A 288,358-nucleotide genomic window follows, 5' to 3' on the forward strand; every position below is an offset into this window, starting at 1 on the left:
ATGTGGGGGGCCTCTGTCTCCTTTCGGGGTATTTCTCTAGAGGTGAGCTAGGACTAATATTTTCCTCTGCTAGCATTATTTAGTCCTCCGGCTGGTGCTGGGCATCTAGAATCAACGTAGGCATGCTACCCGGCCACTGCTAGTTGTGTGTTAGGTTTAGTTCATGGTCAGCTCAGTTCCCATCTTCCAAGAGCTAGTTCCTATATATGCTGATGCTATGTTCTCTTGCCATTGAGATCATGACAGTACATACTCAGCTGGATGAAGGTTAAAATATTCTCTCCTTGAGTGCAAAAGCAGGAGTGGTAAGTTAATTCATAAACCTGGGAAATGTTTACTCTGTAGTATCAGACAAAGAGAATAGATGGATGTTGTGAATTCCGTTCTCGGGCTCCCTCCTGTGGTCGTGAATGGTACTTTGGTGAGTTCTCTCCTTGGACACCCTCTGGTGGCTTTGAGTGGAACTGCTGATCTTTGAGGTTGGCTTTCTCAGCTGCCCTCGTTTATTGCTTCTGCTCGCTTCCCTATTTAACTCTGCCCAGGTCGTTAGTCCATGCCAGCTGTCAATGTCTCAGTACTGGTTCAGATCTCTCTTGGAATTCTCAGATGACCTGACTACTCCAGCAGAAGCTAAGTCTATGCTAGTTTATTTGTTGTTACTGCTTCCTGAATGTATTTCTTAGTCCTTGCTAGTCATTTGCTGTTCATTGGTTTTTTTGAATATATTTTTCAGTACATGCTATGTTTCAGTCCAGCCTGCTATTATGATATTTCCTTGCTAGCTGGAAGCTCTGGGGGTGCAGAGCTGCACCTCCACACCGTGAGTCGGTGTGGAGGTCTTTTTGCACACTCTGTGTGGTTTTTGTAGTTTTTATACTGACCGCATAGTTCCCTTTCCTATCCTCTGTCTTTCTAGAGAAGATTCGGCCTCCTTGCTAAAATCTGTTTCATTCCTGTGTTTGTCACTTCCCTCTTAACTCACAGTTAATATTTGTGGGGGGCTACCTTTACTTTGGGAAATTTCTCTGAGGCAAGGTAGGCTACTATTTCTATCTTTAGGGGTAGTTAGCTCTTAGGCTGTGAAGAGGCGTCTAGGGAGAGTTAGGTACGCTCCACGGCTATTTCTAGTGTGCGTGATAGGATTAGGGATTGCGGTCAGTAGAGTTACCACTTCCTCAGAGCTTGTCCCAGGTTTTCTGTTTTAACCATCAGGTCACTTCGGGTGCTCCTAACCACCAGGTCATAACAGTACAGCTGGCCAACAAAGTGTTAATGCATCTCAAAAGAGGGATAAGAGAAGTTCTGAGTCAATTTTTTTTTCTTTGCAGCTTGTTTTGTCTTTCTTTTCCCCTTAACCTCTGGGTGGTTCAGGACTCAGGTGTAGATATGGATATTCAAGGTTTGTCCTCTTGTGTGGATCAACTCACTGCTAGGGTACAGAGTATTCAAGATTATGTAGTTCAGAATCGGATGTTAGAGCCTAGAATTCCAATTCCTGATTTGTTTTCTGGGGATAGATCTAAATTTTTGAATTTCAAAAATAATTGCAAATTGTTTCTTGCTCTGAAACCCCGCTCCTCTGGTGATCCCATTCAGCAAGTAAAGATTATTATTTCTTTGTTGCGTGGTGACCCGCAAGACTGGGCATTCTCCCTTGAGCCAGGAAATCCTGCATTGCTTAATGTGGATGCATTTTTTCTAGCGCTTGGATTGCTTTATGATGAACCTAATTCTGTGGATCAGGCAGAAAAGATCTTGCTGACTCTGTCAGGGTCAGGAGGAGGCAGAAGTATATTGCCAGAAGTTTAGAAAGTGGTCTGTGCTTACTCAATGGAATGAGTGTGCCCTGGCAGCAATTTTCAGAAAGGGTCTTTCTGAAGCCCTTAAGGATGTTATGGTGGGGTTCCCCACGCCTGCTGGTCTGAATGAGTCAATGTCTTTGGCCATTCAGATTGATCGGCGTTTGCGCGAGCGCAAAGTTGTGCACCATTTGGCGGTGTCCTCTGAGCGGAGGCCTGAGCCTATGCAATGTAATAGGACTTTGACCAGAGCTGAACGGCAAGAACACAGACGTCAGAATGGGCTGTGTTTTTACTGTGGTGACTCCTCTCATGCTATCTCTGATTGTCCTAAGCGCACTAAGAGGTTCGCTAGGTCTGTCACCATTAGTATTTTGCAGCCTAAATTTCTCTTATCTGTTACCCTGATTTGCTCACTGTCGTCCTACTCTGTTATGGCATTTGTGGATTCAGGCGCTGCCCTGAACTTGATGGACTTGGAGTTTGCCAGGCGCTGTGGTTTTTCCTTGGAGCCTTTGCAGAGTCCTATTCCCTTAAGGGGGATTGATGCTACGCCATTGGCCAAGAATAAACCTCAGTACTGGACTCAGCTGACCATGTACATGGCTCCCGCACATCAGGAAAATATCCGCTTTTTGGTGTTGCATAATTTGCATGATGTTGTCGTGTTGGGTTTGCCATGGTTACAGGTTCATAATTTAGTACTGGATTGGAAATCAATGTCTGTGTCTAGTTGGGGTTGTCAAGGGATACATGGTGATGTTCCTTTGATGTCAATTTCTTCTTCCACTCCTTCTGAAGTCCCTGAGTTTTTGTCGGATTACCAGGATGTATTTGATGAGCCCAAGTCCAGTGCCCTACCTCCTCATAGGGACTGTGATTGCGCTATTAATTTGATTCCTGGTAGTAAGTTCCCTAAGGGCCGACTGTTCAATTTATCTGTGCCAGAACATGCTGCTATGCGGAGTTATATAAAGGAGTCCTTGGAGAAAGGGCATATTCGTCCGTCTTCGTCGCCGTTGGGAGCAGGGTTCTTTTTTGTGGCCAAGAAGGATGGCTCTCTGAGACCCTGTATAGATTACCGCCTTCTCAATAAAATCACGGTCAAATTTTAGTACCCTTTGCCTCTGTTGTCTGATTTGTTTGCTCGGATTAAGGGGGCTAGTTGGTTTACCAAGATTGACCTTTGAGGGGCATATAATCTTGTGCGTATTAAACAGGGCGATGAATGGAAAACAGCATTTAATATGCCCGAGGGCCATTTTGAGTACCTGATGATGCTATTCGGGCTTTCTAATGCTCCATCTGTGTTTCAGTCCTTTATGCACGACATCTTCCGGAAGTATCTGGATAGGTTCATGATCGTATATTTGGATGATATTTTGGTCTTTTCGGATGATTGGGAGTCTCATGTAAGGCAGGTCAGGATGGTGTTCCAGGTCCTTCGTGCTAATGCGTTGTTTGTGAAGGGCTCTAAATGCCTCTTTGGAGTTCAGAAGGTTTCCTTTTTGGGCTTCATTTTTTCCCCTTCTACTATCGAGATGGATCCTGTCAAAGTTCAGGCCATTTATGATTGGACTCAACCTACATCTGTGAAGAGTCTTCAGAAGTTCCTGGGCTTTGCTAATTTTTACAGTCGCTTCATCGCTAATTTTTCTAGTGTGCTTAAGCCTTTGACTGATTTGACGAAGAAAGGCACTGATGTGGTGAATTAGTCCCCTGCGGCCGTTGAGGCCTTTCAGGAGCTTAAACGTCGTTTCACTTTGGCCCCTGTGTTGCGTCAGCCAGATGTTTTGCTCCCTTTTCAGGTCGAGGTTGATGCTTCTGAGATTGGGGCAGGGGCTGTTTTGTCTCAGAGAAGTTCTGATGGCTCCTTGATGAAGCTGTGTGCTTTCTTTTCTAGAAAGTTTTCGCCTGCCGAGCGTAATTATGATGTTGGCAATCGGGAGTTGTTGGCTATGAAGTGGGCATTTGAGGAGAGGCGACATTGGCTTGAGGGAGCCAAACATCGCATGGTGGTCCTGACTGATCACAAGAATCTGACTTACCTTGAGTCCGCCAAGCGGTTGAACCCTAGACAGGCTCGATGGTCACTGTTTTTCTCCCGTTTCGATTTTGTGGTCTCATACCTTCCGGGATCTAAGAATGTGAAGGCTGATGCCCTTTCTAGGAGTTTTTTGCCTGATTCTCCGGGAGTTCCTGAGCCGGCTGGTATTCTTAAAGAGGGGGTGATTCTGTCTGCCATCTCCCCTGATTTGCGGCGGGTGCTGCAGGAGTTTCAGGCTGATAGACCTGACCGCTGCCCAGTGGAGAAACTGTTTGTCCCTGATAGATGGACTAGTAGGGTTATTTCTGAGGTTCATTGTTCAGTGTTGGCTGGTCATCCTGGGATTTTTGGTACCAGAGATTTGGTTGCCAGGTCCTTTTGGTGGCCTTCCTTGTCATGGGATGTGCGTTCTTTTGTGCTGTCCTGTGGGACTTGTGCTCGGGCCAAACCTTGCTGTTCTCGTGCCAGTGGGTTGCTTTTGCCTTTGCCTGTCCCGATGAGGCCCTGGACACATATTTCCATGGATTTTATTTCTGATCTTCCTGTCTCTCAAAGGATGTCTGTCATCTGGCTGGTTTGTGATCAGTTTTCTTAGATGGTCCATTTGGTACCCTTGCCTAAATTGCCTTCCTCATCTGATTTGGTTCCATTATTTTTTTGGCTTTCTCAGCTGCCCTCAATTATTGCTTCTGCTCGCTTCCCTATTTAACTCTGCCCAGGTCATTAGTCCATGCCACCTGTCAATGTCTCAGTACTGGTTCAGATCTGTCTTGGAATTCTCAGATGACCTGACTACTCCAGCAGAAGCTAAGTCCTTGCTAGTCATTTGCTGTTCATTGTTTTTTTTAATATATTTTTCAGTACATGCTATGTTTCAGTCCAGCCTGCTATTATGATACTTCCTTGCTAGCTGGAAGCTCTGGGAGTGCAGAGCTGCACCTCCACACCGTGAGTCGGTGTGGAGGTCTTTTTGCACACTCTGCGTGGTTTTTGTAGTTTTTATACTGACCGCATAGTTCCCTTTCCTATCCTCTGTCTTTCTAGAGAAGATTCGGCCTCCTTTGCTAAAATCTGTTTCATTCCTGTGTTTGTCACTTCCCTCTTAACTCACAGTTAATATTTGTGGGGGGCTACCTTTACTTTGGGGAATTTCTCTGAGGCAAGGTAGGCTACTATTTCTATCTTTAGGGGTAGTTAGCTCTTAGGCTGTGAAGAGACGTCTAGGGAGAGTTAGGTACGCTCCACGGCTATTTCTAGTGTGCGTGATAGGATTAGGAATTGCGGTCAGTAGAGTTACCACTTCCTCAGAGCTTGTCCCAGGTTTTCTGTTTTAACCATCAGGTCACTTCGGGTGCTCCTAACCACCAGGTCATAACAGATGGAGCCCTGTATTAAAAGAAAAAACATGTGAACAGCACATAATAATACAAACAGTTGACAGTACAAATAAAATTAAAATTGTAAATATAAATATAGGTGGACATGCATAGAAAACTCAGTTGTATTGTAATATCAGATAATGTCTAGAATTCATACCAGAAGGAACCCTGGTTTGAAGTTTATAAATCCAAAAGAATTTTCCTATTTACATTTTTTCTTTTTAAATCACCTCCTCTTTTAGGTTTAAATACTCTCTCAATACCACAGAATTCGAGTGCATTTAAATAACGATGATGCTTGAAATAAAAATGTTTAGACATGGCGGAAATATTAAGCTCTGTGGAGCTAACCACATGAGATAAGTGCCTTCTAGTGCATTTTTTTCTGCATGTTCACATGCTTTGCATGAAGTGTGTCCACATTTAAAAAAAACCTTGTGGGAAAGCCAAGTGGGTTTCATCAGAAAATTGATGACCTGTAAAGAAACTAGGTGAAAGAATATTGCCCAACTTAGGAAATTTTCTTGCTACAAATTTAATATTTGATTGACTGAGAGACTAAGAGAGTTTGGTATCTTTATTAAGGATTGGTAAATATTTCTGTATAATATTAATTATTTCTAGGTATTGAGGACTGTATTGTGTTGAAAAGGTTATGAAGGGTTTATTAGTTTGGATTTCAGAGTGATCTTGTCTATCTATTTTACTGACTTTAGATGAAGCTCTATTGAGGGTGTGATTTGTGTATCCCCTATTTTTTATTTATTTTTAATTTTCTGATGAGCAATAGAAAATGTACTATGAGAATAACAGTTCCTTTTTATTGTAGTCATTTCACCAACAAGAATATTCTGAATGTCATGTGGTGGACGACATGATCTAGCATCTAAAATAGAGTTGCTATCTGTTGTTTTTTTTTGTATGGAAAAAATGAGATACTATTGGTGACTAGAGACGAGCGAATATTTCAATGTTTGGTTCGGATTATGTTTGCCGAATTTGCAATATTAATTTGCCGATTAATTCGTAGAATATTTGCCAAACATTACCAAATGCCATTCATCTCAATGGGAGGCAAAAACAAAGTTTAACCAGTGGAAATTTAGATATATATATATATACTGTACATGTTCTTTTTAGTGTGTGTACAGCAGCTGAGATACATACTAATGGCCCTACATATGGCTTTGCTAGAACTTGGTGCTTTACCTCTCTATATTTTGGAGGTTTCTTAGCCCTGTCTTTTTTAGTAATATTTATTTTGTTCTTCATTCATTCTTCAAACAACCACAATAGACCATTTTGATATATACAACCAAAATATGTTGATGGCCACGGGCTGATTTCACTATAGGCCGCAGCACATCCCTTGCTATATATACTCAAATGGTACCTCTATAATGGGTAGAGACACCAATGGACTCTATTTGCAGTGGGTGTGGTAAGTTGGCACTCGGGACATAACTCACAAAACCTCTGCACCTCAGCATAAATCCCAGGCCAAAAGAAACTCTGCAGTATACGTTCTTGTGTTTTCTTTACCCCTAAGTGTCCTTCCAGCATGTGTGTGCCATCTCTAGCATGGCCCGACGGTATGACTGGTGCATCACCAGCTGTTCTACCACTTCATCTCAGATTTAATCAATCCTATACAAGAACTCTTAGTTGACAGCCATGCGGGGAAAAATGTTTCTGCTCCCGGGTGCTGAGCCACCCCATTAATTTCTACCACCCTTTCTCATGCCCGAATCAGGGTGGGATCCTGTAGCTGAGCTGTCCCAAACATATCAGGGGGCACTTCCAGTTCTCCGATTGACTGGGTCTCCTCGACATCTACTGCCAATACCTCTAGGGGAAACCTATCGGGGTTACACTCTGTCCCTAGGTTGGTGACCCCTATGGCAGGTATCCCTGACTCGGGACCTTCAGGTTCCGTGCCCGGAATTATATATACCCTGGGAAGGTTAACCCTGTTCTCCCACAGGAACCAGAACAGGGGCAAGTCTCTTCCCAATACAGTCCCTTAAGGACTGATCTTCACCACTCTGACCACATGTTTCATCTCACAACATGGAGTGGAAAAAACAACGTTCACTGCCGGGTATTCTCGGAGGTCTCCATGGATACATACAATACCTACTTTCTGACCATTGGGGTTGTCCCCAGCAACTAGTGACCCATGGATCAGTCACTAGATTCCGAGAGTCCAAGAGTGTCTCCTTTTGGTACCCATTGATGAGTACCTGGCAGAGTTGGGGTTCACTGCCTGTAGTGCCTGTAGTTGCAGTGCAGACTGGCTGGGTGTACATCGCGACTCTGGCTGGGCATACATTGAGACTCTGTACGTAAACCTGCAGTCCATAGGTTCAGCTATCAGGGGCAGCTGGCAGCTACATGTCTGGGCCCTTGGCATCGCCAGCACCTGATAGTGATGGCACCGTTTGTCTTGGAGACTGTTTTCGGGGAACTCCTCAGTATTGAGTCAGGGGTGCCATTCCCCTGCAAGGAAATGCAACCCTTTCCCTGGCTCCTGGGCTGGCCGAGCCCAGCGTGATAGCCACAATGCAGCAGAGTCCTGTATAAAGTCCTGAAAGGCGGTGCACCGCTTGATCAGTCCAACCACCAGGTCCAGAGTGCCCTGGCCCCCTTGCCCCACCTAATGCTATATGACTGCTGGCAGAGTCCTCACCAGCTAATCAACCACCACCCTCTCCACCATCTGGAAAGTGGTTAAGGTCTCAGGCTGAAGCCATTATTTACCAGCTGCAACAAGTCATATGCCTGAGACCTGGTGGGGCAAGACTCCGCAATGGACCAATGGAACACCTGCTGATCCTGCACGTATGTAATAATCCCCAGTCAGGCAAGGATCTCAGCTCTCTGCTTCTCATAGTCCAGTGCATCGTCCTGACTGAGGTCCAAGAAGGCCTTCTGGGCATCTCCTATCAAGAAGGGGCCACCACTTCACTCCACTTGGACAACGGCAAGCTCTCTCACTCTGCTGTGCACTCGAACACGGTAAGGAATGCCTCCAAATCGTCCTCGTTAATTGAAAAAAGGAAAATGGGCAGATGGAAATTTTGGGCACTCTGCATGTTTAGTACCTAGTAGCACCCATTTTTTAAAGTACCACAGCTTATACGTTTTTTTGTAACAAGCTAAGAGTCTTTCAATCCTTGTTTCAGGGATTTTCATCCATTTTTCTTTCAGTTATGTGACATTCCTGGGTATTTTGCTGCTATTTTGAGATCTAGCCACAGATTTTCAATTATGTCCGGATACGAGGACTGTGAGGGCCATTGTAAAACCTTTACTTTGCTCCTCTTGAGGTATTTTTTGTGGATTTTTACATGTGTTTAGAATCATTATCCTTTTGTAGAAGTCATCCTCTTTTCAACTTCAGCTTTTTTACAGGTGGTGTTATGCTTGCATCAAGAAATTGTTGAAATGTAATTGAATTCTTAAATTCTTATTTTAACCTCATCAGTCCCCAGGACTTGTTTCCAAAATGTATAAAGCTTGTGTAGATGTTCTTTTGCATTCTTCTGACTCTGAATTTTATGGTGAGAGCACAGGAGAGTTTTCCTTCTGATTACTCTTCCATGACGGACATCCATGAGAAATAACGGAAAAAATTGTAGAACCACTAGCCATAATCTTTGAAGAGAGAGAAAAAGATTGAGTAATTTTAGTAAAAATATTAATTAGGTTATTAATTTATACAAAAACATATGCAACATTCAAAAATTAGAAGTGCATTTGTCATTCATATGTAGCCTACCTTCCAGTAAGTGATTTTTGGTAATATACAGGTAACAAAATGGAAATATACTATAGAGTAATAACTACAATTAAATAATTTAATGGAGATTCTTTATTATTATTTTATTAATAATAATAATAATAGTAATAGTAAAATGTATCCACATATCACTGTAGCTTCATAAGCTATAAACTGAAAAGAAGGCTATGTAAGCCAATGGTGATTTTGGCTATATTTTAACCTCTTAATCCCATATGACGTACTATCCCGTCGAAGTGACCTGGGACTTAATTCCCAGTGATGGGATAGTACGTCATATGCAATCGGCGGCGCTCACGTGGGGAGCGAGGCCGATTGCGGCCAGGTGTCAGCTGACTATCACAGCTGACATCCGGCACTAAGTACCAGGAGCGGTCATGGACCGCCGCCGGCACATTTACCCCCGGCACACTGCGATCAAAGATGATCACAGTGTTCCGGCTGTACAGGGAAGCATCGCGCAGGGAGGAGGCTCCATGCGGGCTTCCCTGAGACCCTCGGTATAGGTAATGTGCTCACCTTGTACTGAGCATCTCCTCCCTGCAGGCCCCGGATCCAAATTGGCCTCGGGGCTACGTCTGGGTCCTGCAGGGAGGTGGTTTACCAGCGCCTGCTCAGAGCAAGTGCTGGTAAGCCTGCAGCCCTGCATGTCAGATTGCTGATCTTACACAGTACTCTGCAAAGTGTCAGATCAGCGATCTGACCCTATAACATGATGCCCCCCGGGGCAATGTTATATAGTAAAAAAAATATATATTCACATGTGTTAAAAAAAAAAAATCCTTATTAAAGAAAAAAAATATTGTTCCCATAAATATATTTCTTCGTCTAAATAATAAAAAAACAATAAAAGTACACATATTTAGTATCGCCACGTCCGTAACGACCCCACCTATAAAACTGTCCAGCTAATTAACCCCTTCAGTGAACGCGGTAAAAAAAAACGAGGAAAAAAAAAGAACGCTTTATTATCATACCGCTAAACAAAAAGTGGAATAACACGCGATCAAAAAGATAGATATAAATAACCATCGTACCGATGAAAACGTCATCTTGTCCCCCAATAACAAGCTGCCATATAGTGTCATCAACGAAAAACTAAAAAAGTTATAGTTCTCAGAATAAAGCGATGCAAAAATAATTATTTTTTCTATAAAATAGTTTTTATAGTATAAAAGCGCAAAAACATAAAAAAAGTTCTAAATGAGGTATCGCTGTAATCGTACTGACCCAAAGAATAAAACTGTTTTTTCAATTTTACCAAACGTGGAACGGTATAAATGCTCCCCCAAAAGAAATTAATGAATAGCTGGTTTTTGGTCATTCTGCCTTACAAAAATCGGAATAAAAAGCGATCAAAAAAAGTCACATGCCCGAAAATGTGGAGACGCAAAAACTATTTTTTGCAATAAAAAGCGTCTTTTAGTGTGTGACGGCTGCCAATCATAAAAACCCGCTAAAAAAAAAATGCTATAAATAATAAATCAAACCCCCCTTCATCACCCCCTTAGTTATGGAAAAATAATAAAATAAAAAAAAAAATGTATTAATTTCCATTTTCCCACTAGGGTTAGGGCTAGGGCTTGGGCTAGGGTTAGGGCTAGGGTTAAGGCTAGGGTTAGGGCTAGGGTTAGGGTTAGGGTTAGGGTTAGGGCTAGGGTTAGGGGTAGGGTTAGGGCTAGAGTTAGGGTTAGGGTTAGGGATAGGGTTAGGGCTAGGGTTGGGGCTAGAGTTAGGGTTAGGGTTGGGGCTAGGTTTAGGGTTGGGGCTAGGGTTAGGGTTTCAGTTAGAATTGGGGGTTTCCAATGTTTAGGCACATCAAGGGCTCTCCAAACGTGACATGACTTCCGATCTCAATTCCAGCCAATTCTGTGTTGAAAAACTAAACAGTGCTCCTTCCCTTCCGAGCTCTCCCATGGTTTTACCCCAACATATTGGGCATCAGCGTACTCAGGATAAATTGGAAAAAAAACTCTTGAGGTCCAATTTCTCTTGTTACCCTTGGGAAAATAAAAATTTGGAGGGCTAAAGAACCATTTTTGTGGGAAAAAAATATTTTTTTATTTTAACGCCAGCCTCTTTTGCCATCCATAATGTTTTCCATAGATCTTTGTTGCGGAGATATGTGGTGCCCGTTGTTCCCTCTGTGGATCCTCCTGCCCCGGTGTTGGTTGATGGGGAGTTGGAATATGTGGTGGAGAAAATTTTGGATTCTCGTTTTTCGAGGCGGAGGCTTCAGTATCTTGTCAAGTGGAAGGGTTATGGCCAGGAGGATAAATCTTGGGTTGTTGCCTCCGATGTCCATGCCGCCGATTTGGTTCATGCCTTTCACTTGGCTCATCCTGATCGGCCTGGGGGCTCTGGTGTGGGTTCGGTGACCCCTCCTCAAGGGGGGGTACTGTTGTGAATTCCACTCTTGGGCTCCCTCCGGTGGTTGTAAGTGGCACTTTTGTGAGTTCTGCTCTTGGGCTCCCTCCGGTGGATTTAAGTGGAACTGCTGCTCCTTGGATTTACACTGCCCCCTGACGAAGCTGACGCGAAACGCGCGTTGGGGCCACTGTGCGGGTTTCTCCTGATCACCAGTACCTGGGTAAGGATCAATAGGGTCTATTTATAGTATCTTTGCCCTAATTGGGCTTGAACTTTATAGGATTTACTTTGGACTTCTGACATTTAGCCTGTGCGCAGGGCTTGGTGTTGTTGTATTAAATGCCTATTGTACAGATTTATTATGGATCCTTAGATTTTTGATTCCTTTCCCAGGTCACTGTTTATTTTTGCACTGTGCACTTTATTGATAGTAAATGTGTTTTCAGGGGTGCCCATACAGTGTCTTTTTCCATCTTTTGCTACTATTTACCCTCCTTTTTTTCGATTTATGTCTTATATATACTTGGTTTATGAATTTTTTGTATGTCATTTTGGCTATGGATGCCATTTTATAATTAATAAAAACACATTTATGGACTTTAACTCCATTTGTCCTTGGTTTATTGCTATGTGAGGAGTGTCCATTCTGATTTAGTGCATATATCTCCCTTAGTGGCTCTCCCATTTGGGGTCGAGCATGGTGTGGATATTAGGTACAGTTTCTTCTGATTTGATTTTTTTTGTCCTTGGATTTAGCAGTCAGCAGCTGCTCCCACTGATCGTCTATTCTGGCTCGGCTATTTATCCTGGCTCTATCCTTCAGCTAGTGCCAGTTGTCAATGGTTCCTGCTTGGATTCACATCTCTCTTGGATTTCGCTGATGTTCTGACCAGTTCAGCAAAGTTAAGTCCTTGCTTTGTTCTTTGCAGTCCACATTTTGTGGACTTTATCGTTCAGCACTTTCTATGTTTTTTCTTGTCCAGCTTGTCAGTATGGATTTATTCTGTTAAGCTGGAAGCTCTGGGAAGCAGATTTACCCTCCACACTTTAGTCAGGTGTGGAGATTTTTGTAAACTCTGTGGTGGATTTTTCTAGTTTTTAATACTGACCGCACAGTATTCTGTCCTATTCTATCTATCTAGCTAGAGTGGCCTCCTTTGCTTCATCCTGGTTTCATTCTGCGTATGTCATTTCCCTCTCCACTCACAGTCAATATTTGTGGGGGGCTGTCTTCCTTTGGGGATTTTCTCTGAGGCAAGATAGCTTTCCTGTTTCTATCTTTAGGGGTAGTTAGTTCTCCGGCTATGATGAGGTGTCTAGGGAGTGACAGAACATCCCACGGCTACTTCTAGTAGAAGCATAAGAATCTGATTTACCTCGAGTCGGCCAAGCGGCTGAACCCTAGACAGGCTCGATGGTCCATGTTTTTCTCCCGTTTTGATTTTGTAGTCTTGTATCTTCCGGGATCTAAGAATATTAAGGCTGATGCCCTCTCTAGGAGTTTTTTGCCTGATTCTCCTGGAGTCCTTGAGCCAGTTGGCATTCTTAAAGAAGGGGTGATTTTTTCTGCCATCTCCCCTGATTTGCGGCGGGTGCTTCAGGAATTTCAGGCTGATAAACCTGACCGCTGTCCAGTGGGGAAGCTGTTTGTTCCTGATAGATGGACTAGTAAGGTAATTTCTGAGGTTCATTGTTCAGTGTTGGCTGGTCATCCTGGGATTTTTGGTACCAGAGATTTGGTTGCTAGGTCCTTTTGGTGGCCTTCCTTGTCGCGGGATGTGCGTTCTTTTGTGCAGTCCTGTGGGACTTGTGCCTAAGCCAAGCCTTGCTGTTCCCGCGCTCGTGGGTTGCTTTTGCCCTTGCCGGTCCCTGAGAGGCCCTGGACGCATATTTCCATGGATTTTATTTCGGATCTTCCTGTTTCCCAGAAGATGTCTGTTATCTGGGTGGTTTGTGACCGGTTCTCTAAAATGGTCCATTTGGTACCTTTGCCTAAATTGCCTTCCTCCTCTGATTTGGTTCCATTGTTTTTTCAGCATGTGGTTCGTTTGCATGGCATTCCGGAGAATATTGTGTCTGACAGAGGTTTCCAGTTTGTTTCTAGGTTTTGGCGGGCCTTTTGTGCTAGGATGGGCATTGATTTGTCTTTTTCTTCGGCGTTCCATCCTCAGACAAATGGCCAAACTGAGCGAACTAATCAGACCTTGGAAACCTATTTGAGATGCTTTGTGTCTGCTGATCAGGATGATTGGGTGGCTTTCTTGCCATTGGCCGAGTTTGCCCTTAATAATCGGGCTAGTTCGGCTACTTTGGTTTCGCCTTTCTTTTGTAATTTTGGTTTTCATCCTCGTTTTTCTTCGGGGCAGGTTGAGCCTTCTGATTGTCCTGGTGTGGATTCTGTGGTGGACAGGTTGCAGCAGATTTGGACTCATGTGGTAGACAATTTGACGTTGTCTCAGGAAAAGGCTCAACGTTTTGCTAACCGCCGTCGGTGTGTTGGTCCCCGGCTTCGGGTGGGGGATTTAGTCTGGTTATCTTCTCGTCATGTTCCTATGAAGGTTTCTTCCCCTAAGTTCAAACCTCAGTTTATTGGTCCTTATAAGATTTCTGAGATTATCAATCCAGTATCTTTTCATTTGGCCCTTCCAGCCTCTTTTGCCATCCATAATGTTTTCCATAGATCTTTGTTGCGGAGATATGTGGTGCCCGTTGTTCCCTCTGTGGATCCTCCTGCCCCGGTGTTGGTTGATGGGGAGTTGGAATATGTGGTGGAGAAAATTTTGGATTCTCGTTTTTCGAGGCGGAGGCTTCAGTATCTTGTCAAGTGGAAGGGTTATGGCCAGTAGGATAATTCTTGGGTTGTTGCCTCCGATGTCCATGCCACCGATTTGGTTCGTGCCTTTCACTTGGCTCGTCCTGATCGGCCTGGGGGCTCTGGTGTGGGTTCGGTGACCCCCTCCTCAAGGGGGGGGTACTGTTGTGAATTCCGCTCTTGGGCTACCTCCGGTGGTTGTAAGTGGCACTTTTGTGAGTTCTGCTCTTGGGCTCCCTCCGGTGGATTTAAGTGGAACTGCTGCTCCTTGGATTTAGCAGTCAGCAGCTGCTCCCACTGATCGTCTATTCTGGCTCGGCTATTTATCCTGGCTCTATCCTTCAGCTAGTGCCAGTTGTCAATGGTTCCTGCTTGGATTCACATCTCTCTTGGATTTCGCTGATGTTCTGACCAGTTCAGCAAAGTTAAGTCCTTGCTTTGTTCTTTGCAGTCCACATTTTGTGGACTTTATCGTTCAGCACTTTCTATGTTTTTTCTTGTCCAGCTTGTCAGTATGGATTTATTCTGTTAAGCTGGAAGCTCTGGGAAGCAGATTTACCCTCCACACCTTTAGTCAGGTGTGGAGATTTTTGTAAACTCTGTGGTGGATTTTTCTAGTTTTTAATACTGACCGCATAGCGATAGCGATCTGACCCTATAACATGATGCCCCCCGGGGCAATGTTATATAGTAAAAAAAATATATATTCACATGTGTTAAAAAAAAAAAATCCTTATTAAAGAAAAAAAATATTGTTCCCATAAATATATTTCTTCGTCTAAATAATAAAAAAACAATAAAAGTACACATATTTAGTATCGCCACGTCCGTAACGACCCCACCTATAAAACTGTCCAGCTAATTAACCCCTTCAGTGAACGCGGTAAAAAAAAACGAGGAAAAAAAAAGAACGCTTTATTATCATACCGCTAAACAAAAAGTGGAATAACACGCGATCAAAAAGATAGATATAAATAACCATCGTACCGATGAAAACGTCATCTTGTCCCCCAATAACAAGCTGCCATATAGTGTCATCAACGAAAAACTAAAAAAGTTATAGTTCTCAGAATAAAGCGATGCAAAAATAATTATTTTTTCTATAAAATAGTTTTTATAGTATAAAAGCGCAAAAACATAAAAAAAGTTCTAAATGAGGTATCGCTGTAATCGTACTGACCCAAAGAATAAAACTGTTTTTTCAATTTTACCAAACGTGGAACGGTATAAATGCTCCCCCAAAAGAAATTAATGAATAGCTGGTTTTTGGTCATTCTGCCTTACAAAAATCGGAATAAAAAGCGATCAAAAAAAGTCACATGCCCGAAAATGTGGAGACGCAAAAACTATTTTTTGCAATAAAAAGCGTCTTTTAGTGTGTGACGGCTGCCAATCATAAAAACCCGCTAAAAAAAAAATGCTATAAATAATAAATCAAACCCCCCTTCATCACCCCCTTAGTTATGGAAAAATAATAAAATAAAAAAAAAAATGTATTAATTTCCATTTTCCCACTAGGGTTAGGGCTAGGGCTTGGGCTAGGGTTAGGGCTAGGGTTAAGGCTAGGGTTAGGGCTAGGGTTAGGGTTAGGGTTAGGGTTAGGGCTAGGGTTAGGGGTAGGGTTAGGGCTAGAGTTAGGGTTAGGGTTAGGGATAGGGTTAGGGCTAGGGTTGGGGCTAGAGTTAGGGTTAGGGTTGGGGCTAGGTTTAGGGTTGGGGCTAGGGTTAGGGTTTCAGTTAGAATTGGGGGTTTCCAATGTTTAGGCACATCAAGGGCTCTCCAAACGTGACATGACTTCCGATCTCAATTCCAGCCAATTCTGTGTTGAAAAACTAAACAGTGCTCCTTCCCTTCCGAGCTCTCCCATGGTTTTACCCCAACATATTGGGCATCAGCGTACTCAGGATAAATTGGAAAAAAAACTCTTGAGGTCCAATTTCTCTTGTTACCCTTGGGAAAATAAAAATTTGGAGGGCTAAAGAACCATTTTTGTGGGAAAAAAATATTTTTTTATTTTAACGCCAGCCTCTTTTGCCATCCATAATGTTTTCCATAGATCTTTGTTGCGGAGATATGTGGTGCCCGTTGTTCCCTCTGTGGATCCTCCTGCCCCGGTGTTGGTTGATGGGGAGTTGGAATATGTGGTGGAGAAAATTTTGGATTCTCGTTTTTCGAGGCGGAGGCTTCAGTATCTTGTCAAGTGGAAGGGTTATGGCCAGGAGGATAAATCTTGGGTTGTTGCCTCCGATGTCCATGCCGCCGATTTGGTTCATGCCTTTCACTTGGCTCATCCTGATCGGCCTGGGGGCTCTGGTGTGGGTTCGGTGACCCCTCCTCAAGGGGGGGTACTGTTGTGAATTCCACTCTTGGGCTCCCTCCGGTGGTTGTAAGTGGCACTTTTGTGAGTTCTGCTCTTGGGCTCCCTCCGGTGGATTTAAGTGGAACTGCTGCTCCTTGGATTTACACTGCCCCCTGACGAAGCTGACGCGAAACGCGCGTTGGGGCCACTGTGCGGGTTTCTCCTGATCACCAGTACCTGGGTAAGGATCAATAGGGTCTATTTATAGTATCTTTGCCCTAATTGGGCTTGAACTTTATAGGATTTACTTTGGACTTCTGACATTTAGCCTGTGCGCAGGGCTTGGTGTTGTTGTATTAAATGCCTATTGTACAGATTTATTATGGATCCTTAGATTTTTGATTCCTTTCCCAGGTCACTGTTTATTTTTGCACTGTGCACTTTATTGATAGTAAATGTGTTTTCAGGGGTGCCCATACAGTGTCTTTTTCCATCTTTTGCTACTATTTACCCTCCTTTTTTTCGATTTATGTCTTATATATACTTGGTTTATGAATTTTTTGTATGTCATTTTGGCTATGGATGCCATTTTATAATTAATAAAAACACATTTATGGACTTTAACTCCATTTGTCCTTGGTTTATTGCTATGTGAGGAGTGTCCATTCTGATTTAGTGCATATATCTCCCTTAGTGGCTCTCCCATTTGGGGTCGAGCATGGTGTGGATATTAGGTACAGTTTCTTCTGATTTGATTTTTTTTGTCCTTGGATTTAGCAGTCAGCAGCTGCTCCCACTGATCGTCTATTCTGGCTCGGCTATTTATCCTGGCTCTATCCTTCAGCTAGTGCCAGTTGTCAATGGTTCCTGCTTGGATTCACATCTCTCTTGGATTTCGCTGATGTTCTGACCAGTTCAGCAAAGTTAAGTCCTTGCTTTGTTCTTTGCAGTCCACATTTTGTGGACTTTATCGTTCAGCACTTTCTATGTTTTTTCTTGTCCAGCTTGTCAGTATGGATTTATTCTGTTAAGCTGGAAGCTCTGGGAAGCAGATTTACCCTCCACACTTTAGTCAGGTGTGGAGATTTTTGTAAACTCTGTGGTGGATTTTTCTAGTTTTTAATACTGACCGCACAGTATTCTGTCCTATTCTATCTATCTAGCTAGAGTGGCCTCCTTTGCTTCATCCTGGTTTCATTCTGCGTATGTCATTTCCCTCTCCACTCACAGTCAATATTTGTGGGGGGCTGTCTTCCTTTGGGGATTTTCTCTGAGGCAAGATAGCTTTCCTGTTTCTATCTTTAGGGGTAGTTAGTTCTCCGGCTATGATGAGGTGTCTAGGGAGTGACAGAACATCCCACGGCTACTTCTAGTAGAAGCATAAGAATCTGATTTACCTCGAGTCGGCCAAGCGGCTGAACCCTAGACAGGCTCGATGGTCCATGTTTTTCTCCCGTTTTGATTTTGTAGTCTTGTATCTTCCGGGATCTAAGAATATTAAGGCTGATGCCCTCTCTAGGAGTTTTTTGCCTGATTCTCCTGGAGTCCTTGAGCCAGTTGGCATTCTTAAAGAAGGGGTGATTTTTTCTGCCATCTCCCCTGATTTGCGGCGGGTGCTTCAGGAATTTCAGGCTGATAAACCTGACCGCTGTCCAGTGGGGAAGCTGTTTGTTCCTGATAGATGGACTAGTAAGGTAATTTCTGAGGTTCATTGTTCAGTGTTGGCTGGTCATCCTGGGATTTTTGGTACCAGAGATTTGGTTGCTAGGTCCTTTTGGTGGCCTTCCTTGTCGCGGGATGTGCGTTCTTTTGTGCAGTCCTGTGGGACTTGTGCCTAAGCCAAGCCTTGCTGTTCCCGCGCTCGTGGGTTGCTTTTGCCCTTGCCGGTCCCTGAGAGGCCCTGGACGCATATTTCCATGGATTTTATTTCGGATCTTCCTGTTTCCCAGAAGATGTCTGTTATCTGGGTGGTTTGTGACCGGTTCTCTAAAATGGTCCATTTGGTACCTTTGCCTAAATTGCCTTCCTCCTCTGATTTGGTTCCATTGTTTTTTCAGCATGTGGTTCGTTTGCATGGCATTCCGGAGAATATTGTGTCTGACAGAGGTTTCCAGTTTGTTTCTAGGTTTTGGCGGGCCTTTTGTGCTAGGATGGGCATTGATTTGTCTTTTTCTTCGGCGTTCCATCCTCAGACAAATGGCCAAACTGAGCGAACTAATCAGACCTTGGAAACCTATTTGAGATGCTTTGTGTCTGCTGATCAGGATGATTGGGTGGCTTTCTTGCCATTGGCCGAGTTTGCCCTTAATAATCGGGCTAGTTCGGCTACTTTGGTTTCGCCTTTCTTTTGTAATTTTGGTTTTCATCCTCGTTTTTCTTCGGGGCAGGTTGAGCCTTCTGATTGTCCTGGTGTGGATTCTGTGGTGGACAGGTTGCAGCAGATTTGGACTCATGTGGTAGACAATTTGACGTTGTCTCAGGAAAAGGCTCAACGTTTTGCTAACCGCCGTCGGTGTGTTGGTCCCCGGCTTCGGGTGGGGGATTTAGTCTGGTTATCTTCTCGTCATGTTCCTATGAAGGTTTCTTCCCCTAAGTTCAAACCTCAGTTTATTGGTCCTTATAAGATTTCTGAGATTATCAATCCAGTATCTTTTCATTTGGCCCTTCCAGCCTCTTTTGCCATCCATAATGTTTTCCATAGATCTTTGTTGCGGAGATATGTGGTGCCCGTTGTTCCCTCTGTGGATCCTCCTGCCCCGGTGTTGGTTGATGGGGAGTTGGAATATGTGGTGGAGAAAATTTTGGATTCTCGTTTTTCGAGGCGGAGGCTTCAGTATCTTGTCAAGTGGAAGGGTTATGGCCAGTAGGATAATTCTTGGGTTGTTGCCTCCGATGTCCATGCCACCGATTTGGTTCGTGCCTTTCACTTGGCTCGTCCTGATCGGCCTGGGGGCTCTGGTGTGGGTTCGGTGACCCCCTCCTCAAGGGGGGGGTACTGTTGTGAATTCCGCTCTTGGGCTACCTCCGGTGGTTGTAAGTGGCACTTTTGTGAGTTCTGCTCTTGGGCTCCCTCCGGTGGATTTAAGTGGAACTGCTGCTCCTTGGATTTAGCAGTCAGCAGCTGCTCCCACTGATCGTCTATTCTGGCTCGGCTATTTATCCTGGCTCTATCCTTCAGCTAGTGCCAGTTGTCAATGGTTCCTGCTTGGATTCACATCTCTCTTGGATTTCGCTGATGTTCTGACCAGTTCAGCAAAGTTAAGTCCTTGCTTTGTTCTTTGCAGTCCACATTTTGTGGACTTTATCGTTCAGCACTTTCTATGTTTTTTCTTGTCCAGCTTGTCAGTATGGATTTATTCTGTTAAGCTGGAAGCTCTGGGAAGCAGATTTACCCTCCACACCTTTAGTCAGGTGTGGAGATTTTTGTAAACTCTGTGGTGGATTTTTCTAGTTTTTAATACTGACCGCACAGTATTCTGTCCTATTCTATCTATCTAGCTAGAGTGGCCTCCTTTGCTTCATCCTGGTTTCATTCTGCGTATGTCATTTCCCTCTCCACTCACAGTCAATATTTGTGGGGGGCTGTCTTCCTTCAAGGCTGTCAAGATAGCTTTCCTGTTTCTATCTTTAGGGGTAGTTAGTTCTCCGGCTATGATGAGGTGTCTAGGGAGTGACAGAACATCCCACGGCTACTTCTAGTGTTGTGTTAAGATCAGGAACTGTGGTCAGTACAGGTACCACCTCCTCCAGAGCTCGTCCCATGTTGCTCCTAAACCACCAGTTCATAACAGCACTCCTTCCCTTCTGAGCTTCGCCATGCACCCAAATAGTGGTTCCCCCCACATATGGGATATCAGCGTACTCATGTCAAATTGGGCAATAACTTTTGGGGTCCAATTTCTAATGTTACTCTTGGGAAAATACAAAACTGGGGGCTAAAAAATACTTTTTTGCGGAAAAAAATGATTTTTTTATTTTCACGGCTCTGCGTTATAAACTGTAGTGAAACACTTGGGGGTTCAAAGTTCTCACAACACATCTAGATAAGTTTCTTGGAGGGTCTAGTTTCCAATATGGGGTCCCTTGTGGGGGGTTTCTACTGTTTAGGTAAATTAGGGGCTCTGCAAATGCAATGTGATGCCTTCAGACCATTCCATCTAAGTCAGCATTCCAAATGGTGCTCCTTCCCTTCCGAGCTCTGCCTTGCACCCAAACGGTGGTTCCCCCCACATATGGGGTATCAGCGTACTCAGGATAAATTGGACAACAACTTTTGGGGTCCAAGTTCTCCTGTTACCCTTGGGAAAATACAAAACTGGGGGCTAAAAAATAATTTTTGTGGGAAAAAAATAATTTTTATTTTCACGGCTCTGCGTTATAAACTGTAGTAAAACATTTGGTGGTTCAAAGCTCTCACAACACATCTACATAAGTTCCTTATGGGGTCTACTTTCCAAAATTGTGTCACTCTTGGGGGGTTTCAATGTTTAGGCACATCAGTGGCTCTCCAAATGCAGCATGGTGTTCCATCTCAATTCCAGTAAATTTTGCATGGAAAAGTCAAACGGCACTCCTTCCCTTCCGAGCTCTGCCATATGCCCAAACAGTGAACAGTGGTTTACCCCCACATATGGGGTATCAGCATACTCAGGACAAATTGCACAACAACTTTTGCAGTCCAATTTCTTCTCTTACCCTTGGGAAAATAAAAAATTGGGGACGAAAAGATCATTTTTGTGAAACATGTGATTTTTTATTTTTACGGCTCTGCATTATAAACTTCTTTGTAGCACTTGGTGGGTCAAAGTGCTCACCACACATCTAGATAAGTTTCTTAGGGGGTCTACCTTCCAAAATGGTGTCACTTGTGGGGGGTTTTAATGTTTAGGCATATCAGTGGCTCTCCAAACGCAACATGGCGTCCCATCTCAATTCCTGTCAATTTTGCATTGAAAAGTTAAACTGCACATCTTGCCTTCTGAGCTCTGCCATGTGCCCAAACAGTGGTTTACCCCCAAATATGGGGTATCAGCGTACTCAGGACAAATTGCACAACAACGTTTGGGGTCCAATTTCTTCTCTTACCCTTGGGAAAATAAAAAATTGGGGGCGAAAAGATCATTTTTGTGAAAAAATATGATTTTTTATTTTTACGGCTCTGCATTATAAACTTCTGTGAAGCACTTGGTGTGTCAAAGTGCTCATCACACATCTAGATAAGTTTCTTAGGGGGTCTACTTTCCAAAATAGTGCCACTTGTGGGGGGTTTCAATGTTTAGGCACATCAGGGGCTCTCCAAATGCAACATGGCATCCCATCTCAATTCCAGTCAATTTTGCATTGAAAAGTCAAATCGAGCTCCTTCCCTTCTGAGCTCTGCCATGCGCCCAAACAGTGGTTTTCCCCCACATATGGGGTATCGTTGAACTCAGGACAAATTGTACAACAACTTTTCGGTTACTAAAACAAATTGGAGCTGAAATAAATTTTGTGTGAAAAAAAGTTAAATATTCATTTTTATTTAAACATTCCAAAAATTCCTGTGAAACACCTGAAGAGTTAATAAACTTCAAAAATGTGGTTTTTAGCACCTTTAGGGGTTCAGTTTTTAGAATGGTGCCACACTTGGTTATTTTCTATCATATAGACCCCTCAAAATGACTTCAAATGAGATGTGGTCCCTAAAAAAAATGATGTTGTAAAAATGAGAAATTGCTGGTCAACTTTTAACCCTTTTAACTCCCTAACAAAAAAGAATTTTGGTTCCAAAATTGTGCTGATGTAAAGTAGACATGTGGAAAATGTTACTTATTAAGTATTTTGTGTGACATATCTCTGTGATTTAAGGACATAAAAATTCAAATTTGGAAAATTGCTAAATTTTAAATTTTTTTGCTAAATTTCCATTTTTTTCACAAATAAATGCAAGTCTTATCAAATAAATTTTACCACTATCATGAAGTACAATATGTCATGAGAAAACAATGTCAGAATTATCAGGATCCGTTGAAGCATTCCAGAGTTATAACCTCATAAAGGGACAGTTATCGGAATTGTAAAAATTGGCCCGGTCATTAACGTGCAAACCACCCTTGGGGCTTAAGGGGTTAAGAATAATCTGTCCATTATCTGTACAGAATAAATAACACAAATTGATAATGTAATATTTGTCCTGTATCTTTTCAACAGTTTTCAAATCTCAAAGCATGATGAGCCCAAAGTTCATATTCCATATATCTCTGTTCTGGAATTAAATCCTACCAAGGATGACATTTGCATTGATTTTCTGTGCTCTCTCCATGCATAAATGTGTTTCCTTACATATTCCATACATAAGTTTATGCATATCTGTGTAATTTGGAGAGTCAAAGTCAAATGGTACAAACAAAGAGCCATAATTAAGTACTAAAGTGCTCTGCAAGTAAATTAATGGCATAATTATTTACCTTATGTATTAATGAAGGTGATATTAGAACGTTCTTCCAGAGTGTTTTTTTAACATTGATAGTATTCATTACTTTACTCTATCCATTATATGGTATCTTCAATGTGAGTTTATTTATTTTTTCGTAATGACAAGACAAAAGAGTTTATTTTCATACTTTAAAGAGAATCTAACATGTGACAATATATGAGCAGCATGTGTCATTTACTTGCTGTATGATTTCAGACAAGTACAGTGGGTATGGAAAATATTCAGACCCCTTAGCCCCTTAACGACCGCCGATACGCCTTTTAACGGCGGCCGCTAAGGGTACTTAAACCACAGCGCCGTTAATTAACGGTGCTGTGGAAAAAGTGAATAGCGCCCCCAAGAGTTGGATTTTCTCTGGGGTCTCAGTTACCGGGTGTAGCCGAGACCCCAGAGAACATGATTCGGGGGTTTTTTACCGACCCCCGAGTTGCGATCGCCGGTAATTAACCAATTACCGGCGGTCGCAAAAAAAACCAAAAACGCGATTTCCCATTTAATTACTCTGTCCTCTGATGTGATCGCACATCAGAGGACAGAGAAATGGGGTCCCCGATGGCCTCCGATGGCCCCCCGATACTCACCTGTCTCCCCCGGTGCTCCTCGTGGCTCCCGATGGGCGCCGCCATCTTCTTCCGGCAAAAAAATGGCGGGCGCATGCGCCGTGCACCCGCCGGCCGGCACCCGGGAGATCTTTGGGGTCTCGGCTGCTGGGGGTAGCTGAGACCCCAAAGAACATGATCGGGGTCGGTTTTTACCAACCCCTGTTTTGCGATCGCCAGTAATTAACTGTTTACCGGCGACAGCAAAAAAAAAAAAAGCGATGTGTAATTCTCTGTCCTCTGTTGTGATCGCACATCAGAGGACAGAGAAATAGGGGGATTCGGGGACCCTATCATACTTACCGGTGTCCCTGGGTCCTCCTGCGTCCTCTCCTGCTGGCCGGCTTCTTCCTATGGAAAGAAAATGGCGGGCGCATGCGCAGTGCTCCTGCTCTCTGCTGCCATCTGCCGGCCGGCAGGAGGGAGGATTTGGGGCTAAAATTAGGGTTAGGGTTAGGGCTAGGGTTAGGGCTAGGGCTAGGGTTAGGGCTAGGGTTAGAGCTAGGGTTAGGGCTAGGGTTAGGGTTGGGGCTAAATTTAGGGTTAGGGTTGGGGCTAAATTTAGGGTTAGGGTTGGGGCTAAATTTATGGTTAGGGTTGGAGCTAAATTTAGGGTTAGGGCTAGGGTTAGGGTTGGGGCTAAAGTTAGGGTTAGGGTGAGGGCTAAAGTTAGGACTAGGGTTGCTGCTAAAGTTAGGGTTAGAGTTGGGATTAGGGTTTGGATTAGGGTTGGTATTAGGGTTACGTTTGGGATTAGGGTTAGGTTTGGGATTAAGATTAAGGTTAGGGTTGGGATTAGGGGTGTATTGGGATTAGGGTTAGGTTTGAGGTTAGGGTTGAGATTAGGATTAGGGGTGTGTTGGATTTAGGGTTCTGATTAGGGTTATGGTTGTTTTGGGGTTAAGGTTGCGATTATCCTTAAGGTTGTGATTAGGATTATGGATCGGGTTGGCATTAGGGTTAGGGCTCTTTCACACTTCAGTCTTTTGGCGTCAGTCTGAAACCGCCATTTTCGTCAAATAGCAGATCCGCCATTTTTTTGGGCGGATCCGCTATTTTCCCATAGACATGCATTAGCGACAGATTGTGGCAGATGGTCGTCCGTTCCATCCGCCATGCGACGGATCCGTCGAGATTTGGTGGACGTTATCTAGACATTGACGGCCATTGTAACATTTTTTGTCTGCGCCGAAAAGGCGGTTCGCGACGGATCCGTCGCATTCGTCATTCCATAAAATGGCCGCCTATGGGCGACGGATGCATCGTTACCGTCATTTTGGCGGATCCGTCACCCCAATCCACTCTTTCAATTGCGCATGCTCCAAAAAGTAGATAGTTTTCCCAGACAACCCCCAAGTAACGGATCCGTCAAAAAAAGGATCCGTTAGAACCGTTTTCTCAACAATTGTGACGGATCCGTCAATCCGTCACTATGTCGGAGCTGACTGACGCCAAACAACTTAAATGTGAAAGAAGCCTTAGGGGTGTGTTGGGGTTAGGGTTGGAGTTAGATTTGGGGGGTTTCCACTGTTTAGGTACATCAGGGGGTCTCTAAACGCCACAGGCAATTTTGCGCTCAAAATGTCAAATGGTGCTCCCTCCCTTCCAAGCTCTGCCGTGCACACAAACAGTGGTTTACCCCCACATATGGGGCATCAGCATACTCGGGATAAATTGGACAACAACTTTTGGGGTCCAATTTCTTCTGTTACCCTTGTGAAAATAAAAACTTGCGGGCTAAAAAATATTTTTTGTGGAAAAAAAAATATTTTTTATTTTCACGACTCTGCATTATAAATGTCTGTGAAGCACTTGGGCATTCAAAGTTCTCACCACACATCTAGATAAGTTCCTTGGGGGCTCTAGTTTCCAAAATGGGGTCACTTGTGGGGGGTTTCTACTGTTTAGGAACATCAGGGTCTCTGCAAACGCAACATAATGCCCGCAGACCATTCTATCAAAGTCTGCATTCTAAAATGGCATTCCTTCCCTTCCGAGCTCTGCCATGCGCTCAAACAGTGGTCCCCCCAACACATGGGGTATCAGTGTACTCAGGGCAAATTGCTCAACAACTTTTGTGGTCTAATTTCTCCTGTTACCCTTGTGAAAATAAAAATGTTGGGGCAAAAAGATCATTTCTGTAGAAAAAATGTGACTTTTTATTTTCACGGTTCTACACTATAAACTTCCGTGAAGCACCTGGGGGTTTAAAGTGCTCACCACACATCTAGATAAGTTCCTTAAGGGGTCTAGTTTCCAAAATGGTGTCACTTGTGGGGGGATTCCACTGTTTAGGCACATCAGGGGCTCTCCAAACGCGACATGGCGTCCGATCTCAATTCCAGCCAATTCTACATCGAAAAAGTAAAACGGCACTCCTTCTCTTCCAAGCTCTGCAATGCGCCCAAACAGTGGTTTACCCCCAAATTTGGGGTTTCAATGTACTCAGGAGAAATTGCACAACAACTTTTGTGGTCTAATTTCTCCTGTTACCCTTGTGAAAATAAAAATTTAGGGGCAAAAAGATCATTTCTGTAGAAAAAATGTGACTTTTTATTTTCACGGCTCTACACTATAAACTTCCGTGAAGCACCTTGGGGTTTAAAGTGCTCACCACACATCTAGATAAGTTCCTTAATGAGTCTAGTTTCCAAAATGGTGTCACTTGTGGGGGGATTCCACTGTTTAGGCACATCAGGGGCTCTCCAAACGCGACATGGCGTCCGATCTCAATTCCAGCCAATTCTACATCGAAAAAGTAAAATGGCACTCCTTCTCTTCCAAGCTCTGCAATGCGCCCAAACAGTGGTTTACCCCCACATTTGGGGTATCAATGTACTCAGGAGAAATTGCACAACAACTTTTGTGGTCTAATTTCTCCTGTTACCCTTGTGAAAATAAAAATTTTGGGGCAAAAAGATCATTTTTGTAGAAAAATGCGATTTTTTATTTTTACAGCTCTACGTTATAAACTTCTGAGAAGCACCTGGGGGTTTAAAGTGCTCACCACACATCTAGTTAAGTTCCTTAAGGGGTCTAGTTTCCAAAATGGGGTCACTTGTGGGGGTTTCCACTGTTTAGGCACATCAGGGGCTCTCCAAACGCGACATGGCGTCCAATCTCAATTCCAGCCAATTCTACATTGAAAAAGTAAAATGGCACTCCTTCTCTTCCAAGCTCTGCGGTGTGCCCAAACAGTGGTTTACCCCCACATGTGGGGTATCAACATAATCAGGAGAAATTGCACAACAACTATTGTGGTCTAATTTCTCCTGTTACCTTTGTGAAAATAAGAATTTGTGGGCGAAAATATCATTTTTGTGTAAACAAATGTGATTTTTTATTTTCACGGCTCTACGTTATAAACTTCTGTGAAGCACTTGGGGGCTAAATGTGCTCACCACATATCTAGATAAGTTCCTTAACGGGTCTAGTTTCCAAAATGGTGTCACTTGTGGGGGGTTTCCACTGTTTAGGCACATCAGGGGCTCTCTAAACGTGACATGGCATCCGATCTCAATTCCAGCCAATTCTGCATTGAAAAAGTCAAACGGCGCTCCTTCTCTTCCAAGCTCTGCGGTGCGCCCAAACAGTGGTTTACCCCACATATGGGGTATCAACGTATTCAGGAGAAATTGCAAAACATTATTTATGGTTAAATTTCTGTTTTTACACTTGTGAAAATAAAAAAATGGTTCTGAAGTAAAATGTTTGCAAAAAAAAGTTAAATGTTAATTTTTTCCTTTCACATTGTTTCAGTTCCTGTGAAGCACATAAAGGGTTAATAAACTTCTTGAATGTGGTTTTGAGCACCTTGAGGGGTGCAGTTTTTAGAATGGTGGCACACTTGGTTATTTTCTATCATGTAGACCCCTCAAAATGACTTCAAATGTGATGTGGTCCCTAAAAAAAAATGGTGTTGTAAAAATGAGAAATTGCTGGTCAAATTTTAACCCTTATAACTCCCTAACAAAAAAAAAATTTGTTTCCAAAATTGCTGATGTAAAGTAGACATGTGGGAAATGTTATTTATTAACTATTTTTTGTGACATATCTCTCTAATTTAAGGGCATAAAAATACAACATTTGAAAATTGCAAAATTTTAATTTTTTTGCCATATTTCCATTTTTTTCATAAATACCGTAATCGCAAGTAATATCGAAGAAATGTTACCACTATCATGAAGTACAATATGTCACAAAAAAAGAATCTCAGAATCAGCAGGATCCGTTGAAGCGTTCCAGAGTTATAACCTCATAAATTGACAGTGGTCAGAATTGTAAAAATCGGCCTGGTCATTAAGTACCAAATTGGCTCTGTCACTAAGGGGTTAAATATGTTTCACTCTTTGTTTCATTGCAGCCATTTGGTAAATTCAAAAAAGTTCATTTTTTTCTCAATAATGTACACTCGGCACCCCATTTTAACTGAAAAAATATAGAAAGGGTCATATGCTCAGGTCCTGTAGCAGCTCCTATTGGATTACTAGGAAGGTCCTGGAGAGCTTCTGCTATAAAAGGTTAGCATGGTCGCACGGCCAAGCGCTAGTATAAATCAGTAATTGTGTGTGTGTGGATGTATGCCTGTTCGGGTGAAAGCTCCGAATCATTTCCATCCCTAGAGTTGATGAATGTTCGCGAATGTTGGAGCTGTCTTGCGCCAGATAGTGCCATCCAGCACCAGGCACAGTCTATACTGCGTCTACAAGCAGTGACCGCCAGTGCGGTGCAATACGCACTCTGTGCGGCTATCTCTAGTTTCTCCTGACAATCCGTCAGTGTAGGGTGGGAACTCCCGCTTGATCCCAGCATCTGACTCAGGGCGTCCTCAGGCACCGACTCAAAAGCCACCGAGGGTGAGAGTGGGATCAATCACCAGCATAGTGGGGGTGAAATGCAGGGATCCCACTAGTATCCATTTGCTGCACCCTGTGACTGCTAACAGGGCTCACCATTACCTTTATTCCCTGTGACTCTGTGAAGCAACAGAGTTCACTCCTATACTGACCGGGTGATGGAACCAGTGTCTATTCTGACATAGTACCTCCATATAGTGCCGCCATTAACTAGCAGCAGGTTCCACTCCTGCACGGTGGACCCCGGCTGCGAACACACCTTTACTATCATTATATTACTCGGTGGGTTCCACCAGCCCTAACAGGCTATGTTCACACATTCAGTATTTTTGGTCAGTATTAGGGCTAGCGGAAAGCACCAAATAATTAGGAAGATGGTATAAGGTACGTTTGCAGCCCGGGGTCCACTGTGCAGAGATGGAACCTGCTGCTGAGTAATGACGGACTATATGCCGGTATAATGTGGATACACACACGGGTTAGCTTCAGCTGGTATGAAGGAATCGAACCCTGTACCACAGTACCGCGCAAAGAGCGCAAGCAATGAGTCACAGAACTCTATCTCAATACTAAGGGAAAGAGTTCCTCTAGACCTCATGCGCTCGACACTGCTACTGGGGTGTCAGAGTTAAACAGAAATAATGCATAAGAGTGTGTGCAGTGCCGCTCTGGTGGATGCCACTAACCACCCAGATTTGGGTCATCAAAGCGCTCTATTAGCGCACGGCACTGCACCGGCGGTCACTGCAATAAGACACTGGATCATGAGCTAGGTGTGCAGGCAGCACTGTCGGGCGCTAGATAGCAAGCATCCACCATTCACGAGCAGTCAACAACACTAGGAAGGAGGATGATTAAAGAGCGACAGTCACACATCTACACACACACGTTTTCAAGTATATGCTAGCGCATGGCCTTGCAGCCATGCAAACCTTTTATAGCTATAGCACTCAAGGACCTTCCTAGTGGTCCAATAGGAGCTGCTACAGGATCTGAGTGTGTGACCCCCGACCTCCAATGGGAGGTTGTCCTGTGGGCATGCTCAGTATGGGAAAAGCAGGACTTAGTCACTGAAATGCCTGCTCGCTGCTGATCAGTACTGGCTACAAAGGCAGAGCCTGGAAAGGCAGCAGTAACCAAGCACACAGTATCAGCTTGAGCCAGATGCTGGGACCGACATCTCTGCTGAGCAGGCTCTACTGCGGCTGGAAGAGAATAGGAGACAGCAGCAGACATGATTCGAGATTTCCTCTGTGCAGCGGCGGGAACTCGACTCCTAACAGTCAGTATTTTACATCAATATCTATAAGCCAAAACGAGGAGTGGGTGAAAAATGCAGAAGTGGTGATTTGTGTCTATTATACTTCCCCTCTGACTGTTCCATTCCTGGCTTACAAAAACTGATGAAAAATATTGACCAAATACTGAACGTGTGATCGTAGCTTGAAAATGAGGATCTACTGTACTATCATATATAAATGATTTGGTGATGTAGAAGTTCCTGACTTTTAACACACCATGCCTCTTAAGTAATTATCTGCAGAGGTTTACATACTGTTTCTTTGCAAAAAGTGCAGTTTTAAAAAAAAATCTTTAGGGTACCTTTGATTGACAGGGAATATACAAGTGAAAATTTAGGGGCCAAACTCCTGGAGCAGGGCGTCCATGCTGAACTTTCCTCCCAACTCACAGCTAACCTGCTCTTTGACAATCTACAATCTGGTTTCTGCCCCCATCACTCAACTGAGACAGCCCTGTCCAAAATTACAAATGACCTACATACAACCTAAGCTAACGGACAATACTCTGTACTCCTACTTCTAGACCTGTAAATAATATCTCAAAAGACTACCAATCAAATGGTTACCAAATAGCAGCAAGGTAGTAGTGTTAAAGTAAAAAATAACTTTTAATAAATATTTTTAAAAGGGGACTATAGTCCCAATAAACACCAAAAGAAAAAATAACACAAACAAAAACCACACACAATACCACATATAAAGCCAGACGCTCCTGTCTAGCGCTGTAGTCCTTATAGCATGGTGCCTAACTTTTCCTTATTACACCATAAATAGCAATACCCTAGGACCAGGGTCCTCCGGTGTGACGTGCGAGGACTGGCACACACACATATATCTTTTACACTGGGCATCTCCCCTGATGATAGAGCCCAAGGAAACGCGTCGGGAGATTGAATACCAAGGAGGCTTCCCATAGGGTCCGTTTACATTGGAGAGAAAAGGGGTTGTAAGTAGGATTTGTGGAAACTCCTCCCCCGGTCCTTATGCATCGGACACATGGGATGACGCTGTAAGGAAGGTCCCTGGAGTTTGGTGAGACCGTTCCTTTTATACCCTTGAATGCTATAAACATGCTGTTTTTTGCGCACATATAGTATTTTGGGCACTAATAACTGTGCAGTATTGTGATAGGGTATTGCTATTTATGGTGTAATAAGGAAAAGTTAGGCACCATGCTATAAGGACTACAGCGCTAGACAGGAGCGTCTGGCTTTATATGTGGTATTGTGTGTGGTTTTTGTTTGTGTTATTTTTTCTTTTGGTGTTTATTGGGACTATAGTCCCCTTTTAAAAATATTTATTAAAAGTTATTTTTTACTTTAACACTACTACCTTGCTGCTATTTGGTTACTTCTAGACCTGTCCTCTGCTTTCAACACAGTTAACTACTGCCTCCTACTACAGATCCTCTCCTCCTTTGATATCAAAGAACTCGCCCTATCCTGGATCTCCTCATACCTTTCAAACTGCACATTCAGCGTCTCCCACTCCCACACTACCTCCTCATCCCATCCTCTCTCTGTTGGAGTCCCCCAAGGCTCTGTTCTAGGAACCCTACTCTTCTCAATCTATACACTTGGCCTGGGACAACTTATAAAGTCCCATGGATTCCAGTACCACCTTTATGCTGATGACACTTAGATCTACCTTACTGGCCCAGATGTCACCTCTCTGCTGTCCAGAATCCCGAAGTGTCTATCAGCCATATCCTCCTTCTTCTCTTCTCGCTTCCTTAAACTCAATGTGGACAAATCTGAGCTAATCATCTTTCCTCCATCTCATAGATCTTCCTTACCTGACCTATCTATCTCAATTAATGACATCATGCTTTCCCCCGTACCGGAAGTCTGCTGCCTCGGAGTAACCCTTGACTCTGCCCTGTCCTTCAAACCGCACATCCAAGCTCTTTCCACCTCCTGTCGCCTCCAGCTCAAAAATATCTCCAGAATCCGTCCTTTCCTCAACCGTCAATCTACTAAAATGCTTGTGCATGCCCTCATCATCTCCCGCCTTGACTACTGCAACATTCTTTTTTGTGGCCTCCCTGCTAACACCCTTGCACCTCTCCAGCCCATCCTTAACTCTGCTGCCTGACTAATTCATCTCTGTCCTCACTACTCCTCTGCTTCCCCCTCTGCAAATCTCTTCACTGGATCCCATTCCCTCAGTGTATCCAGTTCAAATTACTAATACTGACCTACAAAGCCATCCATAACCTGTCTCCTCTATATATCTCTGAACTAATCTTCCGATATCTTCCCTCACGTAATCTCCGGTCCTCCCAAGACCTCCTTCTCTCCTCCACACTTATTTGCTCCTCACCCAACTGTCTCCAAGACTTCTCCCGAATATCCCCCATCCTCTGGAATTCTTTGCCCCAACATGTCCCACTATCAACCACATTCGGATCGTTCAGATGGAACCAGAAAAGCCACCTCTTCAGGAAAACCTACAGCCTGCACTGACCCAGCTGCCTCCTCATCACATCCGAAGCTACGGCCTCACCAACAATGGAGCTCCTGCAATCTTCAACCTATTGTCTCCTTCCCCATCATCCTGTAGAATGTAAGCCCGCAAGGGCAGGGTCCTCGCCCCTCTGTATTAGTCTGTAATTGTTAGTTTGCTTACTGTTAGTGTTGAGCGATACCGTCCGATACTTGAAAGTATCGGTATCGGATAGTATCGGCCGATACCCGAAAAGTATCGGATATCGCCGATACCGATACCCGATACCAATACAAGTCAATGGGACACCAAGTATCGGAAGGTATCCTGATGGTTCCCAGGGTCTGAAGGCGAGGAAACTCTCCTTCAGGCCCTGGGATCCATATTACTGTGTAAAATAAGGAATTAAAATAAAAAATATTGATATACTCACCTCTCCGGAGGCCCCTGGACATCACCGCTGGTAACCGGCAGCCTTCTTTGCTTAAAATGAGCGCGTTTAGGGCCTTCCATGACGTCACGGCTTCTGATTGGTCGCGTGCCGCTCATGTGACCGCCTCGCGACCAATCACAAGCCGCAACGTAATTCTCAGGTCCTAAATTCCTAGAATGAGGAGTTTAGGGCCTGAGAATGACGTCACGGCTTGTGATTGGTCGCGTGGCGGTCACATGAGCGGCACGCGTCCAATCAGAAGCCGTGACGTCATGGAAGGCCCTAAACGCGCTCATTTTAAGCAAAGAAGGCTGCCGGTTACCAGCGGTGATGTCCAGGGGCCTCCGGAGAGGTGAGTATATCAATATTTTTTATTTTAATTCTTTATTTTACACAGTAATATGGATCCGATACCGATTCCCGATACCACAAAAGTATCGGATCTCGGTATCGAAATTCCGATACCGCAAGTATCGGCCGATACCCGATACTTGCGGTATCGGAATGCTCAACACTACTTACTGTTAATGAAATCTGTAATTTGTATGTAACCCTTTCTCATGTACAGCACCATGGAATCAATGTTGCTATATAAATAAATAATAATAATAGTAATAATTTTGAGGCTCCAATATGGAAAAAAAGTTTGATTTTGAACTATTGTCTGGAGTTTCACTACAACCTCTTTGTTTTCAATTATTACACTTTTTATTACTATCACTATTCAAATAAATAACAGTTTTAGAATAATGTTGGCCATCCTTGGAAGCTGTTTCTAAGTCTTATGATGTAGAAATTTAATCTGAACATAGACATCATAATTACTCTTAATGGTCCTAGTTTTATGGTCATTAATGTTAATTGTTTCATGTTCATTAGTAAAAAGAATGAATTCAAATTCTGATTTAATCTGTTCCATTTGGTAGAACATTTACTGTTCAGATTTCCTTGCATCATACAAAGATGAAAAAATATATGAGCTACTGGTCACAATCTTGGCCATTATCATGGGGGCCTGCTGCATCCTGCAGTTTATTAGTACTGTGAAAAACTAACATTAACAAGAAACCGTGTACCCCGACTGATAAACACTAAATAAAAACAATTTTTATTGAACAACTTTTAAAACCATAAACCACACAGCAAAAAGTGCAGACAACCGTGCTCACTACAACTGTCCCTCACACTGTAGACACTAAATTACCCTACCTAAGCAGCGGAGGTTGGCACACTAGGATTGATACGAGAGAGGCGCCCCCACTCCTCGACGGCTGACCCTCTTACTCCTGTTCAGTCGTTCTGGGTAAAGTGATACAATTATACCCCAATTCACACGACAGGAAAATTGAAAAGGACAGTAATTGCCTGATAAAGCAGATAAACCGTGTGAGGCAGAGTGGCACAGTTACCTTAAAGTGCAAAACAAGTGCAAAAATCACACCAGGAATAACTGGTGATACCCAAGGGGTATCATTGAGAAGGCATATATAACTATAACTAGAATCATTGGAACATATGATTGTCAGAATAACAGGATAATGAAGATTCTTTCTAAACACTGGGACATATTAACAGCTGATCCCGATCTAGTTGACCTTGTGGGCCCCCGGCCGTTGATAACCTATAGAAGGGGATGCTCACTGAGGGATAAATTAGTACACAGTCATTTTAAGAGATCATCTCTGATGGGTATGTGGCTGGATCGTAGAACTTGTGGGTTTTTCAGGTGTGGAGATTGTGTGAATTGTAAATATATGCGGCCATGTAGATCAATTATAAGTGCTGCCAATGGTAGAGAATATTATCTGCGTGACTTCTCTAATTGTAAAACCAGCGGTGTGGTATATGTAGCCACCTGTGGGTGCCCCAAAAATTATGTGGGAAAAACAAGAAGGGAGATGAGGAGGAGGGTGGGTGAACACATTGGGGACATTAGGCACAAGCGTGATACCCCCATTGCCAGACATATGAATGAGATACACGATGGTAGTGTGAGTGATATCTCGTTCAGTATTATGGAAACATTCACCCCAAATCCTCGGGGCGGGAATTTTGACAGGCTGTTACCACAAAAAGAATGTGCCTGGATTCACCGCTTTGACTGCACCACCCCAAGGGGTTTGAATGAGTATACATCTTATGCATGTTTCCTGTAAGGGAAACATCGGGTATGCTGTTCTCCTTTCCTGCTTAGAGGTTAATATATGTATACATTGAATATATGCTGCCAAACTTGTTATAAACACTGTGTGCTTAGAGTCTGTATTGGTTCCTTTTGAAAAAAACAGTATTCCATCATATGGGGTTTCCTGTGTATATGTGAATAATTAGGTTTGCCTTGCCAAGACTTTTTATGCCATGTAATATGGGACTCACAAATTATTGTGTTCTATCTATTGGAATCATATATGATTGTTTATCAGAGCTGATGATTTATTTTAGCACCCATTTCTCTACTTGTAATACTGTAAAAGACTGCGGATTAATATGCGTGGCAACAATATAACAGAGCAACGCTGCCTCCCCCCTCCTTTTTCTTCCCCTCCTTCCCATTTGTTTCATTCTTAGTAGCATATCTAGTAGTGCTGGTATATCAAGGCATATAGGGGCGTAATTGTATCGCAGGTTATATGGCCGCGGGTTGACGTCTGCACACGCGCAATATGAGTTACTAAAATTGCTCTCTGGCAAGATGGCATATCTATCACTTCCGGACATGCGCGGTAGCCGTTTTTTCGGCATTATGGCCGCAGAAATAGGAGGGGATACATGCAATTACACGGGCCATCCAGACTTCGGGAAGATGGCCGTGGGAGCACTTCCGGACCTGCGCAATGTCATCTGCGCACGGTCCAGGTCACCATGTGCGATGGACGCTAGAATCACTTCCGGCGGAGCGGAGCCGGTGGATGACGGTTCATCTGCAGTGGGATGTCGGTGAGTTTATGGAGGATATAACATTAAAGGGGGGAGGCTCTAATGACCACGCTCTGTCAGACGGTTAGACACGTTTAGTGGCCGTTGTTTGACCTCTAGTGGCCAGGGTGCCCTATTCCAATTGGAACAGGGTTTACCAGTATAATCTATAAATAGTAGTGACGTGGGTGACTACCATGCAGCATCGCTTATCCAGGCCTCCTGATGATCCAGATTGGTGAAACGCGTTGAGGCGTGAGGCATGGGTCCTCAAGAACATCTCACATGATGAGTATCTCATGGTTATAACTGGCATTTCTCTATATCATGTTTTGGGTGTGCAGTGTTTCATCTGTACTACACTCAACCCTAAACTTAGCCTACCTTTATCAATGACTGTCATATTGTCTGTTTTCATTGGGCTATATACCAAAGAGCCTAATGATTGGTATCTTCTTGATATTTTGTTACGAGTGTGCGGTGATTCATATGCACATTGCATCTAAATTGAACCTACCCTCATCAATGATTGTCATTTTGTATGTTTTCACAAGGCTATACATTTATCATCTATTAGCCCGGCCTTTCAGTGATAGGGTATTTTGTTAGGGTAAGCCTTCGTTGAGTGGGGGCACCGCTTCCGCTGTACAGTAGGGTGCCAACCCTCACAGGTAGGTAGGCTGTGACAGAATAGGGTATAGAATAGCCAGTTATTCCTGGTGTGATTTTTGCACTTGTTTTGCACTTTATGGTAACTGTGCCACTCTGCCTCACACGGTTTATCTGCTTTATCAGGCAATTACTGTCCTTTTCGATTTTCCTGTCGTGTGAATTGGGGTATAATTGTATCACTTTACCCAGAACGACTGAACAGGAGTAAGAGGGTCAGCCGTCGAGGAGCGGGGGCTCCTCTCTCATATCAATCCTAGGGTGCCAACCTCCACTGCTTAGGCAGGGTAATTTAGTGTCTACAGTGTGAGGGACAGTTGTAGTGAGCACGGTTGTCTGCACTTTTTGCTGTGTGGTTTATGGTTTTAAAAGTTGTTCAATAAAAATTGTTTTTATTTAGTGTTTATCAGTCGGGGTACAAGGTTTCTTGTTAATGTTAGTTTTTGAATTATTACAACCCTGTTGGTCTATTCAAAATTCTTAGTTTGAGTTTACTTTATTAGTACTGTGACAAGATATTGGTAAGTATGACTGTCTTTTTCTGATTTTTTTTTAGTTTGATAGGCTTTTCAGATATTTGCTTTTAATTTTAGTGTCAGAACTCACAAGACAATGAGGCCAACCAGACCATGTCCCCAACTGCAAAAAACACCTCCCTTCTTTTCTTGTCAAAATATTTCTTTGACCTCCTATTTGCCTCTTTTAGATTATGGCGTACATTGGTCCAAACCCTGTCCAAATTTCCAGAAAAACTCTCCCCCTCAGACACCGCTGCCCCAATCTTTGAAAATGGACCAAAAGATGGATGGTTCCCTGTTCAGAAAAAAAAAAGGAGAACACCCAGCCAAGGAAAACATATGATTATTAAGAGCAAACTCAGCTAGTGGTAGATATTCTGACCACATCTCCTGATTGGCTGCTACAAAACATCTCAAAAACTGCTCGACATCCTGGTTTTTCCATTCGGTCTGTCCATTGGACTCTGGATGATAACCTGATGAAAATGACAAATGAACCTTTAATCTGTCACAAAAAGCATGCCAAAAGGGAGCCACAAACTGTGGTCCTCTATCGGAAACAATGTCCGTGGAACCCCATGCAGCCTGACAATCTCTTTCACAAATGCCTTAGCTAGAGTCTTGGCGCAGTGTAATTTATTGAACGGGGCCAGATGACACATCATACTAAACCAGTCCACAACAACCCAGATGACAGAAAAACCCTCAGAGACTGGCAGATCGATGATAAAATCCATAGCAAGATGTGATCATGGTGAACTAGAAACCTCCAAAGGGCACAGCAACCCTGCAACCGAAGCATGTGAGGCCTTCAACCTAGCGCACACTATACACTGACATATCCACTTGATGATTTCTCTTTGCCACACAGGCCACCAGAATCTTCAACCGATCGACTTTCTAGTTTCTGAAATCCCTGGATGACCAGTCAACCGAAACTCATGACTTTCAGCAAACAAAGCTCTCCGCAAGGTTCTAGGCACAAATAATTTACCATACGGAGTGCTAGTTGGTGCAGCATTCTGGACCTCTAGGATGCTACTCTCCAACTCAGAACCCAATGCTGCCACCACAACCCCTTTCTGCAAAATACATTCATCCTTCCCAGTATTAACTGCTGGAGAGAAACTATGAGACAAAGCATCCGCTTTAACATTCTTTGTCCCAGGGACATATGTTATGGAGAAATTAAACCGGGTAAAAAACAGTGCCCACCTAGCTTGATGGGCATTCAAATGTTTAGCAGCATCCAGATATATCAGATTCTTATGATCAGTAAAAACCTGTATCGGATGTCTAGCCCCCTCCAAAAAATGTCGCCAATGCTGAGGCCTTTATAATGATGAGACCTTTATAACATTGGCTAGATGCTCCAAACAATTGTGAGATGAACCCTACTGTGTGATGTTAGTAATGCAATAAACATTTTTTGAGCCTCTAGATGAGGCCCATATAACATAGTTTAGATTCTACAAACAATTTGAAAGTGAGATGTCTCCTACTGTATGACAATAGTAAAAGAAGAAATATTTTGGGGCCTGTGGATGAGGCAGTATAACGTCTAGAGGCCCTTCTTTGAAAGGGGGGTACTTTCACGATTCATTTTTGGATTCGTGACAGCTCTGGCTCTGCTTTAGCTTAAACGTTAATTTTTGCTTTTGTGCCAGCAGGGGTTAATGTCTGCTTTCCTTGCTGCAAGCTGCTGAGTTGCTAGGTCAGCTGATGTGGGCTGTGACCACTCCCACCATCCTGTAAATAGTCACATGATGCATCAGCTGACTGTTGGTGATAGAGTTATCTATGTCGACCAACAATGGAGTGTGCAGCTCTCTGGTGTCTGCGCTGAATCGGCTAATTTTGTGGCGTTTGGGGTCCTGTTTCCATGTCCTCTGCAGTGTGGAGCTTGGCAGTGGTGCCTGTAGCTAAGCTACTTGTGTATTTTCCCTTGTCACTACCCCTTGAGTTTGTATCATCTGCAGTGGTGCAGTGGAGAGTCAAGCATGCTTGCTGGCCAGTGCACTAGCCAGGGTTAAGTTAGGTGACAGCTAATGACCTGGTTCATGATGGTGGCAGGGGGAAGGACCCGCATTGGGCATTAGGGGAGCTTAGGGATAGACACAGGCTGAGTTAGGAGGTGCCCCATCCCTTGTTCCCTACTTTTAAGGCCCTCCCCCCCTTTTCCCATTCCATTGCTGGTGTTTGTTGTGCCATCCGCTGGACCTACCCTTGTGGACATGACATTTGCACATATATCGGGTGTAATATATCATGTGTGTCATACTACAAGTGATGTAGTCCATAATTTTAAATTCTCTGAGGCTTATCTGATGATGTGAATGATACTGCCAAGTTCTTACATGTCAGACAGTCACCACAGGGAAACAAACCTATTCTCTGTTTCCTTGCATTGAAGATTTTTAGAGTTTTAGTCACCTAGTGGCAATTGCAGGGAAATCTTTGAGATTCCTACTCCTGAATGTTGTTATAGATGGTGATTTGGAGAGATGCTTGGATAAGATTCAATTGGTCGTACAGTAAGTATTTACCAATGTCAATTCAGGATGGTGTGCAAGGTATTCCATTGAAGGTTATAAGTTGAAATAAAGTGTATTCCTACATTATTTGTTTTTCTTTTCTTAGGTGCCAATAAATCATTTTCTGGTGTGCTTTGAGATCTCAAGTATCCCTTCTTTATGCTCCTTTTACTATAGCCATGGTCTCTGAATCTCTGCTCAAAGTCCACAACCTGCATCTCAAGTAAATCACCTGATGTACAAATTCTCCTTGCCTGGAGGAACAGACCCTTGGAATGGCCTTGATGGTAGAGCTCAGGTGTGCTGATGAAGCATATAATAATACATTCACTGAGGTCTGCTCACAATACATGTCTGTATGTATGGACGCATTTCTTTGTCCCCTGAGCTCCATATCTAGGATGGATATTACTTGTTGGTGATAAGTATAGGTGAGTCTGATGTTGGAGCCGTTGCCATTCAATACTAACATAAAAGTGTGCAGATTATTGGCAGAGCCCTGCCATATAAAAAGAATGTTATCAATAAAAATAAAACCATCCAAGGATCTGGGGGTGGTGTGTGCATCATCGGGGAATATTTCCCTTTCCCAATAACTGAGAAATAGATTAGCATACGATGGTGCACACCTCGCCCCCATTGCTGTACCACATTTCTGTAAAAAAAAAACCTTGAATGAAAAAAAATGAGTCAGTATGAATCACAACAGCTCCAACATCAGCTCCCTTTTATCATATTCAGTAAGTCAGCTGTGGAAGCTGAGCATAGTGGGTTGTGTTGGAGCTGATGAGAGACATACCAGTATCTCTCTCTGAGAAGAGATTGGATGTGCCTGTGCACCAATCTGCAAGTATAACTGGTTGCTATTAAATATTACTGTTTTGTTTGATTGGATTGGGACTAGCTCAGGATTTGTGTTGTTTAGTTATTGCCTTAACAAGGCTAGGAAAAATGTTTTTTGTTTGGTGCTGGGCAACCAGTGAATAATAAACGTCACAGTTTTTGATACAAGGATCCAGTGCCTGGTGAAAGCTGCCTACTGCCTACTGGAAAGCATGAATCTCTGCAAAAAATATACACATACAGTATATACATACCATATATGTACACTGATGAGCAAAAGGGTAACAATGTTTTGAACTTTTGACATTGAGGTTCCAAATGTCATCATCCATTACTGCTTTGAACATGAGACCACAATCATTAATATAGACAATCATCTCGGCTATCTCATACATATAGTTGACTTGCAACTATTTTGGATATGATTAGATATCCAGATTCCTGTCATGTCATTGCATTGTTACTGTTTTGCTCCTAACACTCTAAATTTAGATTTGTATTATTGTTTTAGTATATTGTATATCCACCTTTCACTTTCAGCACTGCCTGAATCCTTCTGAGCATGCTCTCGATCAGATTCAAGCATGTCTCGACCGAAATCTGATCCCAGGTCTCTTCTACAGGTCCCCAAAGTTGGTGGCATACTGGTCATCTCACAACTCCTTTAACCCCTTAACGACCAAAGGTATTTTCGTTTTTGCTTTTTTGTTTTTTGCTCCCCTTCTTCCCAGAGCCATAACTTTTACATTTTTAGGTCAAAATAGCCTTGTGATGGCTTGTTTTTTTGCGGGATAAGTGGTACTTTTGAACAACATCATTGATTTTAACAAATCTTGTACTGGAAAATGGGAAAAAAATCCAAATGAAGTAAAATTGCAAGAAAAGTGTAATTTCACACTTGTTTTTTAGTTGTTTTTTTTTTTACAATGTTCACTAAATGCTAAAAATGACCTGCCATTATGATTCTTCAGGTCATTTTGAGTTGATACACACCAGTCATGTCTAGGTTCATTTTTATTTAAGTGGTGGAAAAAAAAATCAAAATTTTGGTAAAAATAAATGGTACCATTTTTGAAGACCTGTAGCATCTTCATTTTTTGTTATTTGGGGCTGGCTGAGGGCTTTCTTTTTGTGCGCCAAGCTGACTTTTTTATTAATACCGTTTTGGTGCAGATATGATCTTTTGATCACCCCTTATTGCTAGTGTTGAGCATTCCGATACCGCAAGTATCGGGTATCGGCCGATACTTGTGGGTATCGGAATTCCGATACCGAGATCCGATACTTTTGTGGTATCGGGTATATGTATCGAAACAACATTAATGTGTAAAATTAAGAATTAAAATAAAAAATATTGCTATACTCACCTCTCCGACGCAGCCTGGACCTCACCGAGGGAACCGGCAGCGTTCTTTGCTTAAAATGCGCGCTTTTACTTCCTTCCGTGACGTCACGGCTTGTGATTGGTCGCGTGCCGCCCATGTGGCCGCGACGCGACCAATCACAGCAAGCCGTGACGTAATTTTCAGGTCCTCAATGCCTAATTCTAGGCATTCAGGAATTTTAAATTACGTTCCGGCTTGTGATTGGTCGCGTCGCGGTCACATGGGCGACGCGACCAATCACAAGCCGTGACGTCACGGGAGGCAGGAGACGCGCGCATTTTTAAAATTACGTCACGGCTTGTGATTGGTTGCGTGCCGCCCATGTGACCGCGACGCAACCAATCACAGCAAGCCGTGACGTAATTTCAGGTCCTCAATGCAGAAATAGGCATCAGGACCTGAAAATACGTCACGGCTTGCTGTGATTGGTCGCGTTGCGGTCACATGGGCGGCACGCAACCAATCACAAGCCGTGACGTAATTTTAAAAATGCGCGCGTCTCCTGCCTTCCGTGACGCCACGGCTTGTGATTGGTCGCGTCGCCCATGTGACCGCGACGCGACCAATCACAAGCCGGAACGTAATTTTAAATTCCTGAATGCCTAGAATTAGGCATTGAGGACCTGAAAATTACGTCACGGCTTGCTGTGATTGGTCGCGTCGCGGCCACATGGGCGGCACGCGACCAATCACAAGCCGTGACGTCACGGAAGGAAGTAAAAGCGCGCATTTTAAGCAAAGAACGCTGCCGGTTCCCTCGGTGAGGTCCAGGCTGCGTCGGAGAGGTGAGTATAGCAATATTTTTTATTTTAATTCTTTATTTTACACATTAATATGGATCCCAGGGCCTGAAGGAGAGTTTCCTCTCCTTCAGACCCTGGGAACCATCAGGAATACCGTCCGATACTTGAGTCCCATTGACTTGTATTGGTATCGGGTATCGGTATCGGATTGGATCCGATACTTTGCCGGTATCTGCCGATACTTTCCGATACCGATACTTTCAAGTATCGGACGGTATCGCTCAACACTACTTATTGCATTTTATTGCAATGTAGAGATGACCAAAAAAACGTAATTCTTGCGTTTTGAATTTTTTTCTTGTTACACCGCTTACAGATTGGTTTAATTATTTTTTATATGGATAGATCGGTCGATTCTGAACGCGGCAATACCAAATACCAATTTTGAAGGGGTGACTTAAACTTTTATATACAGCTCTGGCAAAAATTAGGACACACTGCAAAATGTTCAGTTTCTCAGATTTTTCTCTTTATAGGTATATTTTTGAGTAAAATGTTAATTGTTCTTTTATTCTATAAACTTCTGACAACATGTCTCCAAATTTTCAAGCAATAAATCTTGTATTTTCTTCTGAAAAGAATGGTCAAAATTAAAAAAAACAGTGCTTACAGACGTCAAAAAATGCAAAGAAAACAAATTCATAATCATTTAGAAACAACAATTCTAATGGTTTAACTCAGGAAGAGTTCAGAAATCAATATTTTGTGGAATAACCATGATTTTTATTCACAGCTTTCATGTGTCTTGGCATGCTTTCCACCAGTCTTTCACAATTGTTTTGGTGCCAAAATGTAAGCAGTTCTTCTTTGATGGCTTGTGACTATCCATCATCCTCTTGATTACATTCCAGAGGTTTTCAATGGGGTTCAGGTCTGGAGATTGGGCTGCCCATGACATGGTTTTGTTGGGGAGGTCTCTTAATATTTGCTAGAGCTGTATATACAGTGGGGAAAAAAGTATTTAGTCAGCCACCAATTGTGCACGTTCTCCCACTTAAAAAGATGAGAGAGGCCTGTAATTGACATCATAGGTAGACCACAATTATGAGAGTCAAAATGAGAAAACAAATACAGTAACTCACCTTGTCTGATTTGGCAAGATTTATTTTGCAAATTACAGTTGAAATAAGTATTTGGTCACCTAAAGACATGCAAAATTTCTGGCTCTCAGACCTGTAATTTATTCTTTAAGAGGCTCCCCTGTCCTCCACTCATTACCTGAAGTAATGGAACCTGTTTAAACTTGTTATCAGTATAAAAGACACCTGTCCACAACCTCAAACAGTCACACTCCAAACTCCACTATGATGAAGACTAAAGAGCTGTCGAAGGACACCAGAAACAAAATTGTAGCCCTGTTGGGAAGACTGAATCTGGAATAGGCAAGCAGCTTGATGTGAAGAAATCAACTGTAGGAGCAATAATAAGAAAATGGAAGACATTCAAGACCACTATAATTTCCCTCAATCTGGGGATCCATGCAAGATCTAACCCTGTTGGGTCAAAATGATCACAATCATGGTGAGCAAAAATCCCAGAAACACATGAGGGACCTAGTGAATGACCTGCATAGAGCTGGGACCACCGTAACAAAGGATACCATCAGTAACACACTACGCCACCAGAGACTCAGATTCTGCAGTGCCAGACAAGTCCCCCTGCTCTAGCCAGTACATGACCAGGCCCGTCTAAAGTTTGCTAGAAAGCATTTGGATTATCTAGAAATGTATTGGGAGAATGTCATAAGATCTGATGAAACCAAAGTAGAACTGTTTAGTAGAAAAAAAACTCGTGTTTGGAAGAGACAGAATGCTGAGTTGCATCCAAAGAACACCAGACCTACTGTGAAGCATGGGGGTGGCAACATCATGCTTTGGGGCAGTTTCTCTGCAAAGAGACCAGGACAACTGATCCATGTATATGAGAGATTGAATGGGGCCATGTATCATGAGATTTTGAGTGCAAAGCTCCTTCCATCAGCAAGGGCGTTGAAGATGAAACATGGATGGGTCTTGCATGATAATGATCCCAAGCACACCACCAGGGCAATGAAGGATTGGCTTCTAAAGAAGCATATGACGGTCCTGGAGTGGCTTAACCAGTCTCCTGATCTCAACCCCATAGAAAACCTTTGGAGGAAGTTGAAAGTCCGTGATGCCCAGCGACAGGATCAAAACATCATTGCTCTAGAGGAGATCTGCATGGAGGAATGGACCAGCATACCACCAACAGTGTGTGCCAACCTTGTGAAGCCTTACAGAAAACCTTTGACCTCTGTCATTGCCAACAAACGATATATAACAAAATATTGAGATGAACTTTTGTTAATGACAAAAAATTCTTATTTTCCACCATAATTTGCAAAATAATGCCAAAGCAGACATGGTGATTTTCTAGATTTATTTTCTCATTCTTTGTCATAGTTGTGGTCCACCTATGATGTCAATTATAGGCCTCTCTTCTTTTTATGTGGGAAAAGTTGCACAATTGGTGGCTGACTAAATATTTTTCCCCACTGTATATTTTTTAATATTTTTAAACTTTTTTTTAACTTTTTGCATTCTTCAATAGTCTCCATGGGGTAATAGAAGCTGCAGATGTCTGATCGGCTCTGCTACATATAAGATCGCCTGTATGTAGAAGAAATGCTCACTTGCTATGAGCCCTGACCACCGGGAGGTGCTTATATAATCCAGCTATGACAAGAATAGAGGTCTGGTGGAGACCTCTGGTTGCATAACAACACATCAGTGACCCATGATCACGTGACGGGGTCACAGACATGCTTACCGGAAGCGTCAGTTAAATGCTGCTGTCAGAGATTGACAGTGACATTTAACAGGTTAACAGCCGTGGGTTGTTCGCGATTCCACCCACAGCTGTTAGAGGCATATTTCAGCCATTTAAAACAGCTGATATGTGCTGGGAAAGATGTGGGCTTAGCACTGGAGCCTATATCAAAGGGAGGGATTCCGACATTGGCGTACTATTATGCTCAATGTCAGAAAGGGGTTAATGCAGTGGCCAGAGATAAAAAAGCTAAAGATGAGCTGCCACAAGTCAAGAGTCACTGCTCTGTGATTGCTCTCCAGGCTAAAATTTGCCTGCCAGCCCCCTCTGCATCTAGCAATGAATTAACTGTACATATGAAACATTGCATTAATTATGCAATAAATTATCATTTGGTTCTCAGTTTATGAAAGAGATTGGTCTCACAAGAAAAGTTTGCAGGCACTCTATGTGACTGCAGACTATGGAGTGCCTGCAGACTGCCAAATCACTGCAGTGTGTAATGCACTTGCCATCATTCCCATATATTCCCTGTGTGGTTGGGCTTTCACATCTATGCAATTTTTAGCTTTTCAGTTATGTTTTAACAAGTTTCATCGAGCTTCCCTCAATATAATTGAGAGAACTCAAATGTGACTTAACGGCATGTCATCATCCACGCACATGGGGAAGGAATACAAGGGAATCATGACAGCATGCGAATCACACACTGTAGTGATTCGGCAGTCTGCCGTCACATAGTAGAGTGCCCACAAACTTTTTTTCTGAGAACAGACAACACCTTTAACATAGTAGCAATAATTTTCAATAATCATCCATCGTACTGTATATCTTCATCCACACTTCCAAACACCATTTGTTTTCAGAGTAACCAAGATGAATGCAGTAATCATTCATCACATATTCTTATGGTGGATTTACATTGAATGCTTATTCCCGATAATCTTGATAATCTTGCAGTGTATATAGACTGTCAATCAATCAACAATTGGTAAAGTGATTTTGAGGCCTCCTTATCAATCATAGTTCTTGGCAATGCTTCATCATTATTAATCACAAACTATCCACAAAGAACAATCTATTACTGATTGTTTTAACATCCAAAGTGCTGTCTGTTAGGGCTAGTGGAACGCACCAAGTAATAGGCTGATAGATACAAGGTGCATTTGCAGCCCGGGGTCCACCGTGCAGAGATACCTGTTGCAAGTAATGGCGGATGGACACTGAGCTCACATGTGGGTTAAACTTCACCCCATGTGAAATGAAAGCGAGCTCTGTTGCCTCACAGAGTCGCGCTGTACACAGAGACTAAAACCCTAACTAAAAGTTGTGCTTGCTCTGGAACTCTTCTGTGCTAACCGCACACATGAAGGAACCAGATGCTAAGCCAAGGCTAATTGCCCCCACTGATGCTAGCTGCCTGCCGGAGTGTACAGCCCCAAAGCTAAACAGACTCACACCACTTATACACAGTGTGGCAGAGTATTCACGGGCAACTGCCAAACACAAATTATACTAACGCATGGCCTTGCGGCCATGCAAACCTTTTATAGCTGTAGCAGTTCAGGACCTTCCTAGTGGACCAATAGGAGCTGCTACAGGACCTGAGCGTGTGACCCCCGACCTTCAATGAGAGGTCTTCCCCTGGGCATGCTCAGGAGGGGAAAAGATGGACTTAGTCCCAGGAGCGCCTGCTCGCCGCCGAACAGCACTAGTTATAATGGCTGAACCTGGAAGGGCAGCAGTAACCAAACGTGCAGTATCTGTTCTGACCAGGCGCTGGGAATGACATCTCCACTTAGCAGGCTCCACTGCGGCTGGAGAAGAATGGGAGACCGCAGCGGACATGGCTAGTGTTGAGCATTCCGATACCGCAAGTATCGGGTATCGGCCGATACTTGCGGTATCGGAATTCCGATACCGAGATCCGATACTTTTGTGGTATCGGGAATCGGTATCGGATACATATTACTGTGTAAAATAAAGAATTAAAATAAAAAATATTGATATACTCACCTCTCCGGAGGCCCCTGGACATCACATTCTAGGAATTTAGGACCTGAGAATGACGTCGCGGCTTGTGATTGGTCGCGTGGCGGTCACATGAGCGGCATGCGACCAATCAGAAGCCGTGACGTCATGGAAGGCCCCAAACGCGCTCATTTTAAGCAAAGAAGGCTGCCGGTTACCAGCGGTGATGTCCAGGGGCCTCCGGAGAGGTGAGTATATCAATATTTTTTATTTTAATTCTTTATTTTACACAGTAATATGGATCCCAGGGCCTGAAGGAGAGTTTCCTCTCCTTCAGACCCTGGGAACCATCAGGATACCTTCCGATACTTGGTATCCCATTGACTTGTATTGGTATCGGTATCGGCGATATCCGATACTTTTCAGGTATCGGCTGATACTATACGATACCGATACTTTCAAGTATCGGACGGTATCGCTCAACACTAGACATGGCTCAAGATTCCCCCTGTGCAGCGGCAGCTCGATGCCTAACACGGTCAGCCTGTGTAAGCAAGCTATTAAACAACCATCACTTTGCAGACATGTTGCCGATCAACAGTCAATTAAAGGCTGCCATCAGGTAGTGTTAACCCACCCTTAAAGGGATTGTCTGGCCTTAGGGTACAAGTCTAAAGTCTTCTGGCGACAATCCAAATAGACTGTATCTGGCCTTGCTCAGTTCAGCTGCAGTGAGCAAGGCCACGCCATCTATTTGGCATATAATTGCATGTATGCAAATCGCTTACTAGGGTCATTCGCCTGCCACCGAAGATGAGAAAGTCTTGGCTTGGAGATTCACAAATTCGCAGTCACAATTTTCTGATCAGGGGGTTGTTTAATAGACTGTTTAGAAAGGCCTAACCCCCTTCAGATGTGCGCAAAATAATAAGTAATTGTTCATTTAGTTTGCACAGGCAGCTATTATTTATGGCATTGCAGGTCTTGGTTTAAAGCTCTGGCAAAAATTAAGAGACCACCACATGAAAACCCTGTCATGAGCAGCCCAATCTCCAGACCTGAACCCCATTGAAAACCTCTGGAATGTAATCAAGAGGATGATGGATAGTCACAATCCATCAAGCAAAGAAGAACTGCTTAAATTTTTGCACCAAAAGCAGTTTGAAAGACTGGTGGAAAGCATGCCAAGACGCATGAAAGCTGTGAATAAAAATCATGGTTATTCCACAAGATATCGATTTCTGAACTCTTCCTGAGTTAAAATATTAGTATTGTTGTTTCTAAATGATTATGAACTTGTTTTCTTTGCATTATTTGAGGTCTGAAAGCACTGGATTTTTTTTTTTTTTTAAAGAGAACCTGTCACCCTTCCCCCCAGTCGTTTCAAACTAAAAGAGCCACCTTGGGCAGCAGTAATGCTGCATTCTGACAAGGTGGCTCTTTTAGTTCTGGGTGCTGTAACTAGAGAAATAATCCATTTTTTAATTTGTCAGAAATACCTGGTCTTCAGTCAAGGAGGCCGGCGTTTCCCCCCTGCTTCAGACAGCACACAGCTGTCACTCACATCTTCTTGGCGCCAGGTGCCGCCTCCTCCTCACCGCTGTTTTGAAAGTAGCCGGTGCCTGCGCTCTTTTCCCCTGCCTGGTGCAGGCACAGTGAGCGCTGCCCGTCTTTCCTCATATGCAGCCCAGCTGACTGCGCCTGCGCAGCCGCCCTGCTTGTGATTCCCAGCCCCGCAGTGGCTTATGATTTATTCACATTGCGGGGCTGGGATTCACAGACAGGACGGCCGCACAAGCGCAGTCAGCTGGGCTGCATATGAGGAAAGACGGGCAGCGCTCACTTTTCAAAACAGCGGTGAGGAGGAGGCGGCGCCCGGCGCCAAGAAGATGTGAGTGACAGCTGTGTGGCGTCTAAAGCAGGGGGGAAATGCCGGCCTCCTTGATTGAAGACCAGGTATTTCTGACAAATTAAAAACCGGAATATTTCTCTAGTTACAGCACCCAGAACTAAAAGAGCCATCTTGTCAGAATGCAGCATTACTGCTCCACAAGGTGGCTCTTTTAGTTTGAAACGACTGGGGGGGGGGGGACAGGTTCCCTTTAATTTTGACCATTTCTCCTTTTCAGAAAAATGTATTGCTTGGAAATTCGGAGACATGATGTCAGAAGTTTAAAGAATAAAAGAACAATTTACATTTTACTCAAAAATATACCAATAAAGAGAAAAATCAGACAAACTGAACATTTTGCAGTGGTCTCTTAATTTTTGCCAGAGCTGTATATGGTAAAATAATTGTTGAGATGCAATGCTCTTTTGTGAAAACCAAAATATCATTTCGCCCAATTAATGATTATTTTACCTTTTTATTAAGTAATCAGCAGCCAGTTTGTACAGCTCAATTATTGGTAAACAGGATTCTGATAAAAGCATACTCACTGTAATCTTTCAGCGTAAATTCATTCCAACAGACAGTGATGTACGATTATTTACTGCACTTCGTGATTACCCTATGGGGAGGCAAAGTAAGATGGTAACCACCATAAGCATCACCAAATGCTCTTTGTTTCTCCCGCACCCTCGAGCCCCAGTAATCCTGGTATAAGAATGCTGATCATTTAATAATGATATAAAAAATAATAACACCCCAAGATCTTAATATGAGAATAATACATGTTGCGCAAAATAAGATTATAAAATAATATCATAAACCTCACCCTATTAAACATTTATACCTGCTGGCAGCAATCGATAAGATCCTTGGCAACAAAAAACAGATGTAGACCTGATCTGGGGACATTGACGGGTGGCACAGAATTGTGCACTAAGAAGTCCAAAATGTGCACGCATGACGGAGATAATAGTTGTACTAAGGCTACGTTCACATTTGCGGTCAGCGCCGCAGCGTCGGGCGCCGCAGCGGCGCCGCATGCGTCATGCGCCCCTATATTTAACATGGGGGCGCATGGACATGCGTTGTGCTGCGTTTTGCGCCGCATGGCCGCAAGCGTTGGACGCAAGAAACGCTTCAAGTTGCATTTTTTTTGCGTCCAACTTTCGGCCAAAAAGGACGCATGCGGCGCAAAACGCAGCGTTTTAGCGTGCGTTTTGCCGCGTTTTGTTTGCGTTGTGCGCTGCGGCGCCGACGCTGCGGTGCACAACGCAAATGTGAACGTAGCCTAACAGCAGCTTCATCCTCCCAGAGTCTTCCTCTAGCCTGCACAAGACATTGCCAAGTCCAGTGAATGGATCTGGAATTTTGCTATGCCTGATCAGGTTTCTTAAAAAGTCACCTTAGGCAAGAGCTCGTCTGATGGATGCAGCAACCCTGATGCACCAATATCAATATTAGGCTACTTCCACACTAGCGTTAACTGCATTCCGTCACAATGCGTCGCTTTGCCGAAAAAACGTTTAACATTAAAACATTAAGCGACGCATTGTGACGGATTGCCACACATCGCACCCATCGTGCGACGGATGCGTCGTGCAGTGGCGGACCGTCGGGAGCAAAAAACGTTGCTTGCAACGTTTTTTGCTCCGTCGTAAACGTCTTTTCTGACCGCGCATGCGCGGCCGGAACTCCGCCCCCACCTCTCCGCACCTCCACAATAGGGCAGCGGATGTGCTGGAAAAATGCATCCGCTGCCCCCGTTGTGCGGCGGAGACAACGCTAGCGTCGGGAACGTCGGCCCGACGCACAGCGACGGGCCGAGCCCGACGCTAGTGTGAAAGTAGCCTTAGTGTGTCTTTTACCTACCTCATTCCATTTTATAATCATTTTTTTGGGGGGAAGGGAGGAAAGTAAATTATTCAATGCACATGATACTTTAATATTGTGGTATGTAATTTTGTAGAAGGATGACGTAATTGGTTTATTTTTGTGATTCTAATTTAATATCATTTTACAGATGGCATGCAGTTGCAATCATTTTTCATTCACTTTATCTATATTGTTCACTATAGCTTTCCAAAGGGTCCAAAACGTATGTCTGCACATGATTTTTAGTTACATTGTTCAGGAAAATTAAAAATGGCAACCCCCACATATAGACCTGTGATTTTACTTCTCAGCACCTAAAACTTTTGTGCTAGAAAATCTTACTATTTTGTAGTAATAGGGAACTTTAAGAAAAATACTGTTAGCTGCCGAGTACACAAACTCTATCTACTAACGTTAATTCTAAATTGGTCATGTTTACATCTTAAATTTATTAAGTGTGCTACTCTAAACCTGAAGGGATTATAGTGAATGATACAAGTAAAGTGGAAATAATAGGTTGCTACAGGCAACCAAAAAACTGCATTAGCAGGATGAATTTATGTTCTCATTCATTCTGAAGCTTCACAAATAAAACAAGAAATAAACCAGATATATTACAAGTAAAAGTCTGCATAAGTTCTGGATTTTACATTACCTGAATTTTCCATCCATTAAGCAGCAACAAGTGTTTACACCTTATTTTATGTCTAATTTCATGTGAAATACTTGGAAATTCTCTATCAATAAACTGCATTTTCAAGATGTTTGTTTATGCGTGCTGTGCTTTTATACTTGGAAACAATGTATAAAGTTCAATAAAGCAAATAACAAGAATATGAAAAGCAAAGTAAACTGAATTCTGTCCCACTGAGCCATAGAAAAAAATGAAAAAAAAAAATTTCAAACTCAGTTCGGACACGTTGATTAGAGACCTTAACCAGGTTATTATTGCTTTTAAGGATTTTGTGTATCAACAGATACGAACATATTCTTAGCCATATGATGCAAGATTTCCTTTGTTATTCAATAAAATATTTAGTGGTGATAAAACATCATAAAAAATAAATAATAGTGTAATAAAAGATAACATTGCGAGAAGGGAAAAATTAGTGGTGATAAGCAAGAAGAGGAATACTTTGGAAATTGGTATAAAGATTAGGATGAAAATATTGGCACTATTTATGTCAATTGTTCATTACAGGAAGTACCGTATTTTGTGGCTTATAAAATGCACCAGACTATAAGACGCACCACAAATTTTGAGGAGAAAATAGGAAAAAATACTTAAAAAAAAAAAACTGGTGGTGCTTCTTATAATCCATACGTCTTATTGCTTACCAGGGGAGGTGGCTGCGGTGAAGCAGTGTCCCAGGGTCGCTGATGGAGGAGGCATGAGTTGAGCGTTGTTGCAGGCCGCAGGCTGGGATGAGGGGGTGTTCAGATGTGTGCCGCTGCCTGTGTTCGGTGGTGCAGAGGCTCTGCTGACATTTTGTGAAAGCCCAGAGCCCCCACACTTACATGGTTTACTATGCAGTGGAATCACGGAAAATGGCGCATGTGCAGATGTAGATCTCAGCACCAAGATCGCAGGAGATGAGAGCTCAGCGCCACTCAGCCAGTAAGGTATATCTGCTTTATAAGATGCACCCCCATTTTCCCCCCAAATTTGGGGGGAAATAAGTGTGTCTCATAATATGAAAAATACGGTATTTATGCTCTGAGACCATTTGGATCTGATGGATTTCTGGCTGCCAAGATCCAAATGGAATACATGAAATTTCTAGCATTGCAATGGGTACTAGTAGCTTATATCAAAATAATGTTGGGCTGAAGTTACTACAGTCAGTCTGAAGACAATAAATAAAAAAATATTCCTTGTTATAAATTAATGTTATTAATATTACTTGTTATTAATGTGTGTAACTATATTAGAAATATAAACTTTATAAATAAAGATAAATGTTAATGTATATATAAGGATTGCAGATAAATATAACTGACTCAAACACTAACATAATGACATCATAGTCATATAAATAAACCATGTCCTGAAAATAAAGATAAAAAATGCAAAGCTTAAAGGGAACCTGTTATGTTGTTTTAAACTATTTAACTGCCCCCAAGTGTGTTAATGATGCAATGTGCATCACTAATATAGTTTTCTCCCTAGAAAAGCTCCCAATATCATGTTTAAAAAGGACTTTATGCTTAAAAACACTTTATATCATTAGCCCCAGATTCATATCAGATGTGCACATGCTCCGAAGTGCAGAATGGAGGGAACTCAGTGGCACGCATAGGGTGAGCACTCACACATCATTTATCCATTGACTCACAGCAGCTCCAGAGTATGTGCATATCTGATATGAAGCTGGGGCTGTACACGCAGAGTCAGTACGTATGCCCGGGGAACAGATGGGCAGAGTACACGAGCAGGATTTTGTAGGTGGTTGCCGTGATGAGAGGCAACTCACGGCAATCAATTGAAATCATGTGGATGTGCATAAGTTGGGCAGGACACAGAGTAAGCCATAACTGAGACAATGAAATGTGCCACCTCTATGACTGAAAGAAAAAGTATGTGAGGGAATCTCCTAATGATATAAAGTGTTTTTTTTAATCATAATATTGGGAGCTTTTCTTTGCCAAAACCATGTTAGTGATGCACATTGCATGACTACCAATGCAACGGAGGGAAGTTGAATAGCTAAAAGAAATGTGACAGGCTCCTTTCACAAAGCTGTCACATCATCCTGGAAGACTTGGAGTTAGATGGTCACGTTGGGTAATGAATCGTAGGTTTTCGTTAGAGATGGTGTGATTTGTGTCCCATATTAAATGGATTTAGTTTCTTCTGGTGCTCCAGAGGTTAACAACCCTTTCTATGCTGGTCAGAAACATGCAGTTCCATTTCAGCTGCTTCTGATCTGGTCATTACCTTTCTCTAAATAAACTGGTTAGACTATCTTGCTCCTACCGGTGAAAGATTCATCTGCCTGTTTTGTGTGCTAAAGCTAAGTGTTTGGAGTAGAGTTGTTGTAGAAGTGTTCTGTGGTTTGCTGTAGTACGTGTGTGTTTATCTCCTGGTCCTTGTTCCCATTTAGTTTATTCCTTCCTGTCTCTATCCTCCTCCCTATTGTTGGTAAGTGCTTTTGAATGATAGAGGTTTTCTGATCCCTGTTTTTTCTTTGTGTCTTGTGTATATTACATTTCTGTCCCATGTCTCATGGCGTGGGGAAGGGGACAGATCAGGGTTTAACAGGAGCATGACAAGGTCAGAGACTCGGGCCTCTCTAGTTTCAAGAGTGACCGCTGGGACAGGGATAATTAGGATCCCAATTTCAAACACATTTTGAGGGGGCCTTTCCTTACTGAAGATCATCACAGTTTGACAGTTGCCTTTAAAGAGTAACCATTGTTTCAATTTTTATTCAATAAGTCAACAAAACACATAAATAGGCAACTTTGTAATATATATTAACAGAGAAATCTTCTTTATCTGCCAGGACGGATCAATCATTCTCAAAATATTATGTTCACAGGTAAAATCTGTATTCCATGAAGACAGATTGTTACATTGCACAGAGGAAGAAGCTCTGCCTTTAGTTCCTCCCTCCTCTCCACCCTACATAGAATCTTATCAGTAGCAACTGCTGTTTCCTATCTCAGTAATGTATAATTCTGTCTTCACTTAATACAGATTTTACTCAGGAGTTGAGAATTTTGAGAATGAATGATTAAAAAGAAACAGATGTCTATGATAAGATTTATTGCAAAGTCTCTTATTTTCAAGTGAACTATTTATTTATGAAAAAATAAAACAATGGTTACTTTTAAATTCTATTACAGATGGTGATGTCTTATGTTAAAGCAAAGACAATGTCATGTTAAAACTATATATGCAAATTGCCTCTTCAGAGAAAAAAAGGACTTAAACTCTATAGCGCCACCTGTTGGAAGTTAGCTTTCCTACAAGTCACAATCAATCCTTTAACGAGTCATGCAATATGACTTAGGATAAAAGCCAAATCGGTATCTCAGTTCGCAGACACGGTGTTTCGGGCTGTTGGCCCTCATCATTGCGAAGCATGAGAACTAATTTGGCTAGGTGAGAGGCTCTGGACTGGGGTCTAAGGGGTATGGTAAAACTATAATTTCTATCTATTTAGTGGTACATTTTTCCTACCAATTAACCCCTTTACCCCCAAGGGTGGTCTGCACGTTAATGACCAGGCCAATTTTTACAATTCTGACCACTGTCCCTTTATGAGGTTATAACTCTGGAACGCTTCAATGGATCTCAGTGATTCTGACAATCTTTTCTTGAGACATATTGTAATTCATGATAGTGGTAAAATTTCTTTGATATTTCCTGCGTTTATTTGTGAAAAATATGGAAATTTGGCCAAAATTTTGAAAATTTCGCAATTTTCCAACTTTGAATTTTTATGCAATTAAATCAGAGATATGTCACACAAAATACTTAATAAGTAACATTTCCCACATGTCTACTTTACATCAGCACAATTTTGGAACCAAAAATTTTTTTAGGGAGTTATAAGGGTTAAAAGTTGACCAGCAATTTCTCATTTTTACAACACCATTTTTTTTAGGGACCACATTTCATTTGAAGTCATTTTGAGGGGTCTGTATGATAGAAAATAACCAAGTGTGACACCATTCTAAAAACTGCACCCCTCAAGGTGCTCAAAACCACATTCAAGAAGTTTATTAACCCTTCAGGTGTTTCACAGTAATTTTTGGAATGTTTACATAAAAATGAACATTTAACTTTTTTTCACAAAAAGGGTAACAGGAGAAAATGGACCCCAAACGTAGTTGTACAATTTGTCCTGAGTATGCTGATACCCCATATGTGGGAGTAAACCACTGTTTGGGCACATGGCAGAGCTCGGAAGCGAAGGAGCGCCATTTGACTTTTCAATGCAAAATTGACTGGAATTGAGATGGGATGCCATGTTGCGTTTGGAGAGCCCCTAATGTGCCTAAACATTGAAACCCCCCACAAGTGACTCCATTTTGGAAAGTAGACCCCCTAAGGAACTTATCTAGATGTGTGGTGAGCACTTTGACCCATTAAGTAATTCACAGAAGTTTATAATGCAGAGCCGTAAAAATAAAAAATCATATTTTTTCACAAAAATGATCTTTTCGCCCCCAATTTTTTATTTTCCCAAGGGTAAGAGAAGAAATTGGACCCCAAGAGTTGTTATCCAATTTGTCCTGAGTACACTGATACACCCAATATGTGGGGGTAAACCACTGTTTGGGCACATGGGAGAGCTCGGAAGGGAAGGAGCGCCGTTTGACTTTTCAATGCAAAATTGACAGGAATTGAGATGGGACGCCATGTTGCGTTTGGAGAGCCACTGATGTGCCTAAACATTGAAAACCCCCACAAGTGACAACATTTTGGAAAGTAGACCCCCTAAGGAACTCATCTAGATGTGTTGTGAGAGCTTTGAACCCCCAAGTGTTTCACTACAGTTTATAACGCAGAGCCATGAAAATACAAATTCTTTTTTTTCCACAAAACATATTTTTTTGCCCCCAGTTTTGTATTTTTCCAAGGGTAACAGTTGAAATTGGACCAAAAACGTTGTTGTCCAATTTGTCCTGAGTATGCTGATACCCCATATGTGGAGGGAACCACCGTTTGAGCGCATGGCAGAGCGTCATTTGGAATGCAGACTTAGATGGATTGGTCTGCAGGTGTCACATTGTGTTTGCAGAGCCCCTAATGTACCTAAACAGTAGAAACCCCCCACAAGGGGGTTTGATTTACTTTTATAGTGGGTTTTTTAGCGGATTTTTATGATTGGCAGCCGTCACACACTGAAAGATGCTTTTCATTGCAAAAAATATTTTTTGCGTTACCACATTTTGAGAGCTATAATTTTTCCATATTTTGGTCCACAGAGTCATGTGAAGTCTTGTTTTCATTGATAACACATTCGGGCACGTGACATTTTTTGATCGCTTTTTATTCCGATTTTTGTGAGGCAGAATGACCAAAAACCAGATATTCATGAATTTATTTTTGGGGAGGCGTTTATACCATTCTGCGTTTGGTAAAATGGATAAAGCAGTATTATTCTTCGGGTCAGTATGATTACATCGATAATTCATTTATATCATTTTTTATGTTTTGGCACTTTTATACGATAAAAACTATTTTATAGAAAAAATAATTATTTTTGCATCGCTTTATTCTGAGGACTATAACTTTTTTCTTTTTTCTTTGATGATGCTGTATGGCTGCTCTTTTTTTGTGGGACAAGATGACGTTTTCAGCGGTACCATGGTTATTTATATCTGTCTTTTTGATCGCGTGTTATTTCACTTTTTATTTGACGTATGATAATAAACCGTTGTTTTTTGCCTCTTTTTTTACGGTATTCACTGAAGGGGTTAACCAGTGGGACAGTTTTATAGGTCGGGTCGTTACGGATGTGGCAATACTAAATATGTGTACTTTTATTTTTTTTTTATTTAGATAAAGAAATGTATTTATAGGAACAATATATATATTTTATTTTTTGGAATTTTTTTGGGGAATTTTTTTTACACATGTGAATATTTTTTTTACACTATAACATTGCCACAAGGGGGGCATCATGTTATAGTGTAAGATCACTGATCTGACACTTTGCTGTGTACTGTGTCAGATCGGCGATCTGACGTGCACAGCTCTAGGCTTCCCGGCCCCTGCTCTGAGCAGGCACTGTGAAGCCACCTCCCTGCAGGACCCGGATGCTGTGGCCATTTTGGATTCGGGCCTGCTGCAGGGAGGAGGAGGTAAGAGACCCTCGGAGTAACCTGATCACATCGCGTTGCTCTGGGGGTCTCAGGGAAGCCCGCAGGGAGCCCCCTCCCTGTGCGATGCTTCCCTATACCGCCGGAACACCGTGATCATGTTTGATCACAGTTTGCCGGGGGTTAATGTGCCGGAGGTGGTCCGTGACCGCTCCTGGCACATAGTGCCGGATGTCAGCTGCGATAGTCAGCTGACACCCGGCCGCGAACGGCCGCGCTCCCCCCGGGAGCGCGGCCGATCGCATATGACGTACTATCCCGTCAGTGGTCATAGGGGCCCACCCCACCTCGACGGGATAGTACGTCCAATGTCAGAAAGGGGTTAAAGTAATTTAACAAGTCTTTTCACATGTTGGGCTAAATCTAAATTGTTCTTTTCCCTGTACTTTGTCACAATAAGTAAATGAAGTTCAATGAGATTTGTTTTGTAGCTATTATCAAGATCTCTGTTTGCTAATAGTAAATATGCACAATATTGATCACAAACAAAAGCTGCAAATCCCAGTTGCACTTCAAATACTTTTTATACAACTTAAAATGTTTGACAATTACTTGCACTAAATACGGAAGCAGGAGATATCCCTACTGAAATTTATTGCAAAGTGTGAGATGAAAAAAAAATGCATCTTCTTAAAAATAGTTGGGATCTTTTATTTTGAACCAAGAGAAGTCGCCAGTATAAAAGTTTAAAAGTGTCTATTGTTATTGGCTTTCTTCTGAAAAACAAACAAACAAAATGTACCACTTTGTTAAATGTTTGCTTTGAACTTTCTTACACAACTAGTAATGAAATACATAATTTATACATAATTTATTCTCATAAGTACACATTTTTGTAATTGTAGGAATCTAGTTTGACAGCCACATCAGTATTCCATGTCACTGTCCTTTTACCTATGGAGTCCCTACCACCTCTTATGATTTTTACAGCAAGTGCAATGTCATCATTGGGGGATGATACACAGATGACATTGTGCCTTTCCAGCTAATCACAAAAAATCCCGGCAGGTGACAAGGTGGTTTGCAAGCTCTCATCTGTTGGCCATAGAATGTGTCCTGCAAATCAATTTACTTATCTGTAGTGGCTAGGTTAAAGAGCTTTGAAAGGTCCTCTGATGACATCATCTGCTCAGAAATACTTACATGGTAGGACTTACAAAAAAAAGCTCAAATCATAAATAATGCATTCCCAACAGCAGAAATAAACTGCAAATCCCATTTCTTCCTCTTAACAGATATTAAAACACTGTTATAGCAAATGAATAGCACAGGAAACTTTGACACTGCTGAATAATAGTTTTGGTGAAAGGTTAAAAGAAAAAAAAGTGTGAGACAAAAAGGTTAATTATACAAAAAAACAGAGGATCCTTTTAAAGAATTGAGTTGCCATAGTAACATTATTTTTTCACTTTGTCCCTTACAATGTTTGTTAAATAAAACAAACTAAACTGAAATAACATTGCAATTGTGAAATGTGCAAGGTGAAGATGCGTCTTCTTCCTCTTAAGGCAAAATTGAAAAATAAAATTTATAAGATAGACATCAAAAGGTGAAGAAATGGAAAATATAACGCATAGGGAGGCAAGTTATCCCACCCAAAAAAACATTTTACAACCTTATCTGGCTATGTAGTGTGTGACACATCATCTGATATATCCTGCTTCATTTATGAAGGAGGGACTCTGAAAGTCACAAAGCCTATTTATAAAGGGCCACCAGGCGGCCTTTACTGATCTTAAAGGTCCAGCAGTCAGCCATCACTTTTCTTAGAGAGCCATCAGCCGGCTATTCTTTGTTGTTCCCATTATTAACAGTGGGTCTCCTATCATGTTATTGCATATGCAGTAAGTGGCAGGGCTGCTCAAAATGTGGACGCACCCCAATACCCTTTTGACAAGACGTATAGGAGGGCCACCTGAAAGCAATGTTCCCATTATTAGGAAGTTAGTACTCCCATACTGTTTGCTTATGCATTTCATGCTAGGCCTGCTCTGCACCAAGTTACAAGCACCCCAATAACCCTTTGAACAGACCTACTGGATGGCCACATGAAAGCATTGTTCTCATTTTTAGTAATTGGTACTCCCATAATGTTTGCTTATGCATTGCATTCAAGGCCTGCCCTGCTTCAAATGTGGGCATACCCCAATACCCCTTTGAAGCCACATACAGGATAGCCACCTGAAAGCAATGTTTCCATTATTAGAAAGTTGGTAGTCTAATACTATTTGCCTATGCAGTAAATGCAACATCTGCCCCAAACTTGGACGCACACCAATACCCCTTTCAAGACACTTACAGGATGGCCACCTGAAAACAATGTTCCCATTATTAGGAAGTTGGTACTCCCATACTGTTTGTTTATGCATTGCATGCAAGGCCTGCCCTGCATCAGATTTGGATGCACCCCAATACCCCTTTTGAAGACCCATCAGACTTTTGAGGCCACCTTGACATTGTTTAATGGTGTTAGGGCTGTCAGAATGCACCAAATAAATATAAAGATAATAAAAAGGTGTGTTTGCATCACGGGGTCCACCGTGCAGAGATGGTAACTGCTGATCGGTAATGGCGGACACAAAATGGCAGTGTAGCACCGAACACACATGGGTTAGTGTTGTGAATTCCGTTCTCGGACTCCCTCCTGTGGTCATGAATGGTACTTTGGTTAGTTCTCCTCTCCTAAATTTAAGCCTCGCTTCATCGGTCCTTACAAGATATTGGAAATCCTTAATCCTGTGTCCTTTCGCTTGGATCTTCCGGTGTCGTTTGCCATTCACAACGTGTTCCATAGGTCTTTGTTGCGGCGGTACGTTGTACCTGTGGTTCCTTCTGTTGAGCCTCCTGCTCCGGTGTTGGTTGAGGGCGAGTTGGAGTATGTGGTGGAGAAGATCTTGGATTCTCGTCTCTCCAGGCGGAGGCTTCAGTATCTGGTCAAGTGGAAGGGCTATGGTCAGGAGGATAATTCCTGGGTGGTTGCCTCTGATGTGCATGCGGCCAATTTAGTTCGTGCCTTTCACGCTGCTCATCCTGATCGCCCTGGTGGTCTTGGTGAGGGTTCGGTGACCCCTCCTTAAAGGGAGGGTACTGTTGTGAATTAGACTTTTTGGCTCCCTCTTGTGGTCACTAGTGATATGACTCTGTGATTGTCTTTCCGCAGTTTGGCACCCACCTGGGTCGTTAGTCCAGGGGTGTCGCTATATAAACTTCCTGGTTTCTCAGTCCTGTGCCTGGCATCGTTGTAATCAGTTCCTTTCTGTTTGCTCCTGTCTGCTGGTCTTGGATCTTGCAAAATTAAGCTAAGTCCTGCTTCCTTGTTTTTTGGTTATTTGCTTTGCTCTTAGTTTTTGTCCAGCTTGTACTAAATGTGATTCATGATTTTGCTGGAAGCTCTAGGGGGCTGGTGTTCTCCCCCCGGGCCGTTAGATGGTTCGGGGTTCTTGAATATCCAGCGTGGATATTTTGATAGGGTTTTTGCTGACCATATAAGTCATCTTACTATATTCTGCTATTAGTCAGTGGGCCTCTCTTTGCTAAATATCTAGTTCATTCTTACGTTTGTCTTTTCTCCTTACCTCACCGTTATTATTTGTTGGGGGCTTGTATCCAACTTTTGGGGTCTTTTCTCTGGAGGCAAGAAAGGTCTATCTTTTCCCTTCTAGGGTTAGTTAGTTCTCCGGCTGGTGCGAGACGTCTAGAACCAACGTAGGCACGTTCCCCGGCTGCTGCTATTTGTGGTGCTAGGATTAGATATATGGTCAGCCCAGTTACCACTGCCCTATGAGCTGGTTTTTTGTGTTTGCAGACTTGGTATGTACTTTTGAGACCCTCTGCCATTGGGGTCATAACAGACCCTGTATAGATTACCGCCTTCTCAATAAAATCACGGTCAAATTTCAGTACCCTTTGCCTCTGCTGTCTGATTTGTTTGCTCGGATTAAGGGGGCTAGTTGGTTCACCAAGATAGATCTTCGAGGGGCATATAACCTTGTGCGTATTAAACAGGGCGATGAATGGAAAATAGCATTTAATACGCCCGAGGGCCATTTTGAGTACCTGGTAATGCCATTCGGGCTTTCAAATGCTCCATCTGTGTTTCAGTCCTTTATGCATGACATCTTCCGAAAGTATCTGGATAGATTCATGATTGTATATTTGGATGATATTTTGATCTTTTCGGATGATTGGGAGTCTCATGTGAAGCAGGTCAGAATGGTGTTCCAGGTCCTTCATGCTAATTCTTTGTTTGTGAAGGGGTCTAAATGTCTCTTCGGAGTTCAGAAGGTTTCCTTTTTGGGCTTCATTTTTTCCCCTTCTACTATCGAGATGGACCCTGTTAAAGTTCAGGCCATTTATGATTGGACTCAACCTACATCTGTGAAGAGCCTCCAGAAATTCCTGGGCTTTGCTAATTTTTACCGTCGCTTCATCGCTAATTTTTCTAGTGTGGTTAAACCTTTGACTGATTTGACAAAGAAAGGTGCTGATGTGGTGAATTGGTCCTCTGCGGCCGTTGAGGCTTTTCAGGAGCTGAAACGCCGTTTTTCTTCGGCCCCTGTGTTGCGTTAGCCAGATGTTTCGCTCCCTTTTCAGGTCGAGGTTGATGCTTCTGAGATTGGAGCAGGGGCTGTTTTGTCTCAAATAAGTTCTGATGGCTCTGTGATGAAGCCATGTGCCTTCTTTTCTAGAAAGTTTTCGCCTGCTGAGCGTAATTATGATGTTGGCAATCGGGAGCTGCTGGCTATGAAGTGGGCATTCGAGGAGTGGCGACATTGGCTTGAGGGAGCCAAGCACCGCGTGGTGGTCTTGACGGATCACAAAAATCTGACTTATCTCGAGTCTGCCAAGCGGTTGAATCCTAGACAGGCTCGATGGTCGCTGTTTTTCTCCCGTTTCGATTTTGTGGTCTCATACCTTCCAGGTTCTAAGAATGTGAAGGCGGATGCCCTTTCAAGGAGTTTTGTGCCTGATTCTCCGGGAGTCCCTGAGCCGGCTGGTATCCTCAAAGAGGGGGTAATTCTGTCTGCCATCTCTGTTGTGATTCGGTTCGTGGGCTCCCCCGGTGGTCTCTTGTGGTACTGGTGTCCTGCAAGCTTTGCCTTCTCAGTTCACCTGTTCCTATCAGGATGTGGGAGTATCCTATTTAACCTTGCTCCTCAGTCATTCTAATGCTGGCCATCAATGTATCCAGAGTGATTCTGTTGCATGTTCCTGCTCCCAGTTTTCTGCTCAGCTAAGTTGGACACTTTAGTCCTTAAGCCTATTTTTGTATGTCTTGTCCAGTTTGCACTTATGTGAATCTCTGCAGCTGGAAGCTCTTGTTGGGCTGAAATTACCACTCCAGTGGCATGAGTTGTCACATGAGTTAAGGTAATTTCAGGATGGTGTTTTGAAGGGTTTTGCAGCTGACCGCGAAGTCCTCTGTTGTATCTTTCTGCTATTTAGTTAGCGGGCCTCTCTGTGCTAAATCTGCTTTCATACTACGTGTGTCTTTTCATCTGCTCTCACCGTTATTATATGTGGGGGGCTGCTATCTCCTGTGGGGACATTCTCTGGAGGCAAGCCAGGACTGTGTTTTCTTCTACCAGGGGTAGTTAGTTCTCCGGCTGGCGCGCGGCAGCTAGAGACAACGCAGCAATGCCCCCTGGCTACTTCTAGTGTGGTGTGTAGGTTTAGCATCGCGGTCAGCTCTAGTTTCCATCACCCGAGAGCTTGTCCGTTTATTCTATGCTTCTGATGTTTCCTTGCCATTGGAAACCATAACAGTATGGCCAGCCCCAATGTTTAATCTATAGGCTGAAGCAGGAGAGAAAAGGAACTGTGTGAAACTTTTTTTTTTTTTTTCCTCTGAAGTTGCACTCCAGCTCTAATTGCAGTCTCCTGTTTTCCTCTCCTCTTAACCCCTGAATGGCTCAGACTTTATCTGTTGAAATATGGATCCCCAGAGTCTGGCTACCAATTTGTATAATCTTGCCTCTAAAGTTCAGAATATACAAGATTTTTTGTTACATGCTCCTCGGTCTGAACCTAAAATTCCTATACCGGAGTTTTTTTCTGGAGATCGATCTTGTTTTCTAAATTTTAAATACAATTGTAAATTGTTTCTTTCGCTGAGATCTCATTCTGCTGGAGATCCTGCCCAGCAAGTAAAAATTGTTATTTCTTTACTGCGGGGTGACCCCCAAAATTGGGCATTTTCATTGGCACCAGGGGATCCTGCGTTGCTCAATGTGGATGCGTTTTTTCTGGCTTTGGGGTTGCTTTATGAGGAACCAAATTTGGAGATTCAGGCTGAGAAAGCCCTAATAGCCCTCTCTCAGGGGCAAGATGAAGCCGAAATATATTGCCAAAAATTTTGAAAATGGTCTGTGCTTACTCAGTGGAATGAGTGCGCTCTGGCGGCAATTTTCAGAGAAGGTCTCTCTGATGCTGTAAAAGACGTCATGGTGGGGTTTCCTGCGCCTACTGGTCTGAATGAGTCCATGACAATGGCAATTCAGATTGATCGGCGTTTACGGGAACGCAAACCTGTGCACCAGTTGGCGGTGTCTTCTGAAGAGGCACCACAGAGTATGCAATGTGATAGCTTTCTGTCCAGAAGCGAACGACAGATTTATAGGCGCAAAAATCATTTGTGCTTCTATTGTGGAAATTCTACTCATGTTATATCAGCATGCTCTAAACGAACAAAGAAAGTTGATAAATCCTCTGCTATTGGCACTTTGCAGTCCAAGTTTATTTTGTCTGTAACTCTAATTTGTTCGTTATCTTCTATTGTTGCGGATGCGTATGTGGATTCTGGCGCCGCTTTGAGTCTTATGGATTGGTCCTTTGCCAGGCGTTGTGGGTTTGATCTAGAGCCTCTGGAAGTTCCTATACCTTTAAAGGGTATTGATTCTACACCATTGGCTAGTAATAAACCACAATACTGGACACAAGTGACTATGCGTATGACTCCAGACCATCAAGAGGTGATTCGCTTCCTTGTACTGTATAATATACATGATGTGTTGGTGCTGGGATTGCCATGGTTGCAAACTCATAACCCAGTCCTTGACTGGAAAACAATGTCTGTACTAAGCTGGGGATGTCAGGGAAATCATGGGGACACATCTTTGGTCTCCATTGCTTCATCTATTCCCTCTGAAATTCCTGAGTTTTTGTCTGATTATCGTGAGGTTTTTGAGGAATCTACTCTTAATTCTCTTCCTCCTCACAGAGATTGCGATTGCGCCATAGATTTGATCCCTGGCAGTAAATTTCCTAAGGGTCGTCTATTCAATCTGTCTGTACCTGAACATGCTGCCATGCGAGAGTATATTAGGGAGTCCTTGGAAAAGGGACATATTCGTCCTTCTTCGTCTCCTCTTGGAGCAGGGTTCTTTTTCGTAGCTAAAAGCGATGGTTCTTTGAGACCTTGTATTGATTATAGACTCTTGAATAAGATCACAGTCAAGTATCAGTATCCTTTGCCATTGCTGACAGATTTATTTGCTCGCATTGAGGGGGCGAAGTGGTTCTCTAAGATTGATCTTCGCGGTGCGTATAATTTGGTGCGAATTAAGCAGGGGGATGAGTGGAAAACCGCATTTAATACGCCCGAGGGCCATTTTGAGTATTTGGTGATGCCTTTTGGTCTGTCAAATGCCCCTTCGGGCTTTCAGTCTTTTATGCACAATATTTTCTGTGAATATCTGGATAAATTTATGATTGTGTATTTGGACGATATCTTGATTTTTTCGGATGACTGGGAATCTCATGTTCAACAAGTTAGGAGGGTTTTTCAGGTTTTGCGGACCAATTCTTTGTTTGTTAAAGGTTCAAAGTGTGTTTTTGGGGTTCAGAAGATTTCTTTTTTGGGGTACATTTTTTCCCCCTCTTCTATTGAGATGGATCCTGTGAAGGTTCGGGCTATTTGTGACTGGACGCAACCGACTTCTCTTAAGGGCCTTCAGAAATTTTTGGGCTTTGCTAACTTTTATCGTCGATTCATAACTGGTTTTTCTAGCATTGTCAGGCCTTTGACTGATTTGACTAAAAAGGGTGCTGATGTTGCAGATTGGTCTCCTGCTGCTGTGGAGGCCTTTCGGGAGCTTAAGCGCCGTTTTTCTTCTGCTCCGGTGTTGTGCCAGCCTGATGTTTCTCTTCCTTTTCAGGTGGAAGTTGATGCTTCCGAGATCGGAGCAGGGGCGGTTTTGTCGCAGAAAAGTTCAGATTGTTCAGTGATGAGACCTTGTGCGTTCTTTTCTCGAAAATTTTCGCCCGCCGAGCGAAATTATGACGTCGGTAATCGGGAGCTTTTGGCGATGAAGTGGGCATTCGAGGAGTGGCGTCATTGGCTTGAGGGTGCTAAACATCAGGTGGTGGTCTTGACTGATCACAAAAATTTGATTTATCTTGAGTCGGCCAGACGTCTGAATCCTAGACAGGCGCGCTGGTCGTTGTTTTTCTCCCGGTTTAATTTTGTGGTTTCGTATCTGCCAGGTACTAAGAATGTGAAGGCGGATGCCCTTTCTAGGAGTTTTGAACCTGATTCCCCTGGTGATTCTAAACCTACGGGTATACTTAAGGATGGGGTGATATTGTCTGCTGTCTTCCCAGACCTGCGACGTGCTTTACAAGAGTTTCAGGCGGATCGGCCTGATCGTTGTCCGCCTGGTAGATTGTTTGTGCCGGATGAGTGGACCAATAGAGTCATCTCGGAGGTTCATTCTTCTGCGTTGGCAGGTCATCCGGGAATTTTTGGTACCAGAGATTTGGTGGCTAGGTCCTTCTGGTGGCCTTCCCTGTCTCGGGACGTGCGTACTTTTGTGCAGTCTTGCGATGTTTGTGCTCGGGCCAAGCCTTGTTGTTCTCGGGCTAGTGGGTTGTTGTTGCCCTTGCCTGTTCCTAAGAGGCCTTGGACACACATCTCTATGGATTTTATTTCTGATCTCCCTGTTTCTCAGAAGATGTCCGTCATTTGGGTGGTGTGTGACCGCTTTTCTAAGATGGTTCATTTGGTGCCCTTGCCCAAGCTGCCTTCCTCATCTGAGTTGGTGCCCCTGTTTTTTCAGAATGTGGTTCGGCTGCATGGTATTCCGGAGAATATCGTTTCCGACAGGGGATCCCAGTTTGTGTCCAGATTTTGGCGGGCGTTTTGTGCCAGGATGGGCATTGATTTGTCTTTTTCGTCTGCATTTCATCCCCAGACAAATGGCCAGACGGAACGTACTAATCAGACCTTGGAGACTTATTTGAGGTGTTTCGTGTCTGCTGATCAGGATGACTGGGTCTCCTTTTTGCCGTTGGCTGAGTTTGCCCTTAATAATCGGGCCAGTTCTGCCACTTTGGTCTCCCCTTTCTTTTGCAATTCAGGGTTCCATCCTCGTTTTTCATCTGGTCAGGTGGAGTCTTCGGATTGTCCTGGAGTGGATACCATGGTGGATAGGTTGCATCGTATTTGGGGGCAGGTGGTGGACAATTTGGAGTTGTCCCAGGAGAGGACTCAACGTTTTGCTAATCGCCATCGTCGTGTTGGTCCTCGTCTTCGTGTTGGGGACTTGGTGTGGTTGTCCTCCCGTTTTGTCCCTATGAGGGTCTCTTCTCCTACGTTTAAGCCTCGGTTCATCGGTCCTTATAAGATTTTGGAAATTCTTAACCCTGTGTCTTTTCGTTTGGACCTCCCAGCATCCTTTGCTATCCATAATGTCTTCCATCGGTCATTATTGCGGAGGTATGAGGTACCACTTGTGCCTTCTGTTGAGCCTCCTGCTCCTGTGCTGGTTGAGGGTGAATTGGAGTACATGGTGGAGAAAATCTTGGACTCCCGTGTTTCCAGACGGAGACTTCAATATCTGGTGAAATGGAAGGGCTATGGTCAAGAGGATAATTCTTGGGTTACAGCTTCTGATGTTCATGCTTCTGATTTGATCCGTGCCTTTCATAGGGCTCATCCAGATCACCCTGGTGGTTCTTGTGAGGGTTCGGTGCCCCCTCCTTAAGGGGGGGGTACTGTTGTGATTCGGTTCGTGGGCTCCCCCGGTGGTCTCTTGTGGTACTGGTGTCCTGCAAGCTTTGCCTTCTCAGTTCACCTGTTCCTATCAGGATGTGGGAGTATCCTATTTAACCTTGCTCCTCAGTCATTCTAATGCTGGCCATCAATGTATCCAGAGTGATTCTGTTGCATGTTCCTGCTCCCAGTTTTCTGCTCAGCTAAGTTGGACACTTTAGTCCTTAAGCCTATTTTTGTATGTCTTGTCCAGTTTGCACTTATGTGAATCTCTGCAGCTGGAAGCTCTTGTTGGGCTGAAATTACCACTCCAGTGGCATGAGTTGTCACATGAGTTAAGGTAATTTCAGGATGGTGTTTTGAAGGGTTTTGCAGCTGTCCGCGAAGTCCTCTGTTGTATCTTTCTGCTATTTAGTTAGCGGGCCTCTCTGTGCTAAATCTGCTTTCATACTACGTGTGTCTTTTCATCTGCTCTCACCGTTATTATATGTGGGGGGCTGCTATCTCCTGTGGGGACATTCTCTGGAGGCAAGCCAGGACTGTGTTTTCTTCTACCAGGGGTAGTTAGTTCTCCGGCTGGCGCGCGGCAGCTAGAGACAACGCAGCAATGCCCCCTGGCTACTTCTAGTGTGGTGTGTAGGTTTAGCATCGCGGTCAGCTCTAGTTTCCATCACCCGAGAGCTTGTCCGTTTATTCTATGCTTCTGATGTTTCCTTGCCATTGGAAACCATAACACATCTCCCCTGATTTGCGGCGGGTGCTGCAGGAGTTTCAGGCTGATAGACCTGACCGTTGTCCAGCAAAGAAACTGTTTGTCCCTGATGGATGGACTAGCAGAGTTATTTCTGAGGTTCATTGCTCAGTGTTGGCTGGTCATCCTGGGATTTTTGGGACCAGAGATTTGGTGGCTAGGTCCTTTTGGTGGCCTTCCTTGTCACGGGATGTGCGTTCTTTTGTGCAGTCCTGTGGGCTAAGCCCTGCTGTTCTCGTGCCAGTGGGTTGCTTTTGCCCTTGCCAGTCCCGAAGAGGCCTTGGACGCATGTTTCCATGGATTTTATTTCAGATCTTCCTGTCTCTCAAAGGATTAGACCTAATACTATCTAATAGACCTGACAGAATAACAAATCTGCAGGTGGTCGGGCATCTAGGAAATAGCGACCACAATATTGTACAGTTTCACCTGTCTTTCACTAGGGGGACTTGTCAGGGAGTCACAAAAACACTGAACTTTAGGAAGGCAAAGTTTGACCAGCTTAGAGATGCCCTTAATCTGGTAGACTGGGACAATATCCTCAGAAATAAGAATACAGATAATAAATGGAAAATGTTTAAGAACATCCTAAATAGGCACTGTAAGCGGTTTATACCTTGTGGGAATAAAAGGACTAGAAATAGGAAAAACCCAATGTGGCTAAACAAAGAAGTAAGACAGGCAATTAACAGTAAAAAGAAAGCATTTGTACTACTAAAGCAGGATGGCACCATTGAAGCTCTAAAAAACTATAGGGAGAAAAATACTTTATCTAAAAAACTAATTAAAGCTGCCAAAAAGCAAACAGAGAAGCACATTGCTAAGGAGAGTAAAACTAATCCCAAACTGTTCTTCAACTATATCAATAGTAAAAGAATAAAAACTGAAAATGTAGGCCCCTTAAAAAATAGTGAGGAAAGAATGGTTGTAGATGACGAGGAAAAGGCTAACATATTAAACACCTTCTTCTCCACGGTATTCATGGGGGAAAATGAAATGCTAGGTGAAATCCCAAGAAACAATGAAAACCCTATATTAAGGGTCACCAATCTAACCCAAGAAGAGGTGCGAAACCGGCTAAATAAGATTAAAATAGATAAATCTCCGGGTCCAGATGGCATACACCCACGAGTACTAAGAGAACTAAGTAATGTAATAGATAAACCATTATTTCTTATTTTTAGAAACTCTATAGCGACGGGGTCTGTTCCGCAGGACTGGCGCATAGCAAATGTGGTGCCAATATTCAAAAAGGGCTCTAAAAGTGAACCTGGAAATTATAGGCCAGTAAGTCTAACCTCTACTGTTGGTAAAATATTTGAAGGGTTTCTGAGGGATGTTATTCTGGATTATCTCAATGAGAATAACTGTTTAACTCCATATCAGCATGGGTTTATGAGAAATCGCTCATGTCAAACCAATCTAATCAGTTTTTATGAAGAGGTAAGCTATAGGCTAGACCACGGTGAGTCATTGGACGTGGTATATCTCGATTTTTCCAAAGCGTTTGATACCGTGCCGCACAAAAGGTTGGTACACAAAATGAGAATGCTTGGTCTGGGGGAAAATGTGTGTAAATGGGTTAGTAACTGGCTGAGTGATAGAAAGCAGAGGGTGGTTATAAATGGTATAGTCTCTAACTGGGTCACTGTGACCAGTGGGGTACCGCAGGGGTCGGTATTGGGACCTGTTCTCTTCAACATATTCATTAATGATCTGGTAGAAGGTTTACACAGTAAAATATTGATATTTGCAGATGATACAAAACTATGTAAAGCAGTTAATACAAGAGAAGATAGTATTCTGCTACAGATGGATCTGGATAAGTTGGAAACTTGGGCTGAAAGGTGGCAGATGAGGTTTAACAATGATAAATGTAAGGTTATACACATGGGAAGAAGGAATCAATATCACCTAAATCCACAGTCCAGAGAAAATGCAGATGCACTGCCGTTATATGTTGGACCCAATATCACCATTACACACTGAACGGGAAACCACTGGGTAAATCTGACAGGGAGAAGGACTTGGGGATCCTAGTTAATGATAAACTTACCTGGAGCAGCCAGTGCCAGGCAGCAGCTGCCAAGGCAAACAGGATCATGGGGTGCATTAAAAGAGGTCTGGATACACATGATGAGAGCATTATACTGCCTCTGTACAAATCCCTAGTTAGACCGCACATGGAGTACTGTGTCCAGTTTTGGGCACCGGTGCTCAGGAAGGATATAATGGAACTAGAGAGAGTACAAAGGAGGGCAACAAAGTTAATAAAGGGGATGGGAGAACTACAATACCCAGATAGATTAGCGAAATTAGGATTATTTAGTCTAGAAAAAAGACGACTGAGGGGCGATCTAATAACCATGTATAAGTATATAAGGGGACAATACAAATATCTCGCTGAGGATCTGTTTATACCAAGGAAGGTGACGGCACAAGGGGGCATTCTTTGCGTCTGGAGGAGAGAAGGTTTTTCCACCAACATAGAAGAGGATTCTTTACTGTTAGGGCAGTGAGAATCTGGAATTGCTTGCCTGAGGAGGTGGTGATGGCGAACTCAGTCGAGGGGTTCAAGAGAGGCCTGGATGTCTTCCTGGAGCAGAACAATATTGTATCATACAATTATTAGGTTCTGTAGAAGGATGTAGATCTGGGGATTTATTATGATGGAATATAGGAATATAGGCTGAACTGGATGGACAAATGTCTTTTTTCGGCCTTACTATGTTACTATGTTACTATGTTACTATGATGTCTGTCATCTGGGTGGTTTGTGATCGCTTTTCTAAGATGGTCCATTTGGTACCCTTGCCTAAATTACCTTCCTCCTCTGATTTGGTGCCATTGTTTTTTCAACATGTGGTTCGTTTGCATGGCATTCCGGAGAACATTGTGTCGGACAGAGGTTCCCAGTTTGTCTCTAGGTTTTGGCGGTCCTTTTGTGCTAAGATGGGCATTGATTTGTCTTTTTCTTCGGCTTTCCATCCTCAAACAAATGGCCAAACCGAACGAACCAACCAGACTTTGGAAACCTATCTGAGATGCTTTGTTTCTGCTGATCAGGATGATTGGGTGACCTTCTTGCCATTGGCTGAGTTCGCCCTTAATAATCGGGCTAGTTCGGCTACTTTGGTTTTGCCTTTTTTCTGCAATTCTGGTTTTCATCCTCGTTTTTCTTCGGGGCAGGTTGAGCCTTCGGACTGTCCTGGTGTGGATTCTGTGGTGGACAGGTTGCAGCAAATTTGGACTCACGTAGTGGACAATCTGACGTTGTCCCAGGAGAAGGCTCAACGTTTCGCTAACCGCCGTCGTTGTGTTGGTCCTCGACTTCGTGTTGGGGATTTGGTTTGGTTGTCTTCTCGTTATGTCCTTATGAAGGTTTCTTCTCCTAAGTTTAAGCCTCGTTTCATTGGTCCTTATAAGATTTCTGAAATTCTCAACCCTGTGTCATTTCGTTTGGTCCTTCCATCTTCTTTTGCCATCCATAATGTGTTCCATAGGTCATTGTTGCGGAGGTACATGGCGCCTATGGTTCCCTCCGTTGATCCTCCTGCTCCGGTGTTGGTTGAGGGGGAGTTGGAGTATGTGGTGGAAAAAATTTTGGATTCTCGTATTTCGAGACGGAAGCTTCAGTACCTGGTTAAGTGGAAGGGCTATGGTCAGGAGGATAATTCCTGGGTTGTTGCCTCCGATGTCCACGCTGCCGATTTAGTTTGTGCCTTTAATTTAGCTCGTCCTGATCGGCCTGGGGGCCCTGGTGAGGGTTCGGTGACCCCTCCTCCAGGGGGGGGGGTACTGTTGTGAATTCCGTTCTCGGACTCTCTCCTGTGGTCATGAATGGTACTTTGGTTAGTTCTGCTCTTGGACTCCCTCTGGTGGCTTTGAGCGGAACTGCTGGTCACTGAGGTTGGCTTTGTCAGCTGCTCTCATTTATTGCTTGTTGGCTTCCCTATTTAACTCCACTCAGATCGTTACTTGATGCCAGCTGTCAATGTTTCAGTATTGGTTCAGATCTCTCTTGGACTTCTCTGAGGACCTGTCTACTCCAGCAGAAGCTAAGTCTTTGCTAGATCATTTGTTGTACTGCTTCCTGAATATATTTCTTAGTACTGCTAATTTCTAGTCCGGCTTGCTATCATGATATTCCCTTGCTAGCTGGAAGCTCTGGGGTGCAGAGTGGCACCTCCACACCGTGAGTCGGTGTGGGGAGTCTTTTTGCTTACTCTGCGTGGTTTTTTGTAGTCTTTTGTGCTGACCGCATTAGTTCCCTTTTCTATCCTCTGACTATTTTAGTGAAGTCTGGCCTCCTTTGCTGAAACCTGTTTCATTCCTGTGTTTGTGACTTTCCTCTTAACTCACAGTTAATATATGTGGGGGCTGCTTTTACCTTTGGGGAATTTCTCTGAGGCAAGGTTAGGCTTCTATTTCTATCTTTAGGGGTAGTTAGCTCTTAGGCTGTGAAGAGGCGTCTAGGGAGAGTTAGGTACGCTCCACGGCTATTTCTAGTTTGTGTGATAGGAGTAGGGTTTGCGGTCAGCAGAGTTCCCACTTTCCCAGAGCTTGTTCCGATTACTAGTTTACTCATCAGGTCATTCTGGGTGCTCCTAACCACCAGGTCCATAACAGGTTAGCTGTCACTCGGTGTGAACTGCGGTGAACTCTGTAACCTCACAGAGCTGCTGCAAAGCAACACAAATATGAGCGCCGCACCTGTTGTGAACTCTGTTCTCGAACTCCCTCCTGTGGTCAGGAATGGTATTTCTGTGAGTTCTGTCCGTGGGTTCCCTCTGGTGGCTGAAAGTGGAGCTGCTGGTCTGGAGGTGGCTTCCTCAGCTGCATCGTTTAAAGACTGGGCTGGTTCCTCTATTTAACTCTGCTCAGATCGTTACCTGATGCCAGTTGTCAATGTATCTGTACTGGTTCAGATCTCACTTGGATCTCCTGATGACCTGTCTACTTCAGCAGAAGCTAAGTCCCTGTTAAGCTCATTTGTTGTTCATTTGTGTGCTGAATATATTTCTGAGTACCTGCTAAGTTTTGTCCAGCTGGCTATCATGATATTGTCTTGCTAGCTGGAAGCTCTGGGTTGCAGAGTGGCACCTACCGCACTGTGAGTCGGCACGGGGGGTTTCTTGCTCACTCTGCGTGGCTTTTTGTAGTTTTTTGTGCTGACCGCAAAGATCCCTTTATCTATCTACTGTCTATTTAGTAAGTCGGGCCTCCTTTGCTGAAACCTGTCTCATTCCTATGTTTGTACCTTCCTCTTAACTCACAGTCAATATATGTGGGGGGCTGCTCTTTTCCTTTGGGGAATTTCTCTGAGGCAAGGTGAGGCTATATTTCTCTTTAGGGGTAGTTACCTCTCAGGCTGTGAAGAGTCGTCTAGGCAGAGTCAGGTACGATCCACGGCTATTTCTAGTGTGTGTGATAATAGATTAGGGCTGCGGTCAGCAGAGCTCCCACTTCCCAGAGCTCGCTCTATTTTGCAGTTTTGACTATCAGGTCATTCCCGATGCTCCTAACCACCAGGTCCAGCCATAACACGTACCCTGTTAGCGGACACAGGGCACATCTGACTTAATTTAGCGCACAGAGTGCACGCAGTGTCACACTGGCGAATGCCACTAACCAACACTAAACTTAGTGAATTTAGCACACAGAGTGAGCGCGGCATCACACTGGCGAATGCCACTAGCAGACGCTATTAATTGGGTTCAGTGCAATGTGAGCGCACAGCATCACGCTAGCAATGCCACTACTTAGGCACTGTCTCTCTACTCCAATGACCCAGACACAATCACAACACGAGGGTAGGGGATCATTAGGGGCTTTCATCAGAAACATACATGCTTGAACACACACACCACAATTTTGGAATATACTAGCACACGGCCGTGCGGCCGTGCAAACCTTTTATAGCTGAAGCCTTCCAGGACCTTGCTACTGGACCAATCCGAGCTGCTTTAGGACCTGTGCATGTATCCTCCGACCATCAATAAGTGGTCAATTCACGGGCATTCTCAGAAGGCAAAAAGCAGGACTTAGTCCCAGGAGCATCTGCTCTCCGCTGACTAATGCAGGTTGCTATAGCTGGACCTGGGAAGGCATCAGCAACAAAACGCACAGCATTAGCCTGAGCAAGATGCTGGGACTGACATCTCTGCTGAGCAGGATCCTCTGTGTGAGGAAGAATGGGAGACCGCAGAAGAAGTGGCTTGTGATTCACCCTGTGCAGCGGTGGGATCTCGATGCCTAACAAATGGGCAGACATTAATTTTCCAAATTTTGTGCAAAGCATCTCATGGATTTTTCATGTATTTTGCCTAATATTCAAAAGCCATTTTTTGCTATTCATATTTTATATATTTCACGCGGGCATGCTTTAACAGGATTGAGTGCAACCATTTTGTATATTGTACATGTAAGTAGCTGTTTTTGTTATGCACCTGTTCAGACTAGTTTTTGATGTGTCAGTCAGTTTTCTGTTATTTGCATGCTAGCTTTCTGACTGGGCACTCCGCCCTTCAGCATGTGGTGATTTTAATTATGGCTGGTTTCTGTCAACCCATAATTGTAGGCTTTACTGATAGAGGTGTTCACATCCACCCATACATTCAGACATTAGCCTTAGAGAGGTGTTCACTTTGGTTAGGGACAAATCAGACTCATGAGGCCACCTTGACGTTGGTTAGTGGGCAGGCATTACTTGGCCAAAGTTTGTGCAATGCGTCTCATGTATTTTTCATGTATTTTTCAAAATATTCAAAAGCCATTTTTTGCTATTCACATTTCATATACAGTTAGGTCCATATATATTTGGACAGAGACAACATTTTTCTAATTTTGGTTATAGACATTACCACAATGAATTTTAAACAAAACAATTCAGATGCAGTTGAAGTTCAGACTTTCAGCTTTCATTTGAGGTTATCCACATAAAAATTGGATGAAGGGTTTAGGAGTTTCAGCTTCTTAACATGTGCCACCTGTTATGATCCCAGTGGTAGAGGATCTCTGATATTCCGGCAAGATAGCAAAAACATAAATACTGCTCTAGGGAGGTGGAAACTGGGCTAACCGCATACCTGATCCTAACACACACAACTAGAAGCAGCCGGTGAACGTGCCTACGTTGGTTCTAGACGTCTCGAGCCAGCCGGAGAACTGACTACCCCTAGAGGGAAAATAAGACCTCACTTGCCTCCAGAGAAATTGAACCCCAAAGATATAGAAAGCCCCCAACAAATAATGATGGTGAACACAAACGTAGAGATGAACTAGATTCAGCAAAGTGAGGCCCACTAGTCTAGATAGACAGAAAATAGATAGTGGACTATGCGGTCAGCAGAAAACCCTACAAAAACATCCACGCTGAACACTCAGGAACCCCCACACCGACTGACGGTGCGGAGGGAGAATATCAGCCCCCTAGAGCTTCCAGCGAGCCAGAAAATCAAATATTAAGCAAGCTGGACAAAGACACTGAAAAATGCAAACGATCCAAATTATACAAAACGGACTTAGCTTTTCTTGCATGAGACAGACTGAAAGGAATCCGGAGGAGACCATATAGGTCTGGATATAACGATGCCAGGCAAGAGACTGAGTCCGGAGGAGACTTAAATAGGGAACACCCGCTGCTTAACGACACAGCTGGAGCTCAGGCCTGCAACAAGACATGCCTAACACAATACCGTTAGTGACCACCAGAGGGAGCCCAGAAACACAGTTCACAACAGTACCCCCCCCTTGAGGAGGGGTCACCGAACCCTCACCGAGACCCCCAGGGCGATCAGGATGAGCAGCGTGAAAGGCATGAACCAAATCAGCCGCATGAACATCAGAGGCGACAACCCAGGAATTATCCTCCTGACCATAGCCTTTCCACTTAACTAAATACTGGAGTTTCCGTCTAGAGATACGAGAATCCAGAATCTTCTCCACCACGTACTCCAACTCGCCCTCAACCAAAACCGGGGCAGGAGGCTCAACAGCAGGAACCATAGGCACCACGTACCGCCGCAACAAGGACCTATGGAACACATTATGAATAGCAAATGACGCTGGAAGGTCCAAGCGAAAAGACACCGGGTTAAGGATTTCCAAAATCTTATAAGGACCGATAAAGCGAGGCTTGAACTTAGGAGAGGAGACTTTCAAAGGAACATGCCGAGAAGACAACCAAACCAAATCCCCAACACGAAGTCGGGGACCCACACCGCGGCGGCGGTTGGCAAAACGCTGGGCCTTGTCTTGTGACAATTTCAAATTGTCCACCACATGGTTCCAAATCCGCTGCAACCTTTCCACCACAGAATCAACCCCAGGACAGTCAGAAGGTTCAACCTGGCCCGAGGAGAAACGAGGATGAAAACCAGAGTTGCAGAAAAAGGGTGAAACCAAAGTGGCAGAACTAGCCCGATTATTAAGGGCAAACTCGGCCAGTGGCAAAAAGGTAACCCAGTCGTCCTGATCAGCAGAAACAAAACATCTCAAATAAGTCCCCAACGTCTGATTAGTTCGCTCGGTCTGGCCATTAGTCTGAGGATGAAAAGCCGACGAAAAAGACAAATCAATACCCATCTTAGCACAAAAGGATCGCCAGAATCTGGACACAAACTGAGATCCTCTGTCAGACACAATATTCTCAGGGATGCCGTGCAAACGAAACACATTCTGAAAGAACAAAGGGACCAAATCAGAGGAGGAAGGCAACTTAGGCAAGGGCACCAAATGGACCATTTTAGAAAAACGATCGCACACCACCCAGATGACAGACATCTTCCGAGATACCGGAAGATCCGAAATGAAATCCATGGAAATGTGCGTCCAAGGCCTCTTCGGGATAGGCAAGGGCAAAAGCAACCCGCTGGCACGAGAAAAGCAAGGCTTAGCCCGAGCACAAATCCCACAGGACTGCACAAAAGAACGCACATCCCGCGACAAGGAAGGCCACCAAAAGGACCTAGCCACCAAATCTCTGGTACCGAAAATCCCAGGATGTCCCGCCAACACTGAAGAATGAACCTCAGAAATAACTCTGCTGGTCTATCTGTCAGGGACAAACAGTCTCTCTGGTGGGCAACGATCAGGCCTATCAGCCTGAAATTTCTGCAACACTCGTCGCAAATCTGGGGAAATGGCAGACAAAATCACTCCCTCTCTGAGAATACCAGCCGGCTCCGAGACTCCCGGAGAGTCAGGCACAAAACTCCTAGAAAGAGCATCAGCCTTCACATTCTTCGAACCAGGCAGGTACGAGACCACAAAGTCAAAACGGGAGAAAAACAACGACCAACGAGCCTGTCTAGGATTCAGGCGCTTGGCAGACTCGAGGTAAATCAGATATTTATGATCAGTCAAGACCACCACACGATGTCTAGCTCCCTCGAGCCAATGTCTCCACTCCTCAAATGCCCACTTCATAGCCAACAACTCCCGATTACCAACATCATAGTTCCACTCAGCAGGCAAAAATTTTCTTGAAAAGAAGGCGCATGGCTTCATCACGGAGCCATCAGAACTTTTTTGCGACAAAACAGCCCCTGCACCAATCTCAGAAGCATCAACTTCAACCTGGAAGGGAAGAGAGACATCCGGCTGGCACAAGACTGGCGCTGAAGTAAACCGATGCTTCAGCTCCCGAAAGGCCTCCACGGCCGCAGGAGACCAATTAGCAACATCAGAACCCTTCTTGGTCATATCCGTCCAAGGTTTAACCACGCTGGAAAAATTTGCGATAAAACGACGGTAAAAATTAGCAAAGCCCAAGAACTTCTGCAGGCTCTTAACAGACGTGGGCTGAGTCCAGTCATGAATGGCACAGACCTTGACTGGGTCCATCTCCACAGTAGAAGGGGAAAAAATAAAACCCAAAAAAGAAACCTTCTGTACCCCAAAGATACATTTTGAGCCCTTCACAAATAGAGCATTCTCCCGCAGAACCTGAAACACCATCCTGACCTGGTTCACATGGGACTCCCAATCATCAGAAAAAAACAAAATATCATCCAGATAAATAATCATAAATTTATCCAGATATTTCCGGAAGATGTCATGCATGAAGGACTGAAACACAGAAGGGGCATTCGATAATCCAAAAGGCATCACCAGGTACTCAAAATGACCCTCGGGCGTATTAAATGCCGTTTTCCATTCATCTCCCTGCTTTATGCGCACAAGGTTATACGCACCACGAAGATCTATCTTGGTGAACCAACTGGATCCCTTAACCCTGCTGTTCTGTTCGGGTCATAGTGACCCGAACAGACTTTTTGCGGCCCTGTAGATTTTTTTCTGTAAGTCTCTAAAACTTGAGACTCCTTGACTTTTCCTCATTTGGGGGGACCTACATATGAGTATATATATATATTTTTTTTTTCGTTTACTTTTTGCTACACGAAAAAAGTTACACTAGTTCTGTTCGGGTCATAGTGACCCGGCATCGTTTTTTACAGCTGTGAGGCCATAGTTTCAGTGAAATAAAGGACTTATAACCTCAGTTGGGTCTATTTATTGCATCTACTATTGTATATCAATTGATTTTTTTCCTAAATTATTTCAATGGGTCGTACGCGCGCTCTACCGGGGGTATGCATTGAGATCTGCGCACCATAAAAATGGCTTTATATTGATTATTTTTGGTGCGCAGTCTATTCTAAAATGTAGAGTGCATCCGGAGAGATCACTAGGTGTGCACTACACGTGTATATTTTGCGCAGAACGGACTGCTCAGAACGCGCTGTCTAAGACGGTTTTTGTTTGTAAATCTGAGCTGTAAAGTCTTGCAAATAATTTTTTTGGCTAAGTAAGTCTGTCTTCCTGGCTTATCTGCTTGTTTTCAGAAGTTTTCAAAATGTTTGATTTGATTGTTTTGATTTTTTTTTTTTTTTACAAAAATGTGTATTTTTCTATTTTCGTTTTGCTCATTGATCTGTTTTTTCAGAATAAAAACAAAAAAAAAAGATTTCTGTTTCATTTTTCTTTTTTTTACTACCAAACATGTTCACAAACAGTCTAGTAAGCAAAAAGTTATAAAAAAAAATGAGTTAGAGTGTCTAAAATCAAGGTTTAATAAGCCGGGTCATAGTGACCCGAACAGAACTAGTGTATAGTAAATGCGAACAGAACAGCAGGGTTAATCCGAGCAAACAAATCAGACAACAATGGCAAAGGATACTGAAATTTAACCGTGATCTTATTCAGAAGACGATAATCTATACAAGGTCTCAAAGACCCGTCTTTCTTGCCCACAAAAAAGAATCCTGCACCAAGAGGAGAAGAGGATGGGCGAATATGTCCCTTCTCCAAAGACTCCTTTATATAACTCCGCATCGCGGCATGCTCTGGCACAGATAAATTAAAGAGTCGTCCCTTAGGAAACTTACTACCAGGAATCAAATCTATAGCACAATCACAGTCCCTATGAGGAGGAAGGGCACTGGACCTGGCCTCATTAAATACATCCTGAAAGTCTGACAAAAACTCAGGGATCTCAGAAGGAGTAGAAGAAGCAATAGACACCAATGGAGAATCGCCATGAATCCCCTGACACCCCCAACTAGACACAGTCATAGCTTTCCAATCTAAAACTGGATTATGGGCCTGTAACCATGGCAGACCCAAAACGACAACATCATGCATTTTATGCAGTACCAGAAAACGAATCACCTCCTGATGTACAGGAGTCATGCACATGGTCACTTGCGTCCAATACTGAGGTTTATTCTCTGCCAATGGCGTAGAATCAATTCCTCTAAGAGGAATAGGATTTTCCAAAGGCTTCAGGACAAAACCGCAGCGCTTGGCAAACGACAAATCCATCAGACTTAAAGCAGCACCAGAATCCACAAAAGCCATAACTGAGTAAGAAGATAATGAACAAATTAAAGTCACAGACAAAATAAACTTAGGCTGAAAAGTACCAATGGCGACAGGATTAACAATTTTTTTTAAGCGTTTAGAGCATGCTGAGATAACATGTGTTGAATCACCACAGTAGAAACACAACCCATTTTGACGTCTATGATTTTGTCGCTCGACTCTGGTCAGAATTCTGTCACATTGCATAGAATCAGGTGACCGTTCAGACAGCACCGCCGAAGGATTAACAGATTTGCGCTCCCGCAAACGTCGATCAATTTGAATGGCCAGAGCCATTGAATCATTCAGACCTGTAGGGATAGGAAACCCCACCATCACATCTTTAATGGCTTCAGAAAGACCATTTCTGAAATTTGCGGCCAGTGCACACTCATTCCATTGAGTAAGCACGGACCATTTCCGAAATTTTTGACAATATACCTCAGCTTCGTCCTGACCCTGAGAGATAGCCAGCAACATCTTTTCAGCCTGATTTTCTAGATTAGGCTCCTCATAAAGCAAACCAAGTGCCAGGAAAAATGCAACAACATTCACCAATGCAGGATCTCCTGGCGCCAGAGAGAAGTCCCAATCTTGAGGGTCGCCGCGCAAGAAGGAAATAGCAATCTTAACTTGCTGAGCGGAATCACCAGAGGAACGAGGTTTCAGAGACAGAAACAATTTGCAATTATTCCTAAAATTCAGGAACTTAGATCTATCTCCAAAAAACGGCTCAGGAATAGGTATTTTTGGTTCAGACATAGGGCTATGGATAACAAAATCCTGAATGCTTTGCACCCTAGCAGCAAGCTGATCCACACTATTAGTCAGAGTCTGGACATTCATATCTGCAGCAGAGTTCCAGCCACTCAGAGAAAAAGGGGATGGAAGAAGCTAGGCAAACTGCAGCAACAAAAAAAAACAAAAAAACTCAGAACTTCTTTTTAATCCCGCTTCTGCGATGCAATAAACATTTTCTTTCGGCCTGGCATACTGTTATGATCCCAGTGGTAGAGGATCTCTGATATACCGGCAAGATAGCAAAAACATTATTACTGCTCTAGGGAGGTGGAAACTGGGCTAACCGCATACCTGATCCTAACACACACAACTAGAAGCAGCCGGTGAACGTGCCTACGTTGGTTCTAGACGTCTCAAGCCAGCCGGAGAACTGACTACCCCTAGAGGGAAAATAAGACCTCACTTGCCTCCAGAGAAATTGAACCCCAAAGATATAGAAAGCCCCCAACAAATAATGACGGTGAGGCAAGAGGAAAACACAAACGTAGAGATGAACTAGATTCAGCAAAGTGAGGCCCACTAGTCTAGATAGACAGAAAATAGATAGTGGACTATGCGGTCAGCAGAAAACCCTACAAAAACATCCACGCTGAACATTCAAGAACCCCCACACCGGCTGACGGTGCGGAGGGAGAATATCAGCCCCCTAGAGCTTCCAGCGAGCCAGAAAATCAAATATTAAGCAAGCTGGACAAAGACACTGAAAAATGCAAACGATCCAAATTATACAAAACGGACTTAGCTTTTCTTGCATGAGACAGACTGAAAGGAATCCGGAGGAGACCATATAGGTCTGGATACAACGATGCCAGGCAAGAGACTGAGTCCGGAGGAGACTTAAATAGGGAACACCCGCTGCTTAACGACACAGCTGGAGCTCAGGCCTGCAACAAGACATGCCTAACACAATACCGTTAGTGACCACCAGAGGGAGCCCAGAAACACAGTTCACAACAGCCACCCTGTTTTTAAAGGGACCAAAAGTAATTGGAAAATTGACTCCAAGGCTATTTCATGGACAGGTGTGGGCAATCCCTTCGTTATGTCATTCTCAATTAAGCAGATAAAAGGCTTGGAGATGATTTGAGGTGTGGCACTTGCATTTGGAAGGTTTTGCTGTGAAGTAAACATGCGGTCAAAGGAGCTCTCCATGCAGGTGAAACAAGCCATCCCTAAGCTGCGAAAACAGAAAAAACCCATCCGAGAAATTGCTACAATATTAGGAGTGGCAAAATCTACAGTTTGGTACATCCTGAGAAAGAAAGAAGGCACTGGTGAACTCATCAATGCAAAAAGACCTGGGCGCCCACAGAAGACAACAGTGGTGGATGATCGCAGAATAATCTCCATGGTGAAGAGAAACCCCTTCACAACAGCCAACCAAGTGAACAACACTCTCCAGGAGGTCGGCGTATCAATATCCAAATCTACCATAAAGAGAAGATTGCATGAAAGTAAATACAGAGGGTTCACTGCACGGTGCAAGCCACTCATAAGCATCAAGAATAAAAAGGCTAGACTGAACTTTGCTAAAAAACATCTAAAAAAGCCAGCACAGTTCTGGAAGAACATTCTTTGGACAGATGAAACCAAGATCAACCTCTACCAGAATGATGGAAAAAGAAAAGTATGGCGAAGGTGTGGTACAGCTCATGATCCAAAGCATACCACCTCATCTGTAAAACACAGCGGAGGCAGTGTGATGGCTTGGGCATGCATGGCTGCCAGTGGCACTGGGTCACTAGTGTTTATTGATGATGTGACACAGGACAGAAGCAGCCGAATGAATTCTGAGGTATTCAGAGCCATACTGTGTGCTCAGATCCAGCCAAATGCAGCCAAACTGATTGGTCGTCGTTTCATACTACAGATGGACAATGACCCAAAACATAAAGCCAAAGCAACCCAGGAGTTTATTAAAGCAAAGAAGTGGAAGATTCTTGAATGGCCAAGTCACTCACCTGATCTCAACCCAATTGAGCATGCATTTCACTTGTTAAAGACTAAACTTCAGACAGAAAGGCCCATAAACAAACAGCAACTGAAAACCACCGCAGTGAAGGCCTCGCAGAGCATCAAAAAGGAGGTAACACAGTGTCTGGTGATGTCCATGAGTTCAAGACTTCAGGCAGTCATTGCCAACAAAAGGTTTTCAACCAAGTACTAGAAATGAACATTTTATTTAAAATTATTGAATCTGTCCAATTACTTTTGGTCCCTTTAAAAACAGGGTGGCACATGTTAAGGAGCTGAAACTCCTAAACCCTTCATCCAATTTTAATGTGGATAACCTCAAATGAAAGCTGAAAGTCTGAACTTCAACTGCTTCGGAATTGTTTTGTTTAAAATTCATTGTGGTAATGTCTATAACCAAAATTAGAAAAATGTTGTCTCTGTCCAAATATATATGGACCTAACTGTATTTCACATTGACATGCTTTAACACGATTGAGTGCAGCTATATTGTACTTGTGTCTGTATGTACATGTATGTAGCATGCTTTTGTGTATGCACATATACATGTAGGCGTTTATGCATGTGTACCTTTATATTTTCCTCCATTTCTTCTCCGTTTTATTTTATCTATTTGTCTACTGTGGTTCTGCAGACAACTTGTTCTGCACACATGTCTGGTTTATTATTGCCTTCTATGGCTATAGCATCCAGCTTCTGCCAGTTTTATTTATGTTGTGGGTAGTGTTGAGCGATACCTTCCGATATTCAAAAGTATCGGTATCAGATTGGATCGGCCGATATCCAAAAAATATCGGATATCGCCGATACTGATACCCGATACCAATACAAGTCAATGGGACACAAATATCAGAAGCTATCCTGGATGGTTCCCAGGGTCTGAAGGAGAGGAAACTCTCCTTTAGGCCCTGGGATCCATATTCATGTAAAAATAAAGAATAAAAATAAAAAATATGGATATACTCACCCCTCCGACGGACCCTGGACCTCAGCGGTGCAAGCGTCTGCCTCCGTTCCTAAGAATGCAGTGAGTGAAGGACCTTCGATGACGTCGCAGTCACATGAGCGGTCACGCGACCAATCACAAGACTGCGACGTCATCGCAGGTCCTACACTCACTGCATTCTTAGGAACGGAGGCTGCCAGTTGCACCGCTGAGTCCAGGGTCCGTCGGAGGGGTGAGTATATCCATATTTTTTATTTTTATTCTTTATTTTTTACATGAATATGGATCCCAGGGCCTGAAGGAGAGTCTCCTCTCCTCCAGACCCTGGGAACCATACGCACCGCACACGCCTGGGAACTTATAGGAACTTCCGATTCCGATTTCCGATATCACAAAAATATCGGAACTCGGTATCGGAATTTCGATACAGCGAATATCGGCCGATACCCAATATTTGCAGTATCGGAATGCTCAACACTAGTTGTGGGCAATAGAAAATATATCATCTACCTATAATCTTCCTAGCATATTAAATTGTGTGGTCATTTGATGGTTAACTAATGACGCTGATGTTTGTGACTGGGTCCGGTATCACTGACATCATGCCTCTCCATCTTTTATTCAGGAAGTTTTTCTATCGTCAGATTGCACTTCTCTGGGTTACTTTGTGATGTTGGCTCATGTGACCCAGTCACATGGTGTCCCCCTCACTTTCTCAACCAAGAAGTACTTCATGTGATCCAGGAGGAAACTTCCTCCAGCCGGTCACATGGCACAACCCTCCCCTCGCTCTTGCAACCAGGAAGCACTCTGTGTGGTCCAGGAGGTAACCTCCTCCGACCAAACATGTGACCGCATCACATAATGGTTTTCAGTGATGTTGATTCACTTGATTGAGTCAAACGTTACCTTGCACCTGCATCATCAGGAAGTCATCTATGTGGGTCCACACACACCGGTAAATAACTATAAGAGGCATCATGTCTCTCTGTCATTGGCCAATGACTGTTTAAATTGTTCCCTCTCCAGCTGCCCATCAACACTGGACAAAGCTTTCCATAGCAAAAGGTGCGTCGGATGTGGTGGGTTCCTGGTCCGTGGTACTGCTGGTAATTACACCTCTAATATTACTGTTTGTTCTATGACGTTTGTACACGTGTCATTTCTGTTGTTTTCTTCATGTTGGTCTCATTTTGCACATGTAATATGATTGAACTAGTCTCTAAATAACTTTTCTTATACTGAATTTTGAAACACATCCTGGTGTTACTGTATACACATCTGATTTCTCACAGGCTTACTACTGAGTCATTATTGTTACACCTATCCTAGCCTGCTATGAACTTATTGTGGGTATCATATGAGTGTAATCATGTTTGGTACTTTCAATCATGTTAATTTATATTGCACTATGCACTTTATCTCTTTATAGGCTGTGGATAACTGGTATAGTTATGTACTTTGCATCTTTTACCCTAATCTACATATCAGGCTCTCCAAGCATGTGTCATGACTGTGACACAGCTGCGACACATGCAGCTGCGGTGCCGATCAGCTGATCGGCCAGTGCGATCCAGGAAGCCAGGTTCCCTCTGCAGCATATTCGGCAAGCGCTATGGCTAGTCAGATAAGATGGAACCTAAGCAAATTCACTCACCTTTACTTTGTACCCATTGTGGTTCTGTCTTTTAAATCCTGTATTTTTTCATTTATGTGCTTTTGAACTCAAGTCTTTATAGGTTTATGGATAAAAGTCTTGGTTCCCTGTGTTAGGTGTCGAGTTACCGCCGTTGCATAGAGGGAATCTCGAACCACCTGCACTGCTGTCTCTCATAGTCCTCCAGCCACAGTGGAGCCTGCTCAGCAGAGACGTTGGTCCTAGCGTCTGGCTCAGACAGATACTGCACGTTTGGTCACTGCTGATCTTCCAGGTTCAGCCATTATAACCAGTACTGTTCAGCGACGAGCAGGCACTCCTGGGACTACGTCCTGCTTTTCTCCTTCTGAGTATGCCCAAGAGACGACCTCTCATTGGAGGTCGGGGGTAACACGCTCAGGTCCTGCAGCAGCTCCTATTGGACCACTAGGAAGGTACCGGAGAACTTCCTCTATAAAATATATATACTAATATATATAAAATATATACTAGGATGTTCCTGGAGAGCTACAGCTATAAAAGGTTCGCATGGCTGTACGGCCATGCGCTAGTATAAACCTGTTATCGTGTGTGTGGTTGTATGCCTGTTCTGGTGATTGCTCCTTAATCATTCCCATTCCTTGTGATGTTTAATGCTCGTGAATGTTGGAGTTAACTAGCGCCTGACAGGGCTAATATATACACAAGAGCACGATCTGTACTGCGTCAAACCAGCAGTGACCGCCAGTGCGGCGCTGTATGCACTCTGTGCGGCTATCTTCAATTACTCCTGACAATCGGTCAGTGTGGGGTGGGAACTCCTGCTTGATCTCTACATCTGACTCAGGGCATCCTCCGGCGCAGGCTGAAAAGCCACCGAGGGTCAGAGCAGGATCAACCACCAGCATAGTGGGGGTGAATTGCAGGGATCCCACTAGTATTCATTTGCTGCACCCTGTGACTGCTAACAGGGCACAGTGTTTCCTTGATTCCTTGTGACTCTGTGAAGCAACAGAGTTCACTCCTGTACAAACCGGGTGACGGAACCCGAGTCTATTCTGGCGTAGTACCGCCATATAGTGCCGCCATTTCCTAGCAGCAGGTCCACTCCTGCACGGTGGACCCCGGGCTGCGAACGCACCTCTACTATCGTTATATTTACTCGGTGCATTCTGCAGGCCCTAACACCCTGGTATTATTAATGTGAGTTACCAGTCACGTGTCTCATAGATTCCAGATCAAATTCTCTCAATAGAAATGAATTAAGAAAAGCTAGACTCATCTAATTGGCACATGTAAATTACACAGGAAATATTGGTAAATTATAACTGCAATATATGCTGTCACGATTCAGCAGTCTGATGTCACATAAGGTGACTGCAGGCTTTTGTTCAAAGCTTGGACAACCCCTTTAAAAAGCTTTAATAAATAAGAAGCATTAAATATGGATTGGAAATACTGCACTTTTCTGTGGACTTTCTACTTTTATTTCATCATATTACAATGGCAACTTTCCATTTGGATTAGTGCACACATAAAGACCAGAGAGGCAACAATGATTTTAAAAGCCAAATTGACACTTGGAACTGCTCCCTTTCATTATTTATCAATGCTCTTGTTTAATGGAATTCCTGATCGATAGATAGATAGATAGATAGATAGATAGATAGATAGATAGATAGATAGAAAATTGAATTTTTAAAATAAATTGGAATTATTTAAGTCTCTCTGATTATAGCTAAATTAAAACAGTAATAATGTATGTTTAGGCCTGACAGAATTTTCAGTACCTCTGATTGCATTTATATAAAAGCATGTCTGTTATCTTTGCATGGTGTGACTTTTTTCTTGTACTTTATGAATATACTGTATATACAGATTAAAGTTGTATGTAAAAAGTTGCAAATCATTTATTAAATATTAAGAATTAAGACATTTTTTGTTTAAATATATAATTACTCTACCTGTGCCTCTTCCAAGTTGCTGTTTAGGAAGTGTGTTGACTTTTCAATTGAATTAGTTTAATTAAATTACACTACCTAATCTAAATCAGCAAAGCATAAATTGTTTAATAAATCAAAAATCACATCTTTACTTTGCAGCTAATAAGTTCCAGTCGGTTTCCCATAAAGTAATTGAAGTTGCAGAATTGAGAATTCATGAAAAGTGTTCACTGAAAAACCAGACATTTTTTAAAGGCATGAGGTGTTTTCACCAAGTCACTTGGCATGTTTATTGTATTTCATGACACTTAGCTGTTGGTTTAGTTGTTGGCTTATTTATTCATAGGCAAGTGCTGTAGATTTGCATTTTTTTTGTCTAATTGGCAACATGAAAAGTGGTTATACATATATTTATTGAATTTTTTTATTATTTAAACTTAAATGCTGATGCATGTTGACTTATTATTGAGATCATGCTCAGTTGGATGCCTTATGAGTTCACAAAAATGAAAGACGAGCTGATCAATTAGCGACGGATCGACTTTGTCCTGAAATAAAAAGTTTTACGCAAATTTGATTGACAGTTTATTAAAAAACTTGCCTTGGACCATTTTGCACTTTGAAGAATGAAGAGCAGGTAAATGTAATTTTGCATTGCCACAAGTGCTATCAATAATGCACTGCAGCTATAACTTTTAGCACCTAAAGTGTATCTTCTAAATATCTACTGTATTCTTATACCCTAAGCACTTATGTAATTTGCTTTATTGCACAATATTCTACACTTCTCCCTATCTAGCTAATCCGTAAATGTGCTTTGTTTTTACTGCACTTTCTTTGATGTTTAATTTGGGAGGAGACATAAAACGTGACATCACAGGAGGCTGGGGCTGCACTCATTACCGGCAGCATCCCCACCTGTAACAGGACTTATCCAGGGGGCAGTGCTGCAGCTACTTACTAGTTTTTTGCATTTACAGCCTCTCTGAAAACATCCTGGATCTTGGGTAATGAACATTGTAGGAGAGGTGAGTGCAGTGCAGCAGCCTAAGATCAAAGGTTCCCAGCAAAGCACAGTTTGTATGGCAGAGTCATTTTCCACCTACAGGGTCACTGGGTAAGCTACTGTGGACAGTGGGATCCTTTCACCTGTATAGTGTAGGCTCTTATGATTAATGCGGCCCTTTATTTCTCACTTCTGTAGTCCTGCTCATTACATTTGTGGTTGATGAACTTGTGTTATTTATATTAATAGTTAAGCATTAGTGATGATCGAAGATGGTCATATAACGTTTTATCCAAGCATACTCTGGCGTTATCCGAGTATCTTGGGAATGCTCTTATAATATGTTTGAGCCCCTGCTGTTGTGTGTTTTGGGGCTGTTAGCCACAACACAAGTGGGGATTGCCTAACAAACAGGCAGTCCAGCTGTCTAATAGCCACATGCAACCACATGGACGTGAACTTATTACCTGAGTACGCTCAAGATACTCGGATAAAACGTTAAACGAGCATGCTCATTCATCACTATGATTCATTTCCTATAGTGATTACTGAAGAAGTGGATTTACCTGCTAGTGTCCACTTCTTAAAATAGGTTTTAATAATGATGAGATTATCCTGATGGTAAATGGACAAACTTAAAAAAATCGAATGTTTATTAATAGTCAGTGTAAATGTGATGCAGCGCCATTTTTAACCCTAGAACGCATATTTGGGGCCTTTTAGGCCCCCATGCTTACATTTTTGCTATTATCTGCAAAATTACTTTAGTTAGAATTTTGAAACTCCAGGTAATCCTCAAGTATGTCGTTGTTGATAATATTCAGTTGTTCATATAATTTTTTTCATAGGCATTATGGTGTAACAATGCTTGTTTGGTGAAAACTACATCTGCACGAATTGGGGGCCTTTTAGGCCCCCGCTATTTTTATCATGTTCTCAGTAGTGTTTGTGTCTCAAGTTACTTCATTTGTACTCAGTAATGCTGGTGGAGGGGCCAGGGTGTGGATAATAACATGTGAGGATGACTTATTTTTCTGACAATATTTCAGAAGAGGTCCTATTATGTTCAAACCTAGAAGGAAGATGTATCGCTTCTGCAAAAAATAAGTCCTGGAAAAATATCTCAAAAGAGGAACTTTATGCATATATTGGACTTTTACTGCTGGCAGGGAGTCAAAAATTGTATGATGTCCCAATACGAGAATTATTTCTGGACCCACTTTCTGATCCACACTATAAGGCGACAATGTCAGTGGGCAGATATGAGGAAATTAGAAGAATCATTCGCTTTGATGATAAGCGAACTCATGCAGCGAGGTTTGAAACAGACAAATTAGCCTCTATCAGTTATATCTGGAACATATTTATCAAAAATTGCACAAAACTTTACAATCCTAGTACTAATGTTACTGTAGATGAGCAACTTGTACCTTTCAGAGGACGCTGCAAGTTCATACAATACATGCCCAGCAAGCTAGCCAAGTACGGAATAAAAATCTTCAGGATGTGTGATTCTGCAAATTATTAGGGCATAAATGGGGTAATCTACTGTGGCAAAGAGGTTGGTGCACCAGTACAGAAGGATCTGGGGTCTGAAATAGTCAAAACTCTTGCTGTTCCAATATTCAATTCAGGTAGAAACATTACCATGGACAATTATTTCACCAATGTTGAACTAGCAATTTTCTGCTTGCAAAAGCTATTACACTTGTTGGTACTATAAAGCAAAACAGATGAGAAATTCCAGAAGCACTGAAACACAATCGTCAGCGAGCACTTTATGAGAGTGTCTTTGGATTCAATAACAAAGCGACTTTGGTATCTTACAAGGCAAAGAAGGAGAAATCTGTAATTTTACTCAGTACCATGCATCACGATTGCAGTGTTGACAGCAATGACAAAATATTGAAACCAGAAATCATTCTGCATTACAATACAACAAAAGGAGGTGTAGATAAAATGGATGAGATGGTGGGAGAATATTCGTTTAGGAGGCAAACAAAACGATGGCCTGTAGTACTATTTTCAAATATGCTTGATGTAGCAGCCCTAAATTCATTCATTATTTATACAGAAACTCATCCGGAATTTAATGCACAGAGGAAGGACAGGAGACGCATATTCTTGAAGGACCTTTGTCATGAACTTGTAATGCCGCACATGATAGAGCGAAGCGAATTGAAATGCTTGCCAAAGCAAACTAAAGAAGAAATGAAACGGTGTGGCTTACAGTTTCAGATTATTCCAGAGCCAGGAGAAAGAAAACGAAAGCGTTGTTTCATGTGTCCAAGAAACATAGAGAGGAAAACTGAGCGATATTGTTCCACTTGTAAGGAAACTGTTTGCAAAGAACACTCTTCTGAAAAAATAACATGTGAGAATTGTTTGGAAGGCTAATATAATAGAAAAGAAAGTTAGAATAAAAATGTAGCTGCAGCTAGTTTGCTATAGATTTCTATGCGTTTTTGTGTGTTTTCATGTCTTTGTGTGAAATTTGGGAAAAAAAAAGATTTTTTTGGTGTTTTCTGTGAAAAATTATAATTAAAATTTTGTCCACTATTCATATTTTATTGAGCAATTTTGAAATACACTTGTGAAAGTTATTTAAGTGTGTTTTTCTACATTATGTGCATAGGGGCCTAAAAGGCCCCCAATACGCTAATATGTATATTTTTAACGTCATGCATTTTAGGGTTAAAAGACAGATTTCTCAAATCTTGAAACTTAAGTGTTTACCTACTAAAGTTGATGACTCTTGGTTGTTATCTGTGACAAACCTACCTGTAGTAACTTTGCAACCTAGCATTTTAAATTTCATTAAGCTACTTTTCATTTTGGTTAAAGTGACACTTGAACAATACAAATCGGATGTAGAATATCAGTCTTCTTTAAACAAAATACACCTATCTCTGCCTAAATTGGGAGATCATATCATGCAGAGAAAAAAGCACAAATTTCAAAGAGATGTTAATGATTATGTCTTGAACCAAGTGTATGAATGGCATAGATGGCATGCAATTAAGCGTACGCCCAAATCCATATTAAAAGATATAATCTGCACCAAAAAACAACATACAAAACCCATGTTAGCTTCGGCTCTTCTACATGTAAATCATTTGACACATTTCTGAATTCAGATTCTAATGACTCTCCACCGAATGTGTATTACTATGGTGATACTAAGAATTTTAGACAGTCAAAAAATGATCAAGATGGGATGGCGAAAGCACAGGAGGTTATTTAAGCATGACCCCCCGACAAACATATGATGTAGACCAAGCCTAGACCAAAACTGTGTTACATTTTTCTTCATTAGAACTTACTCAGGACTAACTAAAAGTTCTTTGATATCATCTCAATTTTGCACCTGATCAGCATTTTGATTTATTTTCTACACTGCTGGACATTAATACATTTCTGAGGAACGTCACAGTTAAAAGACACTTCTGGTCTCCAAATCCTTCATCTCAGGAAGAGGAACAAATTGGCACTTTAAATGAATTTTCAGGATGTGACTTTCATGAACAGCAATCAATTTTTCATTTACCGTACATGATTTACAATATGATATTGATTCCACTACATTTTCTGTTAAACATATTGACAGGTTCAAAACCAGCAATCCTTACTTTTATCCAGTGCAACGTCATGCAGGCTGTATGGATAAATCTCAGGATGCGTTTTAGAGGAAATTGAATTCATTACAAACATCGACATAGTCTAACATCCAACGGGGCAAATCCTCAGCATCTCAAAACAAAGCATTAATGGAATTAAAAAACATGAATAACATTACAGTAAAAATGTCAGATAAAGGAAAGGGGGAGTAGCTGAGGTCATGGACAGCATTATGTATAAATCTCAAATTTTACAGCTTCTTGGTGATGCCACAACATACGGCAAAATACCACATTACCCTACTCTAGTTTTCCAGAAAGAATTAAATAACCTTATTCATGATGGTACTTCCCTTGGTGTTCTAAACGAAAAGCAAAGAGATTACCTACTGGTTGACCACTCCATCTTCCCCTGATGCATGCCCTACCAAAAATACATAAATCCACTGACCCTCCCCCCATGAAACCCATAATTTAGGGGATAGGATCAGATTCAGATTCTAGAATCTAGATTCAGCCCTTCAACCTTTAGCCCAGAGAACACCAGAAATTTTTAGAGACTCGTGATATATTGAATCATTTTTCGGATAAAAAATGGATCAACCCAACAGAAACACCTCAAGGTCCGATACACATAAAAAAAATCTATTTAATATGTATATATTATATGTATAATATGGCCAATTTATGCGCTAAGAATCTTCAATTCATCTATTACTGTAAGTTTTATGAAAAAAATTTTTTTGAAAATATTTGTGAAAAAATATTTTTGAGAAGTATGATTCATATTGGATATTTGTCTGTGTGTTAGGGGTCAAGTTCTGACCTCTGCACAGGGGGAATCTCGGGCCATCTCCGCTGCAGTCTCCCATTCTTCTCCTGCCGCAGTGGAGCCTGCTCAGCGGAGACGTCGGTCCCAGCATCTCGCTCATACTGACTCTGTGCAAAGAGTTGCTGCTGCCTTTCCTGCTTCTGCCATTGAGGCCAGTGTTGGGCAGCGGCGAGCAGATGCTGCTGGGACTAAGTCCTGCTTTCCTCGTTCTGAGCATGCCCAGAGTAAGATCTCTCAGTGGAGATTGAGGGTCGCATGTTCAGATACTGCTGTAAATTCTATTGGTCCTTCTAGGAAGGTCCTGTGCAGGCTCTGTAGCAGCCTCTCATTGGTCCTTCTAGGAAGGTCCTGTACGTGCTGCATCTATTTAAGGCTCGCATGGCCGCACGGCTTGTGTCTTTTCAAGTTATGTGCTTTGCGCCAGTGTGTTCATGTGGTTGTATGTGTTCAGGGACCCGGCTGAAATAAGCCCGTAGAATGCTGGCACCTCCGGCAAGGAGATTGTGTTTGAATGTATTCAGGGACCCGGCTGAAATAAGCCCCTAGAATGCTGGCACCTCCGGCGAGGAGTTTTGTATGCATGCATGACCACTGACTGCTCTAATTTGGGTAGTTAGCCTGTGCCTCTGTGACAGTTAACAGGGCACAGAGCTTTGCTTTCTCAGCTGCTCTGTGAAGCTAACAGAGCTGGTTCATACCGCCATATAGTGCCGCCGTTTCCTAGCAGCAGGTTCTCCTGCACGGTGGACCCCGGGCTGCGAACGCATCTGTTTCAATAAAACATTTATATTTACTCGGTGCGTTCCGCTAGCCCTAACACTGTGTTTTCACATGGCCTAGATTTATGTACATGTGCTGCTGTGTTCTTTTTATCTATCTATCTTTCTATCTATCTATCTATCTATCTATCTATCTATCTATCTATCTATATAAAGTAAATAGCCCTGGTGCTCTGTAAAATAAGAGTGAAACCACTCAGGGTGAAGAAACCAACCAAAACTACCTAAGACAAAGGACAGCCATGGAAGCCCAGACAAGGAATATTTAATTAAAAAATATACCTTTATAATATTAAATTATAGTGCCAGCCAGTATATATATGAGCAATGTGCATGTATCATTCAGGACAAAACACACAAAAATAGAATTAAAATAAAAGAATATAATTATGTAAATAAAACCATATTACAAATAGTGGACCCAAAGGAAAGAAGGAAGCAGGATAAGAAACATGAGTACTGTTAAAATGTGTGAGTACATGAAAAAATCTAAAATACCTCCAACAAATAATGTGAGAAAAATATATATATATCCATAAAAATTATGTGTCCAGAAATAATAAGGGGGAACACCCCCAAGTGAGGGCAATTAAAGTGCATAGGTGTCAAAGTTGACAGCAGAACTCATTACCACACTCAAAGTGTATAGTGCTAAAGTACAATGTAGACAATGAAAAGAGGACATGTACCTTTAAGGGCTGTCAAGGTCCCAATCTCGTGCACACCCTGACGCTCATTTCGGAAAGAGATTTATATTCTTGAACCTGGCTGTGCAGTAGTGGCAAAGAAAGTGACCACAATAGCCAATATAGTCTCTCCTAGTTACCATTCATCTCAAGACAAAATTCATACTTGGCTTTCGTGCAAGGGGTTCTTCAGGTATGGGGGAGAAAGGTGTAGAACATGCACATATGAGGTTAGCAATAAAAAAAATCTTCCATAACCAGGACAATTAATGTAATTATAATATCTAAAGTTACATAAACTGTAACACTTTGTTAGGTGTCAAGTTCCCGCCGCTGCACAGGAGGAATCTCGAACCATCTCCGCTGCGGTCTCCCATTCTCCTCCAGCCACAGTGGAGCCTGCTCAGGAGAGACATCGGTCCCAGTGTCTGACTCAAGCTGATACTGTGCGGCTGGTTACTGCTGTCCTTCCAGGCTCAGCCATTGTAACCAGTACCGATCAGCGATGAGCAGGCGTCCCTGGGACTAAGTCCTGCTTTTCTTCTTCTGAACATGCCCAAGGGACGACCTATCATTGGAGGTCGGGGGTCACATGCTCAGGTTCTGTAGCAGCTCCTATTGGACCACTAGGAAGGTCCTGGAGAGCTTCCGGTATAAAAGGTTCTCATGGCCACGCGGCCATGTGCTAGTATAAACTTATTAATGTGTGTGTGTGTGGATGTATGCCTGTCGATGGATGAAAGCTCCGAATCATTCCCTTCCCCAATGTTGTTGACTGTTTGCGAATGGTGGGAGCTACCTAGCGCCTGAGCGCTATCCCACACAGCTAGCGCACAATACAGCATCTGATAGCAGTGACCGCCAGTGTGGCGCTGTGCACTAATAGAGCACTTTCCTGGCCCAAGTCTGGGTGGTTAGTGGCATCCGCCAGAGCGGCACTGCACGCACTCTTGTGCAGTAAATTATTAGTTTTATTTATCTCTGACACTCCAGTAGCGGTGTCAAGTGCAAGAGGTCTAGAGGAACTCTTTCCCTGAGTCATGGGACAGAGTTCTGTGACTCTTGGCTTGCGCTCTTTGTGCTGTACCGCGGCCCTGTGACCAACAGGGTTCACTTCCTTCATACCGGGTGAAGCTAACCCGTGTGTGTATCCACATTATACCGCCATATAGTCCGTCATTACTCAGCAGCAGGTTCCATCTATGCACGGTGGTCCCCGGGCTGCGAACACACTTTATACCATCCTTATTATTATTTGGTGCGTTCCGCTAGCCCTAACACACTTGAGCGATGATATAAGTTATTAATTGCTCCATATGTCAGAAAATGAATGTTGGATGTTCATCACGTAAACTCAAAACCCACATATCTGAAAACATTACGGATATTATCAGCACCAATGCAACAAATCGCAACATCTCACAAGCATCCAAACATTCCGTCTAGCAACACAATAGACATATTTCATGTTTGGAATAGAAAAAGTTGTTAGACATAAAAGGGGTGGCAATCATATGAGAAGATTATGCACCAGTGAAGCTTCTTGGATCTATAACCTAGATACCGGGTCCCTTTTGGTTTGAATAAGAGCAAGAAAATTATATTTATTTATCAACATTATTAATCTTATCATCCTCATTTTCATGTTATTGGATTTTATCATTTTTTTTATGTTTTTAGGATTTTATCACTGTCTTTTGTTTTTTCTCTGCTAACATACAACCCTTTTTATTTATGGGAATTGCATACTGTATGCATAATCCATTACAGACTTCGGGCACTTACCTTACATCATATGACACCTGTTTGCAATTAGTGCCAGCCAGGATATAGTGGATGTTCTCACTTTGCAATGTGAGCTGTGACAAAGAACGCTGAAGTTGCATTCAAAATGCATTATTGCCTGTCTTCCCCTTCACTGACCAACTGCTGGACATGCTGGATGATATTGCAGGCAGCAGAATGTTCTCCATGGAGTCTCCAGACTCCATCATGTCTGTCACATGTGCTGAGTGTGAACCTGCGCTCATCCGTGAAGAGTTGAAGAGAGCAGGGTGCCAATGTCGAATCTGACAATCTTAAGGTACCTTCACACTAAGCGACGCTGCAGCGATACAGACAACGATGCTGATCGCTGCAGCGTCGCTGTTTGGTCGCTGGAGAGCTGTCACACAGACCGCTCTCCAGCGACCAACGATGCCGAGGTCCCTGGGTAACCAGGGTAAACATCGGGTTGCTAAGCACAGGGCCACGCTTAGTAACCCGATGTTTACCCTGGTTACCAGTGTAAAATGTAAAAAAACAAACAGTACATACTCACCTTTGCATCCCCCGGCGTCCGCTTCCTGCACTGACTGAGCGCCGGCCCTAACAGCAGAGCGGTGACGTCACCGCTGTGCTGTGCTTTCACTTTAGGGCCGGCGCTCAGTCAGTGCAGGAAGCGGACGGCGGGGGACACGAATGTGAGTATGTACTGTTTGTTTTTTTTAGATTTTACACTGGTAACCAGGGTAAACATCGGGTTACTAAGCGCGGCCCTGCGCTTACTAACCCGATATTTACCCTGGTTACCATTGTAAAACATCGCTGGTATCGTTGCTTTTGCTGTCAAACACAACGATACACGGCGATCTGACGACCAAATAAAGTTCTGAACTTTAATCAACGACCAGCGATATCACAGCAGGATCCTGATCGCTGCTGCGTGTCAAACACAATGATATCGCTAGCCAGGACGCTGCAACGTCACGGATCGCTAGCGATATCGTTTAGTGTGAAGGTACCTTTAGTGTTCTCTGACAAAAGCCAATCGACCTGCATGGTGTTGGGCTGTAAGGGCAACACCTACTTGTGGACTTGGGCCTTTATACCACTTTCAAGGAGTCTGTTTCAGACAGTTTGAGCAGACACAAGGATGTTAGTGGCCTAGCACTACTCTTCCTGTTCCTCCTGGCACAAAAGAGGAGGCATCCATCTTTTTGCTTGGCTGTTACCCTTCTATGGCCCCGCCACATCTCATGGTGTACTGGCCTTTCTCCTGCTATCTTCTCCATGCCCTGGACACAGTGCTGACAGACATAGCTACCCTTTCTTTCCTGCAGGTTGTGGGCAGGAGACATCAGTGCCTGGAAAGCAGAGGGGGAAGGCCGAAACACAGGGGAAGGGGCAGTGGTTTCACCCTCAGACACAGATTTTATACCCAGGCATTCTGCCCACCTACTGGGGTGCTGCGTATATGAGCAGTATATGGCGTATTCTAAGAGAGGTATTATGTCAAGTTTCCCACTATAAAGGGATGAGTGAGCAACATTTCTGAACTAGCACAATATATATAGAGTATGTTTCACTACTCATATTATTATTCTGTGTAAGGCTGAAGCCTGAAAAAGTGTGTGGAGCATATTAATAAATTAATGTTCCAAAATGTCCAAAAATCAACATCAGGCTACCATATACATGCTTAAAGAGACTGTGAGAAGGGCAACACAATAAAAAAAAATAATAATAGACTACATAGTGATTGAGAGTAGAAATTTGACTTTTGCACACTATACAAAGGTTTCCCAAAATTACCCCAAGGGGTCTGCATCATACATACTGTATGAGCCCTTTATGGGGAACTCACAAAAAATGTTGCAGTTATAAGCATTGCTACAGATAGGGAGCACAAGTTTCACCATTGCACAATATGCCAAGTTTTCAAAAAGTACCCAAGGTGGTCTGTATTATATATGCTAAAAGAAGAATGATGGAACCTCACATTACATTTTGCAGTTATTACAAGAGGTAGAGATAGGTAGTACATGTTTCACCATCGAAAATATGCAAAGTTTTAAAAAAAATTACCCAAGAAGTCTGTATCATACAAGCTGAAAGAAGCGTGATGCGGACCTCACAATACATTTTGCAGTTATTACAAGAGGTAGAGAAAGGGAGTACAAGTTTCACTATTGCACTATACCCAAGGGGTCACTATCATACAAGCTGAAAGACACTATAATGGGGAACACACAATAGATTTTGCAGTTATTAACATAGGTAGACACAGGGAGTATATGTTTCACCATTGCACAATGTGTAATTTAAAAAAAAAAAAAATACCCAAGGGGTCTGAATCATACAAGCTGAAAGTGGCAGTGATGGGGACCTCACAATATATTTTGCAGTTATTACAAGAGGTAGAGAAAGGGAGTGAAAGTTTCACCATTGCACAATGTGCAAAATTTTCGAAAAGTTAAGAACATTACCCAAGTGGGGTATACAAAGATGAACACTATGTACTTGTTGTAGAAGCAGGAGGTGGTTTCCTGAACAAAATGTGTTTGGATTGTAAGGCATGGACGTTATGATAACTTCCAAAAAAATCATTTGGGCTGCATTTAAGTTACATTGCTGTCATCCGTGGGGCTTACAAAGTCGGAGGAAATCCAGCAAGAGCTGGAAGAAGAAGAGTCAGCCTGTCTGCATTTTCCATTGTCAGCCATGTGCGCCTATCCATTATGATTGCATAGGCCGAACTAAAAACCCACTTAGACAACACATTCGTGGCAGGTAATGGCAGTACCTCCAAGGCGTACAAGGAGAAGTCGGGCCAAGTGTGGAGCTTGGACAACAAATAGGTAGAGGGCACTGAAAAATCAGGAAGGACGCTGGTACAGTCACTTAAGCAGTCCTTCACCATCTTGTTTAACTTTTCCATCCTTCATAGTTACCCCCACAGATAGCCCTTGCTGATGTGATGGTTTCATGAAAATGGCCCAGTTAGTGAACTTTCCCTATCCCCTGAGGGTAATCTTTTTTGCAAGTCTTCCACAATGGCACTCTGGCATGCATGTACTGAAAATGGCACTTCTGCCTCTGACATGAGAGAAGGAAATGGGCCATGGGTCAAGAAAGGATCACAGCAGGTATTTCATGTTGGAAAAATGTGCTTCACACGCGGGTCCTGGGAAAGGCATCTGGTCATGAACTGTGCCATTTGTGGCAGATTTCAAAGAGTCAAACGTTCAGTGTCTTCACCAGGAAGAACCAGGAAGAACACTAACCATCCTCTCCTCACGACGCATTGCTTCCTCCTCCTCCTCCTATTCAGGCAATCCATGCTGGACAGGCATGAAGCTGGGATTGGGAGTCCCCTCAGTAGTGCAGACCAAAAACTCCTGTTCCTCCTCCTACTCCTCCTCCTCCTCCTGTTCCAATGTGGTTTGAGAATAGTGTGTGAGGCTGGGCTGTGTGGCATCAGCCACTGTAAATTCTTTTTGAAGGTTCGATGGTAGGCGAGAGTCTAATATGTTGTGGTAGAGAGTTCCAAAGTAGGGGTGATGCGAGAGAGAAATCTTGTATGCGATTGTGGGAAGAGGAGATAAGAGGGGAGTAGAGAAGGAGATCTTGTGAGGATTGGAGGTGGCGTGCAGGTAAGTACCATGAGACGAGGTCACAGATGTATGGAGGAGATGTGGATGGCTTTGTATGCCATGGTTAGGGTTTTGAACTGAAGTCTCTGGGTAATGGGGAGCCAGTGAAGGGATTGACAGAGGGGAGAGACCGCGGAATAGCGGGGGGACAGGTGGATTAGTCAAGGCAGGAGATGATGAGGGCATGGACTAGGGTTTTTGCAGATTCTTGGTTTAGGAATGTACGGATCCGTGAAATATTTTTTAGTTGAAGTCGACAGGAAGTGGAAAGAGCTTGGATATGTGCTTTGAAGGAGAGATCAGTGTCAAGGATTACCGCGAGGCAGCGACCCACGTGAGATGGGGAAAAGATGATGAATTCCCAAAGTTTTGAAGAACCTCACATATGTCAGCGATCCACACCGACACAGCAGTTTTTACTCAGAAGGGCATTGAGAAGATGGAATTCAGACACTGTCCTCTGCTGCTCACTAAGCCTTACCAGCATAGGAAAGGTCTAAGTCCAGCATGTGGGCAGGTCCCAAATCAATCGGTGAGGAGGCAAATTAAAGCACTGCTGCAGCGAAGCTAGACTGATTAAAGCCTGAGATGACTTTTGGAAATGTGTGCTGACACGGCATACCTTGGCAAGTAGTTTTGGCAAGTCAAGGTATGTTTCTGAAAAATGATGTACATCCAAGTTCAGCATGTGGGTCATGCATGGAATGTTTAGCAGCTTGCCAAGATTTAAAGCCGCTACCAAGTTACGCACATTATTGCACACAACCAGACTTTGTTGTAGATTCAGTGGGGAGAGCCAATGATCACTATGTTCTTTTATCCCTTTCAGATGAGCTTTAGCAGAGTGTGCTGCCGCTCTGCCAAGGCAGTGTTGCAGAATTCCCAGCTTGGGAAGTGATGGGAAGGCTAGTTCAGCTGAGGCTGAGGAGGAGGAGAGACAACTTGAATACGTGGAGACTGAAAACCCTGATGGATGTTTGGACCGCTATTCTTGGTGGGGGTAAGATGTGTGATATCCCAGCACCTGACTCTGTCCCAGACTCCACTATGTTCACCCATTGTGCCAACAGGGAAATGTAGCATCCCTATCCACAAGAACTTATCAACATCTATGTGGTTAGGTGGACCTTACCTGTGACTGTGTTGGTCATAACACGGCTGATATTCTGTAAAATGTGATTATATAATGCTGGGACAGCACACCATGAAAAATAGTGGCAGTTGGGAATCTATACCGTCGTGTTGTCACCACCAAAAGGTCATGAAAAGACTCAGTTCCCACAAGCCAAAAAAGGGTCACCAATCTGGCAATGTGGATATTTAGCTTTTGGGCCTATGGGGGAGTGGGTGGATATTTCTGCTTTCTTTCAAATGTCTGGGGCAGGGACAACTGAACACAGCATGGGGACAATGAACTGGATGTGGTTGCTGACTGTTGTGTCTTTGCAACTGTAGGTTGTGGGCAGGAGGCATCAGTGCCTGGTTCATGTACATCATATTGGGAAGGCTATAACACAGGAGAATGGACAGTGGTTTCACCCTCAGACATAGATTTTGTACCCAGGCATTCCACCTGCCTACTGGGGTGTTTTGCTGCCACGTGCTTTTGCATGCTGGTGGTGCTCAGTTTGGCAGTGTTCTTGCTTCTTCTTAGCATGGTTTGGCATATGCTGCAAACTGCAATTGTTTTGTCTGAAAAATTTTCAGAAAAAAACTGCCATACAGGGGAACTGCGCACCCTTGGCCTGTTATATAGACAAGTGGGGGACTCTGTGGAACAGGTGACCGAGTGCTCCCTCTAATCAAACCACTACATTTTCTTGCCTGTTTTTTGTCCTACGGGTCCATCCCAATCTGCACTGCTGTGCCAGGTTGGATCAGTAGTTTCATCATCGACCATGTCTTCTTCCAATTCATCAATCTGATTTTCCTTCCGACCTGATGACAACTATGCGTCATGATTATCCTCCTCCTCTTAAGACATTAATTGGCCTTCCCCAACATGACTTTCTCCTGGCCATGGATGTGCAAATGTTTTGGGCATTAGTGCACTGCACCTCCTCATGACCCTCTTTAATGGTGCACATTGAGAGGCCAGAAAAATTGCAAGAGAATGCAAACAGTTCATAAGAGTGGCCAGCGTTTGGGTCCTATGTCTCCTGGGACTCTTAATAGTGGGAGGAAGGAGGACCAGGTTGAGGATTTAGAATCCCAGCCTCTTGGCTACTGAGACTGGACCATGTGGAAGAGTTTGTGGTGCTTGTTGTGAATTCTGTTCTCGAGCTCCCTCCTGTGGTTATGAATGGTACTTCGGTGAGTTCTGTTTATGGACTCCCTCTGGTGGCTGTGGGTGGAGCTGCTGGTTCTGAGATTCCTTCTCCAGCTGATCTCGTTCAGGCCTTGGCTGGCTGCTCTATTTAACTCCACTCAGATCTTTACTTGATGCCAGCTGTCAATGTCCTAGTACTGGTTCAGTTCTCTTGGATCTTTCAGATTACCTATCTACTTCAGCAAAAGCTAAGTCCCTGCTAGCTTATTTGTTACCACTGTGTTTTTGTCCAGCTTGCTATTATGATTTAATCTTGTTAGCTGGAAGCTCTGGGATGCAGAGTGGCACCACCGCGCCGTGAGTCGTTGCGGTGGTTTCTTTTGCACACTCTGCGTGGTTTTTTGTTAGTTTTTTATGCTGACCGCAAAGATACCTTTTCTATCCTCTGTCTGTTTAGTTAAGTCTGGCCTCCTATGCTGAAACCTATTTCATTCCTGTGTTTGTGACTTCCATCTTAACTCACAGTCAATATATGTAAGGGCTGCCTATTTCTTTGGGGAATTTCTCTGAGGCAAGGTAGGCTGTATTTTCTATCTTTAGGGGTAGTTAGCTCTTAGGCTGTGAAGAGGCGTCTAGGCAGAGTCAGGAATGCTCCACGGCTATTTCTAGTTGTTGTGATAGGATTAGAGGTTGCGGTCAGCAGAGCTCCCACTTCCCAGAGCTCGTCCTGTATTGCTAGTTTGCTCATCTGGTCATTTCTAGTGCTCCTAACCACCAGCCCAACATAACAGTACAGCTGGCCAACAAAGTGTTAATGCATCTCAATAGAGGGATAAGAGAAGTTCTGAGACCATTTTTTTTTTCTCTGCAGTGTGTTTTGTATTTCTTTTCCCCTTAACCTCTGGGTGGTTCAGGACACAGGTGTAGATATGGACATTCAAGGTCTGTCCTCTTGTGTGGATCAGCTCACTGCAAGGGTACAAAGCATTCAAGATTATGTAGTTCAGAACCCGATGTTAGAACCCAGAATTCCAATTCCTGATTTGTTTTCTGGGGATTGATCTAAGTTCCTGAATTTCAAAAATAATTGTAGACTGTGTTTTGCTTTGAAACCCCGCTCCTCTGGTGACCCCATTCAGCAAGTAAAAATCATTATTTCTTTGCTACGTGGCGACCCTCAAGACTGGGTATTTTCCCTTGCGCCAGGAGATCCTGCATTGCGTAATGTAGATGCGTTTTTTCTGGCGCTTGGATTGCTTTATGATGAACCAGATTCAGTGGATCAGGCAGAGAAAATTTTGCTGGCTTTGTGTCAGGGTCAGGATGAAGCGGAGGTATATTGTCAGAAGTTCAGAAAGTGGTCTGTGCTTGCTCAGTGGAATGAGTGTGCCCTGGCGGCAATTTTCAGAAAGGGTCTTTCTGAAGCCCTTAAGGATGTTATGGTGGGATTCCCCACGCCTGCTGGTCTGAATGAGTCTATGTCCTTGGCCATTCAGATCGATCGACGCTTACGTGAGCGCAAAAATGTGCACCATTTGGCGGTGTTTTCTGAGCAGAAGCCTGAGCCTATGCAATGTGATAGGACCTTGACCAGAGCTGAACGGCAAGAATACAGATGTCAGAATGGGCTGTGTTTTTACTGTGGTGACTCCACTCATGCTATCTCTGATTGTCCTAAGCGCACTAAACGGTTTGCTAGGTCTGCCACCATTGGTACTGTACAGCCAAAATTTCTTTTGTCCGTTACTCTGATTTGATCTTTGTCGTCCTTTTCTGTTATGGCATTTGTGGATTCAGGCGCTGCCCTGAATTTGATGGACTTGGAGTTTGCCAGGCGCTGTGGTTTTTTCTTGGAGCCCTTGCAGTATCCTATTCCATTGAGAGGAATTGATGCTACACCTTTGGCCAAGAATAAGCCTCAGTACTGGACTCAATTGACCATGTGCATGGCTCCTGCACATCAGGAGGATATTCGCTTTTTGGTGTTGCATAATCTGCATGATGTGGTCGTTTTGGGTTTGCCATGGCTACAGGTCCATAATCCTGTATTGGATTGGAAATCAATGTCTGTATCCAGTTGGGGTTGTCAAGGGGTACATGGGGATGTCCCATTGTTGTCTATTTCGTCTTCCCATCCTTCTGAAGTCCCTGAGTTCTTGTCAGATTACCGGGATGTATTTGATGAGCCCAAATCCAGTGCCCTACCTCCTCATAGGGATTGCGATTGTGCTATTAATTTGATTCCTGGTAGTAAGTTTCCGAAGGGCCGGCTGTTCAATTTATCTGTGCCAGAACACGCTGCAATGCGGAGTTATATAAAGGAGTCCTTGGAGTAAGGGCATATTCGCCCGTCGTCGTCACCGTTGGGAGCAGGGTTCTTTTTTGTGGCCAGGAAGGATGGTTCTCTGAGACCTTGTATAGATTACCGCCTTCTTAATAAAATCACCGTCAAATTTCAGTACCCTTTGCCGCTACTGTCTGATTTGTTTGCTCGGATTAAGGGAGCTAGCTGGTTCACCAAGATAGATCTTCGAGGGGCGTATAATCTTGTGCGTATTAAACAGGGCGATGAATGGAAAACAGCATTTAATACGCCCGAGGGCCATTTTGAGTACTTGGTGATGCCATTCGGGCTTTCTAATGCTCCATCTGTGTTTCAGTCTTTTATGCATGACATCTTCCGAAAGTACCTGGATAGATTCATGATTGTATATTTGGATGATATTTTGGTATTTTCGGACGATTGGGAGTCTCATGTGAAGCAGGTCAGAATGGTGTTCCAGGTCCTTCGTGCTCATTCTTTGTTTGTGAAGGGGTCTAAATGTCTCTTTGGAGTTCAGAAGGTTTCATTTTTGGGCTTCATTTTTTCCCCTTCTACTATCGAGATGGACCCTGTTAAGGTTCAGGCCATTTATGATTGGACTCCGCCTACTTCTGTGAAGAGCCTTCAGAAATATCTGGGCTTTGCTAATTTTTACCGTCGCTTCATCGCTAATTTTTCTAGTGTTGTTAAACCATTGACTGATTTGACCAAGAAAGGTGCTGATGTGGTCAATTGGTCCTCTGCGGCCGTTGAGGCTTTTCAGGAGCTGAAGCATCGTTTTTCTTCTGCCCCTGTGTTGTGTCAGCCAGATGTTTCGCTCCCGTTTCAGGTCGAGGTGGATGCTTCTGAGATTGGAGCAGGGGCTGTTTTGTCTCAAAGAGGTTCTGATGGCTCTGTGATGAAACCATGTGCTTTCTTTTCTAGAAAGTTTTCGCCTGCTGAGCGCAATTATGATGTGGGTAATCGAGAGTTGTTGGCTATGAAGTGGGCGTTTGAGGAGTGGCGACATTGGCTTGAAGGAGCCAAACATCGTGTGGTGGTCTTGACGGATCACAAGAATCTGACTTATCTCGAGTCTGCCAAGCGGTTGAATCCTAGACAGGCTCGATGGTCGCTGTTTTTCTCCTGCTTCAATTTTGTGGTGTCGTACCTTCCGGGTTCTAAGAATGTGAAGGCTGATGCCCTTTCAAGGAGTTTTGTGCCTGATTCTCCGGGAGTTCCTGAGCCGGCTGGTATTCTCAAAGAGGGGGTAATTTTGTCTGCCATCTCCCCTGATTTGCGGCGGGTGCTGCAGGAGTTTCAGGCTGATAGACCTGACTGTTGCCCAGCGGAGAAGCTGTTTGTCCCTGATAGATGGACTAGTAGAGTTATCTCTGAGGTTCATTGTTCGGTGTTGGCTGGTCATCCTGGAATCTTTGGTACCAGAGATTTGGTGGCTAGATCCTTTTGGTGGCCTTCCTTGTCACGAGATGTGCGTTCTTTTGTGCAGTCCTGTGGGACTCGTGCTCGGGCTAAGCCCTGCTGTTCTCGTGCCAGTGGGTTGCTTTTGCCCTTGCCGGTCCCGAAAAGGCTCTGGACGCATATTTCCATGGATTTTATTTCAGATCTCCCTGTCTCTCAGAGGATGTCAGTTATCTGGGTGGTTTGTGATCGCTTCTCTAAGATGGTCCATTTGGTACCTTTGCCTAAATTGCCTTCCTCCTCTGATTTGGTTCCATTGTTTTTCCAGCATGTGGTTCGTTTACATGGCATTCCGGAGAACATCGTGTCGGACAGAGGTTCCCAGTTTGTTTCAAGATTTTGGCGGTCCTTTTGTGCTAAGATGGGCATTGATTTGTCTTTTTCTTCAGCTTTCCATCCTCAGACAAATGGCCAAACCGAACGAACCAATCAGACTTTGCAAACATATCTGAGATGCTTTGTTTCTGCTGATCAGGATGATTGGGTGTCCTTTTTGCATTTGGCTGAGTTCGCCCTTAATAATCGGGCCAGCTCAGCCACTTTGGTTTCGCCTTTTTTCTGTAATTCTGGTTTCCACCCTCGTTTTTCTTCAGGGCAGGTTGAGCCTTCGGACTGTCCTGGTGTGGATTCTGTGGTGGACAGGTTGCAGCAAATTTGGACTCACGTAGTGGACAATTTGACATTGTCCCAGGAGAAGGCTCAACGTTTCGCTAACCACCGTCGCTGTGTTGGTCCCCGACTTCGTGTTGGGGATTTGGTTTGGTTGTCGTCTTGTTTTGTTCCTATGAAGGTTTCGTCTCCTAAGTTTAAGCCTCGTTTCATTGGTCCTTATAAGATTTCTGAAATTATTAATCCTTTGTCATTTCGTTTGGACCTTCCAGCTTCTTTCGCCATCCATAATGTATTCCATAGGTTGTTGTTGCGGAGATATGTGGCTCCTATGGTTCCCTCTGTTGATCCTCCTGCCCCGGTGTTGGATGAAGGGGAGTTGGAGTTTGTGGTGGAGAAGATTTTGGATTCTCGTATTTCGAGACGGAAACTTCAGTACCTAGTCAAGTGGAAAGGTTATGGTCAGGAGCATAATTCCTGGGTAGTTACCTCTGATGTTCATGCTGCCGATCTTGTTCGTGCCTTTCATTTGGCTCGTCCGGAGTGGCCTGGAGGCTCTGGTGAGGGTTCGGTGACCCCTCCTCAAGGGGGGGGTACTGTTGTGAATTCTGTTCTCGAGCTCCCTCCTGTGGTTATGAATGGTACTTCGGTGAGTTCTGTTCATGGACTCCCTCTGGTGGCTGTGAGTGGAGCTGCTGGTTCTGAGATTCCTTCTCCAGCTGATCTCGTTCAGGCCTTGGCTGGCTGCTCTATTTAACTCCACTCAGATCTTTACTTGATGCCAGCTGTCAATGTCCTAGTACTGGTTCAGTTCTCTTGGATCTTTCAGATTACCTGTCTACTTCAGCAAAAGCTAAGTCCCTGCTAGCTTATTTGTTACCACTGTGTTTTTGTCCAGCTTGGTATTATGATTTAATCTTGTTAGCTGGAAGCTCTGGGATGCAGAGTGGCACCACCGCGCCGTGAGTCGGTGCGGTGGTTTCTTTTGCACACTGCGTGGTTTTTTGTTAGTTTTTTATGCTGACCGCAAAGATACCTTTTTTATCCTCTGTCTGTCTAGTTAAGTCTGGCCTCCTATGCTGAAACCTATTTCATTCCTGTGTTTGTGACTTCCATCTTAACTCACAGTCAATATATGTGGGGCTGCCTATTTCTTTGGGGAATTTCTCTGAGGCAAGGTAGGCTGTATTTTCTATCTTTAGGGGTAGTTAGCTCTCAGGCTGTGAAGAGGTGTCTAGGCAGAGTCAGGAACGCTCCACGGCTATTTCTAGTTGTTGTGATAGGATTAGAGGTTGCGGTCAGCAGAGCTCCCACTTCCCAGAGCTCGTCCTGTATTGCTAGTTTGCTCATCTGGTCATTTCTAGTGCTCCTAACCACCAGCCCAACATAACAGGTGCTGCTTGTCAACACACTGGAGCCTTTGTCTGCTATCCAACCCACAACATCTTCGCACTTGTCTGGGTATCTGGGTTCATCAGTGGTGTAGCGCACTGACCAAGTTTTGAGAGGAAGCTAGAATGAGATACAGTCAGCTTCTGAGTAGTCACACAACCTTGGCAGGCACCAACATATCCACATCCCTTAATGTCACCCTTTGTCATGTTGAATGCATTATGCTTATGAAAAAAAAATACTGGCTTTATTTTTCACAAGTACCGTCATAGAGGTGCTATTTACAAATTCCCTGTTTCTAGCATTGTGTGGCTATTGTTTTTTCTTCAGATATAAGCTTTGTTACATAGGGCAACAGCAGAAAATACTCACGTTTGCGTATCTCAGCAGGCTTTGTGCCAGTCACACAACTGCTTGATAAAGGTATGCTATTTATTAAACCAACAGAAAGTTAGTATTTTTTATAGCACCTTGCTGACACACGACAACAGCAGACTAACGAAAAATAATTGCACTGGTAAATTGTGAGTTTACTTATCGATACCCAGATAGTGTCAGTCGCACAATTATTCAAAAACAAAACACTGTTTATTAAACCAATAGAAAATTATTTTTTTTTATATCACCTTGCTGACATTCTGCAACAGCAGACTAAGGGTACCGTCACACAGTACCATTTTGATCGCTACGACGGTACGATTCGTGACGTTCTAGCGATATCGTTACGATATCGCAGTGTCTGACACGCAGCAGCGATCAGGGATCCTGCTGAGAATCGTACGTCGTAGCAGATCGTATGGAACTTTCTTTCGTCGCTTGATCACCCGCTGACATCGCTGGATCGTTGTGTGTGACAGCGATCCAGCGATGTGTTCGCTTGTAACCAGGGTAAACATCGGGTAACTAAGCGCAGGGCCGCGCTTAGTAACCCGATGTTTACCGTGGTTACCAGCGTAAACGTAAAAAAAACAAACAGTACATACTTACATTCCGGTGTCTGTCCCCGGCGTCTCAGCTTCTCTGCACTGTGTGAGCGCCTGCCAGCCGGAAAGCACAGCGGTGACGTCTGACGTCACCGCTGTGCTTTCCGGCTATGGCGCTTACACAGTGGAGAGAAGCAGAACGCCGGGGACAGACACAGGAATGTAAGTATGTACTGTTTGTTTTTTTTACGTTTACGCTGGTAACCAGGGTAAACATCGGGTTACTAAGCGCGGCCCTGCGCTTAGTTACCCGATGTTTACCCTGGTTACCGGGGACTTCGGCATCGCTCCAGCGCCGTGATTGCAACGTGTGACTGCAGTCTACGATGCTGGAGCGATATTCATACGATCGCTGCGACGTCACGGATCGTGCCGTCGTAGCGATTAAAATGGTACTGTGTGACGGTACCTTAATGAAAGTTATTGCCACTGATAAATTGTGATGTTTGCTTATCTCTTTAAGATTGTGCCTGTCGTACAACTGCTAGCTAAAAATATGCTATTTATTTAAAAAATAGAAAAATTTTATTTTTTTCATCTCCTTCCTGAAACACAGTAACAGCAGACTAAGGGAAATTATTGCCACTGGTAAACTGTGACATTTGCTTATCTATGCATGGACTGCACCAGTTGGACAACTGCTAGATAAAAAATAAGCTTTTGATTTAACCAATAGAAAATTAGTATTTTATTTTGCCTGGCTGACACACTGCAAAGCATTCAAATGAAAATTAGTGCCACTGGTAAACTGTGATATTTGCTTATCTCTGCACGGATTGTGCCAGTTGCTCAACTGCTAGATAAAGATACGCTATTTATTTAACCAACAGCAAAGTAGTGTTTTATTTATATCGCCTAGCTGACACATGGCAACAGCAGACTAAGTAAAATTATTGCCACTGGTAAATTATGACGTTTGCATATTTCTGCATTGTTTGCGTCAGTCGCACAACTGATTGATAAAAACACGCTATTTATTTAACCAATAGAATTTTTGGGGGATTTGTTAGATTGTATTTATGAGACATGCCAACAACAGACTCAGGGAAATTAATGGTAAATAGTAATGTTTCTGTAGCGCAGGAGGTTTTGTGCCAGTCACACATCTGCTAGATATATATTAGCTATTTAAGCAATAGGCTAGGAATATTATTTAGCAATTTTCTTTTAAAAGGATGTTACTATATGCTGGCACTGAGGAATATTATTTAGCTGCAAAAAAACAGTTTTTTCATTTGCTGCTATGCAGGCATATTATGTAGCTAAAAAAATTGGGCCAGTATATGATATTACTGAATAATATTATTTGGCTCTAAAAAAACTGGTTTGTATAATATGGTAGTGGATGAAACTCTGCCTATCTCTTCCCAATCCCACAGTCTGTTCCTAATTCTAAACTATACAACACAATGCAAAATAACAGAGATCTGCAGCATGTACTTGCAATGATGTGATAACAACCAGGTGACTGCCTTTCACTCTCCCTCGCATTACATCTTTCCCTACGCTATATCCATCTAACAAAGAACTAATCTTCAGCCTCATGAGCTCTTAAAAAAGCTTTTTGGAATCACAAACTTTCCCTATACGCTTCTTTTAATCTCCCTATGCTCACACTGTGCTCTCCCTATGCTGTTTCCGACTGCAATGTGCTCAAGATGGTGCAGGGATTAAATATTCCCTCTGACGTTGCAAGTCCAGCCAATCACAGTAATTCCACACCAAAGATGGTACCGGCATTACTGTGATTGACAAGCAAGCACAGCATGCTCATTGGCTGCAAATAAAGTGTCAAACATGCGGGGCGGGTCACTCGAATAAACCCAAGAGAATACCAAATGACTCGCCAATTAACTAATATCCTAATAGCATACTATTTGTGTAGATACTATTGTAATGAATAGTGCCAAATGTATTTGCTCATCACTACTAATTTTTAGTTTTGGGTGAAATTTAATATAATTGTGTCTGCGTCTGGGTTGAATTTTCCCTGTAGCACCCTGATCATGATTGTGAGAAAAATTGTTTAAAATTATCCAACCAAACTTTTTTAAACTTTATAAATTATTTTCTTTTTAATCATCAATTTTTCCAAAATTGTACAGAACTTTTGGGGTCAGTAGCATATTAGCAGGAAATATTGGATTCCCTGATTGATGTTGCTCTATTGTTTTATTTCTTAACATTTAAAATAAACACTTTATTTTTTTTAAATAGTTTACTTTTTAAATTGTTTGAAATAATGTTAAATTCTATTTAAACTGGTCAGAATATTGATTATTGAATTCCTAACGTAACACAATACAGTTTATAGTTTTTTTTTTCTAAGCTCAGTTGTGGAGAAATTTTCTAGTACAGTTTGTATGCCAATTTTCACAAACACCAAAACAGAGATTTGTTTCTAAGGACAATTATTACCCATCAAGCAATGAACCCCGCAAATATTAACCCGACTTGCCTCTTCTACAGGGCAAGTGGGAAGAGACGGGAAAAGCACCAGAATAAGCACATCTTATAGATGTGCCTTTTCTCTGCTGCTTTTTTAGGCTGGGGCAATATCTATGGCCTCTTACCAGTCTGAGAATACCAGCCACCAGCTGTCTGCTTTAGCAAGGCTTGATGTAAAAAATGGGGAGGACCTATTGCCCTTTTTTAATTATTTATTTAAATATTTTAAAATATGGCAGTAAAACACCTCTATTTTTGATCACCAGCCTTGCTGAATCTGATAGCTGAGGGTTGCAGCCTGTTATGATCTGGTGACCTAAGAGCAGCATGAGACGTACTCTGGAGAAGGTGGAATGTACCTAGCGCTCCCTAGACATCTCGACACAGCCGGAGGACTAATTACCCCTAGAGATAGAAAAGGGAAAACTATCTTGCCTCAGAGAAAATCCCCAAAGGATAGACAGCCCCCCACAAATATTAACTGTGAGAGGAGAGGGAAAAAACATACACAGACTGAAATGAGAATTTAGCAAAGGAGGCCACTTCTAGATAAATCGAAAGGATAGGACAGAGTACTATGCGGTCAGTACTAAAACACTAGAAAATATCCACCACAGAAAATACAAAATCTCCACAGCTTACTAAAGATATGGAGGGTATATCTGCATCTCCAGAGATACCAGCTTGGCTAAACAAATCCTTATACAGACCAAGCTGGACAAGAAAAAAACATGGAAAAGAACTGAACAATAAGGCCACAGCATGTGGACAGCAAAAATCAAGGCCAGAACTTATCTTTGTTGAAATGAACTGCAAAGCAGAAGAGACCAGGCAGGGATGTGAATCCTCCAGGAACAATGGACAACTGGCACTGACTAAAGGGTGAAGCAAGACTAAATAGCCCAGTCAAAATTGCAAAAAGTGAACACACCTGATAAATGCTGTGATTCAGAGACAGTAGCGCTACCACTTACAACCACCGCAGGGAGCCCAAGAGCAGAATTCACAACAGTACCCCCCTTGAGGAGGGGCCACCGAACCCTCACCAGAGCCCCCAGGCTGATCCGGACGAGCCAAATGAAAGGCACGAACCAAATCATCAGCATGAACATTGGAGGCAACAACCCAAGAATTATCCTCCTGGCCATAACCCTTCCATTTGACAAGATACTGAAGCTTCCGCCTCGAAAAATGAGAATCCAAAATCTTCTCAACCACATACTCCAACTCCCCATCAATCAACACCGGGGCAGGAGGATCAACAGAGGGAACAACGGGCACCACATATTTCCGCAACAAAGATCTATGAAAAACATTATGGATGGAAAAAGAGGCTGGAAAAGCCAAACGAAAAGACACTGGATTGATAATCTCAGAAATCCTATAAGGGCCAATAAACCGAGGCTTAAACTTAGGGGAAGAAACCTTCATAGGGACATGACGGGAAGACAACCAGACCAAATCCCCAACCCGAAGCTGGGAACCAACACACCGACGACGGTTAGCAAAACGCTGAGCCCCCTCCTGAGACAACACCAAATTGTCAACAACATGAGCCCAAATTTGCTGCAAACTGTCAACCACAGAGTCCACCCCAGGACAATCAGAAGGCTCAACCTGCCCCGAAGAAAAACGAGGATGAAAACCAGAGTTACAAAAGAAGGGTGAAACCAAGGTAGCAGAACTAGCCCGATTATTAAGGGCAAACTCGGCCAATGGCAAGAAAGCCACCCAATCATCCTGATCAGCAGACACAAAGCATCTCAAATAAGTTTCCAAAGTCTGATTAGTTCGCTCGGTTTAGCCATTTGTCTGAGGATGAAATGCGGAAGAAAAAGACAAATCAATGCCCAGCCTAGCAAAAAAGGCCCGACAAAACCTAGAAACAAACTGGGAACCTCTATCGGACACAATATTCTCCGGAATGCCATGCAAATGAACCACATGCTGAAAAAACAACGGAACCAAATCAGAAGAGGAAGGCAACTTAGGCAAAGGTACCAAATGAACCATCTTAGAAAACCGGTCACAAACCACCCAGATAACTGACATCCTCTGGGAAACCGAAAGATCCGAAATAAAATCCATAGAAATATGCGTCCAAGGCCTCTCAGGGACCGGCAAAGGCAAAAGCAACCCACTAGCGTGGGAACAGCAAGGCTTGGCCCGCGCACAAGTCCCACAGGACTGCACAAAAGAACGCACATCCCGTGACAAAGAAGGCCACCAAAAGGACCTACCAACCAAATCTCTGGTACCAAAAATCCCAGGATGACTGGCTAACACAGAACAATGAACCTCCTAAATCACTTTACTAGTCCATCTGTCAGGAACAAACAATTTCCCCACTGGACAGCGGTCAGGTTTATCAGCCTGAAATTTCTGAAGAACCCATCGTAAATCAGGGGAGATGGCAGAAAGAATCACCCCTTCCTTCAGAATACCGACCGGCTCAAGGACCCCAGGAGAATCAGGCAAAAAGCTCCTAGAGAGTGCATCAGCCTTACCATTCTTAGAACCCGGAATATACGAAACCACAAAATCAAAACGGGAGAAAAACAGGGACCATCGGGCCTGTCTAGGATTCAGCCGTTTGGCAGACTCGAGATAAATCAGATTCTTATGATCGGTCAAGACCACAATACGGTGCTTGGCCCCCTCAAGCCAATGTCGCCACTCCTCAAATGCCCACTTCATAGCCAAAAACTCACGATTGCCGACATCATAATTGCGTTCCGCAGGCGAAAACTTACAAGAAAAGAAGGCACACGGTTTCATCAAGGAACCATCAGAATTCCTCTGAGACAAGACGGCCCCTGCGCCAATCTCAGAAGCGTCAACCTCAACCTGAAAAGGAAGAGAAACATCCGGCTGACGCAACACAGGGGCAAAAGTAAATCAGCATTTAAGCTCCTGAAAGGCAGAAACAGCCGCAGAGGACCAATTTGTCACATCAGCGCCTTTCTTCGTCAAATCGGTCAGGGGTTTAACCACACTGGAGAAGTTGGCAATGAAACGGCGATAAAAATTAGCAAAGCCCAAAAATTTCTGAAGGCTCTTCACGGATGTGGGCTGGAGCCAATCATGAATGGCCTGAACCTTAACCGGATCCATTTCTATAGATGAGGGAGAAAAAATGAAGCCCAAAAAAGAAATCTTCTGTACTCCAAAGAGGCACTTAGACCCCTTCACAAACAAGGCATTATCACGAAGGATCTGAAATACCATCCTGACTTGTTTCACATGAGACTCCCAATCATCTGAAAAAATTAAAATATCATCCAAATATACAATCATGAATTTATCAAGATAATTCCGAAATATATCATGCATGAAGGACTGAAACACAGATGGAGCATTAGAGAGTCCGAATGGCATCACAAGGTATTCAAAATGGCCTTCGGGCATATTAAACGCAGTTTTCCATTCGTCACCCTGCTTAATACGAACAAGATTATATGCCCCTCGAAGGTCAATCTTAGTAAACCAAGTAGCCCCCTTAATCCTAGCAAACAGATCAGAAAGCAAAGGCAAAGGGTATTGGAATTTGACCGTGATCTTATTCAAGAGGCGATAATCAATACAGGGTCTCAAGGAGCCATCTTTTTTGGCAACAAAAAAAAAACCTGCTCCCAATAGTGAAGAAGATGGCTGAATATGCCCCTTCTCCAAGGACTCCTTCACATAGCTCCACATGGTGGTATGTTCTGACACAGACAGGTTGAAAAGTCGGCCCTTAGGGAACTTACAGCCTGGAATCAAGTCAATAGCACAATCACAGTCCCTATGCGGTGGAAGGGAACTGGACTTGGGCTCATTGAATACATCCTGGAAATCTGACAAAAACTCAGGAATTTCAGAAGAGGGGGAGGAGGCAATTGACATCAAAGGAACGTCACCATGAACCCCCTGACAACCCCAACTAGTCACAGACATAGATTTCCAATCTAATACCAGATTATAACCATGGGAAACCCAGCACAATAGCATCATGCAAATTATGCAACACCAGAAAATGACAATCTTCCTGATCGGCTGGTGCCATGCACATGGTCAGCTGTGTCCAAAACTGAGATTTATTTTTAGCCAACGGTGTAGCATCAATGCCCCTCAAAGGAATAGGACTCTGCAAAGGCTGCAAGGGGAAACCACAACGTTTGGCAAATTCTAAGTCCATTAAGTTTAGAGCGGCGCCTGAATCCACAAATGCCATGACAGAAAATGATGCTAATGAGCAGATCAGGGTCACAGATAACAGAAATTTAGGTTGTACAGTACTGATGGTAACAGAACTAGCGATTCTCTTGGTACGCTTAGGGCAATCAGAAATATCATGAGCAGAATCGCCGCAGTAAAAACACAACCTATTCTGACATCTGAATCCTTGTCATTCAGCTCTAGACGCAATCCTATCACACTGCATAGGCTCAGGACTCCGCTCGGAAGACAATGCCATAGTGTGCACAACTCTGCACTCGCGCAAGCGCCGATCGATCTGAATGGCCAGAGACATAGAATCACTCAGACCAGCAGGCGTGGGGAACCCCACCATAACATCTTTAACGGATTCAGAAAGACCCTTTCTGAAGATTGCCGCCAAGGCATCCTCATTTCATTTAGTCAGTACAGACCATTTTCTAAACTTCTGGCAATATGATTCTGCCGCTTCTTGACCCTGAGACAGGGCCAACAAGGTTTTCTCAGCATGATCCACTGAATTATTTTCGTCATACAATAACCCAAGCGCCTGAAAAAAGGTGTCTACATTAAGCAATGCCGGATTCCCAGGTTCCAGGGCAAATTCCCAATCCTGGGGGTCACCACGCAGCAGAGATATAACAATTTTAACCTGCTGGATGGGCTCACCAGAGGAACGGGGTTTCAGAGCAAAAAACAGTTTACAGTTATTTTTAAAGCTCAGAAATTTGGACCTATCCCCAAAAAACAAATCAGGAGTTGGAATTCTATGCTCTAAAACCGGAGTCTGAATCATATAATCGGAAATACCCTGTACTCTAGCGGCAAGTTGATCCACACGAGAAGCCAATCCCTGAACATCCATACCAGCGCCGAACTCCTGAGCCACCCAGAGGTGAAGAGGGAAGAAAAAAAAAAAAACACAACAGACTACAGAAAAAAAATGGCTCAGCACTTTCCTTCCCTTCTTCTGAGATGTGGTTAACTCATTGTTGGCCAGTTGTACTGTTATGATCTGGTGGCCTAAGAGCAGCATGAGACGTACTCTGGAGAAGGTGGAATGTACCTAGCGCTCCCTAGACATCTCGACACAGCCGGAGGACTAATTACCCCTAGAGATAGAAGAGGGAAAACTATCTTGCCTCAGAGAAAATCCCCAAAGGATAGACAGCCCCCCACAAATATTGACTGTGAGAGGAGAGGGAAAAAACATACACAGACTGAAATGAGAATTAAGCAAAGGAGGCCACTTCTAGCTAAATAGAAAGGATAGGACAGAGTACTATGCGGTCAGTATTAAAACACTAGAAAATATCCACCACAGAAAATACAAAATCCCCACAGCTAACTAAAGATATGGAGGGTATATCTGCATCTCCAGAGATACCAGCTTGGCTAAACAAATCCTTATACAGACCAAGCTGGACAAGAAAAAAACATGGAAAAGAACTGAACAATAAGGCCACAGCATGTGGACAGCAAAAATCAAGGCCAGAACTTATCTTTGTTGAAATTAACTGCAAAGCAGAAGAGACCAGGCAGGGATGTGAATCCTCCAGGAACAATGGACAACTGGCACTGACTAAAGGGTGAAGCAAGACTAAATAGCCCAGTCAAAATTGCAAAAAGTGAACACACCTGATAAATGCTGCGATTCAGAGACAGCAGCGCTACCACTTACAACCACCGGAGGGAGCCCAAGAGCAGAATTCACAAGAGCAGCCCCCAGCTGTAAGTTTTGCCTGGCTGGTTATCAAAAATGCAGGGGAACACAAGATGTTGGATGTTCAGGCCCCCCATTCAAGTGAATGGAGTCCCGGTTCAGGTACTGTTATGGTACCCGAACCCAAACTTTTTGCAACTGTTCAGCCAAAACCGTTGTACCTGAACATCCAGTGATTTTTCATTTAATTGTAATTGACTATTAATTTATATTCAATCTGCGTGTTCAATCACTGTTCAATTACAAGTATACAGCAATAAAGTCTCCAAGTCATCACCCAATAACAAAACATACTGTGCTTGATGCTAATGCAAGTTATGCGTTTTTTCTATGCTTCTTCTCACTTATAAATTATCATACCAAATTTCCCAGTAAACACATCACTTTGGCTCTCAAGACAGGAGTGTTTAATTAATCCTGTGCTTGAAAAATATGCCAATAGAGACTCTCAGTACAGCATACCGATAATTACACGTGTTAAACCGATTTTAGCACATCATATTTACATTGACAGATAATGATAGTTTCACCAGTTTTAGATTAGAATTGCTATATCTTTGTTCCCACTAATTGGTTCAATACCTGGTAGGTTTTTCTTAATTTAGGCAAAATCATGTGAGATCAATAGAAAAGTTGAAAGGATCAAATGCATTTTCATAAGTAATTGCTAAGATAAATTTATTTCAAACGATGTTCCTATGATGTCCAGTTTGGAAGAAACATTTTATTCACACTAAAGAATGTTGTCTTGCCTAAAAGTAATTATAATTTTGGATTATGTTACAGAAAACTAAATTATTGGGCTCATTCTCAGTAATTAAGTGCAAGGTTAAATTTGTTATCTTTCACATCAAAGATAAGCAAACATCCTATGGGCATTTTTGAGTACTCATTTCATGGAAAAAATAACTCCCACAGATGATCATTTAATATTTCATATTTATCTTTTCTACAGTGGAAATGCTGTGTGTTCATAGTTATTTTCTTTAACGTTAGGAAACTGAATTTATTTTTTTTTTTTCTATCTTTTAACTATAGGTCAAAACAGTAATGATAAATGTTAGGCCACCTTACCACTAAGATTTCTCTAGTACAGATGTGTCATTTCCCATCAAATTGCTTCTTAGACCAACTTAAGTGACATGTTTATATGGTGTAGTGGTTGAACATTCTAGTCTATGTAATGATATATCCCATAGTTAAGGTATAATCAAATTTATCACTCAGGAGCAAAGGAGAGTGAATTAAGGTTGCGACTTGCTTTGCACCAATCATATTAAAGGCAAACTGCCATTTGAATAATTACAGAAGATTGCATCAACTTGTTAAGTCTCACATGTCCTCAAGCAGAGCCAGGTGTACTCATTAGTGATGAGCGAATATACTCGTTACTCGAGATTTCCCGAGCATGCTCGGGTGTCCTCCGAGTATTTTTTAGTGCTCAGAGATTTAGTTTTCCTCACCTCAGCTGAATGATTTACAGCTGTTAGCCAGCATAAGTACATGTGGGGATTCCCTAGCAACCTGCCAACCCCAATATGTACTTATGCTGGCTAACAGATGTAAATCATTCAGCTGCGGCTCTGAAAACTTAATCTCCGAGCACTAAAAAAGCGTGCTCGGGAAATCATGAGTAACGAGTATATTTGCTCATCACTAGTACTTATTAATCATGCCTTAAAGCTACCATATTATATAGTACAACCAATCAGGAGAGAGTATTATAGCCTATATAAAACAGAAGCCATTATGTGGTGAACCTGGATAGTGAAAAAACACTCCAGCTAGATAGAGAGAAAGGACTCAAACTTTTGATCTGAAAAATGGTCTCTCTCTCCTAGAGGACTTCTCCTGGAACACAAAGCATTGCTATGGATTTCCGGGAGAAGTTCATGTTCGGCGTTTAACATCGTACACTGTGTTAAGTGCAGGGATTCTACCACTGCACGGGGTAGATCCCAAGCATTGTCTGCCTCTGCAGTCTCCCTTTCTGCCTCAGCCGCAGTGGGAGAGGCGTTCTTGTGTGTTCACAGGCTGTGTTTGTAACCTCTACCTGTTCTGTTCCCTTGCCCCAGTGAGGGTAGCGTTCTCCTTCGAACTTAACAGGGTTTGTGTTCAGTGCCATACCTGCTCTGTTACTGTGTGTGAGTGACCCAGCTCTACTTAAGAGCATCTTTTCTGTTGCTGTGTGCGATTAACATAGCCTTATATGCTATATACTAAGTGACATTTAATTCAGAGTGAGCTAACTAGTGCTTGCTGTTTTGTTCTCCCCCTGTTCATACTAGCTGCAGTTTTCCATCTCTGCACAGTGGACCCCAGGTTGCGATTGCACTTCATCTTAATTTATATTTAATGCGATCCACCAACCCTAACACACTGTGTGTCTGTACTGTGCTGTTGTACTTGGGATGATTATTTAATTGCAAGACCTTGTTTTGACTAACCATCTGTTAGGGCTAGCGGAACGCACCAAGTAAATAGAAAGATAGAGTAAGGTGCGTTCGCAGCCCGGGGTCCACTGTGCAGAGAAGGAACCTGATGCTAAGTAATGACGGACTATATGGCGGTACAATATGGATTCACACATGGGTTAACTTCACCCAGTATGAAGAAAGTGAACCCTGTTGCATCAAAGGGCCACGGTACCGCACAAAGGGCACAAGCAATAGTCACAGAACTCTACCCCTAGACTCGGGATTAGAGTACAACTAGACCTCTTGCGCTCAACACCGCAACTGGGGTGTCAGCATAACCAAAATACACTGTGTTCCAAATTATTATGCAAATTGGATTTAAGTGTCTTAAAGATTTAATTGTTTTGTTTTTCAAATAAACTCGTGGATGGTATTGTGTCTCAGGGCTCAATGAATCACTGAAATCAATCTTAAACACATGTGATAACTAGTTTTCCAGGTGATTCTAATTAAAGGAAAACTACTCAAAAATGTTGTTCCACATTATTATGCAGGTCACAGGTTTCAAGCAATATGGGAAATAAAAAGGATCTCTCTGCTGCTGAAAAGCGTTAAATAGTGCAATACCTTGGACAAGGTATGAAAAAATTAGATATTTCACGAAGACTTAAGAGTGATCATCATACTCTGATGAGATTTGTGACTGAAACAGAGCACAGACAGAGTTCATGCAAATAAAGGCATAATGAGGAAGTTTTCTGGCAGACAAATTCATTGGATTATGAGAGCAGCTGCCAAAATACCATTACAAAGCAGCAAACAGTTATTTGAAGCTGCTGGTGCGTCTGGAGTCCCTCAAACCTCAAGGTGTAGGATCCTTCAAAGGCTTGCTGTGGTGCATAAACCTACTATTCGGCCACTCCTAAACAGTGTTCACAAGCAGAAATGGTTGCAGTGGGCCCAGACATACATGAAGACTAATTTTCAAACAGTCTTGTTTACTGATGAGTGTCGAGCAACTCTGGACGGTCCAGATGGATGGAGTAGTGGATGGTTGGTGGATGGCCACCATGTCCCAACAAAGCTGCGACGTCAGCAAGGAGGTGGAGGAGTCATGTTTCTGGCTGGAATAATGGGGAACCTGCTGGTAGGGCCCTTTAAGGTTCCTGAAGGTGTGAAAATGACCTCAGCAAAGTAAATAGAGTTTCTGACTGACAACTTTCTTCCATGGTCTAAAAAGCAGAAACGTGCCTTCAGGAACAAAATCATCTTCATGCATGACAATGAATACCTCTGAGTAATTGGCTGCTATGGGCATAAAAGGAGATAAACTCATGGTGTGGCCACCATCTTCCCCTGACCTCAACCCTATAGAGAACCTTTGGAGTATCATCAAGCAAAAGATCTATGAGGGTGGGAGGCAGTTCACATCAAAACAGCAGCTCTGGGAGGCTATTTTGACTTCATGCAAAGAAATACAAGCAGAAACTCTCCATAAACTCACAAGTTCAATGGATGCAAGAATTGTGAAGATGATATCAATGAAGGGCTCCTATGTTAACATGTAACTTGGCCTGTTAGGATGTTTTGGAGTTAAATGGCTTTTTTGTTCAGTGAATGTGACCTCCTAATGCTGCAAATTCCACAAATGAGCATTTTCAGTTCTTTAAAACATATCAAATGTTTAGAAATACTACTGTGCCTAATAATTTGGAACAGTGCATTTTGAGTTTTTATTCATTTTGGCGATTATACTGTTATCATTGGGAGGTTTCTTCAATAAAATTTGATGTTTACTCTAACGGGTGATGACTTTTATTAGAATGACTGTCATTTGCACTGACCATTTAGGAAAATCCGAGAAAAATGTCATTTGCATAATAATTTGGAACATAGTGTAATAATTTAGATGCACGGGAGTGTGTGCGGTGCCACTCTGGTGGACGCCACTAACCACCCAGGCTTGAGTAAGGAAAACGCTGTGAAAGCGCACAGCGCCGCACTGGCGGTCTGACTCTGTACTGTGTGTCACGTGCTGATGGCTAAGTCGGGCGCTAGATAGCAATCATCCACCTTATGCGAGCAGTCATACACAAGGGAGGGGATAATTAATGAACGACTTTCACACATCAACACACACGTTTACAAGTGTACACTAGCGCATGGCCATGCGGCCATGCGAAGCTTTTATAGCTGCAGCAAGTACAGGACCTTCCCAGAAGGACCAATGGGAGGCTGCCACAGAAGTTGAGCACCTTCAGGACCTCCCTAGAGGACCAATGGGATTTGCTGCAGTATCTAAGCATGTGACCCTTGATCTCCAATGAGAGATCTTGCCCTGGGCATGCTCAGAAGGGGAAAAGAAGGACTTAGTCCCAAAAACATCTGCTCGCCGCTGCCCAGTACTGGCTACAGTGGCAGAAGCTGGAAAGGCAGCAGTAACCCTTTGCACACAGTCAGAAGAGCAAGACGTAGGGTCCGAAGTCTCCGCTGAGCAGACTCCGCTGGAGAAGAATCGGAGACCGCAGAGGAGATGGTTTGTGCTTCCCCCTGTGCAGAGGTGGGAACTCGACACCTAACACCTTCAGCTTTTGAATCGATGATCTCACATTTTACTTTAGAATACCTTGGTATATAGAAAAAATCATGTTCGACTCAATGACTGCAAATTGCCCGAACCCTATGGATGCAAAACAAGCTCCAATCACTTCTCCACCATCATACTTGACAACTGGTAAAAAGTATTTGTATTGATATGCTGTGTTTTGATTTTTATCAAGTGTAGTATCATCAAGTTTGGTGAAACATATCCCCTTGGGTCTCGTCTGTTCAAAAACATTTCTAAAAGTCTTACTGATTTTTCAGATGCAACTTTGTGACATTTTTCAATGCTCCCATGTAGGGTTGAGCGAAACGGATTGGTCATTTTCATAAGTCGCCGACTTTTGGCAAAGTCAGGTTTCATGAAACCCGACCCGATCCCAGCGTGGGATCGGCCATGCGGTACACGATCTTCGTGCCAAAGTCGCGTTTCCTATGACGCTTAAAGCGCCATTTCTCAGCCAATGAAGGTGCACGCAGAGTGTGGGCAGCGTGATGACATAGGTCCTGGTTCCCACCATCTTAGAGAAGGGCATGGCAGTGATTGGCTTGCTTTCTGCAGCGTCACAGGGGCTATAAAGGGGCGTTCCCGCCGACCGACATCTTACTGCTGCTGATCTGAGCATAGGGAGAGGTTGCTGCCGCTTCGTCAGAAGCAGGGATAGCGTTAGGCAGGGTAAATTAACCCCCAAACCACTTGTGCTGTAGCAATTTCCACTGTCCAACACCACCTTTTCTTTTTGGGACAGTGGAGGCTCAATTTCTGTGCAACAGCTCTGTAGGTTATAAGCTCCCTGATAGCTGCGTTGCTGTGTGTACGCCGCTGTGCAAACCAACTGCTTTTTTCAAAGCACAAATCCTGTTCCTCCTTCCTTTCTGCACAGCTATCTAGTTTATTTGTCCACACTTTTGACTTTTGTGTGCAGCAGTCCTTTTTATTGCTGCCTGACATACTTTTCTGAGATAACTGTAGGGAGATAGTAATTGTAGTACAGTCCCTTTTTTTTTTTTTTTTTTGTTATATCTCTTCAAGCCACTTTTTGCCACAGAAAATATACTCTAATACAGTGGCCCAGATTTATTCACAATTCTCCCAGAAAAAAAATAAAAGTGGGAGATTAAGATTGTCAAATCTGCATCAGTGCCAGTCCTGTGTGTGGCATCTGTCTTTGTTTTTCTGCCACAGAAAACCTACTCTATAACAGTGGGCCTGATTTCTTCACAATTCTCCCAGAAAAAAAAATAAAAGTGGGAGATTAAGATTGGCAAATCTGCATTAGTGCCAGTCCTGTGTGTGGCTTTTTTTTCTGCCACAGAAAACCTACTGTATAACAGTGGGCCTGATTTTTTCACAATTCTCCCAGAAAAAAAATAAAAGTGGGAGATTAAGATTGGCAAATCTGCATTAGTGCCAGTCCTGTGTGTGGCTTTTTTTTTCTGCCACAGAAAACCTACTGTAAAACAGTGGGCCTGATTTCTTCACAATTCTCCCAGAAAAAAAAATAAAAGTGGGAGATTAAGATTGGCAAATCTGCATTAGTGCCAGTCCTGTGTGTGGCTTTTTTTTCTGCCACAGAAAACCTACTGTATAACAGTGGGCCAGATTTCTTCACAATTATCCCAGAAAAAAACATAAAAGTGGGAGATTAAGATTGGCAAATCTGAATTAGTGCCAGTCCTGTGTGTGGCTTTTTTTTTTTCTGCCACAGAAAACCTACTGTAAAACAGTGGGCCTGATTTCTTCACAATTCTCCCAGAAAAAAAAATAAAAGTGGGAGATTAAGATTGGCAAATCTGCATTAGTGCCAGTCCTGTGTGTGGCATCTGTCTTTGTTTTTCTGCCACAGAAAACCTACTGTATAACAGTGGGCCAGATGAAATCACTTGTCTTACATATCCCCAAAAAAAATTAAAATAAAGGGAGAATAATCTTGCCAAACCTGTGCATCTGTGCGAGTGCTGTCTGTGGTATCTGTCAGTCATTTTGTGCCACAGGAACTATACCGTGATATAGTGGGCCTGATTCAATCCCTTGTCTCCCATATCAAAAAAAGAGGGACATTTCTATTGCCAGTGTGTGCATCTGCGTCAGTCCAGCTAGTGCCATATCTGCCAGCCTCTTTCTGCTAATCAAACTGTGTTGTGTAATACAGTGGGCCTGATTTTTCCCTGCATTCTCCCACACATAAAAAAGTTACATTTCTATTGCCAGTGTGTGCATCTGCATCAGTCCTGTCAGTGTCATATCTGCCAGCCTCTTTCTGCCAATCAAACTGTGTAGTGTAATACAGTGGGCCTGATTTTTCCCTGCATTCTCCCACACATAAAGAGGGACATTTCTATTGCCAGTGTTTTTATCTGCGTCACTCCTGTTAGTGCCATATCTGCCAGCCTCATTGTGCCAATCAAACTGTGTAGTGTAATACAGTGGGCCTGATTTTTCCCTGCATTCTCCCACACATAAAGAGGGACATTTCTATTGCCAGTGTTTTTATCTGCGTCACTCCTGTTAGTGCCATATCTGCCAGCCTCTTTCTGCCAATCAAACTGTGTAGTGTAATACAGTGGGCCTGATTTTTCACTGCATTCTCCCACACAAAAAAAGTTACATTTCTATTGCCAGTGTTTTTATCTGTGTCACTCCTGTTAGTGCCATATCTGCCAGCCTCTTTCTGCCAATCAAACTGTGTAGTGTAATACAGTGGGCCTGATTTTTTCCCTGCATTCTCCCACACATAAAGAGGGACATTTCTATTGCCAGTGTTATTATCTGCGTCACTCCTGTTAGTGCCATATCTGCCAGCCTCTTTCTGCCAATCAAACTGTGTAGTGTAATACAGTGGGCCTGATTTTTGTTCTGTCTCCCACACATAAAAAAGGGAGATTTATATTGCCAGCGTGTGCATCTGCATCAGTCCTGTTAGTGGCATATCTGCCAGCCACTTTCTGCCAATCCATCTGTGTAGTGTAATACAGTGGGCCTGATTTTTCTTCTGTCTCCCACACATAAAAAAGGGAGATGTATATTGCCAGTGTGTGCATCTGCATCAGTCCTGTTAGTGGCATATCTGCAAGCCACTTTCTGCCAATCAAACTGTGTAGTGTAATACAGTGGGCCTGATTTTTCCCTGCATTCTCCCACACATAAAAAAGGGAGATTTAAATTCACAACAAGTTCACGTACACCTTCTACCTGGTTTTAGAGGACCACATAACGGTTGTTAGTTTGGTTATATTTTTCCAAGAATGAGGAAGTCTGGTGGAAGAGGTCGTGGCCGTGGGCAGTCATTGCCAGCTGGTAATGATGGTAGTGGTGGTGGTCGTGGAGCATCAGGTGGTCGTGGGAAAAGCAATATAGCCCCTAAGTCTCAAGTTGTTGAGCCAGCATCATCGTCTGGCTACACAAGGCCTCGAAGGCTCCCTTTTCTGGGAGTAGGAAAACCGCTTTTGAAGCCAGAGCGGCTTTCATTGCTGACTCTGCCTCTAGCTCTTTCGCCTCCTCCTCGGAAAGTGCCAAATGTCAGAGCAGTGCATCGTCAGTGGATGCTCCCGGTCAGGAACAAGTCGCTTCCTTGTGTCCTTCACCCAGAACAACAGTGAAGGATGCATCAGGCAACACAAAAGGTTACTCCATGGAGCTCTTTACACATACCGTGCCTGGGTTAGAAAGGGAAATTGTTAACAGGCCATGCCCATTACAAGATGAATCGGACATGGAGTGCACAGATGCACAGCCACAGCCAGATTATTATGCTGTTCCTTTGACTCAGATCAGAACATTGCCCTCGCAGTGTACTGATCCAGAATCAGACCCCGATGAGACTATGGAGCCCCGTCACGAACGCTATAGCACCGGCTTACATGGTAACCCAGAGGAAGGTGCACAGGACATAGAAGAGGAGGTCATAGATGACCCAGTTGTTGACCCCGATTGGCAGCCATTGGGGGAACAGGGTGCAGGCGGCAGTAGCTCTGAAGCGGAGGAGGAGCCGCAGCAAGCATCAACATCGCAACAGGTTCCATGTGGCAGGCCCGTATCTGGCCAAAAACGTGTGGCAAAACCAAAACCAGTTGTAGGACAGCGTGGTCGTCTGGTTAAAGTAGCTCAGTGTGCAATGCCTGAAAAGGTATCTGATAGTAGGAAGAGTGCAGTCTGGCATTTTTTTAACCAAGAGCCCAATGATCAGTGCAAAGTCATCTGTAAGAAATGCTCAAGGACCTTCAGCAGAGGTCAGAATGTTAAAAATCTAAATACAAGTTGCATGCGTAGACATTTAACCACCATGCACTTGCAAGCCTGGACAAACTACCAAACGTCCCTTAACGTTGTAGCACCCTCTCACAATGAAGCTTGTCAGCAACGCGACATTCCTTCCCTCACTGTAAGCCCTCTGTTTACCACACCACCTGCAGGTAATGTGGCGGTTTCGTCGCAAGGCCAAAGCAGTCAGGGAATCACCAGGATCGTGGTAGGAAAAACTGTATGTAGGGCAACAGCAAGAATTCCATCACCAACCCTCTCTCAGTCACCTATGTCCACCAGCACCCCCACTAGTTCAACCCTATGCAGCTCTCCAGTCCAGCTCACCCTACATGAGACTCTTGTTAGGAAAAAGGAAGTATTCATCCTCGCATCCGCATACACAGGGTTTGAACGCCCACATTGCTAGACTAATCTCGTTAGAGATGATGCCCTACCGGTTAGTTGAAAGCGAAGCTTTCAAAGCCCTGATGGACTATGCTGTACCGCGCTACGAGCTACAAAGTCAACACTTTTTTTCCAGAAAAGCCATCCCAGCCCTCCACCAGCATGTAAAAGACCGCATTGTCCATGCGCTCAGGCAATCTGTCAGTAGAAAGGTGCACCTGACAACAGATGCATGGACCAGTTGGCATGGCCAGGGGCGTGACGTCTCCATCACAGCACACTGGGTTAATGTGGTGCATGCAGGGTCCACAGGGGACAGTAATATTGGGACAGTTCTGCCTAGCCCACGGTATAGGAAACAGTTGGCTGTAGGCGTTCGTCACCCCTCCTTCTCCTCGTCCTCCAGCAGAAGTGAGAGCTCATCCACGGACCGCAGTCGCACGACCACTCCATCCGCAGCTGCCACTGTAGAACACGAGGTGTCCAATTATGGAACAGCTAGTGGTAAGCATCAGCAGGCTGTATTGGCAATGAAGTGTTTGGGCGACAACAGACACACCGCGGAAGTTCTGTCCGAGTTCTTGCAGCAAGAAACTCAGTCATGGCTGGGCACTGTACATCTTGAGGCAGGCAAGGTAGTGAGTGATAACGGAAGGAATTTTATGGCTGCCATAGCCCTTTCACAACTGAAACACATTCCTTGCCTGGCTCACACTTTAAACCTGGTGGTGCAGTGCTTCCTGAAAAGTTATCCCGGGTTACCCGACCTGCTGCTGAAAGTGCGCAGACTTTGCTCTCACATCCGCCGTTCGCCCGTACACTCCAGCCGTATGCAGAACCATCAGCGGTCTTTGAACCTTCCCCAGCATTGCCTAATCATCGACGTTGCAACAAGGTGGAACTCCACACTGCACATGCTTCATAGACTGTGCGAACAGAGGCGTGCTGTTATGTATTTGTGGGAGGATACACATACACGGGCAAGCAGTTGGATGGCAGACATGGAGTTGTCAGCTGTGCAGTGGTCGAAGCTCCAAGACCTGTGTCAAGTCCTTCAGTGTTTTGAGGAATGCACACGGCTGGTTAGTGCAGACAACGCTGTAATAAGCATGAGCATCCCCCTATTGCGTCTGCTGATGCAAAGTTTGACGCACATAAAGGACAGGCGTCTGCAGCTGAGGACGAGGGAAGCCTTAATGACAGTCAGCCATTGTCTGCTCAGGGAAGTCTACAGGACGAGGTGGAGGGCGAAGAGGAGGAGGACGAGGAGGATGATGGGGATGAGTATTTTTGGGATGTGGAAGCTTCTCAGGGGGCAATAGAAACTGCTGGCGGTGCAAGGCCGGGTTCAGGGTTTTTGAGGGAGACAAGTGACGTTGATTTGCCAGAGAGTGCTCCTCAACCCAGCATATGCACTGACTTGACAACTGGAACATTGGCCCACATGGTGGATTATGCCTTGCATATCCTCAAAAGGGACCCACGCATTATAAAAATGATGACAGATGACGATTACTGGTTGGCCTGCCTCCTTGATCCTCGCTATAAAGGCAAATTGCAAAATATCATGCCACATGAGAACCTCGAACAGATATTGGCAACCAAACAAGCTACTCTTGTAGACCTTTTGATTCAGGCATTCCAGCACACAGCGCCGGTGATGGTTCTCACACGAGCTGCAGGGGGCAACAGGGCAGAGGTGTTAGAGGTGCACAAATCAGAAGTGGCGTAGGACAGAGGGGTTTTCTGACCAGGTTGTGGAGTGATTTCGCAATGACCGCAGACACGACAGGTACAGCAGCATCCATTCAAAGTGACAGGAGACAACATTTGTCCAGTATGGTTACTAACTATTTTTCCTCCATTACCGATGTTCTCCCTCAACCATCATTCCCCTTTGATTACTGGGCATCCAAAATAGACACCTGGCCTGAATTGGCTGAATATGCATTGCAGGAGCTTGCTTGCCCAGCAGCTAGTGTGCTATCAGAAAGAGTATTCAGTGCTGCTGGTTCAATACTGCCTGAAAAAAGGACTCGTCTGGCTACCCAAAATGTTGATGATCTAACCTTCATTAAAATGAACCACTCATGGATTTCAAATTATTTTGCCCCACCTTTCCCGGCTGACACCTAGCTTTCCTGTAAAAAGGTCTTGCTTTGGGACTGGTGTTACTGACTGTTCCAATCTCTTAATTTGCAGCTGCTGTTTGTCCAGCATACGACATGTTTACACCTCCCTAAAAGGCCTAACTCCCCCCACGGGGCCGTGGTCTCGCCACTTGTCGCAAGCACTCGTCAGAGTGCCGTTTGTCTGAAGAGGTGGGTGTGCCCACTTTTGGTCGACGGCACTGGCACTGGGTCCCTCATAGTACAATGAAGTGTCTCTGGCGGTGGTGGCGCGCACCCAATGTCAGACACACCGTTGTAACATGAGGGGCCCTGGGCTTGTACCGCCGGCCAGGAGAGAGTGTCCCCCCCAAGGTCAAACAGTGCTCTACCACTTGCAAAATTATCTGACGCTGCTCCACCACTGTTTAGTCTATGCGCTGAAATCCTTCCATGCCTGGCACAGACAATAACAATTTGTTGACATGTATGATGCTAGTTAAAATAGTCAGGGGCCTTGTCCTACATTTACACCAGTAAATAATTTGCGCCAAATTACAATGTCTGAAAGTCAGCATAGGAGTACACCCCTGTACCTAAGTATGCCACCCTTTTTTTTCTTTGGTTTTGGTTTTGTTTGGGATACATTAACATCAATTTAGGTTTTGGAACTCGGAGTACTTACTGTGTCAGACACTCCTTCCAATTGTCCTCCGCTGACCACACCAATGCTGCCTGTGTACCCCTGCCACCTAATGGAAGCTGCATAGAGCCTATTTTATTATTTTAGGCCTAGGAAGTCTGTCTGCGGTCCCTCCTTCCAATTGTCCTACGGTGACCACACCAATGCTGCCTGTGTACCCCTGCCACCTAATGGAAGCTGCATAGAGCCTATTTTATTATTTTAGGCCTAGGAAGTCTGTCTGCGGTCCCTCCTTCCAATTGTCCTCCGCTGACCACACCAATGCTGCCTGTGTACCCCTGTAGCCAAATTTAAGCTGCATAGAGCCTCTTTTACTATTTAGGGCCTAGGAAGTCTGTCTGTGGTCCCTCCTTCCAATTGTCCTCCGCTGACCACACCAATGCTGCCTGTGTACCCCTTTAGCCAAATTTAAGCTGCATAGAGCCTCTTTTACTATTTAGGGCCTAGGAAGTCTGTCTGTGGTCCCTCCTTCCAATTGTCCTCCGCTGACCACACCAATGCTGCCTGTGTACCCCTGTAGCCAAATTTAAGCTGCATAGAACCTCTTTTATTATTTTAGGCCTAGGAAGTCTGTCTGCGGTCCCTCCTTCCAATTGTCCTCCGTTGTCCACACCAATGCTGCCTGTGTACCCCTGTAGCCAAATTTAAGCTGCATAGAGCCTCTTTTACTATTTAGGGCCTAGGAAGTCTGTCTGCGGTCCCTCCTTCCAATTGTCCTCCGCTGACCACACCAATGCTGCCTGTGTACCCCTGCCACCTAATGGAAGCTGCATAGAGCCTATTTTATTATTTTAGGCCTAGGAAGTCTGTCTACGGTCCCTCCTTCCAATTGTCCTACGTTGACCACACCAATGCTAACTGTGTACCCCTGCCACCTAATGGAAGCTGCATATAGCCTATTTTATTATTTTAGGCCTAGGAAGTCTGTCTGTGGTCGCTCCTTCCAATTGTCTTCCGCTGACCACACCAATGCTGCCTGTGTACCCCTGCCACCTAATGGAGGCTGCATAGAGCCTATTTTATTATTTTACGCCTAGGAAGTCTGTCTGCGGTCCCTCCTTCCAATTGTCCTACGTTGACCACACCAATGCTGCCTGTGTACCCCTGCCACCTAATGGAAGCTGCATAGAGCCTCTTTTATTATTTTAGGCCTAGGAAGTCTGTCTGCGGTCCCTCCCTCCAATTGTCCTCCGCTGACCACACCAATGCTGCCTGTGTACCCCTGCCACCTAATGGAAGCTGCATAGAGCCTATTTTATTCTTTTAGGCCTAGGAAGTCTGTCTGCGGTCCCTCCTTCCAATTGTCCTCCGCTGACCACACCAATGCTGCCTGTGTACACCTGTAGCCAAATTTAAGCTGCATAGAGCCTCTTTTATTATTTTAGGCCTAGGAAGTCTGTCTGCGGTCCCTCCTTCCATTTGTCCTCCATGTCCACACCAATGCTGCCTGTGTACCCCTGTAGCCAAATTTAAGCTGCATAGAGCCTCTTTTACTATTTAGGGCCTAGGAAGTCTGTCTGCGGTCCCTCCTTCCAATTGTCCTCTGCTGACCACACCAATGCTGCCTGTGTACCCCTGTAGCCAAATTTAAGCTGCATAGAGCATATTTTACTATTTAGGGCTTAGGAAGTCTGTCTGCGGTCCCTCCTTCCAATTGTCCTCCGATGACCACACCAATGCTGCCTGTGTACCCCTGCCACCTAATGGAAGCTGCATAGATCCTATTATATTATTTTAGGCCTAGGAAGTCTGTCTGCGGTCCCTCCTTCCAATTGTCCTCCGTTGTCCACACCAATGCTGCCTGTGTACCCCTGTAGCCAAATTTAAGCTGCATAGAGCCTCTTTTACTATTTAGGGCCTAGGCAGTCTGTCTGCGGTCACTCCTTCCAATTGTCCTCCGCTGACAACACCAATGCTGCCTGTGTACCCCTGTAGCCAAATTTAAGCTGCATAGAGACTTCTTTACTATTTAGGGCCTAGGAAGTCTGTCTGCGGTCCCTCCTTCTAATTGTCCTCCGCTGACCACACCAATGCTGCCTGTGTACCCCTGTAGCCAAATTTAAGCTGCATAGAGCCTATTTTACTATTTAGGGCCTAGGAAGTCTGTCTGCGGTCCCTCCTTCCAATTGTCCTCCCCTGACGACACCAATGCTGCCTGTGTACCCCTGCCACCTAATGGAAGCTGCATAGAGCCTATTTTATTATTTTAGGCCTAGGAAGTCTGTCTGCGGTCCCTCCTTCCAATTGTCCTCCGCTGACCACACCAATGCTGCCTGTGTACCCCTGTAGCCAAATTTAAGCTGCATAGAGCCTCTTTTATTATTTTAGGCCTAGGAAGTCTGTATGCGGTCCCTCCTTCCAATTGTCCTCCGCTGACCACACCAATGCTGCCTGTGTACCCCTGTAGCCAAATTTAAGCTGCATAGAGCCTCTTTTACTATTTAGGGCCTAGGAAGTCTGTCTGCGGTCCCTCCTTCCAATTGTCCTCCGCTGACCACACCAATGCTGCCTGTGTACCCCTGTAGACAAATTTAAGCTGCATAGAGCCTATTTTACTATTTAGGGCCTAGGAAGTCTGTCTGCGGTCCCTCCTTCCAATTGTCCCCCGCTGACCACACCAATGCTGCCTGTATACCCCTGCCACCTAATGGAAGCTGGATAGAGCCTATTTTATTCTTTTAGGCCTAGGAAGTCTGTCTGCGGTCCCTCCTTCCAATTGTCCTCCGCTGACCACACCAATGCTGCCTGTGTATCCCTGTAGCTAAATTTAAGCTGCATAGAGCCTATTTTACTATTTAGGGCCTAGGAAGTCTGTCTGCGGTTCCTCCTTCCAATAGTCGTCCGCTGACCATACCAATGCTGCCTGTGTACCCCTGCCACCTACTGGAAGCTGCATAGAGCCTATTTTATTATTTTAGGCCTAGGAAGTCTGTCTGCGGTCCCTCATTCCAATTGTCCTACGTTGACCACACCAATGCTGCCTGTGTACCCCTGTAACTAATTTAAAAATGCATAGAGCCAACTTTTTAAGTTAACACATACTACCTTTGTCTGTCTGCGGCGCCACTCAATCACGCTGTCCTCCACTGAAAAAGCTGAACTTCAACCTTCAGGCTCTCATTAAGTAGTTGTTTATATAAGACAGCAGTTGCCCTACTACTTTGGTTGGGGCCTAGTAATGGTGTCTGCCGCTCCTTGGTGTTCTCCTCCAGGTTTCCTTGTCTGAGCTTCAACCTTCAGGCTCTCATTAAGTATTTTTTAATGTCACACTGCAGTTGCCCTACTACTTTGGTTGGGGCCTAGTAACGGTGTCTGCCGCTCCTTGGTGTTCTCCTCCAGGTTTCCTTGTCCGAGCTTCAACCTTCAGGCTCTCATTAAGTATTTTTTAATGTCACACTGCAGTTGGCCTACTACTTTGGTTGGGGCCTAGTAACGGTGTCTGCCGCTCCTTGGTGTTCTCCTCCTCCTTGGTGTTCTCCTCCAGGTTTCCTTGTCTGAGCTTCAACCTTCAGGCTCTCATTAAGTATTTTTTAATGTCACACTGCAGTTGCCCTACTACTTTGGTTGGGGCCTAGTAACGGTGTGTGCCGATCCCTGGTGTCGTCCTCCACTGTATAAAGCTGAGCTTCAGTCTTTAGGCTTTTGGCCTATAGTATCAGATATTAAACTGCATTTGGCCTTCAACTTTGGTTGGGGCCTACTAACGGTGTGTGCCGCTCCCTGGTGTTGTCCTCCACTGTGTAAAGCTGAGCTTCAGTCTTTAGGCTTTCGGCCTATAGTAGCAGATCATAGTTACATAGTTACATAGTTATTAAGGTTGAAGGAAGACTTTAAGTCCATCTAGTTCAACCCATAGCCTAGCATGCGCTAACATGTTGATCCAGGGGAAGGCAAAAAAAACCCATGTGGTAAGAGTAAGCTTCATCATGGGGAAAAAAATTCCTTCCCGACCCCACATACGGCAATCAGACTAGTTCCCTGGATCAACGCCTTATCAAGGAATCTAATATATATACCCTGTAATATTATACTTTTCCAGAAAGGCATCCAGTCCCCTCTTAAATTGAAGCAATGAGTCACTCATTACAACATCATACGGCAGAGAGTTCCATAGTCTCACTGCTCTTACAGTAAAGAATCCGCATGTGTTATTATGCTTAAACCTTTTTTCCTCCAGACGTAGAGGATGCCCCCTTGTCCCTGTCACCGGTCTATGATTAAAAAGATCAGCAGAAAGGTCTTTGTACTGTCCCCTCATATATTTATACATTAACATAAGATCACCCCTTAGTCTTCGTTTTTCCAAACTAAATAGCCCCAAGTGTAATAACCTATCTTGGTATGGCAGACCCCCCAGTCCTCTAATAACCTTGGTTGCTCTTCTCTGCACCCGCTCCAGTTCAGGTATGTCTTTCTTATACACCGGAGACCAGAACTGTGCACAGTATTCTAAGTGTGGTCGCACTAGTGACTTGTATAGAGGTAAAATTATGTTCTCCTCATGAGCATCTATGCCTCTTTTAATGCATCCCATTATTTTATTTGCCTTTGTAGCAGCTGCCTGACACTGGCCACTGAATATGAGTTTGTCATCCACCCATACACCCAGGTCTTTTTCATTGACGGTTTTGCCCAGAGTTTTAGAATTAAGCACATAGTTATACATCTTATTACTTCTACCCAAGTGCGTGACCTTACATTTATCCCCATTAAAGCTCATTTGCCATTTATCAGCCCAAGCTTCTAGCTTACATAAATCAGCCTGTAATATAAAATTGTCCTCCCCTGTATTGATTACCCTGCAGAGTTTAGTGTCATCTGCAAATATTGAAATTCTACTCTGAATGCCCCCTACAAGGTCATTAATAATTATGTTAAAAAGAAGAGGGCCCAATACTGACCCCTGTGGTACCCCACTGCTAACCGTGACCCAGTCCGAGTGTGCTCCATTAATAACCACCCTTTGTTTCCTATCCCTGAGCCAACTCTCAACCCACTTGCACATATTTTCCCCTATCCCCATTATTCTCATTTTATGTATCAACCTTTTGTGTGGCACCATATCAAAAGCTTTTGAAAAGTCCATATACACTACATCTACTGGGTTCCCTTGGTCCAGACCGGAACTTACCTCTTCATAGAAGCTGATCAAATTAGTCTGACATGATCGGTCCCTAGTAAACCCGTGCTGATACTGGGTCATGAGTAGTGTTGAGCATTCCGATACCGCAAGTATCGGGTATCGGCCGATACTTGCGGTATCGGAATTCCGATACCGGGGTTCCGATACTTGCCGCGTATCGGATACCGGAATCGGAAGTTCCCAGATTCAAAATTCCGAAATTCAGCCAATGAGAATGATTCCAAGTGTGGGCACATCCTGTTTAGCATGGAGGGCATGAAACTACTGGCAAGGCTGTGATTGGCTGCTGAAATGATGTCATGCTGCAGTTTAAAATTCACTGGCGCCATTTTGCGATCACTCTGCTGTGAATTCAGTTAGTGACAGGACGCTGTTTGCTGACTGAGGGACAGTTTAGAGATAGCGATTTGCTTCTTTGTGCTTTCCAAAGGCTAATTTAGCAACCGCTGTGTTCACCTACTATTCACCTTGCTTTTGCCTTGTAGCGCTGTTTTCACAGCGATCTGCAAGGTCTGTGTGTGTGTGTGTGTGAGTGCAGCCCACTCTCTAGTCTGAGTGCAGCCACATAGGCCATCCATAGCTGGTTGTATTCAGTTCAGGGAGGGTGGTTCATTGCCTCATACTGTTCTTTTTTTTTTTTTTTCAAGTAGTGTAGTCTGCTGCTAATTTATTCAAAAAAATCCTATTAGTGTCTTTCCACCCGTCTCCAGCTAATTTGTGGAAAAACACTACATAGGATAAAGTAGAGGAGGGTTTTTGGGCCTTGCAGCGCCGTTTACGGCTGTCTGCACGGTCTCCGTGTGACTGCAGCTCGCCCTGTAGTCTGTGAGCAGCCATAGCCTGGTTGTCTCCAGCTCAGGGTTGTTCACTGCGTCATACCGCCAAATCAATTTTCATTTTTTTTCAAGTAGTGTAGTCTGCTGCTAATTAATTTAAAAAAATCCTATTAGTGTCTTTCCACCCGTCTCCAGCTAATTTGTGGAAAAACACTACATAGGATAAAGTAGAGGAGGGTTTTTGGGCCTTGCAGCGCCGTTTACGGCTGTCTGCACGGTCTCCGTGTGACTGCAGCTCGCCCTGTAGTCTGTGAGCAGCCGTAGCCTGGTTGTCTCCAGCTCAGGGTTGTTCACTGCGTCATACCGCCAAATCAATTTTAATTTTTTTTCAAGTAGTGTAGTCTGCTGGTAATTAATTTAAAAAAATCCTATTAGTGTCTTTCCACCCGTCTCAAGCTAATTTGTGGAAAAACACTACATAGGATAAAGTAGAGGAGGGTTTTTGGGCCTTGCAGCGCCGTTTACGTCTGTCTGCACGGTCTCTGTGTGACTGCAGCTCTATCTGTTGTCAGTTCAGCCCCCAAAAAAGAAATAAATAATAAAGTTCACCAAACACACCAGTTACACCACTTTACATTTGTGTAGGCCACATTAGCTCATATTAAAGTCTAGTCCACACTTTAGAAAATTAGTGTTTCTTATACCTGTTAGGAGGAGTTGTTCAGGAATAAGCACACAAAGCCGTTAGTACTTTTCTGCTTATCTTTATCAGTCAACCAAGATGAAGAAGGCAGTGAGTAAGGCACGTGGGCGTGGGCGCGGAGCAGGGAGGGGACGTGGGGATTCTGTGCCTGCTGCGGGCACCGGTGACTCATCAGCACCCACTTTCACCAGGCAACAGTCGTTCATGCGCAGCTTTGTGTCAGAGCGCCGTACACCGCTGCTGCGTCAAGAACAAATTGAAGCTGTTGTCGGATGGATGGCAGCTAATGCATCAACTTCCATTAGTGCCACATCCTCTCAGACACAGAGCACTGGAGAGCAGCCATCTGTCTCTTCACCACCTGCCAAATTGCCCAGGCAGACAGAGAGCCCAGGACAGGAGCCGTCTCTACTTCTGTTCTCTGAATCTCTTGGCTTGGAAACAGGGGGCCAGCCAAGCAGCATTGGAGAAATGGAAGAAGAGGCAGGGTGCAGTGATGCCCAACAGCTTTTTCTGTCTTCCTCTGAAGAGGCGGGTGGGCCAGTGGCTCCGGTCACCACATCGCAGGCCGCATCAGCTGATGATGACACTCAGGTGCCACTTACTGGTGCGTGCTCTGCTGCTGAGACTACCCAGGAGGAGCAGTTGGGGGCAGAGGGTAGTGTAGATGATGAGGTCCTCGACCCATCTTGGCGTGAGGGACAGGAAGGTGGTGGGAGCAGCTCTGAGGAAGAGATTCCCCGTACGGCCCAAAGAGGGAGAGGGAGGGGGAAGACTGCGGATCCTGCAGCCTCCGCTTTGGCACCCGTTAGGAGCATGTCTCTTCCAAAAGCCAAAAAGGGCGCTCCCAAGACTTGCAGTGCCTGGTCCTTTTTTGACACAGTTGCAGATGACATTTGCTATGTCAGATGCAACGTGTGTCATCAAAAAGTCAAAAGAGTGAAAAATGTCAGCAACCTCAATACCTCCAACATGTGGAAACATGTGCGCAACAGGCACCCGGCGGAGTTAGAAAAACACACTGAAGAGGTAGGCCAACCAACAGCGGCAGCTACCACCTCTTCAGCTCGTGTTGCCTCTTCCTCTAGCTCACACGCAGCTGGTTCGGCTTCCTCCCAGGATCGCCGTGGACGAACCTCTGGCCCTGTTGTCCAGAGACCCGCTGTAATTCCACCCGCAGCACCACTTTCCCAGTCATCCACACACTCCCAGCCCAGTCTACAGCCATCGGTAGTACAGGCATGGGAGAAAAGGCGGCCTTTCTCGTCAAACCACCCACGAGCACAGGCTCTGACTGCAGGCATTGCCAAACTGCTGTCACTGGAAATGCTGTCATTCAGGCTGGTGGAGACTGACAGCTTCCGTGACTTGATGTCATTGGCAGTCCCACAGTACAATGTGCCCAGCCGCTTTTACTTCAGCAGGCAAGCCGTCCCTGCCCTGCACAAGCATGTGGAGGGACACATAAAACACGCGCTACTGAACGCCGTCAGTAGCAAGGTCCACCTCACCACCGATGCGTGGACCAGTCAACATGGACAGGGGCGATACCTTTCCCTCACTGCCCATTGGGTTAATGTCGTTGAGCCGGGTACAGACCGTGCGAGTGGCGCAGGACGTGTCCTGCCCACTCCAAGGATTGCAGGAATCCATTCTGTACGCATTGACTCCTCCTCTTACACCAGTTCCTCAGAATCATCGCTGCAGGAGCCATCACAGTCCACCTCCACATGGACCCGTGATGAACGTGTACCTGTTACGACCGACATGAGCACAGCCGTGGCCAAACGTCAACAGGCCGTGTTGAAATTAATTTTTTTGGGGAATCGTAGCCACACAGCGCAGGAGCTCTGGAATGCCATCAAGCAGGAGAGCGATGTGTGGTTTGTGCCAGCGAATCTCCAGCCAGGCATGGTAGTGTGTGATAATGGCCGAAATCTGGTGGCAGCTCTGGGCCTCGGCAACCTCACTCACATCCCATGTCTGGCACATGTGCTCAATTTGGTCGTGCAGAGCTTTTTGAGGGACTATCCGGATCTTGATGCACTGCTGCACAAGGTCCGCCTAGAGTGTGCTCACTTGCGGCGTTCCAGCACGGCAAAAGCGCGCATTGCGGCTCTACAGCGCCGACACCGCCTGCCGGAACATCGCATCATATGTGACCTACCTACCAGGTGGAATTCCACGTTACATATGTTGGAGCGGTTGTGTGAGCAGCAGCAAGCTGTAATGGAGTACCAGCTGCTTCAGGCGCAAAAAAGTCGCAGTCAGCGCCGTACAGACTTCACAACCACAGAGTGGGCCACTATGAATGACGTCTGCCAGGTTTTGCGTCCCTTTGATTATTCCACGCGGATGGCGAGTGCAGATGATGCACTAGTCAGCATGACTGTCCCCCTTATCTGCCTGCTTGAAAAATCACTGCAAGCGCTAAGGGATGATGTTGTGGAAGAGGTGGAGGATGAGGATTCACCATTTCCATCATCTTCTGGACAGTCAGCGCCACGTGGTTCCTCACAAACGCGTAGGCAGGGGACAGTTTGTGAGGAGGATGAGGAGGAGTCAATGGAGGAGGAAGACATCCGTCCAGAGGAGGGAGTTACCGAATTGTCCAGTACTCAGTGTGTACAGCGAGGGTGGGGTGATGACGAGCAGGCAGAGATCACGCCTCCAGCAGGGGACAGCGTTTCTTGGGCAGTTGGCAGTCTTCAGCACATGGTGGATTACATGCTGCAGTGCCTGAGAAACGACCGCCGCATCGCCCACATTCTCAACATGTCTGATTATTGGGTGTTCACCCTCCTCGATCCTCGCTACCGGGACAACGTAGAAAGCCTCATCACACCGTAGAACCGGGAGCGAAAAATGCGGGAGTACCAAGACACACTGGTCAATTCCATCATCTTCTCCATTCCAACTGAGAGAAGTGCTGCTAGTGCATTCCAAAGCAGCTCAGTGCATCCAGGCAGTGGTGGAGGCTCTGCACAAAGAGGGAGCAGAAGCAGTGCCTCTGCCCAAGGCAAGACCAGTATGGCCCAACTGTGGCACAGTTTTCTGTGCCCCCCACAAAAGTCTACACCATCACAGACGGCTCCAGTCAGCAGGAGGCAACGGTTCCGTCAGATGGTGACAGACTACATGTCTTGCCCTCTTGCTGTACTCCCAGATGGCTCTTCCCCTTTCAAGTTTTGGGTCTCAAAGCTGGATACATGGCCAGAGCTAAGCCAGTATGCATTGGAGGTGCTGTCTTGCCCTGCGGCCAGTGTATTATCGGAACGTGTCTTTAGTGCTGCAGGTGGTGTACTAACTGACCGTCGCATGCGACTATCCTCCGATAACGTTGACCGGCTTACTTTCCTGAAAATGAACAAGGCCTGGATCTCGCAGGAATTTGCCACTCCTCCTCCTGATTAAATAATTAGGTCACTGTATACGTTATCCAGGTCTCCTGTTGTGTTCATCTTTCTACCACCTGAACTTAAATTCCTGGGCTCCAACACCGCCAGTTGAGGCTCAGAAGTGCCGTCTGCACAGTCAAAACATACGACCCAGTGTTATTGGGTTTCAGTAACGTCAGCTGATCCCCAGCTGTGTAGCCGGCAATGTGTCCTGCGACCGCCACGCTGACACAACAACTGAAATGTAAGGGAATCTGTCCCCCCCCCCCCAAGGCGTTTGTTACTGAAAGAGCCACCTTGTGCAGCAGTAATGCTGCACAAGGAAAAGGTAGCTATTTTTGTTTAGCTCCTTGCACACGCAGAACTTAACACTTATAAAATGTGTCCACTGATACCGTAAAACCGTCCCGGAGGAAGGACTTTCCTTCGTAATGTGACACAGCACAGCCGTCATTCCTACCCCCCCGGCGCCACGCACCGGCTCCTCAGCGTTGTTTTATTCCGTCCCGGAGCCTGCGCTGTTATGTTATCCCGTGGCCAGGCACACTTAGCGCTGCCCGTCTTCTGGCATCATTTGGTGTCAGGATGGCTGCGCCTGTGCGGCCGCGCTGGCCGAGAGCCCGCCTCGCAGTGTCTTCTGATTTAATCCCACTGGGGGCCTGGGATCCATGGACATGCGCAGTGCATATCTGAACCTCCACCTCTCACTCATCTCCCTATGGCTTCTTCAGACTGTTCGGTGTCAGCTGGTCCCTAATAGCATGCCACGGCCGTGACACCGCACAGTCTTAAGAAGCCGTAGGGAGGGGAGTGAGAGGCGAGGATATGCACTGCGCATGTCCATGGATCCCAGGCCCCCAGTGGGATTAAATCAGAAGACACTGCGAGGCGGGCTCTCGGCCAGCGCGGCCGCACAGGCGCAGCCATCCTGACACCAAATGATGCCAGAAGACGGGCAGCGCTAAGTGTGCCTGGCCACGGGATAACATAACAGCGCAGGCTCCGGGACGGAATAAAACAACGCTGAGGAGCCGGTGCGCGGCGCCGGGGGGGGTAGGAATGACGGCTGTGCTGCGTCACATTACGAAGGAAAGTCCCACCTCCGGGACGGTTTTACGGTTGCAGGGGACACATTTTATAAGTGTTTAGTTCTGTGTTTGCAAGGAGCATGATGAAAAGAGCCACCTTTTCCTTTTGCATCTTTTGTGCTGCACAAGCTGGCTCTTTCAGTTACAAACGCCTTGGGGGGGGGGTTAAAGGTTCCCTTTCGACTTTCTCAGGCTTCGGCCTACATTGTGTTCCTCTGCTTTTCCACCTGTCCCTGGGCTCCAACACTGCCAGTTGCCGTCCAGAAGTGCTGTACGCACAGTCAACAGTCCCTCCTCTGTTATTGGGGTTCAGTAACGTCAGCTGTTCCCCTGCTGTGTGTGTGGCAATCCCTCCTACCTCCTCCGACCTCCTCCTCCTCCACCTGTCCCTGGGCTCCAACACCGCCAGTTGCCGTCCAGAAGTGCTGTACGCACAGTCAACAGTCCCTCCTCTGTTATTGGGGTTCAGTAACGTCAGCTGTTCCCCTGCTGTGTGTGTGGCAATCCCTCCTACCTCCTCCGACCTCCTCCTCCTCCACCTGTCCCTGGGCTCCAACACCGCCAGTTGCCGTCCAGAAGTGCTGTACGCACAGTCAACAGTCCCTCCTCTGTTATTGGGGTTCAGTAACGTCAGCTGTTCCCCTGCTGTGTGTGTGGCAATCCCTCCTACCTCCTCCGACCTCCTCCTCCTCCACCTGTCCCTGGGCTCCAACACCGCCAGTTGCCGTCCAGAAGTGCTGTACGCACAGTCAACAGTCCCTCCTCTGTTATTGGGGTTCAGTAACGTCAGCTGTTCCCCTGCTGTGTGTGTGGCAATCCCTCCTACCTCCTCCGACCTCCTCCTCCTCCACCTGTCCCTGGGCTCCAACACCGCCAGTTGCCGTCCAGAAGTGCTGTACGCACAGTCAACAGTCCCTCCTCTGTTATTGGGTTTCAGTAACGTCAGCTGATCCCCAGCTGTGTAGCCGGCAATGTGTCCTGCGACCGCCACGCTGACACAACAACTGAAATGTAAGGGAATCTGTCCCCCCCCCCCCCAAGGCGTTTGTTACTGAAAGAGCCACCTTGTGCAGCAGTAATGCTGCACAAGGAAAAGGTAGCTATTTTTGTTTAGCTCCTTGCACACGCAGAACTTAACACTTATAAAATGTGTCCACTGATACCGTAAAACCGTCCCGGAGGAAGGACTTTCCTTCGTAATGTGACGCAGCACAGCCGTCATTCCTACCCCCCCGGCGCCGCGCACCGGCTCCTCAGCGTTGTTTTATTCCGTCCCGGAGCCTGCGCTGTTATGTTATCCCGTGGCCAGGCACACTTAGCGCTGCCCGTCTTCTGGCATCATTTGGTGTCAGGATGGCTGCGCCTGTGCGGCCGCGCTGGCCGAGAGCCCGCCTCGCAGTGTCTTCTGATTTAATCCCACTGGGGGCCTGGGATCCATGGACATGCGCAGTGCATATCTGAACCTCCACCTCTCACTCATCTCCCTATGGCTTCTTCAGACTGTTCGGTGTCAGCTGGTCCCTAATAGCATGCCACGGCCGTGACACCGCACAGTCTTAAGAAGCCGTAGGGAGGGGAGTGAGAGGCGAGGATATGCACTGCGCATGTCCATGGATCCCAGGCCCCCAGTGGGATTAAATCAGAAGACACTGCGAGGCGGGCTCTCGGCCAGCGCGGCCGCACAGGCGCAGCCATCCTGACACCAAATGATGCCAGAAGATGGGCAGCGCTAAGTGTGCCTGGCCACGGGATAACATAACAGCGCAGGCTCCGGGACGGAATAAAACAACGCTGAGGAGCCGGTGCGCGGCGCCGGGGGGGGGTAGGAATGACGGCTGTGCTGCGTCACATTACGAAGGAAAGTCCCACCTCCGGGACGGTTTTACGGTTGCAGGGGACACATTTTATAAGTGTTTAGTTCTGTGTTTGCAAGGAGCATGATGAAAAGAGCCACCTTTTCCTTTTGCATCTTTTGTGCTGCACAAGCTGGCTCTTTCAGTTACAAACGCCTTGGGGGGGGGGTTAAAGGTTCCCTTTCGACTTTCTCAGGCTTCGGCCTACATTGTGTTCCTCTGCTTTTCCACCTGTCCCTGGGCTCCAACACTGCCAGTTGCCGTCCAGAAGTGCTGTACGCACAGTCAACAGTCCCTCCTCTGTTATTGGGGTTCAGTAACGTCAGCTGTTCCCCTGCTGTGTGTGTGGCAATCCCTCCTACCTCCTCCGACCTCCTCCTCCTCCACCTGTCCCTGGGCTCCAACACCGCCAGTTGCCGTCCAGAAGTGCTGTACGCACAGTCAACAGTCCCTCCTCTGTTATTGGGGTTCAGTAACGTCAGCTGTTCCCCTGCTGTGTGTGTGGCAATCCCTCCTACCTCCTCCGACCTCCTCCTCCTCCACCTGTCCCTGGGCTCCAACACCGCCAGTTGCCGTCCAGAAGTGCTGTACGCACAGTCAACAGTCCCTCCTCTGTTATTGGGGTTCAGTAACGTCAGCTGTTCCCCTGCTGTGTGTGTGGCAATCCCTCCTACCTCCTCCGACCTCCTCCTCCTCCACCTGTCCCTGGGCTCCAACACCGCCAGTTGCCGTCCAGAAGTGCTGTACGCACAGTCAACAGTCCCTCCTCTGTTATTGGGGTTCAGTAACATCAGCTGTTCCCCTGCTGTGTGTGTGGCAATCCCTCCTACCTCCTCCGACCTCCTCCTCCTCCACCTGTCCCTGGGCTCCAACACCGCCAGTTGCCGTCCAGAAGTGCTGTACGCACAGTCAACAGTCCCTCCTCTGTTATTGGGGTTCAGTAACGTCAGCTGTTCCCCTGCTGTGTGTGTGGCAATCCCTCCTACCTCCTCCGACCTCCTCCTCCTCCACCTGTCCCTGGGCTCCAACACCGCCAGTTGCCGTCCAGAAGTGCTGTACGCACAGTCAACAGTCCCTCCTCTGTTATTGGGGTTCAGTAACGTCAGCTGTTCCCCTGCTGTGTGTGTGGCAATCCCTCCTACCTCCTCCGACCTCCTCCTCCTCCACCTGTCCCTGGGCTCCAACACCGCCAGTTGCCGTCCAGAAGTGCTGTACTCACAGTCAACAGTCCCTCCTCTGTTATTGGGGTTCAGTAACGTCAGCTGTTCCCCTGCTGTGTGTGTGGCAATCCCTCCTACCTCCTCCAACCTCCTCCTCCTCCACCTGTCCCTGGGCTCCAACAACGCCAGTTGCCGTCCAGAAGTGCTGTACGCACAGTCAACAGTCCCTCCTCTGTTATTGGGGTTCAGTAACGTCCGCTGTTCCCCTGCTGTGTGTGTGGCAATCCCTCCTACCTCCTCCGACCTCCTCCTCCACCTGTCCCTGGGCTCCAACACCGCCAGTTGCCGTCCAGAAGTGCTGTACGCACAGTCAACAGTCCCTCCTCTGTTATTGGGGTTCAGTAACGTCAGCTGTTCCCCTGCTGTGTGTGTGGCAATCCCTCCTACCTCCTCCGACCTCCTCCTCCTCCACCTGTCCCTGGGCTCCAACACCGCCAGTTGCCGTCCAGAAGTGCTGTACGCACAGTCAACAGTCCCTCCTCTGTTATTGGGGTTCAGTAACGTCAGCTGTTCCCCTGCTGTGTGTGTGGCAATCCCTCCTACCTCCTCCGACCTCCTCCTCCTCCACCTGTCCCTGGGCTCCAACACCGCCAGTTGCCGTCCAGAAGTGCTGTACGCACAGTCAACAGTCCCTCCTCTGTTATTGGGGTTCAGTAACGTCAGCTGTTCCCCTGCTGTGTGTGTGGCAATCCCTCCTACCTCCTCCGACCTCCTCCTCCTCCACCTGTCCCTGGGCTCCAACACCGCCAGTTGCCGTCCAGAAGTGCTGTACGCACAGTCAACAGTCCCTCCTCTGTTATTGGGGTTCAGTAACGTCAGCTGTTCCCCTGCTGTGTGTGTGGCAATCCCTCCTACCTCCTCCGACCTCCTCCTCCTCCACCTGTCCCTGGGCTCCAACACCGCCAGTTGCCGTCCAGAAGTGCTGTACGCACAGTCAACAGTCCCTCCTCTGTTATTGGGGTTCAGTAACGTCAGCTGTTCCCCTGCTGTGTGTGTGGCAATCCCTCCTACCTCCTCCAACCTCCTCCTCCTCCACCTGTCCTTGGGCTCCAACAACGCCAGTTGCCGTCCAGAAGTGCTGTACGCACAGTCAACAGTCCCTCCTCTGTTATTGGGGTTCAGTAACGTCAGCTGTTCCCCTGCTGTGTGTGTGGCAATCCCTCCTACCTCCTCCGACCTCCTCCTCCTCCACCTGTCCCTGGGCTCCAACACCGCCAGTTGCCGTCCAGAAGTGCTGTACGCACAGTCAACAGTCCCTCCTCTGTTATTGGGGTTCAGTAACGTCAGCTGTTCCCCTGCTGTGTGTGTGGCAATACCTCCTACCTCCTCCAACCTCCTCCTCCTCCACCTGTCCCTGGGCTCCAACAACGCCAGTTGCCGTCCAGAAGTGCTGTACGCACAGAGCCAAACACCTCGCCAATGTGTTAGTGGGGTTCAGCACCGCCAGCTGTTCCCCTGCTGTGTATACGGCAACGTGTACTGCGACCGCCACGCAGGCACAACAAGTTAAATTTAAGGGAACCTGTCCCCCCCCCCCAGGCGTTTGTTACTGAAGGAGCCACCTTGTGCAGCAGTAATGATGCAAAGGGAAAAAGTGCCTCTTTTCGTGGTGCTCCTTGCAGATGCTGAACCTAACACTTATGAAATGTGTCCCCTCACAGCGTTCAACCGTCCGGTAGGTGGAACTTTCCTTTGTGATGTGACGCAGCACAGCCGTCATTTTTACCCCCTTGGCGCCGTACGCGGCCTCCTCAGCGTTGTTTGAATCTGTCCCGGAGCCTGCGCTGTTAGGTTACCCCTTGGCCATGCACACATTTTGCGCTGCCCGTCTTCTGACATCATTTGCTGTCAGGCTGGCTGCGCCTGTGTGGGTGCGCTGTCCGAGATTCAGCCTCGCGGTGTCGTGTAATGTAATCCCACCGTGGGCCTGTGATCCGTGGACATGCGCAGTGCATATCCTCGCCTCTCACTCCCCTCCCTACGGCTTCTTCAGACTGTTCGTTGTCAGCTGGTCCCTAATAGCATGCCACGGCCGTGACACCGCACAGTCTTAAGAAGCCGTAGGGAGGGTGGTGAGAGGCGAGGATATGCACTGCGCATGTCCACGGATCACAGGCCCGCGGTGGGATTACATTACACGACACCGCGAGGCTGAATCTCGGACAGCGCACCCACACAGGCGCAGCCAGCCTGACAGCAAATGATGTCAGAAGACGGGCAGCGCAAAATGTGTGCATGGCCAAGGGGTAACCTAACAGCGCAGGCTCCGGGACAGATTCAAACAACGCTGAGGAGGCCGCGTACGGCGCCAAGGGGGTAAAAATGACGGCTGTGCTGCGTCACATCACAAAGGAAAGTTCCACCTACCGGACAGTTGAACGCTGTGAGGGGACACATTTCATAAGTGTTAGGTTCAGCATCTGCAAGGACCATAATTAAAAGAGCTAAGTTTACCTTTTCCAGCATTAGTGCTGTACACGATGGCTCTTCCAGCTACAAATGCCTGGGGGGGGGGGTTAAAGGTTTCCTTTTAACTTGCTCCAGTGCAGGCTTCGGCCTACACTCCGCTCCCCCTGCTCCTCCTGCTGACCCTGGGCTCTAACACCGTCAGTTGGGGCCCAGATGTGCTAGCTGCACAGAGAAAAACACCAGCCAATGTGTCAGTGGGGTTCAGCACCGCCAGCTGTTCCCCTGCTGTGCAGCCGGCATCGTGTCCTGCAACTGCCACGCAGGCACAACAGACCCAAAAGCTGCCGCCAGTGCAGGCTTCGGCCTACACTCTGCTCCATCTCCTCCTCCTGCTGACCCCGGGCTCCAACACCGCCAGTTGGGGCCCGGTACTGCTAGCTGCACAGAGAAAAACACCAGCCAATGTGTCAGTGGGGTTCAGCACCGCCAGCTGTTCCCCTGCTGTGCAGCCGGCATCGTGTCCTGCAACTGCCACGCAGGCACAACAGACCCAAAAGCTGCCGCCAGTGCAGGCTTCGGCCTACACTCTGCTCCATCTCCTCCTCCTGCTGACCCCGGGCTCCAACACCGCCAGTTGGGGCCCGGTACTGCTAGCTGCACAGAGAAAAACACCAGCCAATGTGTCAGTGGGGTTCAGCACCGCCAGCTGTTCCCCTGCTGTGCAGCCGGCATCGTGTCCTGCAACTGCCACGCAGGCACAACAGACCCAAAAGCTGCCGCCAGTGCAGGCTTCGGCCTACACTCTGCTCCATCTCCTCCTCCTGCTGACCCCGGGCTCCAACACCGCCAGTTGGGGCCCGGTACTGCTAGCTGCACAGAGAAAAACACCAGCCAATGTGTCAGTGGGGTTCAGCACCGCCAGCTGTTCCCCTGCTGTGCAGCCGGCATCGTGTCCTGCAACTGCCACGCAGGCACAACAGACCCAAAAGCTGCCGCCAGTGCAGGCTTCGGCCTACACTCTGCTCCATCTCCTCCTCCTGCTGACCCCGGGCTCCAACACCGCCAGTTGGGGCCCGGTACTGCTAGCTGCACAGAGAAAAACACCAGCCAATGTGTCAGTGGGGTTCAGCACCGCCAGCTGTTCCCCTGCTGTGCAGCCGGCATCGTGTCCTGCAAAAGCCACGCAGACACAAGAACTGAAATTGAAGGGAACCTGTCCCCCCTCCCCCAGGCGTTTGTACGTTTTAAAGGCCACCTTGTACAGCGGTAATGCTGCATGTGTGCAAGGTGGCTCATAAACGTATTCTCCTCGCACATGTGGAACTGAAAACACGTCTAAAATGTGTCCTCTGTGTGACCATTTAACCGTCCCGGTGGTGTGACTTTCCTTTGTAATGACACGCTGCAACCCCCTTGGTAGCGCTGCCCGTCTTCTGGCATCATGGTTTGGCTGCCTGCGCCTCTGCGGCCGCCCTGACCCACACAACGCCCCTCGTTGTCTTAGTTATTGGGACTGCGAGGGTGTGATTGATGGGCATGATCAGTGCATCAGTTCGCCTGTCCCTCATCTCCTTCCGCCTTCTGCGGACTGTGCGGCTTCATGGCCGTGGCATGCGATAAGGGATCAGATGACGCCGCACAGTCTGAAGCGGGTGTAAGGACCCGAGTGTGAGAGGCGAACATATGTGCTGCGCCAGGCCCTGAATCCCAGCCCCGCAGTGTTTTAACAATGTTAAGACACTGCGGGGCTGGGATTCATGGTCATCGCGAAACGCACCGGCCGACATTAAATGATGCCAGAACATGGGCAGCGCTAACAGCGCTAGGCCAGGGGATAACACGACAGCGCAGACTCCTGTACAGCAAATAACAACGCTCAGGAGGCTGCACCCAGCACCAAGGTGGGATTCTTGACATCTGTGCTGCGTCTCATTACAAAGGGAACTCGCGCCTCCAACACAGTTTGACTGTATAAAGGGCTAAATGTTATACGTGTTTCACTCAGCGTGTGCAAGGAGCGAAATTAAAAGAGCAACCTTTGACTTGTGCAGCACTACTGCTGCATAAGCTGTGGCTCTTCTACTTTGTAACCCCTGAGGGGGGGTTAAAGGTTACCTTTGAAATTGGTTCAATTAGGCTTCGGCCTACACTCTGCTCCCCCTGCAGAGCCCTGGGCTCCAACTCTGCCAGTTGGGGCCCGGTACTGCTAGCTGCACAGAGAAAAACACCAGCCAATGTGTCAGTGGGGTTCAGCACCGCCAGCTGTTCCCCTGCTGTGCAGCCGGCAACGTTTCCTGCAACTGCCACGCAGGCACAACAGACCCAAAAGCTGCCGCCAGTGCAGGCTTCGGCCTACACTCTGCTCCATCTCCTCCTCCTGCTGACCCCGGGCTCCAACACCGCCAGTTGGGGCCCGGTACTGCTAGCTGCACAGAGAAAAACACCAGCCAATGTGTCAGTGGGGTTCAGCACCGCCAGCTGTTCCCCTGCTGTGCAGCCGGCATCGTGTCCTGCAAAAGCCACGCAGACACAAGAACTGAAATTGAAGGGAACCTGTCCCCCCTCCCCCAGGCATTTGTACATTTTAAAGGCCACCTTGTACAGCGGTAATGCTGCATGTGTGCAAGGTGGCTCATAAACGTATTCTCCTCGCACATGTGGAACTGAAAACACGTCTAAAATGTGTCCTCTGTGTGACCATTTAACCGTCCCGGTGGTGTGACTTTCCTTTGTAATGACACGCTGCAACCCCCTTGGTAGCGCTGCCCGTCTTCTGGCATCATGGTTTGGCTGCCTGCGCCTCTGCGGCCGCCCTGACCCACACAACGCCCCTCGTTGTCTTAGTTATTGGGACTGCGAGGGTGTGATTGATGGGCATGATCAGTGCATCAGTTCGCCTGTCCCTCATCTCCTTCCGCCTTCTGCGGACTGTGCGGCTTCATGGCCGTGGCATGCGATAAGGGATCAGATGACGCCGCACAGTCTGAAGCGGGTGTAAGGACCCGAGTGTCAGAGGCGAACATATGTGCTGCGCCAGGCCCTGAATCCCAGCCCCGCAGTGTTTTAACAATGTTAAGACACTGCGGGGCTGGGATTCATGGTCATCGCGAAACGCACCGGCCGACATTAAATGATGCCAGAACATGGGCAGCGCTAACAGCGCTAGGCCAGGGGATAACACGACAGCGCAGACTCCTGTACAGCAAATAACAACGCTCAGGAGGCTGCACCCAGCACCAAGGTGGGATTCTTGACATCTGTGCTGTGTCTCATTACAAAGGGAACTCGCGCCTCCAACACAGTTTGACTGTATAAAGGGCTAAATGTTATACGTGTTTCACTCAGCGTGTGCAAGGAGCGAAATTAAAAGAGCAACCTTTGACTTGTGCAGCACTACTGCTGCATAAGCTGTGGCTCTTCTACTTTGTAACCCCTGAGGGGGGGTTAAAGGTTACCTTTGAAATTGGTTCAATTAGGCTTCGACCTACACTCTGCTCCCCCTGCAGAGCCCTGGGCTCCAACACCGCCAGTTGGGGCCCGGTACGGCTAGCTGCACAGAGAAAAACACCAGCCAATGTGTCAGTGGGGTTCAGCACCGCCAGCTGTTCCCCTGCTGTGCAGCCGGCATCGTGTCCTGCAAAAGCCACGCAGACACTTGCTCTTGTACCTTCTGCTCCCCATCCTGGTTCCAGTACCGTCAGCTGGTTCCGGGCAGAGCCTTTGGCTTAGGTGCCTCCCTCTGGGTATCCGAGTTCCACCAACGTCAGGTGGTCCTTGGTAGTGCTTTCAGGCACGGGTACCTCCTGCTTAGTAACCGGGTTCCAGTAACGTCAGCTGGTCCTCGGTAGTTCCATTGGCTCTTGGACCTTCGGCTACCCATCCGGGTTCCAGCACCGTCAGCTGGTTCTCGGCAGTGTCTTTTGCTCTTGTACCTTCTGCTCCCCATCCTGGTTCCAGTACCGTCAGCTGGTTCCGGGCAGAGCCTTTGGCTTAGGTGCCTCCCTCTGGGTATCCGAGTTCCACCAACGTCAGGTGGTCCTTGGTAGTGCTTTCAGGCACGGGTACCTCCTGCTTAGTAACCGGGTTCCAGTAACGTCAGCTGGTCCTCGGTAGTTCCATTGGCTCTTGGACCTTCGGGTAGCCATCCGAGTTCCAGTTCCATCAGCTGGTTCTCGGCATTTTCTCAGCCTTCTTGTACCTTCTGCTACATTTCCAAGTTCAAGAGACTAAACACGATGACCCGGAAGAACACCCCTAAGATGACGACGACACCAGAGACGACAACCACCGTGATGACGACGACCCTGGAGACGATGACCCTGAAGACCACCGTGATGACGACGACCCCGGAGACGACGACCCTGAAGACCACCCCGATGACGACGACCCCGGAGACGACAACCCTGGAGACGACGACGACCTGGAAGACCGAGAAGCAGAAGAACAAGAGGCTGCAGAACAAAGAGCAGAAGAACATTAAGCATAACACTAAATATCAGAGCAAAAAATATTATCTAAATTATAAGCAGAAGAAGACTAAGCAGTGTATGGGGGTGAGTCCGTTCCTCCTCGTGGTGCCCCTGGATAAAGCCTGATGCTGCAGGCCAAACTGAACGCGGACAAATGTAACTCTTTTGTGACAGGCAGAACGGAAGGTGTAATCTTCAAACTTTTATAGATAACAACTACTACGGGAATGCCTGTCACAAATAAGAATATGATGAAGAAGTAGAATATGATGAAGATAATAGTAAAATAAAAAGAATATGAACAATGTAACCCAAAAAATAATAGGTAGAAGATGAAGAAGAAGATGAATAAGGTGAAGAAGTTGATGTCAAAGAAGCTGATGATGAGGATAATGAAGAAGAAAGCGTGGGAGAAGTAAAAAAGAAGGTGAAGGGCGTTGAAGTAGTGATAGTGAAACATCAATATGTGACATAAAAAAAAAAAAATAACATAGTCAAATTCTTTCTAACGCCGAACGTCATAAAAAAAAAAAAAAATCCTGCTATTCTATTACATTGGGCTAAACCTCTGTGCCTTTAATGTCTCCGCCACGTCCCCCAATACATCCTACATTATTCTTAGTTGTTTTCCTTCATGTAGAATGAACCTACAAGTGTATAAAGGGTTTATTTTAATTCCGATATTTTCGTCCCATTGACTTGCATTGGGATCGGGTATCGGTATCGGATTGGATCCGATATTTTGACGGTATCGGCCGATACTTTCCGATACCGATACTTTCCGATATCGGAAAGTATCGCTCAACACTAGTCATGAGGTTATTCCTCTTCAGATACTTCAGTATAGCAGCCCTTAGAATGCCCTCCAGGATTTTACCCACAGTAGAGGTTAAACTTACTGGCCTATAATTTCCGAGTTCAGTTTTTGTCCCCTTTTTGAATATTGGCACCACATTTGCTATACGCCAGTCCTGTGGTACAGACCCTGTTATTATGGACTCTTTAAAGATTAAAATTAATGGTCTATCAATGACTGTACTTAATTCCTGCAGTACTCGGGGGTGTATCCCATCCCGGCCCGGAGATTTGTCAATTTTTGTGATTTTTAGACGTCTCCGTACTTCCTGCTGGGTTAAGCAGGTAACATTAAATTGGGAATTATTATCACTAGTCATATTGGCTGCCATGGGATTTTCTTTTGTAAATACTGATGAAAAAAAGTCATTTAGCATATTGGCTTTTTCCTCATCCTCATCCACCATTTCACCCAGACTATTTTTAAGGGGGCCAACACTATCATTTTTTAGTTTCTTACTATTTATGTAGTTAAAGAATATTTTGGGGTTATTTTTTCTCTCTCTAGCAATGAGTCTCTCTGTCTCAATCTTTGCTGCCTTGATTTGCTTTTTACATAATTTATTTAATTTTTTGTATTTATTTAATGCCTCCTCACTACCTACTTCCTTTAATTCTCTAAATGCTTTCTTTTTGTCACTTATTGCGCCCCTTACAGCTTTATTTAGCCATATTGGTTTCCTCCTATTTCTAGTATGTTTATTCCCATGCGGTATATACTGTGCACAGGTCCTATCCAGGATGCTAATAAATGTCTCCCATTTTCTTTGTGTACTTTTATGTCTCAGGATATCGTCCCAGTTAATTGCACCAAGATCCTCTCTCATCCGTTGGAAATTTGCCCTCCTGAAGTTTAGTGTCCATGTCACCCCTCTACTGCACATCTTATTAAAGGAGACATGAAAACTTATTATTTTGTGATCACTATTCCCCAAGTGACCCCCAACCCTTATATTTGATATGCGGTCTGGCCTGTTGGTTAATATTAGGTCTAGCAGTGCCCCCCTCCTTGTTGGGTCCTGAACCAGTTGTGAAATGTAATTGTCTCTCATAGTTGTCAAAAACCGATTACCTTTACTGGAACTGCAGGTTTCTGTTCCCCAATCTATTTCAGGGTAGTTGAAGTCCCCCATAATAATGACTTCTCCTTGAGTCGCAGCTTCATCTATTTGCTTTACAAGGATATTCTCCATTGCTTCCATTATTTTTGGAGATTTATAACAAACCCCTATCAGTAATTTATTATTTTTCCCCCTCCCCTTATCTCCACCCACAGGGACTCTACATTTTCATTAGATTCACCTATATTATCACGCAGGATGGGTTTTAAGGTCAATTTTACAAACAGACACACCCCACCCCCTCGCTTACCTTTACGGTCATTTCTGAAAAGGCTATAGCCCTGCAAGTTAACAGCCCAGTCATGGCTCTCATCCAGCCATGTTTCAGATATCCCCACCATGTCATAATTATGTTCCAACAACATTAGTTCTAATTCGTCCATTTTGTTGGCGAGGCTTCTGGCATTAGTATACATGCACTTGATGTTACTCTCTGTACCTCTATTCTTTCTTAAATTACTAACTGTTCTAACCCCACCCCCCCTGCCTCCGCCACCCCCAACTTCCTTATTTGTGCCCAGGTCTCTATCTGCACTATCCTCCCCTCCTATAAAATGAATACCCTCCCCCCCATTCCCTAGTTTAAACACTCCTCCAACCTTCTAACCATTTTCTCCCCCAGCACAGCTGCACCTTCCCCATTGAGGTGCAGCCCATCCCTAGCGTAGAGCCTGTAGCCAACTGAAAAGTCGGCCCAGTTCTGCAGGAACCCAAACCCCTCCTTCCTACACCAATTCTTGAGCCACTTATTAACCTCCCTAATCTCCCGTTGCCTCTCTGGCGTGGCACTTGGTACAGGCAGTATTTCAGAAAATACCACGTTGGAGGTCCTTGCTTTCAGCTTGCAGCCTAATTCCCTGAAATCATCTTTAAGGACCTTCCACCTACCTCTAACTTTGTCATTTGTGCCAATGTGCACCATGACCGCTGGGTCCTCACCAGCCCCTCCCAGTAATCTGTCCACCCGATCAGCGATGTGTCGGACTCGAGCACCAGGTAGGCAGCACACCGTTCGACGATCCCTATCTTTGTGACAGATTGCCCTATCTGTTCCCCTAATAATTGAGTCCCCCACTACCAGCACCTGTCTGGCCTGCCCTGCTCTTCTATTTCCCTCCTTACTGGAGCAGTCACTCCTCTGGCTTTCAGAGGACATGCCTGGCTGCAGCAGTGCTACCCCTGTACTGGCACCCACCTCATCTGCCAACTTAGCAAACTTATTGGGGTGTGAAAGATCAGGACTAGCCTCCCTGGCACTCTTCCCTCTACCCCGCTTTCTGAAGATATTAAACTGCATTTGGCCTACTAGTGTGGTTGGGCCCTTAAAACGGTGTTTGCTGCTCCTGGGTTTGCTCCTCCACTGAACAAAGCAATGCCGCCTGTTTAGTCCTGTTACCAATTTTGAACTGCATTTAGCATACTTTATTCTTTGGCCCTATATCTATGTTTCCTCCTCATCCTGCCCATTGCCCAGCCACTGCTAGATGAGTCTGCTGGTACATTAACCCAGACCACTACATTCCCCTTGCACTCTACACAGCCAGAATCTGACCCTGCTGAAAGTAAGGTTCCCCTTCCCGCATGCTATACCACCTTACACAAGGACAAAGAGGAAGGTGCAGATGAAAATGCAGGTTCCTTCATCAGGTGGGGGGGCATACTCGTTGGCGACATCACTGGCACAGGGCCCCTCAGAGTACGCAAAAGTGTCGCTGCCGGTGGGAGGCGCCCCTGCCGTGCAAACACACCGCTGTACTTTGAGGGGCCCTGTGCCAGTGCCAATGCCAATGAGTGGGCCCCCCCTGCTTGCTAAGGATCACAGCACTTGCAAACTTGACATACTTGCCTCTCACTGCTCCACCGCCGTGACGTAGTCCACGTTTCCTGGGCCCACTAAAAACTTGAACCAGCCCTACCCCCCACAACTTTAGCCAAATGACCCCCAATTTCCAATGCCTATCTATTATTACAAAGTAAATTAACATTGACAAGCTTCAGTAACAAGAATGGATGTTTTTGCCATTAAAATGGGCACTGTAGGTGTTTTCCTGGCCTCCACTCACTGCCGACTATGCTTCCCCATTGACTTGCATTGGGTTTCATGTTTCGGTCGATCCCCGACTTTTCGCCGACTTCACTCGACTCGACTTTTGACAAAGTCGGGTTTCGCAAAACCCGACTCGACCCCAAAAAAGTAAAAGTCGCTCAACCCTACTCCCATGTTCTATTAAGAAATTATTTTTCTCTAGGCAAACATTTAAAACAAGCCAGGGACCAAATTGAAGACCTTCACAAGGTTGTGATGGTCTACAGTACAATAGGCAAGCAGCTTGGTGAGAAGGCAAAAACTGTTGGTGCAATTATTAGAAAATGGAAGAAACACAAGATAACTGTCAATCTTCCTTAGTCTGGGGCTCCATATAAAATTTTGCCTTGTGAGGTACGGCTTATTCGGAGAAAGTTCAGGAATCAGCCTAGAGCTACATGAGAGGATTTGGTCAATGATATTCATTGACCTGAAGAGACCTGGAACCACAGTCTCAAACAGTATAATCAGTAACACACTATACCATCATGGATTAAAATCCTGCAGGGCACACAAGGTCCCCATGCTCACACCAACATATGTACAGCCCTGTTTGAAGTTTGCTAATGACCATCTAGATGATCCAGAGGAGGCATGTGAGAGGGGCATGTGGTCAGATGAAACCAAAATAGAAATTTTTGCTATCAATGCCACTCGCTGTGTTTGGAGTAAGAATAGGATGAGTAAAACCACAAGAAAACCTTCCCAACTGTGAAGCATGGTTGGGGAAACCTTGGGGTTAATTTTCTGCATAGGAGACAGGACAACTGCACCATTTTGAAGGAAGGATGGATGGGGTCATGTATCGCGATCCCTCAGAAAGAATAGACTATCCCTCATGCCTTACATAATAAACATAATCAAATTACACGTAACCCTAAAGAAATTATGGACATTTTTTATGACTGTTTCTCATAACTTTACTTGCTCCCTTCTACTCTCCCATCTAACCTACTAACCAGAAGTAATCTTGTTGGTTCTTTCTTGGACTCTTGTCAATTACCTTCTCTTTCCTCAGAATCAATAGCATCAATAAATGATGTAATTACTAAAGAGGAAATAGTGCATGTAATCCATAACATTCCAAATAGGAACACCCCAGGTCTCGATGGTCTGTTCTACATACACTACAAGACCTTCCAAGATAAACTTCTCCCTACATTAATTCCCCTTTCCAATTCTTTTCTAAAGGGAGCTTTTACCCCTGACTCCATTCTACACTCCTTTATAACACTGATTCCCAAACCAGGCAAAGGTAGACTAGACTGTAAAAACTATAGACTGATTGCCCTTCACATTTCATATGCTAAAATATTCTTAAAAATGTTAGGACTACGTCTGAATCAGTGGTTGCCTTATATGATCCACAAAGATCACGTGGGATTTGTCCCTTTTAGATAAGGGGGTGAAACACCTGTGACAACACCAGAAGAACAGTTGATTTCATAAAAATAGTGAAAAAATCTGGGGAGCCTACTCTTTCCTGAGTTTGGATGCTGAGAAGGCATATGATTGCCTCAGTTGGCCTTTATGCTTAAGGCCCTTGATACATAAGGCATGGAAGGCTCTTTTTAAAAAGCTGTTGAGGGATTATACTCTAGTCCTTCAGCTAGAATATATCTTTCTCATAGCTCCTCTAAACTAATTAAGACAAAAAATGCACCAGACATGGTTGCCCACTTTCCCATCTACTTTTCATCATTTGCATTGAGCCTTTTTTCTGATGCTATAAGAACATCACCAGATATCCTTCTAACACTGAAAAAGCCTCATACATTGCTCCCCAGCCTCTATTCATTGCTTTTAAAATTTGGCCAATTCCAGAGTAACTTTAAATACTACTGGCGTATCACCTCTCTCAAATACCTTGGAATTAATCTCACAACCTCGTTCTTCACTTTATACTAGAACAATTTCCCTCCATTATATACAGAAATGCAAACCTTATTGATGAAATGGAAATCACTCACTCTCTCACTATTTGAACGCATTTCACCAATAAAAATGACTATCCTCCCAAAAATGTTATATCTTTTTGAGACTTTGCCCATATCGGTCCGGCTCAGAGATTTATGTGCTTTTCAAGCAGTGACATTTAAATTTCATATGGGCAGGAAGACATCACAGAATTACAAAGTCAGTAATGTTGGCTGATAAAAAGATGGACAGTCTAGCGACCCCTAATTTTGTTCATTATTATTGGGCATCACACCTCCACACTATTCCATCATGATCTTCTAAACCTGCCTATACAAAATGAATGGAGATTGAAAAGTTATGGTTAGCCCCAGCTCACCCTAACTCCCTGATCTGGAATGGATCTTACAATCCCCCTTCAATAGACTTATTGTGTCCAATGATGCATATCAGAAATTTTCCATCCGAATGTCCTTGAAAGTTTAACCCACTCATTTAAAAGAGCAAGGACTCAATATGGCTTGTTTAACTTTGCTGACATAATCAACTATAAAACGCAAGTTCTACTTTATTATGATGAGCTGAAAACAAAATTTAATTTTCATTCCATTCTTTTAAGTTATTTCAATATATTAAAATTAGTCACTTTGCCTCATTATTATTCCATGGTCTACAGATCTCCATTCCTACCTCGAGAGACTATGTAAGAACAGTTCAACAACAAAAGGTTTAATATTTAGTATTTACAATATTCTACAGTCTCCAGACACCGATTTAACGAGACACTCTTACATGCTCAAATGGGAGCAATATCTGGGAAAAATACTGACCGTGGTATTGTGGAGAAATGTTTGGACCGAAGCTTCGAAGACTGAATCTTGTATTTCATACAAAGAAAGTCAATACAAAATCCATCATCTCTGGTACCATACGGCTGCATTTTTATATAAAATAGGCACATCTGTTCCTTTCATTTGCTGGAATTGCATCCTGTCTAGAGGTTCTATATTTCACATTTTTTGGGACTGTCCACTATTTAAACCATTCTGTGTGATAGTCAATGTCCTCATTAAGCAAGTTTTTGGAGAGGATCTCCCATTAAGTCCTCAGTTCTTTCTATTAAATATTTTCCCTGAATCCATATCCAAGAGATCCATTAGATTGCTTTTACATATGTTAACAACAGCACGCTCTTTGATTGCCTACGATTGGAAGCAACCTCTCCACCTTCCCAACTAGATCTTTATTCTTGCATCAAGGATATCAGGAACTTTGAATACCGGGTAGCCCTTAATGACAATACTGTAGAGAAATTTAAACTTGTTTGGTCTCCTTGGGATTTACTGTACTTTTGGGCCATGTTAAATGTATTACCGCTATGAGATGGATATAACTAGGTTATAACATTCCACATCATTTACTCCCTTTTCCTTTTGTCTGAGTCTGGGTGTTTGTTTGTAAAATTTTAATCTTTATCTACTTGAAAATTTTTAACTTTTGCTGTAGTAAAAGATTGATTGTTAACCTATAAATGATAGTGAAAATTTTAAAATGTCTAATTAGTTATTATTTTCCTGTAAAATTTGAAAATGTCAATAAAGATTACAATTAAAAAAAAAGCATTGAAGATTGGTAGTGGCTGGTTATTCCAGCATGATAGTGACCCGAAACACACAACCAGGGCAACTAAGGAGTGGCTCCCTAAGAAGCATTTCAAGGTCCTGGAGTGGCCTAGCCAGTCTCCGCTCCTGAACCCAATAGGAAATCTTTGGAGGGAGCTGAAACTCAAAATTGCCCAGCAACAGCCCCGAAATCTGAAAGATCTGGAGAAGATCTGTATGAAGGAGTGGGCCAAAATCCCTGCTGCAGTGTGTGCAAACTTGGTCAAGAACTACAGGAAACATCTGACCTTAGTAATTGCAAATGATGGTTTCCATACCAAGTATTAAGTTCTGTTTTCTATGGTTTCAAATACTTTTTTCATGCAAATTAAGTATGTAAAAAAGAAACAATCTGATTTTCTGGATTTTATTTCAAGATTCTGTCTCTCACAGTTAAAGTGTACCTATAATAAATGACCTCTCCATTCCATGCAGGTGGGAAAACTTGCAAAATCAGCAATGTATCAAATACTTATTCTCCCCATTGTAATATATTGCATTCTACTTTTCTGCAGAAATATTTTGTGCATATTGGACATATTTATATTTTATGGGCAGCACCAGGGACAGCAATTTGGACTGGCTGAGTCCTCAATGCTGAAAAATTCAAGCAGATACTTAAGAGATAACATAACAGATAACATAAAGGAGGCATCTAATTAGCTTCAAATTTATTCTGCAGCTGGACAACAACCCTAAACATCTAGGTAATGTCTTTAAGAACTATCTTCAGTATAAAGAAGAGCAAGGAATTCTAGAAATGATAATGTGGCCCCACAGAGCCTTGATCTCAACATAATCAAGCCTTTCTGGCATTATATGAAGAGTAAGAAAAATTTACGTATGCAAGCTTACATTCAATGAAGATTTGTGGTTAGAGCTTTGATGTTTGCCCCAAGTTACTTGCCGAATTCCTTCAAAAACTGTTTGCAACCCTATGTGGAATAATTGATGCTGTTTTGAAAGCAATAAATGATGACAGCAAAACATTATTTGATTTAGATTTCCCTTTTATTAATTTTCTTTGAATTTTTTTCATTGAGAAAAGAAAACACTTCTATTTTTAAAGCATTTCTTACTTTGTAGCACTATTTCCACACTGGCCTAAAATTTTTGCCCTATTCATACTATCACAAGCATGCTTCACTTTCCTTTTGTTAGCTGCATTACATTAAATGGCTGCTGAATCTTAATTATTAAAAAAGCAGAAGGTCTCATTTTTGCTCTATTTAGTTTTGCTCTACATTAATTTTTCCAGGGTAACAGACAATGTTTATTAGACTAAAAGAAATATGTGTAATTGATTAAATTATTTGAGTTAAATAACCATAAGGAAGACTAAAGCTAAAGCAAATCTTTTAATTGTAGCTATTTATGTCCAAGGTAAACTTATCCATAGTTATTTCTGAATCTTTCATAAATTAAGCATTAAAAACAGTTATAAAATTACAATATTATATTTTAAAATATATATGCACTTTACAAATGCAGCATAGGGAAATTCATTCTAGTGTGGAAGAGTGGATTGGTCAGTCTCACATGACTGAACAAAATTTCCAATTCATGGGTCCTTACTAGTAATAACTGAATAGTGAAATAATCAGAATCGGGAAAATGGGCACAAATAATTTCTAATATCCGTGTATTCGTACGTAATAACGAATCCAATGCAAATCAATGGGAAAGCGGAATATTTTTCTGCTGGACCCAACAAAAAAGTTTGGGGGCATGGGAAAAAAGCTGAAATTGATGGGCGAGATCTAAAGGTAAATGGGAACAGCATGGAGAAGATGCTTGCATGCCTTTCTGACTCACATATGGTATCTGGGAATAATGTTGTCAGACTACTGCACCGGTTTTATGGATTTTTAAAAAGATCTACCTACCTACCTACCCAAAACAAAAAATTTTTTTAAAGAGAAAAATGCTAAGGAGAAACATTATTTCCTTCATAATTACATTTATATAATAATGCAAAATAAAAGAATATATACCTCCCCTTTAGTATATGTTCACGTGGAGCATTTTGGCTTTATTTTTTACTTTGATATTTGTGAGGGATGTCACTCCTACATATGGGAGGTCCCTCCCTAATGCCAAATAGATAGCAAGATAGTGGAATACATATTCCCCATCCCTTTACAATGCCATTTCAACATACCCATTTGAATATTGGGCATCACCCTCCACCACCGACATGTCATTATTCAGCCCTCGCTGAAAATTAGCAGAGTGCCAGTAGGTGCCGTGAAACCTGAGTTTGGTAAGGGCTCTCAAGTGACCCTGTATCATTCATTTGGGAGAGCTCTCACTCCTACTTTCAGAAGATGCCTCCTTCATGCCAAATAATTAGCCAGATAGTGGAATACATATTCCCCATCATTTTACAATGCCAGCTAAAACATGCCCATTTGAATTTTGGACTTTGCCCACCACCATGTCCACTGCCATGTCATTATGCGGTCCTCGCTGACAATTAGCAGAGTGCCAGCAGGTGCCGTGAAACCTGAGTTTGGTAAGGGCCCTCATGTGGTGCTGTAGCATACATTTGGGAGAGCTCTCACTCCTACTTTCGTGAGGTCCCTCCCTCATGCCACATAGTTTGCCACATAGTGGAATACACATTCCACATTCTTTTACAATGCCATTTCAAACATGCCCATTTTAATTTTTGCATCACCAGCCACAACCACCATGTATATAATACAGAAGTTAATGGAACTGTATGATCAATGTCAGTAAGTTGGATTCTACCAGACACCAAAAATATTACAATTAAATTCTGAATGCAGTGTATGCAAGTGAGGCCGTGTATTGTGGTCAGTCTGTCAGGCCTGAAACCCATGTCAGGAACATGTACAATGAGGAGGAAACACAGATATAGGGCCAAAGAATAAAGTAGGCTAAATGCAGTTCAAAATTGGTAACAGGACTAAACAGGCGGCATTGCTTTGTTCAGTGGAGTAGCAAACCCAGGAGCAGCAGACACTGTTTTAAGGGCCCAACCACACTAGTAAGCCAAATGCAGTTTAATATCTGCTACTATAGGCCAAAAGCCTAAAGACTGAAGCTCAGCTTTATACAGTGGAGGACAACACCAGGGAGCGGCAGACACCGTTAGTAGGCCAGAACCACCAATTTTTGGTTAAAAAAGCACTTAATGAGAGCCAGAAGGTTGAAGCTCAGACAAGGCAACCTGGAGGAGAACACCAAGGAGGAGGAGAACACTCAGGAGGAGGACAACACCAGGGAGCGGCAGACACCGTTAGTAGGCCGTAACCACCAATTTTTTGTTAAAAAAGCACTTAATGACAGCCAGAAGGTTGAAGCTCAGCTTTATACAGTTGAGGACAACACCAGGGAGCGGCAGACACTGTTATTAGGCCATAACCAAACTTGAAGGCCAAAAGCAGTTTAATATCTGATACTTTAGGCCGAAAGCCTAAAGACTGAAGCTCAGCTTTATACAGTTGAGGACAACACCAGGGAGCGGCAAACAGAGTTATTAGGCCCCAACCACCAATTTTTTTAAAAAAAGCACTTAATGAGAGCCAGAAGGTTGAAGCTCAGATTTATTCACTTGAGGATGACACCAGGGAGCAGCAGACACCGTTAGTAGGCCGTAACCACCAAGTTTTTTAAAAAACAGCACTTAATGAGAGCCAGAAGGTTGAAGCTCAGATTTATTCAGTTGAGGTCAACACCAGGGAGCGGCATACACCGTTATTAGGCCGTAACCACCAAGTTTTTTAAAAAACAGCACTTAATGAGAGCCAGAAGGTTGAAGCTCAGATTTATTCAGTTGAGGTCAACACCAGGGAGCGGCAGACACCGTTAGTAGGCCGTAACCAGCAAGTTTTTTAAAAAACAGCACTTAATGAGAGCCAGAAGGTTGAAGCTCAGATTTATTCAGTTGAGGACAACACCAGGGAGCGGCAAACAGAGTTATTAGGCCCCAACCACCAATTTTTGGTTAAAAAAACACTTAATGAGAGCCAGAAGGTTGAAGCTCAGATTTAGACAGTGGAGGACAATTTGAATTAGGGACTGCAGACAGACTTAGTAGGCTGTCCCCGTGAAACATGCATCCACCACATTAACCCATTGCGCCGTAATGGACATGTAACCTTCCGTGGCCATGCCTACAGGTCCATGCGTCTGTTGTCAGGTGCACCTTTGTACTCACAGATTGCCAGAGTGCATGGACAATGCGGTCTTTTACATGCTGGTGGAGGGTTGGGATGGCTTTTCTCGCAAAAGAAGTGTCGACTGGTTAGCTTGTAGCGTGGTACAGCGTAGTCCATCATGGCTTTATTAATATTAAATAAAATATATAAATAGGCTCTATGAACTTTTAAATAGGTTCCAGGGGTACACGGGCAGCATTGGTGTGGTCAGCGGAGGAGGATTGCAAGGAGGGACCGCAGACAGGCTTACTAGGCCTAAAATAACTAAAAATATGCTCAAGGCACTTAGAGTTATCTCGCAGGGGTACACAGGCAGCATTGTTGTGGTCAGTGGAGGAGGATTGCAAGTAGGGACCGCAGACAGGCTAATGAAGGCCTAAAATAACTAAAAATAGGCTCAAGGCAGTTTTAAATAGGTTACATGGATACACAGGCAGCATTGTGGTCAGCGGAGGAGGATTGCAAGGAGTGTCTGACACAGTTAGTACTCACAAAAAATAAATAGATGTTAATGTCTCGCAAAACAACAACAAAAAAAAAAAGGGTGGCATACTTAGGTACAGGGGTGGGCTCATCTGCTGAGTTTCTGACAAAGTAATTTGGCAGTAAGTATTTACTGGTGTCAATATAGAACACTGACCCAGACTACTTTAACTAGCATCATAGATGTCAACAAATTGGTATTGTCAGTGCCAGGCATTGAATGATGTCAGCGCATAGACTAAACATTGGTGGAGCTGTGCGAGATAATTTTGCACGTGGTAGAGCACAGATTGAGCTGGGGGGAACTCTCTTGTGGCCGGCGGTACCGTCCCAGGGCCGCTCATGTTACAACGGTGTGTCTGACGTTGGGTGCGCGCCACCACCGCCAGAGACACTTCATTGTACTATGAGGGACCCAGTGGCAGTGCCGTCGACCAAAAGTGGGCACACCCACCTCTTCAGACAAACGGCACTCTAACGGGTGCTTGCGCCAAGTGGTGAGACCACGGCCCCGTGGGGGGAGTTAGGCCTTTTAGGGAGGTGTAAACATGTCGTATGCTGGACAAACAGCTGCTGCAAATTAAGAGATTGGAACACTCAGTAAGACCAGTCCACAAGCAAGACCTTTTTCTAGGAAAGCTAGGTGTCAGCCGGGAAAGGTGGGGCAAAATAATTTGAAATCCAGGAGTGGTTAATTTTAATGAAGGTGAGATCATCCACATTTTGGGTAGCCAGACGAGTCCTTTTTTCGGTTAATATTGAACCAGCAGCACTGAATACTCTATCTGATAGCACACTAGCTGCTGGGCAAGCAAGCTCCTGCAATGCATATTCTGCCATTTCAGGCCAGGTGTCTAATTTGGATGCCCAGTAATCAAATGGGAATGGCGGTTGAGGGAGAACATCGATAAGGGATGAAAAATAGTTAGTAACCATACTGGACAAATGTTGTCTCCTGTCACTTTGAATAGATGCTGCAGTACCTGTCCTGTCTGCGGTCATTGCGAAATCACTCCACAACCTGGTCAGAAAACCCCTCTGTCCAACGCCACTTCTGATCTGTGCACCTCTAACACCTCTGCCCTGTAGCCCCCTGCAGCTTGTGTGAGAACCATCACCGGCGCTGTGTGCTGGGAATGCCTGAATCAAATGGTCTACAAGAGTAGCTTGTTTGGTTGCTAATATTTGTTTGAGGTTCTCATGTGGCATAATATTTTGCAATTTGCCTTTATAGCGAGGGTCAAGGATGCAGGCCAACCAGTAATCATCATCGCTCATCATTTTAATAATGCGTGGGTCCCTTTTGAGGATACGTAAGGCATAATCCGCCATGTGGGCCAAAGTTCCAGTTGTCAAATCTGCGGTTGTGCTGGTTTGAAGGGCAGTTACAGGCAAATCTACGTCACTTGTCTCCCTTAAAAAACAGAACCCGGCCTTGCAACGCCACTAATTTCTGTTGGCCCAGGAGAAGCTTCCTCATTAAAAAAGTACTCATCCCCATCATCCTCCTTGTCCTCCTCCTCCTCTTCGCCCACTACCGCGTCCTCTACACGGCCCTGACCAGACAATGGCTGACTGTCATCAAGGCTTTCCTCTTCCTCGGCTGCAGACGCCTGCTCCTTTATGTGCGTCAAACTTTGCATCAGCAGATGCATTAGGGGGATGCTCATGCTTATTATGGCATTGTCTGCACTAACCAGCCGTGTGCATTCCTCAAAACACTGAAGGACTTGACACAGGTCTTGAAGCTTCGACCACTGCACACCTGACAACTCCATGTCTGCCATCCAACTGCCTGCCCGTGTATGTGTATCCTCCCACAAAAACATAACAGCACGCCTCTGTTCGCACAGTCTCTGAAGCATGTGCAGTGTGGAGTTCCACCTTGTTGCAACATCGATGATTAGGCGATGCTGAGGAAGGTTCAAAGAACGCTGATAGTTCTGCATACGGCTGGAGTGTACGGGCGAACGGCGGATATGCGAGCAAAGTCTGCGCACTTTGAGGAGCAGGTCGGGTAACCCCGGATAACTTTTCAGGAAGCACTGCACCACCAGGTTTAAGGTGTGAGCCAGGCAAGGAATGTGTTTCAGTTGGGAAAGGGCTATGGCAGCCATGAAATTCCTTCCGTTATCACTCACTACCTTGCCTGCCTCAAGATGTACAGTGCCCAGCCATGAGTGAGTTTCTTTCTGCAAGAACTCGGACAGAACTTCCGCGGTGTGTCTGTTGTCGCCCAAACACTTCATTGCCAATACAGCCTGCTGACGCTTGCCACTAGCTGTCCCATAATGGCACACCTGGTGTGCAACAGTGGCAGCTGCGGATGGAGTGGATGTGCGACTGCGGTCTGTGGACGAGCTCTCGCTTCTGCAGGAGGAGGAGGAAGAGGAGGAGGGGGGGCGAACGCCTACAGCCAACTCTTTCCTTGACTGTGGGCTAGGCAGAACTGTCCCAATTTTGCTGTCCCCTGTGGACCCTGCATCCACCACATTCACCCAGTGTGCCATGATGGACACATAACGTCCCTGGCCATGCCTACTGGTCCATGCATCTGTTGTCAGGTGCACCTTTGTAGTCACAGACTGCCTGAGCGCATGGACGATGCGGTCTTTAACATGCTGTTGGAGGGCTGGGATGGCTTTTCTAGAAAAGAAGTGCCGACTGGGTAGCTCGTAGCGTGGTACAGCGTAGTCCATCAGCGCTTTGAATGCTTCGCTTTCAACTAACCGGTAGGGCATCATCTCTAATGAGATTAGTCTAGCAATGTGGGGGTTCAAACACTGTGTACGCGGATGCGAGCATGAGTACTTCCTTTTCCTAACAAGAGTCTCATGTAGGGTGAGCTGGACTGGAGAGCTGGAGATCGTGGAACTAGCGGGGGTGCCGGTGAACATGGGTGAGTGAGAGAGGGTTGGAGATGGTATTCTTGCTGGTGCCCTACATGCAGTGTTTCCTACTGCAAACCTGGTGATTCCCTGACTGCTTTGGCCTGGCGACGAAAGCTGCACAGATACTGCAGGTGGTGCGGGAAATGGTGGGTTTACAGTGAGGGAAGGGATGTAGCGTTGCTGACTAGCTTCATTGGCCGAGGGTGCTGCAACCTTTAGGGACGTTTGGTAGTTAGTCCAGGCTTGCAAATGCATGGTGGATAAATGTCTATGCATGCAACTTGTATTTAGACTTTTAAGATTCTGATCTCTGCTTAAGGTAGTTGAACATTTTTGACAGATGACTTTGCGCTGATCATTTGGATGTTGTTTAAAAAAATGCCAGACTGCACTCTTTCTACTATCGGATACCTTTTCAGGCATTGCAGACTGAGCTTCTTTAACCGGATGGCCACGCTGTCCTCTAACTGGTTTTGGTTTTGCCACGCGTTTTTGGCCAGATACGGGCCCGGCAGATGGAACCTGTTGTGATGTTGATGCCTGCTGCGGCTCCTCCTCCTCCACTTCAGAACTACTGCCGCCTGCACCCTGTTCCCCCAATGGCTGCCAATCGGGGTCAACAACTGGGTCATCTATGACCTCCTCTTCTATCTCGTGTGCAACTTCGTCTGTGTCACCGTGTAAGCCGGTGGTATAGCGTTCGTGACGGGGCACCATAGTCTCCGCTGGGTTTGATTCTGCCTCAGTACACTGCGAGGGCAATGTTCTGGTCTGAGTCAAAGGAACAGCATAGTAATCTGGCTGTGGCTGTGCATCTGTGCACTCCATGTCCGATTCAACTTCTAATGGGCATGGCCTGTTAACTGTTTCACTGTCTAACCCAGGAACGGTATGTGTAAAGAGCTCCATGGAGTAACCTGTTGTGTCGACTGACGCATCCTTCACTGTTGTTCTGGGTGAATGACACAAGGATGTGACTTGTTCCTGACCGGGAGCATCCACTGACGATGCACTGCTCTGACATTTGGCACTTTCCGAGGAGGAGGCGAAAGAGCTAGAGGCAGAGTCAGCAATGAAAGCCAATACTTGTTCCTCCTGCTCCGGCTTCAAAAGTGGTTTTCCTACTCCCAGAAAAGAGAGCGTTCGAGGCCTTGTGTAGCCAGACAACGAACCTGGCTCAACAACTCGAGACTTAGGTGCTGTACTGCTTTTACCATGACCACCTGATGCTCCACCACCACTACCATCATTACCAGCTGACAATGACCGCCCACGGCCACGACCTCTTCAACTAGACTTCCTCATTGTTTGCAAAACGTAACCAAAGTAATGGTATTTGTTACTGTAAAACAACTTATAAGGTGAACTCAAACTTCTGTTGGATTTATATATACCTTTATAGGTGCCTGACACTGAAAGGAAAATCAGGCCCAATGTTACACACTAGGTTTTCTGTGCCCCAATAATTTGAGACAGATGGCACACACATGACCAGCACTCAAGCAGAAATGCCAATCTTAATCTCCCACTATTTTTTTTTTCTGGGAGAATTAAAAAAAACACACAAAAAAAAAATATTACACACTAGGTTTTCTGTGGCACACAATGAGAGACAGATGCCGCACAAAGGACTGGCACAGAGGCAGACTTGCCAATCTTTATCTCCCAGACTCCCACTATTATTTTTTTTTTTTTTACAGGGAGAATTTACCCCCCAAAAAAAGAATGGCCCAGTATTACACACTGGTTTTCGGTGGCACACAATGAGAGACAGATGCCACACACAGCAATGGCACAGAGGCAGACTTGCCAATCTTTATCTCCCACTAATTATTTTTTTTTTTTACAGGGAGAATTTAGAAAAAAAAAAAGAATGGCCCAGTATTACACAGTGGTTTTCAGTGGCACACAATGAGAGACAGATGCCACACACAGGACTTGCACAGAGGCAGACTTGCCAATCTTTATCTCCCAGACTCCCACTATTATTTTTTTTTTTACAGGGAGAATTTACCCCCCAAAAAAAAGAATGGCCCAGTATTACACACTGGTTTTTGGTGGCACACAATGAGAGACAGATGCCACACACAGCAATGGCAGAGAGGCAGACTTGCCAATCTTTATCTCCCACTAATTATTTTTTTTTTTACAGGGAGAATTTAGAAAAAAAAAAAAGATTGGCCCAGTATTACACACTGGTTTTCGGTGGCACACAATGAGAGACAGATGCCACACACAGGACTGGCACAGAGGCAGACTTGCCAATCTTTATCTCCCACTAATTTTTTTTTTTACAGGGAGAATTTAGAAAAAAAAACAAATGGCCCAGTATTACACACTGGTTTTCGGTGGCACACAATGAGAGACAGATGCCACACACAGGACTGGCACAGAGGCAGACTTGCCAATCTTTATCTCCCAGACTCCCACTATTATTTTTTTTTTTACAGGGAGAATTTACCCCCCAAAAAAAGAATGGCCCAGTATTACACAGTGGTTTTTGGTGGCACACAATGAGAGACAGATGCCACACACAGGACTGGCACAGAGGCAGACTTGCCAATCTTTATCTCCCACTAATTTTTTTTTTTACAGGGAGAATTTAGAAAAAAAAACAAATGGCCCAGTATTACACACTGGTTTTCGGTGGCACACAATGAGAGACAGATGCCACACACAGGACTGGCACAGAGGCAGACTTGCCAATCTTTATCTCCCAGACTCCCACTATTATTTTTTTTTTTACAGGGAGAATTTACCCCCCAAAAAAAGAATGGCCCAGTATTACACAGTGGTTTTTGGTGGCACACAATGAGAGACAGATGCCACACACAGGACTGGCACAGAGGCAGACTTGCCAATCTTTATCTCCCAGACTCCCACTATTATTTTTTTTTTACAGGGAGAATTTACCCCCCCAAAAAAAGAATGGCCCAGTATTACACAGTGGTTTTTGGTGGCACACAATGAGAGACAGATGCCACACACACAGGACTGGCACAGAGGCAGACTTGCCAATCTTTATCTCCCACTAATTATTTTTTTTTTTACAGGGAGAATTTAGAAAAAAAAAAAGATTGGCCCAGTATTACACACTGGTTTTCGGTGGCACACAATGAGAGACAGATGCCACACACAGGACTGGCACAAAGGCAGACTTGCCAATCTTTATCTCCCACTAATTAATTTTTTTTTACAGGGAGAATTTAGAAAAAAAAACAAATGGCCCAGTATTACACACTGGTTTTCGGTGGCACACAATGAGAGACAGATGCCACACACAGGACTGGCACAGAGGCAGACTTGCCAATCTTTATCTCCCACTAATTTTTTTTTTTTTACAGGGAGAATTTAGAAAAAAGAAATGGCCCAGTATTACACACTGGTTTTCGGTGGCACGCAATGAGAGACAGATGCCACACACAGCAATGGCACAGAGGCAGACTTGCCAGTCTTTATCTCCCACTAATTATTTTTTTTTTTTACAGGGAGAATTTAGAAAAAAAAAGAATGGCCCAGTATTACACAGTGGTTTTCAGTGGCACACAATGAGAGACAGATGCCACACACAGGACTGGCACAGAGGCAGACTTGCCAATCTTTATGTCCCACTAATTATTTTTTTTTTTACAGGGAGAATTTAGAAAAAAAAATGGCCCAGTATTACACACTGGTTTTCGGTGGCACACAATGAGAGACAGATGCCACACACAGCAATGGCACAGAGGCAGACTTGCCAATCTACATCTCCCTGCAGTAATCTCAGAAAAGTATGGCAGGCAGGCAGCTATAAAAAGGACTGCTGCACACAAAGGTGTGGACAAACACACAAGATAGCTGTGCAGAAAGGAAGGAACAACAGGATTTGTGCTTTGAAAAAAGCAGTTGGTTTGCACTGCGGCGTACACACACAGCAACACAGCTATCAGGGAGCCTTCTAGGGCAGCCCAATGAGCTACAGCGCTGAGGAAAACAAAAAGGAAGCTTCCACTGTCCTGCAAACAAAAGGTGGTGTTGGACAGTGGAAATCGCTACAGCAAAATCAGTTTGAGGGTGAATGTACCCTGCCTAACGCTCTCCCTGCTTCTGACGAAGCGGCAGCAACCTCTCCCTACGCTCAGATCAGCAGCAGTAAGATGGCGGTCGGCGGGATCGCCCCTTTATAGCCCCTCTGACGCCGCAGAAAGCAAGCCAATCACTGCAATGCTCTTCTCTAAGATGGTGGGGACTGAGATCTATGTCATCACGCTGCCCACACTCTGCGTCCACCTTCATTGGCTGAGAAATGGCGCTTTTAGCGTCATTGAAACGCGACTTTGGCGCGAAAGTCTCGTACCGCATGGCCGACCCCACACAGGGATCGGGTCGGGTTTCATGAGACGCTGACTTTGCCAAAAGTCGGCAACTTATGAAAATGAACGATCCGTTTCGCTCAACCCTAATATACAGTACAAGTTTCACCAATGCGCAATGTGCAAAAGTTTCCAAAAATTATCCAGGAGGTCTCTCTCTAACCGGCTGAAAGAGGCCATGATGGGGACTTCACAATAAATTTAGCAGTTATTACAAGAGGTAGAGATATTGAGTATAAGTTTGTGCACAACTGTGCAAAGGTTTCAAAAAGTACAAAACAATACCCATGTGGGGTATGCATAGATTACCACTAAGTACTTTTTGCAGAATCAGAAGGAGGAGTTGATTTCCTGAACAAAATGGTTTTGGATGGTAAGGGATGGATGTTAAGACAATTTGCAACAAAAATATTTGGCCAGCATTTCCATAACATTGCTGTCATCCGTAGGGCTTACAAAGTCAGATGAAATCCAGCCCTTGTTCAATTGTAGAAGCCTGTCTGAATTTTCAATTGACAGACGTGTGAGCCTATCCATTATGATTGCACCTGCTGGACTAAAAACCCGCTCAGACAACACACTCTCGAAAGGGCATGGCAGCACCTTCAAAGCTTACAATGAGAGATCGGTCAACTTGGACTACCAATACTTATCATCATCCAATGTGGCCTGAGCATACTATGTGAAGCTTGGTTGTGTGACATCAGCCACTATACAATCTTGCACCATAGCTCCTGCTCGGCATTCAAAGCTTCCTCTTTCAGATTCTGCAGCGAACGTTTTAACAGAAAGAGCAGTGTGATGGTTATGTTCATAATAGCGTGATCAACTCTCACCATCATGATGCAGTACTCAAAGTTTTGAAGATCATCACATAGGTCAGCGATCCTCACCCACTCGGCAGTTGTTATGCATGGGGGCTGAGTGTTACTCTGATTGGCATTGAGAAGCTGGAATTCAGAGATTGCCATACGCTGCACACTAAGACTTGCCATGTAATACTACTGTAGGAACTCAAGGATTCTGAGAGCATGGGGCAATGAACAGACAGAGACGGGTTTCTTTAGTGCAAATAGTGTATTAGTACAACAGCAATAACACCCAAAACAATATACTGATAACCCACAGTGTCCTGAAATGAAATGAGTCCTTGAAATATATACAGCGAATTGGCGGAGTTCTTAAGGCAGAGTCCTCAGCAAGGTGAGTGTGATAGGTGACGTGGTGCAGATCCAAACACTGTCGGCACAGAAAGAGTCAAATCCAGGTATGAAGTAAACATAGGGAAGTCCAGAACAAGTCCACAAGTTCATCCCAGGTGTGGCATGAACACGGGTAAGTCTAGAAACTAGTTCACAAGTTGATCCCAGATGTGGTATAAACATGGGTAAGTTCAGAAACAGGTTCACATTAAAGTATTATACTGGTGTTGTTTCCAACAGCTCCCACCGGGGGGAGTAAATGAAGGATTAAGTAGCAACACACAGTCCCGAAACATGTCCCGAAACAAAGTTCCAAAAACACAGTTCTCACCAGAAGGAGTGAACCGAGGGTTAAGTTCCAAGTCAGCAGACTAATGGTAACATAGAGAGTGTAGCTTACAAATGCAGGAAATGTCCAGAGCCAGAGGTAGAGACACACTCAGAACCAGCAGCTGAGCTGAAGGAGAACAGAATCAGAATACTCCAGCAAAGAGGCTGACACCTGACCCGGGTTTTAAACAAACGAACAGGAAGTAGGGCAGACAAAAAGAGCAAACTCCATCTTAACAAAGGGCAAAATCAGTCAATCACAAGGTGACTTAGAAAACCCGGAATACTGATATGCCAATATATGGAAGGTTGAATTCCAGTGTGTTTGCAGGTTACAAATCAGTTGGTGACGAGGCAAATTAAAGCACTGCTGCAGCGAAGCTAGACCGACGAAATGGGTTAATAGCCAAGGGTGGATTGCAATTCCACTCATGGCTATTTTGGGCACATATCAGCTGTTCAAAACAGCTGACTTATCCAAGGAAAGATGTGGGATCACTGCTGGAGCCCACATCAAAGGGAGGGTGTCCGATGTGTGCATGCTATTATGCACAATGTCGGAAAGGGGTTAAAGCCTCCATCAAGTTACGCCCTTATCGCTAACAACCAGACCTGGTTGGAGATTTAGCGGGGAGAGACACTGATTGTTTTGTTGTTTTATCCATTTCAACAGCTTAGCTGTGTTGTGTGCTTTATCACCTAAACAGATGAGCTTAAGCAGAGCATGCTGTCGCTTCGCCAATGCAGTGCTGCTAATTTCCCAGCTGGGGAGTGATGGGGAGGCTAGTTCCACTGAGGATGAGGAGTAGGAGCAGAGACAGGAAGTGGAATATGAGGAGACTGAAACCCTGATGGAAGTTAAGCCCGCTATTCTTGGTGTGGGCAAGATGTGTGATGTCCCAGCCTCATCGTTCCTGGACTCCACCAGGTTAGCCCAGTGTGATGTCAGGGAAATGTATCATCCCTGTCCATAAGAAATTGTCCACGTGTATGTGTTTATGTGGACCTTCCCAGTGACTGCATTGGCCAGAGCATGGCTGATATTGTGTAACACATGCTTATGTAACGTAGAATGGCACAACGGGAAAAATAGTGTTGGCTGAGAATCGAGTACTGTGGTGCTACCACCGCCAAGAGGTCACAAAAAGACTCAAATCCCTCAAGTCAAAACGACAACATTTCCAGGGATAGCAATCTGGCAATGTGGGTGGTTAGCATTTGGGCCTGTGGGTGGGTGGCTGAACATTTCTGCTTTCTAGTAAATGTCTGGTGCAGGGACAACTTAACACTGTCCTGGGACAACAAAGTGGTTGCTGACTGTTGTGAGTGTGCAACCACTGGTTGTGGGTAGGAGGCATCAGCGCCTGCTTCATGGTCTGTATATTGGGAAAGCCTTTAACACAGGGGAAGGTGCAGTGGTTTCACCCTCAGATACAGATTTTGTATCCAGGCAAATTACAGTTGTTTTACCTGAAGGACTTTCAGAAAAACTACCATACAGAGGAACAACACACCCGTGGCCTGATTTCTAGCTGAGTGGGGAGGACTCTGTGGAACAGTTGACCAAGTTCTACCTCTGGACAAACCACTACCTCTTTTTGGATGAGTTCTTGCTACGGATCCATCCCTCTCTGCCCTACTGAGCTCGCTAGGCATGTCACCATGCCAGGTTTGACCAGTGGCCACATTATCGACCACGCCGGCTTCCAATTTCTCAATCTAATTCTACTACTAAACTGTGATTTGAGGCTGACCTGATGGCAACTGTGCTTCATGATTATCCTCCACCTCATCAGACATCAATTGACCTTACTCCATGTGCCTTTCTGCTGGCTGTGAGTGCTCAAATGTTTGGGCATCTATGCACTCCACCTCCTCATGACCCTCTTTATGGGTGCACATGGAGAAGCCTGACAGAATACAAGGGAACATAAACAGTTCCTCAGAGTCACCAGTATTGAGGTCATATGTCTCCTGGGACTCTTGGTGGAAAGAAGAAGGACCGGGTTGAGGATTCAGGGACCCAGCCTCTTGGCTACTGAGACTGGACTGTGTAGAAGAATTTGCGGTGCTGCTTCTCAACACACTGGAGCCTCTGTCTGCCATCCAACCCACAACGTGCTCTCACTTGTCTGGGTTCATTAGTGGTGTAGTGCACTGACCAATTTTTGACAGGAATCTAGAACGAGAAACAGCTTTAGATCTGTCACACGGCCTTGGTGGGCACCACCAGATCCATGTACCTTAACGTTGCCCTTTCTCATCTTGAATGCGTTATGTTTACGAAACAAAAAATATTGGCTTCAGTTTTCACAAGTACCCTTACAAAGGTCTCATGTACAAATTCCCTCAGTCTAGCGATGTGTGGCTATTTTTATGAAGATCACCTTACGGACACACTCAAAATGCACAGTAATGAAGATGTTTTCCTTGCTAAATTGTCACGTACGTTTATCTCTACCCAGATTGCACTAGTCGCACAACTCGTAGATAGTAACATAGTAACATAGTTATTAAGTTTGAAGGAAGACTTTAAGTCCATCTAGTTCACCCAATAGCCTAACCTAACATGCCCTAACATGTTGATCCAGAGGAAGGCAAAAAAAACAATGTGGCAAACAGTAAGCTTCACAATGGGGAAGAAATTCCTTCCCGACTCCACATACAGCAATCAGATTGGTTCTTTGGATCAACGCAATATCAAGGAAACTAGAGTATATAACCTGTAACATTATACTGTACTTTTCAAGAAAGGTATCCAGTCCCCTCTTAAATTTTAGTAGGCAATCACTCATATGGCAGAGAGTTCCATAGTCTCACTGCTCTTACAGTAAAGAATCCGCATCTATGATTATGCTTAAACTTTCTTTCCTCCAGACGTAGAGGATGCCCCCTTCTCATTGTCTCAGGTCTATGAGTAAAAAGGTCATTAGAAAGGTCTTTGTACTGTCCCCTCGCATATTTATACATTAAAATACGATCATCCCTTAGCCATCGTTTTTCCAAACTAAATAACTCTAATGTAATAACCTGTCTTAGTATTGCAGACCCCCCAGTCCTCTAATAACCTTGGTCGCTCTTCTCTGCACCCGCTCTAGTTCAGCTATGTCTTTCTTATACACTGGAGACCAGAACTGTACACAGCATTCTCTGTGTGGTCGAACTAGTGACTTGTATGGAGGTAAAATTATGTTCTCCTCATGAGCATGTATGCCTCTTTTAATGCATTCCATTATTTTATTTGACTTTGTAGCAGCTGCCTGACACTGGCCACTAAATGTGAGTTAGTCGCCCACCCATGCACCCAGGTCTTTTTCACTGACAGTTTTGCCTAGTGTTTTACAATTAAGCACATAATTATACATCTTATTTCTTCTGCCCAAGTGCATGACCTTACATTTATCCCCATTAAAGCTCATTTGCCATTTATCAGCCTAAGCTTCTAGTTTTCCTAAATCCTTCTGTAATATAAAATTGTCCTCCTCTGTATTGATTACCCTGCAGAGTTTAGTGTCATCTGCAAATATTGAAATACTAATTGTATTAATGTCATTAATAAATATGTTAAAAAGAAGAGGGTCCAATAATGACCCCTGGGGTACCCCACTGCTAAATGTGACCCAGTCCGAGGGTGCTCCATTAATAACCACCCTTTGTTTCTTATCCCTGAGCCAGCTCTTAACCCACTTACACATATTTTCCCCTATTCCCATTTTTCTAATTTTATGTATCAATCTTTTGTGTGGCACTGTATCAAAAGCTTTTGAAAAGTCCATTTACAGTACACTATGTCCACTGCGTTCCCTTGGTCCAGTCCAGAACTTACCTCTTGATAGAAACTGATCAGATTAGTCTGACAGGAACGGTCCCTCGTAAACCAATGTTTATATTGGATCATGAGATTCTTCTTCTTCAGATACTCCAGTATAGCATCTCTTAGAAAACCTTCCAGGATTTTACCAACAGTAGAGGTTAAGCTTACTGACCTATAATTTCCAAGTTCAGTTTTTGTTTCCTTTTTGAATATTGACACCACATTTGCTATATGCAATTTTGTAAAACAGAAAATTATGATTTTCTTCCAATCGCCTTTTTGACAAACTACAAATGAGGAGTAATATAGATTATATCCCTTGCTAAATTGTCACATATGATGATCTCTACCCAGTTTGCGTCAGTTGCACAACTGCTAGATACAGAAACACTATTTTTTAAAACAATAGAAAATCATGATTTTTTTTCAATTGTCTTGCTGACATTCTAAATGTGGAGTAATGAAGATTATTACCCCTGCTAAATTTTCATGTATGATTATCTCTACCTGGTCGCTAGACAAATATTTGTTATTTTAAGTGGAAGGTAGCAGAGAGCTGCAGCATACTGTATACTTCCAATGATGAGAACACATAGGTGCCTGACTCGCTTTCACCCACCTTCCCTCCCTCTTAATGAATCTCTCCCTATTAAATCCCCATCTGACATACAACTAATCTTGACAATCTTCAGCTTTTAAGAGAGCTTTGTGGGAAAAATAACGCTCACTGAAACTTCCTACCACTTTGCTACGCTCCATTCACTCTCCCTAAGATGAAACTACGCTTTCCTTATGCTGTTTCCGGCTATAAAGTGCTCACAATGGAACCATCAGGCTTTAAACAGTCCCTATGATGCTGGAAGGCCAGGCATTTACAGTAATGCCACACCAAAGATGGTATTATTGTGATTGGCAAGCCAGCCCAGCATGTTCATTGGCTGCAAAAAAAGCACCAAATATGCTTATCGGGTCACTCAAATATACTGAGGTGAATACCTAAATACTTGTCGAGTACCTAATAGCCCAAATACAGTACTATTTGTGCCAGTAATTAATAGTGCTGATTGTATTTACTCATCACTAGTCTTCACCATTGCTGCAACCTGGGTCGGAGTGGGGCACCCGGACACCGGAGAATCCTCCACAGAGGGCCCCGCCCCCAGCCCCTGCCTCCTTCATTTGTGCCTGCCCTGCATGCTCATAGCTGCGCCGAGCAGTGCGCACTTTATTATATAGCCGGCATTGGATGGCAGACTGCACAGGTGATGGGAAGTGCAGGCGCAGCTCCTTCATATCACCTGCTGCTGCTGCCATTACTCTGCCAGGAGAGCTGTGTGTGCGTGTTGACCCTCACTTCAGCCAGCACAGTCAGAGAGGAACAGCTGACTGTGAGGCTGATTCTGAGAGGAGACACGCACACAACAGCTGACCCGCAGTCACCTGTTTCCTGGCTCTGTCCCTCTGCTCATCTTCAACAAAGCCCTGGACAGCAGTGTAAACGCTGATTGGCTGCAATTCAGCCAATCAGCATTAGATTTCTTTGTGTGACCTCAGCACAGCTCAAGCAAGGAGCTGTGCTGTGATTGGTCAGCTGTCCTGCCCAAGCAGCACACATCATGGTCAATTTGTACAGAGGAGCTGAGGGATGGCTGCAGTCAGTGTGACTATAAGTACATAACTATATGATGCCTGCACTCCGAGTAGATCTCCAGCCACAGAGGCAGTTAGAGGAGGGGGTCCCATGCAACATTAAGGTCACACAGGGGAGGGGGCCCACAGTGATATTCTAATTTTCTTGTGGGCCCCCTCCCCTATTGTATCAACCTCCTCTATTTTACTGTGGCTCCCCAATCCCTCTCTGAGCAGGCCCATAGGAAATTAGAGATGAAATAGTGGGGGAGGGGCCCACAGAATATTGGATGACACAGTAGGGGAGGGGGCCCACAGGAAAATAGAGGTGAAACAGTGGGGGAGGGGCCCACAGCATATTGGGTAACACAGTAGGGGAGGGGGCCCACAGGAAAATAGAGGTGAAATAGTGGGGGAGGGTCTCACAGGAAAATAGAGGTGAAACAGTGGGGGAGGGGGCCCACAGGAAAATAAAGGTGAAACAGTGGGGGAGGGGGCCCACAACATATTGGGTAACACAGTAGGGGAGGGGGTCCACAGGAAAATAGAGGTGAAATAGTGGGGGATTGGCTCACAGGAAAATAGAGGTGAAACAGTGGGGGAGGGGGCCCACAGGAAAATAAAGGTGAAACAGTGGGGGAGGGGGCCCACAGCATATTGGGTAACACAGTAGGGGAGGGGGTCCACAGGAAAATAGAAGGGAAATAGTGGGGGAGGGGCTCACAGGAAAATAGAGGTGAAACAGTGGGGGAGGGGGCCCACAGGATACTGGGTGACACAGTGGGGGAGGGGGCCCACAGGAAAATAGAGGTGAAATAGTGGTGGAGGGGCCCTCAGGAAAATAAAGGTGAAACAGTGGAGGAGGGGGCCCACAGCATATTGGGTGACACAGTAGGGGAGGGGGCCCACAGGAAAATAGAATTGAAACAGTGGGGGAGGGGGCCCACAGGATATTGGGTGACACAGTGGTGAAGGGGGTCCTCAGGTAATTAACACCTTTACGACATCAGCCTTAAATGTATGGCGAATGTTAAATGCCACTGTCAATCTCTGACAGCAGCATATAACACATGCCAACATGCGTGCGCATCACTTTCTCACCCATTGGTGCCCATGATGTGATCGTGGGTCACCGATGGGTTGTAATGACAGCCAGGAGTCTTCTTCCTTTAAAGGAGACTGTGATTTCTGCTATGTGCAGTGATGCTGTGGCATCACTGTATTTAATAGCACATGCGATCGGATGATCGCATTTTCATGTCCTCTAAGGGGGCTAACTGTACCAGTGAAAGGTAACAAAAAAGCCAAATCAGATCTCCACTTTGCACTGACGAGGGGCACTACCCCGAAACACAGTGTCTGTAAATTGAGATTCTCGTTTGGCAATTATCCTAAGTCATGTGACAAGGCTCGTTAAAGGGTCGACATTGACTGTTAGGATTGCAACTTCCAATAGGTGGCACTAGAGTTCTAGTCCTCTTCCTCTCTGAAGAGACAATTTGCATATTTCCCAGAGGAGCATTGCAGCTTTAAGTCTCCTCACCTCGACATGCATATCATGTCACTCTCCACAAGGAGAAATGATACTTCTTGGATCCCGGTCAGACACCTCTCAATCAGCCAAACCAGATCTCCACTTTGCACTGATGAGGGGCAGTACCCCGAAACACAGTGTCTGCAAATTGAGATTCTGGTTTGGCTATTATCCTAAGTCATGTGACAAGGCTCGTTAAAGAGTCGACATTGACTGTTAGGATTGCTACTTCCAATAGGTGGCACTAGAGTTCTAGTCCTCTTCCTCTCTGAAGGGACAATTTGCATAAAAAATTTAAAAAAATTCCTAAAAGTTAAAATCACCCCTTTTTATCCCATTGAAAATAAATATATTTAAAAAATAAAAAACAACACATATTTGGTATTGCTGGGTTCAGAAAAGTCAGATCTATCAAACTATAAAAACAATTAAACTGACCAGTAAACACCGTAAACAGAAACAACTCAAGAACGCCAAATGTCCTTTTTTTTTCTGTTCACCACAATTCCACAAAAAAAGCTATAACAAGTGATGAAAACCACATCTGTCCCAAAATCGTACTAATAAAAACAATGTATTGCCCCCAACAAAAAGCTATGATACAGCTTCCCTGTGTGTAATAAAATATGCAGCAGTCGCCGTCTTCTGCCACTGTGTCATTTTTCTGTCTTCTTCATTGCAGTGGAATATGGCCACCGGTAAGTATTTTACTTCACACAATGGACCTACATTACTGTTCTCGAGTTTGATGTAGTTTATAGAGGATATGTCCTCTGTGGTGCAGTGTATAGAGGATCTGCCAGCTCTCCTGTGTGGTGTAGTGTATAGAGGATCTGTCAGCTCTCCTGTGCGGTGTAGAATATAGAGGATCTGTCAGCTCTCCCGTGCGGTGTAGTATATAGAGGATCTGTCAGCTCTCCTGTGTTCTGTAGTACACTCCCTGGCAGAAGTTATGTCGCTTATCCATGATATGTAAATAAAAGCTTATAACCTGACGTTAAATTCATCCATTGGGTGTATAAATTATTCTTTTGAAAGCTGAAACCCTCCAAAATGTGGTTTAGGTTAAGAAAATAAATTGGCATCAATGCAGAAATATTGATCAGTTAATGGACACAGAATGGTCAGATTTTGGCAAGACAAAAGTTTTGTCGCCCACAGAAAGCGATGTGATATTCAAACAAATAATTAACATAAAATACAAATATATGTTGCATAACATTGGAGAATGAAGTTGTGGTGCTATTATAGTCATATTTAATATTTTGTATGACTTCCATGAGCTTGAAGGACTGCATCCATGCTGTTCAACAATGATTCATACAATTTATTAATGAAGTCATCAGGAATAGCAAAGAATGCAGTCTTACATGCCTCCAAGAGTTCATCTAGATTCTTTGGTTTTGTCTTCCAAGCTTCCTCTTTCATCCTACCCCAAACATGCTCAATGATGTTCATGTCTGGTGATTGGGCTGGCCAGTCCTTGAGCAGCTTGATCTTTTTTGCCTGGAGGAACTTTGTTGTAGAGATAGATGTATGAGATGGAGCACCATCGTGCTGCAAAATTTGACCCCTTTTATGATATGGATTATAAGAGGTAGCTAATAGGGTTGAGCGACTTTTAATTTTTGGGGTCGAGTCGGGTTTTGCGAAACCCGACTTTGTCAAAAGTCGAGTCGATTGAAATCGGCCGATTATCGCGAAAAGTCGGGGATCGACCGAAACATGAAACCCAATGCAAGTCAATGGGGAAGCATAGTCGGCAGTGAGTGGAGGCCAGGAAAACACCTACAGTGCCCATTTTAATGGCAAAAACATCCATTTTTGTTACTGAAGCTTGTCAATATTAATTAACTTTATAATAATAGTTAGGCATTGGAAATTGGGGGTCATTTGGCTAAAGTTGTGGGGAGCAGGGCTGGTTAAAGTTTTTAGTGGGCCCAAGAATCGTGGACTACGTCACGGCGGTGGAGCAGGGAGAGGTAAGTATTTCAACTTTGCAAGTGCTGTGATCCTGAGCAAGCAGGGGGGGCCCACTTGATCGCATTGGCAGTGGCACAGGGCCCCTCACAGTACAGCGGTGTGTTTGCACGGCGGCGGCGCCTCCCACCGGCAGCGACACTTTTGCATACTCTGAGGGGCCCTGTGCCAGTGACATCACCAACAAGTATGCCCCCCCTCCTGATGAAGGAACCTGCACTTTCACCTACACCTTCCTCTTTGTCCCCGTGTAAGGTGGTATAGTATGCGGGAAGAGGAACCTGACTTTCAGCAGGGTCAGATTCTGGCTGTGTAGAGTGCAAGGGGAATGTAGTGGTCTGGGTCAATGTACCAGTGGACTCATCTAGCAGTGGCTGGGCAATGGGCAGGATGAGGAGGAAACACAGATCTAGGCCCAAATAATAAAGTGGGCTAAATGCAGTTCAAAATTGGTAACAGGACTAACCAGGCGGCATTGCTTTGTTCAGTGGAGGACAACTGTAATGAGAGGCTGACACAGTGAGTAGGGCCAAATAAGTAACTAGGCTAAATGCAGTTCTAAATTGGTAACAGTAGGAAACAGGCGGCACTGCTTTGTTCAGTGGAGGAGAACACCAAGCAGCGGCAGACACCGTTACTAGGCCCCAACGAAACTAGTAGGCCAACTGCAGTGTTACATTAACAACTACCTAATGAGAGCCTGAAGGATGAAGCTCAAGAAAACCAAACAGGAGGAAACCCAGGAGTGGCAGACACCATTAGAAGGCCCAACCAAACTAGTAGGCCTGATGCAGTGTTATCTAAACAACTACTTAATGAGAGCCAGAAGGTTGAAGCTCAGACAAGGAAACCTGGAGGAGAACACCAAGGAGCGGCAGACACCGTTACTAGGCCCCAACCAAAGTAGTAGGGCAACTGCAGTGTTACATTAAAAACTACTTAATGAGAGCCTGAAGGTTGAAGCTCAGACAAGGAAACCTGGAGGAGAACTGTTATGATCCTTAGTGGTTGAGGATCACAAATTACTCCAGCTAAGTAACAAACATAGGACAAGCTCTAGGGAGGTGGCAAACTGGACTGACCGCAAATCTGAACCTATCCAAACACACTAGAAGTAGCCGGTGAACGTGCCTAAAAAATCCTAGACGTCTCGAGCCAGCCTAAGGAACTAACTACCCCTAGAGAGAAAGAAAGACCTCTCTTGCCTCCAGAGAAATAATCCCAAAAGATATAGAAGCCCCCAACAAATAATAACGGTGAGGTAAGAGGAAGGCACATACACAGGGGTGAAAGCAGATTCAGCAAATGAGGCCCACTAATACTAGATAGCAGAAAATAGAAAAGGGAATCTATGCGGTCAGTAAAAAACCCTTACAAAATATCCACTCTGAGATTTCAAGAACCCCCGCACCAACTAACGGTGTGGGGGGAGAAACTCAGTCCCCTAGAGCAACCAGCAAGCGAGGAAATCACATTTTAGCGAGCTGGACTAAAAACATAATGAACACTGATAATCAAAAAATGATCAATAAAAACTTAGCTTGTCTTGGAGAGACTGGGAGCAAGGTAGACACCAGGAATCTGAAGAGCACTGAATACATTGATAGCAGGCAAGGAACTGAGTATCCAGGTGAGTTAAATAGGAAACCAACCAAGGATAACGAACCAGCTGATGCTGCCAACCTGCAGAAAGACAACACTACACAGTACCGCTTGTAACCACTAGAGGGAGCCCAAAAATAGAGTTCACAACAGTACCCCCCCTTGAGAAGGGGTCACCGAACCCTCATCAAGACCCCCAGGGCGATCAGGATGAGCCACGTGGAAGGCACGAACCAAATCGGCCGCATGAACATCAGAGGCGACAACCCAGGAATTATCCTCCTGACCATAGCCCTTCCACTTCACCAAATACTGAAGCTTCCGTCTAGAGATACGAGAATCCAAAATCTTCTCCACCACGTACTCCAATTCGCCCTCGACCAGCACCGGAGCAGGAGGCTCAACAGAAGGAACCACAGGTACCACATACCTCCGCAACAAAGACCTATGGAACACATTATGAATGGCAAACGATGCTGGGAGATCCAAACGAAAAGACACCGGGTTAAGGATTTCCAAGATCTTATAAGGACCGATGAAGCGAGGCTTGAATTTAGGAGAGGAGACCTTCATAGGAACATACCGAGAAGACAGCCACACCAAATCCCCAACACGAAGTAGGGAACCCACACCACGGCGGCGGTTGGCAAAGCGCTGAGCCTTCTCTTGTGACAACCTCAAATTGTCCACCACATGGTTCCAAATCTGCTGCAACCTATCCACCACAGAATCCACCCCAGGACAGTCAGAAGGCTCAACCTGACCCGAGGAAAAACGAGGATGGAAACCAGAATTGCAGAAAAAAGGCGAAACCAAAGTAGCAGAACTAGCCCGATTATTAAGGGCAAACTCGGCCAATGGCAAAAAAGTCACCCAATCATCCTGATCAGCAGAAACAAAACATCTCAAATAAGTTTCCAACGTCTGATTAGTTCGCTCGGTTTGGCCATTAGTCTGAGGATGGAAGGCCGACGAAAAAGACAAATCAATGCCCATCTTAGCACAAAAAGTCCGCCAAAACCTGGACACAAACTGGGATCCTCTATCAGACACAATATTTTCAGGAATGCCGTGCAAGCGAACCACATTCTGAAAAAATAGAGGAACCAAATCGGAGGAAGAAGGCAACTTAGGCAAGGGCACCAAATGGACCATCTTGGAAAAACGATCACACACCACCCAGATGACAGACATTTTCTGAGATACTGGAAGATCCGAAATAAAATCCATGGAAATGTGCGTCCAAGGCCTTTTCGGAACAGGCAAAGGCAAAAGCAAACCGCTGGCACGAGAACAGCAAGGCTTAGCCCGAGCACAAATCCCACAAGACTGCACAAAGGACCACACATCCCGCGACAAGGAAGGCCACCAGAAGGACCTAGCCACCAAATCTCTGGTACCAAAAATCCCAGGATGACCCGCCAACACCGAAGAATGAACCTCGGAAATAACTCTGCTGGTCCATCTATCCGGGACAAACAGTCTCTCTGGTGGACAACGGTCAGGTCTATCTGCCTGAAATTTCTGCAGCACTCGTCGCAAATCTGGGGAAATGGCAGACAAAATCACTCCCTCTCTGAGAATACCAGCTGGCTCAGAAACTCCCGGAGAGTCAGGCACAAAACTCCTAGAAAGTGCATCAGCTTTCACGTTCTTCGAACCAGGCAGGTATGAGACCACGAAGTTGAAACGGGAGAAAAACAACGACCAACGAGCCTGTCTAGGATTCAGGCGCTTGGCAGATTCAAGGTAAATCAGATTTTTGTGATCAGTCAAGACCACCACACGATGTTTAGCTCCTTCGAGCCAATGTCGCCACTCCTCAAATGCCCACTTCATAGCCAACAACTCCCGATTACCAACATCATAATTCCGCTCGGCAGGCGAAAACTTTCATGAAAAGAAAGCACATGGCTTCATCACAGAGCCATCACAGCTTCTCTGCGACAAAACAGCCCCTGCTCCAATCTCAGAAGCATCAACCTCGACCTGGAAGGGGAGAGAGACATCTGGCTGACATAAGACTGGAGCTGAAGAAAACCGGTGCTTCAGCTCCCGAAAGGCCTCCACGGCCGCAGGAGACCAATTAGTCACATCAGAACCCTTCTTGGTCAAATCCGTCAAAGGTTTAACCACGCTAGAAAAATTAGCGATGAAACGACGGTAAAAATTAGCAAAACCCAAGAACTTCTGAAGACTCTTAACAGACGTGGGCTGAGTCCAGTCATGAATAGCCTGGACCTTGACTGGGTCCATCTCCACAGTAGAAGGAGAAAAAATAAAACCCAAAAAGGAGACCTTCTGTACTCCGAAGAGGCATATTGAGCCCTTCACAAATAAAGCATTAGCACGCAGGACCTGAAACACCATCCTGACCTGCTTCACATGGGACTCTGTTGTGAATCTGCTTTTGGGCTCCTTCTGGTGGTGGCTAGTGGTACTGGTGACTCGGGTGTGTTTTCTTTCTCAGTTCACCTGTTTTCATCAGTAGTGGGGAGTTCCTATTTATTCCTGCTCTTCAGTCATTGCCTTGCCGGCCATCAATGTAACCAGAGCCTTTCTGTTGCATGTTCCTGCTCCTAGACTACTGATCAGCTAAGTTGGACTCTTAGTCCTAAGTTTGTTTGCATTTTTGTTCCAGTTTACAGTTAAGTCATTCTCTGTAGCTGGAAGCTCTTGTGGGCTGAAATTACCACTCCGGTGTCATGAGTTGACACATGAGTCTTAAAGTAATTTCAGGATGGTATTTTAAAAGGGTTTTCAGCTGACCGTGCAGTTCCCTTTTGTATCTTTCTACTATCTAGTAAGCGGACATCGCTTTGCTGAACCTACCTTCATACTGCGTATGTCTTTTCCTCTGAACTCACCGTCAATATATGTGGGGGGCTTCTGTCTCCTTTTCGGGGGAATTTCCCTAGAGGTAAGCCAGGTCTGTTTTTTCCTCTACTAGGGTTAGTTAGTCCTCCGGCTGGCGAGAGACGTCTAGGGACAAAACGTAGGCACGCCCCCCGGCCACTATTAGTTGTGTGGTAGGTTTAGCTCACGGTCAGCTCGAGATTCCATCACCCAAGAGCTCGTTCGTTATTTATGTGTCCTGACGTTCCCCTGCCATTGGGAACCATGACAGTATGGCCGGCCTGTGTTAAAACTGTTGGCAGAAGAAAGGAGAGAAAAAGATGTCTGCAAATTTTTATTTTTTTTTCCTTGGTGCTTGCTCTATAGTTGAATCAGTTGCATTTCAGCTCTAATTGCAGTCTTTGTCTCCCTCTCCTTCTAACCCTTGAATGGCTCTGATCTCACCTGCTTAAAATGGATCCTCAGAGTTTGGCTACAGGTTTGAATAATCTTGCCACAAAAGTTCAAGATTTACAGGATTTTGTTATACATGCTCCTATATCTGAACCTAGAATTCCTATACCAGAGTTTTTCTCCGGAGATAGATCTCGTTTTCTGAATTTCAAATATAATTGTAAATTATTTCTTTCTCTGAGACCTCGCTCCGCTGGAGATCCCGCACAGCAGGTTAAGATTGTAATTTCCTTGCTGCGAGGTGACCCTCAAGATTGGGCATTTGCATTGGCACCAGGGGATCCTGCGTTGCTCAATGTGGATGCGTTTTTTCTGGCTTTGGGGTTGCTTTATGAGGAACCTAATTTAGAGATTCAGGCTGAAAAGGCCTTGATGGCCCTGTCTCAAGGGCAAGATGAAGCTGAAATATACTGCCAAAAATTTCGTAAATGGTCTGTGCTTACTCAGTGGAATGAGTGCGCTTTGGCGGCGAATTTCAGAGAGGGTCTCTCTGATGCCATTAAGGATGTTATGGTGGGGTTCCCTGCGCCTACAGGTCTGAATGAGTCCATGACAATGGCTATTCAGATTGATCGGCGTTTGCGGGAGCGTAAACCTGTGCACCATTTGGCGGTGTCTTCTGAGAAGGCGCCAGAGAATATGCAATGTGATAGAATTCTGTCCAGAAGCGAACGGCAGAATTTTAGGTGAAAAAATGGGTTGTGCTTCTATTGTGGTGATTCAGCTCATGTTATATCGGCATGCTCTAGACGCACAAAGAAGGTTGATAAGTCTGTTTCAATTGGCACTTTACAGTCTAAGTTTATTCTATCTGTGACCTTGATTTGTTCATTATCGTCAATTACCGCGGACGCCTATGTCGACTCTGGCGCCGCTTTGAGTCTTATGGACTGGTCCTTTGCCAGGCGCTGTGGGTTTAATCTAGAGCCTCTGGAAGTCCCTATACCTCTGAAGGGTATTGATTCTACACCTTTGGCTTGTAATAAACCACAATACTGGACACAAGTGACTATGCGTATGACTCCAGACCATCAGGAGGTGATTCGCTTCCTTGTGTTGTACAATCTACATGATGTTTTGGTGCTCGGATTGCCATGGTTACAATCTCATAATCCAGTCCTTGACTGGAAAGCAAAGTCTGTGTTAAGCTGGGGATGTCAGGGGGCTCATGGGGACGTACCTTTGGTTTCCATTTCATCATCTATTCCCTCTGAGATTCCGGCATTTTTGTCTGATTATCGTGATGTTTTTGAGGAGCCTAAGCTTGGTTCACTCCCTCCTCACAGAGATTGCGATTGTACCATAGATCTGATTCCAGGCAGTAAATTTCCAAAGGGTCGTTTGTTTGATTTATCCGTACCTGAACATGTTGCTATGCAAGAGTATATTAAGGAGTCCCTGGAAAAGGGACATATTCGTCCTTCTTCATCTCCCTTAGGAGCCGGTTTTTTCTTTGTGTCTAAAAAAGATGGCTCTTTGAGGCCGTGTATTGATTATCGACTCTTGAATAAAATTACAGTCAAATATCAGTATCCTTTGCCACTGCTGACTGATTTGTTTGCTCGAATAAAGGGGGCTAAGTGGTTCTCTAAGATTGATCTTCGCGGTGCGTATAATTTGGTGCGAATTAAGCAGGGGGATGAGTGGAAAACCGCATTTAATACGCCCGAGGGCCATTTTGAGTATTTAGTAATGCCTTTTGGTCTTTCAAATGCCCCTTCAGTTTTTCAGTCCTTTATGCATAACATTTTCCGTGAATATTTGGATAAATTTATGATTGTGTATCTGGATGATATTTTGATTTTTTCGGATGACTGGGACTCTCATGTCCAACAAGTCAGGAGGGTTTTTCAGGTTTTGCGGGCTAATTCCTTGTGTGTGAAGAGTTCTAAGTGTATTTTTGGGGTTCAAAAGATTTCTTTTTTGGGGTACATTTTTTCCCCTTCTTCCATTGAGATGGATCCTGTCAAGGTTTGGGCTATTTGTGATTGGACGCAACCTACTTCTCTTAAGAGCCTTCAGAAATTCTTGGGCTTTGCTAATTTTTATCGTCGATTTATAACTGGTTTTTCGGATGTTGCTAAACCTTTGACTGATTTGACTAAAAAGGGTGCTGATGTTGCTGATTGGTCCCCTGCTAATGTGGAGGCCTTTCGGGAGCTTAAGCGCCGCTTTTCTTCTGCCCCTGTGTTGCGTCAGCCTGATGTTGCTCTTCCTTTTCAGGTTGAGGTCGACGCTTCCGAGATCAGAGCTGGGGCGGTTTTGTCGCAGAAAAGTTCCGACTGCTCCGTGATGAGACCTTGTGCGTTCTTTTCTCGAAAATTTTCGCCCGCCGAGCGAAACTATGATATTGGTAATCGGGAGCTTTTGGCTATGAAGTGGGCTTTTGAGGAGTGGCGTCATTGGCTTGAGGGGGCTAGACATCAGGTGGTGGTATTGACCGATCACAAGAATCTTATTTATCTTGAGTCTGCCAAGCGCCTGAATCCTAGACAGGCGCGCTGGTCGTTGTTTTTCTCTCGGTTTAATTTTGTGGTCTCATACCTACCAGGTTCTAAAAATGTGAAGGCAGATGCCTTTTCTAGGAGTTTTGAGCCTGATTCCCCTGGTGATTCTGAACCTACAGGTATCCTTAAGGATGGGGTGATATTATCTGCTGTTTCCCCAGACCTGCGACGGGCTTTGCAGGAGTTTCAGGCGGATAGACCTGATCGTTGCCCGCCTGGTAGACTGTTTGTTCCTGATGATTGGACCAGTAGATTCATCTCGGAGGTTCATTCTTCTGCGTTGGCAGGTCATCCTGGAATCTTTGGTACTAGGGATTTGGTGGCTAGGTCCTTCTGGTGGCCTTCCCTGTCTCGAGACGTACGAGTTTTTGTGCAGTCTTGTGATGTTTGTGCTCAGGCCAAGCCTTGTTGTTCTCGGGCTAGCGGATTGTTGTTGTCTTTGCCTATTCCGAAGAGGCCTTGGACTCACATCTCTATGGATTTTATTTCTGATCTCCCTGCTTCTCAGAAAATGTCTGTCATCTGGGTGGTGTGTGACCGTTTTTCAAAGATGGTTCATTTGGTACCTTTGCCTAAGTTGCCTTCCTCATCCGAATTGGTCCCTTTGTTTTTTCAAAATGTGGTTCGCTTGCATGGTATTCCGGAAAATATCGTTTCTGACAGGGGGACCCAGTTCGTGTCTAGATTTTAGCGGGCATCTGTGCTAGGATGGGCATTGATTTGTCTTTTTCGTCTGCGTTCCATCCTCAGACTACTGGCCAGACGGAGCAAACTAATCAGACCTTGGAGACTTATTTGAGGTGTTTTATGTCTGCGGATCAGGATGACTGGGTTGCCTTTTTGCCGTTGGCAGAGTTTGCCCTCAATAATCGGGCTAGTTCTGCCACTTTGGTTTCTCCTTTCTTTTGCAATTCGGGGTTTCACCCTCGTTTTTCTTCCGGTCAGGTGGAGTCTTCGGATTGTCCTGGAGTGGATACTATGGTGGATAGGTTGCATCGGATTTGGGGACAGGTGGTGGACAATTTGAAGTTGTCCCAGGAGAAGACTCAGCATTTTGCCAACTGCCGTCGTCGTGTTGGTCCTCGTCTTCGTGTTGGGGACTTGGTGTGGTTGTCTTCCCGTTTTGTCCCTATGAGGGTTTCTTCTCCTAAGTTTAAGCCTCGGTTCATCGGTCCTTATAGGATTTTGGAGATTCTTAACCCTGTATCCTTTCGTTTAGACCTTCCGGCATCTTTCGCTATCCATAATGTCTTCCATCGGTCGTTGTTGCGGAGGTATGAGGTGCCGGTTGTTCCTTCTACCGAGCCTCCTGCTCCTGTGCTGGTTGAGGGTGAATTGGAGTATGTTGTGGAGAAAATCTTGGACTCCCGTATTTCCAGACGGAGACTACAATATCTGGTTAAGTGGAAGGGTTATGGTCAAGAAGATAATTCTTGGGTAACTGCTTCTGATGTTCACGCCTCTGATTTGGTTCGTGCCTTTCATAGGGCTCATCCGGATCGCCCTGGTGGTTCTTGTAAGGGTTCGGTGCCCCCTCCTTGAGAGGGGGGGTACTGTTGTGAATCTGCTTTTGGGCTCCTTCTGGTGGTGGCTAGTGGTACTGGTGACTCGGGTGTGTTTTCTTTCTCAGTTCACCTGTTTTCATCAGTAGTGGGGAGTTCCTATTTATTCCTGCTCTTCAGTCATTGCCTTGCCGGCCATCAATGTAACCAGAGCCTTTCTGTTGCATGTTCCTGCTCCTAGACTACTGATCAGCTAAGTTGGACTCTTAGTCCTAAGTTTGTTTGCATTTTTGTTCCAGTTTACAGTTAAGTCATTCTCTGTAGCTGGAAGCTCTTGTGGGCTGAAATTACCACTCCGGTGTCATGAGTTGACACATGAGTCTTAAAGTAATTTCAGGATGGTATTTTAAAAGGGTTTTCAGCTGACCGTGCAGTTCCCTTTTGTATCTTTCTACTATCTAGTAAGCGGACCTCGCTTTGCTGAACCTACCTTCATACTGCGTATGTCTTTTCCTCTGAACTCACCGTCAATATATGTGGGGGGCTTCTGTCTCCTTTTCGGGGGAATTTCCCTAGAGGTAAGCCAGGTCTGTTTTTTCCTCTACTAGGGTTAGTTAGTCCTCCGGCTGGCGAGAGACGTCTAGGGATAAAACGTAGACACGCCCCCCGGCCACTATTAGTTGTGTGGTAGGTTTAGCTCACGGTCAGCTCGAGATTCCATCACCCAAGAGCTCGTTCGTTATTTATGTGTCCTGACGTTCCCCTGCCATTGGGAACCATGACAGGACTCCCAATCATCAGAAAAGACCAAAATGTCATCCAGATAAACAATCATAAATTTATCCAGAAATTCTCGGAAGATGTCATGCATGAAGGACTGAAACACAGAAGGAGCATTAGAGAGTCCAAAAGGCATCACTAAGTACTCAAAATGGCCTTCGGGCGTATTAAATGCTGTTTTCCATTCATCTCCCTGCTTAATGCGCACAAGGTTATACGCACCACGGAGATCTATCTTGGTGAACCAACTGGCACCCTTAATCCGAGCAAACAAATCAGACAATAGTGGCAAAGGATACTGAAATTTGACTGTGATTTTATTCAGAAGACGATAATCTATACAAGGTCTCAAAGAACCGTCCTTCTTGGCCACAAAAAAAAATCCTGCACCAAGAGGGGAAGAGGATGGGCGAATATGTCCCTTCTCCAAAGACTCCTTTATATAACTCCGCATCGCGGCATGCTCTGGTATAGACAAATTAAAAAGTCGTCCCTTAGGGAATTTACTACCAGGAATTAAATTTATAGCACAGTCACAATCCCCATGAGGGGGCAGGGCACTGGACCTGGGCTCATCAAATACATCCTGGTAGTCAGACAAAAACTCAGGGACCTCAGAAGGAGTGGAAGAAGCAATAGACATCAACGGAGTATCGCCATGAATTCCCTGACAACCCCAACTTGACACAGACATAGCTTTCCAATCTAAAACTGGATTATGAGCTTGCAGCCATGGCAGACCCAAAACGACAACATCATGCAAATTATGCAGAACAAGAAAGCGAATCACCTCCTGATGTACGGGAGTCATGCACATGGTCATTTGCGTCCAATACTGAGGCTTATTCTCAGCCAATGGCGTAGCATCAATTCCCCTCAGAGGAATAGGAAATTACAAAGGCTCCAGGACAAAACCACAGCACCTGGCAAACGACAAATCCATCAGATTCAGGGCAGCACCCGAATCCACAAAAGCCATAACCGGGTAGGACGACAAAGAACAAATCAAAGTAACAGACAAAATAAATTTAGGCTGTATAGTACCAATGGTGACAGGTTTAGCGATTTTTTTAAGCGTTTAGAGCATGCTGAGATAACATGAATACTTTGCACCCGTGCAGTAAGATGATCCACACTAGAAGTCAGAGTCTGAACATTCATGTCTGCAGCTGAGCTCAAAACCACCCAGAGTTCAAGGGAATGAAAGAAGCTAAACAAACTGCAGCAAAGGAAAAGCGGGAGGAAAAAAAAATGTACTCAGGTCTTCTTTTTATCCCACTTCTGCGATGCATTAAACACTTTTTGGCCTGCTATACTGTTATGATCCTTAGTGGTTGAGGATCACCAATTACTCCAGCTAAGTAACAAACATAGGACAAGCTCTAGGGAGGTGGCAAACTGGACTGACCGCAAATCTGAACCTATCCAAACACACTAGAAGTAGCCGGTGAACGTGCCTAAAAAATCCTAGACGTCTCGAGCCAGCCTAAGGAACTAACTACCCCTAGAGAGAAAGAAAGACCTCTCTTGCCTCCAGAGAAATAATCCCAAAAGATATAGAAGCCCCCAACAAATAATAACGGTGAGGTAAGAGGAAGGCACATACACAGGGGTGAAAGCAGATTCAGCAAATGAGGCCCACTAATAATAGATAGCAGAAAATAGAAAAGGGAATCTATGCGGTCAGTAAAAAACCCTTACAAAATATCCACTCTGAGATTTCAAGAACCCCCGCACCAACTAACGGTGTGGGGGGGAGAAACTCAGTCCCCTAGAGCAACCAGCAAGCGAGGAAATCACATTTTAGCGAGCTGGACTAAAAACATAATGAACACTGATAATCAAAAAATGATCAACAAAAACTTAGCTTGTCTTGGAGAGACTGGGAGCAAGGTAGACACCAGGAATCTGAAGAGCACTGAATACATTGATAGTAGGCAAGGAACTGAGTATCCAGGTGAGTTAAATAGGAAACCAACCAAGGATAACGAACCAGCTGATGCTGCCAACCTGCAGAAAGACAACACTACACAGTACCACTTGTAACCATTAGAGGGAGCCCAAAAATAGAGTTCACAACAGAGAACACCAAGGAGCGGCAGACACCGTTACTAGGCCCCAACCAAAGTAGTAGGGCAACTGCAGTGTTACATTAAAAACTACTTAATGAGAGCCTGAAGGTTGAAGCTCAGACAAGGAAACCTGGAGGAGAACACCAAGGAGGAGGAGAACACCAAGGAGTGGCAGACACCGTTACTAGGCCCCAACCAAAGTAGTATGGCAACTGCTGTCTTATATAAACAACTACTTAATGAGAGCCTGAAGGTTGAAGCTCAGACAAGGAAACCTGGAGGAGAATACCAAGGAGCGGCAGACACCGTTACTAGGCCCCAACCAAAGTAGTAGGGCAACTGCTGTCTTATATAAACAACTACTTAATGAGAGCCTGAAGGTTGAAGCTCAGACAAGGAAACATGGAGGAGAACACCAAGGAGGAGGAGAACACCAAGGAGCGGCAGACACCATTACTAGGCCCCAATCAAAGTAGTAGGGCAACTGCTGTCTTATATAAACAACTACTTAATGAGAGCCTGAAGGTTGAAGCTCAGACAAGGAAACCTGGAGGAGAACAGCAAGGAGCGGCAGACACCTTTACTAGGCCCCAACCAAAGTAGTAGGGCAACTGCAGTGTTACATTAAAAACTACTTAATGAGAGCCTGAAGGTTGAAGCTCAGACAAGTAAACCTGGAGGAGAACACCAAGGTTTAGGAGAACACCAAGGAGTGGCAGACACCATTACTAGGCCCCAACCAAAGTAGTAGGGAAACTGCTGTCTTATATAAACAACTACTTAATGAGAGCCTGAAGGTTGAAGCTCAGACAAGGAAACCTGGAGGAGAATACCAAGGAGCGGCAGACACCGTTACTAGGCCCCAACCAAAGTAGTAGGGCAACTGCTGTCTTATATAAACAACTACTTAATGAGAGCCTGAAGGTTGAAGCTCAGACAAGGAAACCTGGAGGAGAACACCAAGGAGGAGGAGAACACCAAGGAGTGGCAGACACCGTTACTAGGCCCCAACCAAAGTAGTAGGGCAACTGCTGTCTTATATAAACAACTACTTAATGAGAGCCTGAAGGTTGAAGCTCAGACAAGGAAACCTGGAGGAGAACACCAAGGAGGAGGAGAACACCAAGGAGCGGCAGACACCATTACTAGGCCCCAACCAAAGTAGTAGGGCAACTGCTGTCTTAAATAAACAACTACTTAATGAGAGCCTGAAGGTTGAAGCTCAGACAAGGAAACCTGGTGGAGAACACCAAGGAGCGGCAGACACCATTACTAGGCCCCAACCAAAGTAGTAGGGCAACTGCAGTGTTACATTAACAACTACTTAATGAGAGCCTGAAGGTTGAAGCTCAGCTTTTTCAGTGGAGGACAGCGTGATTGAGTGGCGCAGACAGACAAAGGTAGTATGTGTTAACTAAAAAAGTTGGCTCTATGCAGTTTTAAATTGGTTTCAGGGGTACACAGGCAACATTGGTGTGGTCAGCGGAGGACAATTGGAAGGAGGGACCGCAGACAGACTTCCTAGGCCTAAAATAATAAAATAGGCTTTATGCAGCTTCCATTATGTGGCAGGGGTACACAGGCAGCATTGGTATGGTCAGCGGAGGACAATAGGAAGGAGGGACCGCAGACAGACTTCCTAGGCCTAAAATAATAAAATTGGCTATATGCAGCTTCCATTATGTGGCAGGGGTACACAGGCTGCATTGGTGTGGTCAGCGGAGGAAAATTGGAAGGAGGGACCGCAGACAGACTTCCTAGGCCCAAAATAATAAAATAGGCTCTATGCAGCTTAAATTTGGCTACAGGGGTACACAGGCAGCATTGGTGTGGTCAGCGGAGGACAATTGGAAGGAGGGACCGCAGACAGACTTCCTAGGCCTAAAATAATAAAATAGGCTATATGCAGCTTCCATTATGTCGCAGGGGTACACAGGCAGCATTGGTGTGGTCAGCGGAGGACAATTGGAAGGAGGGACCGCAAAAAATAATTCCTAGGCCTAAAATAATAAAATAGGCTATATGCAGCTTCCATTATGTGGCAGGGGTACACAGGCAGCATTGGTGTGGTCAGCGGAGGACAATTGGAAGGAGGGACCGCAGACAGACTTCCTAGGCCCAAAATAATAAAATAGGCTCTATGCAGCTGAAATTTGGCTACAGGGGTACACAGGCAGCATTGGTGTGGTCAGCGGAGGACAATTGGAAGGAGGGACAGCAGTCAGACTTCCTAGGCCCAAAATAATAAAATAGGCTCTATGCAGCTTTAATTTGGCTACAGGGGTACACAGGCAGCATTGGTGTGGTCAGCGGAGGACAATTGGAAGGAGGGACCGCAGACAGACTTCCTAGGCCTAAAATAATAAAATAGGCTCTATGCAGCTTCCATTATGTGGCAGGGGTACACAGGCAGCATTGGTGTGGTCAGCGGAGGACAATTGGAAGGAGTGTCTGACACAGTAAGTACTCCCAAAAAAAAACAAAAACAACACAAAAAAAAGGGTGGCATACTTAGGTACAGGGGTGTGCTCCTATGCTGACTTTCAGACATTGTAATTTGGCGCAAAGTATTTACTGGTGTAAATGTAGGACAAGGCCCCTGACTATTTTAACTAGCATCATACATGTCAGCAAATTGTTATTGTCTGTGCCAGCCATTGAAGTATTTCAGCGCATAGACTAAACAGTGGTGGAGCAGCGAGAGATAATTTTGCAAGTGGTAGAGCACTGTTTGACCTGGGGGGGACACTCTCTCCTGGCCGGCGGTACAAGCCCAGGGCCCCTCATGTTACAACGGTGTGTCTGACGTTGGGTGCGTGCCACCACCGCCAGAAACACTTCATTGTACTATGAGGGACCGAGTGCCAGTGCCGTCGACCAAAAGTGGGACACCCACCTCTTCAGACAAACGGCACTCTAACGGGTGCTTGCGCCAAGTGGCGAGACCACGGCCCCGTGGGGGGAGTTAGGCCATTTAGGGAGGTGTAAACATGTCGTATGCTGGACAAACAGCAGCTGCAAATTAAGAGATTGGAACAGTCAGTAACACCAGTCCCAAAGCAAGACCTTTTTACAGGAAAGCTAGGTGTCAGCCGGGAAAGGTGGGGCAAAATAATTTGAAATCCATGAGTGGTTCATTTTAATGAAGGTTAGATCATCAACATTTTGGGTAGCCAGACGAGTCCTTTTTTCGGTCAGTATTGAACCAGCAGCACTGAATACTCTTTCTGATAGCACACTAGCTGCTGGGCAAGCAAGCTCCTGCAATGCATATTCGGCCAATTCAGGCCAGGTGTCTATTTTGGATGCCCAGTAATCAAAGGGGAATGACGGTTGAGGGAGAACATCGGTAATGGAGGAAAAATAGTTAGTAACCATACTGGACAAATGTTGTCTCCTGTCACTTTGAATTGATGCTGCTGTACCTGTCGTGTCTGCGGTCATTGCGAAATCACTCCACAACCTGGTCAGAAAACCCCTCTGTCCTATGCCACTTCTGATTTGTGCACCTCTAACACCTCTGCCCTGTTGCCCCCTGCAGCTCGTGTGAGAACCATCACCGGCGCTGTGTGCTGGGAATGCCTGAATCAAATGGTCTACAAGAGTAGCTTGTTTGGTTGCCAATATTTGTTCAAGGTTCTCATGTGGCATGATATTTTGCAATTTGCCTTTATAGCGAGGATCAAGGAGGCAGGCCAACCAGTAATCGTTATCGGTCATCATTTTTATAATGTGTGGGTCCCTTTTGAGGATACGCAAGGCATAATCCGCCATGTGGGCCAATGTTCCAGTTGTCAAGTCAGTGTATATGCTGGGTTGAGGAGCACTTTCTGGCAAATCAACGTCACTTGTCTCCCTCAAAAACCCTGAACCCGGCCTTGCACCGCCAGCAGTTTCTATTGCCCCCTGAGAAGCTTCCTCATCCAAAAAATACTCATCCCCATCATCCTCCTCGTCCTCCTCCTCTTTGCCCGCCACCTCGTCCTGTAGACTTCCCTGAGCAGACAATGGCTGACTGTCATCAAGGCTTCCCTCGTCCTCGGCTGCAGACGCCTGCTCCTTTATGTGCGTCAAACTTTGCATCAGCAGACACATTAGGGGGATGCTCATGCTTATTACAGCATTGTCTGCACTAACCAGCCGTGTGCATTCCTCAAAACACTGAAGGACTTGACACAGGTCTTGAAGCTTCAACCACTGCACAGCTGACAACTCCATGTCTGCCATCCAACTGCCTGCCCGTGTATGTGTATCCTCCCACAAATACATAACAGCACGCCTCTGTTCGCACAGTCTATGAAGCATGTGCAGTGTGGAGTTCCACCTTGTTGCAACGTCGATGATTAGGCGATGCTGGGGAAGGTTCAAAGACCGCTGATAGTTCTGCATACGGCTGGAGTGTACGGGCGAACGGCGGATGTGAGAGCAAAGTCTGCGCAATTTCAGCAGCAGGTCTGGTTACCCCGGATAACTTTTCAGGAAGCACTGCACCACCAGGTTTAAGGTTTGAGCCAGGCAAGGAATGTGTTTCAGTTGTGAAAGGGCTATGGCAGCCATAAAATTCCTTACGTTATCACTCACTACCTTGCCTACCTCAAGATGTACACTGCCCAGCCATGATGAGTTTCTTGCTGCAAGAACTCAGACAGAACTTCCGCGGTGTGTCTGTTGTCGCCCAAACACTTAATTGCCAATACAGCCTGCTGACGCTTGCCACTAGCTGTTCTATAATAGGACACCTCGTGTGCAACAGTGGCTGCTGCGGATGGAGTGGTCATGCGACTGCGGTTTGTGGACGAGCTCTCGCTTCTGCTGGAGAACGAGGAGGAGGAGGGGGGACGAACGCCTACAGCCAACTGTTTCCTAGACCGTGGACTAGGCAGAACTGTCCCAATATTACTGTCCCCTGTGGACCCTGCATCCACCACATTAACCCAGTGTGCCGTGATGGAGACGTAATGCCCCTGGCCATGCCTACTGGTCCATGCGTCTGTTGTCAGGTGCACCTTTCTACTCACAGATTGCCTGAGCGCATGGACAATGCGGTCTTTTACATGCTGGTGGAGGGCTGGGATGGCTTTTCTCGAAAAAAAGTGTCGATTGGGTAGCTCGTAGCGTGGTACAGTGTAGTCCATCAGGGCTTTGAAAGCTTTGCTTTCAACTAACCGGTAGGGCATCATCTCTAACGAGATTAGTCTAGGAATGTGGGCGTTCAAAGCCTGTGTACGCAGATGCGAGGATGAGTACTTCCTTTTCCTAATAAGAGTCTCATTTAGGGTGAGCTGGACCGGAGAGCTGCATAGGGTGGAACTAGCGGGGTGCCGGTGGACATGGGTGACTGAGAGAGGGTTGGTGATGGTATTCTTGCTGTTGCCCTACATACAGTTTTTCCAACCACGAACCTGGTGATTCCCTGACTGCTTTGGCCTTGCGACGAAACCGCCACATTACCTGCAGGTGGTGTGGTAAACAGTGGGCTTACAGTGAGGGAAGGGATGTCACATTGCTGACTAGCTTCATTGTGAGAGGGTGCTACAACGTTAAGGGACGTTTGGTAGTTTGTCCAGGCTTGCAAGTGCATGGTGGTTAAATGTCTATGCATGCAACTTGTATTTAGATTTTTAACATTCTGACCTCTGCTGAAGGTCCTTGAGCATTTCTTACAGATGACTTTGCACTGATCATTGGGATATTGGTTAAAAAAAATTCCAGACTGCACTCTTCCTACTATTGGATACCTTTTCAGGCATTGCACACTGAGCTACTTTAACCGGATGGCCACGCTGTCCTACAACTGGTTTTGGTTTTGCCACATGTTTTTGGCCAGATACGGGCCTGCCAGATGGAACCTGTTGTGATGTTGATGCCTGCTGTGGCTCCTCCTCCTCCGCTTCAGAGCTACTGCCACCTGCACCCTGTTCCCCCAATGGCTGCCAATCGGGGTCAACAACTGGGTCATCTATGACCTCCTCTTCTATGTCCTGTGCACCTTCCTCTGGGTCACCATGTAAGCCGGTGCTATAGCGTTCGTGACGGGGCTCCATAGTCTCATCGGGGTCAGATTATGGATCAGTACACTGCGAGGGCAATGTTCTGATCTGAGTCAAAGGAACAGCATAATAATCTGGCTGTGGCTGTGCATCTGTGCACTCCATGTCCGATTCATCTTGTAATGGGCATGGCCTGTTAACAATTTCCCTTTCTAACCCAGGCACGGTATATGTAAAGAACTCCATGGAGTAACCTGTTGTGTCGCCTGACGCATCCTTCACTGTTGTTCTGGGTGAAGGACACAAGGAAGCGACTTGTTCCTGACTGGGAGCATCCACTGACAATGCACTGCACTGACATTTGGCACTTTCTGAGGAGGAGGCGAAAGAGCTAGAGGCAGAGGCAGCAATGAAAGCCAATACTTGTTCCTCCTGCTCCAGCTTCAAAAGCGGTTTTCCTACTCCCAGAAAAGGGAGCCTTCGAGGCCTTGTGTAGCCAGACGATGACGCTGGGTCAACAACTCGAGACTTAGGGGCTATATTGCTTTTCCCACGACCACCTGATGCTCCACGACCACCACCACTACCATCATTACCAGCTGGCAATGAACGCCCACGGCCACGACCTCTTCCACCAGACTTCCTCATTCTTGGAAAAATGTAACCAAACTAACAACCATTATGTGGTCCTGTAAACCAGGTAAAAGGTGTACGTGAACTTCTTGTGAATTTAAATTTCCCTTTTTTATGTGTGGGAGAATGCAGGAAAAAATCAGGCCCACTGTATTACACTACATTGTTTGATTGGCAGAAAGAGGCTGGCAGATATGACACTAACAGGACTGACGCAGATGCACACACTGGCAATAGAAATGTCCCTCTTTTTTTTGATATGGGAGACAAGGGATTTAATCAGGCCCACTATATCACAGTATAGTTCCTGTGGCACAAAATGACTGACAGATACCACAGACAGCACTGGCACAGATGCACAGATTTGGCAAGATTATTCTCTCTTTATTTTAATTTTTTTTCTGATATGGGAGACAAGTGATTTAATCAGGCCCACTGTTATACAGTAGGTTTTATGTGGCAGAAAAAGAAAGACAGATGCCACACATAGGACTGGCACTGATGCAGATTTGCCTATCTTAATCTCCCACTTGTTTTTTTTTTCTGGGAGAATTGTGAAGAAATCAGGCCCACTGTTATACTGTAGGTTTTCTGTGGCAGAAAAAGAAAGACAGATGCCACACACAGGACTGGCACTGATGCAGATTTGCCTATCTTAATCTCCCACTTGTTTTTTTTTTCTGGGAGAATTGTGAAGAAATCAGGCCCACTGTTATACTGTAGGTTTTCTGTGGCAGAAAAAGAAAGACAGATGCCACACACAGGACTGGCACTGATACAGAATTGCCAATCTTAATCTCCCACTTGTTTTATTTTTTCTGGGAGAATTGTGAAGAAATCATGCCCACTGTTATACAGTAGGTTTTCTGTGGCAGAAAAAGAAAGACAGATGCCACACACAGGACTGGCACTGATGCAGATTTGCCAATCTTAATCTCCCTCTTGTTTTATTTTTTATGGGAGAATTGTGAAGAAATCAGGCCCACTGTTATACAGTAGGTTTTCTGTGGCAGAAAATGAAAGACAGATGCCACAGACAGGACTGGCACTGATGCAGATTTGCCAATTTTAATCTGCCCCTTTTTTTTTTTTAGGGAGACTAGTGAATAAATCTGGGCCACTGTATTAGAGTATATAATCTGTGGCAGAAAGTGGCTTGAAGAGATATAACAAAAAAAACAAAAAAAAACAAAAAAGGACTGTACTACACTTGCTATCTCCCTACAGTAATCTCAGAAAAGTATGGCAGGCAGCAATAAAAAGGACTGCTGCACACAAAAGTCAAAATTGTGGACACACAAACAAGATAGCTGTGCAGAAAGGAAGGAGCAACAGGATTTGTGCTTTGAAAAAAGCAGTTGGTTTGTACAGCGGCGTACACACAGCAACGCAGCTATCAGGGAGCCTTATAACCTACAGAGCTGTTGCACAGAATTCTAGCCTCCACTGTCCCTGCAAAGAAAAGGTGGTGTTGGACAGTGGAAATCGCTGCAGCACAAGCGGTTTTGGGGTTAATTTACCCTGCCTAACGCTATCCCTGCTTCTGACGAAGCAGCAGCATCCTCTCCCTATGCTCAGATCAGCAGCAGTAAGATGGCGGTCGGCGGGAACGCCCCTTTATAGCCCCTGTGACGCTGCAGAAAGCAAGCCAATCACTGCCATGCCCTTCTCTAAGATGCTGGGGACCAGGACCTATGTCATCACGCTGCCCACACTCTGCGTGCACCTTCATTGGCTGAGAAATGGCGCTTTAAGCATCATAGGAAACGCGACTTTGGCGCGAAGATCGTGTACCGCATGGCCGATCCCACGCTGGGATCGGATAGGGTTTCATGAAACCCGACTTTGCCAAAAGTCGGCGACTTTTGAAAATGACCGATCCGTTTCGCTCAACCCTAGTAGCTAATACTTCTTGATATTTTAGGCTATTGATATTGCCTTCCACCTTGCAAATGTTTCACACAATCCCATACTGAATGTAACCCCAGACCAATAATCTTTCCACCACCAAATTTAACTTTTCTGGGTGTATTTTGGATCCATACAGGCTCCAGTAGGTCTCCTGCAGTATTTGCGGCGGCTGTTGTGTAATTCTACTGAAGATTCTTCAGAGAAATCCACCTTGTGCCACTATTCCAGCCACCATCTGTTTAGCAGGCTGGGGGACTTTGCAAATGCCACACGGTTTTTTATTTGCCTTTTGTTTAGTGCTGAATTCTGGACACTGATTCGACCATGGAGGTCATTTCGAGACAGAATCCTACAAACTGTTCTAGTTGACACAGGGACTTGAGGTGACCAGGCCTGTTGGAGCTCTGCTGCAGTGCAAGAAGCGCTTGCTTTGGATTTTCTAACCAACAATCGTTTCTCCTGAGCAGTTGTCTTGCGGGGCTTTCCGGACCTGGGCTTGTCAAACGCATCTCCAGTCTCTTCAAATGTTTTTTTAATTCTTTGTACTTGATGCTGAGACACATTATAGGTGCCAGCCACCTCTGCAGTGGTTCTAGTCTTCAGCCTCTTGATAATCCAGGCTTTGGTCGGAGGGTGGATTTTTGGCATGTTGTCAGAGCTCAAGTTGCAGTTCAAGTGAAGGTCTGGGGTGCTGGGTTTCTTTTTATACACACACACTAATTAACCGATCATTTACTGAGCACAATTAAAGATGTAAACTAAGATTTGGTGCATTATATGACAAAGTGACAAAACTTTTGTCTTGCCAAAATCTGACCAGTCTGTGTCCTGTTGTGAATTTGGTTTTTGGGCTCCCCCGGTGGTCACTGGTGGTACTGGACTTGTTCTTCACTTTCTCTGTTCACCTGTTTCCATCAGGATATGGGAGTATCCTATTTAGCCTTGCTGCTCAGTTATTCTAGTGCCGGCCATCAATGTAACCAGAGCCTTTCTGTTGCATGTTCCTGCTTCTAGACTACTATGAGCTAAGTTGGACTCTTAGTCCTAAGTTTGTTTTGCATTTTTGTTCCAGTTCTCAGTTATGTTATTTTTCTGTAGCTGGAAGCTCTTGTGGGCCGAAATTGCCACTCCGGTGTCATGAGTTGACACATGAGTCTTAAAGTAATTTCGGGATGGTATTTTGTTTTCAGCTGACCGTGAAGTTCCCTATTGTATCTTCTTGCTATCTAGTAAGCGGACCTCGCTTTGCTGAACCTACCTTCATACTACGTATGTCTTTTCCTCTGAACTCACCGTCAATATATGTGGGGGGCTTCTGTCTCCTTTTTGGGGGAATTTCCCTAGAGGTAAGCCAGGTCTGTCTTTTCCTCTATTAGAGTTAGTTAGTCCTCCGGCTGGCGCTGGGCGTCTAGGGATAAAACGTAGGTACGTCACCCGGCCACTGTTAGTTGTGTGATAGGTTTAGCTCACGGTCAGCTTGAGATTCCATCACCCAAGAGCTGTTCTGTTATTTATGTTCTCTGACTTTCCCTTGCCATTGGGAACCATGACAGTATGGCCGGCCAAGGGTTAAAACCGTTGGCAGAAGAAAGGAGAGAAAAAGAAGTCTGCAGATTTTTTTTTTTTTTTCTCTTCTGAGCTTGCTTTTTAGTTGACTCAGTTGCATTTCTGCTCTAATTGCAGCCTTTGTCTCTCTCTCTCCTTCTAATCCTTGAATGGCTCTGATCTCACCTGATTAAAATGGATCCTCAGAGTTCGGCTACAGGTTTGAATAATCTTGCTATGAAGGTTCAAAATTTACAGGATTTTGTTATTCATGCTCCTATATCTGAACCTAGAATTCCTATACCAGAATTTTTCTCCGGGGATAGATCTCGTTTCCTGAATTTCAAAAATAATTGTAAATTATTTCTTTGCCTGAGATCTCGCTCCGCTGGAGATCCCGCACAGCAGGTTAAGATAGTAATTTCCTTGCTGCGGGGTGACCCTCAAAACTGGGCATTTGCATTGGCACCCGGGGATCCTGCGTTGCTCAATGTGGATGCGTTTTTTCTGGCTTTGGGGTTGCTTTATGAGGAACCTAACTTAGAGATTCAGGCTGAAAAAGCCTTGATGGCCCTATCTCAAGGGCAAGATGAAGCTGAAATATACTGCCAAAAATTTCGTAAATGGTCTGTGCTTACTCAGTGGAATGAGTGCGCCCTGGCGGCGAATTTCAGAGAGGGTCTCTCTGATGCCATTAAAGATGTTATGGTGGGGTTCCCTGCACCTACAGGTCTGAATGAGTCCATGACAATGGCTATTCAGATTGATTGGCGTTTGCGGGAGCGCAAACCTGTGCACCATTTGGCGGTGTCTTCTGAGAAGGCTCCAGAAAATATGCAATGTGATAGAATTCTGTCCAGAAGCGAACGGCAGAATTTTAGGCGAAAAAATGGGTTGTGCTTCTATTGTGGTGATTCAACTCATGTTATATCAGCATGCTCTAAACGTACAAAAAATGTTGATAAGTCTATTTCAATTGGCACTTTACAGTCTAAGTTTATTCTGTCTGTGACCTTGATTTGTTCATTATCGTCAATTACCGCGGATGCCTATGTCGACTCTGGCGCCGCTTTGAGTCTAATGGATTGGTCCTTTGCTAGGCGCTGTGGGTTTGATCTAGAGCCTCTGGAAGTTCCTATACCTCTGAAGGGTATTGACTCTACACCATTGGCTAGTAATAAACCACAATACTGGACACAAGTGACTATGCGTATGAATCCAGACCATCAGGAGATGATTCGCTTCCTTGTGTTGTACAATCTACATGACGTTTTGGTGCTCGGATTACCATGGTTACAATCTCATAACCCAGTCCTTGACTGGAAAGCAATGTCTGTGTTAAGCTGGGGATGTCAGGGGGCTCATGGGGACGTACCTTTGGTTTCCATTTCGTCATCTATTCCCTCTGAGATTCCGGAATTTTTATCTGATTATCGTGATGTTTTTGAGGAGCCTAAGCTTGGTTCACTACCTCCTCACAGAGATTGCGATTGTGCCATAGATCTGATTCCGGGCAGTACATTTCCAAAGGGTCGTTTATTTAATCTATCTGTACCTGAACATGCTGCTATGCGAGAATATATTAAGGAGTCCCTGGAAAAGGGACATATTCGTCCTTCTTCATCTCCCTTAGGAGCCGGGTTTTTCTTTGTATCTAAAAAAGATGGCTCTTTGAGGCCGTGTATTGATTATCGACTCTTGAATAAAATTACAGTCAAATATCAGTATCCTCTGCCACTGCTTACTGATTTGTTTGCTCGAATAAAAGGGGCTAAGTGGTTCTCTAAGATTGATCTCCGTGGGGCGTATAATTTGGTGCGAATTAAGCAGGGGGATGAGTGGAAAACCGCATTTAATACGCCCGAGGGCCATTTTGAGTATTTAGTAATGCCTTTTGGTCTTTCAAATGCCCCTTCAGTCTTTCAGTCCTTTATGCATGACATTTTCCGTGAATATTTGGATAAATTTATGATCGTGTATCTGGATGATATTTTGATTTTTTCGGATGACTGGGATTCTCATGTCCAACAGGTCAGGAGGGTTTTTCAGGTTTTGCGGGCTAATTCCTTGTGTGTGAAGGGTTCTAAGTGTATTTTTGGGGTTCAAAAGATTTCTTTTTTGGGGTACATTTTTTCCCCCTCTTCCATTGAGATGGATCCTGTCAAGGTTCGGGCTATTTGTGATTGGACACAACCTTCTTCTCTTAAGAGCCTTCAGAAATTTTTGGGCTTTGCTAATTTTTATCGTCGATTTATAACTGGTTTTTCTGATGTTGCTAAACCTTTGACTGATTTGACCAAAAAGGGTGCTGATGTTGCTGATTGGTCCCCTGCTGCTGTGGAGGCCTTTTGGGAGCTTAAGCGACGCTTTTCTTCCGCCCCTGTGTTGCATCAGCCTGATGTTACTCTTCCTTTTCAGGTTGAGGTCTATGCTTCTGAGATCGGAGCTGGGGCGGTCTTGTCGCAGAAAAGTTCCGACTGCTCTGTGATGAGACCTTGTGCGTTCTTTTCTCGAAAATTTTCGCCCGCCGAGCGAAATTATGATATTGGTAATCGGGAGCTTTTGGCTATGAAGTGGGCTTTTGAGGAGTGGCGTCATTGGCTTGAGGGGGCTAGACATCAGGTGGTGGTATTGACCGATCACAAGAATTTGATTTATCTTGAGTCTGCCAGGCGCTTGAATCCTAGACAGGCGCGCTGGTCGTTGTTTTTCTCTCGGTTTAATTTTGTGGTCTCATACTTACCGGGTTCTAAAAATGTGAAGGCGGATGCCCTTTCTAGGAGTTTTGAGCCTGATTCCCCTGGTGATTCTGAACCTACAGGTATCCTTAAGGATGGGGTGATATTATCTGCTGTTTCCCCAGACCTGCGACGGGCTTTGCAGGAGTTTCAGGCGGATAGACCTGATCGTTGCCCGCCTGGTAGACTGTTTGTTCCTGATGATTGGACCAGTAGAGTCATCTCGGAGGTTCATTCTTCTGTGTTGGCAGGTCATCCCGGGATCTTTGGTACCAGGGATTTGGTGGCTAGGTCCTTCTGGTGGCCTTCACTGTCTCGAGATGTACGAGTTTTTGTGCAGTCTTGTGATGTTTGTGCTCGGGCCAAACCTTGTTGTTCTGGGGCTAGCGGATTGTTGTTATCTTTGCCTATTCCGAAGAGGCCTTGGACTCACATCTCTATGGATTTTATTTCTGATCTCCCTGTTTCTCAGAAAATGTCTGTCATCTGGGTGGTGTGTGACCGTTTTTCAAAGATGGTTCATTTGGTGCCCTTGCCTAAGTTGCCTTCCTCATCCGAGTTGGTTCCTCTGTTTTTTCAAAATGTGGTTCGCTTGCATGGTATTCCGGAGAATATCATTTCTGACAGGGGGACCCAGTTTGTGTCTAGATTTTGGCGAGCGTTCTGTGCTAGGATGGGCATTGATTTGTCTTTTTCGTCTGCGTTCCATCCTCAGACTAATGGCCAGACTGAGCGAACTAATCAGACCTTGGAGACTTATTTGAGGTGTTTTGTGTCTGCAGATCAGGATGACTGGGTTGCCTTTTTGCCGTTGGCGGAGTTTGCCCTCAATAATCGGGCTAGTTCTGCCACTTTGGTTTCTCCTTTCTTTTGCAATTCGGGGTTTCATCCTCGTTTTTCTTCCGGTCAGGTGGAGTCTTCGGATTGTCCTGGAGTGGATACTGTGGTGGATAGGTTGCATCGGATTTGGGGACAGGTGGTGGACAATTTGGAGTTGTCCCAGGAAAAGACTCGGCATTTTGCTAACCGCCGTCGTCGTGTTGGTCCTCGTCTTCGTGTTGGGGACTTGGTGTGGTTGTCTTCTCGTTTTGTCCCTATGAGGGTTTCTTCTCCTAAGTTTAAGCCTCAGTTCATCGGCCCGTATAAGATTTTGGAGATTCTTAACCCCGTGTCCTTTCGATTGGACCTCCCGGCATCTTTTTCTATCCATAATGTCTTCCATCGGTCGTTGTTGCGCAGGTATGAGGTACCGGTTGTGCCTTCCGTTGAGCCTCCCGCTCCGGTGTTGGTTGAGGGTGAATTGGAGTACGCTGTGGAGAAGATCTTGGACTCCCGTGTTTCCAGATGGAAACTTCAGTATCTGGTCAAGTGGAAGGGCTACGGTCAGGAGGATAATTCTTGGTTGACAGCCTCTGATGTTCATGCCTCTGATTTGGTCCGTGCCTTTCATAGGGCTCATCCTGATCGCCCTGGTGGTTCTTGTGAGGGTTCGGTGCCCCCTCCTTGAGGGGGGGTACTGTTGTGAATTTGGTTTTTGGGCTCCCCCGGTGGTCACTGGTGGTACTGGACTTGTGTTCTTCACTTTCTCTGTTCACCTGTTTCCATCAGGATATGGGAGTATCCTATTTAGCCTTGCTGCTCAGTTATTCTAGTGCCGGCCATCAATGTAACCAGAGCCTTTCTGTTGCATGTTCCTGCTTCTAGACTACTATCAGCTAAGTTGGACTCTTAGTCCTAAGTTTGTTTTGCATTTTTGTTCCAGTTCTCAGTTATGTTATTTTTCTGTAGCTGGAAGCTCTTGTGGGCCGAAATTGCCACTCCGGTGTCATGAGTTGACACATGAGTCTTAAAGTAATTTCGGGATGGTATTTTGATAGGGTTTTCAGCTGACCGTGAAGTTCCCTATTGTATCTTCTTGCTATCTAGTAAGCGGACCTCGCTTTGCTGAACCTACCTTCATACTACGTATGTCTTTTCCTCTGAACTCACCGTCAATATATGTGGGGGGCTTCTGTCTCCTTTTTGGGGGAATTTCCCTAGAGGTAAGCCAGGTCTGTCTTTTCCTCTATTAGGGTTAGTTAGTCCTCCGGCTGGCGCTGGGCGTCTAGGGATAAAACGTAGGTACGTCACCCGGCCACTGTTAGTTGTGTGATAGGTTTAGCTCACGGTCAGCTCGAGATTCCATCACCCAAGAGCTGTTCTGTTATTTATGTTCTCTGACTTTCCCTTGCCATTGGGAACCATGACAGTGTCCATTAACTGATCAATATTTCTGCATTGATGCCAATTTATTTTCTTATCCTAAATGACATTTTGGAGGGTTTCAGCTTTCAAAAGAATAATTTATGCAACCAATTGATTAATTTAATGTCAGGTTATAAGCTTTTATTTACATAACATGGATAAGCGACATAACTTCTGTCAGGGAGTGTATATACAGGATCTGTCAGCTCTCCTGTGTGGTGTAGTATATAGAGGATCTGTCAGCTCTCCTGTGTGGTGTAGTATATAGAGGATGTTTCAGCTCTCCTGTGCGGTGTAGTATATAGAGGATCTGTCAGCTCTCCTGTGTGGTGTAGTATATAGAGGATCTGTCAGCTCTCCTGTGTGGTGTAGTATATAGGGGAATCTGTCTGCTCTCCTGTGTGGTGTAGTATATAGAGGATCTGTCAGCTCTCCTGTGTGGTGTAGTATATAGAGGATCTGTCAGCTCTCCTGTGCGGTGTAGTATATAGAGGATCTGTCAGCTCTTCTGTGTGGTGTAGTATATAGAGGGTCTGTCAGCTCTCCTGTGTGGTGTAGTATATAAAGGAATCTGTCTGCTCTCCTGTGTGGTGTAGTATATAGAGGATCTGTCAGCTCTCCTGTGTGGTGTAGTATTGATGGGGAAATCAGGGACCACCTTGATATATTCTTATAATTCATGCACATATACTTGTTAGTCTAGCAGAATATGCCCAGACATGTCCAGGTTTGCGAAGTCATTGACTATTTATTAGAATTGCTGACAAGGGTGAGGTTAATCAGATGAACCTTAGGACTGTATGTTTCTGTCCGCAAGTTACCTCTTATGTAAGGATCACCTGATGAATTAATATTGGTCTCATATGTAATAAACAGCTGATTCGCGCACAAACATAATGTATACGCCTACTCAAAAGTGTATATAACTGATTGCACATATCCAGTAAAATATGGCATCTGAAACAGATTATGTCTGTCTCTGTCCATCATTGCTCGAGCATCCTCATATCTGGCAGCCATCCAATATCCCTGAGGGTCTGACTTGCAGACCACCCTAACAGTATATAGAGGATCTGTCAGCTCTCCTGTGTGGTGTAGTATATAGAGGATCTGTCAGCTCTCCCTGTGTGGTATAATATATAGAAAATCTGTCAGCTCTCCTGTGTGGTGTAGTATATAGAGGATCTGTCAGCCCTCCTGTGTGGCATAGTATATAGAGGATCTGTCAGCTCTCCTATGTGGTGTAGTATATAGAGGATCTGTCAGCTCTCCTGTGTGGTGTAGTATATAGAGGATCTGTCAGCTCTCCTGTGTGGTGTAGTATATAGAGGCTCTATCAGCTCTCCTGTGTGGTGTAGTATATAGAGGATCTGTCAGCTCTCCTGTGTGGTGTAGTATATAGAGGATCTGTCAGCTCTCCTATGTGGTGTAGTATATGGAGGATCTGTCAGCTCTCCTGTGTGGTGTAGTATATAGAGGATCTGTCAGCTCTCCTGTGTGGTGTAGTATATAGGGGATCTGTCAGCTCTCCTGTGTGGTGTAGTATATAGAGGATCTGTCAGCTCTCCTATGTGGTGTAGTATATGGAGGATCTGTCAGCTCTCCTGTGTGGTGTAGTATATAGAGGATCTGTCTGCTCTCCTGTGTGGTGTAGTATATAGAGGATCTGTCAGCTCTCCTATGTGGTGTAGTATATGGAGGATCTGTCAGCTCTCCTGTGCGGTGTAGTATATAGAGGATCTGACAGCTCTCCTGTGTGGTGTAGTATATAGAGGATCTGTCAGCTCTCCCGTGTGGTGCAGTATATAGAGGGTCTGTCAGCTCTCCTGAGTGGTGTAGTATATAGAGGATCTGTCAGCTCTCATGTGTGGTGTGGTATATAGGATCTATCCTGTGTGGTATTTTTAAACTGCATGGTGGGCCCAAGAATGATTTTTCTCTGGTGGGCCCAAGGTACTCCAGTCTGACGCTGGCTGCAACAATCACACATGGTTGTCATGAAGAAGGAGTCAGTTTTGACTTTGAAATGCGTTAACAATAAACCACTTCTGTTATCTTTTCTTCAGATCCATTTTTGAATCAGCAGCGCATTTCAATTCCTCAGTTTTGACTTTGAAACGCTTTGACAGTATACTACTTCTAATATCTTATCTTTGTATCCTTTACGGAATCAGAAGCACACTTGAAATCCATAATTTCCAGACTTCACCTAACTGAAAAGACAAGTGTGACACTATGTGGATTCTTAGAGCTATATTCAATATCTTACAAGCTCTTTAACAAAAATACAGTATTAGTAATGTCAACGTAACCTCAATATATACAACAATGAACCATACGGCAGCTATTTCACTTATTCAAAGTCAACAGGTTCAGCTAATTCCTAAAATTTGAATGCATATTCCACTCACAGCAAAGGTATTTTCTCATCTCTAGCTTCAAGTTTTAATTGACACAACTAGTTCTAGTATTTTTTTTTACTTTCGGTATGTAGTATATATTTTATGTAGTTTACACAGCTTATGTTATATAAGTAAGATAACTTTATTTTTTAATAATTACAGTTATTGCATTATATTTTTTTTTATTGTTGTATTCAGTAAGTATTCCGTAAGTGCACTTGATTTGTGTGGCTCTGTTTGTTGGGGTATAAAAAAGTAAGTGGATGGGCCCAACACTTAAAATGGACCTGGAAGGCTATCATATAGAAATACAAAAAGTTTGCAATAAAAAAGAAAATTTTCACACGCAAACAAATCTACCCACACAAAGAAATCTAAGCCCACCCACAAATATCTAAAAATATATGTAGTAAATTTATTTAATAAAAAAGAAAACTTAAGAACACTTACAAACAGACACATAGGCAAGAAATGTGGGGAAAAAGACACCACTCGTTACAGTTTCCGCAAGTGCACTTTAATCAGGCATGTGCATAATCTTATGCTCCTCACCCTATTGGCATTATCATTTGATTATTCTTAATTATATTTCATATTTTGATACTTAATTTTTGCTTTTTTTTACCTCTATTTATTGTCTCACCTTTTTACATTATTTATTTTTTGCTACTGCTCCATTATTGTGACATGTACCTCTCTTAACTTGACATTTGAGGTGGATTCTGTTTAGATCTCTTTTTAATGTGTTTTTAATTTGTGCCATATTTTGCATTTTTTGATTATTTGCCGGTGTTCAGTTTTTTCTTATGTGAATCTTTTTCTTTTGTATAGTCATACCAGGTTTTAAACTAAAAACAGTGCATGCAAATGTAAGCAACTTTGTAATTTATCTTATCAAAGAAATCTACTTTTTTTCTCCATTTTGTCCAATATGAGCTATACACCATCCTAGTTTCCACCTACTAGCTCAGAGACAAATAAAATGCTCTGAGCTCTTCCCAGTAACTGTGACTGTCAGCTATTTTATACAGCTGACACTTGCTGCAAACAACATTGATCATTGCCAGAACCAAAAGGCGTTTAATACCTGCAATACAGTTATCATTTAAAGTTGTCAGGATTTGGCACAAAAGTCTAGTACTGCATGTTGTCCGGATTTTAATTGAGGTCATTTGACCAAAATTATGAGATATGCATATTTCCAGGCACAATAATACATGTGTGTCCCTGCTCAAATGTCTTGCAATGAGCGATACTACACAGACTTAGTTGAAATGTGGCCTAGAATATGTATATTGCGTACTTGCAGTCACATGACCTCCCAATCAAGATGCCACCAGCGTAGAATCCTGAGAATTTATAATTGATGGGTGTAACAACAGAGTTTATACCATGGGACATAACATGAAACAGAAAGGCAGAAGACAAAATGAGCATTGATAGAAAAGGTACATGAAGTTTTTTAGGCACATCATTCTTAGTTTTATATGGTAAAAACAGTAGTGGATGGATAATCATTTTAATATGACAATTTATTATTATTATTTATTGCTATAGCGCCATTTATTCCATGGCGCTTTACATGTGTGGAGGGGTATACATAATAAAAATAAGTACAATAATCTTAAACAATACAAGTCATAACTGGTACATGAGGAGAGAGGACCCTGCCCACGAAGGCTCACAATATACAAGGGATAGGTGAGAATACAGTAGGCGAGGATAGAGCTGGTCATGCAGCGGTTTGGTCGATCAGTGGTTACTGCAGGTTGTAGGCTTGTCGGAAGAGGTGGGTCTTCAGGCTCTTTTTGAAGGTTTCGATATTAGGCGAGAGTCTGGTGTGTTGTGGTAGAGGGTTCCAGAGTAGAGGTGATACGCAAGAGAAATCTTGTATACGATTGTGGGAAGAGGAGATAAGAGGAGAGTAGAGAAGGAGATCTTGTGAGGATCGGAGGTTGCGTGCAGGTAAGTACCGGGAGATGAGGTCACAGATGTATGGAGGAGACAGGTTGTGGATGGCTTTGTACGTCATGGTTAGGGTTTTGTACTGGAGTCTCTGGGCAATGGGGAGCCATTGAAGGGATTGACAGAGGGGAGAAGCTGGGGAATAGCGGGGGGACAGGTGGATTAGTTGGGCAGCAGAGTTTAGAATAGATTGGAGGGGTGCGAGAGCGTTAGAGGGGAGGCCACAGAGCAGGAGGTTGCAGTAGTCAAGGTGAGAGATGATGAGGGCATGGACTAGGGTTTTTGCAGATTCTTGGGTGAGGAATGTACGGATTCGTGAAATATATTAAAATGAGTTTGAATAATTTTCCTCTTCACCTTCAAAAATATGCATATTATTGAGTATGTAACAGTTTGATATTACTAAATGTACAGTTATTTATACTGTAAATAAAATAAAAAAGTCTTTATTTTTTTCCTTCACATCACTTTATCCCAAACATTAAATAAAAATTAAAAACAATAAAAAGATATTGAAAACACATGTATCTTAAAATGATAACAATAAAAACTGCAGTTTCCCTGTGTTAGCAAAGTCCTCATGGTTTTGTTGATTGAAAAATAATAAGTATTATAGGTTTCTGAAAGTGGAGATACAAAACGATTTAAAGAAATGTTTCAGTTTTTGTAAAATTCAAAAAACAACCAAAAAATAATAACAAAAGAAAAACATGTTTCTTTAATCATACTGACAAGTAGAATCAAGTTACCATGTGAGTTATACCAGAAAATGAAAGTCATAGAAGTGAAACCCTAACAATAATGATACTGTATTTTCACAAAGTAACCCATCATAGAATAGCTTTTCCATTTCTCAAGACATTATATGGTAAATTTTATAACTCATTCACAATTGCAACTCGTCCTGCAACAATCAAACTTAAATGTGCAATGTCTGCAGGTAAAAAAAAAGTTTTGATTGTAGGGAGACTGAGAGTAAGGGCTCGTTTCCACTTGCAAGAAAAATGGACGAGTACAATCCGATGAAAGATCGGATTGCACTCGGACCAATGTTATTCAAGGGGTGACATCTCATCTGCAATTTTTTTCTCAGCTGAAATCGGACTGAGAAAAAAATTGCAGCATGCTGCGTATTGCTGCGATTCTTGGACAAGACTCGCCAATGTAAGTCAATGGGTGTGAGAAAAAAATCGCACAGCACTCGGACCATGCGAGTGCTGTCCGATTTTTAAGCACCGGTGTCCTTTTGAAAAGCCGGCAAATCAGCGCGGTGTAAAATCACATATACATATGTATATGTTACTGAGACAACTATATATATATATATATTTAATGCAGCGCTAGAAAGCAGAAAAGCCGGTAATTCAATTGCCGGCTTTTGCTTTCTCCTTCACAAACCCGACAGGATATGAGACATGGTTTACATACAGTAAACCATTTCATATCCCTTATTTTTTTGCATATTCCTCACTACTAATGTAAGAAGTGTTTTTGTGTAAAATTTGGTGGCTTTAGCTGTTAAAATAAAGGGTTAAATCACGGAAAAAAATTGGCGTGGGCTCCCACGCAGTTTTCTCTGCCAGAGTGGGAAAGCCAGTGACTGAGGACAAATATTAATAGCCTAGATAGGGACCATGGTTATTTCCCCCCCCCCCCTGGCTAAAAACATCTGCCCCCAGCCACCCCGGAAAAGGCACATCTGTAAGATGCGCCTATTCTGGCACTTGGCCACTCTCTTCCCACTCCCCTGTAGTGGTGGGATATGGGGTAAAAAGGGTTAATGCTACCTTGCTATTGTAAGGTGACATTAAGCATGGTTAATAATGGAGAGGCATCAATAAGACACATATCCATTATTAATTCTATGTTCATAAAGGGTTAAAAAACACACACATTAGGAAAAAAGTATTTTAATGAAATAAAGACACAGGGTGTTGTAATAGTTTATTATACTCTCAATCCAATTGAAGACCCTTGTCACCTGAAACAAAGTTAAAATAAAAAATCAACAATATCCCATACCTCTCCGATGCTCAGTCATGTCCCACGCTGTAAATCCATCAGAAGGGGTTAAATAATTTTACAGCTAGGAGCCTGCTAATGCAGCTGTGCTCCTGCCTGTAAAATCTGAGGAATTAATGGAAAGCAGGGGAACGTAGCTACCTAGACTTGCGGTGCTATGCCCCCTGCTGGTATAAACTCATATGAACTCTAGCGTGAGAAAATATTCTGAAAAATTCCTTGTTTGGATGACTAATAAAGTTTGTTGAAAGGCTGCAGCACAGTCAATCAACAAGCTTTTAGGCTGTGAGCACTTTCGCAGATGCTGGATAATCAGTACCACCACCATTCATTTTTGATTAGTGTAGGGACAGGATGCAGCTGAAGTGAGAAACATAAACTGCACTCTCTGCAAAAAAAACACAGTGTGTACTCTGCATGTGTCTCAGTGGGAGTACTGTGCCAAAAAGCTGTTGTGTGTACTCTGGCATCATAACTGTGGGAGTACTGTGCCAAAAATCTGTAGTATATCATCTGCAGCATACCTGTGGGAGAACTTTGCCAAAAAGCTGCTGTGTGTACTCTGCACCCATATCTATGGGAGTACCTTGCCAAAAAGCCTCTGATTGTACTCTGCACCCCCGCCTGTAAGAGTACTGTGCCAAAAAACCTCTGTGTGAGCTCTGAAACCCTTCCTGTGGAAGTACTGTGCCTGTAAGCTTCTGTGTGTAATCTGCTACCCCACCTGTGGGAGTCTTGTTCCAAAAAGCCTGTGTACTCTGCAGCCTTGTCTGCACGAGTAATGTGCCAAAAACGTATTCCACATTGAAGCCATTTTTGTGAGTAATGTGTCTAAAAATAAATTTGAACAAATACACAATACAACTTTTACCATGTATGATAAGACCATAAAGTAAATTAGAACATAATAATCAAAGAGAAACTTTACAAATGACCATATATTAAAAATTTTAATTTTTATTAGAAAACACATAAAAAATATATATATTAAAAAGCAATAAGACAATTGCCACAGGTATACGAAAAGGGTGGGTACACCTGGGGATGTGTAAAGTAATCCTCAAAGACCAACAAAGGTTTGAAACAACTTAAATAGCATACTCTACTATGCAGCTCTCTGTTTCCCATTTGTGAGCCAAAAAAATTATTTTATTCTACTTCTGTGTCTATAGGAGTAGTGTGTCTAAAAATAAATTCTACTATGCAGAGATCTCTTTCCCATTTGTGGTATGAAAAAATATTTTATTCCACCGTTATCTCTATACGAGTAGTGTTTCTAAACAACTATTTTTCTATGAAGTTATCTGTTTCCTATTTGTGGGCTAAAAAAAATATTTTATTATATCTTTGTGTCCATACAAGTAGTGTTTTTGAAAGATTTTCTACTATGCAGCCTTCCCTCTCCCATTTCTTGGCCAAAAAAAATCTGTTATTATACCAATGAGTTTATAGGAGTAGTGTTTCTGACAAAAAAAGTAGTGTTTCTAAATGATTAATATACTATGCAGCTGCCTCTTTCCTATACATATAGGCTGAAAAAAATATTTTATTATACCGCTCTATCTTTTTAGTGTTTCTAAAAAGTTATTATATTATGCAGCTGTCTCTTTCCCATTTGTGGGCAGAAAAAAATATTCTTATTCTACCTCTGTGTCTATATGAGTAGTGTTTCTAAAAATTATTCTAGTATGCAGTCTTCTCTCTCCCATTTTGGACAGAAAAAACATTTTACTCCTTCTCTCTGTCTATATGAGTAGTGTTTTTGTAAAGTTATTCTGCTATCCAGCTGTATATTTCCCATTTGTGGGCTGAAAAAATATTTTATTCCACCGTTATCTCTATATGATCAGTGTACCTAAACAACTGTTCTACTATGCAGCTGTCTGCTTCCTATTTGAGGGCTGAAAAAAACATTTTATTATATTGTTGTGTCTATACAAGTAGTGTTTCAAAATATTTTTCTACTATGGAGCCTTTTCTCTCTCATTTCTTGGCCCCCAAAAATGTTATTATACCAATGTGTCTATAGTAGTAGTGTTTCTAAAAAAATATTCTAGTATGAAGCTATGTCTTTCCCATTTGTGGACAGAAAAAATTATTTGAATATACCGCTGTGCCTGTACAAGTAGTGTTTCTAAATGATTAATATATTATGCAGCTGCCTCTTTCCTATATATGGGCTGAAAAAATATTTTATTATGCCGCTGTATCTTTTTAGTGTTTCTAAAAAATTATACTATGCAGCATTTCCCATTTGTGGGTAGAAAAATTTATTGTATTCTACCACTGTGTCTATACGAGTAGTGCTTCCAAAAAATTATTCTCGTATGCAGTTATCTCTCTCCCATTTTTGGACAGAAAAACATTTTTAGTCCTTTGATGTGTCTATCTATATGCATAGTGTTTGTGAAAAGTTATTCTGCTATCCAGCTGTCTCTTTCCCATGTGTGGGCTGAAAAAAATATTTTATTCCACCGTTATCGCTTTACAAGTAGTGTTTCTAAACAACTCTTCTTCTATGCAGCTGTCTGTTTCCTATTTGTGTCCTGAAAAAAAATATTTTGTTATATCCTTGTGTCTATACAAGTAGTGTTTCAAAAAGTTTTTCTACCATGCAGAGGTCCTGTTTCTTGGCCCCCCTAAAAAATGTTATTATACCAATGTGTCTATAGGACTAGTGTTTCTAAAAGATATTCTAGTATGCAGCTATGTCTTTCCTATTTGTGGGCAGAAAAAAATGTTTGAATTATTTGTGTTTGTACATGTAGTGTTTCTAAATGATTATTATATTATGCAGCTGCCTCTTTCCTATATATGGCCTGAAAAAAATATTTTATTATACTGCTGTATCTTTTTAGTGTTTCTAAAAAGCTCTTATGCTGTGCAGCGATCTCTTTCCCATTTGTGGGCAGAAAAAAATATTCTATTCTACCACTGTGTCTATACGAGTAGTGTTTGTAAAAAAAATACTATAGTATGCATTTATCTCTCTCCCATGTTTGGGCAGAAAAATATTTTACTTCATTGCTGTGTCTATATGATTAGTGTGTCCCATTTGTGGTCCAAAAAAACGCTCAGAATACTGTGCAAAAAAACTCTGTAAGTGCTGTCCCAAAAACCTCTGAGAGCACTGTGCCAAAACACCACTGTTGGTATGGAGTGAAAAAGCCTCTAAGATTACTGTGCCAAAAGCCTCTGGGATTACTGTTCCAAAAAGCCTAAGTGTGTATTGTGCCAAAAAGCCTCTATTTGTATGGTAACAAAAAAACCACTGGGAGTACTGGGTCAAAAACCAACTTTTTCTACTATACCCAAAAGCTTCAGTGTGTACTATGCCTAAAAGCCCCTGTGTGTAATGTGTCAAAAAGCCTTTGGGAGTATTGTGCCAAAAAGCCTCTGTGTGTACTGTGCTGAAAACCATCTGGGATTGCTGCACCAAAAAGCTTCTGGGAGTACTGTGCCAAAAAAGCCTCTGCTTGTACTCTGCCATAAAGGATGTGTGTAATGTACCAAAAAGCCTCTGTGTATACATATATATACACTCACTGGCCACTTTATTAGGTACACCTGTCCAACTTCTTGTTAACACTTAATTTCTAATCAGCCAATCACATGGCGGCAACTCAGTGCATTTAGACATGTAGACATGGTCAAGACAATCTCCTGCAGTTCAAACCGAGCATCAGTATGGGGAAGAAAGGTGATTTGAGTGCCTTTGAACGTGGCATGGTTGTTGGTGCCAGAAGGGCTGGTCTGAGTATTTCAGAAACTGCTGATCTACTGGGATTTTCACGCACAACCATCTCTAGGGTTTACAGAGAATGGTCCGAAAAAGAAAAAAAATCCAGTGAGCGGCAGTTCTGTGGGCGGAAATGCCTTGTTGATGCCAGAGGTCAGAGGAGAATGGGCAGACTGGTTCGAGCTGATAGAAAGGCAACAGTGACTCAAATCACCACCCGTTACAACCAAGGTAGGCCTAAGAGCATCTCTGAATGCACAGTGCGTCGAACTTTGAGGCCGATGGGCTACAGCAGCAGAAGACCACACCGGGTACCACTCCTTTCAGCTAAGAACAGGAAACTGAGGCTACAATTTGTACAAGCTCATCGAAATTGGACAGTAGAAGATTGGAAAAACGTTGCTTGGTCTGATGAGTCTCGATTTCTGCTGCGACATTCGGATGGTAGGGTCAGAATTTGGCGTAAACAACATGAAAGCATGGATCCATCCTGCCTTGTATGGAGCATCTTTGGGATGTGCAGCCGACAAATCTGCGGCAACTGTGTGATGCCATCATGTCAATATGGACCAAAATCTCTGAGGAATGCTTCCAGCACCTTGTTGAATCTATGCCACGAAGAATTGAGGCAGTTCTGAAGGCAAAAGGGGGTCCAACCCGTTACTAGCATGGTGTACCTAATAAAGTGGCCGGTGAGTGTATATATATATATATATATATATATATATATATATATATATATATATATATATATATATATATATATATATATATATACTATAACTTTTTGGCAGTACTGTGTAAAAAACCCTTCATTTGTACTGGGTCAAAAAACCTATGGGAGTACTGTACCAAAAAACTCTGCTTGTACTATGCCATGAAGCCTGTGTGTACTGTGCTAAAAAGCCTCTGTGTGTACTGTGTCAAAAAGCCTCTGGGAGTACTGTGCCAAAAAGCCTATATTTGTACTGTAACAAAAAGGCTCTAAGAGTACTGTGCCTAAAAGTCTCTGATTTTACTGTGCCAAAATGCCTCTAGAAGTACTGTTACAAAAAGTCTCTGTTTCAACGTTAAGAAAATGCCTCTGGGAGTGTTGTGCCAAAAACCTCTGTCTTTGCGGAACCAAAAATGCTCTTGGAGTGCTGTGCCAAAAAGTCTCTGTACTGTACCAAAAAGCCTCTAGGAATACTCTAGGAAGGCCTCTGTGTGTTCTGTGCCAAAAAGTCTGTCAGAGAAATTTGCCAAAAGCCTCTTGGAGCACTGTGCAAAAAACCTCTGTACTGTGCAAAATAGCCCGTTTGTACTATTCGAAAAACCTCTGGGAGTACTGTGCCAAAAAGCCTCTGTGTGTACTGTGCCAAAATGCCTCTGGGAGTACTGTGCCAAAAGCCTCTATTTGTACTGTAACAAAAAGGCTCTTGGAGTACTGTGCCAAAAAGTCTTTGTTTGTGTAACAGCGTGGGAAACACTGGCATAGCGCTTCTGATTGGGGATGAAATCATCCCCGCCTGTCAGAGAGTCATGGTTCCAATGCTGTCAGAAGACAGTATGAGCACTCAGTTGTGATCGGAGGTAAAAAGTTTACCTCCGGTCACTGGTATTTGCTGATGGGACTACAGCTCCCATCAGCTGACACCTGCTGCCACTAATAACAGTAAGAGCAGGAATGGCAGATGGGAGTATTCGTCAGCGGCTCCTGCGATATAACTAAAAAATTAAAAAGAAACCTGCGTGGGTTCCCTTGTATTTTTCATAACCAGCCAGGCAAAACTCACAGCAAGGGGCTGAAACCCTCCCTCAGTTTTCAGATGCAGCAAAGATAAGGTTATCAAAAAGAGAGGGGTCCCCACACAGTATTTTTAATTATTTAAATAAATAAATTGATATAGGCCCCCGAGCCTAAAAAAAGAGCAGCACACAGCTGTCAGGAAAAACACATCTATTAGATGCACCAATTCTGATGCTTTGCCCAGGTCTTCCCCCTTACCCTGTAGCGGTGGCAAGTGGGGTTAATATTTGTGGGGTTGATGTCATCTTTGTATTGTCAGATGACATCAAGCCAACAGCTTAATAATGGAGAGGCATCTATAAGGCATCTATCCATTACCAATCCTATAGTTATATGGTAAATAAAGACACAGCCAGAATAAAGTCTTTTATTAGAAATGAAACAAAACACACTTTTCCTTTTTTTATTTCAAAATAACAAACACAGTTATACTCACCTAACGCCTTATTCCACCAAAGCCCTCGTTCTCCTGAAATAAAATAAAATAAAAAAACAACAGTAAACCATACCTGTCCATTGCTGTGTCCCACACCATAATCAACGTCTGGGGGCTAAATAGTTTTCAGCCTGGATGGTGCCAAGATGCGACCGTCTAGGCTGAGAACCACTGGTGAATGAGCTGCTGCGAGCACAGCATCATTGACCAGCAGTGACATCATCAAGGCCAGGCTGAACTGCACTGACCTCATCACTGGTATTTTCCCACGGTCCTGAGGTCACTGCAGTAAAGCCTGGCCTTGATGAAATCACAGTATTACTGTGTTTGATTGGCAAGAAATCTATGGGGTATTGTCAAGAGGAAGATGAGAGACCCCAGACTCCACAATGCAGATGAACTAAATGCTGCTATCAAAGAAACTGGGGCTTCCATAACACCTCAGCAGTGCCACAGGCTGTTCGCCTCCATGTCACGCTGCATTGATGCAGTAATTGATGCCAAAGGAGTCCCAACCAAGTATTGAGTGCATTTACTGAGCATACATTTTAGTAGGTTAACATTTTGGATTTTAAAATCATTTTTTCAAGCTGGTGTTATAAATTATTGTAATTTACTTAGATACTGATTTTTGGGTTTCCATTAGCTGTAAGCCATAATCATCAACATTAACAGAAATAAACATTTGAAATAGATCACTCTGTTTGTAATGACTCTAATATATGAATTTCATTTTTAGTATTGAAGAACTGAAATAATTTAACTCTTTTATGATATTCTAATGTGAGATGCACCTGTATCTATTCTATCCATTCTATTCTAACCTGTCTCTCTGTGATTTTACTGAACATGGCACATGAATTACCGGCTTTTATTCTATCTTTAACCGAATGTTACAGACTTTTTCCGATTTTAAGAATAATGCTCGTGTTACCGATCAGGAATCCGAATGTTCCATATTTGTGCTGAATTTTGGTTGGCGATTGTTTTCCAAACATATTCGCTCATCTCTAGTATTGACCCCTCTAACATCAATTACAGCTTGAAATATGTTGTGGTCTTTAGTGGTAGTGGATGAGGTTCTTTATTTTCTCAGATAGTAAAGTTGCCCACTCTTCCTTGAAAAAAGCCTCCAATTCCTGCAAATTCCTAGGATGTCTAGCATAAACTGTGTGCTAGAGATATCCCCAGAAAGGCGCAATGATATTGAGGTCAGGAGACTGAGATGGCCACTCCAGAACTTTCACTTTTTTCAAATGTAGCCAATGAAAGGTCAATTTGGCCTTGTGTTTTGGATTGTTGTCATGTTGAAACGTCCATGCTCAGCTTCAGGGCTGATGAGTGCAAATTTGCCTCCAGTATTTGCTGATAGCATGCTGCATTTATATTTCTTTCAATTTTGAAAAAGTTTCCTGTGACTTTGCAGCTCACACGTCGCCAAAACATCAGCCACCTACCTCCGTGCTTTACAGTACAAATGGTGCTCCTTTCATCATAGGCCTTGTTGACCTCTTTCCAAATTTAACGTCTGTGTTTGTGGCCAAAAAGTTCAACTTTGGTCTCAACACTCCAATCTACCTTGTTCCAGAAATTTTGATGCTTGTCTCTGTGCTATTTTGCTTGTTGTATTTGAGATACTTTGTGGCATTTGTGTAGTAATGGTTTTCTTTTGGTGACTCGACCATGCAGCCCATTTTTCTATAACTGCCTCCTTATTGTACATCTTGAAACAGCCACACTGCTAGTTTTCAGAGAGTCCTGTATTTCAGCTGATGTTATTTGTGGATTTATATTTGCATCCTGAACAATTTTCCTGGCAAATGTGGACGACATTTTTGTTTGTCTACCTGACCGTTGTTTTGTTTTTACAGAGCCCCCAATTTTCCATTTGTTAATCACAGTTTGAACGATGCTGATTGGCATTATTAATTCCTTGGATATCTTTTTGTATCCCTTTCCTGTTTTATACAGTTCAACTACCTTTTCCTGTAGATCCGTTGACAATTCTTTTGCTTTCCCCATGACTCACAATCCAGAAATGTCAGTGGCTGGATAAAAGAAGCAAGAGTCTGTCTGCATCCCAGAAACTCACTCAGCTTTTATGTACACACACTGAGTACAATCAAACAGGTCACAGGTCACCTTTATTAGCCATTCAAATCCATTTGTGTCAACTTCTGTTCATTTTATCAGGCCAAAATCACCAGGGTATGTGATCTTTTGATCAGGGTCATTTGGATGTTTTGGGTTGTCATTATAATTTAAAAAAAAGAAAACTCAGTAGTTTGACAATAAATGGCTTCACCCAATCACTAACCATGAGTGGAGAAAAAGATTTAGTGTTATCATTCACATTGTCTGAAAAAGGCCAAGAAAGTTAACATTTTGCTTGGGTATGTACAGTAAGATTTTGAGCACAACTGTACTGTATATTACAGAGATAGATAAAGAGAAGAAAAGCCAGCAATTCATCTGCCATGTACAATAATATCACAGCGTGACAGGTTAGAATTGAATAGATATACAGTAAGTATACACATAGAATTCAGAGATATGTAGACATCAGTGACACACATACATACAGTATATATATATATATATATATATATATATATATATATACAGAAGAAAAACTTGCAATTCAGCAGCCGTGTAGTGTAAAATCAAAGCAGGAGCTGACAGGATAGAATACATAGATTACATACAGTAAATACAAATAGAATTGGTAGGTATATAGATGTCTGTGACATATACAATTAATACAGTGTGTGTGCAGTTTACTGTACATGTATTTAATTATTGAAAGATTATTTTTCTGAAAAGACTAGCAGAGGGAAAGCTGACGGCTGATGTTTATAGCCTGGGAAGGGCGTAATACCCATGGAGCTTCCCAGGCTATTAATTTCAGCTCACAGCTATATACTTAGCCTTTACTGGCTATTAAAATGGTAGACCCTAAAAAAATGACTGTAGAGTCCCCCAATAATTAATAGCCAAGGAAGGGGCCATGGATACTGCTTCCCCCAGGCTAAAAACATAAGCTCTAAGCCACACCAGAAAAGGCAAATCTCTAAGATTCGCAAATTCTGGCACTTTGCTTTGCTCTTCCAACTTGCCCTGTAGCGGTGGCAAGTGGGGTGATAGTTGAGGGGGGTTGATGTCACCGTTGAATTGTCAGGTGACATCAGGCACCAAGGTTAGTCAATAAGACGCCCTTAATACTAACCCCATTAGTCACATTTTATGAAAATACAGACACCAAAAAAAGTCCTTTAATTGAAAGAAAGACACAAACTCCTTTAATAATCTTAATTAGACTATACTTACGACCTCACCCATTCCCCCAATGCCCTTGTCATCTGCAAAAGAGGTAAAAAACAACATTATTGCTCAGCTTTCTGCATAGATGCTTTTAATCCATTTGTCCCATGACTGGTCTAGCTCTGTTACATCTAGATGGCAGGCTGCTTGGTTGCATAATGCGACCATGCAGCCTGTCATCCAGTAGACACTGAGCACCGTGTGCTCAGTATGTGCCTGAGAACTACTATTCCCTGTCTGAGGGCACCGTGAGTGTGAGAAAGTTTGCCTGCTTGTGGTGCCATCAACCAATGAACTTACTTCACCTTCCTGATGTCAATGCGAGCACTGTGGGAAAATTTTGGTGAATTGAGTTCATTGGCCGTGAACTCGCAGGACCTGTTTGGGTGTGATCCTATGTTTGATATCCAAGTTGATGTCCAGCTGAATAACTGGACTGGTGGAAAGAATATTGTTATGTACAAAAGTTTTGATTACTTTATAAGGTTATGAATAGTGATGAGCGAACGTGCTTGCCACTACTCGGTACTCGCTCGAGTATCCCAGTGCTCGGTGTACTTGGCAAGCACCGAGCATTTCTGGGATTACTCGGTGGGAATTTGGGTCTCCACCCTGCATTTTTGGCGGACTTTAGAGACCAAATCAAAATGCAGGGATTGTCTGCCAGGCACTGTAACACCGCAGCCATCTTTGCTGTGGTCTTGCAGCGATTGACTAGCCACACAGCATCATCAGGCATATAAGAGCCCGGACGCCACCCTGCTCCCGCATTCTGCTCCAGTGTCAGCTAGTGTAGGGAAAGCTGCTGCTGAGATAGGGTCAGAATCATTCTTTTAATAGTTAGTGTGGGTCTGCTAGTGCTCAGTCCACAAATCCTGATCAACCAACAGTCCTATTTAGGGCTAAGGCTGGTTTCACATTTGCGGTTGTGTCCGCAGCATTTCTTCCGCAAATATCCGCATGCGTTGTGCATTACTATATTTAACATTAGGGACGCAAGAGTCTGCGATCGTTTGCATTTTGCCGCATTTGACGACGCATGCGTCATTTCGTCGTCTGCAGTTTGGCACGGTAAACGCAACATGTAGTAATTTTAGAGGCTACAATTTGCCGCCTTGAAACGTATGCGGTTGTTAGCGCAAGGCATGCGGCAAAAAAACGCATTACTATCTATGGGAACGCATGCGTACACATGTCTTTGCGTACGCATGCGTTTGATGCGCTTGCGTACTTCGGACTGCGCATGCCCATTAAAGACACACCCTCCTGGAAATATCAAATGCATGTGCATAAAAAGCGCAAACACATGTAAAAACGTATGCAAACGCTGCGTTTTTTTAACCATCATGCGTAAGCTGATGCGGATAAAAAACGCTGCATTATCAGATGTTTGCATGCGTTTTTGCATGCGTTTGCGGTTGTGGATGATACGCTGTGGATTACAACGCAAATGTGAAAGTAGCCTAATTCAGCGGTACAAAGATTGCAGTGCTAGGTAGGCAGGGAAGTCTATGTGCACATATTCACTTCAGTGCAATGCCTGCAGTATGTGAGTACATAGATCTCACTGCATATGTCAAAAAGCTCAATTACTGTCTGCTGCTGCTTATTTTAAATATACTGGTATGCTCACAGGGCATGGGGAAATATAGTGGACTCACTAGACCACTGATGGAGCAGTGGTAGCTGTATACCCGGTACACAAGAGACAGGAGAATGTGCTTCCAAAAAGCAAAGGTATTTATTTGAATAAAGCTTTAAAAAACAGAAAGAGGTGCCTGAGAGAAGAACCCTCTCGACCACAAAACTGAATCACGTATTGGAGCACCGGGCAAGGTGTACCCCTATACAGGGATTCCCCCATCACAACACCAGATGGCCTAAATGATGCAGTACCCGGACCAGAGGGACGACCCATACAGACCGTATTAACACGACGGTTCTGTCAGTGAGGAGAATCCTGGAAGCTCTGTGTAGTTTTGAAAAGGCTGATCCAGCCAGCAGCAATATCTGGATGGTTCCATGAGGAGCACCTTAGTTAGCCTGGAGTGGAAACCGGAGAGTCCAGAAGGATCCAAAATAGTGAACTGCCAGCGGAGGATTCTGAGGAGACAGAGGAATTAGAAAACCGAAAGTAATAAACTACACTTTGCAGAGCAGAGCACAGCAGAGTGTGGTCTGAGCAGAAGGCCACAAACAACAGAATGAACACATTGCCCAGGCACCTCCCATAATGGGAGGATGCCTATTATGCACAGAGCATCATAGCACAGAGAGCCTTAATAGAGAACAGGGGCACTGCTGTTTTAAGTATGTGCAGGATGCGGGGCGCCCTTCCTAAGAGCATTTCCAGGAGACCTGCCAAGAGGATGCAGGTTCTTAGCAGAGAATGGAGCCGCTGATCATCTGGAGCCACGGACAGGGTGAGTAGTACCAGTGGAGCTGCGTGAAAGGTGCCGGTCTCCCTTCGCCGCGGAGACTGGACCTGCAGCTGAGGGCATGACAGTACCCTCCCCCTTATGCCCTCCCTTCCTCAACCCTTCCAGGAACTTTCTAAGAAGGACCGGGGCATTAATGTTCTCCTCAGGCTCCCAGGATCTCTCCTCAGGACCTTATCCCTTCCAATAAACCAGAAAGAGCGACCTGCCCCCTCTTTTCTTCATGGCCAATATGTCTTTCACCTCATAGAAATCCTCAGAACAGACAGGAGGAGGAAAATTACCTGGATCCTGAGTAAAGCGATTGAGAACAACTGGCTTCAGCAGGGAGACATGGAAGGAGTTATGGATCCGTAAGGAGGCAGGCAACTTCAAATGATAGCACACATTATTGATCCGGTGGAGCACTTCAAAAGGACTGATTAAATGAGGGACCAGCTTATAAGAAGGGACCTTAAGAAGGATGTGCCTAGAAGACAGCCATACCTTATCTCCGGGTTGAAAAGGTGGTGGATCCAGACATCTCTTATCTGCATGCTCCTTGATTTGAACTGATGCCTTCTCCAGTGAGGCTCTGGTCTCTGTCCAGACGTTTGTGAAGTCCATGGCCAGGGAGTCAGCTGCAGGATAGCTGGAGGCAAGAAGCAATGGAGTGGGGATCCTAGGATGCTGTCCATAAACAATGAAAAACAGGGAGTTAGAGGAAGACTCACCAACCAGACTGTTGTAAGAAAACTCCGCCCACGGCAGCAGGTCGGCCCAGTCGTTGTGGTGACAAATCACGAAGTGTCGCAAATAATGGGTGAGGACTTGATTCACTCGCTCCACTTGGCCGTTAGATTGTGGGTGATAAGCAGAGGAGAAGTCCAGGGTGACCTCCAACAGCTTATAGAGGGACAGCCAGAATCGGTAGACGAATTGAACTCCACTGTCGGAGACAATGTGGAGTGGAAGTCTGTGAAGCCGAAGGACATGCAGAATGAAGATCTCTGCGAGTTTAGGAGCAGAAGGGAGACCAGATAGCGGAGTGAAGTGTCCTATCTTGGAGAACCGGTCCACAACAACCCAGATTACTGTACAACCGGACGATGCTGGCAGATCTGTGATGAAGTACATGGCAATGTGTTGCCAGGGAGCAGACAGAATCGGTAGCGGGAGGAGGCTACCGGCTGGCAGTTTCTTGGGTGTTTTATTATGAGCACAGGAGGGACAGGCTGCAACAAAATCCAAAACATCTTGGCGCAAGGTGGGCCACCAGTAGTGTTGAGATATTAGTTGTATGGTTTTCTTTTGAACGGTGTGTCTGGCAAGCTTAGAAGAATGACCCCAGTGTAGAACTCTCTTCTTGTCTCTTTCAGTTACAAGGGTCTTACCGGGAGGGAGCTGTGACAGCCTGACTGGAGCCACCATGATTATCTTGGACGGTTCAATGATATGTTGAGGCTCCTCTTGAAGGATGTCTGATAGGAAGGACCTGGAAAGCGCATCAGCTTTGATATTTTTTTCTGTAGGACGGAAATGGAGAGAGAAATTGAACCGAGCAAAGAATCAAAACCAACGAGCCTGGCGAGCGTTGAGTCTTTGAGCAGACTGAAGATAGGACAGATTTAAATGATCAGTGTAGATGATGACTGGATGAACTGCGCCTTCAAGCAGATATCGCCAGTCCTCTAAGGCGAGCTTAATTGCCAGTAACTCTCTATCCCCAATTGAATAGTTACGTTCACAGGGCGAGAATGCCTTACAGAAGAAACCACAGGTCACCATCTTACCGGTAGGCAGTTTTTGTTTGAGGACCGCTCCGGCTCCAGGTGGCAAAGCGTCCACTTCAAGGAAAAACTGTTGATCATTGATCTGCGCAGTGCCGGTGCGGTTGAGAAAGCTTGTTTGAGGGAGGTGAAAGCTGACTCAGCCTCAGGAGTCTAATCCTTAGGTTTGGCACCTTTACAAGTCAAGGCAGTGAGTGGACTTACCAAAGAGGAGAAGTGAGGGATGATCTGTCGATAATAGTTGGCGAATCCCATGAACCGCTGAATGGCCTTGATTCCCTCAGGTTGGGGCCACTTAAGCATAGCGGAGACCTTCCCTGGATCCATCTCGAGACCTGTATCAGAAATGATGTAGCCAAAAAAGGGTAAAGACCTCTGTTCAAACAGACATTTCTGAAACTTCGCTTAGAGACGATTTTCCCTTAATCGTTGAAGAACAAGAAGAACATTCCTCCTGTGACTTGGTAAGTTGGGAGAAAACACCAGGATGTCATCCAGATACACCACCACACAAACATAGAGAAGGTCACAGAATAAGTCATTGACAAACTCTTGGAAGATGGCGGGTGCATTGCTTAACCCGAAGGGCATCACCCGATATTCATAGTGACCATCTCGCATGTTCAAGGCAGTTTTCCACTCATCCCCAGATCATATCCTGATGAGGTTGTAAGCCGCACGGAGATCCAACTTCGTGAAAATCCGGAAACCTCGAAGACAATCAAAAAGCTCTGGCATTAAGGGAAGAGGATATCTATTCTTTACATTTATTAGTTTGAGACCACGATAGTCGATGCACGGGCGAAGAGATACATCTTTCTTCTTGACGAAGAAGAACCCAGTTCCAGCTGATGAGGAGGACTTCTGGATAAACCCTCGAGCCAAATTCTCTCCTTGATGTACTCGGTCATGGCTTGAGTCTCAGTGGGAGAAAGAGGGTAGATCCTACCTCAAGGCGGAGTAGATCCAGGAAAAAGATCGATGGGACAATCGTAAGGCCTGTGAGGAGGAAGAGTCTTGGCTTCCTTCTTGTCGAACACATCTGCGAAGGACCAGTAGGCACGACGTAACCCGTGTAATGCTGCAGGAGGCCGCCGGATAGAACCAAGCTGAACTGGATTGAGGCAGTGATCGAAACAGGACTGGCCCAATGAAGGATATCCCCAGACAGCCAATCCAGGACAGGTTCATGGAGGCACAGCCATGGAAGACCTAGTAAAAAAGGTGGAGAAAGATTCGGTAACACATAGAAAGAAATCTCCCTGTGGAGTGCTCCAATTTGAAGTTCCACCTCCTCGGTGATGCCAAGAATGGAATCCTTCAGGTGTCTTCTGTCTACAGAGATAATGCGCTGGGTCCGCTGCAGAGGAACGATTGGGATCCTGACCGCCTGGCCACAGTGTGCTGAATGAAATTTCCACCTGACCCAGACTCCAGATAGGCTGTCTCGGAGAGCCGCACCTTTCCGAAGATCACATGTATAGATATAGTTAGTGGAGGAGAGGAATCATTCTCTCCTAGGGAGGCCTCCCTTACCTGTCCTAGGCAGAAGAGTTCATCCAGTCTCTCAGTTCAACTGCATTGACTGGGAGCGGAGCATCCACCATAACAATATGGATTTCTAGCGGGCATCTCCTCCTGCAGACTCCTCTTCACCTTTACGCGATCAAGCTCCATGGGTCCATCCCCAGAGACCAGAGCATGACAAGGCAGAAACCGAGGTTTTGGTGAAGAAGATGCTGAATGTGGAAATTGATTCTCGAGAATCCTCTCTCTGGAGTGCTCCTGAAGACACAGGTCAATCTGAATGGCGAAGGATATGAGAACATCCAGAGTCTCAGGTAGATCCCTGACTGCCAATTCATCCTTGATTCTTCCAGATAGCCCTCGCCGGAAGGCTCCGACCAGAGGCTCATTGGTCCACTGGAGCTCCGAAGCCAGGGTGCGGAAACAGATGGCATACTGACCGACCGAGAGAGAGCCATGTCTCAAATTGAAGAGAGACTCCATGGCAGATGTGGCATGACCAGGCTCATCAAATATCTTGCGGAACGTGTCAATGAATGCCTGCAGATCAGACACGATGGGATCATTCCGCTCCATTAGGGGGTTGAACCAGGCTAAAGCCTCTCCCTCCAGGTGAGAGGCAAGGAAAGCCACCATGGCCATGTCAGTTGGGTAATGCAGAGGCAATAAACGAAAATGCAACAAGCATTGGTTGAGAAATCCTCTGCAGAACTTGGGGTCACCTTTGTAATGAGGAGGCTTGCAGAGACGAGGACAGGGTTCTGTAGTAGGCACAATAGTCGGATGATGTATCTTACTTAACCGGTCATCCAGGGAGGTCAAGTAATCCAACAAGTGGGTCTGCGTCTCACGTTTGCAAAAAAATTCCTGATGAAACTCGGCTAGCTGGGTCGCATCAGTGGGCTCGATAGCCTGTAGAGTAGATAGGCAGTTATCCAAGGTTTGCATGAAGGCCACTAACCGATCCTGGCTCTGACAAAGCATAGCCAGCTCTCTCTGGACTGAGTATCGGGTATCAGCAGAGTCCATGGCCTGGGCAAACTGTTATGCCCACAGGGTGTGGGGAAATATAATGGACTCACTAGACCACTGATGGAGCAGTGGTAGATGAATACCAGGTACACAAGAGACAGGAAAATGTGCTTCCTAAAAGCAAAGGTATTTGTTTAAATGAAGCTTTAACAAACAGAAAGAGGTGCCTGAGAGAAGAACCCTCTGGACCAAAAAAATGAACCACGTAGTGGAGCACCGGGCAAGGTGTACCCCTATACAGGGATTCGACCATCACAACACCAGATGGCCTAAATGCCGCAGTACCCAGACCAGAGGGACGACCCTTACAGGCCATATTAAATGGAACCTGTCACCTGAATTTGGCGGGACCAGGTTTGGGTCATATGGGCGGGGTTTTCGGGTGTTTGATTCACCCTTTCCTTACCCGCTGGCTGCATGCTGTCCGCAATATTGGATTGAAGTTCATTCTCTGTCCTCCAGAGTACACGGCTGTGCAAGGTAATATTGCCTTGCGCTGGCGTGTACTATGGAGGACAGAGAATGAACTTCAATCCAATATTGCAGCCAGCATGCAGCCAGCGGGTAAGGAAAGGGTGAATCAAACACCCGAAAACCCCGCCCATATGACCCAAAACTGGTCCCGCCAAATTCAGGTGATAGGTTCCCTTTAAATTAAATAGCCGCATACAAGCCGCTAGTAAAAAAAATAGTCCAAAAGAGGACATTAAAGTGCAATTTATACATGAGAATTATTATTAATATACCCCAACCGGATAATTAGATAAATACTACTAAAGTGACTAGTGCATAAAACCCTAAGAAAGAGGAACTCTCTATCAGTACCAGTAGAAACCAATATATTAAGACTCTACAGAGATAAAAATAGGGGTTTATTTCTGACGGCTGCCGATAATTTCTCTTCATCCTCCCATTCAAAGTTCTTCGAAGGACAAAGGCAGTCTTCTATGTCCCATATATGCTCAAGACAAAAAAATACACTAAAAGGACAAACAGGACAAAAAATTAAAAATAAAGCAACATGGGAATAATTGACAATTTTGTCACTTAAAGATCAATAGGTATATATCTTAAACCCCTGTAGACTGTGGGAAGAACAGGACATACAAAGGTCCCAGCTCCTATATTGTACAGAACGTCACAAAAAGGGTGCAAAAGTCAATTTTTCATTTAACCCTTTTGGGGATAGGGTATCCAGGATCGTAATCCACCTGCACTCACGCTGGGCGGGGATCTGTTTGAGATTCCCACCTCTCACCCCACCGTGAATGCAGTCAATACCCCTAACCTTTAAGCCCCGGGGATCGGACCCATGGAATTTCCTAAAGTGTTTAGGTAAGGTTTTTAAAGTAGATGTGTCCAACTCATCCTTGGCAGCCTTGATGTCACGTACATGCTCACGGACTCTAATCCTGAGCTCCCTAGAGGTCAGTCCCACATATATGAGGGAGCAGGGACAAGTAGCATAAAAGATCACATATGACGTCCCACAGGAGATGCGATCACGAATTTTGAATTCCCTGCTCCCATCAGATGTCATAAAGGTATCACATCTTAAAATGTTGGGGCATGCCACACATGACCCACAGGGGGAGCAACCATTTCTTGGGCCACCGAAATTAAATAATCTTTTTTCTTTAACCACAAAGTGGCTTCTTACCAGATGGTCGCGTAAGTTTTTGCTCCTCCTCTGTGTCATGCGCGGTACTTTTTGTATATGGGCTGCCAAGACTGAGTCCGTGAGCAGTACTGGCCAATGTTTTTTTAAAATTCCATGGATCCGATCCCATTGGCAATTGGACGTTGAAATATAACTTATCCCATAATCACTCACTTCATCCTTCTTCCTGGATGGTTTCAGTAGCTCACTTCTATCTATATTTTGTGCACGTTTATATCCAGCTTTTATGCTGCGGGCACGATATCCCCTGGACTTAAATCTCTCTGCCAAGATCGTGGATTGTCTCTCAAACCGGGTCACGGGTCATTGTTGAGCAGATCCGCTTATTTCTGAGATACTGGCCAACTGGGATGGCTTTAATCGTGTAGTAGCTATGTGCCGAGGAGGCATGTACGAGTGCATTTACAGAAGTATCTTTTCTGTATAGATCCGTTTCTATCCTTCCATCCTCCCCGACAAACAAGCTAATATCCAAGAAGTCAATATGTTTTTTATGAAAATTATAAGTGAATTTTAAATTAAAAGAGTTAGCATTAAGGTACCGCATAAAATTAGATAGGCTGGTCTCGTCACCCTCCCAAATCATCAACACATCATCAATGTAACGAAACCAGCCTATCACTGGGTCGGCGGCCTGCGCCCCGTCGCCCTGAAAAACCTGCCTCTTCCAAAACCTGAGAAACAGGTTTGCATATGCCGGGGCACAGGCCGCGCCCATTACGATACCTTGTACCTGGAAAAAAAAACGATCTTTAAAGACAAAAAAATAATGCGTTAGAATGAACTCCAACAAATCCAAAAGAAAATCAGATAAATGGCCATCCCAGTTGGCGGTCTCAAGAAAGAATCGGGCTGCTCTTAGCCCATCAGGATGTCTTATTGAAGTGTATAGTGACTCGATGTCAATAGTCACCAACAACATGCTTTCTTCAATTGAGACACCATCGATCTTTGTAAGAACATCTGTTGTGTCTCTGACATAGGAGGGGAGGGTTTCAACTAAAGGTTTTAAGTAAAAATCAATGAATTTCCATATATTATCGCTCAACCCTCCTATGCCAGAGACTATTGGACGTCCAGGGGGATTTATCTTATCTGTTGTGAATTCCGTTCTTGGGCTCCATCCTGTGGTTGCGAATGGTATTTTTGGGAGTTCTGCTCTTGGGCTCCCTCTGGTGGTTTCAAGTGGAACTTAGCATTTGCGTTCACTAATCGGTTTCCTGGCCTTGTTATTTAACTGGGTTTTTGGCTTTAGTGGATGCCAGCTGTCAATGTATTTCATGTGGATTCAGTCCTTTCCTGGAAGTTCTCTGTTGGCCAGTCCATTTTCAGCTTAAGATAAGTCTGCTACTTTTTGGGTGTTTCCCTGCTTATGACCTTCTGTTCAGTTCAATTTATGTCTCTTTTGTCCAGCTTGTCATTATGAAATATTCCGGCTAGTTGGAAGCTCTGGGGTCGCAGATTTGCCCCTCCACACCGTGAGTCGGTGTGGTGGTTATTTTTGTAAACTCTGCGTGGACTTTTAGTTTTTATACTGACCGCACAGCAACCTTTTCTATCTCTGTCTATTTAGATAGTATTGGCCTCCTTTGCTAAAAAATCTAGTTTCATTTCTGAGTTTGTCATTTCCCTCTCCACTCACCGTCAATATTTGTGGGGGGCTATCTTCCTTTGGGGGTTTCTCTGAGGCGAGATAGCTTTCCGTTTCCATCTTCAGGGGTAGCTATTTCTTAGGCTGTGCAGAGGCGTCTAGGCAGAGTTAGGTACGCTCCACGGCTATTTCTAGTGTTGGTGTTAGGAGTAGGGATTGCGGTCAGTAAAGTTACCACCTCCTCAGAGCTTGTCCTATTTTTGTTTTACCCACTAGGTCATTTCAGTGCTGCTGCGTAGCGAGTCCATGATTGGTTTTGCCCACCAGGTCATCTCAGTACCGCTCCGTACCCACCAGGTCATAACACTTATCCTTGTGTATTTTTGGCAAAAAATACAATGTCGCCACTTTTGGAAATTTTGGCAACAGACCATCCAGGACCTTTTTGGGGACATAACCAGACTCGTGGGCACAGTTTAAAATTAATTCCAATTCCATCTGAAATTTAAACATGGGATTGTGTGGAAGCATGCGGTAGATGTCCTTATTTTTCAGCTGTCGGATATCTAGAATTCCCATATCCATCTTTATCTGAGATTTTGGCACTTTCAGAGGCAATACTGGACTCGTCAGCTGATGTAAGGGAAGAAACTGATCCAGATCTCATTTGGAACTTAGGACAATGGCTATTATGATTCCTTTTCCATCTGTATACTTTATTCTCTTGAAAATCAAGATTGTCTCTATGTAGTTTTTTAGCTTTGATTTCCCCAATTTCTTTTTCCCATACAGAAAATTCCTTTTCTAAATCAGCATTAAGTCTATCCAAAGCATCAGGGGTTAAATCCCCCTTGATGGAGGACTGTAGTTCATCAATTTCTTTTTCTAACTCCCCGAGTTTGTTTTCATCTAACCTCATTAGGAGTTCTATAAAACCTCGAGAACACTTTGTCGCAGTCTCCTCCCATTCTTTTTTAAACGTAACATCCTCTACTGGAAACGAGGGGAAGATTTGAACACGTAATCCTCTCGGAATTAAGCCCCGAGTCAGGTACTGCTCCAAAGATGCCCTGTTCCACCACAGTCTAGTTCGTTTGTGAAGTAAAATTTTTAATCTACTGATTTGTTCTTTAGAATCCCTGTTGCTTGACTCCAGAGTGCCAGCTGAGTCCTCCTTAAAAACGTCATTCAAACGAGATAACCAAGATTGGTCTCGAGCACAAAAGTCCATGTGCTTAGGATTTGAAACTGTGAATAACACAGAAAGAATAAGTATGCATACAAAAATCATCCAGCACTTCATATTCATTAGGGCCAAAGGTATATGATTCAAAACCATTCCCATGCATTAAATTGGCATATCGCCAGTTGAAATACTCCAAACAACAGTTTTAACACAAGGAAAACAGAGTACATATATCACCAACACATCAACTTAAAAAAAATAATTTTTATTAAACATTTAGTATAATAACATATAGCAAAAGAATACAAAGAGGAACAACAATTGAGCACTCAAGGAGAGGAGCACTGCTCCATTAGTAAGACTTGGCATAGCATGTGTCCATATATAGAAAACAGTTCCATTACTGCTGGTGCTTTAACATAGAAAAGGTCAAGCTTGCATCAAAAGGTACACATGTATTAAAAGCACCACCCAGTTCTCAATAACATATATGTCACTGACATCAATGCTTACCCATTGTAAGTCCAAGAAGGTGCAGTGGTCTGTCCTATGACCCCTGATGCGCGTTTCGCGTTTGGTGGCTTTCTCAAAGGGGATATAAACTAATCCTGTAACTGCCCGTCCTTTTATACCGGTATGATCCACTGATTGGGAGGTGGTGCATGCGCCCGCGTTCCCCCACATGCATAGCCAGCCGTCTCCCATCGGCGTCATTGCACAGTGCGCATGCGGGTGAAAATACACCTGGTGACGTCAGAAGCATGCGCACTGTGCATCCCTGTCGCCTTGTAGAGGTACGCTGTGCGGGATGGGACGCAGTGAGTACGCGCACTATCAGCAGCCATTAGATGGATAGAAAAGAGTCCCGGAATATATAAGTGATGGTAAGTAAAATAAAGGACATAATGTCAGCGATCCCCCTCCTAAATGTGACGGGGGATAACCACCGATCAAATACTTAATTAGTGAAAAGAAGAAAAAGGGAAAAACAAAGTGACCTTATATATAACATATATTAAATTAAATAGCCGCATACAAGCCGCTAGTAAAAAAATAGTCCAAAAGAGGACATTAAAGTGCAATTTATACATGAGAATTATTATTAATATACCCCAACCGGATAATTAGATAAATACTACTAAAGTGACTATTGCATAAAACCCTAAAAAAGAGGAACTCTCTATCAGTACCAATAGAAACCAATATATTAAGACTCTACAGAGATAAAAATAGGGGTTTATTTCTGACGGCTGCCGATAATTTCTCTTCATCCTCCCAATCAAAGTTCTTCGAAGGACAAAGGCAGTCTTCTATGTCCCATATATGCTCAAGACAAAGAAATACACTAAAAGGACAAACAGGACAAAAAATTAAAAATAAAGCAACATGGGAATAATTGACAATTTTGTCACTTAAAGATCAATAGATATATATCTTAAACCCCTGTAGACTGTGGGAGGAACAGGACATACAAAGGTCCCAGCTCCTATATTGTACAGAACGTCACAAAAAGGGTGCAAAAGTCAATTTTTCATTTAAGCCTTTTGGGGATAGGGTATCCAGGATCGTAATCCACCTGCACTCATGCTGGGCGAGGATCTGTTTGAGATTCCCACCTCTCACCCCACCGTGAAGGTTAGGGGTATTGACTGCATTCACGGTGGGGTGAGAGGTGGAATACGATCCTGGATACCCTATCCCCAAAAGGGTTAAATGAAAAATTGACGTTTGCACCCTTTTTGTGACGTTCTGTACAATATAGGAGCTGGGACCTTTGTATGTCCTGTTCCTCCCACAGTCTACAGGGGTTTAAGATATATATCTATTGATCTTTAAGTGACAAAATTGTCAATTATTCCCATGTTGCTTTATTTTTAATTTTTTGTCCTGTTTGTCCTTTTAGTGTATTTCTTTGTCTTGAGCATATATGGGACATAGAAGACTGCCTTTGTCCTTCGAAGAACTTTGATTGGGAGGATGAAGAGAAATTATCGGCAGCCGTCAGAAAGAAACCCCTATTTTTATCTCTGTAGAGTATTAATATATTGGTTTCTATTGGTACTCATAGAGAGTTCCTCTTTCTTAGGGTTTTATGCACTAGTCACTTTAGTAGTATTTATCTAATTATCCGGTTGGGGTATATTAATAATAATTCTCATGTATAAATTGCACTTTAATGTCCTCTTTTGGACTATTTTTTTACTAGCGGCTTGTATGCGGCTATTTAATTTAATATATGTTATATATAAGGTCACTTTGTTTTTCCCTTTTTCTTCTTTTCACTAATTAAGTATTTGATCGGTGGTTATCACCCGATACATTTAGGAGGGGGATCGCTGACATTATGTCCTTTATTTTACTTACCATCACTTATATATTCCGGGACTCTTTTCTATCCATCTAATGGCTGCTGATAGTGCGCGAGCTCACTGCGTCCCATCCCGCACAGAGTACCTCTTCAAGGCGACAGGGATGCACAGTGCGCATGCTTCTGACGTCACCAGGTGTATTTTAACCCGCATGTGCACTGTGCAATGACGCCGATGGGAGGCGGCTGGTTATGCGTGTGGGGGAACGCGGGCGCATGCGCCACCTCCCAATCAGTGGATCATACCGGTATAAAAGGATGGGCAGTTGCAGGATTAGTTTATGTCCCCTTTGAGAAAGCCACCAAACGCGAAACGTGCGTCAGGGGTCATAGGACGGACCACTGCACCTTCTTGGACTTACAATGGGTAAGCATTGATGTCAGTGACATATATGTTATTGAGAACAGGGTGGTGCTTTTAATACATGTGTACCTTTTGATGCAAGCTTGACCTTTTCTATGTTAAAGCACCAGCAGTAATGGAACTGTTTTCCATATATGGACACATGCTATGCCAAGTCTTACTAATGGAGCAGTGCTCCTCTCCTTGAGTGCTCAATTGTTGTTCCTCTTTGTATTCTTTTGTTATATGTTATTACTTATTATACTAAATGTTTAATAAAAATTATTTTTTTTAAGTTGATGTGTTGGTGATATATGTACTCTGTTTTCCTTGTGTTAAAACTAGTGTTGAGCATTCCGATGCTGCAAGTATCGGGTATCGGCCGATACTTGCTGTATCGGAATTCCGATACCGGGATTCCGATACTCTTGTGGTATCGGGTATCGGGTATCGGAACAACATTAATGTTAAAATGTGTAAAATAGAGAATTAAAATAAAAAATATCGCTATACTCACCTGTCCGACGCAGCCGGGACCTCAGCGCAGGAACCGGCAGCGTTGTTTGTTTAAAATTCCCGCTTTTACATGGTTACGCGAAGTCCCGGCTTTTGATTGGTCAGGGCGGCCATGTTGCCGGGCCGCGGACCAATCACAGCAAGCCGTGACGAAATTACGTCACGGCTTGCTGTGATTGGTCCGCGTCCCGGCAACATGGCCGCCATTAACCAATCACAAGCCGTGACGTCACGGGAGGCTGGAAACGCGCTCATTTTAAAAAGGGCGCGTGTCCAGCCTCCCGTGACGTCACGGCTTGTGATTGGTTGCGTCGCGGTCAACCAATCACAAGCCGGGAGGCTGGACACGCGCCCATTTCAAAATGAGCGCGTCCAGCCTCCCGGCTTGTGATTGGTTGATCGCGGCGCAACCAATCACAAGCCGTGACGTCACGGGAGGCTGGACACGCGCCCATTTCAAAATGAGCGCGTCCAGCCTCCCGGCTTGTGATTGGTTGATCGCGGCGCAACCAATCACAAGCCGTGACGTCACGGGAGGCTGGACACGCGCCCATTTTAAAATGAGCGCGTGTCCAGCCTCCCGTGACGTCCCGGCTTGTGATTGGTCAGGGCGGCCATATTGCCGGGACGCGGACCAATCACAGCAAGCCGTGACGTAATTTCGTCACGGCTTGCTGTGATTGGTCCGCGTCCCGGCAACATGGCCGACCTGACCAATCACAAGCCGGGAATTCACGTAACCAAGTAATAGCGCGATTTTTAAACAAACAACGCTGCCGGTTCCCTCGCTGAAGTCCCGGCTGCGTCGGACAGGTGAGTATAGCGATATTTTTTATTTTAATTCTTTATTTTACACATTAATATGGTTCCCAGGGCCTGAAGGAGAGTTTCCTCTCCTTCAGACCCTGGGAACCATCAGGAATACCGTCCGATACATGAGTCCCATTGACTTGTATTGGTATCGGGTATCGGTATCGGATTGGATTCCGATACTGTGACGGTATCGGCCGATACTTTCCGATACCGATACTTTCAAGTATCGGACGGTATCGCTCAACACTAGTTAAAACTGTTGTTTGGAGTATTTCACCTGGAGATATGCCAATTTAATGCATGGGAAAGGTTTTGAATCATATACCTTTGGCCCTAATGAATATGAAGTGCTGGATTATGTTTGTATGCATACTTATTCTTTCTGTGTTATTCACAGTTTCAAATCCTAAGCATATGGACTTTCATGCTCGAGACCAATCTTGGTTATCTCGTTTGAATGACGTTTTTAAGGAGGACTCAGCTGGCACTCTGGAGTCAAGCAACAGGGATTCTAAAGAACAAATCAGTAGATTAAAAATTTTACTTCACAAACGAACTAGACTGTGGTGGAACAGGGCATCTTTGGAGCAGTACCTGACTCGGGGCTTAATTCCGAGAGGATTACGTGTTCAAATCTTCCCCTCGTTTCCAGTAGAGGATGTTACGTTTAAAAAAGAATGGGAGGAGACTGCGACAAAGTGTTCTCGAGGTTTTATAGAACTCCTAATGAGGTTAGATGAAAACAAACTCGGGGAGTTAGAAAAAGAAATTGATGAACTACAGTCCTCCATCAAGGGGGATTTAACCCCTGATGCTTTGGATAGACTTAATGCTGATTTAGAAAAGGAATTTTCTGTATGGGAAAAAGAAATTGGGGAAATCAAAGCTAAAAAACTACATGAAGACAATCTTGATTTTCAAGAGAATAAAGTATACAGATGGAAAAGGAATCATAATAGCCATCGTCCTAAGTTCCAAATGAGATCTGGATCAGTTTCTTCCCTTACATCAGCTGACGGGTCTAGTATTGCCTCTGAAAGTGCCAAAATCTCAGATAAAGATGGATATGGGAATTCTAGATACCCTAAAAGAAATCCCACAAGCAATAAAAGGAAACAAACTTTCCCATCAACATATGAGCGAAAGGCAAAAAATACAAATTTAGAGGTAATCAATTTATCATCTTATCCTCTATCTGAGACTCAGTGTGAATTGCTTAAATTGGGGTTAAATTTTGTGCCACGTAATGGCTTTGATTTTTTCACAGCCTTGAAGGATGTTCATCTCCTATGCCGTAAACTTGTGCTAAAGAAACTCCACAACCAGACTAACGTACAATTGGGCCCTATGAGTGCCATTGAACAACAAGCACTGGCCGCGCTAGAAGACTTATTGAATGAACAACAAGCCGAAAATCAAGGTATTTCTTTTCCCTCCTCGATCGTACCCAGATCACGTACGTTCCCTTCCTTGTCTGTCTGCCCCCAAGTGGAAATCTTCTGTAGATTGGTCACAGAGGATCTAAAAGGATTGTCACATAAAATATGTAATGACAATCTCACTAAGAGACAGAGACAAGCCTTCGGAGAACTGCAATCACTCGATATGGTGGTGATAAAACCGGCAGACAAGGGAGGGAATGTCGTGATTTGGCCGATTGAGAAATATGAGAAAGAGGCATTCCGACAGCTGAAAAATAAGGACATCTACCGCATGCTTCCACAAAATCCCATGTTAAAATTTCGGATGGAATTGGAATTAATTTTAAACTGTGCCCACGAGTCTGGTATTGTCCCCAAAAAGGTCCTGGATGGTCTGTTGCCAAAATTTCCAAAAGTGGCGACATTGTATTTTTCGCCAAAAATACACAAGGATAAGATAAATCTCCCTGGACGTCCAATAGTCTCTGGCATAGGAGGGTTGAGCGATAATATATGGAAATTCATTGATTTTTACTTAAAACCTTTAGTTGAAACCCTCCCCTCCTATGTCAGAGACACAACAGATGTTCTTACCAAGATCGATGGTGTCTCAATTGATGAAAGCATGTTGTTGGTGACTATTGACATCGAGTCACTATACACTTCAATAAGACATCCTGATGGGCTAAGAGCAGCCCGATTCTTTCTTGAGATGGCCAACTGAGATGGCCATTTATCTGATTTTCTTTTGGATTTGTTGGAGTTCATTCTAACACATAATTTTTTTGTCTTTAAAGATCGTTTTTTTTTGCAGGTACAAGGTACCGCAATGGGCGCGGCCTGTGCCCCGGCATATGCAAACCTGTTTCTCGGGTTTTGGGAGAGGCAGGTTTTTCAGGGCGACGGGACACAGGCCGCCGACCCAGTGATAGGCTGGTTTCGTTACATTGATGATGTGTTGATGATTTGAGAGGGTGACGAGACCAGCCTATCAAATTTTATGCGGTACCTTAATGCTAACTCTTTTAATTTAAAATTCACTTATAATTTTCATAAAAAACATTGACTTCTTGGATATTAGCTTGTTTGTCGGGGAGGATGGAAGGATAGAAACGGATCTATACAGAAAAGATACTTCTGTAAATGCACTCCTACATGCCTGCCCGGCACACAGCTATTCCACGATTAAAGCCATCCCAGTTGGCCAGTATCTCAGAAACAAGCAGATCTGCTCAACAATGACCCGGTTTGAGAGACAATCCACGATCTTGGCGGAGAGATTTAAGTTCAGGGGATATAGTGCCCACAGCATAAAAGCTGGATATAAACGTGCACACAATATAGATAGAAGTGAGCTACTGAAACCATCCAGGAAGAAGGATGAAGTGAGTGATTATGGGATAAGTTATATTTCAACGTCCAATTGCCAATGGGATCGGATCCATATAATTTTAAAAAAACATTGGCCAGTACTGCTCACGGACTCAGTCTTGGCAGCCCATATACCAAAGGTACAGCGCATGACACAGAGGAGGAGCAAAAACTTACGCGACCATCTGGTAAGAAGCCACTATGTGGTGAAAGAAAAAAGATTATTTAATTAAGGTGGCCCAAGAAATGGTTGCTCCCCCTGTGGGTCATGTGTGGCATGCCCCAACATTTTAAGATGTGATACCTTTATGACATCTGATGGGAGCAGGGAATTCAAAATTTGCGATCACATCTCCTGTGGGACGTCATATGTGATCTATTATGCTACTTGTCCCTGCTCTCTCATATATGTGGGACTGACCTCTAGGGAGCTCAGGATTAGAGTCCGTGAGCATGTACGTGACATCAAGGCTGCCAAGGATGAGTTGGACACATCTACGTTAAAAACCTTACCTAAACACTTTGGGAAATTCCATGGGTCCGATCCCCGGGGCTTAAAGGTTAGGGGTATTGACTGCATTCACGGTGGGGTGAGAGGTGGGAATCTCAAACAGATCCTCGCCCAGCATGAGTGCAGGTGGATTACGATCCTGGATACCCTATTCCCAAAAGGGTTAAATGAAAAATTTACTTTTGCACCCTTTTTGTGACGTTCTGTACAATATAGGAGCTGGGACCTTTGTATGTCCTGTTCCTCCCACAGTCTACAGGGGTTTAAGATATATATCTATTGATCTTTAAGTGACAAAATTGTCAATTATTCCCATGTTGCTTTATTTTTAATTTTTTGTCCTGTTTGTCCTTTTAGTGTATTTCTTTGTCTTGAGCATATATGGGACATAGAAGACTGCCTTTGTCCTTCGAAGAACTTTGATTGGGAGGATGAAGATAAATTATCGGCAGCCGTCAGAAAGAAACCCCTATTTTTATCTCTGTAGAGTCTTAATTTATTGGTTTCTATTGGTAATGATAGAGAGTTCCTCTTTCTTAGGGTTTTATGCACTAGTCACTTTAGTAGTATTTATCTAATTATCCGGTTGGGGAATATTAATAATAATTCTCATGTATAAATTGCACTTTAATGTCCTCTTTTGGACTATTTTTTTACTAGCGGCTTGTATGCGGCTATTTAATTTAATATATGTTATATATAAGGTCACTTTGTTTTTCCCTTTTTCTTCTTTTCACTAATTAAGTATTTGATCGGTGGTTATCCTCCGACACATTTAGGAGGGGGATCGCTGACATTATGTCCTTTATTTTACTTACCATCACTTATATATTCCGGGACTCTTTTCTATCCATCTAATGGCTGCTGATAGTGTGCGTGCTCACTGCGTCCCATCCCGCACAGCGTACCTCTACAAGGTGACAGGGATGCACAGTGCGCATGCTTCTGACGTCACCAGGTGTATTTTCACCCACATGCGCACTGTGCAATGACGCCGATGGGAGGCGGCTGGTTATGTGTGTGGGGGAACGGGGGCGCATGCGCCACCTCCCAATCAGTGGATCATACTGGTATAAAAGGACGGGCAGTTGCAGAATTAGTTTATATCCCCTTTGGGAAAGCCACCAAACGTGAAACGCGCATCAGGGGTCATAGGGCGGACCACTGCACCTTCTTGGACTTACAATGGGTAAGCATTGATGTCAGTGACATATATGTTATTGAGAACTGGGTGGTGCTTTTAATACATGTGTACCTTTTGATGCAAGCTTGACCTTTTCTATGTTAAAGCACCAGCAGTAATGGAACTGTTTTCTACATATGGACACATGCTATGCCAAGTCTTACTAATGGAATAGTGCTCCTCTCCTTGAGTGCTCAATTGTTGTTCCTCTTTGTATTCTTTTGTTATATGTTATTACACTAAATGTTTAATAAAAATGTTTTTTTTAAGTTGATGTGTTGGTGATATATGTACTCTGTTTTCCTTGTGTTAAAACTGTTGTTTGGAGTATTTCACCTGGTGATATGCCGATTTAATGCATGGGAAAAGTTTTCAATCATATACCTTTGGCCCTAATTAATATGAAGTGCTGGATTATTTTTGTATACATACTTTTTCTGTTAGACGCCTGGTATATCTGTGGTGGAAAAGTATTCGCTTCGCTGGCATACGTTGCATAGTTCTGTCTGCTAGCTTTGGTCTACTCATTATTTTTGTTTAAAACATATTTTTGAAAAAACCAAGCAAACATATTTTAACTGTCTTTTATCTCCGTCAGACGCTCGGTGTAACTGTGGTCTACAAATACTTGCTTTTCAGGCATATTGATCACATATAATTTTTCTCCAAATAAATCAATTTGTATTGAGCTTTTCGAATATTTCAGTAGTCAATTTAAAATGGGCAAGGCAAGGGGCAAGGGACTGGGAAGTGGACGTGATGCTGTGGCTGCATGCAGAGAACGAGGCCGTGGCCAAGCTGAAAGTGGGTCACAACAAAGACCCACATCTTCGCGCTCGACCTTCCTGTCCAAGTTTCTAGGAGAATGCAGCACACCACTATTGGAGCCAGAACAGTGTGAAATGATTGTTGGTTGGATAGCAGATAATGCTTCCAGTCACTTAGCCACCACCACCACCACCATGTCTTCCACATGGTCAAGTCTAAGTAGCTATGAGTGTGGACTGGATATTACACACCCTGATCCTCCTTCCTCCCACCATGGCGAGTGCCCTGAGACAACTGATGCCACACTTGGACACTCCGAAGAGCTGTTCAGTTTTCTCTTTAAAGATTTCAGAATCTTGGCCGGTCAACTTGAAGTGGGGCCAGATCGCAAGTAGTGATGGCCAAAGATTTGAACAGCCATGGTCACACAAAGGCGATGGTGGGAAAGTGTCACAAGAGGTGGACAATGATGAGACGCAATTGCCAGAAAGTCAGGAAAAGGAGCAGGGTGCGTGTGTGGAAGATGAGGTGGTGGACGACATAGTGATGGACCCAACCTGGCAGGAGAACATGTAGAGAGAGGACAGCAGCACATATGGGGAAGGAGGCATATCACCCCAACAGGCAGGAAGGAGTGCGGTGGATGCAGACAGAAGCCGTGTATCCGTTCCCCGTAACACCAACATGAAGGAAGTTGCCATTCCAACTGTTACATCTTCCCAAGTCTGGTTATTTTTTAAAGACTTTGCCGATAACCCCAAAGAGGCCATTTGCAGCATCTGCCATGCCCGCATCAGCAGGGGTAACAAAACTTCCAGCCTTACCACCACCAGCATTTATAGGCACATGGCAGCAAAGCACCCGACTTTGTGGGCAGAACCCCAGGCTCCAGGAACACTGTCTGCAGGTGACAACACTGCTTCTTCTACTGTTTTGCGTACAAGCCAATCCCCAGTTCATCGTGACTGTAAAGATTAGGGTTGAGCAAAATGGATCGGACAAATTCAAAAATCGATGACTTTCGGCAAAGTCGGGTTTCATGAAACCCGACCCGATCCCAATGTGGGATCGGCGATATTCGCGCCAAAGTCACGTTTCATATGACGCTTTCACCACCATTTTTCAGCCAATGAAGGAGGACGCAGAGTTTGGGCAGCGTGATGACATAGGTCTCGGTCCCCACCATCTTAGAGAAGGGCATGACAGTGATTGGCTAGCTTTCTGCGGTGTCACAGGGGCTATAAAGGGGTGTGCACGCCGACCACCATCTTACTTCTGCCGATCTCAGCATAGGGAGAGGTTGCTGCAGCTTCATCAGAAGCAGGGATATAGTTTGGTGAGGGAAGTTTAACCCCCAAACTGCTTGTGCTGTAGCGATTTCCACTGTCCAACACCACCTTTGTTTTGCAGGGACAGTGGAGGCTATATCTTTGTGCATCAGCTCTGTAGCTTATTAGGCTGCCTTATAAGGCTCCCTGATAGCTGCATTGCTGTTTGCACCACTGCTGTGCAAACCAACTGCTTTTTTAAAAGCAAAAATCCTGTTGCTCCTTTCTGCAGTTATCTTGTTTATTTGTCCATACTTTTGTGTGCAGCAGTCCTTTTTGTTGCTGCCATACTTGTCCTGAGATCATTGTAGGGAGAAAGAAATAGTACTACAGTCCTTGGATTTTTTCAGATATCTTCCAGCCACTTGCTGCCACTTACATTGCTTTGTGTTACACACTGTGCCTGAGTTGTGGTGCTGTCTCCCCCCAAAAAAAGTGAGATTCAAATTCTCACAAAGTGGATATATGTCAGTTCTGTTAGTTTGTTGTATATCAGCCAACCACGTTCTGCCACTTACATTGTGTTGTAAAATACAGTGGGCCTGAGTTTGGGTTCAGTCTCCCCCCAAAAAAAGTGAGATTGAAATTCTCACAAGGTGGATATACCTCAGTCCTCTTAGTTAGTGGTGTATCAGCCAGCCACTTGCTGCCACTCACATTGCGTTGTAAAATACACTGGGCCTGAGTTTGGGTTCTGTGTCCCAAAAAAAAGAAAGTAATAAAAGCACATGCCACAAACTTCTCAAGATTAATGCAAGGAGTTAAAAGGGCAATTAAGTAAAATAGTTACAATAAGTAATTACAATAAGTAAAATATTACAAAATACTTTATTATTATGTAATAGATCACAATCACATACATTAAAATGGGCAATAAATTAAAAGGCATAAAGTGCGTATACCCCTTAAGTCCATATATTGGTGGATATATGCTTATTTAGTCACCCACAGCACTATGGATTTTGTGTAGTCTTTTTAGGTATTGTGGTTTCAGCCTCTTGATTTCTTGCCTTTCTTATGTGATTGTAATCTATTATGTAATAAAGTAATTTGTAATATTCATTGTGCTTCCTTCCTTTTTATGCAGGTTGTTACATTTTCATGAGCGTGTAGCTTTTGATTAATATTTAGGTGCGCTGTAGGTTGTTGTTCATATATTACAAGGGCTGTGAAGATAAAAAAAAATAACTTTAGTGCAAAGTTGTAATATAAAGAACAATGAAGAAAAGAAAATCCAGTTTAATAAAACAGAAAGTTTAATTTGTTTAATAATAGAAAGATGAATTACAGAACACAATCTGATCTCAGGACTGGTAATATAATCCTCTAGCTTTGATACCACTGATCTCAATGTCTGAACATCTCATGCTGTTCAGATAAAAAATGCTATAAACATTTACTTAGTTCTATCATTGGAAATTCAGATATGTCAGATATTTTAAAGTGAGATCATAGCACAAGGTTGGCGGTGCTTTTCATATGAAAACTAGACATATTCAGGAACTGGGATCAATATATTTCAATGTTTGAGGGATATTCCCAAAAGTGATTTCACACTGTGTTCCATCAGATTTTCTAGACCGCATGAGCGTGCAGCTTCTCTAGGAGCTTATCTGTACTAGTTAGTTCTTTTCATATGTTGTAGAATATCTAACGTTATATAAATGTGTAAAAAAACTTCATAGAGAGATAATCGTTTTAACCTTGTGGAATTACACTTTATTTCAATATGTTATTCATTTATTCTTGTTACTCACTAAGGCTAGGTTCACATTGCGTTAGGGCAATCCGTTTAGCGCTAGCGGATTGCGCTAACGCAACGTTTATTTAGGGGCCGCATTAGGGGTCGCGTTAACGTCCCCACTCTCGCAGATCCCCGATCTGCGAGAGCGGGGAACGGACCCCGGGCATGCCGCGGACACTGCAAGCAGAAGAATGGCACATCGCTAGCGCGAGCCGAAAAAGGCACGCGCTAGCGATGCGCTACAGGGAAACTTCACATTGCTGTCAATGCGTGCGCTAACTGACCCGTTGTACGGCGTTAATTGCGACATTTTCACCGTGCAACGCTGTCCGTTAGCATGCACACATTAACGCAATGTGAACCTAGCCTTACTGATGTACCAATTGCTATCTTTACTATGGGAAACCTACTCTATTAATGGAGCACACTACAAGGCTCTATGACCGTTAAACATATTCGTTATTTGGGGCTGTAAGGATTATGATTGCTGTAACTGTAAGTCCAAAAATGTTTGCAGTGCTAGACAGAGATTGTCATTACTAGAGATGAGTAATATTGTTTTGAAAACATTTGCCAATCTCAAAGTCGGCACGAACATTGCGCATTCGGATTTGTGTTCAGATTCCTGAACTTTTTCCTCAAAATCTTCAAAATTTGTCCAAAGTTTGGTAAATTATTGAGTTTCCACTAAGGCTGTGTGCACATGGTGGCTCTGAGCAGCGGTAATGTTACCACAGGTAAGATTATTATCGTCAGTCAGAGTGCTGCGGGGTCATGCTTGTCAGATTTGAGTGACCCCACAGCTGTGATGGTGACCCATGGTAAAAAGCATACTGTGGGTCACAGGCATCAGCTGATGAGAGACTACTATTCCCATAACCCTACTCCTACTGTTGCTGATAACAACGGGATCAGGCGGCTGATGGGCGTAGTCATCAGCCGGCACCTGTGCTTAAAGTAAAGGAAAAAAGTTAAAATAAAGAAATACATATTGTCTTCTGTAAAAATTAAAACATCATATACTCACTGATTCCCATGTCACCTGGAAAAGAGAAAAAAATAGTAAACCACCATATCCGTAATCCATACTGTACCGCGATGATTCGGATTACTTATGGAGCATTCGTATTGGCTGTGGTGACTGTTCTACCCTGTAGCTGGCAACACACTGACATGAGCGTGTAATCACTCCTGCAGTGTGTAGCACTGAGCTTTGGTGAGGAAGATCACCATGGTTCATCGGCTAATGAGCCGGGGTGATGTCCTTTATGGCACCACTGCATGAGAAAAGTCTAGCTTATGAAGACAGCTGAGGATTGTGGCCTGCAGCTGTCAGTTTTGACTGGCTGGTTATCACATATACCGAGGAACCCATGTCAATTTATTGGTAAGTTATTTATTTATAGCGCAATTGATGGGTCAATTGATGCCAAGTTTCATGGTGTCTACCCCAAATTTGAGCTGTTTTGGCAGCTTTTGGACTTCCCTTGAGGTCTTGTCTATACGTTTCGTTTTTCCTTCCATTTCAATGGTGGTTAATTATGTTCGGCAAACAACGGGAAGTTTGGCAAACAGTCAAGACCGAACCATAAAAGGGTTACTCATCTCTACTCATTACTTAATGTCCTCAATGTAGCTTTTAATGTAATTTCACCATAACATACACATCATTTCAAATCAAACTAATTGACCTATTTTTACGGTTTAGAATGTGGGGTGAAATTAGAAATCTCAGAGCAAATTGAAGCAAACATGTAGAGCACATAGTATCTCCAAGTAATCTTGCTATGACTTAAGGCATACTAAGTGTCTGCAATGTGTAAGCTAAATATGAATTTATTTACTGAAATGTTTCAAAATCTGCAAAAAAACTAATGTTTTATTTTTTTTTAATTGTGGAATTTGACTTTCTCTTTAACTTCAAGTGGACATTGTTTTAGTTTGTTATACAGCAAAACCATAACCAAAGTGCTTCTAATCAACAGTGCTGCATTGGCTTTGCCACCATATTTTTCAATACAAACTGCAAGCATTATTAAAGAGGATGTCCTGGTACAAGTCTGCAATCACTATAAGACTTCTCCAGTGACGGCACCGGAAGCTGTAGGTCATTTGATTGCAAGTATGCAATTTTCATACTTCCGGCCTCATTCCAACTAGACATGTCTGGCCTCGCTCAGTCCAAATGCATTGAGCAAGGCCATGCACATCTAGTTGGCATAGGTCTGCATGGAGGCCCTCCTCCATGTTTCTTCCAAGGGGGGATTGGGGTGTGTGCAAATTTGGTTCAAGCTGGCTCTTGCATACAATGCATAAGGAAACTGTATGGCAAGACCAACTGAAGACTGTGAAGTGTGTTTTCCTGTGCCCTTCCAGTATCTGGGTTCAAAGGCTTATTGGGGTGCGGATGACTTGATAGCAGGGGACGCCTTGCATAAAATGCAACATTCTTTCATGAAGCACTCCTGTACCTCTCGTGAAAGGGGTATTGGGGTGCGTTGTAATTCTTGGCATCCCAGCCACTCACTGCATAGGCAATAACAGCATAGGAGACCCAATGTTTAATAATGGCCCTTTAACCCATTACTTGCCAAATTAGCAATTTTCATTTTTTTATGACAGATTTTTAATGATTTGGGTCCTAATGAATCAGAAACATAATTTGCAAAATTTTTCAAGTACGGATTCTTCAGAAAAGGGCGTCCCAATATTCAATTAAAATGACTATGACATGATTTCCTATTTTGAAAACATTCATTTTACAAACACAACACAAAAAATTGGACCTAATTATAAAAATTATAAAATCTTAGTTGCTAGAAGCTAAAAGATTAGGAGTCCCAAAAAAGGACATTGGTAGATAATGGGTTAAGAATATTAATGCCACCTGATGCCCCTCTAAAAATAGGCTTGTGTCTCCTTATGTGTCACACACCCTATGGTCAGCTAGGGTTGTTAAATGTTACAATTACATTTCCCAGTGAATGCATTTGTATTGGTTGGAAGCAATGTTAAATTTGAAAAATTCATCGAAAAAGCTGCGTGTGAACATAGCAAAAGTGGTGGAGGAACATTTCAGTCTGGGGTTAATTATTTTGCTTATATACAAGTCATTACCCTGGAAAGGGTGTACATTAACATATTTCCCAGCAAAATCCATTTTGGTTTGGCTTTTGTATGTTTTTTGGTTCACCTGTAAAAATGGCGTGAAACTCTGACAACATTGCTTACAGCTGTGACCTAGGAGACAGAATTGCTTCCAGGGGTGATCCCCATGATGATCCTGTGTCATTTGAGCAGTGTTTTCTTCATTTTCAGGTGTTTTTAGACCTTAAAATGATCCCCGGTGTGGATTGCAGAAAAAATACTCGGGTTTCCCATAGACTTACATTGGTGTTGTGAACTGTGTTTCTGGGCTCCCTCTGGTGGTCACTAACGGTATTGTGTTAGGTATGTCTTGTTGCAGGCCTGAGCTCCAGCTGTGTCGTTAAGCAGCGGGTGTTTCCTATTTGAGTGTCCTCTGGACTCAGTCTCTTGCCTGGCATCGTTGTATCCAGACCTATTTGGTCTCCTCCGGATTCCTTTCAGTCTGCCTCATGCAAGAAAAGCTAAGTCTGTTTTGTACAATTTGGATCATTTGCATTATTCAGTGTTTTTGTCCAGCTTGCTTTACATTTGATTTTTGACTCGCTGGAAGCTCTAGGGGGCTGATATTCTCCCTCCACACCGTCAGTCGGTGTGGGGGTTCTTGAATGTTCAGCGTGGATGTTTTGTAGGGTTTTCTGCTAACCGCATAGTCCACTATCTATTTTCTGCTATCTAGACTATTGGGCCTCACTTTGCTGAATCTAGTTCATCTCTACGTATGTGTTTTCCTCTTGCCTCACCGTTATTACTTGTTGGGGGCTTTCTATATCTTTGGGGTTCAATTTCTCTGGAGGCAAGCGAGGTCTTATTTTTTCCCTCTAGGGGTAGTCAGTTCTCTGGCTGGCTCGAGACGTCTAGAACCAACGTAGGCACGTTCACCGGCTACTTTTAGTTGTTTGTGTCAGGATCAGGTATGCGGTTAGCCCATTTTCCACCTCCCTAGAGCAGTATTTATATTTTTGCTATCTTGCCGGAATATCAGAGATCCTCTGCCATTGGGATCATAACAGAATGTCAGGCCAAAAGAAAATGTTTAATGCATCGCAGAAGCGGGATTAAAAAGAAGTTCTGAGTTTTTTTTTTTTTTTTTACTGCAGTTTGCCTAGCTTCTTCCATCCCCTTTTTCTCTGAGTGGCTGAAACTCTGCTGCAGATATGAATGTCCAGACTTTGACTTCTAGTGTGGATCAGCTTACTGCTAGGGTGCAAAGCATTCAGGATTTTGTTATCCATAGCCCTATGTCTGAACCAAAAATACCTATTCCTGAGCCGTTTTTTGGAGATAGATCTAAATTCCTGAATTTTAGGAATAATTGTAAATTGTTTCTGTCTCTGAAACCTCGTTCCTCTGGTGATTCCGCTCAGCAAGTTAAGATTGTTATTTCCTTCTTGCGCGGCGACCCTCAGGATTGGGCCTTCTCTCTGGCGCCAGGAGATCCTGCATTGGTGAATGTTGATGCGTTTTTTCTGGCACTTGGTTTGCTTTATGAGGAGCCTAATCTTGAAAATCAGGCTGAAAAAATGTTGCTGGTTATCTCTCAGGGTCAGGACGAAGCTGAGGTATATTGCCAAAAATTTCGGAAATGGTCCGTGCTTACGCAATGGAATGAGTGTGCACTGGCCGCAAATTTCAGAAATGGTCTTTCTGAAGCCATTAAAGATGTGATGGTGGGGTTTCCTATCCCTACAGGTCTAAATGATTCAATGGCTCTAGCCATTCAAATTGATCGACGTTTGCGGGAGCGCAAATCTGATAATCCTTTGGCGGTGCTGTCTGAACGGTCACCTGATTCTATGCAATGTGACAGAATTCTGACCAGAGCCGAGCGACAAAATCATAGACATCAAAATGAGTTGTGTTTCTACTGTGGTGATTCAACACATGTTATCTCAGCATGCTCTAAACGTTTAAAGAAAAAAGTTAATCCTGTCGCCATTGGTACTTTTCAGCCTAAGTTTATTTTGTCTGTGACTTTAATTTGTTCATTATCTTCTTACTCAGTTATGGCTTTTGTGGATTCTGGTGCTGCTTTAAGTCTGATGGATTTGTCGTTTGCCAAGCGCTGCGGTTTTGTCCTGGAGCCTTTGGAAAATCCTATTCCTATTAGAGGAATTGATTCTATGCCATTGGCAGAGAATAAACCTCAGTATTGGACGCAGGTGACCATGTGCATGACTCCTGTACACCAGGAGGTGATTCGTTTTCTGGTACTGCATAAAATGCATGATGTTGTCGTTTTGGGTCTGCCATGGTTACAGGACCATAATCCAGTTTTAGATTGGAAAGCTATGACTGTGTCTAGTTGGGAGTGTCAGGGGATTCATGGCGATTCTCCATTGGTGTCTATTGCTTCTTCTACTCCTTCTGAGATCCCTGAGTTTTTGTCAGACTTTCAGGATGTATTTAATGAGGCCAGGTCCAGTGCCCTTCCTCCTCATAGGGACTGTGATTGTGCTATAGATTTGATTCCTGGTAGTAAGTTTCCTAAGGGATGACTCTTTAATTTATCTGTGCCAGAGCATGCCGCGATGCGGAGTTATATAAAGGAGTCTTTGGAGAAGGGACATATTCGCCCATCCTCTTCTCCTCTTGGTGCAGGATTCTTTTTTGTGGGCAAGAAAGACGGGTCTTTGAGACCTTGTATAGAAGATCACGGTTAAATTTCAGTATCCTTTGCCATTGTTGTCTGATTTGTTTGCTCAGATTAAGGGATCCAGTTGGTTCACCAAGATAGATCTTCGTGGTGCGTATAACCTTGTGCGCATAAAGCAGGGAGATGAATGGAAAACGGCATTTAATACGCCTGAGGGTCATTTTGAGTACCTGGTGATGCCTTTCAGATTATCTAATGCTCCTTCTGTGTTTCAGTCCTTCATGCATGACATCTTCCGGAAATATCTGGATAAATTTATGATTATTTATCTGGATGATATTTTGGTTTTTTCTGATGATTGGGAGTCCCATGTGAACCAGGTCAGGATGGTGTTTCAGGTTTTGCGGGAGAATGCTCTATTTGTGAAGGGCTCAAAATGTATCTTTGGGGTACAGAAGGTTTCTTTTTTGGGTTTTATTTTTTCCCCTTCTACTGTGGAGATGGACCCAGTTAAGGTCCGTGCCATTCATGACTGGACTCAGCCCACGTCTGTTAAGAGCCTGCAGAAGTTCTTGGGCTTTGCTAATTTTTACCGTCGTTTTATCGCTAATTTCTCCAGCGTGGTTAAACCTTTGACGGATATGACCAAGAAGGGTTCTGATGTTGCGAATTGGTCTCCTGCGGCCGTGGAGGCCTTTTGGGAGCTGAAGCGTCGGTTTACTTCAGCGCCAGTCTTGTGCCAGCCGGATGTCTCTCTTCCCTTCCAGGTTGAAGTTGATGCTTCTGAAATTGGTGCAGGGGCTGTTTTGTCGCAAAAAAAGTTCTGATGGCTCTGTGATGAAGCCATGCGACTTCTTTTCAAGGAAGTTTTCACCTGCTGAGCGGAACTACAATGTTGGTAATCGGGAGTTGTTGGCCATGAAGTGGGCATTTGAGGAGTGGCGACATTGGCTCGAGGGAGCTAGACATCGTGTGGTGGTCTTGACTGATCATAAAAATCTGATTTACCTCGAGTCTGCCAAGCGCCTGAATCCTAGACAGGCCCGTTGGTCGTTGTTTTTCTCCCGTTTTGACTTTGTGGTCTCGTACCTGCCTGGTTCGAAGATCGTGAAGGCTGATGCACTTTCTAGGAGTTTTGTGCCTGATTCTCCGGGAGTCTCTGAGCCGGCTGGTATTCTCAGAGAGGGAGTAATTTTGTCTGCCATTTCCCCAGATTTGCGACGAGGGCTGCAAAAACTTCAGGCTGATAGGCCTGATCGTTGTCCACCAGAGAGATTGTTTGTCCCTGATGGATGGACCAACAGAGTTATTTCTGAGGTTCATTCTTCGGTGTTGGCGGGACATCCTGGGATTTTTGGTACCAGAGATTTGGTGGCCAGGTCCTTTTGGTGGCCTTCCTTGTCGCGGGATGTGCGTTCTTTTGTGCAGTCCTGTGGGATTTGTGCTCGGGCTAAGCCTTGCTGTTCTCGTGCCAGCGGGTTGCTTTTGCCCTTGCCTATCCCAAAGAGGCCTTGGACGCACATTTCCATGGATTTCATTTCGGATCTTCCGGTGTCTCGGAAGATGTCTGTCATCTGGGTGGTGTGCGATCGTTTTTCTAAAATGGTCCATTTGGTGCCCTTGCCTAAGTTGCCTTCCTCCTCTGATTTGGTTCCTTTGTTCTTTCAGAATGTGGTTCGTTTGCATGGCATCCCTGAGAATATTGTATCTGACAGAGGATCCCAGTTTGTGTCCAGATTCTGGCAATCCTTTTGTGCTAAGATGGGTATTGATTTGTCTTTTTCGTCGGCTTTTCATCCTCAGACTAATGGCCAGACCGAGCGAACTAATCAGACGTTAGAGACTTATTTGAGATGTTTTGTTTCTGCTGATCAGGACGACTGGGTTACCTTTTTGCCACTGGCTGAGTTTGCCCTTAATAATCGGGCTAGTTCTGCCACCTTGGTTTCACCCTTTTTCTGCAACTCTGGTTTTCATCCTCGTTTCTCCTCGGGTCAGGTTGAACCTTCTGACTGTCCTGGGGTTGATTCTGTGGTGGATAGGTTGCAGCGGATTTGGAACCATGTGGTGGACAATTTGAAATTGTCACAAGACAAGGCCCAGCGGTTTGCCAACCACCGCCGCGGTGTGGGTCCCCGACTTCGTGTTGGGGATTTGGTTTGGTTGTCTTCTCGGCATGTTCCTTTGAAAGTCTCCTCTCCTAAGTTCAAGCCTCGCTTTATCAGTCCTTATAAGATTTTGGAAATCCTTAACCCGGTGTCTTTTCGCTTGGACCTTCCAGCGTCTTTTGCTATTCATAATGTGTTCCATAGGTCCTTGTTGCGGCGGTACGTGGTGCCTATGGTTCCTGCTGTTGAGCCTCCTGCCCCGGTTTTGGTTGAGGGCGAGTTGGAGCACGTGGTGGAGAAGATTCTGGATTCTCGTATCTCTAGACGGAAACTCCAGTATTTAGTTAAGTGGAAAGGCTATGGTCAGGAGGATAATTCCTGGGTTGTCGCCTCTGATGTTCATGCGGCTGATTTGGTTCATGCCTTTCACGCTGCTCATCCTGATCGCCCTGGGGGTCTTGGTGAGGGTTCGGTGACCCCTCCTCAAGGGGGGGTACTGTTGTGAACTGTGTTTCTGGGCTCCCTCTGGTGGTCACTAACGGTATTGTGTTAGGTATTTCTTGTTGCAGGCCTGAGCTCCAGCTGTGTCGTTAAGCAGCGGGTGTTTCCTATTTGAGTGTCCTCTGGACTCAGTCTCTTGCCTGGCATCGTTGTATCCAGACCTATTTGGTCTCCTCCTAACCGCATAGTCCACTATCTATTTTCTGCTATCTAGACTATTGGGCCTCACTTTGCTGAATCTAGTTCATCTCTACGTTTGTGTTTTCCTCTTGCCTCACCGTTATTACTTGTTGGGGGCTTTCTATATCTTTGGGGTTCAATTTCTCTGGAGGCAAGCGAGGTCTTATTTTTTCCCTCTAGGGGTAGTCAGTTCTCCGGCTGGCTCGAGACGTCTAGAACCAACGTAGGCACGTTCACCGGCTACTTTTAGTTGTTTGTGTCAGGATCAGGTATGCGGTTAGCCCAGTTTCCACCTCCCTAGAGCAGTATTTATATTTTTGCTATCTTGCCGGAATATCAGAGATCCTCTGCCATTGGGATCATAACACATTGGGCTTGTTATTCTGGCCGAGTACCCGAGTATTCCAATCTGCTCGACCCAAGGAATGAGCACCCGAGCAATTTAGTACCCGTCCATCACTAACCGGTACTTAATGACCACCAATATGTCTTATTACGGTCATCATTGAGGGACTTTAATCTTCAGTACCGCTTTCTCACGGCGCCGAGGATAAAATGTAATGCGCCCCCAGTGGGCAAAAATCCCTTGGTGACTGCTGTATATGACACCTAACACCCTGCGGCAAACCATTAAATGTTGGTGTCATTTGTGACAGCAACATCTAAGTGGTTAAAACACCTCCTTCAGGGGTTAACTTCACCCTAAAGCCTGTTTTCACCTTCCTGACCATGCCAATTTTTACAATTCTGACCACTGTCACTTTAGGAGGTCATAACTCTGGAATGCTTAAATGGATCCCACTGATTCTGTTTTCTCATGACATATTGTACATTATGATAGTGGTAAGATTTTTTTGATATTACTTGCATTTATTTATGAAAAAATGGAAATTTGTCGAAAATGTTGAAAATTTGCAATTTTCAAATTTTGTATTTTTATGCCCTTAAATCAGAGTGTCATATCACACAAAATAGTTAATAAATAACATTTCCCAAATGTCTACTTTACATCATCACAATTTTGGAAATATATATTTTTTTGTTAGGAAGTTATAAGGGTTAAAAAGTTGACAAGCAATTTCTCATTTTTACAGCAAAATTTGCAAAACCCTTTTTTTAGGGAAAACCTCACATTTGGAGTGTCTTTGAGGGGCCTATATGACAGAAAATACCCAAAACTGACATTATTCTAAAAACTGCACCCCTGAAGGTACTTAAAACCACATTCAAGAAGTTTATTAACCCTTCAGGTGCTTCACAGGACTTTTTGGAATGTGGAAGGAAAAAATAAGCATTTACTTTACTTTCACAAGAATAGACCTATTTTTTTTTACTTTCACAAGGGTAACAGGAGAAAATTGACCACACATTTTGTTGATCACTTTCTCTTGAGTGTTATGTGTCGAGTTCCTGCCTCTGCACAGGGGGGATCTCGAACCATCTCCGCTGCAGTCTCCCATTCTTCTCCAGCTGCAGTGGAGTCTACTCAGTGGAGACGTCGGTCCCAGCCTCTGACTCAGGCTTATACTGGTTACTTCTGTTCTTCCAGGCTCTGCATTTGTAGCCAGCGCTGATCAGCAGCAAGCAGATCTTTCTGGGACTAAGTCCTGCTTTTCCCATACTGGGCATGCCCATGGGATGACCTCCCATTGGAGGTCGGGGGTCACATGCGCAGGTCCTGAAGCGGTTCCTGTTGGACCACTAGGAAGGTCTTAGAGTGCTAAAAGTATAAAAGGTTTGCATGGCCGCACGGCCATGCGCTAGTATCAAACCTATGTTATGAGCTCAGCGCCAGTGTAGTCATGGTTGTATGTAGTCAGGGTTTGGCTGAAATGAGCCCCTAGAATACCAGCACCTCCGGTGAGGAGTTTTGTGTATGTGGATTCAGGGCTGGCGTATAGCCATTAGAATTCCGGCTCTACCAGAGAGGAGTTGCTTGTGTGCTATTCTGACTGCATGACAACTGTTGGCTCTATTAGGTAGCTGTGATCTCCTGTGAGGTTAACAGGGCACAGCATTTTCTTTTCATAGTGAATCCGTGAAGTATCAGAGTTCGCTTATACCGCCATATAGTACCGCCAGTTACTAGCAGCAGGTTTCTCTCCTGCATGGTGGACCCCGGGTTGCGAACGCACCTACTGTCTCATATATATATATATATATATATATTCGGTGCATTTCGCCAACCCTAACATTGAGCATGCTGAAACCCCACATGTGGGAAAAACCTACTGTTTGGGCAGATGGTAAGGCTCGGAAGGGAAGGAGTACCAATTCCCTTGTTGAATGTAAAATTTGCTGGCATAATTAGCGGATGCCATGTCACGTTTGAAGAGCCCCTGGTGTACCTAAACAGTGGAAACCCCCTACAAGTGACACCATTTTGGAAACGAGACCCCTTAAGGATCTTATCTAGATGTGTATTGAATACGTTGAACCCATAGGTGCTTCACAGAAGTTTATAACATTCAGCCGTGAAAATATACAAAATCAAATTTTTCCCAGATAACTCTTTTTTAGCTCCAAATTTTGCATTTTCATAAGGGTAACAGGAGAAATTGCTCCATACGATTTGTTGTGCAATGTCTCCTGATTGCAGATACCCAATGTGAGGAGGAAAACATCTGTTTGGGCGCATGGCAGCGCTTGGAAGAAAAGGAGAGCCATTTGACTTTTTTAATGTAAAATTTGTTGAAATAATTATAATTAGATATTGCCATGTTGCATTTGGAGAGCCTCTGATATGCCTAAACAGTGGAAACACCCTACAAGGGACACCATTTTGGAAACTACACCCCTTAGGGAACTTATCTAGATGTGTATTGAGCACCTTGAACCCACAAGTGTTTCACATAAATTTCTCCATACAATTTGTTGTTTAATTTCTCCTGACTATGCTGACACCCCATATGTGGGGAATACCACTGTTTGGGAGCACAGCACAGCCTGGAAAAGAAGGAGCGCATTTGATTTTTTTAATGCAAAATTTGATGGAATAATTAGCAGACACCGTGTCTCGTTTGGAGAGCCCCTGATGTGCCTAAACAGTGGAAACCCCTCAAAATGACACCATTTTGGAAATTAGACCCCTTTGAGACCTTATCTAGATGTGTATTGCGCACCTTAAAACCCCAGGTGCTTCACCGAAGTTTATAACGTTAAGTCGTGAAAATGAAAAAAATCACATTTCTGCCACAAAAATCTTTTTATCTACAAATTTTGTTTTTCACAAGTGCAAGAGAAGAAAATGGACCCAAATTTTGTAGTGAAATTTCTTCTGAGTTCACGGATACCCTATATGTGGTTGAAAACTACTTTTGAGGTACAGTAACAAGCTCAGAAGGGAAGTAGCACCATATTACAGTGCAGATTTTGCTGCACTTGTTTGATGATTCCATTCTGCCTTTCAGCTTGGGCCCCTAATATTTTAGGACCCTAGCAATGCCCCTGCTCATTGGACGCATAATATTTATCTAGGCATCAGTGAGCCCAGTGAATATCTAGAGTGGTCAAATGTTGCAAATGTGACATCACAAGGGCTGCACTGTCCATAAAAAATGAGAAGAGCAGCAGGAAAGGTTTCAGTGGGTAAGTAGTGTTTATTTTGTTTATTTTATTTTATTAGAATTGTATGATTTCTTATAAAAATTATTGAACTTTTTGCATAAACTGAAAATTAACACTGTCCAATCAAAGTTTTGTGTTCCTATACTGTTCCTATATGATCAAGACTGATTGAACAATGAAAGAGCATAAGGGACAAACCCGTAATTATTAACTCCAAGTTGTGATTGCATTCATACATTTCTTGTAGGCATAATAAAGGAAAATTAGAAAGAGAAATTATCAAAAAGGCGTTTCAGAATTGTTATATTATGGTGAATTTATTTTCTAAAACAGATATGTTAGGGCATACAACAAGTCTTCTGTAAATGTATACTGAATGTTGTCTGTTTATTTCTATAAAAACTATTAAAGAAGCACTTCCATCAAAACATTGCAGTCGTCATATTATCTAGCACTGTGTACTTACAATTGCTGATTTTTCCACACAGTTATTTTCTTTTCTATTTAGTCTATGACATCATGTGATTAAAGACTGATTAGCTGAACCCTTCTAAGCTCTATGTAAAAAGAGGAAGTTTATTTTCCCAGCATGAGTCATCATTGCAAAAGTCCCTTGCAGATGGGAGGAGGGAGCAGCTTGGTCAGGAATATAAGAAGGGGATGACTCATGCAGGGAAAAGAGAATGGCTGTTTCTACATAGGGCACAGGAAAAAAGAAAACAGGAGAATTAACTGGGGAGAAAGGCAAAATGAGCAGTTGAAAGTATATAGTGTTTTATAATATGATGATTGCAATATATTAAGAGTATAAAAACATTGATGGAAGGAGTGCTTCTTTCAACCCTTTGCGAACTCCGCCGCACTTTGCTGTGGGCTCCGGTGGTGAGCCCACATCTTTCCCAGTACATGTCAGGTGTCATGAACAGCTGACTTGTGCCTGGAACAGCCGTGGGTGGAATTGTGATCCATCCGTTGCTATTAACTTTTTAAGTACCGATATCAAACTCTGACAGCAGCATTTAATGTGTGCTTATTCATTGGCCTGGAAATCCGCCCACTGGTGACCCTTGTCATGTTTCTGCGGGTTGTCGGTGGGTTGGCATGACAACCAGAGGTCTCCTGGAGACCTCTATGGTTGTCAGTGCTGGATTGCTATGAGTGCCGCCCGGAGGTCAGCGCTCATAGCAAGTCAGCAATTCTTCTACATACAGGTGATCTGATCATCGCCTGTATGTAGCAGAGCCGATCGGGTTATGGCAGCTTCTGGTCTCCCATGGAGACTATTGAAGCATGCCAAAGGTAAAAAAAATTTTTTTTTGAAAATATATAAAAAATAAAAAATATAAAAGTTTAACTCACCCCCTTTTGACATAAATAAAACAATAAAATAACAAACATACACATATTTGGTTTTGCTGAGTTCAGAATTGCCCAATCTGTCAGTAAAAAAAGGATTAATCTGATCGCTAAACGGCGTAGCAAGAAAAAAGTAAAAGCGCCAGAATTAAGTTTCTTTGGATGCCGCGACATAGCATTAAATTGCAATAACTGATGATCAAAAGAACGTATCTGCACCAAAAATGTTATCAATAAAAACGTCAGCTTGGTACGTAAAAAATAAGCCCTCACCTATTTTTACAAACTTTTGATTTTTTTAAAAGACGTTCAGCTCTCCCCCACATGAACAAAGCTTGCAAGGACAAGCTGGTCCATGCTTAGAAAATATCAGGAGATAAATAGTGCACAGCAAACCAAATTAACTTTAAGCTTAATTTCTAAATCCAGAAAGAGTAGTAAATTACGTCATGTGTTTCAGTCATGTGTAGAGCCCTTAGTCATAGCACTGAATAATTAGTTCTATGAATGTCTCTTTGGACATAGTAAAAAGTATATGGCTAAGGCCAGGGTCACAGTAGCGAGTGTGATGCGAGAAACTTGTGCAAGTCTCTGGCATCAATTCCTGGCACTGCCTCTGGCACTCGGGACCGAAGTGTGCGGCTGCATAGAAATACATGCAGCCGCATGCTCCGGTCCCGAGCGGCAGCGGCAGCAGCGCCAGGTATTGATGCGAGACACTTGCACAAGTTTCTCAAGTGTGACCCCGGCCCTAAGAGCATTACACAAGCCTGAGGTGCATAAGATATTATATATATATATATATATATATATATATATATATATATATATATATATATATAAATATATATACATTTAACAATACAGCCTCAAGAAAATTTTGTTTTCACGACAAGGCCTTTCGTTTGTATGTAGACGTTTGTAGCAGTGGGTAGCATCATTTTTGTATGGTATTCAACTATTGTAGCAAAAATGAAAAATAAATTAGGAGGAACCAGATATTTTCTCTTTTACTTTTACATATTTGTAATCCAGGAAAGATAACAGTATCCAGTGCTCAGATGTAAAAATCTTCTTTTTTATTTAGATATCATTCAGTCATGAAGTCCAACCGTGAGGATAAACGCAACTCTGACATGTTTCTGGCACACAATGCGTCCTAAATTATAGCATGGTTATTATGCCAAGCAGTATCTCAATTCAATACCACTTCCTTTCCTAGGTAAGTTATTGTTGCCTGAGAAAAACAAAGAGGAAGAATTAATATATTGCTTTTAATTATATATTTTCATACTAATATTGTATTTGTATTTGTCATTTATATTATATATGCATATATATTTTTCATAATTTTTTTTCTAAATCTGCTAATATAAAGAGAATTAGTTATCATTCTAAATTACATCTTGCATTTCTACAAAATCAGATTTTGGAGAAAAATGTCTGCTTACCAGCATGAAAAAGTAAAATGTTTGCACTTGAGATTAATTAGTTCAAATTATTTTTACTTTATCAATTCAGTAAAATTCCGCTGATAGAATTATGAATTAACACTGATAAGGTCTCCTGGGATGATCTGGTCACTACTGCTAGAGACAGATGTCAGCTACATCAACTCCGGCTTCTGCTTTAGTGGACATATGCCAACTATATTACATATCCTTCATCTACTGCTTGTGAAAAGAGCTAAACTTCTGAACCTCCTACATATATGGTGACCCTAGTGCTGATATACTCTACATGTATGCCATTTTGTGCTAAGGTTATATAACACAATTGAAGTGGGAGATGGCAGCGGGAGAGAAAATGCTCAGGGATTTAGTGGGTTAACATTTAATAGAAGAATCAGCTAGGTGGTGGTGCGCTGCCCAGGAAAAATATACAGCTCCAGATCAGGACCTTCATCAGGTACATCTGACAAAGGTTCCTGTCAAAACCGATTTGTGATCTGTCAATTTGTGGACTTCAATAACGGTAATAATATTCACTGAATATATTATATTGTCCATGTTAATTGAAACTTTAAAAAAGACAACATTTCACAATTTCATATATCATTTTAAATGACAAATGAAATTTAATTCTGTATCTTAAATGAAGACTCCCATCAAAGTTTGTATCCTCTTAATATATTGCAATCATCATACTATATAGCACTGTTTACTTACAGTAGCTCATTTTGTCTTTCTATCCAGTTATTTATCCTGTTTTCACAGCTCTATGTAGAAACAGGAAGTCTCTTTTTCCTGAATTTATCATTCCCCTTTTCCACTGCTGACCCAGCTGCTCCCTCTTTTGCCTGCCAGGGACTTTTGCAGTGACGTATGATTCATACAGGGAAAATTGACCTCCTGTGTATACATTGAGCTTAGAAGAATTCAGTTAACCAGTTTTTAAACATGTGATGTCGTAGGCCTAATGGAAAAGAGTAGAATTAGCTACACAGTGATAGATAATATGATGACTGCAATATTTTTAGAGGATTGAAATTTTGATTTCCAGAGGATTGCTTCTTTCATTAAGAATGAGGATATTATATTGAAAAACCATAACTAATGTAATTATATTGTAACATCCTGGTTAAATGTAGTTTTCAGAACCTAGTCATTTATTTACAGTTTTAGTGGTTAATTGCTTTAAAGGGTTGTTCTAACTTTTCAATTTCAGAGCATATCGCTTCTCTGTCTCCAACCTTCTTGCTTGCTAGGGCTGCTGTGCTCCTAATGATTGACAGATTAGAATAGCAGTTTAGTTGCCACTGGTCCAATATATACTCTATCAAATGATACATGAGCATCAGAAGCCCTCATGGATACTTAGGCCAGCCAGCTTTAAATCAACGCTTACAGGCTCTGTTAACAAGAGCTCATAAGCAATGTGCTTGTGTTTGCATGCTGCCAGACTTCAGTGGCTGTTAACTTGGACAACAGGCATTAAAGAGGTTGACCACATCTCTTGTGAATGAAGCTTTCCTCACAAAATCACCAGCATTTTTGGATATTTTGGAAATGGAAATTTCATCTATCCACTTTGCTGCCAAAAATACCAATATCTGGTTTAAAAACAACAGTATCACTGTACTTGATTGGCCAGCAAGCTCTCCTGACCTTAACCCTGTAGAGAATATATGGGGTATTATCAAGAGGAAGATGAGAGACACCAGACCCAAAAATACAGATGAGCTGAAGGCTGCTATAAAAGCAAACTGGGCTTCCATAACACCTCAGCAGTGCCAAAGAGTGATCACCTACATGCCATGCTGCATTGATGCAGTAGTTGATGCAAAAGGAGCCCCGAGCAAATATTGAGTGCATTTACTGAACATACATTTTAGTAGTCCAACATTCTGGATTTTAAAATCATTTTTCAAACTGTGTTACAAAGTATTCTAATTTACTAAGGTAATTACTTTTGGGTTTTAATTGGCTGTAAGCCATAATCATCAACATTAACAGAAATAAACACTTGAAATAGATCACTCTGTTTGTAGTCACTCTACATAATATGTGAGTTTCAATTTTTGAATAGAGGAACTGAAATAAATTAACTCTTTGAAGAAATTATAATTTAGTGAGAAACACTTGTATCTGTGTGCTGTTTTTACTGCTTTGAAGCTGTTATTGGGGGCTTTTCTGAAGAAGAAATGTCTGAACTACTTTTTGCTGAACTGTTACTGCCATGATGTGAAATAACTGAGGACTCAATTTTACCCTATGATTTACATGCAGTTAGCTTTCTGACAGATGAGCAGATTTAATGGATATAAAATAATGATAGAAATGTGAATCGTATTTGTAGCTTTTAATACTAATATTATACACCACATACAAAGTGGCTGCTGTCATTGTAAAATACATTTTAAAAAAGGAATAATAAGCAAGTTTTCAATTGTTTGCTATATCATGTATTTGACATGCTAAGACTTTTACTATTGTGCGTGTTTGACATGCTATAAAAGCTGACAATCTGCTTCATTGTTTGCCATTCATTCAGGTTAAATCATGTCAGAATTAAACTATTTACCACTAATGAATGTCATAATAATGCAGATCTTAAAATTGCCTGCTTCAAAAAAATGTCTTATAGATGCGTGGGGATTTGATATTTATTTGAGTTGACAAAATCCTTATGAACTCTGAATAATATGGCTGGTGCTTGATTCCATGTATTTGAATATTATGTTGTAAAAAGTCAATATGCATGCATGATGTAAATGGGTCAGATCATTTGTATACTTCAAAATGTCAAAATTTTAATTTGTGTTCAATAATTAACTGCAAAATGTGAAATATATATGTAACATTTTTATAAAAACATGTGTACGTATATCATATGGACAATTTATAGTGGATTCAAACTTGAGAATAAATACGTTCACACACACTACTGGATTAATACAGTTCACTTATAACAACAATATGCAATAGAAAATAAAAGAAACATTCAAGAAAAAAAGATACAGATAAGACAGCCTAATAGCATAGCAATGAAAATGTGGAAAGGTAAAGATCAATAATATTTACTAACTAGAATTTTTCTTTTAACCCCTTATTGACCGCCGATATGCCTTTTAACAGAGGCAGTTAAGGGTACTTAAACCACAGCGCCGTTAATTAACGGCGCTGTGTAAAAAGTGAATAGCGCCCCCCGAGTCGGATTTTCTCTGGGGTCTCAGTTGCCGGGGGTAGCCGAGACCCCAGAGAACATGATTTGGGGGGTTTTTACTGACCCCCGAGTTGCGATCGCCGGTAATTAACCAGTTCCTGGCAGACGCAACAAAAAAAACGCGATTTGCAATTTAATTTCTCTGTTTTCCGATGTGATTGTACATCCGAGGACAGAGATATGGGGTCCCCGATTGCTCCCCGATACTTAACTATCGACCCTGGTGCTCCTCGTGGCTCCAGATGGGCGTCGCCATCTTTTTCCGGGAAAAAAATGGCGGGCGCATGCGCAGTGCTCCCGCCGCCCGGCACCCGGAAGATCTTTGGGGTCTCAGCTGCCGGGGGTAGCCGAGACCCCAAAGAATGTGATCGGGGTTGGTTTTTACCGACCCCTGTTTTGCAATCGCTGGTAATTAACTGTTTACCGGCGACCGCAAAAAAAAAAAAGCGATGTCATTCTCTGTCCTCTGATGTGATCGCACATCAGAGGACAGAGAAATAGGGGGATAGGAGACCCTGTTATACTTACCGGTGTCCCTGGGTCCTCCTGCTTCTTCTGAGAAAATTCTTCCTCTTGTTTTATTTTGGTCACTGTGAGATCCTATCACAGTGATCAAAATAAAAAATAGTAAATAACCCCCCCTTTTTTTCACCCCCTTAGTAAGGAAAAAATAATAAAATAAAAAAAAAATGTATGCATTTCTATTTTCCAATTAGGGTTAGGGTTAAGGGTAGGGTTAGGGGTAAGGCTAGGGTTAGGGTTAGGGGTAGGGTTAGGGTTAGGGGAAGGGTTAGGATATGTGCACACGTAGAATGGTTCTCTGCGGATTTTTCCGCAGCGGATTTGATAAATCTGCAGGGCCACAACGCTGCGTTTTTCCAGCGGATTTATTGAGGATGTACCGCGGTTTTTATGCGAATTCCCCTGCGGTTTTACACCTGGGGTTTTCTATTATGGAGCAGGTGTAAAACCGCTGCGGAATCTGCAGAAAGTTACATGCTGCGGAATGTAAACTGCTGCGTTTCCACGTGGATTTTTCCGCAGCATGGGCACAGCGTTTTATGTTTCCCATAGATTTACATTGTACTGTAAACTCATGGGAAACTGCTGCGGACCCGCAGCTGCAGAAACGCTGTGGATCCGCAGCAAAATCCGCAACGTTTGCACATAGCCTTAGGGTTAGGGCTAGGGTTAGGGCTTGGGTTAGGGTTAGGGTTAGGGTTAGATCTAGGATTAGGGTAAGAGCTAGGGTTAGGGCTAGATTTAGGGTTGGGGCTAAAGTTAGGGTTAGGGTTGGGGCTAGGTTTAGGGCTAAATTTAGGGTTAGAGTTGGGATTAGGGTTTGGATTAGGGTTGGCATTATGGTTACATTTGGGATTAGGGTTAGGTTTGGGATTAGGGTTAAGGTTAGGGTTAGGATTAGGGTTAGGGGTGTATTGGGATTAGGGTTAGGTTTTGAGGTTAGGGTTGATATTAGGATTAGGGGTGTGTTGGGTTTAGGGTTTTGATTTGGGTTATGGTTAGTTTTCGGATTAGGGTTAGGGGTGTTTTGTGGGTTAGGGTTGTGATTAGGATTATGGATTGGGTTGGGATTAGGGTTAGGTGTGTGTTGGGGTTAGGGTTGGAGTTAGAATTGGGGGGTTTCCACTGTTTAGGTACATCAGGGGGTCTCTAAACGCCACAGCCAATTTTGTGCTCAAAAAGTCAAATGGTGCTCCCTCCCTTCTGAGCTCTGCCGTGTGCCCAAACAGTGGTTTACCCCCACATATGGGGAATCAGCGTACTCGGGATAAATTGGACAACAACTTCTGGGGTCTAATTTCTCCTGTTACCCTTGTAAAAATAAAAACTTGGGGGCTAAAACATCTTTTTTGTGGAAAAAAATATTTTTTATTTTCATGACTCTGCATTATAAACTTCTGTGAAGCACTTGGGCATTCAAAGGTCTCACCACACATCTAGATAAGTTCCTTGGGGGGTCTAGTTTCCAAAATGGGGTCACTTGTGGGGGGTTTCTACTGTTTAGGTACATCAGGGGCTCTGCAAATGCAACATAATGCCTGCAGACCATTCTATCAAAGTCTGCATTCCAAAACAGCACTCCTTCCCTTCCGAGCTCAGCCATGTGCCAGAACAGTGGTCTCCCCACACATGGGGTATCAGTGTACTCAGGACAAATTGGACAACAAATTTTGGGGTCCAATTTCTCTTGTTACCCTTGTTAAAATAAAAATTTGGGGGCTAAAAAAATCTTTTTTGTGGAAAAAACGTTATAAACTTCTGTGAAGCACCTGGGGGTTTAAAGTGCTCACCACACATCTAGATAAGTTCCTTAAGGGGTCTAGTTTCCAAAATGGTGTCATTTGTGGGGGTTTCCACTGTTTAGGCACATCAGGGGCTCTCCAAACGTGACATGGCGTCCGATCTCAATTCCAGCCAATTCTACATTGAAAAAGTAAAATGGCACTCCTTCTCTTCCAAGCTCTGCGGTTCACCCAAACAGTGGTTTACCCCCACATATTGGGTATCGGCATATTCAGGAGAAATTGCACAAAAAAATTTATGGTTAAATTTCTGTTTTTACACTTGTGAAAATAAAAAAATGGTTCTGTATTAAAATGTTTGCAAAAAAAAGTTAAATGTTCATTTTTTTCCTTCCACATTGTTTCAGTTCCTGTGAAGCACGTAAAGGGTTAATAAACTTCTTGAATGTGGTTTTGAGCACATTGAGGGATACAGTTTTTAGAATGGTGTCACACTTGGTTATTTTCTATCATATAGACCCCTCAAAATGACTTCAAATGCGATGTGGTCCCTAAAAAAATGGTGTTGTAAAAATGAGAAATTGCTGGTCAACATTTAACCCTTATAACTCCCTAATAAAAAAAAATTGTTTCCAAAATTGTGCTGATGTAAAGTAGACATGTGGGAAATGTTATTTATTAACTATTTTGTGTGACATATCTCTCTGATTTAAGGGCATAAAATAAAAAGTTTGAAAATTGCAAAATGTTAAAAATTTTCGCCATATTTCCATTTTTTTTCATAAATAATCACAAGTAATATCGAAGAAATGTTACCACTACCATGAAGTACAATATGTCACGAAAAAACAGTCTCAGAATGAGCGGGATCCGTTAAAGCGTTCCAGAGTTATAACCTCATAAAGTGACAGTGGTCAGAATTGTAAAAATTGGCTCGGTCATTAAGTACCAAATTGGCTCTGTCACTAAGGGGTTACTATTGCAAAACAATGGGGAGACAAAAAGCGCAATAGGGTCTTATCCACGTTACATAGAGGAGAATATACACCAAATTTGCTACCTGTGGTATTTCCTGATGAAGGGGGCATGAGACCCCTGAAACGCGTTGAATAAAACCACTGTGAATCAACTATACTCTCCTGAAATTCATCTTAGCGGCAGCGCGGAAATTTAACTACAAATCTCCTTTTGAAGACACTAAGGGGTTAAGAAGTCTTTGTTTTATTTTCTAATTTCTAAATATGATCTCATCAAATTCCAATTTGCCAAATTTAATTACAATTTTATAAAAAATTTCATTTGCAGTACATTGATTTCCTGCAAATTTCAATAATGTGAAACCTCCAATTTCCATGAAAAGATCTGCATCACACTGAGGTCACTCTTTTAAGCTATTTGATATTACTAAGGCTGTTTATAGTAAAGTGATAAACATCTACAGAAACTGATAGTAACACAATAGTAACCAACAACTCATTTAATAACAAGGCGATGACAAATGTTTCCATTTTTTTATAGGTAAAACACTCTGAAAAGTATCCCGCTTTTATTTGTGATAAGGCAGACTGTTCTGTGAAGAACACTGGCTCAAACTGACAGTATTAATATCATTGGTAACATCTTCCTGCTGCCAATAAGACTAGCATTGTGGCATATATTTATACTAACCTTTACTTCCTGCATAAAATTATGCTTGCTGGAGGTAAAAGAGACCATTTGCAAGCTGCATTTGGTAGTACTACTGCCCAGATGTCTGAAGACAGAAATAGTGTTGGTTCTAATTAGAGATGAGCAAACCTTTTAAGGTTCAGTTTAGCTATGTTTGCTGAACTTCCCAATGTTTGCAGAACATAACCAAACATCATTGAATTTAATAGGAGGCAAAACCAAACGCATAGACAACACCTTCAGGTGGCCCCAAAAGCTTCCAAAACATCTCAAATAAGGGGCAGACACCAGGAACAGAGATATCAATTGCGCTATAATTAAATAATAAAAAAATAAAAATTTATGTGGCTTCCCCTCAATTTTTAATAACCAGCCAGGTAAAACTGACATCTGCAGGCTGCAACCCTCAGGTGTCAGCTTTAGCAAAGCTGGTTATCAAGAACAGAGGGTTCCCCATGCTATTTTTTAAATTATTTAAATAAATAGTTTAAAAAAACAAACAAAAAGGGGTCATCCCCATTTTTTACAACCAGCCAAGGTAATGATGACAGCTGGAGGCTGGTTTTCTCAGGCTGGTAAGGGGCCATGGATATTGCCCCCCAGCCTAAAAAAAGCAGCCCGCAGCCACCGCAGAAAAGGTACATATTTTAGATGAGCAAATTCTGTCACCTGGCTCTTCCCACTTGCCCTTTGGTGATGGAAAGTGTGGTTCATAATTGTGGGATTGATGTCACCCTTATATTGTTCAGTAACATCAAAAACAGAAGCTAGTAAAGAAGAAGCTTCTATAAGGCGCCTCTATTACTAACCCAACAGTTTAATCACCACTGCAGCGTGTAGCATGTGCTGCAGTGAGAAAGTTCAACCAAGTTCATCAGCTGACCAGCCTCAGTGATCTCACTTACGGCACCTCTGCTGCATGAGAACTTTCAGTAGCTCAGTGGTGCACACTGCAGTAGTGATTACACTCTCCTGTCAATGTGCCAGGTAGAGCAGCAGCAGTAGCTGTCGTGACTGCTCTACAAGTAATCTGAATTGTCATGGGATAGTATGGATTATAGCAGATAGGTAAGGGATATGGTAGTTTATTTTTTCTCTTTTCCAGGTGAGATGGGCACCGGGGATTAGGTATTAAGTGGATATATGTTTTTTATATTTCTTTACAGAAGACAATGACTTTAGAGATTAGGTGTATGGTGAGTATACTATAAGTTTTCTATTTTTATTTTAATATCTATTTCTTTATTTTTACTTTGAACACAGGCACTGGCTGTTAACTAGGCTTATCAGCTGGCACCTGATCCCGCTGTTATCAGTGACAGCAAGCGTAGGTTGATGAGAGTAGTAGTTTCTCATCAGCCAATACCTGTGATCTGCGGTATGCTTTTTATAACGGGTCTCAGTCACAGCTATGGGGTCACGCTGACATCTGACAGCATGACCCTGCAGCACTTTGACCATCGGTAACGATCTTACAGATGGTAATGTTAATGCCAATCAGAGTCGCCGTGTGCACAAAGTGGAAACTCAATCATTTACCAAATTTTGGAGGAATTTTGCTGATTTTGAGGAAAATGCCTGGGAATCCTAACACAAATCTGAATTTGCAAATTTCATGCCAACTTTGAGATTGACAAACCTTTTCCGAACAAAACAAGTTTGATCATCTCTAGTGCTAGTGCTGCTGCTAGCAACTCCCACATTTTTAGCCATTGGTTTTCTTACAATATATGGTGTATTGTTGTTGCCAATTTTTTCTTGACATATACTGTATTTCATACAGCGCTATGATGAACTTTTGACTTTTTTATCTCTAATTATTAAGAAAGAGCAGATATTTTGAAAATTGAATATACTGGTTTCGCCGTATTTTCACTCAAAATATTTCTTTTACGGTGCATAAATTTGAAAATCTCAATAATGCAGAGCTTTTAATTAGAGATTAGGAATGAGCAAACTGTAAGAAGTTTGGGTTCATTGGGTTTGGCCTAACTTGAATACAAAGTTTAGTTAGGGTACCAGAACTTCATCCGAACTTGACTCTGATACCGAATCCCATATAAGTCAATGGGGACCCGAGCTTTAGTGCTGTAAAATGGTCATAGTAAAGGATGGGGTAGCAAAAAGAAGCAAAATGTGGGTAAGAGCAGGACAATTGCCCTGCAAACGAAGGTGGTATAGTAAATGGCGTGAAATAACATATAATAAAAAAAGAAAAATAATAATCTTGCACCAGAAAGCACAGGTTGAACGGAGGAGTGGAGTAGTGACTTGCATGTGTAGCTTACTGTACTTGTTAATAAATAAATAAATAAATGAAAAAAATTGCATGAGCCCCCCCTATTTTGAATAAACAGCCAAGGAAAAACAGACAGCTGTGAACTGGTCTTATTATGCTGGGAAGGGGGACAGGGAATGTGCTGTCTACAGTATACATACTGTATAGGAACTAAATTATCATATTAACAATCATTTTGACCCCATGTATTTTGCAGCCTCCTGTGTAAAAGGTCTCCGTTGACCTCTTATTGACTTGTAAATTTGTTAATTGGTATTCCTTAATATGTGAAATAGCCTGAAATTTACCTTTGTCAACCCAGCTTTAGTTTAAATGCTGATATTCTCTATGTATGAACCAACTGACATATTTTTTTTTATTAATGAATAGCTTAAAAATAATTTATAGCAATGATAAATCTAAATTATTTATTAAAAAAACTAAAAATAAAATAATGTATTGTTAGTTTCACATTTTCCTTTTAATGTCCTCAGAATATTCAGCTTTGATTTCCAATAGGTCATTAACTTGTTAAATTTCCACCAGGATATGTGCTCTAAAATCAATCAGCATTTTAAGAATAAAGAAGAAGAAAAATGAACCTCACAAATCTTTAGAACTCAAACTAATTAAAGCAATGTAGACCCTTAAGCCATGAGTCTGCTAAGAAAACCTTTTTGATTTGACAAATCTAGATATGATCAAACTGAAACCTACACTAATAGAATATTGAGCATACTAATATCTTTTTGTCTTGTTAGACATAACCTTTTATTAAAAAAAAAGTAGCATGTTAATGTCAACAGTCTTTAAATTACAATTTCTCACTTTAATGGGCCAAATTTGCTCTTAAAGGGATATTTTGTGACAAAAACTAAGCAATATACTTTGAAGTTATATCAACTCTGTTTATCTAATATATAAAGCTGAATGTGTGTGTGTGTGTATGTATGTATGTATGTATGTATGTCCGGGATTGGCATCTGAACCGTAGCAGCTACAGCCACAAAATTTTGCACAGTCACACGTCTGGACCCCGAGAGCGTCATAGGCTATGTTGTGAGGTGAAATTTTAACCCCGCGCTTTCCAATTCACCAAACAATTTTGCCCCTATCTACATAATGGGGAAAAAGTGAAAGGAAAAGTGTTGGAGGCGTCGCAGCTACAGGCACAAAATTTTGCACAGTCACACGTCTGGACCCTGAGAGCGTCAAAGCTATATTGTGAGGTGAAATTTTAACCCCGCGCTTTCCAAGTCACCAAACAATTTTGCCCCTATCTACATAATGGGGAAAAAATGAAAGGAAAAGTGTTGGAGGCAAATTAACAGCTGCCAGATGTGAACAAGGGGGACTTAAAGAATGACAGCGATGGCACCAAAGAGTATATACTGTACAGTTGCTAAGGTGGGGCCCCAACATGGGATAATCACACCACCACGGGGATATGAACACACACACAAAATGCGCCACACACTACCACGTGCTCGAACACATATACCACCCTCAGTGCACATTTCACCACACATACACCAACCTCGCCACATAAAAGTAGAAACACAAAAGTCGCCGCTCAAAACTCGCCACGCGCAAAACTCTCCACATGCAAAACTCGCCACACGTGCAAAACTCGCCACACGCAAAACTTGCACACGCAGAAAAATTGCCACACGCAGAAAAATTGCCACATGCACAAAAGTTGCAACACATGCAAAAGTTGCCTCACACAAAACTTGCACATACTCAAAAGGCACCACACATAAAACTCGCCACGCGCAAAACTCGCCATGCGCAAAACTTGCTGCACACAACTTGCTACACTAACCTGTCACATGCAACTCGACACACAAAAAGTTGCTACACGCATGTCGCCACACAAAACTCATCTCACAAAAGTCCCTACATGCATGTCGCCACACGCAACTCAACACACACAACTTGACACACGAAACTCGCCCTAAAACACACACAAGTCTGGTATCCTTCAAAAATAAAAATCTGATTAATAAGCAGACAAACTACAAGAGCAACAAATGTACCATATAGGAATCCGGCAGCTGTCAGTCACATGACCAGTCTATTATGTGTATGTGTGAGCTAATATATACTGCCAGGGGGTGGGCTTACTGTTGGCTGGGGATTTATCAGGCTGCCATTTTAGCTTACAAATACTGAGGTAAAAATACTGACCAAATAACGTGTGAACGAGGGCTAATACAGGAGGAGATGGCATACAGCTATATACTATATACAGGAGATGACACACAGGTATATACTATTTACAGGGGAGATGACACACAGGTATATACTATATACAGGAGGAGATGACACACAGATATATACTATATACAGGAGAGATGACACACAGGTATATACTATATAGAGGAGGAGATGACATACAGGTACATACTACATACAGGAGGAGATGACATACAGGTATATACTATATACAGGAGGAGATGACACACAGGTATATACTATATACAGGAGCAGATTACCTACAGGTATATAGTATATACAGGAGGAGATGACACAGGTATATGCTATGTATAGGAGGAGATGACATACAGGTATATACTATATACAGGAGATGACACACAGATATATACTATATATAGGTGAGATGACACACAGGTATATACTATATACAGGAGATTACATACAGGTATATCTAATATATAAAGCTGAATGTGTGTATGTATGTATGTGTGTATGTCCGGGATTGGCATCTGTACCGTCGCAGCTACAGCCACAAAATTTTGCACAGTCACACGTCTGGACCCCGAGAGCGTCATAGGCTATGTTGTGAGGTGAAATTTTAACCCCGCGCGTTCCAATTCACCAAACAATTTTGCTCCTATCTACATAATGGGGAAAAAGTGAAGGGAAAAGTGTTGGAGGAAAATTGACAGCTGCCAGATGTGAACAATGAGGACTTAAAGAATGAGAGCGATGGCGACAAAGAGTATATACCGTACAGTTGCTAAGGTGGGGCCCCGACATGGGATACTCACCACACACGGGGATATGAACACAAACACAAAATGCGCCACACACTACCACGTGCTTGAACACATATACCACCCTCAGCACACATTTCACCACACACACACACCAACCTCGCCACATAAAAGTCGAAACACAAAAGTCACCACTCAAAACTCGCTACATGCAAAACTCGCCATATGCAAAACTAGGCTCACGCAAAACTCGCCACACGTGCAAAACTCACCTCATGGAAAACTCACCTCATGCAAAACTTGCACACACAGAAAAATTGCCACATGTACAAAAGTTGCACCACATGCAAAAGTTGCCTCACACAAAACTTGCACATACTCAAAATGCACCACACATAAAACTCGCCACGCGCAAAACTCGCCATGCACAAATCTTGCTGCACACAACTTGCTACACTAACCTGTCACATGCAACTCAACACACAAAATGTTGCTACACGCATGTCGCCACACAAAACTCATCTCACAAAAGTCGCTACATGCATGTCGCCACACGCAACTCAACACACACAACTTGACACATAAAACTCGCCCTAAAACACACACAAGTCTGGTATTGTCCTTCAAAAATAAAAATCTGATTAATAAGCAAACTACAAGAGCAACAAATGTACCATATAGGAAATACGGCAGCTGTCAGTCACATGACCTGTCTATTATGTGTATGTGTGAGCTAATATATACTGCCAGGGGGGAGGGCTTCCTGTTGGCTGGGGATTTATCAGGCTGCCAATAGCAACCAATCACAGCTCAGCTTCTATTTTGCTACAGTTAATTAACCTGAGCTCTGATTGGTTAATATAGGCAACAAAGACATTCTCAGTATAACAAAGCTAATATATGTTGTGAAATGCTTCTATTTGCTTAGTTTTTGCCTTTTAATAATTACATTTCTATCTATTTGTTTTGTGGTTTTTGTGTGCAGAATAAATTTTTGTTAACACATTCTATTTTGCTAACAGCAGTCATTAACCCGGGCGAAGCCGGGTAGTACAGCTAGTTATAATATAATTGTTTAAAAGGAAACTATCACATTCAACAGGCTATTTGATCTGTTATGGTCATTTGATAAAGCTGAAAAGCATCAGATTAATTTTCAGTTTTATGGAAAAAGGTTAAATATAATTATTCAAATCCTTTCTAATTTGAGGCTTATGAATTCAATGGGTGGACTCAGGCAACATTTGAAAGTTAGAGATGTAGCATTTCTTAATGTGAAAATTGAGAGTGATAGAGGACTAGAGCTCTAGTGGCACTTTTAGAAGTAGCAATTCAAAAAGTCAATATCGACCCTTTAACGAGCCTTGGAATATGACTCAGGATAAAAGCCAACCAGAATCATATCCCAATTATTCCAAGTCACATGGCTAAACACAGTAAAGGGTCGATATTTACTTTAAAGACTCTGAAGAGGCAATTTGCATATTTATTTTCGAGAGGATCATTGCATAGGTTATAAGCCTCTTGACACTGGCATGCCAGGCATGTCACTCTCCAAAAGGAGAAACGTTACCTCTTAGATCTCATTTCTTAATGTAACACACAACTTGTTAACTATAGAATTATATAGAAAGATGTCTTGCTGCAGAAATCTATAACTTCAGACATACCACAGCACAAACTATTGAACATATCAAATTACACTGTGTGCAGAATTATTAGGCAAGTTGTATTTTAGAGGATTATTTTTATTATTGATCAACAACTATGTTCTCAATCAACCCAAAAGGACTCATGAATATCAAAGCTTAATACTTTTGGAAGTGTTTTTTTTAGATTTGGCTATCTTAGGAGGATATCTGTTTGTGCAGGTAACTATTACTGTGCTTAATTATTAAGCAACTTCCTTTCCTTTGGCAAAATGGGTCAGAAGAGAGATTTGACGGGCAGTGAAAAGTCCAAAATTGTGAGATGTCTTGCAGAGGGATGCAGCAGTCTTGAAATTGCCTAGCTTTTGAAGCGTGATTACCAATCAATCAAGCGTCGCAACAGGGTCGCAAGAAGCCTGTTGGGCAAAAAAGGTGCAAAATTACTGCCCATGAATTGAGGAAAATCAAGCATGAAGCTGCCAAGATGTCATTTGCCACCAGTTTTGCCATATTTCAGAGCTACAACGTTACTGGAGTAACAAAAAGCACAAGGTGTGCCATACTCAGGGACATGGACAAAGTAAGGAAGGCTGAAAAACGACCACCTTTGAACAAGAAACATAAGATAAAACGTCAAGACTAGGCTAAGAAATATCTTAAGACTGACTTTTCAAAGGTTTCATGGACTGACGAAATGAGAATGACTCTTGATGGGCCAGATGGATGGGCCAGAGGCTGGATCAGTAAAGGGCAGAGCGCTCCACTCCGACTCAGATGCCAGCAAGGTGGAGGTGGGGTACTGGTATGGGCTGGGATCATCAAAGATGAACTTGTGGGACCTTTTCGGGTTGAGGATGAAGTGAAGCTCAACTCCCAGACCTACTGCCAGTTTCTAGAAGACGACTTCTTCAAGCAGTGGTACAGGAAGAAGTCGGTATCGTTCAAGAAAAACATGATTTTCATGCAGGACAATGCTCCATCACATGCCTCCAACTACTACACAGCGTGGCTGGCCACTAAATGTCTCAAAGAAGAAAAAATAATGACATGGCCCCCTTGTTCACCTGATCTGAACCCCATAGAGAACCTGTGGTCCCTCATGAAATGTGAGATCTACAGGGAGCTAAACAGTACACCTCTCGGAACAGTGTCTGGGAGGCTGTGGTGGCTGCTGCACACAATGTTGATCATAAACAGATCAAGCAACTGACAGAATCTATGGATGGATGGCTGATGAGTGTCATCATAAAGAAAGGTGGCTATATTGGCCACAAATTTTGGGGGGTTTTGATTTTGCATGTCAGAAATGTTTATTTCTAAATTTTGTGCAGTTATATTGGTTTACCTTGGGAAATTAAACATGCGTGATGGGAATATTTGGTTTTTATTAAGTTGCCTAATAATTCTGCACAGTAATAGTTACCTGCACAAGGTAACATGACTTTTGCTAGCTTTCAATTGCTGGCATTATGGTTGACACTTGCAACTATTAGGCCTGATGACATAGAGACGCCCAAAATGTTGGCACTTGAGTGCCGTCTGAAAGATTTTGCACTCTCCTGGTATGGCTGCAACCAAATAAGAAGACACTGCACCAATGTACTGCTACTCTTTTGACTCATTTCTAGTCTCCAATTACAATTTTGACCACCACAATTTCCTAATCATGGTTTATGCGTGTCACGCTCATGCCCAGACTGGATTGCGCAAGCGGGGGATTGTGGCCCCACTGTGCCGCAAACCAGACTACCCTGGAAGGGGCATGACTAAGCAGCTACCTTGGTGTTCACTGGAGCCTCTGATGGTGAGGTCAGGCTTGTAACATAGTAACATAGTTATTAAGATTGAAGGAAGACTTTTAGTCCATCTAGTTCAACCCATAGCCTAACCTAACATGCCCTAACATGATAATCCAGAGGAAGGCAAAAAAAGCCCATGTGGCAAAGAGTAAGCTCCATATTGGGGGAAAAAATTCCTTCCTGACTCCACATACGCCAGGTAGCTGCCAGGTGCCACTCCAGGGTGGTGTCTGGCTGTGACAGCTGATCCCACTGAGGGACAAAACACAAGAGGAAGGTGTGAGCGAGTACAGTTAGGCAAGACTGGTACTCTGGTGAACATGGCTGGCACTCTGGTAGGCAGGCAGGCACAATTGGCACTCTGGTAGGCAGGCAGGCACAGCTGGCACTCTGGTAGGCAGGCGGACAATCTAGTAGACAGGCTGGCGGGCATGGCTGAGACACTGGCAAACAGGCACAGCTGAGACCCTTGCAAGCAGGCACAGCTGAGACACTGGCAAGCAGGCACGGCTGAGACACTGGCAGGCGGGCACGGCTGAGACACTGGCAGGTGGGCAAAGCTGAGACAGAAGGGACAGTAACTGACTCGGAGGGCATGGGAACATGGGCAGGTGTGAGTGGTATATGGGAACAGGTAGAGACCGGTACACACTGGAGCAGGGACTGATTCAGGGAGGACACGTACACGGACAGGTATGAGTGGTATATGGGAACAAGTAGGAACTTGTTCAGACTGGAAGAACAAAGACCAGCGAGGTGTGGAACAAGAGCGGAGCAGATCTGCAAGGATCAGAGCTGGACATAACCGCAAGGAGCAGAGCAGGGCGGAACTGCAAGGAGCAGAGCCGGGCAGAACCGCTAATAGTGGAGCTGGGCAGAACAGCAAGTAGCAAAGCTGGGCAAAACAGCAAGGAGCGGAGCCAGCCAGAGCCATAAGGAGTGGAGCCAAGCAGAACAAGAGCAGAGCAGGACCGCAGAGTGAGAGCAGAGCCACAGGGTGCGGAGCAAAGAGCTAAGCAGAGCTGCAGGAGGCAGAGCTAAGAGCAGAGCCGGAGAGCACAGAGTGAAGAGCCGAGAGCAGGTGAAAGCCACAGAGTGTGGAGCTAAGAGCTGAGCAGAGCCACAGGAGACGGAGCTAAGAGCAGAGCTGGAGAGTGCAGAGCAAAGCGCAGAGCAAGGTCGCAGAGTGCAGAGCCGAGAGCAGAGGAATGCCACAGAGTGCCAGGCAAAGAGCTGAGCAGAGCCACAGGAGGCGGAGCCAAGAGTAGAGCCACAGGGTGCAGAGCAAAGAGCAGAGCAAGGTCGCAGAGTGTGGAGCCGAGAATAGAGCAAAGCCGCAGAGTGTGGAGCAAAGAGCAGAGCTGAAGGGGCAGAGCAAAGAGCAGAAATGTAGTAGGCTGAGCTAAGAGCAGAACCACAGGAGGTGGAGCTAATAGCAGAAATGTAGGAGGCAGAGCGAAGAGCAGAATGAACGAACACATGGAAATACACAGAAGAGTAGGGAAGGCTAGAGACAGGGATACAAATGGATACAGGAAAAGGACTAGGTTCAGACAAGGTCAGGAATGGGACAAGGCACAGAAACAAGGACACGGGCCAGGGTACAAAGCCCCACTGGGTGGCTGTAACAAGAGACACTGGACACGTGTATAGGCCAGGGTACAAAGCCCCTCTGGGTGGTTGAAACAGAAGACACTAAACACGGGTACAGGCCAGGGTAAAAAGCCCCTCTGGGTGGCTGAAACAAGAGACAAAGCAAGACAAGACCTGACACCTCAGCAGCAAGAAACTAACTGAGAAAGAAAGTTGCTCGGGCATTCCCCTAGGGGTGGGAATGCCTTAGGTACCTGATGCCTCTTGGCAATTGGCTGGGGACAACTTAGGAAAATGCACACAGTCTCAATAAGAGTCAGGGAGAGCTGCCCCCTTTGCACACAGCCAAGAATTATGTAGAGAGCAGGCAGGAGACAAGAGGCACACAGCATGTAGCTAGCAAAAGACAGAACTGTGTATGGCAGGTGGGAGATGGGATGCAGTGATGCCACCAGAGTTGTTACAATGTGTTAGGTTAAAAAATGCTAGAATCATAGAATGGTAAAGATAGAAGAGACCTCCTTGGTCATCTGGTCCAAACTCCTGTTCAATACAGGATTCACTAAATCATCCCAGACAGATGTCTGTCCAGCCTCTTTTTGAAGATTTCCTCTGAAGGAGAACTCACTACCTCTCGTGGCAGCCTGCATCACTCATTGATCACCCTCACTCTCAAAAAGTTTTCTCTAATATCTAATCTATGTCTCCTATCATTCAGTTTCATCCCAATGATTTTAGTATTTTCTTGTGCAAATAAGAATAAAGCTGATCCCTCTATAGTGTGACATCTTTTGAGATGCATGTAGACAGCTATAAAGTCTCCTCTCAGTGTTCTCTTTTGCAAGCTAAACATTCCTTATAGGACATAGACTGGTCACCATTCTGGTCACTCTTCTCTGAACTTGCACCTGTTTGTTAATGTCTTTTTTAAAATGTGGTGCCCAGAACTGAACACAGTATTCAAGATGAGGTTTGACCAAAGAGGAGTAGAAGGGGATAATAACTTCACTTGATCTAGACTGTATGCTTCTGCTAATGCAATCCAAAATTGTGTTTGCCTTTTTTTGCTGGTGTATCACACTGTTGACTCATGTACAGTCTGTAATCTATTAGTATACCCAAGTCTTTTTCACATGTGCTGTTGCTTAACCATCTTCCTCCCATCCTGTATATGTTTTTTTTTTATTTTTGCTGCCCAGATGTAGGGGTTTACATTTCTTCCTGTTAAAAACCATTCTGTTAGTTGATGACCACAGTTCCAGTTTGCTTAGATCTTTTTGAATGTTCTCTCTCATTTTTTAGTATTAGCTATCCCTCCGAGCTTTGTGTCCTCAGCAAATCTAATCAGTTTACCCTCAATTCCTTCATCTAAATCATTGATACAAATGTTGAACAGCACAGGACTGAGGACAGAACCCTGTGGTACACCACTTGAGACATTCTTCAAACAGTATGTGCAGCCATTTATGACCACTCTTTGGGTCTGATCACTAAGTTTGTTATGAATCCTGTGACACAATTAATCCCTTAAAATTTATCAATTTTATTAGTCATTTTTTAAAACACCACCCAGTGTGTAGGACAAAAAAAATAGTGTTGAGATATACAAGAGTAGGTAACAATTATAACAGATACCCAGTCTATGTATCTGTTAGAATTGTTACCTACTCTTGTGTATCTCAACTTTTTGGTCTTACACACTGGGTGGTGTTTTTTAAAAGTAACTAATAATATTCATAAATTTTGAGGGATTATATGTTTCAAATAATTATAATTTTTCCCCAGTCTTTTGACTTTTTTTTGCAAAATTCGATTTATGAATCCACCTAACAGTTTCCTTGTCCATTCCATACTTGGTCATTTTTGCAATAAGGATGGTAGGAGATATTTTGTCAAATGTATTGCTGAAGTCAATATATGCTATCTTTACTGCATTCCCCTGATCCACCCAGTCAGTGATTCTGTCATATAAATTTATTAATTTAGTCTGACATGACTTAATAGGTTCAAACACATGCTGGCTCTGGTTAATCACTTTATTCTGATCAACGTACTTGCATACAAGTTGTTTAATAATTTGTTCAAAGATCTTTCCTGGTATAGAAGTCAGGCTTACATCGAAATTCGGTTTACGACGCCGTGTAAGAACGGATCAACGTCGTAAGTCGAGGACTACCTGTATAAAACATGGGATCACAGCTGCTGGTTTCTGTAATGAACATTTCACTGCCTGTTTAAAAACTTGTTTTACTTCATAGAATCAGCTGTGACCCTAAGCTGTCCTTTCCGTGTTCTCTCTTTTGCCCATTCCCCTGCTCAGGATCTTTGGTATATCCGACCATGTTCTTGCACAGTGAGACACATTCATTACACAAGTGCACACTTATAAGATTATCTCCAAACAGGAACATTTTTTTAAAAAAAACATCCAATTGTTCAACTTATTTTCATTCTAAGATCTATTAATTAAAATGTACTTTTTTCATGAGACTGCCCCTTTATATGTCATTGTAATTCAGTAATAATAGTAAACATACAAATATGATAATTATTATTACATAGTAACTTTTAAAGCCATCTTTCTTCCCAAGATAATATAATATGAACAAGTAGAAGGCACTACATTCACTGTTTAGCATTTATGTTATAGTTGGGATTTAATGGAATGCATGTGATTTTACTGAGGAGTCATTAGTGTCTGTATGCTTTATTAGTTTAACAAGTCTTTGTAGAGCTGAAAGTAATGTCTTGTTGATGTTTATCATCTTGTTATCTGAGCTTCACTTACACTAAATTAAAAATTACTTTGCATATTACCAATCTCATCTGCACAAGATTATTTTATCTATTGCTAGTTAACAGTGGTGGTCATAGAAAATACTCCATGCCATGGAAACAGATTTTCAGTACCTCATGTATATTTATTTTAAAGACATTAAAGATGGAGAAGTTGCACAACTCTAATCAAGAAAGAGAAACAACAAACAAATGATTTACTTACATTATTATGTATTTATTTAGCAGGAAGGAAAATAATGTAGTATGCTCTCTTGGATGTTGTATTGTGGAGGTACTCTTTTTTAAGAGCACTGCATCCAGGAAAAAAAATCTATTCACAATACAAAGCCATTAGGATTCTCCTTAGGACACAATATGAATTCAGTTTTTCATGTTTTCAAATATTTGTTTAACCTCTTAACCCCCGGAGCTTTTTCGGTTTTGCGTTTTCATTTTTCGCTCCTCTTCTTCCCAGAGCCATAACTTTTTTATTTTTTCTTCAATATGGCCATGTTATGGCTTGTTTTTTTGCAGGACGAGTTGTAATTTTGAACAATACCATTGGTTTTACCATGTCATGTACTGGAAAACAGGAAAAAAATTCCAAGTGCCGTGAAATTGCAAAAAAGTGCAATCCTATACTCCTTTTTTGTTTGAAATTTTTACTAGGTTCACTAAATGCTAAAACTGACCTGCCATTATGATTTTCCAGGTCATTACGAGTTTATAGACACCAACATGTCTAGGCTCTTTTTTATTTAAGGCTACTTTCACACTAGCGTCGTGCACTGCACGTCGCTATGCGTCGTTTTGCAGAAAAAATGCATCCTGCAAAAGTGCTTGCAGGATGCGTTTTTTCTCCTTAGACTTTATTAGCGACGCAGTGCGACGCACTGCCACACGTCGCAACCGTCGTGCGACGGTTGCGTCGGACCATCGCCACCAAAAAACGTTGCTTGTAACGTTTTTTGGTGCGTCGTCTGCAGCATTTCCGACCGCGCATGCGCGGCCGGAACTCCGCCCCCGCCTCCCCGCACCTCACAATGGGGCAGCGGATGCATTAAAAAATTCCAAACTTTGTTAAAAAAATAATAAAAAAAATTATATATATATATTTTTATATATATATATATATATATATATATATATATATATATATATATATATATATATATATACAGTATATATATATATATATCGCTGTTTTCCTATACCTATAGTATCTTCATTTTTCATGATCTTGGTTTGGGTGAGGGCTTATTTTTTGCGTACCAAGCTGAAATTATGGTGCACCTACGACCTTTTGATCGCATTTTAATGCACTGTTGTGGCGACCAAAAAAACCCATAATTCTGGCGTTTTGACTTTTTTCCTCCTACGCCATTTAGCGATCAGGTTAATCCTTTTTTTATTGTTGGATTGGGTGATTCTAAAGGAGGCGATTTGAGCTTTTATATTTTTATTTATTTTTTTATATATATATTTTTTTTTTTAACTTTTGGCATGCTTCATTAGTCTCCATAGGAGACTAGAAGTTGCTGCAACCCGATCGGCTCTGCTATATAAAGGCGATGTTCAGATTGCCTCTACATAGCAGATTTACTCACTTTGAGTGCCGACCAGTGGGTGGAGCTCACAGTATGATGGCACAGACAGCTATAGAGGTCTCCAGGAGACCTCAGATTGTCATGCCAACACACTGGTGACCTGCGATCACATGACAGAGGTCGGTGTTCGCATTTCCAGCGAGATTACCGGAAGCGCTTGTTAAATGTCGCTGTCAGTTTTACAGCGGCATTTAACTGGTTAATAGCCACGGGTGGATCGTGATTCCACCTGCAGCTATTGTGGGCACATGTCAGCTATTCAAAAGAGCTGACATGTCCATGGAAAGATGTGGTCTCACCACCGGAGTCCACATCAAAGGGAGGGAGTCCAACGTCACGTGCTATTATGCCAGATGCTGGAAAGGGCAGCACAGTGGCTCAGTGGAGTCCTGGGTTCAAATCCCACCAAGGACAACATCTGCAAGGAGTTTGTATGTTCTCCCCGTGTTTGCGTGGGTTTTCTCCAGGTACTCTGGTTTTCTTCCACATTCCAAAAGACATACTGATAGGGAATTTAGATTGTGAGCCCCATTGGGGACAGCGATCATAATGTGTGCACACTGTAAAGCGCTGCGGAATATGTTAGCGCTATATAAAAATAACGATTATTAAACGGGGTTAAAGAATAGAAAATCACATAATTTTATGCTATGCAATTATTTAGTAAAATGCTCACGTATTCTTCATATCAGTGCAGTATCCAATATAAGAATGCAAATTGAATGTGTGTCAAATGTTAGGAAAGTGAGTGAACCTGACAATTTCAAACATTTTGTACTTGTGTGAATCACAAAAAAATTTATCGATGCCATTTTACATAAAATAGAAGATTGCATCACCCAAGAGGGCTCACCTGATCTTCCGATTCAGCAGCAAAGGTTTTCCTATATTGCTTTGAAGCTATCACTTTCAGACCCCAAACACAGCCATTCAAGTTTTATCACATTAGCCTATATAAAATAAAAGGTAGTGAAGGCAGCAACCATTTTAGGGTGATATAGGATAGTGAAAATATACTGTGGGTATGGAAAGTATTCATACCCTTTTAAATTATTCACTCTTTGTTTCACTGCAGCCATTTGGTAAATTCAAAAGGACCTCTGCACCTCATCTTGACTGAAAAAAAAAACTGAAATGTAGCAATTTTTACAAATTTATTCAAAAAGAAAAACTGAAATATCACACGGTCATAAGTAGTGATGAGCGAGCACTAGTGTTGAGCATTCCGATACCGCAAGTATCGGGTATCGGCCGATACTTGCGGTATCGGAATTCCGATACCGGGATTCCGATACTTGCCGCGTATCGGATACCGGAATCGGAAGTTCCAAGATTCAAAATGCAGAAATTCAGCCAATGAGAATGATTCCAAGTGTGGGCACATCCTGTTTAGCATGGAGGGCATGAAACTACTGGCAAGGCTGTGATTGGCTGCTGAAATGATGTCATGATGCAGTTTAAAAGTCGCTGGCACCATTTTGCGATCACTCTGCTGTGAATTCAGTTAGTGACAGGACGCTGTTTGCTGACTGAGGGACAGTTTAGAGATAGCGATTTGCTTCTTTGTGCTTTCCAAAGGCTAATTTAGCAACCGCTGTGTTCACCTACTATTCACCTTGCTTTTGCCTTGTAGCGCTGTTTTCACAGCGATCTGCAAGGTCTGTGTGTGTGTGTGTGTGAGTGCAGCCCACTCTCTAGTCTGAGTGCAGCCACATAGGCCATCCATAGCTGGTTGTATTCAGTTCAGGGAGGGTGGTTCATTGCCTCATACTGTTCTTTTTTTTTTTTTTTTCCAAGTAGTGTAGTCTGCTGCTAATTTATTCAAAAAAATCCTATTAGTGTCTTTCCACCCGTCTCCAGCTAATTTGTGGAAAAACACTACATAGGATAACGTAGAGGAGGGTTTTTGGGCCTTGCAGCGCCGTTTACGGCTGTCTGCACGGTCTCCGTGTGACTGCAGCTCGCCCTGTAGTCTGTGAGCAGCCATAGCCTGGTTGTCTCCAGCTCAGGGTTGTTCACTGCGTCATACCGCCAAATCAATTTTCATTTAGTTTTAAGTAGTGCAGGCTGCTGCACATTTTTTCCAAAAATTCCTATTAGTGTCTTTCCACCCGTCTCCAGCTAATTTGTGGAAAAACACTACATAGGATAACGTAGAGGAGGGTTTTTGGGCCTTGCAGCGCCGTTTACGGCTGTCTGCACGGTCTCCGTGTGACTGCAGCTCGCCCTGTAGTCTGTGAGCAGCCATAGCCTGGTTGTCTCCAGCTCAGGGTTGTTCACTGCGTCATACCGCCAAATCAATTTTCATTTAGTTTTAAGTAGTGCAGGCTGCTGCACATTTTTTCCAAAAATTCCTATTAGTGTCTTTCCACCCGTCTCCAGCTAATTTGTGGAAAAACACTACATAGGATAACGTAGAGGAGGGTTTTTGGGCCTTGCAGCGCCGTTTACGGCTGTCTGCACGGTCTCCGTGTGACTGCAGCTCGCCCTGTAGTCTGTGAGCAGCCATAGCCTGGTTGTCTCCAGCTCAGGGTTGTTCACTGCGTCATACCGCCAAATCAATTTTCATTTAGTTTTAAGTAGTGCAGGCTGCTGCACATTTTTTCAAAAAAATCCTATTAGTGTCTTTCCACCCGTCTCCAGCTAACTTGTGGAAAAACACTACATAGGATAACGTAGAGGAGGGTTTTTGGGCCTTGCAGCGCCGTTTACGTCTGTCTGCACGGTCTCCGTGTGACTGCAGCTCTATCCGTTGTCAGTTCAGCCCCCAAAAAATAAATAAATAATAAAGTTCACCAAACACACCAGTTACACCACTTTACATTTGTGTAGGCCACATTAGCTCATATTAAAGTCTAGTCCACACTTTAGAAAATTAGTGTTTCTTATACCTGTTAGGAGGAGTTGCTCAGGAATAAGCACACAAAGCCGTTAGTACTTTTCTGCTTATCTTTATCAGTCAACCAATATGAAGAAGGCAGTGAGTAAGGCACGTGGGCGTGGGTGTGGGCGCGGAGCAGGGAGGGGACGTGGGGATTCTGTGCCTGCTGCGGGCACCGGTGACTCATCAGCACCCACTTTCACCAGGCAACAGTCGTTCATGCGCAGCTTTGTGTCAGAGCGCCGTACACCGCTGCTGCGTGAAGACCAAATTGAAGCCGTTGTCGGATGGATGGCAGCTAATGCATCAACTTCAATTAGTGCCACATCCTCTCAGACACAGAGCACTGGAGAGCAGCCATCTGTCTCTTCACCACCTGCCAAATTGCCCAGGCAGACAGAGAGCCCAGGACAGGAGCCGTCTCTACTTCTGTTCTCTGAATCTCTTGGCTTGGAAACAGGGGGCCAGCCAAGCAGCATTGGAGAAATGGAAGACGAGGCAGGGTGCAGTGATGCCCAACAGCTTTTTCTCTCTTCCTCTGAAGAGGCGGGTGGGCCAGTGGCTCCGGTCACCACATCGCAGGCCGCATCAGCTGATGATGACACTCAGGTGCCACTTACTGGTGCGTGCTCTGCTGCTGAGACTACCCAGGAGGAGCAGTTGGGGGCAGAGGGTAGTGTAGATGATGAGGTCCTTGACCCATCTTGGCGTGAGGGACAGGAAGGTGGTGGGAGCAGCTCTGAGGAAGAGATTCCCCGTACGGCCCAAAGAGGGAGAGGGAGGGGGAAGACTGCGGATCCTGCAGCCTCCGCTTTGGCACCCGTTAGGAGCATGTCTCTTCCAAAAGCCAAAAAGGGCGCTCCCAAGACTTGCAGTGCCTGGTCCTTTTTTGACACAGTTGCAGATGACATTTGCTATGTCAGATGCAAGGTGTGTCATCAAAAAGTCAAAAGAGGTCGAAATGTCAGCAACCTCAATACCTCCAACATGTGGAAACATGTGCGCAACAGGCACCCGGCGGAGTTAGAAAAACACACTGAAGAGCTAGGCCAACCAACAGCGGCAGCTACCACCTCTTCAGCTCGTGTTGCCTCTTCCTCTAGCTCACACGCAGCTGGTTCGGCTTCCTCCCAGGATCGCCGTGGAAGAACCTCTGGCCCTGTTGTCCAGAGACCCGCTGTAATTCCACCCGCAGCACCACTTTCCCAGTCATCCACACACTCCCAGCCCAGTCGATAGCCATCGGTAGTACAGGCATGGGAGAAAAGGCGGCCTTTCTCGTCAAACCACCCACGAGCACAGGCTCTGACTGCAGGCATTGCCAAACTTCTGTCACTGGAAATGCTGTCATTCAGGCTGGTGGAGACTGACAGCTTCCGTGACTTGATGTCATTGGCAGTCCCACAGTACAATGTGCCTAGCCGCTTTTACTTCAGCAGGCAAGCCGTCCCTGCCCTGCACAAGCATGTGGAGGGACACATAAAACACGCGCTACTGAACGCCGTCAGTAGCAAGGTCCACCTCACCACCGATGCGTGGACCAGTCAACATGGACAGGGGCGATACCTTTCCCTCACTGCCCATTGGGTTAATGTCGTTGAGCCGGGTACAGACCGTGCGAGTGGCGCAGGACGTGTCCTGCCCACTCCAAGGATTGTAGGAATCCATTCTGTACGCATTGACTCCTCCTCTTACACCAGTTCCTCAGAATCATCGCTGCAGGAGCCGTCACAGTCCACCTCCACATGGACCCGTGATGAACGTGTACCTGTTACGACCGACATGAGCACAGCCGTG

This window comes from Ranitomeya variabilis, chromosome 1 (assembly GCF_051348905.1).
Source record: "Ranitomeya variabilis isolate aRanVar5 chromosome 1, aRanVar5.hap1, whole genome shotgun sequence".
Taxonomy (NCBI): domain Eukaryota; kingdom Metazoa; phylum Chordata; class Amphibia; order Anura; family Dendrobatidae; genus Ranitomeya; species Ranitomeya variabilis.